The sequence below is a fragment of the Python bivittatus genome, unplaced genomic scaffold, assembly GCF_059951505.1.
Source record: "Python bivittatus isolate LINGU-HERP-01145 unplaced genomic scaffold, Pbiv_v1 ctg000810_np1212, whole genome shotgun sequence".
Classification (NCBI taxonomy): Eukaryota; Metazoa; Chordata; class Lepidosauria; order Squamata; family Pythonidae; genus Python; species Python bivittatus.
In genome coordinates this window covers 893,980-1,103,163 of record NW_028277111.1, presented here as the reverse complement: position 1 = coordinate 1,103,163, position 209,184 = coordinate 893,980, and the positions used below count along the sequence as shown (strand labels likewise).

Here is a 209,184-nt window from a genome sequence, read left to right as displayed (position 1 = left end):
TGGCTCCTTGTGACGTTGTAATTGCAAGCAGGGCATGTGACTGCAGGGGTGCTGCGAGGGCCAGAACTTCAAGGATCGGTCATAGATCTGTTTCTTCAGTGCCATTGTATCTTTTGAACGGTTGCTGAACGAATGGATGTAAACTGAGGAATTTCTTTTCTAAAATGTTGAGACTTAGGCAACGGGATTCCCCACCACACTGTTCAACTCACCACTGCTGGCTGGGGAATTCTGGGAGTTAAAGTCCACACACCTGAAAGTTGCTGAGAAACAGTGTTATAAACCCGCTGAAGTGTGAAGAGGCAAGTTAGCCACCGGCAACTATTGTAGATACATCCCATTTAACTCTGTCTCCTTCTGAGGAAAGAGGCGGATCTATTCTTGTGAGAGCCAAATGCAGGCTGCCATTTTGTGAACCCTCCCTTGGAACAAGCCCCACTGGACTCCAGGGAGTATTTTGGAGTCAACAGACAAAGACCGCCCAACCCAGGCACAACCAGCGGAATATGAGCGTGCAAATGCATCCTGCACTTGAGGAAAGTAGGCCTCTGTTCCTGAATTGCTGGGCAGAGAAGCTGCAGTTCTTTGACACGCTCCCACCGCTGGAGATCCGAGGCAGCTGACACGGTTTTATATGCAGATGATACTGCTCTGCACGGATGCTATCTGATGGCAAACGTACCCACCACTACTAGTAATAAATGCATTTATCACGAACTTGTAACTAAATTTAGTTACATTTAAATGTAAAGTTTTAGCATCTTTGCTGTTTTTATGTCTTTTTTTCTTCTGTGTGTCACCCAGAGTCCACTGGAGTTGGACAGCCAATACATTTGAATGAATGAATGAATGAATGAATGAATGAATGAATGAATGAATGAATGAAATAAAGCATTGGGTGGAAGATATGAGAGAGGGAGGGAGAGAGAGAGAGAGAGAGAGAAGGAGGGAGGGAGGGAGGGAGGGAAGGAAGGAAGGAAGGAAAAGCAAGCAAGCATTGGGTTGAAGATTCAGAGAGAGGGAGGGAGGGAAAGCAAGCAAGCATTGGGTTGAAGATGGATGGATGGATGGATAGGAGCAAGCATTGGGTTGAAGACACAGGAGAAAGCAAGCTAGCTAGCAAGAAAGCGTGCGTGCCCTGGGTGGAAGATTCAGGAGTAAGCCTGTCCAGCGAAGCTGCCTTCACATTGGCAGCTGCGGGGCCGCCCGAGCCACGCGCGATGGAGCCCCGGAGCCCCCCAGCAGCTCGGGGAGGCCAGCGTGGCGGGGCGCCGGCCAGCCCGGTTCTTGCCCCGCTGCCGCCCGGGCTGCGAGCGTAAAGCGGCGCCCGGCGCGGGAAGGCTCGACCCGCCGGCCGGTCCCGGCTCCACCGGGGGCTCCTCCTCCGGTCCGTCCCGCCGGCCAGGAGAGGGCGGCCGCGCAGCGTCTCTGCGGCGCCGCCGCCGCCATTGGAGCGCCGACGGAGCCCGGGCGAAGGGCGCGCGAGCGGAGCCGCCGGGCCTGGCGCGGCAGGGAGCGCCGCCAGCCCCGTCCCGCCGCCCCGCCTGCAGCCCGGAGGGAGCCCGGGCGCCGCGCGGCCCCCGCCCGCCTGGACCGTCCGCGCAGCCGAGAGCCACCGCCCCGCCTGTCCGCCCGGCCGCTCGGCCGCCCGCCCGGCCAGGGTGGCCTCGGCCTCCCCGACGCTGCTTCCGGTACGGTTGGTGGGCTCGGGCGCGCCCGGGGCCCGCCGCAGCCGCACGTGGCTGAGCGGGCTGTGCCGCTGCCGGCGCCGCGCTCCCGTTTGCTGCTGCTCCGCCTTTCCTCGCCAGTGGAGCGCCGGGCGGCTCACGGGAGCGGCGACGGGGCAGTTCCAGCGCCAGCACTTCACAAACTTCGTTCCCAGCTGCCGCTTTGTTCCTTGTGCCCCAGAGCAGCCCTGTCAGGGTCGCAGCCCGGTGTTCTTCAACCTTGGCATCTGTACGAGGTGTGGACTTCAACTCCCAGAATTCCCCAGCCAGCCATGGCTGGCTGGGGAATTCTGGGAGTTGAAGTCCACACCTCGTACAGATGCCAAGGTTGAGAAACACTGCTCTAGGCCAACCATGGTTTGCAGACTACCATGGCAAAGCCCAAACCAGACAGTACTGCATCTTAGTGAGTTGTCTGAAGTGAGCCGTCCTACTAAACCAGAATGGGAGGTAAATAGGTTTGGCATAAGTTATTGTGAGGCTCTGGCCACAGTGGCATGGAAACCAGGCTTTGGGACTTAGCGTGTTGCATAAAGCACCCCGTTGTCTCATAAACCATGATTGAACATGGCTCGGGGTACAGTATGAATCAGGTCGGTTTTAAGGGATGCAAAGGTTAATGGCACGTCCCTAAGTTTGCAAGAGAGGGGAGCGGGATCCAGCATTTTGCTTGCCAGAGTAGCAAACTAAGGGCTGCAGAAAAGCTTAGAAGTGGGGCTGACTTCATGCCGTTGATCGAGGATGTGCCATCAATTCGGTGTTGACTCTTAGCAACCACATAGGTAGATTTTTTTCATGAAGATCTGTCCCCAGCCTGTTCCTTCAGCTCTTCCAACGGTGCCTCCATCTCCGCTGTAACTGAGTCCACCCCCCTTGCTGTTGGTCCTCCTCTTCTTCTCTTTCCTTCTACCTTTCCCAGCATCAGAGCCTTCTCCAAACAGTGAGGTCTTTGCATAAAGCAGTGTTGTCCAGACTTGGCCACTTTAAGATGAGTGGACTTGAACTCCCAGAATTCCCCAGCCAGCCATGCTGGCTGGGGAATTCTGGGAGTTCAAGTCCACTCATCTTAAAGTGGCCAAGTCTGGACAACACTGGCATAAAGGGTCTGATGTAACTTCATGTAACTTAAATTTAATTCAATTAAAATTTTAATTGAGTGTTCTACGTGCCCAGAGTCACTTTTTTATGAGAGGGGCAGCTGTATAAATACAATCAATCAATAATAAATAAATGTAAGTTCATGTTGTTGCGGGCCCTTTCTTTAACAGGAAGAAGCTCCCTTCTCAACCGGCAGAACATGGCCTTGGACTGGTCTGGCCAGGGGTCCCCCAGCAAATACCTCTGAGTCATCCCGTTGGAGCGCTAGACCTCCTTCCCTCCCTGGTTCCTCCAGCAGCATTCAGAGGATCAAAAGTGAGGACATTTACCTACAATCTGTTTTCCAGAAGGCCTGTTGCTCAGTCAGGGTTTGCAAGAGTTGAGCAAGCTGGAAGGAAATGAAACAGCAAGAATCCACAGGCCCAGATCAGGGACGACCAGAAGATGCTGAAAACCTGAGCTGTGCTGTTCGGCTGGAATATATGGCAGATTGTTTACAAGGGGCAGCATCGCAAGAGGGCCAAGGGGAAGCTTGCAAGGCGATGCAACAGCGTTGGGAAACCCAGTGGCAGGAGTTCCTGAGGACCCTTCAGCCCAGTCATCCAGGGGGAGGAAACCCTGTGATGTCAGAGGCCTCCCCTTGGGAAGACCCCAAGGCCTTCTTGGCCTCCTTTGAGCAGGTGGCCGAAGCCTGTAAATGGCCTAAAGAAGATTGGACAGCCCGTCTTCTCCCTGCTTTGTGTGGAGAAGCTGAGGAGGCTTTCCAAAGCTTAGAACCCAGAGATCGGGAAGACTATTGGAAAGTGAAGGCCGCCATCTTGAGAGAGGAGGCCATCAAGATGGAGGTGCAACGCCAACACTTCAGACAGTTCTGCTGCGAGGAGGTGGAGGATCCCCGAAGGATCCATACCCAACTCCAGGAGCTTTGTCACCAGTGGTTGAGGCCTGAGAAACACACCAAGGAGCAGATCTTGGAGCTGCTGATCCTGGAGCAGTTTCTGGCCAGCCTCCCACCTGATCTCCAGAGCTGGATCCGAGCAGGAGGAGCAGACACGTGTTCTCAGGCGGTGGCTCTGGTGGAGGACTTCCTGTTGAACCAACAGGAGGATGAAACAAGGAAATGGCAGGTGAGTTTTCATTTCTGGAGTTCTGTTACAATGTGGAGTTGAATTCACACAGAACGTGGCAAAGGATTGGGAGAACCTGGCCCGTGTGTTTTATGGGTTAGTGGTCTGCATGATCATCCAAAGGTAGTTTACTGAACCAGTCATGGTGTTCTCTGCAAACCCAGCCAGAAGATTTTGGCAGTACAACTTAGGGATTGATGGAATCGTTCAAGTCCCTGCTGAAACTCTGTATCCCAGTCTTGGGATGTGCCCAATGCAACTTCCCCAACCTCCAGATGTGAAAGGACAATTCCTCTCAACATTCCTTGCCAGCAGAACATTTCTCTTGGTCTCCCAGCAGCCCTGCAAAGCTGGCTTTGTGTTTCCAGCTACCTTCCCCCTCCCCTAAAAATAAGGAAGTAGCCTGCTCCCATCCTTTTCAAAAGCTCTGATACACAGTAAGTATAAAATGAAATGCAACCACGAATTACTAGCCTGGAAGCTACAGGCCACTTCTAAATCTGGCAGAAGTCCCCAGCTTTTGATGTTGGGCAAGGTCAATGTGCCTTAACATCTTCAGGATAGTTTAGATAAGAAATGCATAGGATACAATCATTTCCCAGAATGCACGAATGAAGAACAAGCTGCATCTGTAGGAATGTTGTAGTGCTCCTTAAAATCAAAGAGCTGTGAAGAGAGAAGTAGTCAGACTCCTTCACTCTATGTATTTATCTTGTTTGGCATCAAAGAATGTCATGAGAACTAGTGAGTTACTCGGACATTTTTTGTAAAAAGGAATACTAGAAATACTGCAGTGGGAACAGACCACTGGTTCCCACTCTGGTCTAGAGACCTCTGGTGGTGGGTGAAGGACCGGGAACTCTGTCACTAAGCAATGTGGTCATAAAGCTGAAAATCATGTGACCGCGCTGACTTATGATGGCTGTTCCAGCAATTCTGGTTGCCATCGTTAAGTGAATCCCACGTGGTCAGTAAGCGAGACATCACATGACCGTGATTTGCCACTTCCTACCAGCTTCCCCACTGACTTTGCTTGTGGGAAGCTGGCAGTGAAGGTTGCAAATGGTGATTACATGACCGCAGGGATGCTGCGATGGCCGGAACTTTGAGGACTGATCATAAGTCCCATTTGTTCAATGCCATCGTAACTTCGAATGGTAATTGAGTGAGTGGTCATTAAGTGAGGACTATCTGTAAAATTAATTTGTTCAAAATAGCTCAGATCTTGTCACATCGCCAAAGCTTTAACAGATTTCAGGGACACTAAAATCTGGTGAGATTTGATGATAGTTGGAAGTCAGACATTTTTTAAAAAATGTGTAAACTTTTAAAAAAATGTGTAAAAATGTGTTTACTCAGTGTTGGGGTTCCATGAACAGCAGCAGGAGTTCCCTGAAAGCCAAGGGACAGGGCACAAGTGCCAGGGGACCAACGGGTTCTGCTCATTCTTGGCTTTTATAACAGGCCTCAATAGTTTTCAATAAAATAGATTTGTATGAAGGTTGGGAACGAACAAATTTGGGGTTCAGTGGTGCAGAACCCTCAACTCCGTTGCCTCTGTTTGATGTGATTTTTTGCCTCTTGTTTCTCGGATCACTGCAGGAGGTGTGCCTAGGTTCCCTAGATGTGGAGGAGGAACAGGACTTGGACCCCGGACACGGGCAGATCTACAAAGAAGGCGAGCCGAGCAGTAGCGGGGAGATCGGTTTACTAGGTAAGGATCAGCAAGTGGATGTGTTTGTAGCGTGGTATTATTGGAGCAGATCTGGACTGTATCCTTCTGGTGAAAGAGGGCCCCGTTGCGTGTTTTCACTCAAATCCTAAGGGTCTGATGTAGCAGCTGATGGCCCTGATTGCCTGTGAAGGCGAGGGAGGAGTGAATATTTATTTCTTTGTGAGGTCCAAAGATGTGCCTTGGACTCGCATCAAAATGGATCCACTTCCTAACACGTTCCTTTAAAGAATCCTGAAGTATTCTCCTCAACAGCACCCCATCCAACCTTCAAAGTAAATGTAAAAGCTAGAAGAAAGCATCAGCTTAGAATCCTCTGATACAGTTTCTTTCCTGTGTTTTAAGTGGTGATCCCTGATGTTCACAAAATTCCTCACACACTTAGGCTCAAAATCATTTTTACTCTTGGGAGGTGAATAATATATATTTATTCTTTTCCCAAATAACATCCTTAGTTGGCAGGACTTTTAAAAACTTTCCATTACCGGGAGCATCAGGCCTTTCTGCATTGGGTGAACCATGCAAACTTAATAATAAATGTCTGTGTGTGTTGATGTGTGTAGGTGTGTGTATGTACACACCCAGATGCTTCTGTGTTTTTTAACAATGTGAGAGAAGAAAGTGATGACAGTCTGAGAGGGAAAAGGTGGTCTGCATGAAATTATCTCTTCTCTATCACTACAGGTAATCCTCGCTTAACAACCGTTCACTTAGCAACCGTTCGAAGTTACCACAGTGCTAAAAGCGGCAACCAGTGCCTGAAGTTACAACCATTGCAGTGCCCCCACAGTCACATGATCGCGATCTGGGCGCTTAGCAACCAGCTGGCATCCTGGGGTCACGTGATTGCCATTTGCGACTTCTGGCAAGCAAAATCAATGGGGAACCATGTGATTCGCTTAACAACTGCAGCGGTTTGCTTAACAACTGCTGCAAAAAAAGATCATATCATCGGGTCCGGTCATGTGATGGTTTGCTTAACAATTGCATTGCTTAGTGACCTAAATTCTAGTCCCACATGTGGTCTTTAAGCGAGGACTACCTGTATGTGCAAGAGAGCTCACTGAGGCTAAGAAAGAAGAGGAAGCATTTCAAAACATCATGAATGAAAAACACATGGATGTTTCATTACCAGACTTATTTAGGGAAAGAGCCATTAGTCTTGCAGCTGCACATTCTGGGAAAAAGGAGTTCAAACAACTCACAGAGACCCCACCCTAATGAATTCACTCATAAATGGGGGGAAGTTCCTTATTCCATTTCTAAGATTCTGCATCCTAACCCCTCCTTTTCCAAAATCTAAATCTCGCCCTCTAACATAGAGGTTCTCAAACTGGGGGTAATTTGGGCATATCCTGGGGTAATTGCTGGTTTGTGAGATGAGGGTCTGGTTTGGAGTCAGGAGTCTACCACTCCTGAGGTGCTTGTATAAAACAACAGAATCTGGTTTTTGGGGGGACTGTGTAATAACATTATTCGAGAGCAGAAAAGGGGTAATTGGGTCAAACGGTTTAAGGACCACGCTCTAACAAAACAGCATATTTGGTTCCCTGAGGGCTAGCCCTTTTGTAACTAAAACAGGATAATTGCTTCAGAAGAGCAAAACATTTTCTACGGGGAAAAATAATTTTTGGAAGGATACCTCCCCACTTCAAAAAGAAAAGAGAAGAAAGAAGAAATAGCCTTCTACTCTAGCATTTTGATGCAAATGCTTCTATAGTTTCTAACTACAGCTATTTTGTTCCGACGTTAAATTAAGCAAAAGTAAGGCCGGAGGTTTTACCACTATAAAGAAAAGTGATTTTGAGGAGCCGTCCCTGCCCCTTCCATTTTCCAAGATGGCCGGTCGCCTACACAACGGTTCTTTGCTGTGTACAGCAATATCTCAAGTGAGAGCAAATATTTCGAATCTAGTCATCCAAGGAATGAATAGAATGTCTGATTTTGCTTTCTAAAATTCCCTTCCACCCTTTACAGAGAATGGGATTAAATGCCCAAGTCATGCTAGTTCATTACTTTCTCTGGAAGGACCAGAAATGGATGAAGCTGAACAAAATGAGGTAGGTGATGTTTTGATGCATTCATTGTGCAAGGCCAGAGAGAAAACCTATTCTCTGATGACCCTCTGTACCAGGGACTTTTCTGGTATCTGTTTTGTAAATATGCAGTAATTTGGTGGTGGGATGTTGCTTGTGATGTTCCAAGTTCAAAATGACTGGTTTGAGTGGTCTCAGCTCAGAAACACCTGATGATCTTGAATTTTTTCAGAATTAGGGACAAAATGGAGCATTTTATTCCACCTTCAAAAGCAATGGATATTGTGTGTGTGTGTGTGTGTGTGAGAGAGAGAGAGAGAGAGAATCACACACATATATACAGAGCAAAGAGAGGAAGCAGCAGCTATTTGCAGCATTGCATCTATAGACATTGTAAATAATTGTTTTAAAAAGCATGCTCCTGGCTAATTTTTCTCTAAGATGGGCAGCAGGTAGCACTCAGACCCCACCTACCTATGTGATTCTAGGATGAAAAGCAAGTGAGCAAGGGCTTGTTTCATTGTTTCCACTTATGAAATATTGGGAAAGTTTCAAGTTTTGTTCTGTAAAAATTATGCCACCTTGAAATGTTTAAGTTAAACTGCTTTGTTCCAAGCTTAGCACAAAACAATTTTATTTCGTTCCATTTTTATTCCTTTCTATGTGTATAAAATCCTTTAACTTCTATATCTTAGAAGTATAGTAAACTAACTTTTTTTCTTTTCTTGCACTCTTTGCTTTCTCTTTAATTTCTTTTTCTCTTTTCTTCTTTATATTAATTTGTATTAGTTTTTATCTTCTTTTTTAAAAGTTTTAATAAAAAAATATATAAATATATATACATAACAAAAACAGAAATGTATAGTAAAGTGATGACTTCTTACTACACTTAGTTTCCTTTCTAAAAGATCTTTTACTTTTCACATTTAAGTTTTTTATATGAATTCATTCCTTATTTGAACAAAATACACATGACTCAGGACTTTTTCTTATACTGAAGAGTCAAGCCACCTAATCCTTACTTACAAACATACTGTAATATGTATCTTTTCCAGTTTTCAAATGCAGTAAAAATGTTGCTGGTTTTGTTAGGGTTCTTTTTAAAACTTCAAGACTAGCTGCACAAACTTGTGATATGAATCACAGCAAGGACATACAATCACAGGTTCGGAATTGGTTCCACTGCGTTCATCAGTTTTTACTCCTTGCTGAATCTGGCTAAGATTGCAGCCTAGGTCAATCTAGTTCCCTAGTGATTAAATTTGTAACCTGATACATACTTATTAGAAGACCATTATTTAACTGATGTTGGCTTGGTGTTCTGATAGACATAATCTCAGACACGTAGATTTTAAAAGGTGGTTCTAAGAAATACATCCTTTTAACAATAATGGAACTCACTTCAAATAAGCAGCCATGCTTTGTAAAGCTATCGTCTGACACGGTTACCTGTGTAAGCAAGCCACATTGGACTCCTTTTGGGGTAGGTACATGTAGAAATGCACAGTAAAGGATTCTGATAAGGTAGGTGTTTCCTAGTGGACTGAACAGAATTGATTGAAATGTTCTTTTTCTTTCTTTCTTGTAGTCAAGTCTTGTGAAGGGATGTAGACCTAACCTTGAGAAGAGGGAAGGAATGAGACAGCCATGAAGTGGGATTTTGTGGAAAGTTGACTCAATCCTGAGAAAGAGGAGAGCATGAAAAACAAACTGAAAACAACCCTGCCTTGATTTTGTTTCTCCAAGAGAGAAACATGGAGAGGCATTCAAGATTAATGTCAACCCTTTGAGGCAGACATGGTCAAGAAACAAGCATGGCAAGGATTCCTGGAAAACACTTCATTGGATTGATTGATTGTTTCTGTGCCATCAAGTTGATGTCAACTCCTAGCAAGCACACAGATAGGTTTTCTCCTGGAGAATCTGAATCCCCAATTGGTCCTTGAGGTCTTCCAACAGTGCACTCATCACTACTGTAACTGAGTCCATCTCCCTTGCTGCTGGTTGTCCTCTTCTTCTCTTTCCTTCTACCTTTCCCAGCATCAGAGCCTTCTCCGTAGAGTGAGGTCTTAGCATCAGGTGTCCAAAAGTAGGATGACTTGAGCCTGGTTCTTTGTGCTTCGAGTGAAATCTCTGGGTTAATTTCCTCAATGATCCTTTGGTTTGCTCTCTGGGCTGTCCATGGTATTCTCAGGCATGTTCTCCAATTACCAAAGTTCAAAAGCGTACTTGGTTGTATAAGGTAGAATAATAGAATCTTGAAAGCCTCTCCACGTTTCTCTGTGCCCCATCAAACAAAATTAAGGTGGAGTTGTTGGAGTTTCTTTTTTGGGACCGAGTAGTCTCTTCACAACATCTCCTCTTAATGGGTCCCTCGTTCCTTCCCCATTCTCAAGGTGAGCTCTACATTCCTTCACAGATTTGACCAAGTTAAGGGATGGCTCTATCCTTGTTTTTAGGGACCGATGAGCCTCCAAGAGACAGGTGCCCCTTTGCAGTCAGCGGAGCAGAGTCTGATCCAACCAGGTCAGCGGACCATGTTCTGGCAAGTCCTGCAGGAGGAGAACGGCAACACAGATTGTTTGGGTAGGTGCTTGTGAGCACGTTGAACATCAGCACAAGTGGATGCATTCTTGGACCCAGGGAAGACACATCCTCTCTCAGATTCTAGTCCTTCCTATTTTGGACGGAGCAGGCCACAGATGGGTTGGAGGCATATTTTTCCCTACATTTTGAGGTGTGAGCAGTCTGAAAGAAGTTCCTCCTGCCTTAGACAAGGGATGGGCAACTTTCCCAAAGTTGGGGGCCGTAACTACCACCATCCCAAAATAATCCTTAGGGTTCTTACATGGAGGCTAGCTTCAACCTTACTGGTTTTTACCTGGTAGTGCAGTATCTCAGGTATGGATGGGGCTGTTTGTTTGTTTATATTTACTTATGTGTATTTATTAGATCTATTAATTCATCTATTAAATTAGATCTAATGGATGAATTATTTAGATAGATTTATTTAATTAGATTTATCATAGTTAATCCTCCCTGTACTCTCACTGACTCAGATTGTGGACAAATAACATTTTACAGGTAGTCCTCGGTTAACAACTGCCCATTTGAAGTTATGATGACACTGAAAAAGTATATTTACAACTGGTCCTCGAACTTACGATCGTTGCAGCGTCCCCGCAGTGATCAAAATTTGGGTGCTTTGTAACTGGCATGCATTTATGACTGTCACAGTGTCCCACAGTCATGGGATCGCCATTTGTGAGCTTCACAGCCAGCTTCTGACAAGCAAAGTCAATGGAGAAGCCAGCAGTGAAATTACAAATCATGGTCATGTGATGTCTCACTTAATGACTGTGGGGAAAAGTGATGTTGTAAGTCTGGTGTGGTCTTAAGTGATTAAGTGATGTCTCACTTAACAACCGCATCACTTAGCGATGGAGTTGCCAGTCCCAATTGTGGTTGTTAAGTGAGGACTACCTGTATTTAACAAAGACATGTCAGACAGTATAGGATATACATTGTTTCCACTTAGAGATCCATCCAGAAAGCCCTCTCCTTACTTACCGAATAAGTTTATTTTATCACAGTGGTTAAATGGTGCGGCTTTTGCCTTTTATGTACTGCCTCCCTTTCCCTTCTCTTCCTTCTAACAATTTTCTCATCCCTAAATTCTCCAGGCTTTCTGCCCATCTTCTTTGAAATGAAGTGCCCAATTAGCCATTTATTTGCATTCTGGTAATGCAATCATCTATTGTTTCACCCCATAGACCTTCTGATATGCAATTCTACCTCTCTCTAGGCTCATTCATGCCTAATTTGGGATTTTCCAACAACCATTTACAAATCACTATTATAGGCACATTATATTTAAAGTAACATGTTAAAGATCCTAGTGCAGAAGAATTCAGAAGGGATCAGAGCTGTGGCCTCATACCTAGATGTCAGAATAAGTTTTAGTGAAGTTGTGCAGTCTTCACCGCTGCCCATGTTAGCCAGCGCGATGTGAATTATGCTCCAGGAATATCTGGAAGGTTGAACGTTTCAGATGTTTTTGGAATCCAGTAGATGGTAATTGCAGACTTAATTAAATTCCTCCAGGTATGACTATATGATTTGATATCTTAGTCTATGCAAGCCATTCAGTTCACCTTTCTTAGGAGCAGAACTCGCATTGTCTTGCAACATGTTGTTTCCTCCTTTTTAAGCACAGGGTCTTTTTAGAGACAGGAGACAAAGGTGTTCAGCAGAAGGGAAGAGGAGTGCAAAAGAGGTGACGGAACTCACAAAAGTGATCAGAACTTAAGACTAAGATATCCTCTTTCTTGTCCCTTCAGGTGGCAAGAACAGAAACTGGATCAAAATGGAAACTTCTTTGTATGGAGGAGATGAACCAGAGGAGACATCCGGGACAGGGGAGAATGTGTCAGTGGAAGATGAAATGCAGGAGGAGAGATGTGAGTCAAACGGGGTAGGGAAGGGAGCTTCTAGAAGCTCAGGATAAATCCAGCAAGTCTCAGAAAACCTTGGAGCTGTTTGTAATGGGAAATCAGTAGTGTTCTCAAAGAAGACAATTGCCTTGTTTTCCAAGTATGGTAGAAGAGACTGTTACTAACCAGGAGTTACCACTGAACATGATGGAGAAGACCAATCTGATCATCTTAGAGTCAAGGACACTCTCCTTCAAAGTTCAGACTGCCAGCAAAGAGATTCAGGAGAAAAATTGCGGAAATGTTCTGAAATCAATAACAACTTCCAGCAGAAATAAGAACAGAGCCATTGCATAGGAGAAAAAGCTTACAGTTGTCCCGAATGGGGGAAAACCTTTGTGTGGAGGTCATACTTAAGGATCCATCTGCAGATGCATGCAATGGAGAAACCTGCTGGCTGGGGAATTCTGGGAGTTGAAGTCCACACATCTTAAAGTTGATAAGATTGAGAAACCCTGGAGTAGACAGTTGGTCTTAGCTAGGGTGTAAACCACTTTTAAACTATGCTTTTCTTCAGAAGCATTTTAGAACTCAAGATAAGAAGTTGCACCTGGTTGATCTCTGTCAGCTGTTCTGGACTAAATCATCCCTCACTACTGTCCATAATGGTTAAAGAAAGTGAGCATTGCATCCTGCTAACATTTTAAGATTCAAGGTGGGGAAACTAAGAAGCCCAACTGGGCATCTGACTGACTGCAGCTCTTCACGTTTTAGTTGGAAAGCCACAATGATTTTCTATCTAAACATCCATGAACAGGCTTTTGGGTGGTTCATTTTGTCTTCTGCTGAGTAACTGTGTTTATTAAAGGACATCCCACAGTGTGATGGGAGATAGATTTTTGTTAAAGGGTGTATCGCTTTGGACATCTGTGCTATTCCAAAACATTATATTCTATAAAAAAATACCTTCTTAGAAAGAATCCAGCTGGGCCTCACAGCAGATATATGATGTATAGTTCCCATACAATTTAATGAAGCTTGCTAGAAAAAATGTTTGCAGTCTGTTTTCTCCCTAAGGCCCTGCTATTTCTGTAAGGATCCTAAAACCTTTGAGATGACCCTTTTCTTGTTGATAATCAATCCAAGCAGACATCTTGCAGGATGAAAGCTAGAAAACCTGCAGTTCAGCCCTCCAGATATCTCCTTTCTTCATTCTTGAGTAGCTGAAATCAATTAAATTCTGACCCCACCTCCCACCCTCACCACCCCACAAGCCCCTTCGCCTTGTTGGTGCCATTTACACAAGGTACAAAATCCATCTTTTCCAGAAAGAGAATCTGGTTTGTGTTGGCATGTCGTTTTTTGTTTGTTTGCTTAGGATTGGGTGACTCTGGGCACAGGAGAAAAAAAGAGAGAGATGAGTTTATCCCTGATGTCACAGATTGCGTGGCTGAAGGAAAATTTTCCCAGGGAAATGTTCTGTGATCCAAAGGGAGCCAGGCTGTAGACAAACATTCCTCTTTCTTTCTTTCTTCTTCCTTCAGGTGACGGGAGAGGTTGGATCAAGATGGAAAATTCTCAGCTGGGGGAGATTGTGCTGGAGGAAATGCCCAGGACTTTAGCAGACAATTCACAGTGGACTATTCCTGCCACCTCTAATATTCATGGACCGAGATGGGAATCTCAAGGGAAGCAAGGGAACAAGACGTCAACGAAAGGGAAGAATGAGTGGCGTGAACTCTCAGATGATCTTACAACAGCCGTTGAGAAGAACCACACCGTGCAGGCAGAAGGGGGAAAGGGCGTGCTGTCGAAGCATGGAAGGAATTACCACTACAGATCGGGACTTGCTGAGATGCAAGAGAAGCCCTCCACATGTTACTTGGATAAACATCAGGGGACCCCTACAGCTGAGCCCCAAGCTGAACTCTTGGAGGCGAGGAAAGATTTCCACCTGGGAGACGATTCAACGGGATGCCTGAAAAGCCCCCCAGACGAGGAACCTCGCAAGTGCCCAGAGGATGGGAAAAACGGTAGCAGCAAGAAGGCTGTGAAGAGAGATCAAGGCATTCAGACGGAAGGGAGGCGGTATCAGTGCGCCCAGTGTGGAAAGTTCTTCCGACACAGGCAAACATTGACAAAACACCAGAAGATTCATACGGGTGAGAAACTGCACGAATGCCTCGCCTGCGGGAAAGGGTTCACGTCGAGGGAGCCTCTGCTGAGACATCAGCGGATCCACACGGGAGAGAAACCCTACGAATGCTCCCAGTGCGGGAAATGTTTTCGGCAGAGAGTACACTTGATGTGTCATCAAAAAACCCACACAGGGGAAAAACCCTTCAAGTGCCCCGAATGTGGGAGAAATTTCTCTCGGAGGGATAAATTGATCAGGCATCAGCGAATTCACAGAGGCCAGAGGCCTTACGTACACTCTGAATATGGGAAGAGTTTTGATCAGAAGGCAGCACTGCTCAAACATCAGAGTCTCTATGAAGGCCACTGATAGACTTTCGGCTTCATCTTTCTGCAATCTATTTTACTAGAGGGTCTTACTCATATGCTCCTCCAAAGGCCTGCCAGGGTTAGATCAGGTTACTACAGAAAAACCAAAAGGAAAAAAACAACTTCAAGTTATGAATCTTTAGAGGATTGTCTCAGATGCAACACAGAACTTGCCTTGCACGATATTATGTGAATGGCTCGGTTCTTTGCATCCTGCTTTTAAAAGCAGCCTTCCGTGACCTCCAAACCAGACTGCAAATCCCATCATCCTCAGCCAGCCTTTCCCATGTTGAGTATTGGAATCCAACCCCTCTGAAGGACCCCAGATTAGGGAGGACTGAAAGGAAGGAGAATAATAAAAGCCATTCGGATTCTATAGATTACAACAGGGCCTTTCCCCCTCTCTGTGGTAGGAATAATGGGGTTAAAAACGTGGAGGGTTCACAAGAAAACCCTGTACAGAAAGTGAGAAGAGATCAGTGCAAAAATGAAAGAAGATGCAGAGGTTTGATGGGGTAGGACGCTCTTTGGGGCCGAGGCTATATTTTCAAAAGGTGCGCCAAGATTGGAAAAATGGGTGGGTGCAGAATTTAGCAAAAGCAGAGAGGGGTCACTAAAAACAAACTGTAAACTTGGAAAATGAACAATTTCAATCATCTGACTTGTGAACCCCTGTTTGCTAAGTGATGCTTTTGAAAGTCAAGCAGTGAATTTGTGTGAAAAGATTCTTTAATCCAGTGTTTCTCAACCTTGGCAACTTTAAGATATGTGGACAACTCCCAGAATTCCCCAGCCAGCATAGGGGAATTCTGGGAGTTGACATCCACATATCTTAAAGTTGCCAAGGTTGAGAAACACTGCTCTGGATCAAATGAGCCAGTTTAGTCCTTTGCGTTACACTATTCTTGTCATTTTTGGGGACAAATGGGATAGAAGTGGTTTGCATTGCCTGGATGTGTGTGTGTGCGTGGTGTTGTTTTTATTTCACTTCCCAGCCTAGCCTACAACTGTAGGATTTCCTTTTGGTCTCCCATCCAAGGACTCACCAGAATTGACCCTGTTTAGAAAATAAGCCTCTATGGAAGCAAATAGCAGCTTCGGTCCAGTCTTGCTGTGTAACAAACAGGGGGAGGACTCATGGATGTCCCTTGGTGGGGGGAAGCAGTCCAGGCATTGGGGAATGTTTTCAAAGCGAGTTTGCTCTGAATTTCTCCTGGAGAGAGAAGTGGATCAGACGGCAGAGAAGATTTGGCTTAAATATCCAGATTGGATGAAAACATATATGAAATGTGTTAAATGGCTTTGTGGCTGATCACCGTAAGATATGTCCGAGGCTGGAGACTTGCTAATAAGCTGTGGCCGCATAAATCAGATATGCCATTTCTTGAGGATTGCACCAGACCTATTCCAGCAGTGGCTGGAATCATTTGGGGAGGGATGCGTCTGAGAGTTTTAGAGAGTGAAATGAGTGCCTTGAACACTGCAAGACTGAAGACACATCCTTTTTCCTTCAATCCCCTCAAAATGCAAAAAAAAAAAAAAAATCCCAATTTTTCAGGCCGACCCACTCTGGGATGACTTTGGGGAACTATAAAAGGGGTGCGAGAAGACTGAACTTTTTCCATCTTTGCATAAATACTGGAAGCGGGGGTGGGAAGCTTTAGACAGGTGCTTAGAAACAGAGGTGTACAGGTAGTCCTCATTTAGCGACCACAATTGGGACCAGCAACTGGGTTGTTAAATGAAGTGGTCACTGAAACTGCGACTGCTTACTTCAGCTTTCCTTTGCTTTACAGACCTGCGAAGGTCATAAATGCAAGGATTGGTCGTATAGTTACTTTTTCATCACCATTGTAACTGCGCACAGTCACTAAATGAGGCAGTCACTAAATGAGGAGTACCTGCACTGTAATTTCTGAATATATAATTGAGAAAATACAGAATAGTTATGACACACCAACAGGTCAAAAGCTTATTTGTCATTTCATTTTTAAGCATCTGTATTTAATGTGTCCTCTGCTGTATGAAATAATGAGAGTAAACGTCTATGTCTCTTAAGAAGTAGAAGTCCCTGGAGTAGAAGATTTCAGATTTAAGCCTTAATACTAAAAGCTAAAAATTAGAGATGGCAAGAAACAGGGAGGGTGTCAAAACAGTTGCGATGGCAACTGTGACCACGCAATTGAAACCCTCTTTAGGGTGTTCTTTAGCATGTGCAACATTCTTAAAAATGGAGCAGAGCATTCATCATGCAGTCATGGCTGCCATCTTGATTTTTTTGACACCATTCCTCTCCCCACCCTCCCCATCCCGTGATGACTGTGGTGAGAACTATTCCAAAATGTGACATTTGAAACATAATATTACATACATAGGCAGTTCTCGCTTAGCGACTGCAATTGGGACCGACAGGTCCATCGCTAAGCGCTGCAGTTGCTAAGCGGAAAATCATGTGATCATAATGGGGTTATGATCTCACTTCCCCTTCAGTCATTTAGTGAAATGTCACGTGACCACGACTTATTACTTCTGCCTTCTCTATTATCTCTGCTTGTTGCAAGCCAGTTGCGAAGCACACAAATGGCGATCACGTGACTGCGGGATGCTGTGATAGTTGTAAATGTGCGCAGTTTGCGAAGTGCCCGAATGGTGATCATGTGACCTTAGGATGCTGCAACAGTTGTAAATGTGAGAATTGGTCGCATAGGTTTTTTTTTTTTTACATGGTTGTAACTTCAGTTGCTAAATGAGGTGGTCGGTAAGTGAGGACTATCTGTAATGAAAATACAGAGCCTTGAAGGTCACAATATTACAGGTTCTCAGAAAAATGGACACCACGGTCGTATCAGTTGTAAGTTGATGGGCAAGGACTGCAACGATAATTGCATTATACATGGTTCCCTGAATTTTTATGGTTAAAGAGTGGGGTGAAAATCCTTCAAACAAATAAAAGTGACACAACATGCCTAGAAAGAGTTTGGTTTTTAATCTTACTCTAAGAGACTGTTTTTCAACCTTGGCAACTTGAAGATGTGTGGACTTCAACTCCTAGAATTCCCCAGCCAACACTGCTCGAAGGCAATGGGGGAAACGTATTTAATTGGTTTAGGCAACAGCTCAACAAGGGCAATAGAAACAGCATCAATTTGCTTTGGCACAGGGGGTCAGGGTGAGCATTGTAACCTTGTAGAAAGTCATGGATGCAATTTCCAGACGTTCTGCCATCACAATGGGGAAGGAATGGCCTTCTTCTCCACCTTAAATTCCAGAGTCAGGACTTCCACCAACCTTCTTTCTCATGTTAGCGAATTCCAAAATCGAATGATGCATTACGTAAAAAATATTTCCTTTTGTCCTGATTCTTCCAGGACTCAATTTCATTGGGTGGTTTCTGGTTCTAATATTTTGAATAAGGGGAAAATCGCTTCTCCTTATCTTCTTGATCCACACCATGCATAATTTGGTTTGCCTCAATTGTGTCCCCTTGATCATCTTAGTTGCCCTCCTCTGAACCTTCTCTAGCTCCACTATATCCTCTCTTTCAGCCTCACCTACCTCACAGGATTGTTGTGTGGAAAATTGGAGGAGAGAGTACTCTGTATACTGCCTTTTGATCTTGGGAGGAAGGCAGGTTTAGAGTAGTATAAAAGAGAAATACCCAACAGAAGAGAATATCTGTAGCTCAAGCTCTCTTCAGCTTGGTGGTTTGCTTGCAGACGTTTCATCACCCAACTAGGTAACATCAGTGTGAGGGAGGATGGGGTTTGCCGCCTGTTTATATACAGGAGGTTGCCCTGCCAGTTTTGGTGGGGGTGTAGTTTCCTGCAGAAACTACAATTCAGGCAGAAAACAAGACTAATCAAAGAACCACCAAGGAGGAAACTACACCAAGGAGGAAACTACTACATGGGTTTTGACCTAAAAAGCTGATGTAGTCGGATGAAGAGTTATTTCCAGAATTGTCTTCTCCAGCCAGATTTGACCTATTCTGTGCATCCTGGGAGAAACTGCTATCGGCTCCCCACTTCTGTGGAGTAGGGTGAGGTGGGGAATGCTGAAGCCCACAGGCATTGTTTTGGGTGCACTTCTGCTATGCAATAACCTCATCTTGGAAGGTCAACTTGCCCCCACACTTACTCTTTCTTTCTTTCTTTCTTTCTTTCTTTTTCTTTTTCTTTCTTTCTTTCTTTCTTTCTTTCTTTCTTTCTTTCTTTCTTTCTCTCTCTCTCTATTTTTCTTTCTTTCTCTCTCTCTCTCTCTCTTTCCTTCCTTCCTCCCTCCCTTTTCTCTTTCTCTCTCTCTTTCTGTCCTTCCTTCCTTCTTATTCATTCCTCCCTCCCTCCCTCCCTCCCCCGCCCATCTCCCCCCAATGGGGGAACTCTGGGCGACTCACACAAAACATTAAAACCATAAATATATATATAAATACATAAAACATCAATTTAAAAACATTACTAAAACTTACAATTGTAATTATTACTTTCCAGACCTTCGGTAGGCTTTGAAAATCTGAATTATTTCAGGGAGGTTTTGAGGTGACATTACTGATGTGCGTGGTGGTGGTGGGTTGCTATGATTTTATTTTTTTATGTTCAGGATGAATCATTTTTAATTTGTACTGGGGAGATTTTTTTGTCGTTTCCACAATCGTACTATGAACCTCTGAGAGGTTCTGGGTTGTGGTAGATACACTAATAAAAAGTAAACATTGTTCTGGATCCTGCTTTCCCAGACAGTGTTGGGCTGGAAGCTGATCAGAAATGGTTGTAGATGGCCAGCGATTGGGAACAGTCGTCTACCGCCGACTATACCGTTATTCTTGAACCATCTGGTGCACCTTTGCGTCTCTTTCCATGTTATGCTAAGAGATGTGCTCTTGTGTGCTAAAGAACCGTATCTGTGTTAGGACCAGAATCCAGAGCTTCTGGAGAGAGAAGTGGTGCAGGTGGGTCCACCAAGATCTTGACACTGTAGGACAGTGTTTCTCAATCTTGGCAACTTGAAGACATGGGGGACTTCAACTCCCAGAATTCCCCAGCCAGCATGGCTGGCTGGGGAATTCTGGGAGTTGAAGTCCACACATCTTAAAGTTGCCAAGGTTGAGAAATACTGCCTTAACTGGTTGAAATAGATAGAGGAGCCTTTAATTATTATTATTTTTTTTTATACTGAATACACTCAGTTCTATCCCTCTGAATGCCCATGTTTCTATCAGGTGGCTTTTCGATTGGTAGAATTCTAGAAAAAGAAAAACGATGGCGGGGGAACTGAAGCCGGTTCATCCCTGCGCAGAAGCATGTGGAATGGTGTATCACAGCCTCTGCCAAGGTGCAGGATTTTAATCCTGCTTTGCACATCGGTGGAGAGCCATGACTTTTCCATTTTTCTGTGTGTGGAGAGCTGCCTGGCAGAGGTTGGCATTTATTCATTTGTATCCTGCTGCCTTTCTGTGGCTGGGGGTGGACTAGAACCCGGGTCTCCCCACTCCTAGTCCAGCACCTTCACCTCTGGACCACCCTGGCTCTGGGGCCCAGAGTCCCCAAGGGAGTTTGCGTGGCAAAAGGGGCACCAGAACCTGGGGCTCTTCCCCACTAAATTGCCCCACCGTGGTTCTTGGGTCTCTAGAGCAGGGTTGCACAACCACCCCAGGGATCTTCTGTCCCTGAGGGGGGAACCGTCTGATCGCTGGATTTCCCTGCTTTTTAACTGGATTAGGGGCAAGAGAAGGAAAGGCCACCATTCAGCAATTTTCCTGCCAGCGGGGCACAGAGGGGAAAGCCGCCGGCCAACGTCTCCCCTTTTTACTTTTAAAAGAGGTGCAACTCGCCTTGGGCTGCGAGGCCAGGCACGGCGGGGAGATTTGCGCCGCGGTGCGCGGGGGCCACGTGGAGTGAAGGTGTGCAAAGTTCAGCAGGTGAACCGGAGCCCGCCCGAGGCAGAGCAGCCTCCTTCTGACGCGGAGCAGGGGGGGGGGAGACAGGAGAAAAACGCCTTCCCGGCTGGGCTGAGGGCCTTCCAGAAGGGGCCCGGGGCCCCTGCTCGCTCTGGGGCAAGCCGGCCATGCGCACCGTTCACAAACTTTGCCTCTGCTTTCCGCGCGTCTCACGGCGTCGGGTCACCGCCCCGCCCCACCCCGCGGGCGAGGCGACACCGGAGCGCGGCGGCGGGCGCAGGCCGAGGGGCGCCGCCGGCTCCCGGCTCGGGGCGTCGTGCGAATGCGGCCTCCGTAGAGGCGGAGCCAGCGCCGATCCGCCGGCAGGGGGCGGTGGGGCCAGGAGCCTCGCCCGCGCTGCGGCTCCGCCATTAATCCAGCGCCCGGCCGGCGGGAGCGCCGAGGAGAGAAAGGGCGCGGCGCCGCGGCGGACTCCCAGCCCGCAGCCCGGACGGGCCCCTCCGGCGCCGCTGGACCCGCCGCGCCTCCCGCGGGCGCCCGTGCGGACGCAGGGCGAGGGCCGGGTCGGGCCGAGCCGCCGCCGCCGCCGCCGCCGCGCCGGGGCTGCAGGTACGCGCGGGCTCCGGCCGGGCAGCGCCCTTCGCGCACGGGAGGGCGGGGCGCCGCCGGCGGCCCTGCTGGCCCCGGGAGCCGCGGGAGGGCCCTGCCCCCGGCAGCGCGGCGGGTGGAGCCGGCGGGGCAGGAGCGGGTCCCGGCGCCGCCGCCGCCGCCCGCGCTCTCCCGCCGGGATGCGCCCGGAGGTCCGCGTCGCGCTGCCCGGGGCCCCCGCCGCGCAGGGTCCGTCGCGGGACAGAAGGGCGCGGGGGCCTTTGTTGTCCGCCATTCCGGCGTGGCTCTCCGCCGGCCGACTGCGGCCGGGCTCGGAAGCCGGCACGAGGAGGCGTGGTTCGTGGCCGGAGAGGAGACCACGAGGAAATCCCCGGGCTGCAGGCTAGGCTGAGGGCGGTGGCGGATCGCTTCTTTTAACTTAGGTGTGGCTGCCTGGGAGACTACGTGAAGTCAGCAGGCGTCGAGCTGGTCTAATTGCCTCTAAGGTCCTTTCCGACTCTACTTACTCCACGAGGGAAACTTTTAAAAAATATTTATTTATTTAAAAGATTTGGGTGGCCACCTCTCTTAAAGCACAACTCTGGGCGGCTTATCAAGATAGAAACGATCCCTTTCCTCCTGTCTTTTTTATCCTGGAGACATGGTTTGGGGGTGAATGAACCCAGTCTTAATTAACTATGGCTTGTTTGATAATGAAGTATTGAATAATGCACATGAGCACGAGCTTCTGCCTCAGTATGTATAAATCTGGACTATGGTTTAAAAACCATAAAGGATAGGTTTATATGCAGCAAGTTAAGCCAAAATTCTGTGATTAAGGTAGTCTTGGCCTTTTTTCCCATTTTCCTCTCTTTTTTAATAATGATTTTTGTTAAAGTTTAAAAATACAGAGATGATAAACTAATACAAACTAAAAGAAATATAAAAAGTGCAAAGGGAAAAGAAGAAAAAAAGGGGAGGGAAAAGAAATATGAAGAAAAGACTACACACACACACACACACACACACACGCATTATATATTAATATTAAACAAATTTCATTTCCTTTACAAAGTACCTTATTTTTTCTAAAAATACAACAAAAAAATCTCTTCTTTCCATATTTTATCTTACACGTATAAGCAAACCTATAAAAGCTCATTCAAACTTAACAAAAATTCTACTAAGAGCTACCAAAAAATCTTAAATCTTTAAACCTTCAAATAATATCCCACAAATTAATTTCTTATTTTTGTTTCCTCTCAGGAATTCCTTTGCAAATTTAACTCTCAATTTTAACATCATAACCCATCACTTTTTCTCATCATAAAACAAAAAAATATCTTATCCCCATATCTTATTTAATAGTAAATCTTTAAGGTCTCATCATTCAGTCCCGGTCAAGAAAAATCCATTAAAATGTGCTAGAAGAAAAAACTATTTTTTACCCTTGATCGAACAAATTGATTTTATAATCCTTTTTGGTTTTAAAAGCCTTGATGTTTATTCCTTTTAAGTAAGGACCTAAACGCTGATTTCTTTTCATTCTGTCTTTCTCTTTGCTCAGAAACTCCTTCATAAGTGTAAGTCAAAATTTGTAAGTCAAAATAAAAAAGTTGTCCCTCTTCTGCGTTGATCCATACATCCAAGTCACTCTTCTGATTTCCCATTGATTTTTTTCCCCATTTTTCTCAAAAACCTCCATAAATATGTGTTTTGTAACTGCACAGTTGTTTTACCATCATTTACTACTTTTGTTAGGTGGTGGGGGGAATTCCTGTAAAAGTCTGGCCTCCATCAGCTACTTCTTTGATGCAGCTTCATTATCTTGGTGTTTTGGAAATGATAATAAATCCATAGAGATTGTCTTTGTCGTGTTTGAGAGAGTTATTTGACCCTGAAGATCGATGCATAGAACAACAGTGGAGAGGTATCTTGAAATTAAAGCTGCAGTTCCAAACATGCTTAATGAGGAACTAAATTCCATTAGACCTAGTGAGAAAAAAGTATTGTGCTACGTGTGAATTTTTAAATAAATGGAAAGTAGCCACTCGCTGTATGACTTTGCTGTTAAAGTTTATGACAAAACGATTCCAGCATCTGACTTTACTAGCCAACAGCGATCACTAGGAATTCTGAGAGTTGGAGTCCAAATACATCTGGAGCCAAAAATACGTTTGATACATGAATATTCTCCTTTAGTTATAGGAATTTCAAGAAGTGTTTTGCATTATTTGGCTTAAGTGCCTTTGGACAGAAAGGCAGGTAAGTAAATCAATATATGTATTATTAGATTTTTAAACCTGCCTTTATTTTTGGTCAACTCAACGTGGTGTACATATCTAATGCTTCACCCTCCTATTTTCCCCCTAACAACCACCCTTCGAGGTGGGTTGGGCTGACTGAGGGCGACTGGACCAATGTCACCCAACTGGCTTTCCTTGTTTCTAGCCCAGGACCTTCCCCAATATACCAAACCATCTCTTTATAGGTTAATAGTCTGATACTTTGAAAACAAGAGTCTTGGTGAGCGTTAAATATTAACATGTATTTATGTATTATGTAGGGCTCAGCATCCTTTCAGTATGGTAGGTGCTGATGTGTAATTTTGCATAATAGTCAAGCTGCCCCACAGTAAATTTAACTTTTTTTTTTATGTGTTGATCTTAAACATTAAACAAAAATAATTAAAAATTGCCCAAATCTCATAGGATCTCATCCAAGCGTATCCAAATCTTGTACAGATCTCTATTGGGTCGTTTTAAATTTTAAAGTGTTTAATATTTTAATGTTGACGTATTACAGGTAATGCAGTGTTCTTTGATAGTATGTGGCTGACTTATGATGACATAAAGCATAATTTAATACGCCGTAATAGGCAGAGAAGGGCATTTCTTTTGAACAGCTAGTTGATCAGGCTGCCTGTGGTAATTTTTCTGACTTCCCCTAAATTTTATTTATTTACATGGAAAATGTATACGGACACCATATATATTTTTAACAGGTAACTCTGGGCAGGTAAAAAAAATGTGTAAAGAAATGAATGTGCCATCAAATTGTGTCAACTCCTAGTGACCCCACAAATCAGTGTTTCTGAACCTTGGGAACTTTAAGATGTGTGGACTTCAACTCCCAGAATTCCCCAGCCAGCCATGCTGGCTGGGGAATTCTGGGAGTTGAAGTCCACACATCTTCAAGCTGCCAAGGTTCAGAAACACTGCCATAGAGAGATTCTCTCCATGATCTCCTGTCCCCAACCTGGTCCTTCGGCTCTTCCAATGGTGCCCTTATTGCCCCCTAACTAAGTCCACCCCTCTTGCTACTGGTCATCCTCTTCTTTTCTTTCCTTCCACCTTTCCCAACATCAGAGCCTTCTCCAGAGAGCTGGTTCCTTGCATAAGGTGTCCAAAGTAGGGTAATTATACATTAATTTATTAATATTAATAAACGGTATGAAACGGCACAAAATACAGTTAAGAATGCTATAACAAAGGGGCCTGAAAACAACTTTCAGCAACCACAGATTGCACTAATGTCCTGGCCCTAATTGAAAGAGAATGGGCTGGCCTGCTGTTATCTGCAGAGGCTGTCATGAAATGATGCTGCTTCCATCTGTGAAGTCCACCAGCTGTTGGCTTTGACCTATCCTTAAAGGTAGGGGAACGGCAGCTATAGAAAAGTGGCGATGGCTAGCAGAAGCAGCAGAAGAGCAAAAATTGTGCATCCGAGAAAAAATTATAATCCGTATTAAAATATTTAGTATATCGAATTAGCGCTTGCTGTACTGTGTATAGGTTTTTCTCTTGATAGGAAATCTTGCCGGAGGAAGAATTCTTCTATGCTTGTAAGCTTAAAAATTGTGTTGTGCGCTTTGAGTTAGCCTAAGACATAACAGGAGTCTTGTGGCATTTTAGAGAATAATAAATTCTACATTTTGGGGGTGGGGGGTGGAATGTAGCTCATCAGATGCAGAAAATTTTACTCTGAACTGTAGAAATTCCCTTCACGTGCTCTTCCTCTAATGCCCATGTCTGCCAGCAATGCCCCTCTGGATTCTACATAAGACAAACGGGACAAACTTTTCACAAAATAATTAATGGACAGATTTGACATCAGGATTTCAAACAAGGACCACGTAATATTGGAGCATTTCAGTCTCCCATGACACTCTGTGGCAGGCCTTAAAGTGGAAAAATGGGAATTTAACAGCGCTATCGAGGGAGAGGTTGCTGAACTTGCGTACGTCAAGAGGTTTCAGGTCCACAGACACAATCGGTTTTTCATGCATTGCAATTGTTAATTGATAAAAATAAATTTTAAAAGCCTGGTGTTAATTGATAAGGTACTTGTAATCTGTCTTGTGTGTGTAACCTGCGTTTGCACAACTCCCCCAACGTTCCCTCTCTTCAAAAGCTTCTACCTTTTAATAAAATGTCTTAGTCGGGAAAGGTGCTCCCAGACTCCTTCAGAGATTCCCCTGATACGTCGAAGTTAACATAACTGCATTCGGGGAAAACTTAATCCTTTGAATTTTTTAATCTTTAAAGTGCCACAAACTTCTGGGTTCTGTGTGTGTGTGTGCTTTGCTAGAATAAATTAGTATGGTTATCCCCCTCGAAACGGTCCACAAAGACGCTTCTCTTTTTCTCGTTTTTTGTGTAACGCACACTTTTCCTTTGCTTTGTTTGTGTTTGTTTAGGAAGGAGCTCCCTTTGCAAATCGGGGAGTCCGATATGGTCAGAACACCTGAAGGGTCTTCACAGCTTCAGCTTCCACCTGTGAGCTAACCAGCCCCTGGCCTGAACTTCCTCTCTGGCAGTGAGACTGTTCCAGCCAAGAGGAGTAAATGTGTCTTGTGTTTCGAATGGGAACAAGAATATGAAGGAAGTGGGAAAGGCTTCCCCTGCAGTTAGCTTAATCAAAGTCTGGTGTGTTTAATGAGTTATCCAGCTCCAAATAGTTGTTTGACAGCTCGGGGAGAAATGGAGCCAAAACCTAGAGGTCCAGAAGGAGAAGAAGGTCTGGAACGTGTAAGGAAATCCTGCGGTGCCGGCCTTTCCAAGTGCACAAGGATGGAGCATCTAGGGTGGAAGCTCTCGCAAGGAATCAAACAGGAGTCCTTCAGAGGGATGCAGCAGCAGTGGAAAAGCCAGTGGCAGGAATTTCTTAAGACCCTGCCGTGTCCACATGTGGGATGGGAGGAGGACTCTGAGATGGTGGAAAATGCACCTTGGGAAGACCCCAAGGCTTTCCTGGCCTCTTTTGAGCAAGTGGCCCAAGCTTGCCAGTGGCCAAGGGGAGAGTGGGTGCCTCGGCTCCTGCCAGCCCTGAGTGGAGAAGCTAAGCAGGCCTTCAGCGGCCTAGAAGCAGGAGACAAGGAGGATTATGGGAAAGTGAAGGCGGCCATCTTGAGAGGGGAAGCTATCAGGATAGAAGTGCAACGCCAGCACTTTCGGCAGTTCCGCTTCCAGGAGATTGAAGACCCGCGGAGGGTTTACGGACAACTGCAGAGGCTTTGCCGCCAGTGGCTGAAGCCAGAGAGGCGCACCAAGGAGCAGATCCTGGAGCTGCTGATCCTGGAGCAGTTCCTGGCCAGCCTCCCACCGGACCTCCAGAGCTGGATCCGAGCAGGAGGGCCTGACACGTGTTCCCAGGCGGTGGCCCTGGTGGAGGACTTCCTGTTGAACCGGCAAGAGGCCAAGGTAGGGAAGTGGCAGGTATATAATGTTTGAACCCCCTTGCAGGACAGGAGTGTAAAGAGTTAGGCAAAATTAAACTTTAGTACAGGTAGTCCTTGCTTCATGACAGTAATCGGGACTGGAATTTCTGTCGCCAAGCAATGCGGTCGTACAGCGTGATGTCACGTGACCGCATTGCTTAGCGATAGCAATCCCAGCAGTATCCATTGCCATCATTAAGTGAAAATTATGGGTTGTTAGGTGAGGACCTCACGTGACTGTGACTTACAACTTCCTGCTTGCTTCCCACAAGCAAAATCAGTGGGGAAGCTGGCTGGAAGTTGCAAGCTGGAGGGTGGGTGAGTACTATGGAGTGAGGTAGGGGTGTGCACTGCAATGTGTGCAGGCCGGGGAGGGGGTGCTGTGGTGCAAACATGTGCAATAGAGTACGCTGTAATGGCTCCTCAGGAGAAAAAGTGGGAGCGACTTGCAACCATCCCTGCTGGCTTCCCCATTGACTTGGCTTATGGGAAGCTGGCAGGGAAGGTTGCAAATGGCGATCACGTGACCGCGGGGCACTGCAACCATCATAAGTGTGAGCCCATTGCCAACCCTCTTGATCATGATCACGTGACCATGGGGATACTGTGACGGCTGGAACTTTGAGGACCAGTCGTAAGTACCACTTGTTCAGCACTGTCGCAACTTTGAACGGTCTCTGGTCGTTCACCAAGGACTACCTGTAGAGAAGGTGTTGGTGCTCGGTACGTAGAATTTTTAGTGCTTCGGCTTAATTATCCTGGTTTGATCCTGAATTGGATTCTCCTCTCTTATTTAGGACCCATCGCAGGAGGTGAGAACCAAGAGTTCCCTGGATGGAGAGAGGGTTACCTTGGATGTTGACCAGGAAGAGATCTATAAAGACGTTAAACAGAACAATAACGGAATTATCCATTTGTTGGGTAAGGAAATGCTAAGAATTAAAGCAGGGGTATCCATAGTGGGGCAGGGGATCAAAAAAGTCAAGATGGTGTTCCTCAAAGGACAGTGGCTGTCTTCAGTTCACATTAAGCTTCGTTCTGGTTTGTTCTGCTTTGCCTTAGCACAATGTGTGAGCCTTGTTGCTGGCAATTTATAAAACTTAAGTTTTTTGGTTTCAGGTGTTGTGCTAGGTGAGCCAATATTATAAATAAAGCATTATTTTATAAGCCTTGGTTAAGAAGCCAAAGCTTAACGCTGTATTTGCACCAGTTAGTGGGAATATGTCTGGCTGTGAAGCTGGAGGAGAGCAAGCGTGTCCCTTGAGATTATGAAAGGGAGTTTGAATTTTCTAGGTTGGAAGACCCTTGCTGCAAAGAAAAAGAAAAATGGAGAATGAGTTGGAGAAACAAACTTAAATCTGTTTCTCCTTTGCTGACTTGCACATTGCTGGGAGTTTTTGATGCCAGGGACCATTCAGAAAGATGATTTGATAAAATCGTCAAAGTGGCTGCTTTATTTTGTTGCTCACGCAGGTCATGTGTGAGTAAACATGTTCAGGCTAATAGAAGACTCCTTTGATTCTTTCCTCATAGAAGAACAAGGCAAGTTCACTTGTCTCCTTTTTTTCGAACAGCAATTTCATAAGGCAGCTTTGTCCCAATAATGTATTTTCTTTTTTCCTTCCTTCCTTCTAAAAAAAAAAAAATTCTGTCCTTTAAAGGTAATAGAAGTGAAGAATCTGGTGATTCCAGCTCCTTGCTTCCACCTGAAGGAGATGAAACAGTTAAAGCTTCTCCTGGTAAGGTATGTGGAACTTCTGAAGGAGAAATGCAAAAAACAGGTTAAAAAAAGGAGAAAGGTCCCTTTAAAGGAATTGGGCTGGAGGACAAGGCTGTCTAAAGCAGTGTTTCTCAACCTGGGCAACTTTAAGATCTGTGGACTTCAATTCCCAGAATTCCCCAGCTAGCCATGCTGGCTGGGGAATTCTGGGAGTTGAAGTCCACAGATCTTAAAGTTGCCCAGGTTGAGAAACACTGGTCTAAAGCATTCAAGCAATGTTTAATTTTTAAGCAAGCTGCTTGGTATTTTACTCCTTCGCATACAAACATCTGTACGGATATTTCCACATGATTCAGGGAAACTGGGTAATACGAGCGTGCTGGGAAGCTAAGATGTTTTTAATTTCCTATTCCTGAAATACAGATTTATTTTCTTTCCCATTTCTGCTTGGCCAGCTGTGAAAATGCCTTGCATTCATCCTAGATGGCTATCAAAACAGATAAATTAGAGGGGACAAATTTGACCTGATGCTTTCTTGTCGGAAAATAGGATTTGCTGTCCATTGAATCTGAGGATTGGGTACTTTCTGGTCATCCAAAGAAGCTGGCACAGGAGATCCTAGAATTGTAGCAAAGGCAGAGAGAGACTTGAAGGTCCATTTTTTTGGACTTGTTGCAATACAGTGGAACCTTGGTTTATGAACTTTTCATTCCGTGACTCTGGCCGCAACCCGAATTGGGCGCAACCCGAAGCAAATTTCCCCATAAGGTTCAATGTAATTACCGTTAATCCGTTCTGGCGTGGAGGACAGGGAGGCGGCTATTGCTTGGAGGGAGAGTCCCCCTCCCTACGACCACGTGTCAGGGGCGGAAAATGGCCGCGGACCACATGTCGGGGCGGAAAATGGCCGTGGACCACGTGTCGGGGCGGAAAATGGCCGCGGACCACGTGTCAGGGGCGGAAAATGGCCGCGGACCACGTGTCGGGCGGAAAAATGGCTGTGGACCACGTGTCAGGCGGAAAAATGGCCGCGGACCACGTGTCGGGCGGAAAAATGGCTGCGGACCACGTGTCAGGCGGAAAAGGGCCGCGGACCACGTGTCGGGCGGAAAAATGGCCGTGGACCACATGTCGGGCGGAAAAGGGCTGCGGACCACGTGTCAGGGGTGGAAAAATGGCTGCGGACCACGTGTCGGGCGGAAAAATGGCCGCGGACCACGTGTCAAGGACGGGGAAATGGCCGCGGACGTGTCAGGGGCGGAAAAATGGCCGCGGACCACATGTCGGGCAGAAAATGGCCGTGGACCATGTGTTGGGCGGGAAAATGGCCGCGGACCACGTGTCGGGCGGAAAAATGGCCGTGGACCACGTGCCAGGGACAGGAAAATGGCCGCGGACGTGTGGGGCGGAAAAATGGCCGCGGACCACATGTCAGGGGCGGAAAATGGCTGCGGACCACGTGTCGGGCGGGAAAATGGCCACGGACCACGTGTCAGGGGCGGAAAATGGCCGTGGACCACGTGTCAGGGGCGGAAAAATGGCCGCGGACCATGTGTCACGGGAGGGAAAATGGCCGCGTATCCTGTTCATACCCCGAGGCGGAGTTCACAAACCGAAGCAAAATTTTGCGGCCGGAGCTGCTCGTAACCCGAAAAGTTCGTTAACAGAAGCGTTCGTAACCCGAGGTTCCACTGTACTAGTTCGAGCTCTCAATTCAAGCTGGGCTGTTAAAGTCCACTTCCTTGCTTCATTCACGATTTGCAGTTATATCCCTCCGTGATCCAATCGCTCTTGACGTCTTCCATGATATAGACAAAAGTTAAAATATCCGTGCTATGATTAAAAATACTAATAAAATAAGAATCATAAAACCTCAGATAGAACACCACAATATAGCTACAGTGAAAATATAAAAAAAAAGTAAAAGAGAAGAAAGACAAAAGGATAAAAGATGAACTCAGCTAAAACAAGGTTTGTTTGTTTTTTTTTTACCTCCCAGCCCATTTTACCCTCCTCACCTTACCATTATGCTGTCTGTGTCCTTGGACTTGGGAGCGTTCATTTGTGTAATCAAAGGCAGCTTTGTTTTTTAGCTAGACTATCCAAATCCTGCCTTATTTACTTACAATAGAAACATTACTGAATTGCACCCAATTTTCCCAGGCCCTCCTTCCCTGACTGGAGGGGACAAGATGGGTGCGTCTCCAGGTGTGACTTAGGAAGGAGATGCGGCCGCAAACAGGTCCTTCTCTGCAGAAGAGGAAGCCAAGCTCTTGGGGTGCAGGAATGCAGCTGAACCTCTCTGTTAGGTTCCTCCTCCGTTCTTTTCTTACGGAATTACCATTTAGTCATTACACCGTGGAAACCGTCTTTGGATTTTGCTAGCCAGCTAGCTCTAAAGTCGGGTTCTTCGTGGTTTCAAGATCTGTGTGGCTTGAACCAAGCAAATCTTTTCTCCAGCCAAAGACACATTAGCTACCTTTGTTCGTGTCCCAAAGTGAGGCAATTTAAGGACGCCCATTTAACTATAGGTACTCCTTGCTTAATGACCATTTGTTCAGTGACCGTTCGAAGTTACGGTGGTGGTGAACGAATGGTATTTACACCTGGTTCCCAAGGTTACAGCCATTGCAGCACCCCTGCAGTCATGTGATCAAAAGTCGGGCGCTAGATTACCTGCCTGCACTTATAACCACAGGGTCACTTCAACTCCCCCTACCTGCCTATCTCCTCCCCCCATCTCTGCCCTTTTGGCTGCCCTGCACAGCGGCACTCCATGGTGGCAGCATGCTGGGGCTGAAATGGAGGCCTGGGGTCTTCAGTCTCAGCCACCCCCCCAGGCCTCTATTTCACCCCAGGGCTGCCTCAACCCCTGCGCTGCATCTAATCACCCAAGTGCCACAACGCAAAGACCCAGCCACCTCTGCCACCCTGCACGCTGCAGGCCCTGCTGTGCCCCGCTGCCATCTTCTTCCTCCTGCTGCTGATGAGGTGCGCCCGGCCTGGCCCCGCGCAAGGCACGTGCTGGCCGCCCCAGGCCTTCTTCCTTAAGGCCTCTTGCACCGTTCTCCAAATAGCGTGTTGTTCTTGTGATGCTTCGGAAAGCCTCAGAAGCGTTTTGAAGGCTTTTCAGAGCATTGCAAGAATGGCACGCGCAATTTGGAGAACGGGTGCACTATTTAGAGAATGGCACGAGTGGCCCCGGGAAGAAGGCCTGGCCCGGCCAGCAGCAGGAGGAAGACGGTGAAGGTCAGCTGGGTGTGGCAGGGCCTGCAGACACAGGGCAGTGGGGGCAGCTGGGGCTTTGCACTGGGGTGCTGGGGTGGCTGGCCATGGCATGGAGCTTGAGGTGGCACTCCTTGGTGATGGTGCAGGGGCTGAAGTAGAAACCCGGTGGAGACTGGCTGAGACTGCTGAAGGCCCTGGGCCTCTGCTTCAGCCCCAGCGCTGCCGCCAAGGAGTGCCGTTGTGCAGGGTGGCTGAAAGGGCAGAGATGCAGGGGAGATAGGTGGGTGGGGGGAGTTGAAGAGAGGCAGTCCCTTACTTTACCGAGGCTTGGGACTGGGAAGGACCAAGCTGGGAGTGGCTTGGATTGGGGTGGTTCCTCGCCTACGACCGGTGGGATTCGGTTAACAATAGCAATGGGTAGCGCTGGGATTGCTGTCGCTAAGCGATGCAATCACATAACATCGTGCTTTACAACTGCATCACTTAGCGATGGAAATTCCAGTCCTAATTACTGTTGTAACTCGAGGACTACCTGTATCATCATGTTTGCATCAAATACTAGCCTATGGTTTACTACAGTTCACTTAATTAACCCAGTTGTTGGATTCATGCAACGTACTAAGCCACAAATGAAATAACTATTTTAGCCTAGGATTTGTGGGTAGCTATCTTGCCAAAAGTATTTCCAGTTGTCAGTTTGATGGATCTGATGTGGTCTTAGAAGGGTTTAACCCTGTACTGTGTTTTTAATGCTGAGTGTGTGTTGGTATGTGCAAAGAGTAAAGGCAAATGTGATTCTGCTCTTTGTTGCCTGCCTGCCTGCCATCCATCCATCCATCCATCTCCCCTTTTTGCACCTAGGGCACTCTATAACAGGGTTCCTCCAACCTTGGCGACTTGGATGTGTGGACTACAACTCCCAGCATGCTGGCTGGGGAATTCTGGGAGTTGTAGTCCACACATCTTCAAGTTGCCAAGGTTGAGGAACCCTGCTGTATTACACTTATTCTTGCCAAATGCCAAATGTTACTCTGTGCAGAAATTTATAATCACGGAACGACGTGCATATTGGAGACACTCTGCAAGTGACTGTTTCCTATTTCCAGGATCTCATGAACCTGAAAGAAGCTGGTGTTTCATTGAATGTGGTCGAGCCAACCCCGATCCAACCAGGCCAGCGGACTATGTTCTGGCAAGTCATGCAGGAGGAGGATGGAGATGCAGATTCTTTGGGTAAGGATCTCTCAGGGTCCTAGAACTGGGAGGGTCCTTAGGGGGCCTCAAGTCCAACCCCTGCTCAGTACAGGATGCACTGGAGTATCTCTGACAGATGGCCATCCAGCTTCTCTCTGAGGACCTCTATCTGATCAGATAGGAAAAATGTGTTATCATTATTATTATTATGGTTGGTCACACAATTAGCCAGATGTTGTTATATTTTATTTATTTATTATGAATATTTATAAATTATATATTTATAAATTATAAATATTATGTATTTATTATTATTATTAATTATATAATAATAATAAGTATAATTCTCCTTGCATCTGCCTATCCCAGGGCCTTGGGAAGGACTCGGTAGGTGGATAAAAATGCCAGATCTAGTCTAAACATCAGGCTGACTGGGCGACCAGCAACAATTCTCAAAAACTCTGGGCAGTTCACAAAGTAAAAACACAGAGAAAAGAACAATAAGAACAAAGACGAAGGAGCAGAAGATAGCAAAACATGCACACGCTACTCGGGGGCATCAACCCCACTAACCAAAAGTCTGGACAAAGAGCCAGGTCCTCAAGACCCTGCGAAACAGCAGTAGGATAGGAGCCCCCCTTATTTTGGGGGGAACCTCATTCCAAGGGCAGGCCCTGCGGCAGAGAAGGTGCACTTCCAGGGTCCCTGTAGATAGCATTGTTTAATCAAAGGAACCTGGAGTGCACTAACCTTGTCAGGCTGGATTGACCGGGCAGCTGCTATGGGAGATAGGTGGTCCCTCGAGTAACCAGGACCTATGCCATGTATCAAGCTGTCTTGCATGGCCTTGATCTCACTTGGTTTTCATTAGCCTGGAGGCCTCTGGAAGTATTGCTCTGTAGTTCCCAGGTCCTAACCCTGCTAACTAGGAATTCTGGGAGTTGAAATCTAATGTATCTGGTAAGCCCCAGGTTGCGAAAGAGGCAAGTGAATATCACCTACAGTATTACCCATAGTAGTACAGTATTACCCACTGCTCTCCAAGTAGGTGGGCAAAGTCTTGGCTAGAAGAAGACTCTTCCTCCTGTCTACCATCTGAGCCAGGGATGCCTGGAAATTTCTCCTTGAGAAAGGAGGGACTTTCTGCATGTTGTTCAGCTTCTTGGCTATGAATCTTTCACTCAAAATATGGAGAATTGTGAATGTAAATTACTCATCTTTTGTGCGTAGATCATTCCCGTGTTCCCAATATTTCAAGGGCGGGATGTAATTGTAATCCTGATGACAATCCTAAAAGTCAGTAGTGGTAAATTTTTGAGGGATTGGGGGCCACAGCTTCACCTCACAGCCTTCTAGAGATTCACAGGAGATGTCTGTGGTGATGGAGTATGTCTTTTTTGGGCTGGGTGGGCAGAGGAACTAATGGTGGGAATGGAAGCAGGGAGCATCTTAGATGCAAACTGCTGGTAATCCCATCCTTGGAAACCCTTCATCTCAAAACTGGACTGAAGTTATGTTGCTGATTGCTCGGCTGTGGGGCTGCAGGGCTGTGTGTGATTGATCATATTTACAGAGGGGCAAGCCTTTATTCCATCTGCCTTGCTGTGGATGGGAGGCAAAGGGAGCGCAGGTCGCAGGAGGCCCCCTTTGGAGTTCATGGCAAAGCCAAAGCCAAAATGGGAGATTCCCTGATTCACCATGGGGAAGACATTTAGGAGGGCCAAATACAGGTAGTCTTACTTACTGACTGTCTCATTCAGTGGCCATTTGAAGTTATGACAGCACTGAAGAAGTAGCTTTATGACCAGTCCTCAAACTTGCAGCCATCGCAGCGTCCCCTCAGTTACGTGATCATAATTCGGGCGCTTGGCAACTGGTGCACATTTATGATAGTTGCAGCATCCCATGGTCATGTGATCGTCATTTGTGAGCTTCATTGCCAGCTTCCAACAAGCAAAATCAATAGGGAAGCTGTCAGAAAGTCATAAATTATTGTCATGTATGTCGCGCTAACAACTCTTAATGACCGGAGCAGAACAGATGTCGTAAGTCGGGCGCAGACATATGATGTTTCACTTTACAACCGTGTCACTTGGTGACAGAGTCGCCAGTCCTAGTTGCGGTTGGTAAGTGAGAACTACCTGTACGATCTTGTTACTTTATGCAGAGGAGTCTGATTTCTGCAACACAGACTAGTTTCCCTACTAGACTTTGGATTTCTTTGTGTGTGGAAACAGAGAGGGAGAAGGGATGGAGATCATGACCAGTCTAGAAACAAGAAAGACTCCTGAGGTTGAAAGACTTACAAATAAGATAGTTGCTGGCTAGTTTAGCTGCTCATCGAAGTAATGGAAATCAAACTGAAACGAATGAAGGTGCCTGGTAAGCTAAAAATTCACCAGAATCTGTACCCCGAATAAGTCTCTGTCTCCCTCTCTCTTGAATTCCAAGAGGGACTGTTGGTGCCCAAACCGGACCTTGCCTCCAGTCCAGATGAAGAAGAGGAGCAGGTCTTCATCCGGTTTCCTGTCGAAAGTGAGAGAATTGCAGATCATGAATCAGGTAAGGAGGAAGACGAGAAGAATTCCGGGCGCTCCTTGTGGGAGGGGGGTTTGGAGAGCATCTTATTTCTTCTCGACCAGTAAAAGGCAATTTTGCTTTAGGGTTATGGCGTAAAACGTACAACTCAAGAGGAAAACGGGAAGAGGTTTGCTGTTAATTGCCTTTGAATTTCACACAGCGCTGGGAAATGTCATTGAAAGTGTCATTGAGGTTGCTTTGTTCAAAAAAAAAAAAGTACACACAGCTTCTCACTCTCCGTAAATAAGAAAATAAGGGTATGTGAATATGGATCTGTTTGATGAAATTGTATAGCGTGACTGCCTGTATGAGCTGAATGACTAGTCTACCTAGATCCAGGACTGTTGGCTCTCGGCAAGAGCAATCTTGGGCCAAAATCTCTTTAGATCTACTTTGAGAGAGAGCAGACATGAGATCCTCTGCACACCGCACATAGCCTGTGCTTTACCGCTGAGACCCAATCCCTCATTACAATAAAAAAATTCTTATGTGTAACTGCTGAGTCACGTTTCTCAATTGTGTGTTCCGGTTTAAGGCATATTCCCCTAATGTTTCTTTTTCTGAGCACGTGTTTCTTTACTTATTTATTAATCAAATTTGTATGGCCGCCCATCTAACCAGTGGAACCCCGAGCGGCAAACGAACCTAAAAACATTTTGAATCAATTAAAAGACAAAAAAAAACGGGTTGGCACCCTCTTGCTCGAATGTGATTTTGGAATCCAGTTTTCTGCATCTATCACCTGTGACAATTTTGTATTACAATTTGCCAACCTACTTAACTATGCCATGCCACTGTTCACTTTCATCAACCTCCCCCTTCTGTCCAGCGCTACGGTTTAAAAATAACAAAAAGACTTCCACCCTGCCACGCCATAGTGAAACATGGCTCGTTTTCTGTTCGTGTTCACCGTTTTTCTCGACTTAGGACCCAGTGACACTTCATCTTCGGAGGCTGCGCCCAACCCGTCAGGAGGTGCTCAGCTCTCCCGAAGCGCCTCTTGCCCTCTCCGAGATTTCACTGGCTCTCATTGGAAGCATCCCCGCTGGACAGATGATGAAATCCAGGCTTTTATTGACATCTGGGGGGACACATCTGTACAGCAAGCCCTCTTCTCAAACTACAGGACCGTCTCTCAGTTCCAGTGGATCTCGGGCCAGATGAAGGCCCGTGGCTATGACCGGAATTGGCTCCAGTGCCGGGAAAAAGCCAAACATCTCCGGAAAAGCTACAAGGACTGCCTGGGTGGGAACAGCCAGTGGGGACAGGGGAGGCGAACATGGCCTTTTTTCAACCAGCTGAATCAGTTCCTGCGCATTGAGCAGGATCTGGTGGTTCCACGGGAGATACGGCGCAAGGACGTCCAGCATCATCTCGTTGACCGCCGGCGCAAGAGAGCGAAGAACGTGGCTGGTCAGGTGGCGAAAGCTTCCCGGGTTCGGGTGGAGGCTTCTGGGTTGCCAGCGGTGGAAGCCCATGAGCTGCAGTCAAAGCAACAGTCAAAGCATCGCTCTCGCTTCCCCAACAGCACAGCACGCTCAGGTTTGTCTTCCTTTAATGCTTTACCCATCCTTTTGGGGTCATTAATTGGCTCTCCTGTGTATGCAAGACAATCTTTTTATTAATACGGCATCTATGCAAAAAAGAACAACATTCATGAATATACACATACAAGGCATTCCCCTGTATATGCCCACCACTTCCTGAGGGTCATCTGATTTTTTTTAAAAGCTTCCTTTCCCCAACGTATTTGGGTGTTCTTGCAAGAAAGGGATGCCCCGTAAGGTGATAGTCTGCTTCCCAGTGGAGCCCAGTTGGATTTAGTACTCTTATCTAACTTCTGCTCTCCAGACTTTGGCAAGAAATCCTTGTTAAAACCAGCTTATTTAGCTGCTGCTGAGAATCCAAATTGTACAGTTATTTAGTCCTTGTGCCATTAGCTGTAAATAGTAATGTCAGATATTGCTTGCCCTAACTGGTGATTTGGGAAGCAACAGTTGTCGAAACACCTCCGCTTTACTGATTTATTAGATTTATATCCCACCTTTTGTTCAGAAGCATAATGTGTGAGGTAGGTGGGGGTGAGAGGGAGGAGTTATCCCCAGTCCTCCAGGGAGCCTAGTTCAGGGGGGACCAGAAGTTGAATTTCCCATTCCAAGTCCAGTCCTTTCACCACTACTCCACACTGGTTCAGGGACTGAGAGAGAGGGATTGGCTCATGAGTCACCCAGGGTGCTTCTGTACCTCAGTGGGGACTAGATCCTGGTTCTCTCTGCTCCTAGACCAGCACCCAAAGTCTCCCAGGGAGCTCCTGTGGCTGAGGGTGGATTGGAACATGGGTCTCCCCACTTCTATTCCAGCACCTTCACCACTACCTTGGACTGACTCTCTAGAGCAGAGTTTCTTTCCCATGCTGGCTGGGGAATTCTGGGAGTTGAAGTCCACACATCTTAAAGTTGCTAAAGTTGAGAAACACTGCTCTAGACTTGGGCAGTGGCAAATTTTTATATCTATCTATCTATCTATCTATCTATCTATCTATCTATCTATCTATCTATCTATCTATCTATCTATTAAAAAAAATAGAGTAGCCCCAGCCCCTCTTAAAATAAAACATATGTTTATCTTTGCTCTAATCTTAATTCAGAGATAGCCAACAGGATTTTTAAGTGACTGTTTCCATCATCTCCTTTCATCAACTTTGCTGTCTTGGGCTGATGGAAACGCAGATCTGAAACATCTGGGGGGCAACATTAGGCCTTTCCCCAATTTAGTGCAACCCATCTTATTTATTTCAAGACTTTCCAAGCTACGAGACTATAAATTTCTCATCCTGTTTAGGTTTTGCCCTTCCTGTAAATGAAATTGCAGCCGTTTCCATGCTGGTTGTCCCAGAGGCTCTTCCACCTCTGCCGGATTCTTCCCACGGTAGCCTTGCCACACGTTCCTCTTTAAAAACCCAAAGGAAGAAGCTGCGTTGAATGATCCCACCTGAGAAACCTATTTTTCCTTAAAAAAGGCCAGCAAAGGGCGGGCGCTTGCATGCACAAATATGAGTCTCTGTCTGAGCTCTGAACTTCATCCCTTAAGACTCCTGTGTTTGCCCTCTCCTCCCCACAGGATGCCAGAAGCCACCGCTGACCAGCACTGAACGGGTGAGAAACGTCTACAAGCCCCGGCGGGAAAGGAGACCGGACGTTGGCCAAGCCCGTGGAGCGATTGCGGACTCTGCAGGGGGAAGCACTCTCAGGGGCCCAGCCTACAGGGCTGATCCCGTACCCTCTAGTGAAATAGAGAAGGCGTGGGAAGAGTGCGAGAGGAAGGCTGTGGAGAAGCTGGAAGGCTACTTGCGCGAGAAGGGATGGGAACTCCAGACTCGGCACTCGAGCCGGACTGGAATTCTGCAGGATGTCTTGTCCATCGTGTGCAAGGGCCGCACGGCTGCATCTCTGCCCGTCCTTACTTCTTCTATCCAGGGCTCCCCCCCACCTTCCAAAACATCCCACTCTGAAGGATCAACAGAGTCACAAGTCTCAACGGAGCCGTGCCAGAACCCGGCGGCTCCTTCGCTTCCTCCCCCTTCCCAGGGCAGCTTGTCGGACAGAAGCGCTCGCCTGAAAAGGAAACGCGCCCTCCCGGCACGGTTCCAGTGCTGACGCGTCCCGGTTTTATTCCTTTTGGTACAGCGTCAGCTGGTTAGTTGGGTCCCACGCTCATCAGGGTTTGGTGTGGTGTGTTTTGTGCTTTTTTCCTTGTTTCCTCTCTCCCTTTCTGTTACCGTTGTAGAATTGAAAGATGTGTGTTTGATGCATTCCGGGGCTTCCTACGTGATAAATAAAACTTTATGGGCTGAGGATGGTGGTTGGAGTTTGTGGGTAGTTGGCTGACAGGGCAGGAGTGCCACCCTGGCATCCGGGCAGTGTAAGTGGAGCAGTTCTGCAGTTCTGTTCATTTTTTTAAAAAATTATTTATTAAATTTATAGGCCACCAAACTCGCAGCGAGTCTGGGCGGTTTAATTTGGCTTTTCCTAAAGCAGCAGTCAGCATAGGGACCACAACTGATTTTCAGTGCCGTTACAGCCTTCGCTAGCAATCAAGTGGCAGTTCTGTAAGTTCTTCTGCTTTCCTAATTCAGGATATTTCCCTTTTCAGAATCTACTCAATATCGGAGACTCTTGAAATCTGGCAACTCTCTGATCTGGAGCAGGGCATTCTTGGTTCTGGATATTCTTCCTCAAGCCATTTTTCTAAATGAATAACTAGGTTCCCTATACACCAGGAGTCAGCAGTTTTTTTCTGTAAAGGGCCGGATCCTGCCCCTCCTCTGTTTCTGTGGGTGCATCTGGCAGGTTGGCAAGCCGAGGGGCACAGCAGCCATTGGATAGTGCCAGCCCACCAGCAATGATAGGATGCCCCACTTTTGGCCCACTCCTCACCCTGGGAGCCTGTGCCTGACAATCTGCCACCTGCCTGCCTTCTTAGCTTGCAGGCCATACAAAAACAGGTGGGGCAGATTTGACCCGTGGGCTGTACTTTGCCGACCCCTGATATAGACAGTTAAGGTACGTTATACCTTTCTATGAGAACAGATGGGATTTCTGAATGCTAGCAAAAGGTAGTTGCTGCTTCTCTAGGTAACATCTGGTTCTCTAACTCAGGGTTTTTCAAACTGAGCTCTGTGGAGCCCTAGAGATCCCCAAGGACTTGAATGGGTTCCCTGGGACCAAGAGGGAAAAACTTAGTCCCTTGTGGAGAGTTATTTCCCCCCCCCTTCATCACTAAGGTAATGTGGGAAAGGTGGGGCTTGTCAGCTGATATTCAGAAGCCTCAAGCCTCTTAATCAGGTCTATTTTTTTTTTAATAAGCAGCAGGTGCCATGACCTGGAAACATTTGAAAACGCTTGCTGATATGCAGAGGCATATCACTCCTCTGAAGTGTACTGGTCTATGACTTGAGAATCCTCCTGGACTCATTTGCTCAGTTGCAATCCTACTGGGAGTAGGAGGCCTGGGCCTCGGTGTTCATGTTCTCATCACAAGTAGACTAGACTATTGCAATGTGCTTTATGTCAGTGTTTCTCAACCTTAGCCACTTTTAGGTGTGTGGACTTCAACTCCCAGAATTCCTCAGCCAGCGTGCTGGCTGGGGAACTCTGGGAGTTGAAGTCCACTCATCTTAAAGTGGCCAAGTTTGGACAACACTGCTTTAAGGCCTCTTGACTCAGCTGCTAGATATCTTCAAGGCCACCTCCTGCAATGGAACCAGCCCATTCTGTGCACTCTTCCCAGTTGAGGGGGTAAAAGCCAGAAAGGTGGCTTTGCATGTGGCCTCCAGCGTGGAACAGTCTCCCCCCAGAAGCTCAGTTGGCACCTTCCATGGCATCGTCCCTTAGGGCTGTTAAAACAATTTTTTCTGTAGGGCCTTTCATGGGGTTTGGTGGGTTGGCAACTGCCTTTTTATTTTATTTTTTTTTTAATTTATCTACAGTTCCTAGAGCTGTTTTCAGCCATTTCGTGCTATTTTTTTACAAGTGTTTTATTGTAGGTTTGGTCATTTATGTTGCTTTGATTGTTGTAAACTGCCGGAAGTTGTCCCTGATTAGAGCAGTGTCCAAACATGATAAATAAAAGAAATATCAACACGTAATGCCCTTCAGACACTTCGTGAATTTCTGGCATTTCTGAAATGAGTTTTGTGCCAGGGATATCAGAAAATTCAAGAGGACGGTCATGGCCATGCAGTCAAAGCGCCACTTGTGTGTGTGTCAATGTCACATGTCCAAAGGGTGGGGCTTTGATCCTAGGGTCATTCATTTAATTTATTTGATTTAGGTGCCACCCGACTCCAAAGCAACTCTGGTTGCCTCACAATATAGCCGTGTTTCTCAACCTTGACAACTCTAAGATGTGTGGACTTTAACTCCCAGAATTCCCCAGCCAGCATGGCTGGCTGGGGAATTCTGGGAATTGAAGTCCACACATCTCAGTTGCCAAGGTTGAGAAACACTGCAATATAGTAACCAATAAAAACTTAATACAGAACAAATAAAGACGACGGGATCTGGTCACAAAAAACCATATTCAAAACACAAACTCCATCTACCTAACCCAAGGTTTGGGAGAACCATAGTCATGACCACTATCTTGATTTTTGGGGGATCCTCAACCCCTCTTTTGCAAGATTTGCCTACAAATAATGCTAGAACAGTGTTTTTCAAACTTGGCCACTCTAAGATGTGTGGACTTCAATTCCCAGAGTTCCCCAGCTGGCTGTGCACACCTCTTAAAGTGGCCAAGTTTGAAAAACGTTGTGCTGGAGGATATTAACCAACATTGTACTGAAAGTCTCACCACGTGTTTCATGCCATTGTGGGGAGACAGGAAAGGAAAAGAAGGGGGAGTAGATATAAACAACTCAAGAGTTAGAACCCATTGGTGGCTTTTCTTAAATGGTAGCTAGCCCACGTAGCTAGAAACCTGGGAAGAAGTGTTTCAAATCAGGTAAAGAGACTCCATCTTAATAAACTCTAAATAAGGCTAGGAAATTCCTCTAGCGTTTTCTAAGATTCTGTATTGACTCCCAGACAAGCATTAAAGAGATCTTACTGAAATCTGTGTCCGCCTTGCTTTCTTGATCTCGCCCAGCGGAGTGGAACTTGTCATCAAGAAAATAAGAAAATGATCACGAACGGAATCTCTGCGCTCATCGTATCATCCTTGGTCTTAAGTTATATTCTGAACTTTAATTTTGAACTTTTCCAGGAAAAGTGCGTTACGAAGTGTATTAAGTTTCTGCAACCATATTTAGAGCTGGGGTGCCACTTGCCCCCGCTGGAAAAAAAATAGACAAAAATGGCAGGGTAAAAATAAAGTGCTTTGCAAATACGTTATTGTTGGCCAGAAGGTTGAATACGTTGGCATATGTGGACCGCCATCGTTTGTTCTTGAGGAGATCTGCCTACAGATTTTGCCAAAAGATATGAATCAGCACTGTACTGAAAGTTTTCTCTGAGTTTTTTGCTGTTTGGTGAAATGGATTACTGTAATGTGCTCTACGTGGGGCTGCCCTTGAAGAGTATCAAGAAGCTTCAACTGGTGCGAAATGCAACAGCGCAGGCGGTTATGGGTGCCCCTAGAAGGGCACATGTTACACCTCTGCCCCGCGAGCTGCATCGGTTGCCAGTTTGCTTCCAGGTCAAATTTAAGGAGCTGGTAGTAACTTATAAAGCCCTACATGGCACGGGACCAGATTATTTGAGGGACCACTTCTCCCTGATTACATCCGCCTGCCCCATCAGGTCTGGCAGGAGGGGCACGTTATAGCCCCGTCTATTAAGACGTTACATCTGACGGGACCCAGGAGACGAATCTTTTGTGCTGTGGCCCCCACCCTCTGGAACATCATCCCCCCGCCCAGGTGAGATTAGCTCCAACCCTACTGATCTTCTGGAAATCTCTTAAAACAGTGTTGTCCAAACTTGGCCACTTTAAGATGAGTGGACTTCAACTCCCAGAATTCCCCAGCCAGCATGGCTGGCTGGGGAATTCTGGGAGTTGAAGTCCACTCATCTTAAAGTGGCCAAGTTTGGACAACACTGTCTTAAAACATGGTTTTATCAGCAGGCATGGGGATCCCTGGCTAAAAGGGAGCCTACGAGTTGGTTTTACTCTGTGTGAGATTCTGATGCATTCTCCTGCTATCTTGTTTATGTTTAATTGTTTTTACTGGTTATTTAAGATTGTTTTAATTGTTGGTTTTATTGTACGCCACCCAGAGTCATACCCATGGAAAGGGTGGCTATATAAGTTTGATGAATAATAAAAATGGGAAAAAAATTAAACGTCGCAGGGCAGCTGGGGAAGAAATGGAAGGGAGACTAGACAGAGTCTAGAGACAGAAGGCAAGTCAGTTGATGCTTCTCTCATTACTGGCAATTCAGCCCTGAGGGCTCCGGGTTTGGGGATTACCTAAAACGCCATTGTTTTGGTGCAAACGTCTGTCCTGCATGTACGGGGTGAAGTTATTATTAACAGCCCAGAGTCTCTGGGAGTTGGGCAGCATGTAAATTTCATAAATTATTATTACTGTTATGGGCAATCTACAATTAAATTCACAGTCTAAGACTGGTGGAAGCTTAATCAAGTCCTAACCAAGGACCAAAGGATTATTAAGGTGGTATCTAAGCATATAGGCAGTTCCTAGCAGGGTGTTTTTTTGTGTTATATGTTAACAAAAACACAGGTAAAAAAGCAAAATGCCAGTAGCAGAATTGCCTGGAAAGAAATAGCAGGAGGAAACCCCATCAGGAGATAAATGGTATGAGTCCAAGAAACAAATGTCATCAGAACATGGACAGAATTCCTCTTTCCGTCTCGGCTTGTGTTGGGAAGAACTTCATTCAGCTCAAGGTGGAGAATGAGCTGAAGAAAATGCCCAAGGCAGGGTCGTGAGAATGTGCCAAAGAAAGCTGAACTACAGGAAGAAAGATGGGAATCTTCGGGGTCTGAAAATGGAGATTTGCACCGCCTCTCGAAATTCACAGGCCAGAGCACACCCACGGCCACAACCCCACCACCTCACATCCGATGGTCAGCTGATTTGTGAGAATGGATTAGCGGTTAATCCATATAAGCATATAAGGGATCGTGCAAGAAGAAATATGTGTACCCAAATCCAGACAGCTGACTATCGTGAACAAGTCTCAAGACTTGGTCTGTGTGTGTCGTACTAAATGGAACTGTGATCTCAAGCAACCCAACGTGACAAACCTGAATAGGAAATACAAGGATGAATATCTAAAAATTGGGTTTTATTGGGCTGGAGATTCCCAAGTCCCTTAGATTCAGAGGTATCCATACAAGAGCAATCTTCGCTAATGTTTGTTATGAGGTGGGGTATATGAGGTAATTCAAGTGATCGATAAATATTTTAATTTTGATTTTTTTTTTAATGTGTCTGTGTGTAAAGATTTAGTTTCAAAGGGGCTTTAGAATGGAGGGGATGGGAAGGCATATAAAAAATGCAAGCATAGTCAATCTCTTATTTACCAGAAAATTATATCCTGTGCTCTTCTAGTCAAAACCTAGGAAGGAAGTTGTTCATTAATTGGATAGTTTCCAGTTTTTCTGGAAGTTTATTTAGTGATCCAAGATTGCAGACCCTTTGAGAAACAGTGTTTCTCAACCTTGGCAACTTTTAAGATGTGTGAACTTCAGTTCCCAGAATTCTCCAGCCAGTATGCTGGCTGGGGAATTCTGGGAGTTGAAGTCCACACATCTTAAAGTGGCTGAGGTTGAGAAACAATGTTCTGAAAGCTCCAAATGAACCTACTGAGTTGGACTGAACATGTACAATGATCACAAAGTATATATAATTCTTATTTAGGCATGGTAGTTTTCAACACCAAGAGCTGTTATGAAACCGATCTGAATATCTCATAGTTGAGAAACTTTCCAGCAAAATTTAGAGTGTAGGAAAGAAGACGATAAGAAAACTCAATGTATGCTTTGATTTAAGTGGAATATTGGTTTAGCTGTCAAAGCAAATGTATAGGAGAGACAGTTTACAATGGCCCTCAATGTGAAGAAAGCATCTTTCAAAGATTGTGTTTGATGATCTGTTTGCCAATTCACGCAGGAGAGAAACCTTGCAAATGTGGGGAAAGCTTCATTCGAGGAGCCAGAATGAGACATAGAATTCATACTGGAGAAAAATCTTTAAAATGCTCAGAATCTAGGAAAAGATGAACCTGAATGAAAGACAAACCATCAGAGACTCCATTCTGGATTTAATCTTAAAATTGCTAAAGAGTTGAAAGAACTTGGAGAACGCATGAAGGAGACAGAACACTGAGTGGACTTCAGCAGCAAAGGTCTTCTCATTAACGATTCAGATGTAAACGTAGGGCAATCATTGGTTTGTTTCATTTCAAATCCAGTTTGCTAAAATCAAGTGGAATGCCTATTGCTGCAATTTGCAGTGGATATTAAATAGCCAGGATATTAGAGGAACTTCTCTCTGTTGCACTAAATGGATAGCATGGGTGAAATACAGGTCCCTACAATCGGTTAAGCATCAGAAGATGTTTAATTTCTGTGTGTCTAACTGGAAACCTTTCTTTTAAATGAACTCTGCTCATGCTAGGATATTTCTTCCAGAAAGAGATAAGACAAGAATTTTTTAGCTTTATATCTGATGGGAGGGGGAAAAAATTCAAAATGTTCTCAGCAGGGACAAGAAACAGATGAGATATGTTGAAACATTTCAAGGGAAACGTGATGACAATTGAAAATTGTTCATAAAAATGTGAGTCTGTTCATCGAAAGACCCAAGTGATGCCATAAACCTGTAGTAATAAGGTAGATATAACTTAGACACATTTCTATGGTAAGACCATAGGGAGGGAAATGCATTGTGTTTCCTAAGTCTAGTAAAATGTGTCATAACAAAGCAGGATAAACTTTTTTGAATGTGGAAATGCTTCAGTAGACAGAATATTAATTGAGGTGTTAGAGGATTAATTGTGGAAGGCGATCACAGATACAACAGCTTGATTTCAGAGAGAATTTGGCAAAGCAAAAGCAGATCTGTGTGAGAGATGCATTTTATGAGCGTCTTGGGGCAGGAGAGAATGTCAGTGATAGCTTTGTACTAATTCAATTCGAGAATCCATATTGGATAATGATTATAGGAATTTTCTTAGTGTGGACAATGCTTTTGTTGGAGTTCTTGTTTGAGGTAGCTCATGCAGACCAGAGTTCTCTGATTTATATAGCTGAAGATGCAAACGGCAGGTTGGGAGGACCTCTTGGTTTAGCTTGAGCCTTCCTGGATTATAAAAGCTGAGAACTGCACGATGAGTTAAGGGTTGTGGCACCAGTGTACAGTTGCATTGCCCTTCAAAGATGTACCAAGGAGAACTATAAAACTCCTGCGCCCTACCAAGTAACTTTTGACCAATCTCTGGTGTTCCATTTGGAGGTAAGAAGGCAGCATCTTAATTTCAGAAGTTATTGGATGAGGTAGATTATCTGGTTATCAAGATTCATATCAGTTGTGGCTTTATCCTGGCGATTGATAGATACTCCTCTGATAACCTTTGGGGACAGTTTTAGAACTGGAACAGGGAGCGTCTTCCCAATCTGTGGGACATTCAGTTGCTTTCTGTGCCATCTACTATGTTCTTGTGAACATTGGTCTGGGACTTGGAGGTACTCTTATAACGCCCATGATCTTTCCTGGAAGGATTGACTACAGAAGGGCAATGGTGATGTTGCTTGTGAGCTTCAGAGAAGGTTGTTCTAGTGAGAGCAGCAAGCTTTTTATGTTTTGAAGGTGACACTGGAAGAAATCTGTTTGCCATTGGCCTGTGACCTCAATCAAGTCCATCTGGTCTTCTACTGTGTTTAACATTTAAGTGATAAAATATGGTGGTGCTCTCCATTTTTCCCACTGCTGTTGAATTGATCATGGATGTGGGGAATATAGATTTATTGGAAAGTTCTCACTGAATACTATAGGATTTTCTTATAAGTGTTTGGGCAGGGTAAAAGATTTTGGGCAATCCTCTCAACCACTTTTCCTGAATATATACAAGTCTCCTTCACACAATGTCCTTCCACTGTTCTTCTCCACCCCTTGTTTTAGCAGAGATCGCATCTTCGAGATCTCTGGCAGATTTTTTTGCTAGCCATCCCACTCAAGTTATTTTATTGCATAAATCTAGGGATTCTCTCTAGGTTGATGTTCACCTCATCAGCTGATTTAAGCTGCAGTCTGAAGCAGAGCACTAGGCTGTCTTCCTTAATCCATTCTCTTTGAGGTGGTTGGGTTTAATGTTCGCCAGTCTGCTTGAAATTAACTTGCTTTGAAAATGTTTCTCTCAGCATTTCTCTTTCAGGAAGCACCCTTACAATGGCGTTTTTAATATGCTGAAACTTGTTGAGATCTGTGCTTTCCATCCATTAATAAAAGGGAGTTTAAAGCTGAATCCCCCTTCAGTAGAGAAACCATCATGTTTTGTACATCATCTCTTTAATGTTCGAACAAGTACAGCATATATAATAAACCTGTGAAATGCTGTCTTTGCTGCAGCAAAACAGTTATGCTATTCAAGAGATTCTCAGTGCATACTTAGAATATTTCCATCACGTGAGTGTAAGCAAACATTTCCTTGGCTCACGTCTTATGTACATCTTGCACAATTGAGGGGAGCTAAGGTTATTGTCCTGTTACAGAATTTTGACTTTAATTACCTCGTTCTGAATACACACATCCCTGAATATAAATGCGTATCGTGTGACCTGATTGTGCAAAAGGAACATGAGCTTTAGCAACAACTTTCTAACTCGGTTGGAGGAAGGAAGAGGGCAGGTGGGGCAGCCGTAAAAGGTAGGTTGTAGAAAAGAGATGTCCAGATCCAGACAAAAATTCCTCTCTGTCTCCCTTCAGGTGATGAGAAGAGACGCTGGATCCAGATGAAGAGTTCCCAGATGGAGGGAGAGATGGAGACGTTAGCGGAATTCTCGCCGTGGAATCTTCCTGGGACAACAGCCGTTCACGAGCCAAGCTGTGAGTCCAGCGTGGAGCAGGGGAAGATGACGCTAGAAGAAGAGCCCAGGGAGGTTTTAGAAAATTTTATAGCTCTCTGTAGTGAAACCTCTGAACTGCAGTCTATGGCAGAAGAACCTTTAGTTTCAGCATATTGTAGAAAGTACCACCACAAACCAGGATTTGTTATGACATACCCTGGTGAGGATCCCTCTGAATGTCCAGTGTGGATGGAAAATGCCCAACAAAAGTCATGTCCGAGAATTCAGACGGGGGAAAAGCCCTTCGGATGTCCTGAATGTGGGAAATGCTTCAGGCAGAAAGAAAATTTAATGCACCATCAGCAGTTGCATGCAGGAGAGGTTCCACACGAGTACCCTGATCTTGGGAAAATATTCCATCAAAGAGAACATTTGTTGAGAGGTCTCCGGGCAGGGAAGAGACTCTACGAATGTCCTGAGTGTGGGAAAAACTTTCCTACTCGAGAAACTTTAATTAGACATGTGAGAATCCATACCGGAGAGAGACCCTTCGAGTGTTCTCAGTGTGGCCAGTTCTTCAGACAGCGAGCTCATTTGATACGACATCAGCGGATCCACACAGGAGAAAGACCGTACGCGTGTCCTGAGTGTGGCAGAAGCTTCTCTCGGCGCGACAGCTTGATTGACCATCAAAGAAAACACATCCACGAGAAACCTTATCAGTGTCTCGAGTGTGGGAAAAGCTTTTGTCACAAAGGAGCTCTCCTTAAGCATCAGCGAGTCCATGTGACCACAATTGTAATCTGAAAACTCAGCGTCCTGTAAACAAAATTTAATCCCAACTGCTTTGTCCTTGTACTTTGTCCTAATTAAACATACGTTACATAGACAACGTGAGTCTCTGGTGCATTGTCTAAGATAAAGGGAACTAAATTTTCTAGCATTGTAATTGAGTTGTCTCCACTGATGGAAGTTGGGTGTTGTATAATAATATAGACAAGTACATTTCTCCTTTGAATTTGATGGGACTTTCATATGCATAAATATGTTTTTCAGAGGGCGATCCAATTTGCCAGTTTGGTCAAGACACCAGGCTAGAAACCGGGAGACCCTGAGTTCTAGTCCCACCTTAGGCACAAAGCCAGTTGGGTGACTTTGGGCCAGTCCTCTCTCAGGCCTTGGAAGAAGCAGGCCAGGGCAAACCACTTCCGAAAAGCCTTGCCCCAACTGCAGGGACTAGGCCAGGCAGTCGCCAGGAGTCAACACTGACTCAAAGGCGCACACACACAACTCATCCAATTTGGAAGGGTCCCGTCACCGCTTTTTCCCCTTCATCCCTCTAGTACTGCTGCCTCGAAAGCAGAACTAAAGGACTCTTATATAAAGCAAAAGATTCCTTTTGAAACTTCAGAAATGGATCAAATACGTAAAAAAAAGTCACTTGGATAGAGTTGAACTGAATTTTACTAAATCCACGGAATGAAACAAGATCCAGTAATTTAGACAGGAGAAAACCCATGCCATCATGCCCTCAAAAGCGCAAGAAATTTAATTCATCGTCAGAAAACTAGAGCAAAAAAGGGATCATACGAAATGTACTGATAAATGAGAAAAACCTCTGTTAGAATAACCCATTCAGATGATGACTATGCTTCAGTTAGAAAATGTGCTTTTCTTAAAGAGGCTTGGATGAGTTAGATGTGATGTTTTTATGTTGTTCCTTCAAACGGCTTCAGAACTGCAATTTATTTATGTACGTGTTGAGGTTACTAAAAGTTGTGGAATAACCCCAAGAGTTTAAGGTGGGCAACCTAAGGTTATCCAAGCCCCATGGAATTTCTGGGAACCATGTCTTAACAGCTGTGACAGATTTAAGTGTCCAGAATTCCTACTGGTGTGGTTCATGAACCTGCTTATGGAGAAATTGGGGAGTTGTAATCTGATATATTTCAAGGGCACCAGGTTGGAGAAGCTGATCTGATGACTTTCCTGCTAGATTTTCCAGTATTAAGTGAAGCAAGATCCATAGAACAGAATGGAGCAGGTTTATTCTTCAGTAAGACCTGAAAGACCAGGATGGGGACAGATGGTCATGGAGAAAATCGATCTGTGTGGTTGCTAAGAGTTGATACTGGCTTGAGGGCACATACTATAATCAATTCTTTCTGAGCTCCTCTTCGTGATTAGCCTAAACTCTGAAAATTTTCAATGGATTGGAAATGCACTGAATTCACATCCTTGCACATCAAGGCATTTTGGAGGGTTTCGCTTCTGCTGTTTCACTCCAAGACGTATTGATCTGATTGGGTCAAGGCATGGCGCTTGTTGAAACTCCAGAAGAAGGAAACATGAGTTTTAACAGCACTATCTTGTCCTGGTTGGAGAAAGAGGACAGGAAGAAAAGTCAAGAACGGGAGCCTTAGTGTGAAATTGCTTTGTGGGGCATCTTTAAAATGCTATTTTCCTTATAGTTTTTTAAATTAGGGGGAAATCCTTTAATCATCTTATATAGGAGTGATGCTTCTATATCAATGTTTCTCAACCTTGGCAGCTTGAAGACGTGTGGACTTCAACTCCCAGAATTCCCCAGCCTCAAACATCAAGCTTCGGTCCTGAAGAAACCATGGCTGCAAACCAGGGGTTTATATATTACACACACACACACATGCACACGTGTATTACACATACACGTGCGTGTGTGTATCAATCAGTCAATCAATCAATCCTCTGTGGCCTTAAAATTAGTTTCTCTATGTGGGTGAATATATAAACCAGTGTTTCTCAACCTTGGCAACTTTAAGAGGGGTGGACTTCAACTCCCAGAATTCCCCAGCCTCAGACATCAAGCTTTGGTCCTGAAGAAACCATGGCTGCAAACCAGGGGTTTATATATTACACACACACACGCACATGTATATTACACACACATGTGCGTGCGTGCATCAATCCATCCATCCATCCATCCATCCATCCATCCATCCATCCATCCATCCATCCATCAATCAATCAATCCTCTGTGGCCTTAAAATTAGTCTCTCTATTGGGTGAATATATAAACCAGTGTTTCTCAACCTTGGCAACTTTAAGAGGGGTGGACTTCAACTCCCAGAATTCCCCAGCCTCAAACATCAAGCTTTGGTCCTGAAGAAACCATGGCTGCAAACCAGGGGTTTATATATTACACACACATGTGCGTGCATCAATCCATCAATCAATCCTCTGTGGCCTTAAAATTAGTCTCTCTATTGGGTGAATATATAAACCAGTGTTTCTCAACCTTGGCAACTTTAAGAGGGGTGGACTTCAACTCCCAGAATTCCCCAGCCAGCCATGCTGGCTGGGGAATTCTGGGAGTTGAAGTCCACTCCTCTTAAAGTTGCCACGGTTGAGAAACACGGATACAGACCTTCCTGTCCTGGAACTCGGAGGGTCCGGGTGCTGCTTCCTTTGCAAGGCGAGCCGAACGAGCCCAGCCGGGCTCGCGCTCCGCGCGTCTCCCGTGCCCGGCTCTGCCCCGCTGGGGCGGCCGGCGGGAGGCGCCCGAAGGGGTTAATCTCGGCTTCCTCGAGGACCTGGGACTTTGGCGGCGGGCGGTGGACCTGGAAGTGGCGTCCGCTCTCGCCCTCCGCTTCCCTGCCTGGCGGGAGGAGAAGGCTGGCCTCCGCAGGGCCGCGCGGAGGAGGTGAGCTGCGGGCGCCCGGCTCGGCGGCTGGGGCGCAGCCGCGGGGGGGCTGCGGCGGTTGGGGGGGGACCGAAGAAGGCTGGAGGCCCCCAGGCAGGCTGCGAAGGGCGCCCGCCTGTCAGCAGGGCGGCCCGCGGCGCAGCGCTCTTGGCACCCACATCTGGAGAGACCCACCCGAGGCGCCCAGAAGCTCCCTGGCCCCTTGCAAAACCTGCTGGACGATGCTCCCCGAGTGCCTGGCCTTTGGCCGCGCTGGCCGAGGCCGATGGGAGTTGGGGTCCCGAATCCTGGGGGGGGGTTCCGATGCCCGAGGGGATCGGCGCTGCTCTGGCTAGGATCGGTCTGCTGAAATCCGCCGTGGGGGCTGTTTGCAAGAGAGGGGCCAGCGCTGAGCGCTGGTAAGGGGGAGCCTTCCCTTACCGGGTCCTCTCCCCTCCAGATGGGCTGAACCCCAGTCCCCATTATCCCCAGCCAAAGCGGAATTGCTGGTTGGTGGTTGGAGTTCAGCTGGAAGAAGTGCCAGGTGGGCAAGGCTGCTACCGAAATACCCATCTGGGGAAAAGGGGATTCATTCTTCCCTTGCCCTTCTGATAGCAACAGATACTTGTCCTTTTAATGTAGGTAGTGGACTTATTCTACGCCACCCAGAGTCTTCTTGGAGTTGGGCACCCTTAACAAGTCCAGTAAAATAAATTCTCTCTCTCTCCCCCTCTGAATCTGACTGGATCCATGACACAGTTGCCAGCTTTTATATACATTGGCTTCATTCCCACCACATGCTGGACTCTACTAAAATGTCCGTGGGTATTTTATGCTTCAGCCAAGCGATCAGACAAAGCTACAGGGGTGTCCACAGGCTGTGATCAAAAAGGTGGTACCCATGACAGGTGGAACTTCTGTCACTCTAGTGGCCACCATCTTGACTTCTTTTTTATTTACTTTCTTGGATGCATGTCAGCACCACAACTGTGCTTTGCCAATCCAGGTTTAGGGTTTAGCATGAGGTGAAAACTCAGGCAGTTAGCACATGAAGCTGTGAGGTCATGAGGCAGGACGGATGCAAGCATGAGGAAGGAAAAGTCAACATTGACCTGACATCGCCCAATCGATCAGCCAATCAGGCGTCCAGTTCAAAGCATTTGGGAGCAAAGAAAAGACAGCAATCCAAATTCCTTCCAGTTCCATATCTCCAAAAGGAGTCCTAATCAGCCACCACACAGCCCAAGTAGAAAATGGGTGAAATGTTGCATCCTGCCTTTTCCCGTTGTTGCCGGCTTCACAAATACCTGCAATAATGGCTTGTCTGTCTGCAAAGGTCAAAGCTCTTGGGGTTGACACAAGCAGCTTCAGATATGCACTTTTCCCCATCTTGGATGGAAACTAGCTTATTCAGGAAAACCTTTCCCAGGAGCTCCAAAATCCAAGATAGAAGCTGACAGGATGTGGTTTGGAGGCTTAAAGTAGGAGGAGCGCATGTGGTATCAAGCCAACAGTTGTAGTTTGTAAGCCATGTTTGATTGCAAATGTTGAACTTAGCTGATTGTGGTTTCTTTGTTAAACGATGGTTAACCCATCCATGGCCCAGCTCGGTCCTTAAATCCAGCCATTGCAGTCGGGTTCCCGCCTCACACTAAGCTATGAATCCTGGTTGTAAACCAGAATGGCTGAGTTGATGTAATATGTTAAACCCAAAGCAAAGAAACTACATTAAGATTTAAAATGGGGCTTCTATAGACTCAGACAAAGTATACCTACTGATAGAAAGGTAGAAAATTAGCAACTCTCTACCTTTGCTCCTCTAAGAATAAATTGTACTTATACTCCTGGGAAGAATTATGAAATTAATACCTGAGGACAGATGCTTTCTCATCTTGAGAAAGATGAAGACTTTCTTCATGGTCATTAACACTGCTTATTCTTTGTTGTCTTGCAGGGACCCTTGCTCTTCAAGTATACGGCCCTCTCACCCCCAAATGTTAAGGCCCAGCCCCTGGAAGTGATCTCTCAGAAATCGCAAAGGGTCAGCATCCCAGCAGGAGGATTGCTGGGTGTCCCATTTGAATCCTGAAAGAAGGTTCCAGAATCCAAGATGGAGGAGAGGTCTGAAGCTGTGCATGTTGTCCACGGGGCTTGCTTGAAGGACTCGCAAAGGTCAGCAGCACCTCAAAATGGTAAACAACTTCTGGGAAGTGGGTTGCCCCAGCAATGGGTGGCTCAGTGTCAGGACTTCCTAAAGGCCCTAGATTGCCATTGCTTGGGGTGGGGTAACCCACCACTCCCAAAGCTTGGACCATGGGATGATGCCAAGGCCTTCCTGGCTTCCTTCGAGCAAGTGGCCGAAGCTTGCCAGTGGCCTCAAGGAGAGTGGGTAACCCATCTTCTGCCGGCCCTGAGCGGAGACGTGGAAGAAGCCTTCCAAAATCTGGAAGCTGGAGACAGAGAGGATTATGGGAAAGTGAAAGCCGCCATCTTGAGAGGGGAAGCCAACAGAATGGAGGTGCTCCGCCAGCACTTCCGCCACTTCCGCTACCAGGAAGTGGAGGACCCACGGAAGATATACGCACAGCTTCAGGAACTTTGCCACCAGTGGCTGAAACCAGAGAGGCACACCAAAGAACAGATTATGGAGCTGCTGATCCTGGAGCAGTTCCTGGCCATTTTGCCCCAGGACATCCAGAGTAGATTCCAGTTGTGGGATCCAGCAGGGGAGTGCCTCGTAAGGCCCCAAGCCAGCAGGGCTTGGGAATGGCAGGTGAGATGATGAAAGAGCTCGGGTGGTGTAGTGGTTGAAGGTGTTGGACTAGGAGCAATGAATCTGTCCCCTTAGCCATGGATGCTGCCTGGGGGACTTTGAGTCAGCCCCTCCTGCTCAGCCCAAGAGCCAGGGTGGGGGCGTGGCTAAACTGTTGGAGTCTCAGGTTCATGTCTATTCAAGCCCATCCTTAGCCACCAAAGCCAGTCATTCTCTCAGCCCAATCTACTTCACTGGATTATTGTTTTGAGGACTAATGGAAAGAGAGTGTTATGAACATCATCTTGAGCTCCTGATCAAAAGGCAAAATCTACATTTAGCAAACAATTAAATGTATAAAGATATGAGATTAGGTAAATACGGGAACTCCATGTGAATGTATCCAGATCTACACCTCTTCAGAATAAATGTCTGTAATGCTTACCAAGGATGACAAGTAACTAATTCCTCTTTTCTTACGATACGGATTATTCTGGTCCTGTCTCAACACAGTCTTGTTTCAATCGGTTCAATCTTTTTCAATCTGTAGAATTTCAAAAGAGGGTATATTTTCAATTCAAAAGAGGGTATATTTTGGATCTATGCCAGTGTTAGGTTCCACAGTTCTTAAACTTCTTTAGGAGGCTGAAGTGCTTCTCCCCACCTGGACGTCCTGAGGTTTCTCCTGATACTGAATTCAATTAAGAAGTCATTTTCTGCTATTTTATCAGATTGATGTATGACTCTGGATTTTCAGGCAAGATCTTACAATACTTCAGTGTTCTAGCACAAGATCTTGGTGTTCTCATGAAGTCTGGAGCAAGCTGGAGGAAAGAGAGTGTCCAGGCCATTGTTTGAGATAGCACAATGGCCTTCAGGGCCCAACTCCTGATCTAACGCAAAGTCTTGTTCATTCCTGGATTGTCTTTCACCAAAGGAACTCAGGTAGCTTCTAGATAGATATCTGTAAAGGATACCCTCCAGGACTCTGGTCTTTGCAGGAAATTTAGACCTGGTTCCTACTGAACAAATGGCATTAATTTATTTGTGGAAATGTTTAGCCTTCATAAAAATTAATCCCAAAGCAAGGTAGAATTCACCAAGCAATGCAAAATTCAAACTCTGTACCCATAGAAAATGTAAAGGACCATGCCAACAAGAGGAGAACAAGTTGCAGGTACTTCTGTAACTGATGACAAATGTTAATTAGACTTGTCATAAACTGTAACTGGATGGGGAGGTCATTTCTTAAAATCTGCCAAGAATAGTCCCACCCCAGCTCGCAACTGCTAGAAGTGAACCACCTTCATCAACAATGTTCTTTTGATGGTCAACCAAAATTTTCTTTCCTGAAAATTAACTCATTTAGCCCAGCCCTTTCTCCTTAGCACGAGCCCATCTTTGTCTTCTTCAGAGTTAGCTGTTCAATGCCTTTTCAGGTGCCACTGGAGAAGTTGTCCACGAGACCCTCAGAAGCAGGAGAGACATCTCAGTGTCAAATCTATATGGAAGCCAAGGAGAAAGCTGGAGAAGATCTCTGTCTCCTGGGTGAGGATGCATTTATCTAGTGAAGACATTTGCAATGTAGATCTTGGAATCTTTTTATTGAAGATTTCTCTGTGGAAGGATCATTATGTCCGGGAATTTTTTCCCATTACTAACCAATTTCCCCTGCCATGTAGAAGCAAGTGTGGAGTGTATTCTAGGGTAGGATCTGATCTGCTGCAAACATGGATCTGAAGGCCTGTTTAGCAGCTGTATATAATCCATGCTAATAAACCTTATGGTGTCACCAAGTCGCTGCAGTTAAGAGGAAGCTTTATAAAAAAATATATTTACTGGGAAAGGTGTCAGATTAAGAGTAGGGGAGCCCTGAGTTCCAGTCTCCCATCAGCCATGGAAGTTCCTGGAGGACTGTAATGGTATGTGGGAAAGATCTTGGGAGACGGGGAAGGAGACGCTGCCAAGGGAACAGTCAGATAAGAGACAGCATAGCCCATAGCTGGATAGTGGGTGAGGCAAGAGGCTCAGAAGGGACCCTCCCTAGTTTCTTGGGCTGTAAAGGAGAGGTGAGAGAATTGTACTCTCAGACTTGCAAGATTCTGTCAATGTAGCTTTACAATAAAGTAGAACTAGCTCATCTGGTTGTGTTTCCTGTTTGGTCTACCTGGTAAGGCCAACAGGGACTCCGAGCCAGTCCCTCCTTCCTGTCCCCAGAGCTAGAGAGGGGTGGGGTAATAGGAGAGGTGCTAGACTAGGAGGGGGTAGACCCAGGTTCTTGTCCCCCTTCAGCCACAGAAGATCCTGGGAGACTTTGGGCCAGTCCATCCCTCTCAGTCCCAGAGCCAGGATGGTGCAGTGGTTAAGGCAATGGATTGGCCCAAGGAAGAACCAGTTTTTAGTTCACCCTAAATAATGGAAGCTCCTTGGGAGACTCGGAGATTCCATTTCAGACCTAGAACCATGGTGGGGTAGTGGGGAAGGTGTTGGACTAGAAGTGGGGAGACCCAGGTTCTAGTCCCACTTCAACAAGTAATGACCTTGGACCTGTCACTCAGTCCAGTCCAGTTAACCCTACAGGATTGCTATGGGGAGGATGGAGAGAGTGCTACACACGCTACATATGCATAAGTGAATAAATAATGTAATCTGTTTCCTCCCCTTTGCTGAGATTAACAGTTCTTCCCCCACTGTTCATATACAGTAAATTTTAATTAAACCCTTATGACAGCCACCTCAGTAAAGAACTTGAAATTATGCGGGGCTGAAGAGATAGCTTTGGTATGGCATAAGATAAATGCACGAGTGATCTATTGATTTAAGATCGTTAATACTAAATGGGTGGAGAATTTATGAAGGACCTTTGAGCCTTAATAAAAGTTGATCAAGGTGTGGGCAAAACTGGCAGGATTTTGCATTGCTCTTTCTACCACTATAAACCAGTAACTAAAGAAGCGGAGCATCCCAGAGGTGCACTGAGAATCCATGACATCACATAACCACAGCAGTTGTGTGACGATGCCGTTGTGGACGGGTCATTGTTTCACATCGCTGCAGGTTGTTATCATGGATGCTGCTGGAAAGGAGCTACGTATGTCCTTTGGGGACCATGAGTTTACCATAACTGGTTGCGATCCTCCCAGATTCATGCGCGTGAGATGTGCGGCTGTACAAATGGAAGGGAGGGAGGGAGGGAGGGAGGGAGGAAGGAAGGAAGGAAGGAAGGAAGGAAGGAAGGAAGGAAGGAAGGAAGGAAGGAAGGAAGGAAAAAAGGGAAGGGGAAGGGGAAGAGGGAGGGAGGGAGGGAGGGAGGGAGAAAAGGAAGGAAGGAAGGACGGAAGGAAGGAAGGAAGGAAGGAAGGAAGGAAGGAAGGAAGGAAGGAAGGAAGGAAGGAAGGAAGGAAGGGAAGGGAAGGGGAAGAGGGAGGGAGGGGGGAAGGAAGGAAGGAAGGAAGGAAGGAAGGAAGGAAGGAAGGAAGGAAGGAAGGAAGGAAGGAAGGAAGGAAGGAAGGAAGGAAGGAAGGAAAAGAAAGAGGGAGGGAGGGAAGGAAGGAAGGAAGGAAGGAAGGAAGGAAGGAAGGAAGGAAGGAAGGAAGGAAGGAAGGAAGGAAGGAAGGAAGGAAGGAAGGAAGGAAGAAGAGACTTTTCTTGCTCTTCTTCCCCAGCCCAAAAAGAGAATGATTATGTTTAGATGAAACATCTGCAGGAAAACAATGAAGCACCAACCAAGTTCAACCACGAGCTACATCTATTTTCTATTCTTGAGAGATGATTTTGTAGAAGTTATTTTGGAATAATATTTTGCATCTACAGGACAGGCTAAGACAGTGGTGGGCTGACTTTGGGGGGCCCAGGGTTACTCTGAATGGCTTTTGAGGGGTGCAAGGCCCATCATGACAGCTGCGGCTGCCCAGTGGGAGGAGCCGTGATGTGCATGTGGGCGGAACTAATGGGATTGGAGGAGTTGCTTTTAAAAAAACTACGCTAAGCCGGGTTAGTCTTTATGCTAGAGGTGTAACGTGTGGCAGTAATACGAGAGGGGATTCCATGGAGCTCCAGTTGTCCACTCCAGTTAGGAGAATGAGCAGGACATTTGTGTTCCCTCACTGCGCTAAGCCGTAATGTAGTTTAGCATGTATGAACTCAGGCATTGTGCTTTATTGCTCATGGTTAAGCAAACCACAGTTTGGTAGGAAGTGTGAATCAGTTCATGCTGGTCATCCTCGTTCTGAATGATCCTTTGTCATCTTTTGTAGCTGGTGGAATAATGTCCCCAAGTCATTCCAATCCAGTGCTTGTTTCTGAAGAGGCAGAAACAGCTGAAGCCCCCCTTGCTAAGGTAGGTGAGATTCTGGTTGATGCTCACTGAGCTGTGGGCCTCTAGATACAGCTTGAACTACAGTTCCCAGCAGCCTTAGCCAGTGTGGCCAATAGGAGGCATCATGCAAATGAGATTCAGCAGAATTTGGAAGAGCACCAGTTCTGCATCTCTGGTTTGGTCCGGGGATGACATACAGCCTGTTTGAAGTATAAAAGACAAGAGAGAACTTGAGTTTTGGATGAAAAGTAGAAGCCAATCATAGGTGTGATTCTCATGGATGGATTCATGTATGATGCTGTTTGTTCAACTTTGATTTAGGGCAGGGTTATGACAGCCAGTCTGATACAGTGGTTAAAGCAGGGTTCCTCAGCCTTGGCAGCTTTAAGATGTGTGGGCTTCAACTCCCAGAATTCTCCAGCCGGCATGTGCAGGCACGTGCTAGGAGTGAAGATTGACTTAAGGCATAAAAAAAGGACTGCCATGTGTGACCTCCAGATGTTTGGGCAAACACTAGATGGCAGCAGAGTGACACAGAAATTCTGTTTGTTGCCATCTAGTGATCTCTAGGGCAGTGTTTCTCAACCTCAGCAACCTTAAGATGTGTGGACTTCAGCTCCCAGTTGTGTGGAGTTCAACTCCCCATGCTGGCTGAGGAGTTCTGGGAGTTGAAGTCCACGCATAACGTTGTTGAGGTTGAGAAACACTGTTCTAGGGACTTGTGGATAGCCAACTAAAAAAGACTCATGGACGATGGGTTTTATCTGTGGTCACGGCAGTGAGGCTACTATGTGCGCAAAGATGGAAAAATATAGAAATCCCCGCAGTGGAGGAGCGGACTGTGGAGCGGAATGTTAGAGCTTCCTGAAATGGCTAAATTGACCTGCTTGATTAGGGAAAGAACAATAACTACTTTTATAAAAGACCGGAAACCCTTTATGGGCTTTTTCCTGAAAATGAACAGAAATGAATTGGTGATTTCAGGATTTACTGATTAAAAAGGGTCGTTTATGGAAAGAAGGGAACCATGCTATGTGATTTGGGAGGATGGAAACAGTATTAATCGTGTGTGCTGCAAAGAAGATCGGAAGTCGCTTCTTTATATATTTTTTTCGTTTTCGTTTTCTTTGACGTTTACTGTTTTTCGCTTGTTCTTCTATTTTTTTCACTTTTTTAATTTTTACATTTCTGTCGTTTTTAATTCTGTACAAAATTCTTCTTCAATAAAAATTATATAAAGAGAGAGAGAGACTGCTCTAGGGAGATGGCTGTCAAATGAATTGGACCAGAAATTGAGGGTATGGGGAATGGAAAGGGGTATTTTGGACCAGGGCAAGTCTGATTAGCTGGCTGGATCCCTGAACAGTTTCAACACTTTGGTGTAGATACTATTTCTCCAGGATACTATTCTGTCCCCCTTAATTGTTATTTTATTTATTACATTTACAAAGAGTTCCAGGGAAAAGACTGCAGGGAATATGCTTTATCATTTCAGGGGAGCGTGAATTTGAATGACACAACAATAACCCTGGACAATATGGAATGGGCTGTGTTAAACCCCACACAAAGAACCATGCGCTGGGAAGTCATGCAGGAGAACTCTGAAGACATCAGCACATTAGGTGATCACCCTTTGTTCTTATGTGGGGGAATGACATTGTTCAAGGGGAGGGAAAAAAAAAAAGATTTCAGAAAACAAAGGTTTGCAGGGGAACCTGATTTTACTTCCAGTGCAAATCTGGTGCAAAGTACCACGCTCAATTTTTTTTATATATATATATTAAAAAAAATTATATATATATATAAATAAATTTTATATATATATATATATAAATATATATATATATATATAATTTATTTATCAAATTTGTCACTGCCCATCTTGTTAAAAAGTGACTCTGGACAGTTTTTGTTGTTGTTCAGTTGTTAAGCTGTGTCCGACTCTTCGTGACCCCATGAACCATATTGCGCCAGGCCTTCCTGTCCTTCACCGCCTCCCTGAGTTTGCTCAGTTTCATGCTCATTGCTTCAGTGATGCTATCTAACCATCTCATCCTCTGCCGTCCTCTTCTCCTTTTGCCTTCAATCTTTCCCAGCATCAGGGTCTTCTCCAAAGAGTCCTCTCTTCGCATTAAGGGGCCAAAGTATCTGAGCTTGAGCTTCAGTATCAATCCTTCCAATGAGCAGTCAGGGTTGATTTCCTTTAAGATGGACTGGTTTGACTCCTAGCAGTCCAGGGGACTCTCAAGAGTCTTCTCCAGCACCACAGTTCAAAGGCATCAATTCTTCGGCGCTCAGCCTTCTTTATGGTCCAGCTCTCACAGCCATACATTACTACTGCACAGTTTACAGAGGAGATAAAATCAATTAAAATGCAATACAAAAACAGTTTTAAAAAATAATAAATTCCAAGAATGATGGGATTGGTGAATAGCTCAAGCAGTGACATCAGGGAGCCAGCCGCCCCCAGGATTGATTAAAACTCTTATTGCCCCAGGCAAGCTGGCAGAGCCAGGTCTTTAGTCCTTTCTGGAAAACCTGACCATATTTTGGAAACATGATGTGAAGATTTCGCTCTATGGAAAAGTCCATAATGCTGGGAAAGGTGGAAGGAAAGAGAAGAAGAGGAGAGCCAGCAGGACAGTGGATGGACTCAGTTACAGGGGCTATGGCAGTGTTGTCCAAACTTGGCCACTTTAAGATGAGTGGACTTCAACTCCCAGAATTCCCCAGCCAGCCATGCTGGCTGGGGAATTCTGGGAGTTGAACTCCACTCATCTTAAAGTGGCCAAGTTTGGACAACACTGGGCTATGGGGACATCATTGGAAGACCTGGAGGACCAGGCTGGGAACTGATTGTCATGGAGAAAATCTATCTATGTGGTCACTAAGATTAACACTGACTTGATGGCACATAATCAAAGAACAGAAATTTCATGCAAAGAATTCCTCTTTGCATGAAATCCCTGTGAATACATTTTGACAATACAGATGGCACTTGAATATGTTTAGAGATAGGAACCCTTCAGGGATTTTCTATTCCACGCAGGATTTTTTTTTTTTTTAAATAAATCAAAGCTTTTCCTTCTGGCAATCAGTGGTTGGGCTTCCCCCTCCTCTTTTCATTAACCGCTTTTTAAAAAAGCTTCTCTAATGAAAATGATCTAAAGCTGCAAAAAGTTGCTTTACCCAGCGTATTGAAATTGGGGGAATTTACTTTTGAGCTTGTTGAATTAATATATTTGCCCACAAGAGAGAGAACATCGTCGTAAAGAAGAAAAAGAGATTTGGGGTTTATAGGATTCAGTTGTCAGAATAGAACATTCTTCTCCTCCTCTCATCAAGCAGCAGAAAAACCTGGAGGGGATAGTACCACTTATCTCCACTTTTTTGCTTTTAGCTTACAAACTTAAATCTCAATCTGTGGGGCCTGCACCCTTCAAAAAGCCGCTTTAGTGTAATGGTGAAGGTGTGGGGAGTAGGGACGCCCAGTTCCTAGTCCCTGCTCAACCGCAACGTTTCCTTTGGGCCATAGAGTTGATGTCTAGTGGTGAAGGTGCTGGGCTAGGAATGGAGACACCCAGGTTCTAGTCTCCCCTGGGCCATAAAAGATCCCTGGGGAATTCTGGGCAGCCCCTCCCACTTGGCCCAAGAGCCATCATGGTCTAGTGGTGAAGGTGCTGGGCTAGGAATGGAGAGACCCAGGTTCTAGTCTCCCCTGGGCCATAAAAGATCCCTGGGGAATTCTGGGCAGCCCCTCCCACTTGGCCCAAGAGCCATCATGGTCTAGTGGTGAAGGTGCTGGGCTAGGAATGGAGAGACCCAAGTTCTGGTCCCCACTCAGCCACAGAAGCTCCTGGGGGACTCTGGGCCAGTCCTTCCCTCTCAGCCCAACCTTCTTCTTAGGATTATTGTTATGGGGAAAAAAGAGGAGGCAGAGCTCTGCGTGCTGCCCTTCATTCCTTTACAAAAGATGGGCTGCAGCTAATACATAGATAGAAATGCCTTTGAAGACTTGCTGTGGACACCTGCTCGCTCTATTCATTCCAACAGCCCAACCTTTTTCAAGCTTTCACGCAAATCTCAAAAAAAAAAAAAAGGTTTCTCCATTAAGGACTCAACTCGTTCATTAAAGTGAATGTGGTTCCCTAGTGAGCCTAAAGAAAGGTTGTGTGTGTGTTTGTGTGTGTGAGATCAATGCAAAAGTCCCGCCAAACGGTTAGGCCAATCGCCACCCCGTCCTCAGCAGACCCCCATCTCCTCCAGCCCATCAACCGAGAAAACGACTTAGGCCAGCATCTGCTCATATGCTTCGTTTTCAGACGTCCCATTTCGTGCATCTTTTCATTCCCCGGTTTCTTGTCTCCTTTCCAAAGGGGGCTTTGTGATTCCCAGACCTGAAGCTGCTTCGCAGGTGGAACAAGAAGAGATGGTTTTCATCTGTAATTCAGAGGAGAAGGAGGCCTTTTTGAGCAGCGTTTCAGGTAAAGAAGATATTAAGGGGATGGGGTTCATTAAGGGGTCCTGTAATGCAGGGTTTCTCAACCATGGCAACTTTAAGACGTGTGGACTTCAACCCATGCTGGCTGGGGAATTCTGGGAGTTGAAGTCCACACGTCTTAAAGTTGACAAAGTCAAGAAACACAGGGCTAGGAACTGGGAGACTGTGAGTTCTAGTCCCATCTTAGGCATAGCTGGGTGACCTTGGACCACTCCCTCTGTCTTAGCAGCAAGGGCAAATCACTTCTGAAAATGTTGCCAAGGACACTGCAGGGACTTGTTCAGGCAGTTGCCAAGAGTCAAGGCTGACTCAGAAGTACCAAAAAAATAAAATAAGTTGTCCAATGCAGGCAGAGGATGATGATGATAACAATTATGTATTTATTTCCCATCTTTATTCCAAGAAGTCAAGGCTGCATGCATTAGTCCCTTACACAATTTGAGTAGTTTGGGAATTTGAGGAGTTGGTCTTCCAGCATATCTAGAGAGTGCCAAGGTAAGGATAACGGACCTGTATCCTCCTGATTTCCCTCAGGGATTGTCGGAATGCGCTCTGCCTTTTTCTTGCTTCTCCATGGTAATCATTTAAGACAGAGGAGCACAGACTGAGATCCTGGGGTTGAATTTGGTCTTCCAGTGCTTTGGGTGTGAGATCCTTAGAGATCCCTAATTGTTAGCAACTGATCGTTTTTAATGTGATAGGAGAAGGAACTTCTCAAATGTAAGTACAGTGGTACCTTGGGATACGAACTTAATGCGTTCCGTGACTCTGGGCGTATCCCGAGTTGGTCGTAACCCGAGGCAAATTTCCCCATAGGGTTCAGTGTAAATCCGGTTAATCCGTTCCGCCCTCCGAATTTGGTCGCACCCCGAAGCAAATTTTCCCATAAGGTTCAATGTAATTACTGTTAATCTGTTCTGGCGTCCGCGGACCACGCGTCAGGGGCGGGAGAACGGCTGGGCGCTGCGCGGCGCGGTGGGAAAAAGGCCAGGCGCCACGCGGCGTGGCGGGAGAACGGCCGGGTGCGGCGCGGCAGGAGAATGGCCGGGTGCGGTGTGGCGTGGCGGAATGGCCGGGCGCGGCGCAGCACGGCGTGGCAGGAGAATGGCCGGGTGCGGCGCAGTGGGAGAATGGCCAGGTGCGGCGTGGCGCAGCGGGAGAACGGCTGGGCACGGCGCGGCGGGAAAACGGCCGCGGACCACGTGTCAGGGGCAGAAAAATGGCCGCGGACCACGTGTCAGGGCGGAAAAATGACCGTACCCCGAGGCGGAGTTCGCACATTGAGGTAAATTTTTCTGGCCGGAGCTGGTCGTAACCCGAAAAGTTCGTTAGTAGAGGCGTTCGTATCCCGAGGTACCACTGTAATCATATTTCTTCTATTTAATATAAAGGCCCATTTGAATGAGCTCAGCTTTAGTTTTGGCTTGGTCCCACCTAGTACCATTTGGAAGGTGGCTGCAATATCACCATCATTTTCATCTTCATCTTCATCTTCATCTTCTTCTTCATCATCATCATCATCTAAATTTACACCGCCTGACTCCCATTGACTCTGGGCGGTTCATAAAGTAAACGCGTCCCTCTAAGGGCCAAGGCACCATTGACCAAGGTTCTCTTTCTCCTTTCAGATGATGAGGAGCTCCTCAAAATCAAGAAAGAGAATTCTCCCCAAGGACGGAGGAAGCCAGAGGAGATATACAGTATGTCACTGGAAACCTCTCAAGGGAAGGCATCTCTGGTGGCTGAAATTCATGAAAAAGGGTGTGAATCGGATGGACAACCAGAGGAGAAGTTGATGAAGGGGTGGGACAAATCCACAGAGGCAGCAGAAGGTCACACAGCAAATAGGGATGCCCTGCGATACCCCCGGCTGAATTGTTTTCTGCACACCTGGGGTGGGAAATGGCACCGGTACAAATCGGGTCTGGTTACCAATCAGTTCCTCCATTCTGGAGCAACACCTTATGAATGCCTGGCATGTGGCAAACGTTTCCAGAAAAAAAATTATCTCGCGAAACATCAGAGGATCCACATGAGGCCCAAAGTCTATCAGTGCTCTGAGTGTGGGGAGACCTTCAACTGGAGAGAAGGATTTGTGCGGCACCGAGGGATGCACACGGGGGAAAAGCCACACGAGTGCTCCCAGTGTGGGAAATGCTTCAGCCAGCGGGAGAGTCTGATTCGCCATGAGAAGATCCACACCGGGAAGAAGCCGTATGAATGCTCTGAGTGTAGGAAGAACTTCTGCCGCAGAGATTCGTTGGTAAGGCATCAGAAGATCCACACGGGAGAGAAGCCGTATGAATGCCTGGAGTGTGGGAAAAGCTTCAGTCAGAAAGAGGTCCTGCTGAGACACCAGAGAATCCACACGGGGGAGAAGCCATATGAATGCCACGTGTGTGGCGAGCACTTCACTCAGCGAGCCATATTGAATAGACATGAGAAAATCCACACAGGAGGAAAAGCCGTATTAATCTCAGAGAACTTGCCCTTCCCTCTGTCTTTAGAGTGACCCACTTCCCTCTGGGGACTCTTGTGTTTTTACAGGAAAGCACACAACCGTTTGGCAAATCCAGATCACCCGCTTGGCCTCACTTGTAGCTCATAGCTATGCGAGGCGGGAGCTGAAGAGTTAATTTTAGGGTGGATTTCACAGAGGAGATGCTCTCAGGGAACCCCTTGACCCTCCAAAGAATGTCAGCTAAGTTCTCCATGCTGCTTCTGGTCTTTGCATTGAGGGAAAGCACCTTATCAGGTCTGGAGGCAGTGAACACACTTGGATTTTGAGAACAAGTTATAGGTGCTCTCACAAAGTGGCTGATAAGAGGTGAGACTCATTCACAAAATGGTTGTTGTGAGAGGTAATGCCTCTCACAAAGCATCCATTTTCCAGAAGACAACATGGGGAGATTGCTCCATACTATTACTTTTTTCCTACTTCCACCCAATGCTCCTCCATCTTAATTTCCTCAGATGCCTACAGGACATACATGGGGGCCCAGAGCCCTTCTGGGAAATGTCCTAGGGGAGCCAAAAAGCCCGCCCCTTTCGTTTTTGGATATTAATTCACTTTGTATGCCCATCACCTTGCGATAGCAATTCTGGTTGGCTAACATGGAATAAGAACGTAACATACCAAAGAAATAACAATATAAAAAACCCAGAATGGCATGCAAGGACAAGCCCAATCAATACATTAACACCTCACAGCACGTCTCCCCGATGCCCAAGGTTTTTTTTAGAGCTTTCCAGAATGCCAGCAAGATCAGGCCCAACCAAATCTTGCAAGGTAGGCTGTTTCAGAGGCAGCGACAGGAAAAGCCCACTTCCTGGGTCCTGCCCAGTGACATTCTTTAACAGGACCCAGAAGGTGCCCATCTTGCTGGATCTGGTGGGATGGGTAGTAACCATTGGCGAGAGGTGGGCCTGCCAAGAGAACCCTTGGCATGTATGGATGTCATATGTGTGTACAAGGGGTGGGGCTTCTATTGCATGGCTGTGCCCACCACCTTGTTTCTTTTGACACCCCCTCCCCTGGTGCCACTGTTGGGAAACCACGGTGGAGGCATTATCGCAGTATAATGGCTACCCAGTTATTTAATTTGGAAAAAAAAAAGGGAAGTCAAACTGAGCAGGCATCAGAGGCTCCTTGCAGAGAGCATCAAGTTTTAGTCTCTGGCCTCTCCCAGTAGAACAGCTGCTGAACAAGTCAGTGAGTGAAGATGGAAGAATGGTCAGGTTTAGTATCAGGCAGCTTTGTACAGTCACATGGACACAGAGAAGCTTAGATGCCAAGACCTAGTGCACAGGATTGTTGCAATGATTCCAAGAAGGTTGTGTAGTATTATTGGGAGGGCTAGTAAACATTCATACAGATAGTCCTCGGTTAATGACGGTAATTGGGACTGGGAACTGTTGCTAAACAGTATGATTGTAAAGCACGTTATCACATGACTGTGCAAAAATGACAGCAGTTCCAGCAGCTCCGGTTGCAGTAGTTAGGCAAATCCCATGCGGTTGTTAGGCATGACGTCAAGTGATTGCCTTTTGTGACCTCCTGCCGGTTTCCCCATTGACTTTGTCGGAAGCTGGCAGGGAAGATCACAAATGGAGATCATGTGACTGTGGTACACTCCAACGTTGCAACTGCGAGCCAGTTGCTAAGTGCCTAAACTGGGATCACACGATCGTGGGGATGCTGCAATGGCCGCAACTAAGAGGACCCGTTGTAAGTCTCCTCATTCAGTGCAATTGTAACTTTGGTTGCTGAACGAATGGTTGTTAACTGAGAAGTACCTGTATTTTCTATCTCTCGGAAATACCAGCTGTTGCTCCCTCAAACCCCAAATGTCTAACAACATTTTAGGCATGATGTGCAAGAGATTTACGTGTTAACAGACCATCAAAAAAAAAAATCTGAAACCATTTTTATATAGTCACCAAAAACATGCATGCGTTTGCTGCAGAGCGGTTTCTTTTCTTGAATCTGCTTAGTGACTCAATTTCTGTCATATCCTACTTTGTAACGGATGATTCCTGTTTCATTTTAACATTTCCAGTTGTGCTGTTTTTTTTAAATACTTTCTGTAGCCGTCGGGTGGGGGAGTGGACCTGAAGCCCATTGAGATTTTTATAAATAAATATTCTTGGCTTGATCAACACACTTTATAGGACTGTTTTGGCAGCACTGATTTCATGAGCAATACGAACTCAGAACACCAGAACTGGAATGCACTTCGCTTCCTAGGAGGTAGAAATGCCACAAGGTATATAAAGCAGTAACATTGAAAGTGACGGGGAACAAGGATGTCCACGGGCTCAAAAATGTCAAGATGGTGGCTGCAACCCCATAGTCAAAGCCCTGCCCCTTTAAAGGGGGCGAGGCATCAATGGCACGTTACACTCACCATCTTGACTTTTTTGACCCCCCCCCAGCAGACACTCTTGGTGTGAAATTATTTCTGAGGACACCGAAGAACATTTGATCTCTTGCGTTAATTTGTGTCACGCTTAGTCAGTTTCGAATGGGCAGAAGGCACAGGCGCATATTCAAAAGATCTGCCTCCTGCGATGGAGGAAACCAATCCCTCTGCGCTCGAGAGATCATTTCTTACAAAAGGGTGAGCCTGAACAAAGAGAAAGCTATTCCTGCTTCTGTACTGCTGATTGAAAAAGCTTGGAGCATCTGGAAGAGGGGAATTTAAGACATCTGCAATGGGGTTGAATGTGGCATCTTTGGGTGTGCACCATTTCCCACCATGAGCAGCTTCCAGCTGTGTGAACTTCAACATGCAAAATCTTGCAGATTTCTGGAGATCCAATTTTCTTCTGCTACACAGTCCACATAAGAGTTCCCCTTGAGTAGAAAAGATTTGCATACAAATGGAAACTTTCAGGAATATCTGTCATTATTCCAGTCCTTTCATTATACATATTCACTGTTTTTAGACTTCAGGAACCAGCTTTCACATTCCAGCATTATTTTCTGGTATAGCTTGGTCAGGGAATTTATAAAACTAGTGGTCTTCTGCCGTTTAGATTTATAGCCAAGTCCGGAAGAGAGTGTAAGAACTTTATAAAAAAAAAAAAAAAATTCAAGCAATATCTTGATCTTCCCTGATTGGCACATTTTTTTTAAAACCAAAACATGACAGTCTGGCAGAAATAATGCCAGCAAACACTCTTGTGGAAAATGTAATCCAAAATATTCTGAATCCTTTTTTGTCTGTTAACAGTTTTCCTGAAGTCAGCACAGGACACCATTCTGAAAGGCATTCAAAAACGCAGTTTTAAATAGTCCATACGTACTTTCTCAAATCTTTCAAAAGCTGTCAGCTCTGCAGTTGTGCTGGATCACTGGCTGTAAACAGATGCGATCAGTGATCTGGTAGTGGGTTCTGGAAAAGCCTGAAAAAACCATGCAAATCCAAAGGATCCCCATTTCGGCTGTTTTTGCACCAGGGTGGAAATCTGACATAATCAGATCCATGATTGTTAGGGCGCAATCCATGACAGACAAGATTTGATTAGGATTTCAGGTGGATCCCATGTAAAGATCATATGAAATCAGAAGATTTCAAAGATCCAACCTTTACCCATTGGGAAAAACCAAAGAGTGGTTTATAGACGTAAATTACGCATGGATGATACGGTCATCCTTAGTTGAAACAGTTCTGTAAATCTTTACATACACATATACTTGTGTGAGAGGCCTTCATGCATATACATTTTGTTTTGGTCTGCTTTTTTCCCCTGTTGCTATTCTATTTAATTAATAAAGCAGTGAAAAACAAAAACAGGAAACGCTTTCTCATAGTGAAGTCAGGTCAACAGCGGAACCAAAGACCCACCAAAGGTGGGCACCTCATCTTTCAGTGTCCTTAAGCAGAGGCTAAGCCCTCGCCCTCACCCTCACCAGCTTCAGTCTGGACTCTTGATCTAAACGGTCCCTTTCAATCCTCTGATTCTACTTTTAAAAAGTCTTCACCATCCCTGGTTCATCACAAGATTCCTTTTCCAGGAAGGTATCAATCTTCCCTAACAGGCTCCGTCAGATCCAGAACATCTGATTGCAGACAACTCCTCCAGATGTGCAGACTTTGGACTTCACTTCCCAGAATCCTCCCCTGTAGAAGCTGCCAAGGGTGGAGATGGGTAAACCATTGGGTCCTGCTTCTGAGAAAAAGGAAGTTTAGTGGCAAGCTAAAATGAAGGTAATTAGGGGCCATGGACTTACATGAATCTTTGTTTCTTTTCTCAGACTAGGAAATATTGGGCTTCAATATTAAATAAAGAATGTTTGCAGGTTTAAAAGATTTGCAGCCCACTTGGAGCACCGAGGCTGAAAGTTACCCCCTTCTCTAGACCAGCCTGACATGATGCTCATAAATGAAAGGAAGATTCCTGAGCTTTCAAAGTTGTAAAAAAAAATTTATTGTTGAGTGTATCAACAAGCTTCCCAAACCTGTCACAATTTATACAAGCAACATGACCGTGACTCCTACTACATCATTCTTTTTTCCTGTTTCCATTCAAATCTAACACCCTTTCCACCTTTTTTTTTAAAGGAATGCGTAAGCTAGTAACTCCAGTCCTAATCTCACCCAGGAGGAGCTCCCAATAAACCGATCGAGAATTGCCAGGGTTATGCAAGGCTATTACTATCTTCCCAGCACCATGAAAGACACAAACTCTGTAAAGCTACTTTGGTCACGTATCTTCCTGCCATGCCTGAATATTTCCAATGTTGGCCCTCAAGTGAAAAGTAGAACCTCCATGTAGAGAGGCAGGATACCCGTGCATATTAGCAGCTTCAGGGCTCAGGAACAGTACAAAGCCATTATAGTCTTCATGGCTTGTTTGATGGGCTTCCTGGAATCAGTCAGTTGTGAGAAATAGGATGCTGGGTTATGTGCACCTGTGGTCCAACCCACCAGATCTTTCGGTTATTCTTAAGTCTTCCTCTTTTCCATTCTTACCCAGCCTAGACTACAACCCTGAGATTTCCTAATAGTCTCTCTTCCATGTACTAACCAGCTCCAACTTGGCTTAGCTTTTTCAAGATCTGCTTGATACTGACACCTACTAAAAACAAAATTTATGAGAATAAGAAAGGCTTTTGCTTCATGTATTACAGTGAGGAAAGGGGGCCATTAAAGGCAGAGGGGATAATTTAAGAAAATGTCGGGGGGGACATGGTAAGCAGGTTTAAGATGTGCGGAGTTGCAAATCTGAGTTAAAAATCCAGTCAAGCAGTCAGGACTTGATGGTCATCCTTCTGGACCTCCATCCCACTCAATCTGGCTGGATCCTACAATTATACTGCTCCTGACAGACAGCTGCCTGATCACAGCTTAAACCCTTCCAGCAAGGGAGCAGCTGCACTTCCCAAGGCAGCCTGCTTCCCTGCCCCAAACTGCGCTCTTTTAGCCTTTTTCCTAACATTTTACCCCAAACTGCTTCTCGGCCATCCTTCCTCTTGACTCCTTCAAGCTTTCCCCTGCAGACTCAATACGCTCAGCTCTTTTGACTGTTTCTTGTAGGGCTTGGCTGACTATATCCAGGACGTTGGCTGAGCCAGTGATACCAGCCTGGCTGGCTGGCTATTCAGACTTTAAGCTACTTGGCTGCACGGAAGCCAACCTGAAATTTTCTGCATGGGTGAAGAGCATTATCACCTGCTAAAAACGGCCACTGTTTTTGGCAGAAGCGCCAGCATCGATCAAAATAAAGATGAAGAGGCTGGGAGTCCTGTTTCCCCTCAGGGGAGGTTGTTGTACAAGGATGAAGGCCTTCAGCCTTTGCTGCAACTGCACGAGACCTGAAATGGTCCCACTAAGTTCTGTACTAGGTGAAGCATGCACAAGATTTCATCTGGAATATACTTACCAAGGGGTGGTCCAGTGAGTGTGAGATGTGCTTCTGGGCAAACCCTTTATGGCCAGGCGTTTAGTAACACACCTCACGGCAAGCCTATCTTAGTCTTAACTAGGTTTCAGGCTATATAAAGCACGAGGACAGAGAGAACAAATCTGAAGACTGAGTTTAGGCTGAGATTTATGCTCAATAGTTAATGTATATTGTTCCTTTCGTCATTTCTTATGTGGACATACAGGTAGTCCTCGACTTACAACCATTCGTTTAGCAACCATTCGATGTTACAACGGCGATTAAAAAGTGACTTATGGCCAGTCCTTGCACTTACGACTGTTGCAGCATCCCCAGTCACGTGATCAAAATTTGGGTGCTTGGTAACTGGCATGTATTTACAGTGGTTCCAGCATCCCAGGGTCACCTGATCACCATTTGCAACCTTCCCAGGGGGCTTCTGACAAGCAAACCGTGTGGGGAACCGCATGATTCTCTTAACCACCATGAAAAATGTGGTAAAATCAGGTGCAGCCATGTGATGCCTCGCTTAATGACCGCAGCAGTTAACAACAAATTTTCCAGTCCCTATTGTGATCGTAAGTCAAGGACTACCTGTACTTTATAACACAACTCCTTCACTTCCAGTTTCTTACTTTCTTGGACCCCATCCTTCCTTTTCCTTACTTCTGATTAATTGGAAAAGAAAAAAGTTAAATTTTCTTTAAAATGTGTATTTGAGATGGCTTTCCCACCCATACTGACAAGGAATAGCGTGGCATCACTCAACAGGGAACCTAAGACGTAAAACAGTAAAAGTTTATTATGACACAAACTAATTTCTTTTTAAAAAAACCTGTTTGCCTTCTTTTATACTAAACTATCGCAGTTCACTGCTCATTAGATAACCCTTTGCTTCCACCCAAATCCTTGATCTCCATTCTTTCTGTCGGAAAACAGCTCCTCTTCCAAACCTTCTTTTGAAGCATCTACAAAGTCAAAGTGAGTTTGGAATTATGTTGTGAGGTGCATTTGCAGAAAATCAGACGTAGTGTGGGACTAAATGAACTCTCTCCTCACAAAGGTGTATATAATGAGGGTGTTATGCAACACAGAAGGGGACAAAAAACTTAGAAAAATGGATGCAATATTTGAAATACCTTTATACTATTGGCAATCTGCAGGGAAACTGACTGACCCCTTCCTACACTGGAATGTCTCCAGGAATCAGAGAATGTTTCTGAACATTCCAATTGCTCAAAAGAACGTCAACACCCAAGACTGAAAGGGAAAGAGGATCGTAAGAAGTCGGTAGAGTCACCAGCTCGCCAGGAAAAAGACAGGCAACCTGTCGCTGTGCGTTTGATCTGCAGAAGTCAAGCAGCTGCAACTTCTCGTTAGGCAGAGGTAGACATTTTCAATTGCTCATCACTGCAGATCAAACCGTGTTCGCAGGCAGATTCACAAGTTGGCCTTCTCAGCTGCCTGAAGGAAGAAGTTCATCAGAAGAGAGGTCCAACATGATCTTGAAATGCTGGCTGTCTTCTTTCACAAGCGAAGTACACTGTGCAAGCAGGTGCGACCTCAAACTGGGAACAGAGAATGAGAGAGACAGAAGGGAAGAAAGAAGCAAAATCAGGTGCACCCACCTGCCCACCCCGTCTCTGCTTGCTCAGATGATGAATCTCCTGCATAGGTGTATGGATGTCCCAGTCACTGATCTTCACTGATCTCTCCAACTTGGCTTACTTCTAAGAACGCTGCCATATGCGACTTCTCTGATGCCCCACCAACATATCTTTCTAGTGAAAACTTTAGCACCCTCAGCACATTCAAACACAGGCTGGAAACCATGAATTTTCAAATGGGTCATCAGGCTATCACAATGAAACGGTTTCACCCCAGTGTGGATGACCTGGTGCCTGGCCAACTTACTCTTCTTAAGGAAAGCGCTTCCCACATTCACTGCATCTGTGAGGTTTTGCTTCTGTGTGCATGTTCTGGTGATCGGCAAGGTGACAATCATACGTGAAGTACTTCCCACACATAGTACATTCAAGACGCAGCTCCTCTGCCGGGACTTTCTGATCCGGCGCTCGCTCCACCTGGGCGTGCTCTTTTTCTCCGCTTTTGGAATATGCAAACTTTTCCAGCCGCGCGCGGAGTGACACTTCGGCAGGAGCGTTTTTCCCCTTCGCTTCCTTCTCTCCGATGTTCTCCTTTGCGCTCTCTTCCATTTTGTGGTGTTTCTCGGCTGCCTTTTTCCTCTGTTGACGCTTGTAATTGCGCCATTGCTCACGCAACGCCGCCGTTACGGATGCGTTCTCAGGGGTGGACCCCAGCGATCGACCTCCTGTTTTCTTCGGCTGAGCTTGTGCGCTTTTCTTTGGCTTCACAGAACCTGCTGAGACAAAGAAGCAGACTAAACGTGACCCTGCCAGAGAAAGAAGAGGGCCGCTCTAATGCAGGGATTCTCAACCTCAGCAGCTTTAAGATGGGTGGACTTCAACTCCCAGAATTCCCCAGCCAGCCATGCTGGCTGGGGAATTCTGGGAGTTGAAGTCCACCCATCTTAAAGTTGGAACCAAGCTCCACTCTAGTGGCTAAACAGGGATGAGAAAAACTTTTCAAATTCAAAATGGTTTCAAGCCCAGAACAGTTGTTTTGAATTCTAGTCTTGCTGTTCTGAACATTACTGCCCGTTGCTTCTAATTTCTAGACCTGGATCTTTTAAAATAACACTGGTTACGGAAACCACGGTGGGAGATCAGAAAGTACAACCTCCGCCTTCAGAAATCAAGGCAGCTAGACCTCCAATCTCTAGAAACCCTACTCAGCTTCTCTCCAGAAGTTACGATCTCACCATTTTACAATCTATAGCTTTATTGAAGCATCACCAAAAGAACGGTTTATATTCGAAAGTGCCCCTAAGAATGGAGCCGACCTGTTCTCGGCAGAAACAAAAACCCTGCTTCCTTCTTTACGTGGCAAGAAAAAGGGAAGAACATAAAAAAGGGCCAGGCTGATCTTTTACAGCTATAAAAACGTGCTCTGAATAAAACATAGAGAGGCAGAATCCTACATGTCCACACCTAGGACTTCAAGGGAAATGCGTGGGAGAGGCTGGGTTTTGTTTAGATTCATGGCCAGGGGAGAACAGGCATCATCACAGAGTGTGCTGCTGACAGATATTGTTGTGAGTCTGTGTTGTTATTTACTGAAAATTGGAGGCCTGGCAAAACCATGGTGAGCTTATAGAGTTAGTCCTCACTTAACAACAATTTGTTCAGCTACTGTTCGAAGTTACGACAGTGCTGAACAAATGGTACTCATACCTGGTCCTCGAAGTTACAACCGTTGCAGCGCCCTCCCCCTGCAGTCACGTGATCAAAATTTGGGCGCTTGGCAGCCTGCCTGCATTTACGACCACAACTCCCCCCCCATCTCCGCCCTTTTGGCCACCCTGCACTCTGCCGTCACCAGCTGACCTTCACCATTTTTTTCCTCCTGCTCTAACAAGGCGCACCTTGTCAGCAGTGGGAGGAAGAAGACGGCAAAGGTAAGCTGGGGGGGCAGGAGGCGGTGGAGTGCAGCGCAGCCAAAAGGACAGAGATGGGGAAGAGAAAAGCAGGTGGGAGGAGTTGAAGTGGAGGCAAGCACAGCAGGGCAGGAGAAGTGTGAGGTCCTGGCCTAACGACTGCAACCAGGACTACTGAAACTGCTGTTGCCAAGTGGTGTGGTTATGTGATGTTTTGCCTAATGACTGTATCGCTTAGCGACAGAAATTCCAGTCCCAATTAGGGTTGTTAAGCGAGGACTACCTGTATGGTCCTGTCTCTGCCAGAAGCAAGTTACTCGTGCTTCTGAAACAGTGGCTTCTCCATCAGAGTCCCCAATGCAGGCAGAGTCCAGCTCCCATTAGCTTCAGCCAGCATGCTCAAGGTTCAAAAGGACAAGAGTTATAGTCCAACTGCAACTAGGAAGTCACGCTACACATTGTAAACTTGGCTTTACCAGAGGTAACAGAAAAGGAACATCTGTAGTCATAGCAAGAGGACTCCAAAGCATACCACTCTCAAACATTTCCAGAATGTAATATAATTTAATGTATGATGCACAATTTATTTTAGTAGATTTATGTTTGGGACAATCAACCCTGATAGGTATCCCAGAAGGCAACAGAGATTGAAAATTCACCCCCAACCAACAGAAGCCAAATTCACCTGGCTTCTGAGACGTCCACAGATATTGCACCAAAACAGCACAATTGGATGGGCTAGAAACTTGATGTTTATTGAAATATTTATGAAAGCTGAAGCTTTGAGGGAGCCCAATCCTACACCCATGCCCTATCCTATGCTTTATCCAGTGCTCCCAAGAATATAAGAAGAGGTGTGCTGGATCACAAGAAAGGCTACATTCCTATAATGGCCAGCTCAATGCTTCTAGAAAATCAGATGAACAAAACAGGGCTCCCTGTGTTTCCTGAAGTCTCCTTTAAAGCATCTAAAATGCACTTGCGTGTCATGAGCAAGAGTGAGTTAGCTATTTGCCCTGCTCGCTGCTAACCATCAACTCCTTCGGTGGTTTGTTTATCCTAAAGGTGCCAGCCAGAACTCCCAGCTTGTCTCTCCCAAACAAGCTATGAATATGAACCTGAGAACAAATCATAGCTTCTAACTCTGGCTTATTACAGAAGAACAAGCCAAAGGTCCCAGTTTGTATGCTGCAGTAGGTGGTAGCGCCTTGGCGACTCTGAATGATTCCTAAAAAGCTAACTGGAGTTGGATCTGGTTAGTACTTGGTTGGGAAACCCCTGGAAAATCTCAGGGCTGTAAACTAGACTGAGAAGTCAACACTATTTCAGAAGAAGGCAGTGGCAATTCCTTTCCTGCATTCCCAAAATATCAAATTTTGCATCCTCCTGTTGAACAACATGCACTACCATGCTGTTGATTCAAGGCAGACTAGAATTCTTCATCATGCTAGCTTATGGTGGCATGTGGCAATTCCTCTGGAATCACATGTGTCTGCAGACCAGGTTGGTTAACCTTAACAAACAACAACATCCTATTCACCTTGCATCAGCTCCCAAAAAAAAGGTATGGTTGCAAGTGAATAAAGGAATGGGATTTATATCTAAGCAAACATATAGAAAACCTTCTCCAATCTGGTATCCTCCAGATAAGTGTGTTGCAACTTGCAGAATTCTCCATCTCAATGTTTCTCAACCTTGGCAACTTTAAGATGTATGGACTTCAACTCCCAGAATTGCCCAACCAGCATTCTGGGAGTTGAAGTCCACACATCTTAAAGTTGCCACGGATGAGAAACATTGCTCCATGTTGTTTGGGGAATTCTGAAAATTGCCATCTGAATATCTTGGGAAGTTGAAGCAGAAGGTTGTGTTGATTTCCTATAGCCCCAACCAGCATGACCAATGGTGAGGAACACTCAAATCTGTTGTTCAGCAACATCTGGAGGGTTACAGGTTCTCTATCCCCCATATCAGAAGACTAGAGCTAATCATGGCTCATGCAATGAGAATAAGTAAGGCTGCATTAAAATGAAATGCAGACAAGAGAATATAATGTTTCCAGAATAACGTTACTTATAGTACTATAACATGTTATAACAGATTTCCACAGAAAAGGTAGGGAATCTTTCTGTTTTTAAATTTCTGCTCTATTACACTTGCAAAAATTATACATTTCAATATGAAGCTGATTAAATACACCTGCCATGTATGATTCTATGTCTACTCTCTACCTCCTTCCCTAATAGACAGATTTTCTCCATGAAATACAGCTATCTATCTACCTGGTTGCTAAGAGTCAAAAACGACTTGTTGGCATATAATCAATCAATCGCTGTATTTTCAGAGAACAAAATGAATAAGTAAAAATCAAATGCTTGTTCTAAATATGAACGGTAAGTTTCCACCTTACATATTTTTTCTATACAACAATTGGTATAATTGTAAGTCTGAATTTTCAAGTTAAAACAATACGCTTGTCTATTTGAGGGAGGTTTAAAAAAAAGAGAGAGAGAAAATTACTCTCCTGTGTGGTCCTTTGTTAGATATTCCATCAATCTGATTATAGCCCACACAGAACTACGGCTTACACTTAAACCAACCAATGGTTCAGATAATATGCCCACCTCTGTTTGCATCCTTACGTTTAGAGAAAGGGGGTTTTCTGTTTTCAAAGCCTTCATTGAACCTGTGGATTCGTTTGTGTCTCGAAAGATTCGAGCTCCACTTGAAATCTCTGCCACATTCATCACATACGTAAGATTTTTCTCCCACGTGGACTCTCAAATGTAAAAGATGAGTTGATAATTTATAAGTTTTATGTCCACATTTCGAGCACGTGTATTTTCTCTCTCCTTGGGGCGCTTTTATCCTTTTCACAGATTTTTTCCCCCTCTTGTGTGTTTTTTGATGAATTTTGAGGGAGGAGGGTTGGATGAAGATTTTCTCGCAATCGGGGCATTTGTAGGGCTTTTCATTTGGGTGAATTCTCTTGTGCCGCACGAGATCAGACAGATAATAGGTGCGATGCCCACAATCGAGGCACTCGTGCTTCCTCTCACGATCTTCGTATCTGCTTTTTTTCATCACCACATTATTTCTCTTATGCTGAGCAGATTTTCCTTTTCCGCTCCATTCCCTGGAACGTAACTTAGCTGAAGACTCCATCTTGGAAGACTCAGAACTCGGAGAAGCAGCAGCTGGGCCATCTTCAGATGATCTCTCTAGAAGATCTTCCAATCCCACTTCTTCCCGCTGAGGAATTTTTGGTAAGAAGTTAATCAACTCCTCATCATCTGTGGGGATATAGAAATTATTCAGATTATGGGAAAGCTGTTCATGGAGAACAGGGGAAAAAAAGGCAAAATGAGCCTTGATTTGATAATTCATTAAGCAGCAACCATGGATTTTCAAGTTTGTTTGTGAAGCCAAAATAATGTAACAAATGTATTTTCTTACTCTGAAGTCAAATCCAGCGGCTGTGTTTTACTCCACTGCCCTCAAGCTCATAACCGCTCTCCTTACTCACTGTGCATGCTGGGTCCTAAATTAAAGTTACTGGCTTTTTACTTGGTGGCTTTTCTTCTGAAATTTCTAAGAATGTAATGAAATTTTGCTGGATAGCAATTGCATTAGAAGGCTCTGAGACTGATTCTTATATTGAACTTCCATACACATGCATCTTTATTTTTTAAAATTTTATACTATTTTACTCTTATTTTTATTGAGAGCTATTAGAATATTATCACTAATCTCTTTCTGTAACCTGCTTCTTCTTGTGTGCTATTATTATTTTGGCCTCTGGCTATAAATTAAGAAAGTTAATTCTACTCTTCTCAAGGCACTGAATTCTGACTGGACCGAGTAACTGCAATTTGGCCCTCCATGCAAGAACCAAGGAAGGTTCATCTGGACATTCAATGGAATGCCTAAAATCAGAAAACAAACCAGCAGTTCTCCTATAGCACCATTTTAACATGCCTTTAAACGTGGGCCGTTTGAAAAAAATGAATCTGCAAAGCAGTATGTAAAATGGACCATTTAAAGCACCAAGTGAATTATGATCTTTCTACAACTGCCTTTCCAGGCAGGATACTGTTAACCCTATGGAAAAATGGAGCAGGCCAAGATTAACAATTTGTTTCTGACCATCCTGGAAATTCCCATCAGGGACAGGATTTGAATAAAAAATCTTAACCGCTTGGCCTCAGGGGTAGGATAGTGTTATAATGCTAGAAATTGTGAGTTAATCAGGCAAGTCAGTTCCCACCTCTGGCATATATTATGACCACCCCAGGAAATGGAATTCAGCCTAGCCACAGGCAAACCAAGAGGAGGATGCGTGAGCAAGAACCGATGGCATCTCTTTAATGCTACTGGACAAGGACACTTTAGCCAACAACTGACCCAACGGTGTTCCTGAATATAGCTCTCACATTTGTAAGATTTATATCCTGCCTTTTGTTCAAGAGGTCAAAGATTACTCTTTTAGATAGAAAGCAAACACTTTTGGGCAGAGACACACGTCAATGTTATCCATTCATTTATTAACATGGGAAAAAGTAGAATCATTGAATCAGATGGAACTTCTACAGTCTTTAGTCCAGTGTTTCTCAACCTTGGCAACTTTAACATGTGTGGACTTCAAGTCCCGGAATTCCCCAGCCAGCATTCTGGGGGTTGAAGTTAACACATCTTAAAGTTGTCAAGGTTGAGAAACACTGGACTAGTCCATCAAATTCCTGAGCAATGGCTATTGGACCTCTGTACTCCCACTGTTGAAACTAAGCTCTACTGACTTCAAAGACCAGATGAGGTCAAACCAAGCTCTGGCCTGTGATTTTTAGATTTGCACTATTTCTCCAAGACCTCGCTGTTTATTGACTTCTTCTAACTCAATGGACCATGGACTGAATCTGCGATCTACGTGCAAACAAGCATTCTTAACTGATCTACGGGCTACCTTGTGATTCGTTATTTTCCTACTTCCGGGGTCAGTCATCTGACTCTTGGTGGCTTTTCATGTTTGGCATGAGCCACAAAGCCTCCCCAGAGATGAAGCAATAACACATAATAAATTTGATTTTCAGTTTACCTCATAAAACTAAGGAAAAAGGGGGAAAAAAGGGATCAGATGTCCCCCGATTACCACTTTGAATGCCTTGTTCATAGAAAAAAGTAGGATTGAAATATTTTACATTTAATAATGACACCTAACTTCTACCCACCACTAAGCGTAACATCACATTCTGCAATAACAGCGTTGGGCACAGGCGTTTGCTGACTGGATAGATGGATCTGCTGATGTTTGGTGAGGGTTGAGGACCATCCAAAGGACTTCCCACAGTCCAAACATTTGTAAGGTTTTTCTCCAGTGTGGATTCTGAAGTGTTTAACAATGTCTGATAATCTTTCGGCTTGGTATCCGCATTTTGTACAGGAATGCTTTTTCATCTTTTGAAGTTCTGAGGCCTCGTTGGCCTTCCCCAGAAGATGAGCCTCTTTGTCCTGACAGCCTCTCGAAGAAGGCTGATCGTGGCAAACTTGACGTACTCCAACCTCGTCTTCCAATTTGATCTTTTCCTGCAGAGGAGCCATATTTCTTGACGTCTCTTCACCTATAAGGACAATAAACAATTTAGATACGCAATGCTGCGAACCTTATCAAGTCCAGCTAATAACAGCTGATCAACTTGCTGCTTAAAATCAGTTAGAGTGAAATTAATGCTAGAAAGTGAATACATGCCATAATAAACCTGGGAGTGTATCAGCACGAAAACACTTTTTACCAATTTTTTCTCAAGGGCAGACAAAGCAACAAATTATTGTTTAATTGGAATCTTAGCTTGTGAAAGTACTTGGGAATGGTTCTAATTTAATAATATAGACATCTGCATTTCAGAATAAGATCCATCCAGGAACTAAAAGCAAGGGAAGATAAAATGACCTTTTGATCAAAAGAAGGAAAAAGAACTTGGCCTTTTACCTGCTTTTATGAAGATCAGATTTTTAAAAAATGGTTCAGTAGGAGAATATAAGTGGAATGTGTATTATAGATTTCTCAACCTGCCATTATTTATTGTTAAAAACTTTAATTTTATAACAAAGGAGTTAAAATGAAGAGTTAAGATGAAGCTGAAATGATTCACTTTTACAATTTAGTTATTCAATTTGTTAAGGCAGCCCAACTTCAAAAAGTCTCTGGGTGGCTTATAATATCCAATATGTGAGTCAAAAAAACAAAATTAAAACAACCTGACTATCTAGAAAAAATCACAGCAATAACATCCCCCCAAATTTGATGGGACTCCAGAGATATCCTAACCCCAGCCTGGGAACAGTGCCAGGACTTCCAGAACCATTGGTAAGTAGGAGCCATATATATCTCCGGGGAATGCTGTTCCAGAAGGCATGGCTGTGACATTATGTCTAGATCCCCAGACTAAGTTTAGTGGTACTTCTGAACTTGTCAACCTGAATGAACTTTGTCATCTAGGGTTCTGGCCTTTCAGACTTTCAGAGACCCATCACATTTTGTTCCCAAAGAAGTTATGTCCCTTAATGGCTCTGATCTATGACAAATACCTCCTCAAATCTTAGTGGAAAAGAAAGGGATCCATACTGCAAGCAACTGTCCTACAGCAGGAGGAGGCAAGATTTTGGGGTTAAGGACACATCTAGAATATAAGGAGGGTGCGCTGGGTACCCAGTACCGACTGGATACTGGCCTATTCACAGAATATCTGCCATGAGGAACACAAGTTGAATAACCTTCAGGGATGTCCTCTACCCTCCCATTCAGACCTCTAAACCTTTATTCCTGCAAAGAGAGATAATGCTCAAAACGGATGCTTTGTCTTTGCAAGATACCTGATTCCTATTTCTAGTTATTTAATTACAAGGATGGGAAAGGGGGCCTGGGGATTAGGAGGGAACATACTGACATGTGCCACACTGCATATCCCTACAGTGTCAAATCATTAAGCTCAGAATAATGCTCCATCCATGCAAACTGCGGGACAGAAAATCTCACCCCATGCAGGGACATGCTTCAACTCCCATCACTGCATCAAACGAGTCAGGTTTTAAAGTGCTTCTATGTGCCTTTGAAACCCTCCATGTGTCTGGATGCCCAAGTTCTGGGATGAAATCAAAAGGGATACAAGATGAACTGTATGATCACAAACCTAAGGATAAACTGCACCTATCACTGAGGATACACGGAGTTTCCTCACCATTAGCATCTATCAAATTAACCTATAACTGGTGTAGACTGTGGAGTCCTTGGGGTTCTCTGAGCTCCACAAGCTCAGAGAACCCCAAGGACTCCACAGTTCAACCCCGAGCTACACATATTCGCCTCTACTGGTGTAGACTTTCATGGCCAGTATCTGTTGGGCAGTGCTGGGCTTCAGAGTTTAGGGACTGGGCTCCTGTCTTCCAGTCAGAGACCAGCCCTCACCAACCTGAACCAATAGGAAACTGGCTCAGTTAAAGGCCAATCAGAAGTCAGGATACCTGGCTGTAAGGACAGAAGCCCAGTCAGTCCCTGGTCAGTTACCTGTGGTCTGCATATCAGACCACTTTGCCACTGAAAATGCCACAGTTGCTGGCAAAACATCAGGAAACCTGTTGTCTAGACCATGGTTACTAAACCCTGAAGCCCAACACTGTCCAGCTTAACCTAAAATTTATCACTGAGCGGAAGAAAGAATAAGATGAATGACAACATTGCTATATAAAGACTGATAGGTTTTCTCTGCACATAATGAACATTTTACTGGTGAGCATTCCATAATGAAAGAGGAAAAGAACAGGAATGTTGGCAAAGATTCTGAAGAGTTCTACCTATACTGGCATGGAATGGCAAGAAAATTGCTCTTTTTTTAATAATAATTTTATTAGAGATTGCAATTGAAAAGATAAAAACATACAAACTAAAAAAACTATAAAAAATTAGTGCAGAAAAGAAAAAAAGAAGAGGAAAGAAGAGAAATAGAAAAGAAAAAGAAAAAAAGAAATATATAAAGAAGTAACTTCTCCTTTCATCACAAGAAGTATAAACAATTTTAGTAACATATCACCTTCTCTTAAAATACAACAAATGCTCTCTTCTTCCCACATCTCATCTCTTATCTATAAACAAAACTTTAAAGCCTCATTGTTCAGTCCTGGTCAGCAAAAGTCCATTAAAGGTTACCAGAGATAACTACATATCTATTTTAACCTTGATCAAATAAAACAACTTTATATTCCTTCCCTTTACTTTCAACAATCTTGGTTTTTAATCCCTTCAAATATGTAGTGTCCAAGAACTTGATTTCTTTTCATTTTTTCTGTATCCCTTCTCAGAAAGTCCTTCAAAACTTTAACAGGTCTCTTTTGTAAATCCAGTATAGAAAAGTCATCCAAATCACTCTTCTGGTTTGTTATTTGTATGTCTCTTTTAATTATTAACACATCAACCAGTTTCATTTGTACATCCAATACATCATCTTTTTCCATATCATTCTTGTAGCTTGTCATTTTTAAATCCACATTCAAATCAATTTCATTCTTATCCAGTAGAGCTTGTTCCTCTTCTGTAACATCATTTGCACACCATCTATCCATGATAACAGACATTCTTAAAATTAACTTCTGAGTCCACTGCTCACAAATATCCTTAAAAAAGTCCAATGTTAAAGTATTTTGCTCCATTCTGTATTAAAGCATTCTTCTCCTTTAATTGTAATATTTAGTTTCTTCTAGCTCCCTCTAGTGTCCAACCTTCAAAGTCCCATCCTATCATGTTTTTTTCTAAGGAATCCAAACAGCACCAGTTTCCCATGGGAAGAATTCTTATAATTAATTTCAAAGTTTTATTTCAAATCTATCCAGGCCCTTAGTCTATTTTTAACTTTCCAAAATCAACACTCTAAACACCCTTTTGCTGTTTATTCCAAAAAGTAAAATTTTTCTAAATCCTTAAACTTGTACTTGAAACTTTGTTCGCTGAGAAGGGGACTCACTCAGTGAATGCAGTAAAAGCTTGCCGTTCCGAAGGTTCTTAATATTTAAAAAGCAGTAAAAAAATAATTCCAAGTGTTAAGAAATGAGGCTTGGTCAAGTTTTATGTCCACATAGGCTATGTTATGACTGTCAGCTCAGATGCAATCCCTTGACTCCCAGCTGCTTGCATAAGCCGACCACTAAAAACCTCCGTTCCTGCAGTCTACTCACAGAGAGCTGTCTGGAGTACATGTGGGCAATCTCACACTCTCTCCTTTCTCCGGAGAGATGTCGCTGGCCACAATCCAGCATCTGGCCAGCCAATCTCCACTGTAAACTCCGTCCCAGCTCCTTCAGGGACGTTTAACTCGCCATGTCACCGGAATTGCAAGAAAATTGCTCTCAATGTATGAATGCCAGATTAAATATAAAGGGGAGCATAATAAAAGAGAAGGAAGAATGATTAGTTATCAGCCAGGTCATCACACCTACCTCTGCAGGTTTTCTTCTCTTCTGCAAGAAAGGTATCAGAAACGGGCATCTTTTTAGGACATGCATTGCCTTTCCGATGTTGATAAAGATTAGATGACCACCTGAAGGCTTTTCCACATTCAGGACAATCGTAGGGTTTTTCTCCTGTATGGACTCTCATGTGTTTAATGACTTCTGAAAGCTTTTCAGCTCTATGATCACAATCAGGGCACTTGTATTTCCCTTTCTGAGGGCTTGGAAGTTTCTTCAGCGTCACCTTTAAGGTTTTCACCCCATACAGATGAGAGAGCTCCAGCTCTTGAGATTTCCTTGGACGCAGCCTTGAAACAGGGTTAGATTCGTTGATCTCAGCACTCAGCAAAACAGTGGAAGACTCTCCTGGCAATTCCAGCTGGGACTTTTGCTCCTGCGTAGAATTACTTTTGCCCTTATTTGATTCACTGGCACCTACGGGAACAAATAGATTGATATACAACCACCTGCATTAGGAATGAAAAAAAAAAGGAATGGAGACAGACATATGGAAGGTCAACTGAGTAACATTAACTGAACAAGTGAACTGAAAGGCATCTAAAATCAGAGGAAACATCCTGTTTCCAAAGTGGTGTGAAGGATCTGATGGCTTGCAAGCTCCATCCTCCTTACCCTTTAACCCCAGGAAGGGTTATAGAAATGCATTGCCTCTAAGTTGGAGTGGCACTCAATGCTGCCTATTCACCCAAGCCAGCCATTCCAGAAACCAACAAGCCACCATACATGCAAGAAACATCATCTCTGCCCTATCCTGCTCAGCTTCCTGCTCAAGGCTAGAAAGTTACTTTCTGAGAAAGATCATGAACAATACTCTTAGGATGTTGAACTCTGGCCCTAGCTGATCCTTTGACCATAGCTGATGGACATCAGAATCAGCTTTGAACTTCTGCACTTCTTCCTTCCCAGGCAGCTATACATGCATATAAACCCAGGTCTTGTTCAGGACCCTGCAAAACAGATTTAAAAAATGAAAAATCACCTATGATAACAAGATATGAAGCTTAAATGATATCATGGATCCAGGCCTTCCCCTGATCTGGATCTGATGGATGGAGGGATCCTTAGCTGATCTAGTCTCCCACCTGTACTGTGATGAGAGCACAAAGTATTCTAGATTTAGGCCACGGACCATATGACCCATCTTTGCTTTCTTTACCCCAGCCTTTCCCAATTTGCTGCTTTCCAGAGACTGAGTCCCCATAAGAGGAGGACTTGGCTATGCTTACTCGGGCTTTTATCACTATGAGACTCTGATTATGTGCTATTAAGTCAGTAGTGACTGCTAACAACCACATAGATAGACCTTATCCAGGGTGATGTGTCCCCAACCTGCCCTTTCAAGCCTTCCAACAGTGAAACCATTGCTGCTATAATTGAGTCCATCCATCTTGCTGCTGGTTGTCCTCTTCTTCTCTTTCCTTTCACCTTTCCCAGCATTAGAGCCTTCTCCAGAGAGCTGGGTCTTGGCATAATGTGTCTGATGTAGGATAATTTCAGCCTGGTCCTTTGTGCCTCGAGTGAGAACTCTGGGTTGATTTGTTTGATGATCCATTTGTTTTCTTGGCTGTCCACAGTACTCTCTGTAGTCTTCTCCAACACCAAAGTTCAAAAGTGTCAATACTCTCTCTATCCCACTTCTTCAAAGTCCCACTTGCAGTTCCATCGTGTCACAGGGAAAACCACTGTTTGCGGGATTCTTATCTTACCAAGTGATGAGACTACTTCAATGCATTCTACGCGGGACTGCCTTCAAAGACCACTGCAACAGGTCCAAAATGCAAATGCCAGTTTTTGACTAGTACCAGTCATTATAACCATATGACACTTACCTTGAAGATCCGGTATTAGCTACCACTAAGTCGCCAGGTGCAATTCAGAGTGCTAGCATACAGCCTTATACGGGGTGGCATTATGGCATCTGTATTATGGATCAGCCTCTCCGCAGAATTGAGACTGATTTTCTCTGTGGTGGCCTTGCAGAAGCTTTTAAAAACCAAGCTCTTCCAGAGAAACTTCAGAGAATGACTGCTCACCATCTTTACCCAGGCATTATTTATTATTAGCCACTATATTATTGATTTTCTCTTGTGGTATACTGTATTGTTTCGCTCTTATTTATTATTTTATTGTACTTCAGTATGTTGCCACAAGCCACCATGAGTCAAGAAGATTTGATGGCATAGGGAAGGGAGGGAGGGAGGGAGGAGTCCCCAAACAAGCATGCCCAAAGCTGAAGTGCAAAATATCAGAAGGACCATCCAACTGAGGAAGGCCAACAATACCATCATGAAATGGTCAGTCATCCAAAAAGCTATCCAACAACATAAAGGAACTAAGCCAATGTGTCAAGAATGCTTTTTAGACCATTGGCTAACTCTGTTAGAAAAAAAATGTTATGCTTTCTGCCAGTTCTAAATTACTTCTCAACTGTAATATTCTATTACACTCTGTAAGGTTTCCTGTCCATTTCTGAGAGCATATCTTTAGTATTTAAATAAAATGCCTCAATCCATGTGTCTCAGACCCACCTCTGAGCATTAACTGTCGCGAGGAAAATCTCCTGTACGTGTGGAGACCCCGATGCCTAGACAGGTTCGATCGCCACTTGAAAGTTTTGCCACACTCAGGGCATTCATAAGGTTTCTCATCTGTGTGGACTTTCATATGTTCGGTGAGGCCTGACTGTGTGCTTTTTATGACTCCACACTCAAAGCACACATATTCCTCTCTCATATGGCAGCTGGAGTTTCTTGTCTCAACCCTTTTTGTGCGTCTGGTGGAATCATCCAGTGGCAGGTGGATCTTCAGGTGATTCTCAAAATATGTCCTGCCTCGGTATGTTTTCCCACAATCAAGGCACTTATACAACTCTTTTGCTGCATGGCACTTCATGTGTCTTAGCAAATCTGAGTAATAATAACTTTTGTGCCCACACTCAGAGCAAGTGTGCTTTTTCTCCGGTGGGTAATATTTGCCTTTTTTCTTAAAGGCTCTTCTCCGACGTCGAGTGTATTTTTTCCTCGGCTCCCCTTCCTGTTGCCTTGGACACAGCTGTTTCTCAGGATCAAGGGGAGAAGCCTCAAGATTCAAGGAAATGGTGTCTGGGGATTCTTCTGTCAGGGCTTCAAATCCATCTTCTGCCTCTGAAACGGTTTGCTGAAAAGTCTCAATTTTGATCTCTCCTATGATTCTTCCACCTGATAGAAAGGACAAAAGAAACAAGAAATCACCTTCCTACGAGGAACCATACATTATGAGTTTGTTTCAGCTGAACAGTGAGGTGAAATGACATCAGGGAAACTTGTGCCATGAACTCATTCACAGCCTTAATAATCCCAGGGATCTATCTTGAATTTACAAATTGCTTTCACTTTCTGAAACCCAGCGTTTCACTGATCAGTAACAAGATGAATGGAAACAGTGGATAACTGGAACTGACACAACTCTAACGTGCATCTCTGGGGAACACCCCCAGGAAGTACATATAAGTTGTGCACAACGGAATAGAAATTAGCACTGTCCCATCTTTCTGCATTTGAGCAGACTGGAACCTCTCTGAAACCTACAGCATAATCAAGAATATCAGGAGTGCAGTGACAACCCCCTCTCCCAGCTTCAAACTCCTGCAAATCACCTCAAGGTCTCCCAAACAGACTGCATGCAATCTTCACTGCTCCCAAATCCTTGAGAAGCCATGTCTTAAAGTGATGAGGAAGGAGGGGGATTCAATAAGAAATGCTGTGTTCTTGAGGGAAATAAAGACTGATTCGGGGTAGATTTATCCATTTCTTTTTCCTAGGGTTTTTTTTTGGGGGGGGAGTCAATTTATTTTCTAAACAATGTAAAGCTTGCACTCTGTGCTTCACGCTAGTGCTCTATTGTCTTTTCCATCTCAAATGACGGGAAATGATGTTGCTGAATGGAGGCTGGCTGGGAATTGCAGGTTGCAGGTTGCTCACCAGCATTCGGACTGAAGATGGTTGCAACACCTACAGATGTTGGCTTAAGGCCATAAAACAAGAAATCGAGGGATAGATTTTTTCCTTTCAATCAGGATGATTGTTAGGCACACACACACTTACCAAACAGAGTGTCAGAGATTCGGTCTCTGTGTTCAGGTCTTTCCTGGAAGGTGGCTTCTGGTTGATCAGTTTGAGAAATGACTTCAGGCGTAGGAATCAAGAGTCCTTCTTAGGTGGAAACGTGAAGAACAGACAAAGGAGGAGAAAGAAAACAAACATACTGATGGGGAGTCAGGATAACTGGGAATTCTTGTCCCATCTGAAGGAAAATCATATTCTAGGACTCCTGGCCTAAAAGACTCCAGTGCTTGAGAAACTCAAAGGTAAATAAGGTTCCTCTGACTCTCTGGGACAGTGTCTCTCAACCTTGGCAACTTTAAGACATGTGGACTTCAACTCCCAGAATTCCTCAGCCAGCTTTGAAGTCTACACGTCTTAAAGTCCACACGTCTTAAAGTTGCCAAGGTTGAGAAACACTGCTCTGGGATTTGAGAGAAGCAATTTTGGAATTAATGACAACAATAGGGTTTGGTAGATGCACCAATCATTATCAAAAACAATACCGTCAAGAAACTGGAATGCTCAGAATTCCAAGCTGGCATCGTTTTGGTGGCACTAGTTTATCAGAATCTTCTTACACAGAAACAGCACAGAAGAGGAACAACAGCCCAAAGAAACAGGGCCAGACCGCTGGACAAGATGTTTAAGGCAACCCTGACACCCTTCTCAATGCAGACAGTGATCCTGGGCTTTTCCTTGCTTTCAGTTGCTTGAACTCACGGACAGCAAATGTGGGCCTGAGTATAGTAAGATGAGAGATACTCACCCAAAGCATTGGTGCTGCCGCCATTCTCTTGCATGACTTCCCAGTGTATGGGCTTCTGATCAAGATTTAGCTCATCCTTCACATCTACAGGCTCCTGAAAGAGGGAGGAATGCCAGGTTCAGTTCTGGTCCCTGAAGCTTTTCTTAAAAGACACACTAGCCACAGGACTTTGTCTTCTAACAAATATGGAATGACAATCAGAGCTCGAAGTGGACTGCATTAACGAGTCCACGTGAATTAAGTTTACTTCACTGCCGGCTTGAAATCCACCAATTTAAATTCAACGCTTGAAGCGCATTTAAAAAGGTGTTTTTTTTAAAGCCTTTTAAAAAGCCACCCAATATGACTAAGTCCCTCTACGCCAGAGGGAGGGGTTTCAGAGCACTGCAGCAGAAGCAGAAAAGGTATGATTCTGAGTCAAACCTGCAGCCACAGTGGGCGAACCTCCTCACATCATCTCAACCAGTTAGATTAATATATGATCACATACGATCAGTGAGATCAAGCAGAAAGAGGCGTTCTCTCAAGCAGCTCTATAGTTCTTTATAAGTAATAACCAGCACTTTGGATTTCGCCCACAAGCAAACAGAACCAATATAATCCTTTTAGAATCAGGATAATGTGGCTTATTTTTCTAGAAATCAACTTGGCTGCTAGATTGTGTAACCAAATGAACGTTATGCTTTAATGGGCTTTAGTAGAACCTGCAACACAATTTTAAGATCATTTTCTTCCAGAAAGAGACACAAAATTGATTAATGATGTTTCTAGCCATTGTTTCAGCTTGGGAGACAAAATAAATCTGAATTCAGAAGCTTCTTCAAACTTTGTACATACTCCTGGAAGAGTGTAACCCAGTTCAGAAGACCTAACCCCTCTCTGCGACTGTGACTCATCATCATGAGAACCTCCATTTTATCTGGATTTGTTTTGAGGCAATACATGATTTAATTGTTTTATTGTGAACTGCCCAGAGTCACTTATTGTGAGATGGGCAGTATCTAAATTTGAAAAATAAATAAATAAGCAAGCAAGCTTTAGCTCTGTTTAAGCCAACCAAACCATACTGAGAGTCTACACACCTCGGTGGTGCCAACCCCAGTCATTTCCAGTCCTGCTGATGGATGGGCAAAGCCCGTGTTCCTTGCAGATGTAATTTCACTGGCTGTGAAACACAAAAACAGAAGTCAAAAAAGGAGGTGGAGAAAGGAAAAGAGAAAAAGAAGGAGTACTTTATTTAGCATCCACTGCCATCTTAGAATTGCAAAACATTAAACTCTCTAGCTCACCAGTGCTATTTTCATTAGCAGGTAACTTTTATTAGAAATTTTAACATAAGTAAAAGAGAAACATGAAAATATGTCAAGAAAAATTGAGAAATAGAAAAAAGATAAAAGAAAAAGTCCAGAGAACAGCACAGATAAAATGGAAAAAGATATATAAAGAAGCGACTTCTGATCTTCTTTACAGCAGTTACAAACTTATTATCCCTCCTCCGTCTTTAAGCTTACATTACATGGTTCCCTTCTTCCCACATTCAACCCTTTTTAATCAGAAAATCCACATATCGCCAATTTATTTTTTTCCATTTTCAGCAAAAAGTCCGTAAAGGGTTTGCTCATCAGTACCATCTTCTTTTCAGCCAGTTGGAGTAGACATGTTTTATGCACAACAGACTCTTAAGAATTTTCTTAAAAATGGCAAACTGAAGACGGCTCCAGTAAAAGTGGAGTTGACAACCGCGGTGGAATGAAGTGCCAGAGAGTGGGCAAGGAGAGGACCTGAGATCGCCCACAAGCGCTCCAGACAGTTGCTCCTTGTGAGGACTCTGCCGGACAGCGGCCTCTGGCGGGTTTAGAGCTCTGGAAGATGAGGGAATAGCCATCTTTTTGCTCCAACTGCAGTGGGCGTCTTCAAAAGGACACTGGGTTGGCATCCTTCCTTTTCTAATTACTTTTGGAAATTGCTTGTTAACTGCTTTTCAGCTATTAGGAACCTTCAGATTGAAAAGTTTTATAGCACTGGGTGCGCAAAAGAAGTTTTAAATACAAGTTTAAGGATTTAATTTTTTTTCTTTTGGAATAAACAGCAAAAGGGTGATTAGAACTTTGATTTTGGAAAGTTACAAAGGGACTAAGGATCCAGATGGATTTGAAATAAGATTTTGGAATTAATTATAAGAATCCTTTCTATGGGAAAATGGTTTTATTTTGAATTCTCTTTAAAAAAATATATGATAGGATGAGACTTTGAAGGTTTGATACTAGAGGGAACCAGAAGGAACTAAAGCTTACAATTAAAAGCGAAGAATACTTAAATTTGACTTACTAATACAGAATGGAGCAAAATATTTTAACATTGGACGTATTGAAGGATATTTTTGAACAATGGACCCAGAAGTTAATTTTAAGTGTGACTGCCTCTATAGACAGATTGTGTTTAAAAGATGTTATGGAAGAGGAACAACTTTTATCAGACAAAACTGAGACTGATCTGAAAACGGATTTAAAAATGACAGGCTGTGATATGGAAAAGATGCTACACTGGACATACAAAAGAAACTGGCTGATGTCTTAATAATTAAAAGGGATATATAAATAACAAACTAAGAGGGTAACCTGTATAACTTTCCTATGTTGGATTTACAAAAGAGGCTTGTTAAAGCTTTGAAGAATTTTGTGAGAAGGGTCAAAGAAAAAATGAAAATAAATCAAGTTCTAAACATTGTTTGATAGGACTAAAGATCAAGACTGTTAGAAGTAAAAGGAAAGAATATAACATTGGTTTATTTGATCAAGGTTAAAATATATATGTCATTATCTCTGGTAACTCTTCATGGACTTTTGCTGATCAGGACTGAATGACAAGGCTTTAAGGATTAGTTTATAGATAAGAGATGGGATACGGGAAGAAGAGATCATTGTTGTATTTTAAGAGAAGATAAGTTACTAAAATTGTTTATACTTGTGATGAAGGGGGAAGTCATTTCTTTATATATTTCTTTTCTTTTTCTTTACTATATTCTTATTTTTTCTTTCTTTTCTATTTTTCTATTTGTTTTCTTTTCTGCACTTTCTATTTTTTTTATTCTTTTATTTTTTTTATTTTTTTTAGTTTGTATTAGTTTTTATCTTTTTAACTGTAATTTTTAATAAAATTGTTATAAAAAAAAAGCATTTTCTTAAAATCTCTGAACCACTCTTGGGCCACAAAGGGCTCAGCTCATCCACATGATCTGAGCATAAATCCACCAACACACACACACGTTATAAAGAAAACAAACCAAGTTGATAACCCAGCTACTGACTTTTCTGTATCAGGAATAGCAACACATCTTTATCATCACAAAAATTCATACAGGTAGCCCTTGACCTATGACCATTCGTTCAGCAACCATTCGAAGTTATGACAGTGCTGAACGAATGGCAATTATGACCAGTCCTTGGAGTTCCAGCCGTCCTAGCACCCCCACGGTCATGTGATCGCGATCTGGGCACTTGGCAACTGGTTCGCACTTACAACTGGTTGCGGTACCCTGCGATCATGTGATTGCCATTTGTAACCTTCCCTGCCGGCTACCCCAGAAAGTCAACAGGGACGCCAGCAGGGAAGGTCACAAGTCACTTGTGTATCCCCATGCACCCTTCCTGACACTTGCCTCCCTCAGACCCTTGCACATCCTCCCAGATCTGTGCCTCTCGTGCACCCTCCCTGATACCCTCTTGCTCCCTCCCCCACCTGGAGCAGCCACTTATCTGCCTGCTGGCCTGGGATTTGCAACTTCCTGCAGCTTCCCCACTGGCTTTGGTTGTGGGAAGCTGGCAGGAAGTTGCTTTGCCTAATGACCGTGGGATTTGGTTAACGACGGCAACTGGGATTGCAGAAATTGGCATCACTAAGCAATGCAGTCTCGCTTTATGGCCGCATCACTTAGTAACAGAAATTCCGGTCTCAGTTGTTGTTGTAAGTCAAGGACTACTTGTACAAGTTACTCTTCCTTCCTGACAATAGAGTATAATTCCTTCCCCGCCCAACCAATTTCCCCCTCCCACTTCCAACTAACCTCCGAGATAGTGCTGCCTTTGCCTCCCCTCAGACTCCAGGGAACTAACTGTGACCTCTGGCAAAGGAACCTAAAAGAACAAAGAACAAGCTGTAGATAATGGCCCCACTGCATTTTCCCACTGTCTACTTTTACCTGGTCAGCAATTACATCCAGATTGATTAATATCGGCTGGGCACATGCAACATTTAACCTGGTTACTGAATTAACCATTTTCTGGGTTCACACAACATTACCGAGGCTAAGCAAGCTAAAAGCTGACAAGGCTTAATGCACTGTGCAAGGCAACCACTAGGTCCTTAATTAATTAACCTGGTTCAAGCATATCATGGAATTTCAGCCATTCAATGGCTGCCTCATAAATCCGGCTAACCAGGGTGGCAAGGTTTAATCAGCAGAACAGCCTTCTCCAAACTGGAGCCCTCCGGATGTGTCAGACTCCTCCCCCAGCCACTGTACATGCTGGATAGGAATCAGAAACATCTCCAGCAACCAATCATCCTTCCTGCAAAGAGAAACAGAGGGCATTCAGGTCTCCAGTGTAAGTATCTCACCTGCCAGTCATAGGTCCTGGGCGCATGACGACGGCCCATCAGGAAATCCTCTGCCAACGCTACCATTTCGACACAGTCCTTTGGCCCACATTCCCGCACCCAGTTCTGCACTTCAGTCGGCAGCATACCCAGAAGCTGCTCTTGGATGATCATTTCCATGATCTGCTCCTTGGTGTGCCTCTCAGGTTTCAACCACTGGCGACAAAGTTCCTGGAGCTGGCTATACACCCTCCGGGGACCTTCCAGCTCCTGGTAACAGCACTGCCGGAAGTGCTGTCGTTTCATTTCCATGCGGAGTGCGTCTGCTCGCAGGATGGCGGCCTTCACCTTCATGTAGTCTCCCCTCTCTCGGGCATCCAGCCTGCAGAAGGATTGCTCCATTCCTCCCCGCAATGCTGGCAGGAGCTGGCCCACCCATTCTTCTCGTGGCCACCGGCAAGCTTCAGCAACTTGCTCGAAGGCCGCCAGAAACGCCCGAGTGTCGTCCCAGGGCATCGTATCTGTTAGCTGAAGGTTTCCCCAGCCCACATGGGCTGGCTGGAGTGTGTTTAAAAATTCCTGCCACTGGGCTTCCCACTGCTGGGGTAACCCCACATCTGGCTGCTGGTTCAGCTGCCTCGGCAGCCCCTTAAAATACATCACCTGGACAATCCGTGGGACTTTTCCTGAGCCCTCCAAGCCCTTTTCCATGTCTTGTCCCTTGCTCTGAAAATGAGATACACCACAGGCAGCTCCTATGGCGTTTGGTGTCTTCCAAAGATTTCAGTGGGTCTTCTCTTCAAAAGAACCTCATAAAGGGGGAAGGGGTGGGGAGGTGTTTCTGGAAGATAAATAACAATTAGCATGTCAACATGAGAGAGATTAAAAAAACTTCAAATTTTTAAAAGCTTGAAAAAAAAAAAGAAATGTTTCTCTTGTCAGTGTATAACTTGACTCCCGTTTTCTCAAAGCAGTTTAACACATAGCAACTTTAACATTTAGATCGTGTGGGAACTGGGATAACCACAGGGGGAAAACGGTAGGGTGCCTAAAATTCAGAAGACCTTTACAATTCTCCTTTGGGGGGATGTTTCCCAGCAGACAACTTCTTTGAAACTATGGACTAGATCTGCTGCCTGCCACCCTTTCCAACAAGTTCTCTTTTAAAGAAGAACCAGATGAAATTAATTAAGTTAGGGGCTGGATCCACTCCTAGGGCTGCATGCTCCCAACCCCTGGTTTAGTAGGAAGAGGCTTCCTGTCACAAGTTCTCAGTAACCCCGAGCAACCTTCCCTCGCTAATGTGCCTTTCCCTAGTGCCTGATTGAGAAAGTTCTCATGTTTGTTTGATCTGCATTTGTTCCACTAGGTCTGCAAAAATCTGAATTTCTGCAGCTCAGATCTGGTAGCCTGCCCTACTTTGAAGCTTCCTCCCTACAATCTCACTGCCAGAAAAAAATTCCCCTGCTCATTTTTATAATTTCATCCACTACAAAGAAATAGCAGGAGAAATAGCAGGTTTAAACGACACAAAACACAAACCTTCAAGCAGGGAGACCCAACTAGGATGCAGACCCTTCTCAATCGGACTTCCCCAACCAGATGGCAGAATGGCCTACAACTCCCATCATCCTTACTGAGCATCAGACTGAGCTCAACAGTTCTGGACAACCAAAGATTGAATGAGGCTGCTCTCAGTGGGAAGGATGGTGAGCCTCCAAGAGTAATCTGTTCATCCAGACTCCTGAAAAGGCCAGCAACTGTTGAAGGAGAAGGAAAAGACTTAATAACTTCATGATTCTGTTTTTGGATTGGAGGCTTTATTATTTATTATTTTAATATATTTTTAATGCCGCTTAGGGTTCTCTAGGAACAAGAATACCAAAAATAAAATCAATAATATCAATCAATATACAGTAATAACAACAATAACAGTGACACCTGGGGTGCCCCTGACTTTGGTATGTTAGGGATACATTCTAAAAAACAGGTTGGGCCAGGACAAAAATTAATATTTATTTCATTCAATTTATATGTACATTTAATTAAAAATGTAGTGAACATGACTACCCCCCCCATATGTTTACTAGACATACTATGCTCAACTACTCCCCCCATGTTCAATTAGGAGACAGCCACAAAATGTAGCATCATTAAAAAAAAAGGGGGGGGGACTCCAAACTTCCTGTCTTACAAGCAATTCATGGAGGGGGAAAAAAAAATCAGACAAGCCAACTTCATCCATGTTGGTGATGCAGTCTTAGAGGCATTACTTGTAACCCTCAGCACCCCCCACAGGCACCAAAAGGTCACTGAACTCTGTTTGTTGTCTGTCTGTTAGTACTCAATTAGAAACAAAAATTGCCAGGCAGGGAAAAGTCCTACTTCCCGTCTTTCATCGTAAAAGAAGGCAAGACGGAAAAGCAGATACACAGAGAAAATTGCTTCCTGTTTTAACACAACACCCTAATGACAAGCAGATTTCATGGATGCTTCATAGACAAACTCTGGAACACAACAATTGTCATCCTAAGCACACTTTCCTGGGAGGTTTAATGATCTCCCCTAATTTAAAGAATATTTGGAGGTGCTCTGAGCGCCTGTAATGTATATGAGGGCCCAGAGTCACTTCCAGGGAGATGGGTGATGACAAATGTGAAACAAACAAACATACAAGGTTCAAGGTACCAAAAATATCAAAAGCCCCCCAGCAGATATTTGCTCTATGAAAATAAAGTTTTTAATTTCAAAACAGAAAAATTTCAATAGTCTTTATATATGAAAACCTGAATGAATTTTCTGGAAGTGAAGGCTTCTCTGTAAGAAGCCCATCCTCCTTAAATTATAATTTCAGGACCAAGGATTATAAAAGTAGTATGAGATGTTCTTTACATTTGCTGTATTAAAAGCATAAAATAAATGTAATTGGGCTAATTTTTAGGTAAAATTAAAAATAAACTTCACATGTACACAACTTTCATACCTATGTATAGACATGCATTCCCATCACACTGGTTATTCCCTTTTACAATAACTGAGGTTATGCAGAATGCAAAAAAGAACTAAGAAATAATAAGCCAAGGAAATTAAGTATATGAGATAAACCAGTGTTGTCCAAACTTGGCCACTTTAAGATGAGTGGACTTCAACTCCCAGAAAGGGAATTCTGGGAGTTGAAGTCCACTCATCTTAAAGTGGCCAAGTTTGGACAACACTGACATAAACAAAATAGAACTAAATCTATCACCATTCACTGTTCTTTCTGTCTTTGCAAACCAACCTCACCTCTATCATATCCATCTACCATTTCCTACATCGCCTTTGGTTCTTTAAAATTCTCACTTCTTTTTGAAGATCTCAGCTCCATTCATCCATGACCTTCTCAACTTTCTCTGTCTTCCCCCTCCTCTCCACCCATTCATTCTCCCTTCATATATTTGTTTTGCAACATGATCCTCATTCATCCTCTCCATATGGCCAAACCACTCCAACATTCTTCTTTCACATAGTGCTGATCACTCTTATGTTCAATCCATGTTCATTCAGCACCTATTCATTCTTTATACTCTTCTTGTTTTACCCCACAGCCATCTGTAGAATTTTTCTCATTGCATTCAACTTTCTTTTTATGTTTCCCTGGACAAAACCAACTTTCGCTTCCATATAGCAATGGGGGCAGAAGCACACTCTTACACAAGACACGTTCATTTCTTTCACAAAAGAACATTTTCTGGACAAGAATCCATATTCCTCCAAAGCAGTCTTTCTTATGTGATGAGTGGACAATCATGGTAACTTATGCCCCAGTTTTTTCTATTGTCGACAGCCTTGATTTCCTGTCACCATTCACATCAGCTCCTGCCACCAAGACACTAGTAGCTGATTCAACCTATTTGTCCATAGGCCTCCCTGAATCTACAGGTTTTTACATCAATCACTCATATTTCAAGTCTAAATATATACATTTGTAAAGACTCACAACACTATTCCCTTTCAGGATAAATAATATGGGGCAGAAGCAGGAAAGAAATAGTGAGCCAAAAATATTAGAAGCATGAGATAAGAAAAGAAAACATAACTAAATGTAATTTACACCAATATCATTCACCCTAATCCTCATCTCATTCTCTCCTTACAAACTACCCTTGCTCCTACCACGTCCATATAGTACTTCATATATTGCTTTTTGCTTTTTAAACTTCTCTCTTTTTGAGGGTCACATCAACTCCATCCAAGTATAACCTTTTCAATCTTTCTTTTCCTCTCAACCCATTTCTTCATCTTTTATAAACTGTATTTGCTTTGTGACTTGATCCTCATTCATTATCTTTGTAAAACCAACCACTTCAACATCTTTCTTTTATGTTGCTCACTCATGTTTGTATTCCATCCACATTCATTCAGCAGCCACTCTTTCTTGACCTTCTCCCTTCTTGTGCTACCATCCACACTTCTTCAGGACCTCCTTCCCACTTCATTCATCTTGCTGTTAATGCTTCTCCAACTCTTTCTTCCAAATAACAAACAGGGCAGAAACACATATTTTTACACAGCTATTTTCACTTCTTTTGACAAACGTTTCATTCTCCACAAAAGACTACTATACTCACTACCCACTCTCTTGCTATCAGCATTTACTGATCTTAATTTTTTTCCATCCATGTTTCCAGCTTTAACAAACATTCTATCAACATACACAAATTCATCTACTTGCTTTAGTTTTTTGCCATTTATTATCATTCATTCCATTTTCCCTGCCAACACAATTGCCTCTTGGAAACATACCCCTCACAGAACCCTATTCATTTTAATAGTTTTTTTCTAAAACGAACTCACAATAAACTTTCTTCCTCATAATCGTACATTTCAAAGATTAGTTGAAGAGTAAAGATCTGTCATAAAGCTACACTGCACCGTCCACCAATCCTTTCATGTCACATAACATAATAGTCTTTAGGATGTTGTGCAATTTTCCCCAAAACTTATTTCCAGTTCTTGCATTATCCATTCATTGGCAACTATCATCTACAGCTTCCTACTTGGATTTACACACAAAACAACCTAGGCAACCGCAATCATACTGACATAAATTTTAACCCTTTCATTCATAAGGAAACCTACATCTTCACTTCGGTCTTGCATTCATCAACTTTCTTTCGCAAAATCAGACCACCTTCTGTTACATCCTTAACTGCAGACACACCATATTTATTTTTCTTTTATTTCATTCTTTCATAGTCTTTACAGCTTACTCCTCTCACATTCCAACCCACAGTCATCCACATGGCATGGCCATCACCAGATGGTTCCATAAATATCATGGTTTTGGTCTATCAAGGCTTTTACAAAACACTTGAAATACAATTTGAGAGTAACAATATTTATTATTTATTCATTTATTTATTTAAAAGATTTATATGGCCACCCACGTTAAGCAACTGTGGGCAGTTCACAACAACAATAAAACAAATAAATAAAACAATCATAAAACAGTAAAAACAGTAAAACAAAAACTTGTGCCTTAATTGTCCCCTCGGGATGCCCCACAGCTGACTCAGTTACCCTCTATCCATACTATCTATTGTGAGGAGAATATGACTTATGAAACTTAAGGGTTTTGACTAACTGAAACATATTAATGAAACTAGCTTTTAGAGCAATAAATGTTAATGCTATAATAAAACTAGCTTACAGAGCAATAAGTAAAATTACTGTGCGAACTGAACTTTTCAGTCATGTGCTTATTATCAGTTATATTGAACAGGAAGCTGGAAAAGAGATGGGACAAGTAAAATGCTGATGGAAGGAATGTGGCAAGAGAAAAGAACAGGGAAGTGTTGTAAAATTAGCACGAAAAACAGTTGCAAATCCTGGGAGTCATGTTTGTGGTTTTAAGGAGTAAAAGGGATTGCTGAGAGGGGGTCGGGGCCACGGCCCCAAGCTGTCCTTTTGACCGCTTGTCTGTGCTGGTCCTCATTGCAATGGGAATTTATGTAAGTATGTAATGTTCTTGGTTATTGAACTAAAATTTAATAAAACCTTTGGAATCTTGAAGTGGTCAGTGTTTTGGTGTGTATGTCTCACGTGCTTGACGAGGATTTTCCCCTGACACTACCTGTACAACACTATCCCAGTGCCCCAGTAAAAAGCCAGGTCTTGATGGCCTTCTGAAAAGCTAGAAGGGTGGGGGCCTGTCGAATTGCCGATGGGAGGGTGCTCCACAAGGTAGGGGCAGCCACGAAAAAGGCATGCTTCTGAGGTCCCACTAGACGGCAAGATTTCGGGGGGGGGCCTGGAGCACGCGCACCCTATCTGATCTAGTTGGATGGGCAGATATGCTTAGGGAGATGCAGTCCCACAAATAACCAGGTCCGGTGCCATGTAGGGCTTTACAGGTGATAACTAGCACCTTGAATTACACCCAGAAGAAAACTGGAAGCTGGTGCTGCTCGCACAATAAAGGTGTAACACGGGAGAACCTGTGGGCGCCCAATACTGTGTGCGCCACTGCATTCTGGACCAGTTGTGGCTTCCAAGTGGCCTTCAAGGGCAGCCCATGTAAAGCGCATTGCAATAATCTAACCGGGAGGCGACTAAGGCATGTGTAACCATGAGCAAGGCCTCCTGGTCCAGGAAAGGGCACAACCGGTGCACAAGACGGATCTGTGCAAAGGCTCCCTGGCCACGGCTGCCACCTACTCATCAAGCAGGAGCTGTGAGTCCAGGAGGACCCCCAAATTGCACACCAGCTCAGTCCAGGGGAGCACAAGCCACCCAGAGTCAAAAATGACAAGTTACCAGACCCTGGAGAGCCAGATAATTTACTAACAACCAGATTTTGTTTTCTTTTTAATAAGAGATGCCACACTTTTTATCCTGTCCAAATCCATCAGTTGGAGCGAGTCACTAAATAATGGTCTGATGGAATTCCCCAGTGTTGAAAAATTGAAAACTGGAAACCAAAAAAGCCAGATACAAGTATTATCCATGTCCCAGGGTGACAACTTGTCAAAATAACAACTGGCCTCCATCCAGGTAATCGCATATTAGAGATTTTAACTGTAGGATTTATGGTACCCAAGAACACTGTAAAAATGTCCAGGAGAGCCCAGAAGAAGATCTCTACTTTGAAGAAAGCCCTTCTTGGAAGGCAAAATTTCTAAGCTAGAAAACTTTTCAGAGACAGTAAAAACTACTTTTAGTTTTTCAGCAGTGATATTTATCAAACATATGCCTATCATTTCATATAATATATGAATATTTTAATACTGAAAAGGGACAATGGAAAGTTCGACATAGAGAGAACCCCTGGGGTTTGTCAAAGTGATGAGGAGCCACTATTTTGTGCAAAGAACCACATCTACAATGACAACCATTACGTGAACTGGCAACCTACACATCAGCCATTTTATGAGTGCCCACAATGTGCTCTCCAGGCAACCTTTGATCTTAGCCAACAGGCCAAGCAGCTTTCAATCTTCATAAGATATGCATTAGAAATAAACTGACTCAATATGGCTTCTCTTACCAGACATTACAAATTATGAGATGCCACCAAGTAAAAAAAATAAGCTGAAGGAAGGAATTTGACTAATCCCTACAAAATTCCAGACATTGCAGAGTATTTGCCCTAGCCAGACTTGAAGCAACGCCTTCACCTCTCACTGATGACAGATACCAAGATTTGTTACCACGAACATCTCTACTAGTGTGATTCCCAAGTATAGAGGAAATGCAACACGTCCTCTTATACTGCAATATTTATAATGTAATGCTAATTAGACCCCTAAAAAAACAACTACCAGGTAGAAATGGCACATCTCTTTTCTCTTAGCAGACTTTAGGGCCACAGCTAACCATAATGTGGTCAAATTTTATCTAGCAGCTATGAGAACATAACAGCGAGTATCATGCAGTATGATCGGGTTTTACTAAAACTCCCTTCTTTTTAATTTATTCTTATACAGATTACTTTATGTTGCTTTTTAAATCTTCCCTTACTGTTGTACTGATGAATGATGAAGGATCTCACGGGTACACATTGGTCTAAGGTTGTAACAAAATCACTTATTTAGCCTCCAGAGACTAAATGTATATCTGGACTAAAAGGCTGTCTATTATGGATAACACCCACTAATATAACGATTTGTATATATGCCCACCAGGAACTGTAAGTCCTATTATACAATATATAAGAAGTCATATATTTCTTGGTAGGTATACAATTGCAGTCCCTTTCCGCACACTTAGTCTGGACCAAAAACCTTTCTTATTAAATTCCACTCAACTGATCTTTCCAGCTGGGAATCATCTATGACTGGAGCAGCAATTCATGATTTCAAGACAGATCCTTCCCAGCCTTATATGAAGATGCCACAGAGCAAACCAGGCCTTTTCATTTCAGAATGATGAAACATTCATCCTTTTGTAAATAAATATATTTAAAACTGTAGAGAGCTGATGCCCTTTTAGAAGGGGAATTCTCCTTGTGTTTTATACAAGAAATGCCTCCTGTAAGACTGTTCCAGGTGTGCCATATCCTTCTAAAATTAAGCAAAATAAAAATGTTTTAGTCATACAAAAAGTGTTACCTATGTTTTGCCCAAACCCAGGAGAATCCATTTAAATTTTTGCCCTGTTTTGCCAAAATTAAAAAAAGATACACGATACATTGCAGCACCATTGAACACTGCTCAGAAATTACTGTCTGAATAAAAGTTTGCATTTGTCTTTTTGTTAAATATATCAATTAATAAATATGAGTTAGTTTGGTGCAGTAGTGAAGGTGCTGACCTAGAAACCAGGAGACTGTGAGTTCTAGGCCTCCCTTAGACATGAAAGCCAGCTGGGGACTTTGGGCCAGTCCCTTCTCATGGGAAAATAGTGGCAGGAGTATTAAGCAGGTCCACCGCCTTGAGATGAACAACCCCCCCCCAAATTATTACCAAATAATACCACAGTACCATAATATCAAATACCATAGAACCAAAAAGCCTTAGGTAGCACTTAGAAAATCCACACACTGACAAAATTTCCATCTCTCAATTACAAAAGGCCATACTGCTTGAATCTGCACATATAGTACACTGATACATTACAACATCTTATGTTCTTGGGAAGAATTTGATGCAAATGAAGGCCAAGCCCAGCTAAAGAACTGGCAGCTGAGATTTCACGTTGCTATGTATATAAAAATAATAATTATGCTACTTTGCCTAAATGCATGCATATTTCATTCACAAACAAACCCAACAGTTCAAGAGGGATAAGTAAGTACAGCTATGATCTCAGCTTTATAGTTCAGTTTAGAGCAGTGTTTCTCAACTGTGGCAACTTTAATGCTGGCTGGGGAATTCTGGGAGTTGAAGTCCATACTTCTTAAAGTTGCCAAGGTTGAGAAACCCTGGGTTAGATATTTATTCAAAAGTCTGAAACTCTCTCCCTATATACATATAACCCAAAGGCAGCCTTAACCTTCTCCATGCTTGCTCAGAAGTTTGTTCCACTGAATTCAAAGGCATTGGCTCCCAAGTTTGTTTGTGCAGCACATTTGTGAGATGGGCAGCTATACAAATCTGATAAATAAAATAAAGCTATCCCGACTGAACCTTTCACCATCTTATTAAAGGAATCAAAAATACAAGTCAGCCTTGGCCAAGCAGCTGGCCCATCCTGTTCTTCTACTGGGGCTCCACAATTTTGTATCCAGCGGTGTTTCTTACAACCTTTTGCTCTCAGGACCCCTTCCTGCTTTTAAAAATTGTGGAGAACCCCAAAAGAGCTTTTGTCTGTGTGGGTTACATTTATCAATATTTACCACATTAAAAAATTAAAACTGATGCATTCGCTGCCACTACGATGCTTTGACAGGATTTTAATATTATTTTTCAACACAGGCTGGCAAATCATTTTGATTTCGCGGGCCCCTCAGAGGGTCTTGGGGACCCCTCCCCCGGGGACCTAAGACTCACCCTTGGAGTATACTGATATAGAGGGTCGAAACCCACATTTCCCACTGAGAGATGAATCCACATATAGCACCTTTTCCAACCGACAGCCCTTCCCCACCCTCCCATTTTGGTTATCTTTCCCAAGACAGAAACAAGCAAGAAAAAGACGCGAGGCGGGGAAAAGCACTCCCCTTCCGAGGCGAAGGCTGGGAGCCCGTCCTCCCCTCACCCCCGCTTGAAAACGAGGCGGCCTAAAGCACGTTTTGGCCTGATGGCGCCCACTCTTCCCTTTTCCTGCTTCAAAATGGCTGGAAAAGCACATTTCCCGGCGGGGGGGAGGGACGCCCCGGGCTCGGGACACGCGGCGACGGATGTTCACAGGCCGAGGCAACCAACGGCAAAGCCCCGCTCCTCAAAGCGCGGGAAAGGCCCCCCGGCCCGAGCGAGGGTGGAAATCCTCCCGGCCTCGACACCCCCGCAACCGCCGCAGCAGCCCGCCGAAAAGACCGGGGGGGAAGCCGCTCTCACGTTTGCTTTCCAGAGGGAGCCTCAAGCTTGCACCCGGCGGCGGCGAAGGGAAAGGCGCCCCCCGGGCTCGCCGCCCCACAGAGCCACGGAGCCCACGAGCCTCTCTTCCTGCAACGGATGCATCCAATTCACCAGACGACGTCCATAGGCACGCACCGGCCTTTCTCTTTCTTGGTTCCCTGCCTTCGCCCCAAGCACGCCGGGAAGTGTAGTTCATCAGCGGCGAGCTACGGAAAGTCGGGAGGGACCAAAGAGAGGAAAAGCTGCGAGCGGCTCCAGGTTTCCCCTGGAAGTTGCGGCTGCGGAGGAAGGATGGAGCGGGACCGCCGAAGCAGCTGCGGCAGCAGCAATAATAATAATATTCATCATAATAGGCGTTTATGGATGACAACAATATACTGTAGTATATTATACCATGCTGTATATGACAATAACAACGATACTACATATAATAATAATAATAATAATAATAATAATAATAATAATAATAATACATATAGGACAGCAATATATTGTAAATTATTATAGCATATATTACCACAGTAATAATACATGTATAATAATGAAAGTGCATACATGACAATATATTGTAAATTATAGCATATATTACAATAATAATAGTGCATGTATAATAATGAAAGTACATATATGACCATATATTGCAATATAGTATAGCATCAGGGGGGCAGTGAGGGACAGGAAGGCCGGGCGCAATATGGTTCATGGGGTCACGAAGAGTCGGACACGACTTAACGACTGAACAACAACAAAAATATTACAATAATAAAAATACATATATTACAATGATAATAGTACGTATGTAATATTTATTTATTTGCTGAATGTACATAGTCCCCCATCACACGTACGTGACTCTGGGTGGCTCACCCAGTTAAAATAGCAAAAGCAGAAAACTGTCGAAAAAACTGTTTAACAACTGTTAACAAAACATTTGAAATATATAATAATATATATATATATATATTACAATAATAATAAGAGTGGAAGTACATATGTGACAAATCTTTTCTCTTTTATTTTTGTAAATGTGGATTGTTATAGGTTTTAATTGTATATTTATTTATTATTTTAATGTGTTGTGAGCCGCCCAGAGTCCCCCATTGGGGGGAGCTGGGTGGGGGAGAAAGAAAGAAAGAAAGAAAGAAAGAAAGAAAGAAAGAAAGAAAGAAAGAAAGAAAGAAAGAAAGAAAGAAAGAAAGAAAGAAAGAAAGAAAGAAAGAAAGAAAGAAAGAAAGAAAGAAAGAAAGAAAGGAGGGAGGGAGGGAGGGAGGGAGGGAGGGAGGGAGGGAAATGTGTGCCAACATATATCTATATACTACTAAAACTCTCATTGTGTTTATCTGTTTGTCTGTTTGGACCCTCAGGTTAGCCCAAATGGTGCATTATATTGCAACAATTTTTGAATCAAGGTACCTAAAATCTGCTAACTTAAAGAATGTGTAAAAAATCCAGGACCCATTACTCCAGTGGAATTGAAATTTCCAGGATGTTCAGACCAGTTTTATTCACAAAGTTGGGGCCATTGCAGCATCCCTGCGGTCATGTGATCGTGATTTCTGATGCTCCCTGCCAGCTTCCCACAACCAAAGTCAGTGGGGAAACTGGCAGAAAGTCAGAAGTCGCTCCCGCTCTCCCTTTTTGGTCCACCTGTGGTCATTCTGTTTATCTGTTTAGGTAAGTAAATATTGACTTATTATTGAGGCTTGTTTGCCACTACAACTGTTTTTCTATTTATGATATATACTCTTCTTAGATGAGTGTTTCTCAGCCTTGGCAACTTTAAGATGTGTGGACTTCAACTCCCAGAATTCCCCAGCCAGCAAGGTGGAAGGAATAATCAGATTAACAGAAGACACATATTGAGTGAGAGAGCTCACTTAACCTGGAAGTCAAAAATAAAATTCTTGATGGGCTAAAGAAATGGGCTGAAAGTGGCAGGATGAAACTGAAGAATCGCCAAAGCAAGAGGTCTTCACTTAGAGATGAAACTCAAGGTCTGGGGCTACCAGATTCCTGATTTCTGGCCACTCTAGACTAGCCCGGCTCTCCTCCAACACTAGCTTGGGATATACTTCTGAGAAAGATCTTGGAATAGTGTTGACTGCAAAGGGGATACTCTGCAGCAGGCTGAGCTTAGAGTTAGGGTTAGGGTTAGAGAGGAAACTGATATATTATGCTGCTTGGAAGAAATATACTAAATTGCCACATTTGCTTCCTCAGGGAATGCCTAATGGGTTGATTGATTGATTGATTGATTGATTATGTGCCATCAAGTCATTTGACTCCTAGCCTCCTAACCACACAAGATTTTCTTCATGGCAATCTATCCCTAGCCTGTTCTTTCAGGTATCCCAAGGGTGCCCCCACCGCCACTGTAACTGAGTCCACCCCCCTTGCTGCTGGTTGTCCTTTTCTTCTCTTTCCTTCCACCTTTCTCAGCTTCAGAGCCTTTTCCAGAGAGCTGAGTCTTCACATCATGTATCCAAAGTAGGATACGTTGAGCCTGGTCACCTGTGCCTCAAGTGAGAACTCTGGGTTGACTTGCTTGATGATCCATTGGTTTGTCTTCTTGACTGCCCATGGTATTCTCAAGAATAACTTCTCCAATGCCAAAGTTCAAAGGTGTCAATACTCTTCCTACCCTGCATCTGTAAAATCCAACTGTGACTTCCATAGGGTGTCACGGGGAATGCCAGGGCTTGACGATTCTGATCTTTTTGATTCTGATAATGGGTTAGGAATCCCAAATACTTGAAAAGATACAACAGTCTTAATCAAGTTAAAGTCAAATAGTAAAGTTAAATAATGTGAGTTTCTAGTAGTTATTACCAGCAATAAATCTGATTTAATGTTATTAATTGATTATGTGCTGTAGTGGAGAAAATAAACATAACAAAATGGAGACTGTGCCCCTCTCCCCTTTTGGATATGACCAGGGTCAAACCAGTTCTTCTCCTTGCCTAACCCCATCAGACCCAAACTGACCCCCCTGCCCCAGACAAGCCCCCCCCCCGCAATCCCATCAAGCCAAAGAAGCAGCCCCCTCACCAGCTGAAGCCCAGCCCCAGGGCAGCCCCAGGAAGGGAATTGCAACAGCTGAGAAACGCCAACATTCCATCCCCAATCAAGGACACGCCCCCCATTGTCTCAACATTCCGTCCCCTTCACAATGGACTTCCCAGCTCTGCTGTCCTCCTGAAAGGCCCCTTTTGCCTAACAATGGAACTCACCCCAGGTGCACTGACAAGGACCTGCCTAGCTTCCCCAAACTGGGCAGTCAATCAGATCGCGAGGGTTTCCCGCCTTGCAATCCTCAATAAAAATCTTTGCTTTTCCATTGTTCCTGTAAAGCAGGCCCCAACTGTTGCAATGAACATGGTTCTTCTCCTCAGTGTTGTGCTCCTTCTTCAGACTGAATTCACAACAGTGCCGTTAGGTCGGTGTTGGCTCTTAGTGACCACATGGATAGATTTTCTCCGTGACAAACTGTCCTAACCTGGTCCTTAAGTCTTCCAATGGTGCACTTATGGCCACTGTAGCTGAGTCCATCCCCCTTGCTGCTGGTCGTCCTCTTCGCTTGCCTTCCACCATTCAGAGCTTCTCCAGAGAGCAAGGTCTTCACATCATGTGTCCAGAGTAGGATAATTTGCACTTGGTCATTTGTGCCTCGAGTGAGAACTCTGGGTTGATTTGTTCAATGATCCATCAGTTTTCCTCGGCTGTCCATGGTGTTCTCCGGAGTCTTCTCCAACACCCAAGTTCAAAAGCATCAACACTCTTCCTATCCAGCTTCTTCAAAGTCCAACTTTTTCATCCCTAGAGTGTCACAGAGAATGCCATAACTTTCATGTTTCTGATCTTTGTAGGTATTTAATGTTATGCTTTTTATCTCTTCACTGGTAGACTGCTTTTCCTGCACAAGATCAAGGGGATGAACAGAATGTTCCCCCCATAATTTTCTCCTCATCAACCACCCCATGAAGTTGCCTGGGCTGAGGGCTCGTCCTCATGGCTACATTAATGTGCAGTCTTCCAGTCAAGAGAAATGGATGCCAAACTCAATTGCCCTATACAGAGTGCTGAACCCTATTCTGCCTTGGTAAAAGAGCCAATGAATGCTACCCTTACCAGGGTTGTCTGGGAGGGTCAAAAAAGTCAAGATAGTGGTTGAAAAATGGAGATGGTATGGCCCTTGCTTGGGTCCTTAAATCAGTTGACATCCAGCCCACTGTTGTATTTGTCAGAAAATATCACCCCTTTGAATTTGAAACACAGTTGTATACAAATGATGAACATGTTAAACATGTTTAAATGTATAAACACGATAAACATGCTAAAATGTATAAACTTCTACTGAGATTTGAAATAGAAGAACAAGTAAAAGAATGTATGATAAAGTGGCCCAAAATTTTGGTTAGAATATACAGATGGAACACTGGGAAAATAAGTGGTTGAGAGGATTGAAATCTACACTATGTTATAATCTTAAAGGGAATTTTTATAAAATGATGTACCGTTGGTATAAGTCACCAGAGAAATTGTTTAGAATGTATAAAGGCACTTCAAATTTATGTTGGAAATGTGAACAACAAGAAAGGACATTTTATCATGCTTGGTGGACATGTAAAAAAGCTAGAAAATGTTGGATTCCAATACACACACTGATTCAGAGGATTTTAAAGATTAATATACAATTGAGAACAAAGGTTTTCTTTTGGGATTGATGGACAAATAGCTGGAAAAAAGTTATGGAACTTTGTTTTTGTATATGATAACTGCAGTGAGATTATTGTACACAAAGATTCAGCACTACCCACAAAGAAGGAATGGTTGGTGAAGACGATGGAACTTGCTGAGATGGCTAAAGCGACTTCTTTGATCAGAGAAAAGACACTATCTCCATTTATTGCTGATTGGAAACCCCTTATAGACTTTGTGTGTAAAACAGAAAAAAATGAACTTATTATTTATGATTTTAATGATTAGGCAGGATAGATTATAAAAAGAAAAGAGTTATGTTGTAACCATAGATGAAGGGGTAAATTTGTAATGTACTTATAACTGCTGTAAAGAAGATCAGAAGCTACTTCTTTGTATCTTTTTTCTTTCTTTTCTATTTTGCTTTTATTTTTGTTCCTTTCTTGCACTTTTAGCTTTCTCTTTGATTCCTTTCCTTTCCTTTCCTTTCCTTTCCTTTCCTTTCCTTTCCTTTCCTTTCCTTTCCTTTCCTTTCCTTTCCTTTCCTTTCCTTTCCTTTCCTTTCCTTTCCTTTCCTTTCCTTTCCTTTTTCTTATTTTATATTAGTTTGTATTAGTTTTTATCTTCCTTTTTAAGATAGATAGATAGATAGATAGATAGATAGATAGATAGATAGATAGAAAGATAGATAGATAGATAGATAGATAGATAGATAGATAGATAGATAGATAGATAGATAGATAAAATATCACCCCTTCAAGGTAGGCCAGGTCAGGAGTCAAACACTGTAATAACTATTAGAGCTCTATTGTTGCTGGGTATAATAACAGAACCTTGAAAGCCTGGACGAGTTTCCTTGTGCGCCCTCTTATACCAAACAGAAGTAGTGCAGTATTATTTGGAGTTTCATGCCTTCCACCTTCCCAGGACTTCACTGCTGTTTTTCCTTCCTTAATGCTTCATCCATTCCTTCCTTAGTTATCTCCACATTCCTTTACTGAAAGATTTCAGCTACCGCCTGTGGAGCAAGTTTAATCTCTTAACGCTTCCCTCTTCCCATGGTTAATTCCAATACTTTCCCCGTGGCCTTAAATAGGAAGACCAGTCCATCTGCTCTTTCTTATTCTCTGGATGACTGAATTGTGGACTCCTGGGTGCTCTCTGAGCTTGGTTATTTGCTTGCAGACGTTTCATTACCTGACTGGGTAACATCATCAGGGCCCTGATGATGTGACAGGTAGTTCTCGGGTTACGACAGCACTTGGGGCCAGGATTACCACTGCTAAGCGATGTGGTCTTAAAGTGTAACCTTGTAAGAAATAGGACATAGGTAGGTTTGTTATTTTTACAGAAGCTTAAGAGATAAATGAATATGGAGAATTGTTTATGGCATAATAGTTATGGCTTTGGCCAAGCAGAAACAAAGAAACCTAATCGTACATTAGAGAAGAATTGTGAAAAACAGAAAAAGGGGAAGAATGTAAATGGCCGCAACAGGATGCAGCTACCTTAACCGCAGACTGTAGCTATTTACGAAACTACAGGAACACAGTAGCCTTTAAGATGACACATGAGTAGAACTACCAGATACGGACAATTGTAAATAGGGGTAAGGGAGCTTTGGAGTAGAGTAACGGGAGATGTAAACTAAGACGGGACTTCCGGAAATTGTATTAGGCGTATCGGATAGGTTGTAAACTCCCTAGAGTTTACCTAACCACTGGGGAACCGGAGGAGGGCTTTTCGCGTCTGTCATAGGGAATATAAGGAAAACCAGTTGCTAAGATCTGGGTCCACCTCATTGCTAATGTGCGTGCACCCGTTTTTGCAAAAACGTTAATAAATACTTTGCTGCTCTTGAAGAACTGATCTCTGATCTTCTTGATAACAACATCACGTGACTGCATCGCTTAGCGGCAACAATCCTGATAGTCCCACTTGCTGTTGTAACCCCAAGACACACGGGTCACTAAGTGGGAAACGGCAGGAGTCCCAGGTAAGGAGTGCGGGGGTGATGCGGGGGGTGTGTGTGTGCGGGAGGCCGGGAAAGGTCCTGGGAGGCCTGGTGCAGGCCACACACGAGCTGGAGAAGTGGCACCATGGGAGCGCAGAGAGGCCAAGGTATGATTGGCATGGTGCGGTGTGAGCGTAGAGAGGCCAAGGGCCTTACCAGAATGACCTGTGACCTTCCCTGCTGGCATTCCCCCATTGGCTTTGCTTCTGGGAAGCTGGCAGGAAAGGGCGCAGCTGGCAATCACAGGACCACAGGGCACTGCAACTGTCATGACAACATTTTGCCAAGTGCCCAGCTTGCAATCACATGGCCGTGGGGGTACTGGAACTTTGAAGACTGGTCATAAGTACCACTTGTCAGCGCCATCACAACTTTGAATGGTCGCTGAACAAGTGGTCGGTAAGCAAGGACCACCTTTACCTAATTGGGTAATGAAACGTCCACCAGCAAATAACCAAGCTCAGAGAGCCCCGAGAGCTCCACAGTTCAACCCTGAGCTACAGATCTTCTCTTCTACCGGATTACTGAATCTTAACAAGGGCCAGTCTGATATATAATTTGGGCTGCTTCATAAGCATTTGTAGAGTCCTGATCCCCAGTGAGTGTGCGGTGGTTCTCACATTGATAGATGTCAGGCCCACCAGGTACATCAGACCAGAAAATCAACTCCATAGGAAGTCACTCTCTGGAGGAGATGGGCGGCATATAAATTTAATCATAAATAAAATTGTGATGGAATGGAATTATGAAGGCCAGTTTCAGGGAGATAAACATTTTCTTAGCTCCCCAGAAGAGCGTGGGAGGAACAAGAGGATGAGACTGGCACCTCCCTGAGGAATTCACACTGTTGTGGCTGGAGGACTTTGGGAACTGGGGTTTTAGTCTGGGAAGATTCTTGCTAGAGGTTGTAGCTAATAAACATAACTGGACTGAATTGGCATTGTCTCTTGGAGTTCCAACTGGACTGAATTGGCATTGTCTCTTGGAGTTCCTTGGGCTAGGCTTCCCAGACTGAAACCCCAGATCCCAAAGTCAGCCAGCCACAACAGTGTGAATTCCTCAGGGAGGTGCCAGTCTCATCCTCTTGTTCCTCCCACGCTCTTCTGGGGAGCTAAGAAAATGTTTATCTCCCTGAGACTGGCCTTCATAATTCCATTCCATCACAAAAATAAAGACTAGAATTACACTTTATTGAGATTGGTGGAATGAGTCTAATTGCACTGTACCTCCCCACCCCTTCTTATACCCCAGTGAATTAGGGAGGCATCTGCCTGAGCTGTTTCCGAACATTATCTGGACATTCTAGACTTAAATAATGTTTCAGCCCCTTTTGCCTTTTTTGGGCTCTAAGATCACCGCAGACGGAGACTGCAGCCATGAAATGTAAAGACGCTTGCTCCTTGGGAGGAAAGCTATGGCAAACCTAGACAGCGTATTAAAAAGCAGAGTCGTCACCTTGCCGACAAAGATCCGCATAATCAAAGCTATGGTTTTCCCAGTAGTAACATATGGCTGTGAGAGCTGGACCATAAGGAAGGCTGAGCGCCAAAGAATTGATGCCTTTGAACTGTGGTCCTGGAGAAGACTCTTACGAGTCCCCTGGACTGCTAGGAGTCAAACCAGTCCATCTTAAAGGAAATCAACCCTGATTGCTCATTGGAAGGATTGATAGTGAAGCTCAAGCTCAGATACTTTGGCCCCCTAATGCGAAGGGAGGACTCTTTGGAGAAGACCCTGATGCTGGGAAAGATTGAAGGCAAAAGAAGGGGACGGCAGAGGATGAGATGGTTAGATAGCATCACTGAAGCAATGAGCATGAAACTGAGCAAACTCAGAAGGCAGTGAAGGACAGGAAGGCCTGGCGTGATATGGTTCATGGGGTCACGAAGAGTCAGACACGACTTAACAACTGAACAACAACAACAAATGGTTCTTGCAAATTCCTGTCAAGGTCCTCTTCCTCACTCTCCGGATGATTGAATTGTGGACTCCTTGGTGCTCTCTGAGCTTGGTTATTTGCTTGCAGACATTTCATTACCTGACTAGGTAACATCATCAGGGCCCTGATGATGTGACAGGTAGTTCTTGGGTTACAACAGCAGTTGGGACTGGAACTGCCATTACTAAGCAATGTTAGACCACGCTTCAGGTCTTTGGCAGAAAAAAAGACCCCCTTACCCCTGATTTGGTGAAACATAGAGACCTTGGTCTCTGGAGTGAATGAACTGTATTCCCTAAACTCAAATTAATTTGCTGGAACAATAATTCAAGTTCCTGGTTTCTCTCCCGGTGACTGCAATTGGACCAGGTTTTCAATGGATCCATCCTATGAATGCAATTTAAGGACTCAGTTGGATTTGATTAAGGGCATCTGCAAGGGAGTGTCAAAAAGTCAAGATGGCATCTGTGACTGCACAGTTGAAGCCTGTGTGTAAAAAAAGGGGCAGGGTTTTGATTGGACAGTGGTGGCTATCGTCTTGTTTTTGACTCCTCTGGAGGAGGCCCCTGATTCGGATTTTTTTTTTTTTTTATAATCTGCGCTCAGTCGTTACCGACTCTGCAGTGACTGCTTGGACGAGTCCTTGCAGTTTTCAAGGCAATTGTTTCAGAAGTGGTTTGCCAGAGCCTCCTTCCGATAGTCCTGCCTATAATCATGGTAACAGCTCCACTTGAGGCATGCCTGCCACTCACTCCCCCCATTTTTAAGCTCTTGGGCCAAGAAACATTGGGGCATTTTTTTCAATTGAGAAGTTTTAACTTATTCAATCAGGTGATGATTGGCTAAGCGGATCCCAGTGATTGTAAATCACAGGGATGAAAATAAAGTTGCGAGTTCTCCAAAGGCAGATTTATAAACTAAATCAGTGTTTCTCAACCTTAGCAAGTTTAAGATATATGGACTTCAACTCCCAGAATTTTCCAGCCAGCCATGCTGGCTGGGGAATTCTGGGAGTTGAAGTCCACATATCTTAAACTTGCTAAGGTTGAGAAACACTGGATTAAATCTACAAGAGTCACACCAAGTCGTAACCTGGAAAATTGGTACAAAATGTTTTAGAGATAGTATACAACTCCATCAATAATATCTAAGATAAATAAATCATACATTCATAGATATTAGAAATGCCATGAAACAGAAGGAAAGTTTTACCACATGTGGTGGACGTGTAAAAAAAAAAACCTCAAAAACTGGAAAGATATACATAGTACAATGCCAAAAAATTTGGAGTTTCAATTCAAAATGAAACCACTTTTTTTTTTTATTAGGAATAATCTCAGAAAAAAATGAGCAAGAAACATCACAGTTTAATTAGTTTAACACACAGCAGTGAGAATAAATACTGTATGGCTGGCTGGGGAATTCTGGAAGTTGAAGTCCACCTATCTTCAGGTTGCCAAGTTTGAGAAACCCTGCTCTAATCTAAGTCTTCCACACACTGGGAACACCGGCTGCATCCTTCTGTATGGATCCTTTCAAGTTGGTTGAGGTTGTATCTTGATCTGAAGGACTTTCAAAGCATTGTAATAGCTTTCCATGAATTTTCTGGTGTCTTCTCATGGCACTTCTCCAATGGAAACTTCTCCCACAGGTAGGGCATTTGTAGAGTTCCTTCCCCCAGTGGATCTTCTGATGTCTCCTAAGTCCAGTACTCAAAGCAAAACTCTTCCCACATCCAGAGCACTCGTTCAATCTCACCTCCCTGTGCCACATCCGATGATGTTTCAACAAGGAACTCCCAGTGGAAAAACGTTGTTCGCATTCAGAGCAGGTGAAGGGTTTCTTCCCAGTATGAATATATTGATGTTCAATAAACTTATCTTTCCGACTAAAGGCCTTCCCACACTGACAGCAATTGAATGGCTTCTCCCCAGTGTGGATTTTCTGGTGTCTTAAGAGGTGAAATTTGTATTGGAAGATTTTCCCACATACTTGACACTCATAAACATCTACCCTGGGGGAGATTGTCTGATCTGTGCTAAAGTGTGATTTGAAATTATGCAACTTTCCAGGGCTGGAAGAAGAGACATCTGGGGGTTTAGTAGGACTTGTGGCTTTTTTATGGGGTGGGGGAGTTTCTACCAGCTTAAGGGCAGAGGGATCACACTCTTGCTTCTGCACCTCATCCCGAATAAAAAGATTGATCTGTGATATTTGTGGCCACCTCCTCTGTCTCTCTCTTTTCATTCCAAGATTGTTCTTCCTTGGCCGTGCTGGACTCTTCATCATCTCATTACCTACAAGTCAAGGCAAGACAAGGTCCTAAGATTTAGATGCAAGCCTACAGTACTCAAACTACTAGGAAAAGTGGTGAGACCAAATCACAAATTTTAGTCCACCTCATCCATTATGAACTAGAATGCTTAGGGCTTTGTGCAGATCACACCTGTTCTTCCTGATCCTGTAGAGATCTAGCCTCGGTTACCTTGTTCTCCCAGGTAAATCTGCAAAGCAATTCATTATTACCAGGGTTCTTGAAGGCTTTGCAATGGCAGTGGCATTTAAGCCTAGAAAACTAACAGGTAGACCATCTGATTTGATCTACAAATCACATACATAACCAGGGCCTGGGGCCCCAAGTGCATGCAGGGCCCCGCTTCTTGGTTGTATTAGTGATTTGGGTTTGATGTTTCTTGACTGCTTTGTATTTTAACTTTTGTAATATTTATAATTATTTTTATTTTACTTTAATTCTGTTCACTGCCCAGAGTCACTGGTTGAGATGGGCAGCCATTGAAATTGGATAAAGAAATCAATAACTCTCATTTTAAGTATTTTTGTAAAAAAAGAAAAAGGAAAGTCCTCTGTGTCCACTTCCTCAACATTGCAATTTTATACATCTCTGTCCTTGTTTTTTTTTCCCCACCCTGCAAAACCATAGCAAGATGAAGAAGATTATGACTACGGTGACCTGGATGGATCAATGATTTTACTTGGGACCAAATGATTGCAGCTGAAAGCGCTGGGTGATGCTCCTTGCAAAAAAACCCTGGGCATTCAGCGCCTGAATAGCAGTCTCTGTTCAATGGGAAGGGTGTCTGCAGAGAATTTCAGACCTCTAACCTGGACAGATAATTGGAAATGCTTCTTTGACCTCCCTGCTCCGGATGAACAGCATTTCTTCTTCTAGCTGCGGCTCCTGGGTGAAGGTGACGTCTGGTTTAGGAAGGATAAGTCCATTTTGGAAACATAGGAAAAGAAAAAAGGGGATTATGTTTCTTGTTCTCCTTGAGGAATTTCTTGCTCTTCCTGAATTCTTCTTTAGCTCAGTGTTTCTCAACCTTGGCAGCTTGAAGATGTGTGGACTTCAACTCCCAGAATTCCCCAGCCAGCTTTGCTGGCTGGGGAATTCTGGGAGTTGAAGTCCACACATCTTCAAGCTGCCAAGGTTGAGAAACACTGCTTCAGCTGATCAATAAGACTAAGATTTCAGGTGCTATAGGACTAAGATTTGGGGTGATTCCCTCCCGCCCTTTATACCAGTGGTTCTTAAACTGTTTGATCCAATTACCCCCTTTCCCAGTCTCAAACAACGTCATTTCCCCCCCAAACAAATAAAAAATAAAAACCAGACTGTTGTTTTACACAAGCGTCTCAGTAGCGGTAGTCCCAACCAGGATCCTCAACTCACAAACACACAATTACAAATTGCTCCACTGATGTGCTCAAATTACCCCCAGTTTAAGAACCACTACTTTAGGCCACGTCTTTTAGAGTGGAAACAACTGGACGGTGACCATCTCATTCTATTTATTTTAAGTAAAGTGTCTGGAAGCTTTTTGACAACATAGTAATGCCTTAAAATAAGTGTAAGTATCTGTGTGTGTGTGTGCCCACATGTCTGTGATGTCTTGGACAAGTTAAATGATCTTACAGGTACCAGGAAAACATCTATTTTATTGATAACATTTTGGATGGGTTTTAATCCTGACTCTAGACTTGCATTGCTCTTTTGGCCCTCAACTTGGCTAATTTAATACAGCTTGGAATCAATGTTTTGGACTTCATTTTCTAAGTCACTTTGAACATTGATTTTGGCAGAATTCTATTTATATAAAATCTAACATAAGTACAAACGCATGGATTTCATTTGTTAGCTAATTATAATCTAGGCATCTTCCATGCCCTTGGTAGACATTTCTGTGATGGTAGACTACCGTAATACGTTCTTCATGAGTCTATTCTTGAAGATTTTTAGCAACAGTATTATAGACGAATGGTCATTTAGTTCATTCTTGGATCTGGAACAATTCAATCCTATCTATGACTTTTACTCTAATCTATTCACAGTTGGATGGGGTTGTTGGAAGTTCAAACTGAAGAGTGATATGTGTAAACGGCTAGAATTACCTGGAGGAACAGGTGAAAAATGTATAGCAAGCACAAGACCCATCAATATTGTGAAGGAACTAGTTCTCAATGATACATGATGACGATTTTCAATAGCTCCAGTTACTGAAAGCCCTCACCACATCAGCTAGTTACCTATAGCATTGGTGTGCTGATAATTTCCTTCCTTAACTTCCCAGCGCATGGTTGGCTTAGCAGGAACGAGGGTGATCTGTTCAACCTTTTCCAAAAAGAAAACCATAGATTTCATAGAGGCCTAACCAGGAAAGCATTTCTTGCAAAGGCCTTGTTGTTCTAGAAAACATTTTAAAGTCATATAACACTGATTTCTTATGTATATTCAGTAAACTTAGATACCCCTCCTTACCGCATGTCCAAATCTGATGAGAACAGCCTTCTCATTCCACCTATCTGATGTATGGAACTAGTTGGCATTCAGAAAGCCACAATTTTTTCCCCTGATTTGGTAGCTTTTGACATGCAGGTGTTTAAAAATTAAGATATAAGTGTCTTGGGGCTTCGTGTTCTTCAGGACCTTCTCCTCCGGCTAGATTCTTACACAGTCTAGCCAGGAGGGGAGGTTCCAGATTCCTATTTCCCGGGAAACTGAGGGAGCTCAGTGGATGGGCTTTGCTGTGGCAGGCCCCTCCCTAAGGAAACTCTTGCCCCCCCCAAATCTGATTGGCTCACACCTTGCTACTCTTTAGAAGAGTGGTGGAAACCCCTTCTTCCATAGTGTTTCTGGTGAGGTCGATGTCAACTGTAGGTAGTGACGTTTTGAATAGGTGGTAGGAATGTTACTGATTTTGATGTGCCCTACCATGTATTTATGTAAGCTGCCTGGAGTTGAATGAATCAGGCAGTGTTTAAATGTATAAATCCATGATAAGACAATGACAGGAAAACCTCCTCCCTGCTTTTGTCAAAGGCAGAATCTTGCAAACTGCAAGAGGAATTTCCCGGCCGTATTTGTGGTGAGTTCGTGAAAGTGGAGTTTCTTCTTCCCAGATTTCCCATTTAGGCAATAACCTGCGAACGGACTCCCCTCCCAACTCTTGATGGTTCTCTTTTCCAGTCGTTCCCCAGTTTCCCCACACTCTCTTCCAGCTGCCAATATGATCCCCAATATTTCTGGTGAGACTGCTGGGAAAGAGAGGCAGTTCTGTGGGAAAATTCCCGTAGAGATGGCCTGGGTTGAAGCAGCTGCTCCAAGCTTTCCAGAAGACGCAGCTGCTCAGAACTTCATGGATGAAGACTTCACCCCAACACACACTGCACGCAGTCCATATCAATCAACACAGGGAGAGGAAAACAGCCTAACCACTTTGAAGAAACTAAACCAGGGGTGTCTGCAGTGGAGGTAAAAAAAACTCTAGATCAGTGTTTCTCAACCTTGGCAGCGTTCAGATGTGTGGACTTCAACTCCCAGAATTCTGGGGAATTCTGGGAGTTGAAGTCCACACATCTGAATGCTGCCAAGGTTGAGAAACATTGATCTAGATGGTAGCTGTGATCGAAGTAACACATATAAAAAAGGATCAATATGTATAAAAAAGGGTCAGGGCTTCAATTACAGGTTGTGTTGACCATCTTGACTTCTTTTACTCCACTCTGGACACCCCACCTCTGAATTATACAACACTTTCTCCAGAACCCCACCTACCTCAGGAAATTCAGCAACAGACACTTCCTCTCCCTCAGGAAGAAAAAATTCCACAGCAGAACTGGTCCTTTCATCAATGGCTGTGAAGAGCAGAAAAGGAATGAGCAATCGAGAAACATCGGGATGTTTTCTCCAACCAAAATAAAGTGTAATTCCGATACTGGGATCAAAGTGTCAAGATCTGGGGGGGAAATCCTGTGGGGGCTTGCTTTGCCAATTTGGCCATTTTTCATGCTCTTGACTGCTGTGGCAGTGCCTGGAAATTTGGGCACTGGGGTGAGTAACCAGTCACCAACAACCACCTTTCCTCCCCAAAAACCTCTCTGATAGCATGGCTGAATTTCAGTGGGGTTTGAGCCAGGAAACAGCAAAAATGATAGTGTGAGTCTAAAAGAAGCTCCAGACATCAACTCAGTCCCACCCGCTTTGCCTTATCCTGCCTTCGGTGGCCCTTGGTCCTCCCAGTCCCCAAAAAGTGCTCTGCCAACCTCTTGACCAATCTGGGTGTAGGGCAATTTAATCTATGAAGGGTTCTCAAGTTGGTGAAGGGTTTTGAAACCAAAGTGGTGAAGGGTCTAGAAACCAAGCCCAACCAGGAATAGTTAAAAGAGCTGGGGTTGTTCAACCTGCAGAAGAAAAGACTAAGAGGAAAGATGATATCAGTCTTCAGATATATGAAAGTATGTCAGACCGAAGATGGAGTTGATTTATTCTCTATTGCCCCAAAAGACAGGACCAGAACCAACGAAGGTTCAGGCTAGGCATCAGGAGTTGTCTTCATATATATATGAATGATAACAGCTAATACAAACTAAATTAGAAATTAGAAATATATATATAGTTAAAAGTTTTAAGAGCAATGATAAGAGCTAATACAAACTAAATTAGATGTGTGTGTGTGTGTGTAATTAAAAGTTTTAAGAGCAATAATAAGAACCAATACAAACTAAATTAGAAATCTCTCTCTCTCTCTCTCTCTCTCTCTCTCTCTCTCTCTCTATATATATATATATATATATATATATATATTTAAAAGTTTTAAGAGCAATAGTAAGAACCAATACAAACTAAATTCGAGCAGAGAAAATGAAAAAGAAAAGAGAGAAATAACAAAAAAAGCTAAAAGTGCAATAAGAAAAAAACGAGAAAGTAGGAAAAAATGAGAAAGATATAAAGAAAGATATAAACGTATATAAAGAAGTAGCTTCTGATATTCTTCACAGCAGTTACAAGTATCATTATATTTTAACCTCTCTAAAGTTATATCATGAGGCACCACCTGACTATATCAGATGTTAGTCAGTGGAACAGGCCACCGGATGAAGGAGCCAATTCTCCTTCACTACAGAGCTTCAGACCAAGCCTGGAAGCCCATCTGCCACGTGCTGCAGTGGATCCTACCCTTAGCAGGGAGCTGGACCAGATGATGAAACTTCAAGGATGTAGATATAGATGAGACATTAGGAAAGCTTCTTGACAGGAAGAGCTATCAATCAGAGGAATAGGTTACTGCATGGAGTGGTTTCTTTCCTTAACTGGAGGTTTTCAAACAGGCTGGATTGTCATCTACTGGGGATGGTGTGGTGCACTGTTTCTCAGCCTTGCTGAATTTCTTCAACTCCCAGAATTCCACCCATCTGAAACTTGCCAAGATTGAGAAACACTGGTGTAGTGAATCCTGCAGTGTGCAGGTTGGGCTTCATGGCCCCTGAAGTTCCTTCCAACTCTATGATTCTGTTCTCTCCAATTTTTTACATCCTTCTTCACTCAAATTAAATATTGTTGCTATGTTTACTTTCTAGTCATGCCTTTAACCATTTCCCCCTCTTCTTTGGATGATGACTGGGGACAAGTTAAAATGATAATGAAACTGATGAAGCTTACAGAGAGATTGCAAGGCATACTAAGATAATTTCAGTGAAATATTTTAAAGCTGTAGTACCCTGTTCACAAACAATATTATTAACAAGTGAATGATCCTTACTGATCAAAACTGGATTTCCACCATCCTTGTACACAGCCTCTGGGGGTTGTTCTCTCCATGAAATATCTGATGGGGCTTCCTCAACCTCTGTGGTCACTGCATGAGATGGTATCTGAAACAATAAAGACTCACTCAGGACCCATGAAGAATGTTGGGAACATGAAGAGTTTCTAAGAGTCATTGACATACTCTTGAATCACATCAAAAGGAGCTAAGTTTACCCTATCAAGTTGAAACAAATAGTCTCCATATTTTAAGCCAGTATCTCTCATCCCAATCTATCTAACAGTGCTGTTGTAGTGGGTTAAAATTAGTGGGAGAAGTACAGTCCTGTTCATAGCCTGAATAAAGGTCTTCAGAATGCAAGGGAATCCATGGGTGGAACAGCTAAAACAGGAATCCGTACACCCCCCAGATGCGTGGACTAATTCCCAGAATTCCCCAGCCAGCATCACTGTTGTTGAGACTTCTGGGAGTTGGAGTCTACACAACTGAAGAAAAGCCAGGTTAAAATTTGAACTAGGATTGGAAGAACCAAGTTCAAAGTATGGAAACTTTACTTGGATTGTGGATATGGGCAAAAAATTGGAGGCAGGAGGACTATCTAGATCCTCCTGAGATCATAGAAGACAAGGCAAAGCCTTCCTTGAATCACGCTTGACTCTTGATGACTTCCTGGACACATCCATGAATTGGCTTACCACAATCTTGCTAATGTTTTTTTACTGCTCCTCTCATTTACAATTGACATTCCCTGCTTGATTCCCACCAAGCTACTCTCCAAGATCCCATTACTAGCCAGGTCAGACAAGCAGGTTACCCCAAAGCCATGTGCTGGGAATGTCCTCACTTGGATTCTGCAGGAATTGTACTTGATGGCTTAGATCAGTGTTTCTCAACCTTAGCAACTTTAAGATGAGTGGACTTCAACTCCCAGAATTCCCCAGCCAGCATAGCTGGCTGGGGAATTCTGGGAGTTGAAGTCCACTCATCTTAAAACTGTCAAGGTTGAGAAACCCTGGCTTAGATGGTCTCTTCAAAAAGCATAGTTCTACAAAAAGAAAACAAAAGAAACAAAATAAGAGACTCTTTAAAATGAAGTCACTCCATGACACTGATCTAATGTACGCTGTGACGTTACGATGTAAACCCATCCCTAACACACTTGAGTGCAGTGTCAGGATGGGGCAGGGTTTACGTTGCAATGTGGGCAGTGCTCACAGACCAACTGGTGATCTGCTGCACCCTTATCCAAAGAGGTCATGGGGGCCTTCCCTTCGTGGGACAGCTTTGAAACAAGGCTAGGCAGCTGTCTGTGGAGGATGCTTAAATCTGGCTTCCTGAACTGAGCTTGGTGGCTTCAATGCTCCCTTCTAATCCTGGGATTCTAGCTTAGGAAATTGCTCCTGCTGGTCACCTGGTCTCCTCCCATTTCTGAACGTGGGCATCCCACTAAGGTTGATACTCACCTGCTTTTCTCCTGCTGTGGCCTCTTGGTAGGTTCTCAGGAACTCTTCGGTCAAGGCCACTCTCTGAACGCCCCCCTCAAGGTCCCTCGCTGCCACCCAGGCCTTGACTTCTGCTGGAAGGATGGCCAGGAATTGCTCCAGGATCAGCAGCTCCAGGATCTGCTCCTTGGTGCGTCTCTCCGGCTTCAGCCACTGGTAGCAAAGCTCCCAGAGGTGGCTGTAAACCCTCCGGGGGTCTTCAGTCCCCTGGTAACGGAAATGACGGAAGTGCCGGCGCTGGGCTTCTACCCGGTGGGCTTCCCCTTGCAGGATGGCAGCCTTGACCTTCCCATAGTCTTCTCGGTCTCCAGCTTCCAGGCCACGGAGGGCCGCTTGGGCTTCTCCGCAAAGAGCTGGCAGGAGCCGGGCTGCCCACTCTTCTCTAGGCCACTGGCAAGCTTTGGCTACTTGCTCGAAGGAGGCCAGGAAGGCCTTGGGGTTGTCCCTGAGCTCTGTCTGCTGAGGCTCCCCTCCCTCTGAGAAAGTGGAGTCCATCTCCTTTAGCAAGTCCTGCCACTGGGTCACCCAGCTTTGCTTGGGCCCCTCTGATGGGATCGAGGTCCTCAGAGGCTCAAGATGACCTCCAGAAGCCAGTCTTCCTGCTCTCTGTCTTCGTGCAGCAACCAGGGCCTCCATTTGGGCTTCTGGCTCTAAAATGCAGTGTGGCCCCAGAGGGAGTTTAACCCAAGCTGGAACTGGCTCCCTTTCTCTCCAAAAAGTGGGGAGCAAAGAACACCCCTGCTTCTCTCTCTCTCCCTTTCTCTCTCTCTCCTGGCAATCAGCTCAGGGTCAAGAGAAAGAGGCTTTGGCTGAAAATCTGACAAGGGGGCTGAGACCTCCGCCCCCCCCCCGCCCCTGCCCCCGCCCTCGCCCTCGCCCTCCTCCAGGAGTATATATATATATACATATATCTGCTGCAGGGTATTTGGAGTTTGCAAAATGGGGAAGAGGTGGGTTTGGCCTTGGGAGGGAAAGAATGGAAACCCCAAAAGGGCAATTCAACATTTCAATGGGCCATTGCAGACTCTCCCCCTCCCTTGGCACAGATTAGGAATCTCTCTATCTATTTATCTAGCAAATGGAGTTGGATTACAGCAAACACAAGCCCTCTGCTTTCCTCTCCTCTTTAAAGAGCCTCTCCCCCACCCCAAACGACCTGGGCAAAGCAGTTTGGCCCCCAGGATCTTCCACCCAGATTTCCATGAGAATAAAAGGCTGATGAGGAGGGAGGGGCTGCTAAATTGCAGCAGAGGATGAGAAGTATCAGCTGTCTGCCATCCATCATCTCTCTCTCTCCTAATCCAGGAAAGTCTTTACTATGTAGGGCCCTTCCCATGGAATCCCTTCGGTGATGTCAGCATGTCTTGGCTGCATTTCTGTGAGGCCTTTTTTTTCAAGAAGCTCAAAGCTGCAGTAAAATATCCTCCTAACAACCCTGTGAGGTAGGTTAAGATGAGTGGTTAACTATACTTCAAGCCTGCTTGAGTGTGGAACTCCTTCACAATTCTGCTCCCACTTCTACATCTCTAGAAGCCTTTAGAATAAATCATAATCATAATGCAAATAGAAGTAGAATGACTATGGCAAAAGAAAAGCAAAGATAGTACCAATATTTATAGGCACCTTGGGTGCAATCCCAAAACATCTGGAGCACCCCTTGAACCCCATCAGCATTGACAAAATCACCATCAGTCCATTGCGAAAGGCAGCTTTACTTGGGACAGCTTCCATCCTGCAACAATACCTCTAACTCCATCATAAAACAACATCTGTCTACCCCAGGTCCTTGGGAAGGACTCGATAGGTGGATAAAAATGCCAAATCCAGTCTAAACATCTGGCTGACTGTACAATCAACCAACCACCATCATCATCATTGTTATTCTGTCTTATTTTTTGTTGTATTTGCTAGATTTATATCTGGCCTTTTCTCCAGGAGCTCAGAGCAGCTCACCTGGGAATCTCTTTGCTTTATCCTCACAACCACCACCCTGTGAATTAGGCTGGGCTGAGAAGTCACCCAGTGAATTTCAGGGACCGAGTCTGGCCTAGCTCTCTCAGGCTTCATCTAACACTTAACCATCACACCACACTATACCACCACAGGACACTACACTATAAGTCAGTGTTGTCCAAACTTGGCCACTTTAAGATGAGTGGACTTCAACTCCCAGAATTCCCCAGTCAGCATGGAAGTCCACTCATCTTAAAGTGGCCAAGTTTGGACAACACTGCCATAAGTTCTGCTGTGACCCCACGTTCAGCCTGACACAAGAAGGACCACCTTGCAGGAACACGTGCCCTAGTCTAGTCTCATTCCAGAATTTGTCTTCCCAGTCCAGATCTTCCCACCAGGAAGCTCCACGAGAACCCAAGCAAGCTCCTGTTGAGTGGGTGGGTTAGTCCACAGCAAGCCGAGATTCTAATAATCATTGATGTGAACAGGAGGATGTGTGTGCAGTGACATCATGTTGTGCGTTTCCTCCTTTGAAATATCCTGCGGATATTTGGGAGGGCCATGTTGACTAACCCTTAGAGATTGTCCAAGGGACAGCTCTCTTCCAGTGGCCAACTCCTTGGTTGATCAGAAAATCAAGAATGAGGATGGTGTCTCTACTGTGCTCAAAAGAGTTACGCACCCATGGCTTATTGGCTGGGTTCACACAAGTGGCTGGGCCAGACAGAAACAGGGTTGGGGAGCTGGCAGTTCCCTTCGGTTGTCAGAACCTACTGTAGTCTAAGGCTGTATGGATTAGGCCAGTGTTTCTCAACCACAGCAACTCTAAGATGTGTGGACTTCAACTCCCAGAATCCCCCAGCCAGCAGGCTTGTTGGCCAAGGGATGGATTGGCCGAGTCAAATGCTGGGTTCCTTCCACCTGGTGCGAAGAGCCAAAATCACACACAAGTGGAGAAATTGCAACCTGTTTATTCTGTACAGCAATCAAGAGGCACTCCAAGTCACAAATGGAGAGTCCCAATACACAAATTAGCATTGTTTGGATACACTGGTAAAAACCAAAGCACCTGATCATTAGCAAGCAATAGGCAATCAGCAGTACGTTATTCACACCCCTGGTTGGGCAGAGCCTTGCCCGTGGCAGGCTTCTGGCTAAGGCAGTGTTGTCCAAACTTGGCCACTTTAAGATGAGTGGACTTCAGCTCCCAGAATTCCCCAGCCAGCCATGAAGTCCACTCATCTTAAAGTGGCCAGGTTTGGACAACACTGGGCTAAGGCGTTGCACCTCCCTCCCCTTCTGTCCTTGGTTGATAAGGCCCACTGGAGAGTGCAGTTTGGCCTATCTAGCTAGGAAAAGGGGATTGGTCTTGAGTTTAAGGCTGATTTGGGTCTTATCAATACGAGTTCCTTGATAACGGCAACCATGTGGTTATTCCAAGAATTTTGCCATGTAGGGCTTCAGGAGTAAAAAATATGGACAGAGTTCAAGTTAGCTATGCCAGCCCATCAGGCTGGCTGGGGAATTCTGGGAGTTGAAGTCCACCCCTCTTAAATTTGCCAAGTTTGAAAAAACACGGCTGTAGAACATGCCCAGCTCAGCTTGAGGGGATACCTGGTGCTTCGGGGTAATTGTGTAATTCAACCATCCTTTGCACCAACCCGGGGAAAGCTTTCAACACTGTTCTCTTATTTATTTGTTTATTTATTTATTTGTTAGATGCAGACCCCCTCTTTCTTCCAGAAGCTCCAGGTACATAGCATTCCCTTCTCCCATTGTTATCCACAACAACCCTCCGAGGTAGGGTGGGCTGAGAGAGTGCAGCTTGCCCAAAGTCATCCAGTGGTTTGGATGGACCAGAACCTGGGTCTCCCCACTCTTAATCCAACGCCCTAAACACTACACTACCCTGGCTCTCTGCGTTGCATTCCCAGACCCCTCCCTCCTGGTTGCTCTCTGATTTTCACTTGTTTGGAGAACTCTTAACCATCCATGTTGGGGGGCGGGGAGGAGACTTTTTTCCTCCAGACCCTTAAGGGTTAAAGTCACCGAGCGCTGGTTCCTAGAGAGCCACGGGCAAGTTGAGAGAGGCGGAATGGAAAGAACGTGGCTCCTGCCTCTTCCTGCTTCGCCCGGGGGCGTGGCCAGGCTGCCTGGCGCGCGCTGGCTGGGAGGAAGGTGAGTTGGGTCTTTGCCTTTGCACAAAGGGAAGATGGAGCCCGTGGGAAGCAGGAGAAGGAAGCCGGAAGGCAGAGGCGGCTGGAAGGAGCGAGCGGGGGATAGGAGTGCGTGTGTCAGAGAGAGGGAGAGAGAAGGACATCAACGCCCATTGGCCATGGGGATGATGGGAGCTGTAGTCCCCTACATTTGGAGGCTCCCAGATCCTTTAGCCCAGATTAACCACTTTTCTGAATGAATTGCAACTGGAAAGTGCATAGCGCGCCCAACGCTTTGAGGACTAGGGTTGCTCCAACACTTTGCTTAAGGTCACCTGCTTAGGACCCAGGCAGCCAGGATCGGGGGAATGGTCCATCTAGTTCGGAAGCATCCCTGAGATGCTGGAGCTTGAACCCCAGACCTTCTCCTTACAAAATATGGCATTATCTCTCAGCTACAGCCTTCTCCAAAAGGGTTAGGAAATGAAGGTGGCTGGGTTCACTCATCATACCTAACCATAATATCCTTTGTTTTGCTGTAACATAGTCTGTGTTTGTGGTTTTTAAGCTACGTCAGCCTTGCGAAGTAGTCCAGACAAGAAGCACATCCAGATGAACTACTCCTACTTTATTGTAAGGTTACATTAACAGAATCTTGCAGGACTGAAAGTATTTCTCCCCTCCTCTCTCTTTAATCTCCGGAAAACTGAAATGCTTCCCATGCTTTCCCCCCACCTGCGGACTGAGCTGCCTCTTATCAGACCATTCCCTAGGCTGCGGGTCTTCCTCCTGTCTCCCAAGGCCATTCCCACATACCGCTACCGTCTGATGATAGTACTTAGCATGTGTGAACCCTGTCAATTCTGATTCATTGCACCCATTATTATTATTATTATATTTTATCCCCCTGTTTTATATATTTATTTATGGATATGTTTTCATCAGCTCAAGGTGGCAAACATACCTAATTTTCCTCCCTCTTTCCCATGCAACAGCAACCCTGTGAGGTGGGTTGGGCCGAGAGAGAGTGACTGGCTCAAAGTCACCCAGGAGGCTTCCATGGCTGAGGGGGGCCCAGAACCTGGGGCTCCCCACTCCTAGTCCGGCACCATTCCCACTAGACTACTGTGGCTCTTAGAGTGTGAACCTCAACCTGTCTTCATAAACTCAATAACCTGGAAAAGGATGTCCGTACTGATTCTCCCATGATTGCCTATTTCAGAAACACTGAACCCACGAGAAAAAATACAAATACACCTAACTGATTTATATAGCAAGTGTTTTACACAACCATCGTCACAACATTTCTATTTTGCTTGTTGTTGATTAGGTAGCCATGTTTTGAATAGGATCATAGAGGAGATCCCTATGTCCCAAAGAAGACAAGAACAGGCTGGATGAAAAACCTATGACCTGTTTCCAGACAATTTTCCATGAGGATGTTCAGATGTCCAGGATGAGTCAAAAGGAAGATCTGCAGAAGATGCAGGCCAGCACGATTCTTTTTGACCCAGATAGAGTTAAAAAGGAAGATGAAGCCGTGACTTTTGGCCAGACAGAAGATAATGAAGGTGAGAGAAATAGGTAGACCAAGGGAATGCTACAAATGGGGTGTACTTAGATTTCAATAAGGCATTTGATGAAGTTGTCCGTAGCTGCCTTCTTGATAAAATGGAACAGTATGGGATGGATAATCCAACTACCAGAGGCATTTGCTGCTGGTTGAGCTACTGTACCCATTGTCCGGTTCTTAATCGTGCTATGTCAGTATGGATATGGAATAATATCCAGTAGGGTACCCCAAGCTTCTGTCCTGGAACCAGTACTTTTTAACATTTTCATAAATAATTTAGGTGAGAGAATACAAGGTTTGGTCATCAAATTTATAGATGATCCAAAACTGGTGGGGGGAATTGCTAATTGCTTTCTTTTTGTAAAATAAATGATGACATGGTGTAATATCTCATGTGTTGTTGTTTATCAAAACCTACTTTTGAGAACTGCTAAGGACCAGATGATTTTTATTATGTCCTGATATGTAAAACCATAGAACTCAAAGAGGGTGTACTTTCTTTTTCACACGACTGTATAGTCCACCTTTTCTCCATAATTTCAAGCCTGACTGTTGTGATCTGGAAGAACTGGTGTGCCCAAGTCTCAGCTGTAGAGTGTTGCCATCCAGGAGGCGGGCCTTCTCTGTAGCTGCCCTGTGGAACAGTGTTGTTCCTCCTCTGAACCTGTTGGGCTTTCATAAAGCTATACAAACTTGGCTCCTTCAGCAGGCCCTGGAACAGCATGTGGTGGCTTGCTCCCTGATAGTCTATTCTGATTGTTATAATTGTTTTTGAGTTGGCTATCCTCTCCAATGTGTGATACATATTACTTTGGTGATTGAGCTGTATACAAGTTGGTAAACAAGAAAACAAACTCTTGGCTTACACTTAGTCTTGACCTACGACCATTCGTTCAGCGACTGTTTGAACTTATGACCGCGCTGAAGAAATGGTGGTTACGAGCAGTCTTCGGAGTTCTGACCATTCCAGAACCCCCACGGTCACGTGATCGCGATCTGGTTGTTTGACAGCTGGTTCTCATTTATGACTGTTGCAGCACCCTGCAATCACATGATCACCATTTGCAACATTCTCTGCCAGCTTCCCCAGAAAGTCAGTGGGGAGGCTGGCGGGAAAGGTTGCAAGTCGGTGGGGTAAGTCTCCCCCACCCACACACCCTCCTCCAGCCCCTTTGTGCTCACACTGTGCTAGTCACTCGCATGCTCCCGTGGACCCTCACTGTCCCTTGCTGTGCCTCCCTCACACCCTCGTGCACCCTTCCCAAGCCTTGCCACACTTCTCATGCACCCCCTCACACCCTTGTGCACCCAACCCACGCCGTGCTGCTCATGCACCCCCTCACACCCCTGCGTACCCTCCCCAACCCTTGCTGTACCCCTGTTCACCTTCCCCAACCCATGCTGTGCTGCTTGCGCACCCTCTTGACCCTCCCAGACCCTTGTCGCACCTCCTTTGCACCCTTGCGCACCCCCATGCACTCTCCCCAACCCATGCCTCCCTCGCGCACCCTCCCCGACCCACATTATGCCTCTTGTGCATCCCCGCACATCCTTCCCGACCTGCACTGCGCCTCTCATACACTCCTCACCCCCTCACATGTGCTCCTCAACCCTCCCCCACACTGCTGTGCACCCCTGCACTCCTTCCCACACCTGGCAGCAGCCACTTACCAGCCTGCTGGCCTGGGACTTGCAACTTCCTGCCGGCTCCCCCACTGACTGGTTGTGGGAAATCGGCAGGAAGTTGCCTTGCCTAACCACTGCAGGATTCGGTTATGGATTGCTGTCACTAAGCAGTGCAGTTACACTTTATACTTAGCAACAGAAATTCCAGTCCCAATTTCCGTCATAAGTTGAGGACTACCTGTATTGTTTTTTTAAATCTCTTCTCACTCTTTCAGGCAAGAGTTATGTGTCTGAGGTAAAAGATGAGGACCACCAATGGAAGCCTGAGGAACAGGAGCTCCATCTGTGCAAAGGAATAGCTGAAGGGAATGTGTGTAGCAATGTTGGGCAGAGAGAACCTGTGAAAGGTTCCCAAGAACTGTGGAGGCGTCAGAACAACTCTCTGGAAAAGACTGCAGCTAAATCCATTTCTTCGTGGGGAAGTGAAATCACAAGCCAGGAGGGACTCTGTGACCATGAACAGGGGAAGCGTTTGGTATGCAGCAAAGTTCAAGCTGAGGAGGCAATATACCAATGCTTATACTGTAAGAAATCCTTCAATGCCCACTTTAAATTAATTAGACATCACAGAATCCATACTGGAGAGAAACCATACAAATGTTTGGATTGTGGCAAGAGCTTTGACCAAAAAGGCAACCTCATTGCACACGCAAGAATCCACACAGGAGAAAAACCATTTGTGTGCCCTGATTGTGGGAAAAACTTTAGCCACAAAGGAAGCCTTGTTTTGCACGTGAGAACCCATACGGGAGAGAAACCGTACAAATGCCTAGACTGTGGGAAAAGGTTCAGCAGATCTGGGTCTCTGAAAGAACATGAGAAAACCCACACTGGCGAGAGACCATATACTTGCTTGGACTGTGGGAGAAGTTTCAGGAAAAACTCTGAGCTTGCCACACATTACAGGTTTCATACAGGAGAGAAGCCGTATAAATGTTCAGGCTGTGAGAAATCCTTCAGTACAAGCTCTAATCTCATTGCCCATCAAAGGACTCACACTGGGGAGAAACCATATAAATGCTCTGACTGTGGGAAAAGATTCAGCCAAGCTGGAAACCTGAAAGAACATGAGAGGACTCATACTGGAGAGAAGCCATATAAGTGTCCAGACTGTGGGAAAAGCTTCCGGCAAATTTCTTACTTTATGAAGCACCACCAGACTCACCTTCCAGAGGGGAAGATGCCAATGGAGGAGAAACCCTATAAATGCTCTGACTGTGGGAAAGGTTTTGGAGAGAAAGCAAGCCTTGGTAGACATGAAAGGATCCACACGGGAGAGAAACCATTTAAATGCTCAGATTGTGGGAAAAGCTTTTGCCTCAAATCAAACCTTGTGGTCCATGTGAGAATCCACACTGGAGAGAAACCATACAAATGCTCTGAGTGTGGAAAGAGCTTCAACCAGACTTCAAGTCTTCATAATCATGAGAGAACCCATAAGGGTGAAGAACCTTATAAATGTTTAGAATGTGGGAAAAGCTTCAACAGACCATCACAGTTGAAGACACATGAGAGAATCCATACTGGAGAGAAACCATTTAAGTGTTCAGAATGTGGGAAAGGCTTTGTTTACAGCCATCATCTTGTTAGACACCAGAGGAATCACACGGAAGAGAAGCCTTACATATGCTCAAAGTGCGGAAAGGGGTTTAGTCACAAATCCACCCTTATTAGACATCAGGGAATCCACAAAGAAGGGAAAAAATAGATGTTCTTGGCTTTGCACCCAGTGCATGTGTGAAAACCCATGCAGAGTCAGAACTGCAACCATAAGAGGTCCTGAATGTGGATGACCATCTTCCACACTGACCAGAGGACTGAACTAGGCAGATGTTTTGTCAGATCCAGGAGGAGACTCTTCATATGTTCTTCATTGCAGGGGTTAGATACAAACAAATAGAATAAACCTTGATCTTTGAAGAGCTTGAAGATACCATACCAAGTCCCCTATTTCCAACATTCAGGCTCAGAGTATATCTGAACATGCAGCTATGGTAACACCACAAATGTGGAAGAAGGAGGAAGTTAAGCTTGGGAGAAGATCACTCTTTGAAGGAGTACAGAAATCTCCTTGGAGTGGGGGATATCCAGGAGTGGGAAAATCCCACCCCCAAAATAGCTGAATGAGAACTAACCATATTTGGTGACTATTGGAGAAAATAGTGGGAAGGTATAGAGAACTGAGCACAGAGACAGAATAAAATGAACTAAAGGACAACTCTCATCAGCACAACTGTTTCAGGTCCCACATGTTTTGGTTTTTATTTCAAGTCTCGTTTCTTGAATTGTCTTCACTGATACGCTTGTGTGTCTGTGTTTTTTAGCTGTTCTACGAAGCTACTGTTCTAAATCTATATGATCATTACGAAGGAAACCAAGCTACTGTTCTAAATCTATATGATCATTCCAATGACGGATGACAGTTTCCCCCAACCTGGCTCGACCATAGCTGTGAATTATGGGCACTGGACGTCCGTGCATCTGGAAGGTGCTGAGATTGGGGAAGCCTGATCTACAGTTCATTCAGAGAGTCTAGCAGGATGAACGAAATGATACAGCTTTTTAAATAGAAGAAGCTGTATTAAACGGAAGCTCTCTAGGGTAGTGTGGCATATTCTGACTTAGGGCAGTTTTTCAGGGGGCTGGACAATGTCTTAATTATTTTGGTGTCTTTGAGTAGTCTTTCTCAGTTTGCTTGTTCGTGTGGCATGCACAAGCCTTCAGGGGGTCTGCGTCTACATGCTTCTGTGGTCATCCTTTGTGCATGCTTCTTAATGTGTGTGGGTGAGTGTGCTTATGCTTCTCTGCATGTGCGTGTGCACAGTTCTCTGTGTGTGTCTTAGCATTATCCAGAGTGCATATTAAACCAAAATAAAGATTGCATTAAATTAGGTTATGGCCTCTGGGTAATCCAGAAGGCTGTCAAAACTGATAGCCAAACTTGTACTTTGAATATAAGAATACCTTAAACCAGTGTTGTCCAAACTTGGCCACTTTAAGATGAGTGGACTTCAACTCCCAGAATTCCCCAGTCAGCATGGAAGTCCACTCATCTTAAAGTGGCCAAGTTTGGACAACACTGCCTTAAACCAAGGTGAGCATCCACAGTGGGACTGGAGAAGATGCCTTTCAACAATATGCTTTAGATCAGTGTTTCTCAACTTTGACAACTTGAAGATGTGTGGACTTCAACTCGTTTATAGATTTATAGATGGCGTTTATAGATTTGTTACTTATGATTTTAATTGGGGGGTATTTATATTTTTATTGTTTTTATTGTCTGGTTTTTCATTGTAAGCCACCCAGAGTCACCCTCGGGGGGAGATGGGCAGCATGTACATTTAATAATAAATAATTAAACGGCTGGCTGGCTGGCGAATTCTGGGAGTTGAAGTCCACACATCTTCAAGTTGCCAAGGTTGAGAAGCTCTGCTTTAGATTATATTATAGTGGAAATAAAAAGAATTGGACCTGGGATTAATTGATTGATTGATTGATTGATTATATATCATCAAGACAGCGTGACTCTTAGCGACTACATAGCTAAGATTGTCTCCAAGACACTCTGTCCCCAGCCTGGCCTCGTGGGTCTTCCAAAAGTACACCCACTGCTGCAGTACCAAGTCCATCCTTTGCTGCTGACCGTTGTTTTCTTCACTTTCCTTCCACCTTCCCCAGCATTATGGGGTTCTGAAGGGAGCTGGGTCTATACATAATGTGTCTGAAGTAGGATAAATCAAGTCTGGTCATTTGTGCCTTGTGTGAGAACTCTGGGTCGATGTGCTTTATGTCATCATGTAAAACAGGGTTTATGTCCCTGAGTTCAGACATTTCTTGATGTCCATGTGCAGTTAGGTACAATTTTTCCACAAATATCTTTAAACTTGAGGCAGCCATTGGTTCTGAAGAGAATTATTTGGGTGCTTGTGGAGAGTGGGACTAGATCAAAACACACTGAGGACTGGTTGAGATGTGCAGTTCCCACTCTGAATTTCCTGTTTAAGATAGCGATGGCGCATGGATTCATTTTGATTGCTTGGAAAAAGTATGTGCAGTCCCACCATGCAAAAGAACAGTCAGATTTCTGGGGTTAGTGCTAATCCAGGACCAGCTACATGAAACTCAGTTATCTTAATATGCCTCAATTTTGCACAAAGCTATCCCACCAAGATCCTTGCTAAAGGGGTGGTGGGTACCCCTGTGAAAATATTAACTCATGGATTTACTTCCAACTTCCCTCCCCCACCCCCCAAACTTCCTGGCCTAGGTAAGCCTGCCCCATTTCTAAGTGGCCCAGTTGGGGTTGGAGCCCCTCAGACAGAGCTGGGGCAGGCTTACCAGCCCACCTTCTTGCTGCCCCGTTTGACCCTCCTGTGGGCCTGTGAGAACAGAGGGCTGCCAATCAAGTGAAGCTAATGAAAGAGAAGGCTTTCCTAGACAGGCTCCTTTCTGTTGGGTTGCTCTAGGGCAGTCTCTCTGAACCTTAGCCGCTTGAAGACGTGTGGACTTCAATTCCCAGAATTCCCCAGCCAGCCTTCCTTGCTGGCTGGGGAATTCTGGGAGTTGAAGTCCACACATCTTCAAGCTGCCAAGGTTAAGAAACACTGGTCTAGGAACTCTCTGTGCCAGCAGCAAGAGAAGCTCAATCCTTTCTGCGATGTTCACATGAGCAGGGATGGGAAGCGGACACCGACCACTTTGGGGTTTGATCTTCTCTAACCCTGCAGTTAGAGGCGTTTAAGGTACCTTCAAGGAGCCAGTGTGAGACAGAGGTTGAGATGCGAGGCTGGGAAGGGGAGAGGCTGATTGTCCCGAAGTCACCCAGTGAGATTCAGTGCTTGGGGCTGGACTTGAACCTGGATCTTGCCATATGATCCAGAAGCTACAGAGGCCAATCACCCTGGGATAGGTCTGTACATTGCAATGTTCCTGTGACGTTGAACTTGCGTAGGTTCACCGTAAAAATCCTGTCTTACTGTATCTGTTTGGCTTGTTTGTCCCTTCTTTCCTTGTGTCTTTCCCCCTTCCTCTTATTCCTCCCTCCCTCTCTCCTCTCTCACCTCCATTCTCTTCTTTTCTCTCTCACCTCCATTCTCCTCCCTCCCTCCCCCCCTCCCTCCCCCTTCCTTCCTCCTTCCTTCCTCCCTTCCCCTTCCTTCTTCCTCCCTTCCTCTTCTTCCTCCCTTCCTTCCTCCTTTCTTCCTTCCTCCCTTCCCCTTCTTCCTCCCTCCCTCCTTCCTCCTCCCTCCCTCCCTCCCTCCTTCTCTCCCTGCCTCCTACCTACCCTCTATTTCATTTGTAAGCACATCAGAGCAGGGATCTATTCCTTACCATCTCCCTCTGCTTACATTAGTCTGTAAAACATTGTGCATGGAGAACGTTGTGTAAACAATAAATTATGCCCAGAGGTATTTTCCAGTTGTTTTGATTCTTTTGCTGTGATTATCAGCAAAAGGACTTTGGATTTCCTGCTTTCCCCGCAGTTTGAGTAATTCGATGAGGCAGACCTGTGAAAGGAATCCCTGCTTACCGAGAGACAACTTATGCTTCCTTTTCCAAGATGCATTCATTGTTTCTCTGGCTCACACAAGGCAAAAGATACAAAACGAGCTGATGGTCTCGTTTCACAAAAAGGCAGCTAGCAAGTGCTGCCTAAATCAGTCATTTTCCATCTCTCCCTCCTGCTCTCTTATGAAATGCAAATTGAAATGACTTTCTCTGATTCTTGAGTACCCCAAATGTTGGGTTAGGGTGAGGCTAGATGTTGGTGCGTGGAGGAGTGTTCATTTATGTTTTTATTACTGTTTTTGTGAGTCACCCAGGGTGATAGCACATGAGATGAATGGCCATGTGTCTTTTAAATAAATGAATACATTCTCCACTTACAAGGTGTTCACTTCCTTTTCTCCTGAACACCGCTCTGGCACCCACATTACTGCAGGAAAAGTGGCAGAGTGGTTATACAAGCGCAGGAATATATCTAGGAGGCCTTTTTAACAGAAAGCATCAGGCCGTTTGTCTGATATCCGGTTGGGTCTCGATCCGTTCTTCAGAGCCATAACTGAATAAGAGATGCATGGAAACCACCTTAGCAAACTGGGATCCCTATTGCTGTGCAGGTTTAATTTAGTTTGTAGGAAACGAATGAGAGAGGCCGGAGGAAGCCATCAGTGTGAGCAGTGGGTGCTTCCATTCCACTGTGTGTGAGTGAGGAGGAGAGATTATATATTCATGAATTGGTACATATGAATTCACTTTTCAATTTAAAAAAAAAAATGGAGATCTGACAGCTCACAAACAATTATGAGGTATGTGCAGCTTTCCACACAGTCACTCTCTTTCCTCAGAATTTTCCTGGCATTCCCCGTGTTTTTTCTCTTTCCTCCTGCCTTCTTTTGTTCGCATTCCCGATCTTGCGGTTATTGGCATTTTTGTACAATAGGATATGGGGGTGGATGGGAAGGGACAGAAAATGGTGAGTTTACTGGTAACTGTGTTGTCAAGAACCAGACCTACTCCCAATCTTAGACGTTAACATGCAAAATGTGTTTGGCCTTTCTGTGCAAGCAGTTCTTAACCGTGGAGGACATTAAAAAGTGATAACTTGTAAGAGCAGGATAACTAACTTGTTGCCCCTCTGGAGGCTTTGAGCAACAATTCTCATACCCCCATGCCACACTTCCACATACACCCTGTGATTGGTGGATAGGAATTAAGGAGCCCCAAATGTCAGCAAGATACCAGATTGCCTAAACTTGTTGAAATAGGGACGCCATGCTTTTTTCTCTCCCACAGAACCTAGGAGGACAGCATGCTAAGCTGAACCCAACCAAAGGAGGATTTTTCTCAATTTATATCAGTGTTGGCAACTTTGAGATGTGGGAATTTCAACTCCCAGATTTCCCCAGCCAGCGTGCTTTAAGATGTGTGGACTTCAACCCCTGCTAGTCCCCTTAATCTGTAAGGGGAGCTCTGGAAAACTATCCAGGTGATCTACTTTCTGTGACTCGGCTAGGTCTACCACTTCCTGCACTTTTGCCCAATCAAGACCCACAGTCTTGGGTTTTGACTAGGTAAGGAACACCATTGGAAACCAGTCAGATCACCTCCTGCTGAAATCAGTCAGATCACCACCTGCTGAAATCAGACTCAGTTTGAGCAATCTTCCTCAGTCTTGGAACTTCTGGAGATGTTGCATTTTCATTCTTAATATCCACAGCAAGCGTGGTTCCATTGGGGAAACCCAAGGCAGAGATGGATCTGAGCTACAACTGATGGAATCCAAACATGTATTTATTTATTTATTTGTTTCAACCCCCAGAGGAGACAATGGCAAATGACAGATGTTTATTTTTTCCAGGCTCAAATGGAGAGAAGGTGAAGTTGGTGGTGTGACTCACATTCCTCAGGGCTCATAAAGCTGTAGCTAAAGTGAGGCATCCAGAGGGTTCTTAATAGGCAAAGTCCACCAGATTTTTCTTGGGTCACTGTCTTCTGGCTGTGCTTTCTCATCCGGGTGGACAGGAAAGCAGCAGTGGGATTGACCGGGGGGTAATAGAAGATGATTCTGTTCTTCACACTTTCCCAGACTTAGCTGTGGGAGAGAGAAGACCATCAAGAGGTCAACATGCCAAGCATTCAACGGAAAGCAGACAAAGACATTTGGGTGTTGGACCTCTTTTCCAAGCCAAACTTGCTTCTCCTTTTAGGGCAATTTATCATTTAAGGTGAATTTCACATCCTGTGTAAGGGGGAGCTGATGAGCTACTTCTTGCTGTTATTTAAACAGAGATTGGGTGGAGGGGCTATAATTAAGCCTTCTCCAATCCACTCCTCTCCAGATGTGTGGGACAAAAACTATCATCCCCAGCATTGCATATTATGAGAGGAGTTGAAGTCCAACACATGTGGGCACCAGCAGGTTGTTTTAATTGCAGAAAGGAGCTGAATTAGTCCTTTCCCTTTCCAGTTTTTGTGATTATACATTGCACTAGGGCCTGATTTAACTGTAGTTCTTGAATAAATCACAGAGCCTAGCTTTGCATATTAATGTAGATTATGAACAATAATTTATAAACCCAACACACTAAGCCATATTCAAGCAAACTACATTATGGGTTAGGGCATTAAGTGAAGTCAACCTAACTTCTACTGTACATACTTTTCTGAGCTCCTTTTGAAGCAATGCATTTCAAAGAGGCAGATGATCTAAGGCAGTGTTTCTTAACCTCAGCAACTTGGACTTCAACTCCCAGCAATTCTGTGAGTTGAAGTCCACACATTCTTAAAGTTGTTGAGGTTGAGAAATACCGATCTAAGGGATCGGCTCTCCAGGTTATAAACCTCTCCAGGGGAAACTCTCCCATGTGCAGAAGAGGCCCTTTGGAAGATGTCCCCGGTGGCAGAGGTTAGAGCCCTCTCTTGCACTGCTCCCAGGGAATGCATTCCTTCAGGAGTTGGGTTTGGCTTCACTCTCATCGGAGAAGACGTTTCTCTTTTCCTAGGTTTGTAATTATTTCAGTATCAATTTTAGAGTCAATTTTAATGCATGGCTTTTAAAACTTGTTTTATTTTTGTGTTCCAAATTTTGTCAGCTGCCTTGATTACTTGCCAGAATAGAAAAGTAGGGTAAGAACCAGATCAGGCCAAGGTCCTTCTTAGTCCAGCCTTAGTAACCAACCAAAGGCTTGTGAGCAGCAGATGGGAGACCCCCCTCTTTGGCTGATATACTGATATTTGAGGGTACCTGGCCTCCACTTGATCCGGTCGAGAGGGCCTACTATGTGTCCCCCCTCCTATGTGAAGTTCATGGGGCAATGGATCTTCTCAGTATTGGCCCCCATTTCATGGGACACCAGCCAGAAGTCTGGATGGTCCCTACTCTGCAAATATTTTGAAAGCAGCCCCAGTACAGTGGGCATTGGGTTAGATGAATGGCACCTTTGATCAATCTATCGTCTGTCTGTCTGTCTGTCTGTCTGTCTGTCTGTCTGTCTGTCTGTCTGTCTGTCTGTCTATCTATCTATCTATCTATCTATCTATCTATCTATCTATCTATCTATCTATCCATTCATTTATATGTCCACCTAACTCAACAAACCGTGTGACTCTGGGTGGTCTACAAAATCTTTAAACAAAAATAACGCATATCACTAAACTTAATAATTAAATGGTGATCGGGACTAAAATACATTATATCATCTGCCCTTCTAAAAGCCTGCAGGCTTTTAAATCACTGATTTCCATTATTTATATCTGTTTAAAATGCTTTTTGTTTTTATACTTTGCTGTAACTTGTCCAGAGTTCGCAAGGATTGGGGCAGGCTATAAATATTGTAAAATAAATTAGTAAATGCGCCGACACAGAATCTTCAGGACTTAATAGACCAACCCTCCAGGAATGTAATGAATCTATCCAATTCCCTTTTAAAGCCATTAATAGTCATCATCATGTCTTGCATATAGATGTAGAGATTATCTATCTATCTATCTATCTATCTATCTATCTATCTATCTATCTATCTATCTATCTATCTATCAATCAATCAATCATCTATCTATCTCACTCACTCACTCACTCACTCACTCACTGAAGGAGATACATTGAATTCTATTAAAGACATAATGAATGGTTTGGAAATGTGGCATTGATCAAACAGGAGTGTAAAACCAAAGACAGCTTTTTGGAATAAAAAACGTTCTGTTCAATAGGAAAAAAACTGAAATTGGGCATGTTTAGAACTTCCCTAATAGTGAAAAGAGAGTGGAAGGAAGACAGAGTCCAAAAGGAGTCCATACTCTACCTGTACTGCAGGGGGCGCTATATTCAACCACCGCAGATTCATCTGGAAATGGGAAGGAAACAACGGTTAATGCCAACTCTGCTTTTCCCAACATCTGAAAGGGATGCCAGCTGTTCCTTTACCACTTTTTCAGGATTTGGCTTTGGAGTACTTATGAAAAAAGGAGGTCTTTCCTCGGGGTGGGGTATGTTGGCTGAGATGCAGTATAGAATTACGGGCTAACAGCTGCATATTCTGAGCTGTCCTGGAGCTCTTTCTCACCTTCGTAATAGTCATACACTTCCACGAATGCAGGCCTCAGATTACTGATAACAATGTCCTGTTCCACCGTGAAAAAGATGTGCTGGGTGACATTGGTCAGCTGCAGAGAAACGGTTCAGATTATTTGAGATTTGTTTAGGCGAGATCAATCTGCACATTTTCAGGTAAGTGCCCCTTGTCCCTTTGCGATGTCTATATATATATTTATTTATTTTATTTCTATTTATTGTATTTATATCGCCACCCATCTCACACCAGGGGACTCTGGGCGGCGTACAACAATTAAAAAGCATAAATACATAAAAGCAGTTCCAAACAAAAAACTGTAAAAACACACAAAATAGGCGGGGATAAAATTAATAAGGGAGCCATCGCAAAATCTCCCTTATATATAGGCCTCGGTGCTCTCTGAGCTTGGTTGTTCGATTGCAGATGTTTCATTACCCGACTAGGTTACATCATCCATGCTAGTCAAATCAAATATTTATTACAGTCAAAGACCAGCAGAAGGAGGGTAGGTTACAGTCAATTAGAAAGCATAGAAAATACATCAGAGTCTAAAATAATTATTATTGTTATTATAAAAAGCAAAAAAATATAAAACAAAGTATATATCTAAAAGGAATCTAAAAGGAGTAGGAGCATTAGATGCGGGGAGGCATAAAAGTTAGTATATGGCAGACTATATGTATCAAATTTCAGAGCATGAGTGTGGGTTAATCCCTGCTTATCTGGGTGTAGGCTGTTTTCGTCTTTTTGTTTCCTTCTTAGCTTTTTTATTGTCTCTTGAATGGTGTGTAAATGTGGCCTATCTCTACGTGTCTATTGATGGCTGATGTGTCTGAATGCCAAGCTTCTGGGAATTCCCTCACGTTTTTGGATTTAGCTTGGTCTAGGAGGCTCACAGTTTCCCAGGTGAAACTATGGTTGAATCTATCCATGTGTTGGGAGATTAAGAAGTTTTCATCGTGTCTTCTGACTGCCAGCTGGTGTTCATGGATGCGCTCTGCTAGTCTTCTGCCTAACACTGGCAGGGCAAGCTACTGTATATAAACAGGGAGCAAACCTCACACTCACTAGCACTGATGTTACCTAGTTTTATGTCCATCAGCGGCTACAGAAAGATGAAGGATTGTTTGTAGCAAGTGAAGAAATTTGATGACATTTATAGGCATGCCCCAAGATTTACAACGTGGTTCTTTCCTTTCCCTGACTCCCACTGTTCCAGCTCCAAGCTCACTAAAATACTATCAAGAAGGTTGAAACACTGAACCCCACTAAGTATCCAGTGAGAGGCTGGGTCTATGTCAGGATCCTTCAGATGTGTTGGACTAGTCCCACAAAGCCTGACTAAAGGGGATGAGAAATGAAGTTCAGAACATCTGGATGACACCAGGTAGCTTACTATAGTCTACCTTTTCCCAAATACTTCAGCGGAGTGTTCCCCTTTGCCTTTGTTTATGACTATCTGCCTTCTTAACATATTAGTGTTTTCGTAATCCATAGGAAAATCAGGAGGGCAAAACCCAAACTCCCTTCCTTTCTTTGTTGGCCTTTGTACAGCTCACCCAGTCCCTCCTTTTGGCATTTCCACTCACCTTCTCCAAATACAGGATGACGTTGCTAGCAGTTATATCTGCTTGGGTAATTGGATTCTGCTTTTCCAGCTGCAAAAGACAAAATAGAGATTTCTTCATTATTGTGGGTCAGTGGCACCGGTCCACCATCAGCCTGTTGTCACCTGAAATCTTGGAAGGAGAACCTGGCTACGATCTTGAAGAGCACACTGAAGAGGTGACCCGCTCTTGACCAGGAGTGGACATCCTTGGATCATGAGCACATTTGCAATTTAGGAAAGTATGCTGTGGTCGCTCTCACAAAATGGCTGCCACGGTGGGCAGGGCCCGTCATAAGACACTCAAAGTGGGGCTTATTTCCATTCTCCATCCCACCCTCTTCCCATGCAGAAAGCCTCTATTTCAACACCTCTGATAGAAATCTTGGATGGTTGGTGATTATGGCAAAATTCAATCAGGCAATTCACAATTCTTTGGTGTGCCATAGTCAGGAGAAATAAATGGTTATTTGGGGAAGAGGCCTAATTGGGCCATTACCTTTTTTACAGACGGCTTATTTGGTACAAATCCAGAGACCATCTTAATATTAATGATCGCCATGTTGGAGACCATGCGCTTGCCGATGTAACTGGACAAAGGAGGGAAGAGAAACAATGTAAGCCCCAGTTATGGTGGGTGTGGGGTTTTTAATCCCTATCTCACAATCACCCATGTGATTTCTACGTAGAAGACCCGTTTCTAGTCTGAGTGGAACATAAAGTTTGTTCAGTTGGGTTCCTGGTGCCCTCTGAACTTGGTGTTTTCCTGCAGACGTTTCATTGCCAAGCTAGGTAACATCACCAGTGCAGAGGGGAGGGGAGGGGAGTTTGCTGGTTGCTTCTAGGTGGTAGCTAGGAATTGGTGGCAATGTGGCTTCCTCTTCGAAGGTTCCTTTATCAGGGTATTGTTTCTCCCTCACTGTTTACCTGGTGCTGTTTTCTGCTGATCTAGGTGCGGGCCTGCTGAAGGTCATGTGTTCTAGGCTGTTTGCTTCCTAGGCTTTTGATCGCATCTTTTCAATAGTGCGTACATAGGATTTGTCTATGGTGCCTGCTGATGGCCGATTTGTCTGAATGCCAACTCCACCACCTAGCTTATATTCTGGCCACTGAAATTTTGGCTTGGGGTCCAGGTCTAGCCAGATGAGTTCGCAGTGTTCAAATGACATCACTGTCCCCTGCTCCCCAGACACTGGACTTAGCCCTGGGCGTTGGCAACACAGGATCATGGATGGCTTTCTGAGTCCTCCCCATCTCCACAAAGACGATTGGGAGGTCGTCATTTTCTGAAGCCCCCGAAACACCTGCAGTGCTGCAACTACAGACAACGTGGTGGAATTTTCTTATTGCCAACCCTACTTAAATTTCTGTATGGCTATGGGAGGCAAGGCATAAAGCTGAGTGCTTGGAGAAGCCCTGTTTTCATGGGGCCACTTTCAGCTTTATCTCAGAAAGAAGAATGGACAGTTAACCTCTAAGTGGTTGACTGTGTGTGTTTAGTTCCAAGCAGGGCTGAAGATGTTTTAAACTACGACTCAACTCCCTCCAAATTACAGTGATTGTCAGGATGATTGAATAAGTTAAGATGCTTGCACGACACACTAAACCCTTCCTTCACCCAGTTAAACATATCATGCAAACAGTGGCTGAATTGGCTGATGTGGGTCTTCCGGGCTGGGTGGCCGTGTTCTGGAAGTTTTGGTTCCTAAGGTTTCGCCAGGATCTGTGACCGGCATCTTCAGAGGACAGGAGCACTCCAGAACACGGCCACACAGCCCGGAAGACCCACATCAGCCATTGTATTCCGGCCGTGAAAGCCTTCGACAATACAGTGGCTGAATTCACGCAACTACCCTAAACGCTCATTAAGAAAACACACTTGTTTTGTTCATATGGCATGCTGTTCCAAATAAGTAAGCCATATCATAGCTTAATGGTTCATACAACTTGCTAAGGCATTAACTAGGTTCTCATAATACCCAGAACCACAAACGAATCAAACTTTATTTTAGATTAGCCAAGCAAGATAAATGAATCCGACCAAGGCCTGCTCAAAGGAGGACATGGTTCTTCAATCCCCAAGGTCACCATCTTTTCCCTTGGATGGCAACCAGAACCCCTTCAGCTGTGACATCATGAAGAGAGAAGTACCTGACGTTTACTGCAATGCCGTATTCTTTGTGGGCCCTGGGTCCAACACACGTTTCAGGAACTGTGCTGACACTTAGTGAAAATGGTTCCTCCCCTGGGTGTGGGTGCACATTGTATTTCAAGGTGGTCTGAGAAAGAAAGGTTTTGTGGATGAGTCATCTTTGTGGATACCTCCGTGGGGGAATTAGCCAGTCCAGGCAATGCAGATTTTCCACTGCTCTCAGGAAAAGCTGGGACCAGACCATACCACATGGATTAAGTGCCATCATTTCCTAGTTCTACATTGCTCAGCCTTCTCCCATCTGATGTCCTGTAGATGTGCTGGACTTCAGCTTCCAATATGTTCAGCCAACTGCCAATAGGAGCTGAGTTTCAACACTTCTGGAGTGCACCAGATGGGAGAAAACTACCATAGTTTTTTCTCTCTGTTGAAAGATGCTTTCTTCTTGCAAACTAGCCAGAGGAGGAGATGTGTGTCCAGAGTAGAAGAATGCAGGAAAACAACCTGAGAGTATGACAGGCTTAGGTTAGTACTATCTTCTGATTAGTAGCAGCTATTCAGGGTTACCCTGTCATGATAGAAATGCAAGGATGAAATCTTGGGCCTTCTTACCAAAGCAAGGGCTAGACTTTTCTCCTCTCTGTTTCCTTTGTTAACCCCTTCTCCTGGTCTAAGCTGTTCCAGGTCTTTCTCCTTACAGGACCATGTTTCTCTATAGCTCCTCTTTCTCTGCACTTCAAAGTCTGAAGTGGGAAGAGAGTTTCTGTCTCTGGCCAATGGACACAGCCTCAAGTCCACGTCTTGCTCACTCAGATGGTTAGGACAGCCTCCTAAAGTAGCAGGGATGGCTTCCTACATTTTGAAGGGATGATGCAATACCCATTATCTTCTCAGAAGGGGAGAGCTATTTGCTGACTACAAACTGGGATCATCTTTGGAGGCTCTCATCCAAGTTCCTCCACCATCTGCTCTAAGTCAGGTGTTTAGCAGAGAGAGCAGAGCCTTCTCAGTGTGTAATTCCCTCCTCGGAGAGACCCACCTGGAGCCAACCTTGTTGTCTTTTTGCAGATAGGTAAAGCTTTTAAAACATCCCCAATTTTTTCAATGTCCTTCAATTTATGAACTTTGTACATTCCATTTTGTTTTTGTGAAGAAGCCTGGAAGCCACACGCTCATAGGCAGTATGAAATAAATATTTTAATCAACCTATAAAAGAGACCCCCTTGCACCCGTCACTGGCCTTTTCTCTCCCAAGGATCCCTAGGAATCTCACCTGCAGGTAGATGCACCCTTCCCCAGTCAGGACTGCATTGTACTCCCCAGGCACACTGGGCAGGTCCTGGCACTGAAGCAGAAGGCTGTTGGTGTTGTCTACGTGGAATTGACTCAAACTGTTCCCACCAGACATCAAGGCCACTTCGGTGCCTGCTCTATTCTTGGAGAAGGTCAAAGCCCCATACATGGAGAGGGCCTGGAGCGCTACCACGGTGTCCTGCAAGAAGAGACCGAGGTGAGGATGATTTCTTCCCCCAAGAATGCAAACATCACATTCTGGTCCCCAAGTCACTCTGATACAATGGTAAGAAGCCAGAAGAGGGTCTCAATGTTTCCTTCACATCATGAGTCCATGAGAGGATGAGAAAGGAATGACACAATACAGGTGTTGATGCCAGTTAAGCTTTCTAGGGAAAAACTGTGGAAAAGTGGCTGGTTGTTACAGGGTGGAGAACTCATACAAGTAGTGAAGTTTGATGGAAACACAAAGCTTGAGAAAACCTGCATGTTTTTAGACTTCTCAAGTCTTCAACTGGGCTGCCATTGTCATTTGCAAACAACCTTTGGAAGTAGTAGAGCTGGACTATTTCACAATAGCAACTTTTCACTTTTATCTATTTCCTTATCAGTACACTTTTTTTCCTGCCTTTCTTCTGGAAGGCAACAACAGTAACCCTGCAAGGGAATTTGGACTGAAAGACAGTGGCTGACCCAAACTGAACTCTGGGTTATTGTGGGGACCTCAGTCCAGCCTAGCACTTTAACCATGATACCTCCTGGTTACCTGAATACACTGTGCTTAGCGTTTTCCTGGCACAGAACATTCTGCTTATCCAAGATAATTGGATAATTGGTGGTATCACCCCTGATTCCTGATTTTCCAGTTCCTAAAGCTAGGCTCGGGTTTAACTGGGCCTTGCAAAAAGTGTTCTCTGTAGGGCCTCCTCCACTATCACAGGCTTTTTATGTCTAACCAGCTGTGGTAGTACTGCTCCACTCCAGCTTGGGCAGTGCCATATGGGAAATTGAAAGGCTTTCTAAATCCATCAGATTCACCCAGCTTGATCGCTGGCTTGGAAAATATTGGTGATGGTGCTATCCGCAATGGACCAAGGGAGAGTCATTCTGTCCAAGGATGCCAGTTGCTGACCCAGCCCTCTTCAACAATGGCTCTCATATTGGTGTGATTTTGCAACCATGCTTACAGACCACCTCTCTGATGGAAGATCTCTTCTCTCAACCCAAAGCACTCCCAACTGATTGAGCCCAAGGAAGGGACCCACCAACCTGTGTTGAAGAAAATCCTCCAGTGGGATTCTGTTGTCTTCTAAGCCATTTCAAAATGTTGACAACTATGGACAGATCTTCCTCAGATAGTGCTGAAAATCTGCACAGGTAAGTAAGGAGGATGTAGGAGGTCATTTCTATCTCTGCTGAGGAAGCACGAGGCTGGTAGTATGGAGACTGGGGTTTCTTCTTCGGCATCACAGGTCTCTCCCAGTGAATGGAGCCATCTTCTACAGAGCCAGAAAGAAAGAAGGGTGAGTCTCGGTTCAGCCCATCCAGGTACCATTCAAGGCATCGCCACCCATCAGGGTTTAAATTCCTTTTCTTCAAATCATCTTTCTCTGTGAACATGGCTTCTTTCTATATGGTTGGGGGGGCCATGTTGCTACCTTTACAGAAAACTGCCCTCACTTTGGATCTTTCCCCTCTGCTGACTTGAACTGCTCTCTGCCCATCCTTTAAATTGGTATAAAGCTAGACCGTCATGAACTTGGTTGCCCCCTTGCTGATTCCTCTCCTCCCTTGTTTGCCCTTCTTCCTAGATGTTGCAGTGTCCAGACCTCCCGGCAAGCCACAAGCAGCAAAGTCAAATGAATTTGATATCCTTCAAGATTATCATTGCATAAGGTTGGCGTAAGGGGGAAGGGCTGTTTCAATACTGGTAGCGTGTAGGACAGTGTTGTCCAAACTTGGCCACTTTAAGATGAGTGGACTTCAACTCCCAGAATTCCCCAGCCAGCCATGCTGGCTGGGGAATTCTGGGAGTTGAAGTCCACTCATCTTAAAGTGGCCAAGTTTGGACAACACTGGTGTAGGAAGACTCATGGAATGAACTGCTTCTTCTTGGGTTAGGCTAAGAAACACCACCTGGCAGGAGGGGAAAGCCTGACAGGCCTGCCCCATGAAAAAGAAGCCAGCATCTCTAATCCTGGGAGAAATATCCAGGACAGTGTGTTCCTCCTGGCTCTGCAGTGTAGAAGGGAATGTAACTGCCTTTTCTGCAGTCTGAGTTTTCAGCAGTTTGTTACAAGTCACTGCTGGTTTGTTGAAGACTAGCTGTGATTGGCACAACAGAGTAGGAGTAATTTCATTGTAGGATAGGATTCAGGGATAGTTGTGTTGGGGGGCAAAATCCAACATCCATCGCTCGGCCAGGGCAGTGTTACAACCATCTAAAATGGCAGAAAAGAATATACAATCCAGAAGTCTTTATCCGGTAAGACGTTCTCTTAAGCAGAGGATGGGGAAGGAATAAGGAAGTCCAGAAACTAGGCCAAGGTGATTCAACACCAGGAAGTTTGCAGTTCAAAGTCATCTGTATATCCTATAACCAATACTCTGATGGGAGTACGAGCGGTTCTCTTTTTAACATTATACTTAATTCTGGATGAAAAGCCAAATCGTTTCATACTTATAATACTGGCATCCTGAACGTAATTCATATTGATAGAATTTTTACTTTTCTTTCCCTATTTTCAATATTTTAAGCTTTCTAAATAATAGAATGTTAATGATCTCCATTCATATTATATAAACATCACTGCATGGAAACAATACGATGTATCAAGATGTAGGAGAATATAATAAAACAAAGTCACCTGCATGTCAGAGACGGACAAACATCCCGTTTGCCTGTTTCTTGGGCCGGTCCTAGCAGTAAATCTAGCCCGCTCCCCCAGTGAATGCTTTTCTTACCTCCTTTCACAGCCTTTTCTTGAAGGCTGTGCAATATTTCTGTCACCTTGTCCTCTTTATGGGCCAAAGCAAAGGCATACGCCAGCAAGCTCTGGGTGTATATGTTGATCTCCTTCTTCTGGGATGCCGTCTCCAGGCAAAACAAAGCGTTTCGCACTACTGAATGCTGCAGGAAAAAAGAAGGAAGATGTTCATCTAGAGCCATCGTGGCCATTTGTATAGGTCTGGTGAGATTTGGACAGTAATGCTCTCCAAGATGTTGGACAGAGAACAAATATGCCACACAACCCATCTCACACAGCCAGGACAGAAGTGAAGATGGAAACAGTGGAGGGCACTGGAGTCCTCCTTTTGCCCCACAAGCTCTTTTCCTTCTATGTGGGTGAGCTTCAGGGGAATCAAGTCACCAAGACTCAAGCAGTGGTGGAAGACTCTTATCTAGGCTTCATATGGTCTGTCATCAGTATGGATTAGTCCTATCAAAACTGTAGGTGACTTCCACAACCTATAGGGCCCAAAACTGCTCACATCTATGGCTCCTGAAGTGAGCAATGTATTTGTGGACAAGTACTCTGGAATTTCAGGCAGACTTTTCTTTTTAGATAAATGGTTAATTGACTGAGTGATTGATTCTGTGCCATCAAGTCATTTTTGACTTAGGAGCAACCAGATAGACAGACAGACACTATAGTAGATAAATACTATAGTATAGTAGATATAGTAGGTGTAGTATAATATATATAGTATAGTAGATATAGTAAAGAAATACTATCGTAATCAGATAAATTACTATAAATGTTTTAGATAAAGATGGAAAAACAAATTGAACCTGAGATAATGCAGTAAAGATGGCAGTTGTAGAACTCATATATGGATGGATAAACTCAACTGAGAGCGTCGTGGCTTTTTTATTATGCCCAGGGGCAATCAGCTTCATGGGAAGCTTTCTGGAGTGATGGGGTGTTAAATGGAGTCTGTGGGAGGTGAAGATGGCTTCTTACCGTGACAGGCAAGGAGGATTCTAGCAAAGCGATGGCAATGTAGGCTGAGAGAGTGTCCTCATCATCAACTCCACCCTGTAAGAAAGAAAATGGGAGGCAGCCATAAGCCCCACAAAGTACAGGAAGCGCATTTCCCATCTCCCTGAGTAGTTTTCCCCAACTTCCAGATATGTGGACTTCAATTCCCAGAATTCTCACTGGTGTACATGTTGCCTGGGAATTCTGGGAACTGTAGTCTACATATTTGGAGGATGCCCAGGCTGGGGAAGGTGAGGTATTCAGTATTCCCCTCAGGAGCACATAATGCATTAAGTTGGGAGAGGTGCTGATTTCCATGCAAATGGTCCCCTAACTCACTTCTACATCACTTCCCCTCTGTATCATTCTCCATCTCTGCTCTAATAATCTTTGCCTACTTTCCTCCCGATAGATCTGACTACAATTGCCATCATCCTCAGATAACACCACCTTTTATCTTCCAACCTGATCATACCCCAACAGGTCAACAGGCCCCGTGAAGGTCCTCTTTGTCCCAAAAAGGTCAGAGAGTTGGTTGTCACTCTGCTGTCCAATGCCATTGCTGGTCCTGCTCTTCAGCAAAATGGTCCACCCCCCAAGCCCATAGGTCAGTGTTGTCCAAACTTGGCCACTTTAAGATGAGTGGACTTCAACTCATGTTGAAGTCCACTCAGTGGAGTTGAAGTCCACTCATCTTAAAGTGGCCAAGTTTGGACAACACTGCCATAGGTTAGCTCAGTGTTTCTCAACCTCACAACATTAAGATGTCTGGACTTCAACTCCCAGACTTCCCTAGCTAGCTGGCTGGAGAATTCTGGGAGTTGAAGTCCAGACAGCTTAAAGTTGCTGAGGTTGAGAAACACTGGGTTAGTTGGTCCTAGCCCTTGTTCTGTTTTGCAGGGACTGAGGCTACGTTGACTTCTCCCTTGCTTGCTTTCTCTATACCTTTAGCGCATTGTTCAGGAGTGCCCCAGTGCTCTGGAAGCAGCCATTTTCCTTCTGTTTTAAGGCCAAAAACATCCGAGCGTCAATCAGGTGACGTTCCTCCACAGAGATATATCTCTTCGCCTGAAAAAAGGACTTCAGCACAAAAGCCGTCAGCCTGCAAGGTAACCCAGAGCACAACTCCATTAATTTTTTGTTCATTTACAGCCTCTAGGCACACTCTGTCTTCCCTGGCCAGTTTGCGCTGATCAATAATAAGCCATTAAAATGCAGGGGAATCTGTAATCTCATTATGTTAGTCATGCTAAGGGACCTCATTACGTCTGCCAGCCTGCCCTAGGGGGTCCCCTCCTATGGGACTGCTGGACCTCCAAGGCTGCTCTTATGGCCTTCTGGATAGCTGCAAAGAGCTGATTTTTCTGGAGGGCCTTTTGGGGTTGATTCTGGAGCCATCCATTTAAGTTTTAGTTTGATTAAAGGAGGTGCCACACTGCCAACATCTGTGTAGGTGATCTGTTCTCTAGTCCCTTCAGCCAGTTCCTTCTACAATGAAGAAGGAGTTATGCTCTGTCTTAATAGTAAAGAATATTGGTGCTTCAGAATGGAAGGGCTGGGTTCTTGATGTTCCCTGAACTTGGCATGTTCCCTGAGCTTGGTTGTGATCATCATCTGAGCACTGATGATGTTACCTAGCCTGGTAATGAAACATCAGCAGGAAAACAAGCTCAGAGAACCAACAGTCCTACGGCCTTTTCGCTGATTAGCAGCACAATTCTCATAGCTAGAATGGGGCAACATTGGTTGTAGAAGATGGGCATGAACCTCGCAAGGTCTCCAGGCCTACTCCCTACCTCTGGTGGCCACCAGCAACTGAGAATTAACCTCATGCCTATCTTCATATCCTGCTTCCCTACTAGGTGTGTCCACAAGGAGGAAGTCAAAAAATTCAAGATGGCAGCCACAACTAGGCAATGGAAGCCCCCTACCTTTTTTAGGTGCCTCATGATATGTGTAAAAAATGGGCAGGGCTTTGATTGCATGTTGTGGCTGCCATCTTGACTGTTTTAACCCCCTTAAGGACACTCCTCAGTAGAGTAGAAGATCATCATGGAGGGCTGTGTAAAGCAGAGAGTTTCTACTTTGCACTGCCCTCCATGGTAATCCTCCAGGATGGGACTGAGAAGCGGCAACGTGGTTGTAAATCTAGATCAGTGTTCCTCAACCCTGGCAACTTTAAGATGTGTGGACTTCAACTCCCAGAATTCCCCAGCCAGCTGGGGAATTCTGGGAGTTGAAGTCCACACATCTTAAAGTTGCCAAGGTTGAGGAACACTGATCTAGAGATATGCAGGAGCTGACTTCAGGTTTGTGTGGGTCCCTTTGCTTTTCCCAGAACCCCCCAATCTACCAGGTGAGGCGTGGTGTGAAAGAAATGGACAAAATGAAAATAAAATCCTGAGCAGAACTAAACAGAGGTTGTGGTCTAAACCCTGCCTGTTTGTCAGGTGCGTCACACGTGCAGCACGTGCAAAAAGAGCAGGGCTTTGACTGCCCCCTTGCAGCCACCATCCCAACTGTTTTGATTCCCCTTGCTCGGCACAAAGGGACAAGGAGGTAGAGCTTACAGTTCCTCCCCACAGCAGCTTCCCCTGTAAGCTGGAACATCCTTGCCTTGGGATTTACGGTACTGGCAAGGATGGAAAATCGACTTTCTGCATGCACGCATGTGAACCTGCAGAGACAGCCTCAGAGGCTGCCACTGTGAACCTCACCAGACGTTTCCAGGCTGATTGTTACGTTCCCCAAAGGTGCTGTAGGAACCGTCCGCATGTTTGTAGTGCAGCTGCCTCTGGTAGCCTGCAATGGAGGGCGAATGTTAGTTTGTACTTGTTCAATAGATGGTAAAACCTCCCTTGAGTCGAGTAAAAGGAAGGAATATAAAGTTGGCTTATTTGATCACAGTTAAAATAGAGATGTTGTTATATCTGGTAACCCTTCATGGACCTTTACTGACATCAGGAATGAGATGATGAGGCTTTATGGATTTGTATATAGATAAGAGATGGGGTTTGGGAAGGAGATCATTTGTAAGAGAAGGTGCTAAATTGCTAAAATTGTTTCTCATGATGAAGGGGGAAGTCACTTCTTTATATATTTCTTTTCTTTTTCTTTACTATAGTCTTTTTTTTCTATTTCTCTTTCTCTTTTTTCTCTCTTTTTCTTTTCTGTACCTTCTATTTTTTTACTGTTGTAATTATAATCTTTAATGAAATTACTATAAAAAAGCACTGACCGTGCCCAAATATGCTTAGCTTTTTGTGATCAGTGGAGATCTGTGTATAGTTTTTTTGGAAATTACATGGAAGTGGTTTGCCTCTGCCTTATTTTGGGATATTTGTTTGACTTTCCAATCCAATACACAGCCATGGGATTTCTGAGTGGTCTCTCATCCAGCCTGGTAAAACCCTGTTTGGGAACTGGCAAGGTACTGCCACTTCCTGAAAACTTCTCATATCAAGCTTGATTTTTGTTGGCATTAAGGACACATCCATGTAATTTCTTAGAAACAAGAGAAAAATGCTTACTTCTGCCTCTGCTGAAAATTTTCTTCTGACTTTGGAATTTCCTGGTGGTTTCCCATCCAAGAACTAACTAGGTCCAATCCTACTGAGCTTTTTTGAGATCGTTCAAGATCAGCTAAGATTAAACGGGGATTTCTCCAAATCTGAACAGAGATGCTTTTTGTGTGGTAAGATAAAATACTATTTAATAAATGCAAAACTCTCTCTTTAATCAAAAAAGAAAATTAACATTATTATGTTCTTTTTCTTCTCCATTTTATAATCAAATGGAAAACAGGTTCAAAAGATCAGCAAATGATTCCTGAACTTGCAACTACAATGATCAAAACTGACCACTATAAATTAATTTAATCGAGCTTTAGGCTGATGGTCTGCTGATCAACTCAGCTGAGGTCACATTTCTAGTAAAATTGGCATGAATTCATTATTTGATTAATCTATTGATCCTTCCTATTAGGCCCTGATTATTAATCTTGTCAATCAGAGGGAATTCCTCTTGTTCCCAAGAAGACAGACTTCCTTCTGCAGAACTGTGAACCTTCTTACCAGTCACTAAGTATCCGATCGCCTTCGACTCGATTTCCTCGGTCAGCTGCCCAGTCTTGTTCAGATAGTCCAGGATGTAAACATTGGGGGCAAACAGGGCCATGTTTTGCTCCCCACAGCCAAAAGGCAACTGGAGAAGCTGGTGCAGGTTCTGGATGGCTGAGCCCAAAATATCACCTGTGGTAGGCAAGAAAGATACAAGAGGCATCAAGAGTTGGGAATACTTTTGAGAGAGGGGAAACATTGTCTGTGAAAGCGAGAGAAATGGAGAGCCGCAGAAGGTCAGGGAGACACGGATTTGGTCAGAAAATGAAAGAGCAGGATGAACAGAGCATCAACAGAGAGAATGACCCCACGTTGCAAAACCTTTGGGCCACCCTTTCAATCTCTCTGTGCAGTTAAGGGATTTATCTGAAAAGAAGACCCGTTCCTTTCACTGCCAAAATAACGTCAGTTTTCAAGGCGGAGGGTCATCTTAGATTCTTACTTAATTTTTTAATTTAATGTATTCCATGGGCATGGCTGCCCAAGTCAGAACATCGCTGGGTGGTGTGCAGTGTTAAAAACAGACAAACAGCAACAGCAGTCAAGAAACCATTAAGTGATACCGAAGATTTGGCCTATCCCATGTCACATGAAGTACTGTTGAAGACCGCCCCCATCCACTAGCCCAAGGAAAAACAGGTATTAAGGGCTTTTTAGAATAAGATCAGGGTGGGGGCTGTATCTTAAGCAGCTGTACTGGACAGACTGTTTATTGGAAATGGAAGCGTTCCTCAATGCCTCCAAACAGTATCTCCCTTCGGTGGTGCATCAAGAAAATTGAGCATTAGCTTATGAAGTCTGTGGATCTAACCAATCTCTTCTTAAACTTATCCAGAAAGGAGAAACTTCCAGCTTTCTAAGATCATCTGTCCCACTGACCAACAGCTCAGACTCCTAGGAAGATCCATTCTTCTGGATTTTTATTTTTAAGAAAAAGCTGCATGGACATACATGCATGAAGTAGTATATGCATTTGCATTTTGGCTGGGTTTCATCACCCAACGCAGCATTGTGACCAAACATCATCCTAAAGGACACCTTTGAATGAAAACTTGGGGATCTTCAGAGCAATCTTCGTTCCCGAAGAGAAGGAACAGCAACTCGCACAGAGATTCTTGCAAGATTGCATTGCTTACCCAACACACAGAAGTTAGCCCGTGCAGATTTCTCCACGATGTCGTCTGGGACCTTTAAGGAAATAGTTGTGGACTGGGTTCCTTCTGTAAAAAAATAAAATAAAATTGAGAGTCTGGATTGAGGTCTTGGGTTCTTATCCTGCTAACCTTCTCACTTCCTGCTACCGCTGCCTGTTGTTAATCCAATAAATGGGAAAATTTTTGAATTGGCCTCTCCTTCAGTTTTCAGATGGCCCTGGGACTCACATGTAGGTCTAAGGCTGCCTGTTTGCCCACCCCTGTTCTCTAGGGGCCATGAGGTTTGCTTTCTCTAGCAAAAGGAGTCTGAGGAAAGGGTTTTGTAAGTGTAAGGATCATAATGTAGAGAAGTGTTTCTCAACCTGGGCAACTTCAAGACGTGTGGACTTCAACTCCCAGAATTCCCCAGCCAGCATTGCTGGCTGGGGAATTCTGGGAGTTGAAGTCCACACGTCTTGAAGTTGCCCAGGTTGAGAAACACTAATGTAGAAGGCCAACTTAAACCTTTTTTTTTTAATGGATAGCTCATTGCAGGGATGAGATGATTGTTTTGGCCATTGTGAAATGCTGAATAGGACTAGAGATGATCCGTTCTAGAGAACATGGTGATCCCAGGTTCAATCTCCAAAGGAAAAGGCCTGGCTAAAAAAGTACGTTTAAAGCTCCCTCCTACCTGGTAATTATTATTGGACCGTATGATTTCATGGTCCAAGCCTGCCATGCAATAAACAGCGGTTTAATAAGTTGAGGCCTGGAAGAGATGCCTTATGGGAAATTTAAGAATATGGGAGCAATTAGAGCCTAGGTCAGCAAAGCTTTATACACCATAGTGAACATCTTGAATTATACTTGGAAAAAAACAGTAACCATGTACGGAAGATGATGTAACTCTCTCGGTATTCATCACTTGATCCAGCCATTCCCAATTTGGCATCCTTCAGCTGAGTAGGGACTCAGTCCCCATCAACCTTATCCACAATAATCCATGATGGCTGGGGATGATGGGAATTGTATTCCAACCCATTTGGAGGCCAGAGAAGGCTGAGCTCACGTCAGAGCTGACTTTGTGCATTAATCGTGAAAGGAATAATGCAGGAAGGAGAAAGACGGGACAGCCAGTTGATACTTACTGCCTCCGCATAGCAAATTGTTGATGACTACTTCCTTCTTGATTCCTTCAGGCTTCATGATAAGGGAAAAAGAAGGGGGGGAAGAAATGAAAATGAATGTGAGACATTTTTTAAAAATCCCTGAATGATCATCTGAATTTTTAAAAATCCCTGTTCTGATGAAACCTGGGTGGAGGAGAAACTGTGGTGTTGTTACAAGAAGTAGAATATAGGGAGAAACAGATGGACAGAACTTGAACCCACAGAAAAATGCAGGTGTGGAGGGTGGAAAGAAAGGAAGCAACCCCACCAGATTGGGATACCGGGCACCAGAGATAAGAACTGCCATTTGACAGGTCACAAGGAAGAAATCCATCCAGATTACACCAGGTCTGGAAGAACATCCACCAAAGATAAGAGCTGGTATTCATCATGTCATGTAATGGTCAATGAAAGGCTGAAGCAACATGGGGGGAGGGGGGGAAGTGTGACCAACATTGCTGGCAGAGCATACTTACTGACTTTAATATATCATTGCTCTCACTCTACCCTTGCCTCCAACACACGAAGGTGAAAGCAGCCCATACATACCTCAACTAAGAGGGTTTTGACCACGATGTCTCTTCGTCCTTTCGTAGGCACTTCCACGATGTCATTCCCACAGAGCTGGTCGGATTTCAGGGCCTCTGCAGTTATCGTGAAGTTCACTTCCCCTAGAACCAAAATGGACACTTAGTCATGCATACCCCAAGGATGCCTGAGCATCTCTCTCTTTCGCTCGCTCGTTCCAGTCTGGTTGCAGAGGAGCAAAGGGGCAACTTCATGTTTTCTTTTCTCTTGGGGTTCTTGCTCTTTAAGCTGCATAAGGACTGGCTGCTGGTGAAGCCCTAGGCAGCTGGGCAAGACCAAGAAAGGAAGAATTACACCGGGTTCAGTCAGTTGCTATTTATGAGGTAAGCAGCCAGCAAACTCCCCTTCTAATAGAAGAAAATATCTGTAGCTCAGGGTTGAACTGTAGAGTCCTTGGGGATCTCTGAGCTTGGTGGTTTTCTTGCAGATGTCACCTAGTTGAGTAATGAAACATCTGCAAGGAGACCCCCAAGCTCAGAGATCCCCAAGGACTCTACAAACTCCTCTTCTGTCTCTTGATTGCTTATGTCTTCCCTTTCATTCCTTCCCCAGCCTTCCCATAATATCTCACACAGCTATTTAACAGCAGATGGCTGCAAATCTCACAGGGGTAGCAAACCTTTGGAGTCAGGGGCATATTGAGAACCGTAAGAAGATATGATGGGTACACTGACAAAATGGTTGCCATGGGAAGCTTGTATATCACAGGCTAGTTGTCAGGCACAAAGCACCCATTTAGGAGAAGGCACAGAGCTCCAGAGGGTGCCCTCCACTATCCCAGTGGGAACCTAGTGGTGTTGCTGCAAATAACTATTGTAAGGTATTAGAAGCTGTTGCTTTGTTTGGCAACATACCTAGAGATAGTCCTTGGTTAACAACTACTCATTCAGTGACTGTTTGAAGTTATGACGGGACTGAACAAGTGGTACTACAACTGGTCATGTGATCATGATTTGGGCGCTTGGCAACCGGCTCACACTGATGACGGTTGCAGAGTCCCATAGTCATGTGACTGCCATTTGTGACCTTCCCTGCCAGCTTCCAATGAGCAAAGTCAGTGGGGAAACTGGCAGGGAAGGTTGCAAGTCGCTCCTGCCCCTGTCACTTTTTCTCCCAAAGAGCCCCATTATGGAATATGAGATCCTGGGGATCTCATACTCTGTAGCATGCACCTGCCTGCAGCATCCCGCTGCCTGCACCCCATAACATTCACCCCGCTGCCCAACTGCATTTGAGTCAGGCCACAACACCCACTCCCCACCAGCCACACTCCATAGCACTCACCCACCCACCAACCTGCTTGCGAGCCACCTAAGGAAAGGCTTGTGACCAGGACTTGCGATTTCCTGCCGGCTTCCCCACTGACTTTGCTTGTTGGAAGCTGGCAGGAAGTCACAGGTCACACAAGGTCCTTGCTTAACAACCCATGATCCTTACTTAAGGATGGCAACGAGGACTGCCGGGATTGCCATCGCTAAGCATGATGCTTTATGGCATCACTTAGCAACAGAAATTCCAGTCCCAATTACCGTTGTTAAGCAAGGACTAGCTGTACTTCCTGTTTAACTTCTTAAAATTAATAGACCACTTAAAAAGTCAGGTGGGGTGAGGACCATGGCAAACAGCAGGAAAAGCATTTGGGGGGATTTGGGGGCCCATGGTTGGAAATAACAGAATGTTCTCCTGAGCTCTTCCAAGACAAGTTAGTTGTCCATAGAAATAGAGACTCCTATGCTCTGGGACTGAAAAAAACTGAAGGAGTCAAGGGTCATTCAAGACACTTCGCTGTTTGAGGCAGAAGGCAAGGTGGCACCTTCCAATTCAATAAACGGGGATCAACCAGACTGGCAGAAGAATATCAGGATGTGCTGGTTGACAGGACAGAGACCTTCATTGCACTTGAAAGGTGCGAGAAGCTTAGGTGCGAGAAGCTTAGGGGAGTAGAGAGCCAGGGAGATGGCCTTGAAGGGAATATTCAGAAGCTGTTACAGAAACAACAAGGGCAGAAGCATTCCTTAAACCCTGGGAAAGGGGAAAGTCTTAAGAAGAGACTCTGTCTGGTTTCTCCCTGACTCCCTGGGGCATAAGAGGGAGGCAAGGAAAAACACAGAATTGCAAGATTTTGTTAATACGGCCTATCTCAATCAAGCTTAATTCTAGCCTGCTTCTGGGGTTAGTTTCCTGATCTGGAAGGACTGATTGGGACACAGAGCTGGAGAATGGACAGGAAGTACAGGAGGAAGAAGACGATGCCTGAGGCAGCCTCCTCCCTTTGCTGAATGGCAGGGCCGGCCCTAGAAGCAGTCTGAAAACAGGTTCCCCCAACGTCTGCCCCAAGAGATTGCACGACTCCACAGACTGTGGGGTAAAGTATTGAAAGCAGCTCTGGATGTCAAGTTACAGTGGTACCTCGGTTCACAAATGCTTCTGTTCACGAACAATTCGGTTCACGACCAGTACCGTTCGCAAAATTTTGCTTCCGGGCGCGAACTCCGCATCAGGTGACGAACACGACCCGTGGCCATTTTCCCTGCTGTGACACGTGGTTGTGGCTTCCTGTAGGGAGGGGGACTCTCCCTCCAAGCAATAACCGCCTCCCCACCCGCCTTCCTGTCCTCCACGCCTCAAGCAAGGTTAGTGTTCTCTCTCTTCATACTGTACTGTGCTGTACTTTGTGTCATATTTTTGTGGTTTAAAAAAAAAACATATGGTTCAGAACAGATTAACCGTATTTACATTGAACCTTATGGGAACATTCGATTCAGTTGGCGACCAAAATCGGTTGGCGACCACATTCATAGGGGTCAGAACGGATTAACCGTATTTACATTGAACCTTATGGGAAAATTTGATTCAGTTGGCGACCAAAATCAGTTGGCGACCACATTCGTAGGGGTCAGAACGGATTAACCGTATTTACATTGAACCTTATGGGAAAATTTGATTCAGTTGGCGACCAAAATCGGTTGGCGACCACATTCGTAGGGGTCAGAACGGATTAACCGTATTTACATTGAACCTTATGGGAAAATTTGATTTGGTTCACGACCAATTCGGTTCGCGACCAGAGTCGTGAAACGAATTAAGTTCGTGAACCGAGGTACCACTGTATAACTCTCCTCTTTCTATATACAGAAAGGGCTGAGCCCACAGAACGATGGACCATTTTTCTTTCCACTGGACGTCCCTGGCTGAGAGGTGAAGCTCCGCTGCTTACCTAGAGAGTTGGGGACCACTTCCCATGACACTGTGTGCCTTCCATCCACAGGCAGACAATACGAAGCTTCTTCCTTTTCCACAGGAGCAGCAGCATAGTCAGGCGAAAGCAGCAGTGATATACTGACCTGTTAACGGCCAGAAAGGAGTTAATTGGAGGAGATCACCAACGCCTCCCAGACTCACAAAACAAAGAGGGGGAGGAGGTTAACACAACACGGAGGAAATGTCAGATGGGCCTCGAGCAGATGTGGGGAATCTGGGCCCTTCCCAAATCTTGCTACAATTATCAGCAACACCGGATAGCCGTTAATACCGAGGGAGGCTGGGCACTGTCGTGCAACAACAGCTGGAAGCCCAAACGTTCCCTATCCTTAGCTTAAACAGTTATAGGAGCATGTGAATATATAGTGGGTCTGCCCACAGGACCACGCAGTTAGAGTTAAAGAGGGAGTTGGTGTGTTGTACAACAGGAAAACTAGGTCAGCCGGGCAATTAACCATAGCCATGGGTCAATTGGGGTTTACGTTTTCCCATAGTTAACCATGGTTTCTGAATGACAGATGTCAGGGAAAAAACCATGTCAAACACGGGAGGCAGACACACCAGAACATAAGTCACTTCAAAGTTCTAAAAGCTTTATTAAATGTTAGTTCAAAAAGCAAGTAAAATTCAACCAATAGCATACAAGGGACTTTCTTAGATTCACATTGCAATGTGGACCAACAAGAACAAGCTGTCAGGCAGACAGCTTGACCAAGTGGTCCCGTCCCCTTAGTTGCAATCCCTTTTATCCTCAAAAACCGCAAACCACAATCATGACTCCCAGGATTTGCAACTGAATCATAACTTCCTTGGTGCTAATTTTACCATACTTTACCATACATCACCAGACTTCCCTGTTCCATTTGCCCTTGTCACATCTTTTCCCATCAGTAGTTTGCTTAGTCTTGCAAGTTTACTTATTTCCTGTTATTGCCCTAAAGGCCATATCAAAGCTAGCTTGGCTTTTATTAAATGTAATCAAAATTAACATTAAAACATATTAATGGGTACTAATAATTTTCCTCTCACCCAGATGAGGAGGAGGGTAATCAACCTTTTCTTTCTCTGTAGCAGAAAAAGGGGGACCTTTGGGCTTGTGATCAGTACTTTACAAAATAATAATAGCACTGTTACCGATGCATTTATTCAGTTTTCATGCATGCATGTGGGCATGAATGCACAGAAGCTTTCCAAAGGCTATGTCCTGGAAAGATGAATTCTATAACCCATCAAAATCAGACAAATCACAGAAATGCCTATAATTTCTCTTCTGTGCTTTTCAAAATTAGCATTTGGAAACCGTCTCACATCACCTCATCTCCCAACCAGGAAGTGAGCTAAGAAGGTATGAAGAGGAAGGGAGACACCAATTGTTAAGTCTGGGTTATTCAAGAGCACACAAAAGGTCTTAGGGTTAAATTGTAGTAGAGTAGAGAATTACGTGATGTGCAATTAGAGAATTACATGATAGGCAAACTGGGTCAGTGAACAAAGCATGGTTTGCTTTCAGGCAGTAAACAGCTTGAAACCACAGTTTTTATTGGCTTCCTGGTTGCAACTGTGATGTGTGAAAATGGACACATAATGGGTGGTTTCCTGGTTTATTCCTGGTTTGTTTTTCTGCCTTCCCTTAGCCTCTAACCCAGTGTTTCTCAACCTTGGCCACTTGAAGATGGGTGGACTTCAACTCCCAGAATTCCCCAGCCAGCAAGGAATTCTGGGAGTTGAAGTTCACCCATCTTCAAGTGGCCAAGGTTGAGAAACACTGCTCTAGTGGATCCTGCACTGAGCAGGGGTTAGACTACATGCCCTCTAAAAACCAAGCCCTTTCTATCGTTCCTGGCGTGAAATTTGTTATCATTTTTTCTGCTTCTCTTCCCAGTCGCCGCTGGTCTTCAAGGTAGCAACTCCCCAAGGATTCTCCAAGTCCAAACACTTTCTAACCCTGCTCTAACCACTCCATCAAAGAGAAAGGCAAGAGCAGCTAAAAGAAAAGAAGAAATAAGCAGAAACCGATAAACCAACCACAATTACTTTCCTCCTCTGCAAACCTTCATTCTTGCTTTTCCTGTCTCTTTTGGGAAATCATACTTAAAACAAACTTTGGCTTAAGTATAAGTGGGCATGCAGTCAGAGAGATCGGGGCAGACAGAAAGGGAACGGAGACTGCAGGTATGGAAGCGTCCCTCACCTGGAGAGAATGTGGCATATAGTTGAAGACGGTGGCCTTCAGGACAAAGGTTTCTCCCCGCACTACACTGTATGGCAGAGTGACTTCAGTGAAGAAAGGCTGGAGGGCTGTGAGGAAGGCGGTAGGGGCCAGGCCGAAGCCCATGGCTGGGGACAGGCAGAAGGCTCCAGCTCTCCAATCTGTGATAGTGTCTGGAATGGTGACGGGCATAGTGACCTTGGTCTCGCTGCTTCCTTCACCGCTAAGGGACCCAAGAGAAGAAAAGGTGAGGATGTGTTTCACAAAGCAGTATTTTCTTGGCATGGCAAGGTGAGAAAACAACAACAATCTTGGACTTTAGGGAAGCCTGCAGCCCCTTGGCTGGATTTCAAAACTCAAGTTCCAACTTCTGGTAAGAGCTCTTACTGCTTCAAAGAGGGCGTTAGAACAGGAGTAAAAAGGGAGACGGGGGTCCACAGGAGGGGTCCAAAAGGTTATGATGGCATCCATGACTGTGCAGCCCCACCCCTTTTTACTTGCCGTGTAAAAAGGGGTGGAACTTCAGCTGTGCAATCACAGCCACCATATTGACTTTTTCACACACACACACTGGCGGTTGTTCTTGCTTAGGAACAAGACTCTGTGCTTCCTCTCGCCGTTCCAAAGCGAGGCACCCAATTTGGCCCTGAAATCCTTCCCAGCCCACCAAAATGTGGTAAGAAAAAATCACCCCACGTTTTCAGCTCTGCTTATTCTGGTGACATAGGGCATCACCACCCATTTCCCGTCTTGCAGCCTCCAGTGACGCAGGTGGCTTATCCTTGTCTTTTTAGTTCGGCGTTAGAGATTACAACGTGGTAATATACCGTATGCCAAGTTTGCTGAAAATGGCAAGGAAGAATAACGTCACCCATGTCCTTTAGGTCTCAGTTCCGGGAATCCAGTGCTTATCCAGCTTCAAGGCTGTGAGGGGATTCCTGATATTTTGGTCTTTCGGTTTCTTTACTAACACAGAGGTGGTGGTATTTCAGAGGCAGGATACTGGACGTGTCCGCATTATACAAATCAGGCAAATTATATCGTTTGCATCCATGGATGCAAAGAACATACAACTACCAAAAATTTAAGGGCCTTATCAGGACCACTTCAGACGCAACAGGGAGGGATCCAGATGAGAATTTCCAGATGTCCAGACAGCTGGAAATGTCTGCTGTCTGGACATCTGCTAAACGGGGATTCCAACAAGATGTTGCAGTGGGTCTGTGTTTATTGACTTCTGTATTCTCACCTCCACTGAGAGAATCTGAATTCTCAGCAATATTCATGCTGTTAACCCCCGCTTGCAGTTCCTTTAGAAGAGCTTTCAATGCGAATGGTAAGAGAGACGGTTTCAGTTCATCCAGCGATTCAAGTGCAGAAAGTTTTGATCTGCGCGGTTTCGCCTCGTTTTTATCTTTTTTAAAATGGTAACCTTTCTACGAATGTTTACAGTAAAATGAAAAATGGCTACATATGCCAGTGCACAATTATAACTACTTGTATATACTCATGGATAAGCCAAGAATTTTAGGGGCCAAAATGCACCCAAAATATTGGGTTCAGCTTATCTGCAGATGGGCTTATCTAAAGTATATATGGTAATGCTTTTTTAAGGGACCCGTATATACTCGCAGATAAGCCCATCCGTGGATAAGCCGACTCCCAAATTTTACCAAAAATACCACAAAAAATGCAGTTGGCTTATCTGTGGGTGGCACATTTTTTCATGGTATTTTGGTTAAAAATTCAAGGGTCGGCTTATCGCAGAGGGCTTATACAGTATTAGTAGTAGCCATGGGGTCTTAACATTTCTCTCTGAAGATCTACCCCTTTCACCAAACATGAAATCCTTGTATTACCCAAGAGCTTTCAAGAGCCATAACCAGGTTTCAGGGAAAAAGGTCCTGATGGTTGTTTCTACTGGTTCTATGTCAGGAGCTACAGCAATGTTCATTTCAGAGACGTCTGGTGCAGACAAACGCATTCCGGTATGGTAGCCCCCGCCTGCAAAGAGAAAAAGCTTATATTTCTTTCACGCCTTTTGTATTTTAGCACCTTCAAGCTCTTCTTCAAGATTAACGTCTTGGAGACTGAGAGATGAACTCTCCCAAGGGGATACCCGCTACCTTTATAAACCTTTAAAAAGTCATCATGTCCCCCTACTAGAACCACAAGCACTGGAGAGACCTCACAGAGAAGAATGTTAAACGAGGAGAAGGAAATGAAGTAGAGGAAGCGCTAAGAGCGCTTTTCCCAACTGGATGGTTTCCAGATTTATTGAAATATTACTCGCAGCCAGAGTGTCCACAGGGAGTTTTTAAAAAGCAAGATGGTAGCTGCAGCCACATGATCAGAGTCCTGCCTCTTCTTGATTGATTGATTGATTGATTGATTACGTGCCATCAAGGTGTGGTCGACTCTTAGTGACCACATAGATTTTCTCCATGATGACCAGTTCCTAACCTGGTCCTTCAGCTCTTCTAACGGTGCCTCCTCACCACTGTAACTGAGTCTATCCCCCTTGCCGCTGGTCGTCCTCTTCTTCTCTTTCCTTCCACCTTTCCCAGCAACAGAGCCTCCTCCAGAGAGCGAGGTCTTCGCATCATGTGTCCAAAGTAGGATAATTTGAGCCTGGTCTTTTGTGCCTCGAGTGAGAACTCTGGGTGGATTTGTTCTGTGATCCATTTGTTTGTTTTTCCAGCTGTCCATGGTATCCTCCAGAGTCTTCTCAACACCAAAGTTCAAAAGTGTCAATACTCTTCCTAACTTGCCTCTTCTTACAGACATAAAAAAGAGACAGGGCTTCGATCGTGCAGTCGTGACCACCATCTTGACTTTTTTGACCTCCTCCCATGGACGCCCCTGCTCCCAGCCACATCATATGCAGACAGTTGAACATGAACGGCTATAAAACTCAGCTGGTAAGTGTTGGTGCAGTGCCATTTTTCATTCGCACTTGTTAAAACTTCAGCCTTTTAATTGAGGTTTCAGCCTTACCATGAATCCAAAGGAGTTATCATCTTGGATCTTTTCTGCCCTGATGGTCTAACTTGCAGCTAACCTGAGATACAGCATTGGGGTTAAAGGGACCCAAGATGGTGGGTTTTTCAAGGTTTTTTAACGTATAGGTCATATCATGTAAAGGCAGCTTGGTTGGTACATTTCTTACACTACAGATGCCTAGCTGGCCATGGATGCCCAGAATTGTCACCTAAAATTCAACAATGGAGGAGCCACCAACATGTTTCTTGGGGAGAGAATGACATAATCAGGGTGTCACCACTAAGAAGGCCTTATTGTAGGTCAGACCTTCTGCTGAAACCATGAGTGGGCTCGCTCCAACTGAAAGCCTCTTGGGCTGAGGATGTTAGGGGAGGTGGCCATTAGCCACTGAGGCTTGTATAGACTAGTGTTAACTTCTGGAATTGGACCCAGTAGTTCATAAGCAGCTGCTGCAGCTTAGAGATCATCTTCAAGAGTAGCCCCACATACTATGCATTGCAGTGATGCAATAAAGAGGTTACAGGGATCCCTTGATCCTGGTCAAGATAGGGAGTTGATCTGTTAGCCCAAGCCAGTGTTTCTCGACTTCAGCAACTTGAAGGTGCCTGGACTTCAACTCCCAGAATTCCCCAGCCAGCATCTTAAAGTTGCAGTTGAAGTCCAGGCATCTTAACGTTGCTGAGGTTGAGAAACACTGGCCTAGGATAAGGTTCAAATAAGAGTAACAAGCTACTAAGCTGAGGCAATTGTAATAGGTACCTGAGACCCATCATTTCTAGGGGGCACCTATGGAGAAAAATCCCTAATCAGATGTCTCTTAGCAAGCCCCGCAGTGGATCCTCTCTGGATTTTGCTTTGCCCACTTCGAACTGGCACCAGTGTCCTGCTGCCTCTGATCTTGGATGCATATTTATAGCCATCGCAATCAATAGCAATTGATCGCTTCAGCCTTTGTCTGCTTCTTTGTTTGGTCGATTTAGGTGCTGCCCAATACCGAGCGACTCTGGGCATCTGATCTCCTTTTAAAATCACCTAATCTCCCCCCCCCCCCCCAATTTAACTTTGCACTGAGCAAAGACATCTTCCTGTCCCAGTCTTCCCTTTCTTTGGATGACCTCCAATTTTAGTGTTTGGGGGGTATGCCCATTTATTCCAAGCCCATCCTGTTTCCCCTAACTCACCATTTCTCTAAGCTGCACTTACCCCCACTGGCATTCATAAATTGGGTTCCTGCACCTTTTCCAGCTCCATGATATCCTTTTTGAGGGGCAACGAACAGAACGGAAACAGTATTCAAAGAGCGGTTGCACCAGAAATTTGCACAGAGGCTGTATGAAATGGGCAATTTTACATGCAAAGACCGCGTCCCATGATTTTAACTCTCTTTGGTCTGTTGGTGAAGGTGAGGAATTGGAGGTGAGAAGACCCAGGCTCTGGTCCTTCCTCAGCCACATAGGTTCCCTGGGGGACCCTGGGACAGTTGCTCAGCCCAAGAGCCAGTGTGGGGTGAGGGTAAGTGCTGGATTAATAATAGGCAGACTCAGGTTCCAACACCACCACCCCCTCTTCAGTCACAGAAGTTCCCTGGCAGATTCTGGGCCAGCCACCATCTCTTGGTTCCACCCACGCCACCAAAAAATCTGGGTTGGGAAAAACTGGTGCGCTCCTGGTGGAAAGTCATGATATAAATGCAGTAGATAAATAAATAGAGGAGGCCCCCCCACCATCCACCCTGTCACCCCAATTCAGATTCTTACCATATACCAATTCTCTGCAAATATTAGGCTTGTAGATCTTGGTGCTAGTAAAGATTTTGAGACCAACGTCCTGTAAAATGAGCAAAAATTCACAATGAAACATTACAGAAAGCTTGGAAAAGAAGCTATCTTATCATCTCTCTCTCTCTCTCTCTCTCTCTCTCTCTCTCTGGAGTGCTGCAATAAACTGGTTAGAAAATAAAAATGGGTGTGACAATGCACCCTTTCCATGTTTGGGATGCGTCCAAAAAACAATGTTATGTTGTGAAAATTGCAACACCGAGGCTGGGACTCAGGTAGCCTGGTTGCAAATCCAGTCCTTTTCAGCATGGGGTTGATCTTCATCTTCAGGGGAAAAAAAACATAAGATACAAAGGAAATCTGCCACTGATTTCTACAGAAGCAGATTTGCAAAATCCACCCAAAGAAATATTATCTGGGTACAGATAACAGTACTAAGCAGGGACTCTCTCTATTCTTGGCACACACACACACACACAAAAATCTGCATACACAACACCAAACACATTTGGTTGAAAAGATGCCGTCAGGCTTCTTCTGGCTTTCTGCAGCTGTGTGTGGAACCTCTGACAAAAATTGGGAACAATGTTACGCTCTTAAAAGCCGACTTTGGGAAAACCAATGTAATAAAGGGAGTCCAAGAGAAAAATGTTTCTCTATGTCAGCAGCCTCCGCACTTTAATACCAATTACGTCCAAAGATCCTGCGTGATAGGGAGAGTTGGGAATGAAAGCAAAAGAGGGCTGCACTTTTTTTAGAAAAAGAAATGCAGAAACACAAGCTTGAATGCTGTCAGACAACTGTGGAAATTAAAATAAGGCAGATTTATAGTGACCCACACATCCCTAATCAAAAGTAGTCTAAATGCAGGCATTTTCAACTATTTTCCAGCTTCTCTGTGATCACTCCACCAAAGCTAACCAGTCATGTTTCAGAGTCCATCACTTCATTTTTTATTTTTATTTAATCATATTTTTATTCTTCTCAGGGCCAAACAGCACACCACATCAGAGAACAGTGATGGGATTACCCCAGATCAGTATTTCTCAACCGTAGCCATTTGAAGATGTGTGGACTTCCATTCCCAGAATTCCCCAGCTGGCTGGGGAATTCTGGGAGTTGAAGTCCACACATCTTCAAGTGGCCAAGGTTGAGAAACATTGCCCCAAAGAGTTTAATTAGTATATTTTTCTAAACAAACTATATTTACTCATGTTCATCTTTGTTTATGGCTTAGTCTGAATGACTTCCCTTGCTAACAACTCTCGGAGCGAAATTCCAAGTTCGGTAAAGAGTTTGGTGACTCGAGGGGATTTACCTTGAGAACTGTATAGGCGTCACCTTCACCATAAGAATAGAAATCGGTTTGGTAGCGGATACCGTCCACAATGATCTTTTTGGGAGGTGTACAGGGGTTCGTGTCCGGGTCTTCCAAATTCTCACCTCCATAGTAGTAGCCACTGAGGTCTTTTAGAGGCAGCAAATCATACACCTGAAAACAACAGAATCCCAGGTTAGTATGTCGGAAAATGATAAAACCTCCTCTGAGACGCACTGGCCTCCTGGTGACGACGTGCGCACGTATTGTGACCATTCAACTTCTAGCCCACCTTGATTTTGTACAATTCAAAATACCTAATGCTCCCCTCTCCTATTTTCCCCACAACAACAACCCTGTAAGGTGGGTTGGGCTGCGAGAGAGAGAGAGAGAGAGAGAGAGAGAGAGAGAGAGAGAGAGAGAGTGGCCCAAAGTCATCTAGCTGGCTTTCGTGTCCAGGAAGGACTAGAATTCAAGCTCTCCTGGTTTCTAGGTCAACCCCTTCACTACTACACCACACTGGCTCTCAAGAGCTTCCCTGGCAACAGTACAACAGTGTCTTGCCGCTGCCTTCTTCCAGCATGTGTTTTCCATCTACAGCCCAAGGGTTCCCTGGTGGTCTCCCATCCAAACACTAATCAGGTCCAACCCTGCTTAGCTTCTTTAGATCAGGCAAAGTCAGCTAGGGGGAGAAGCATTTCATCTGGTGAAATCTAAAAGTGGCACCAAGGCCCCGTCACTTATGACTAATACTTGTCCCTTCTAGGGATCTGAGGGATCCAATTATATTTGAAGAGAGCCCCTTTGTGTAAAGGTTAAAAGTGCTGGATTAGAAGCCAGAAGGATGCGAGTCTCTAGTCCTGCCACAGGCATGAAGCCAGCAAAAGGGATGTGGGCCTGGGCTGTCTCTCCCAGCCCTAGGATGGAGGAGGCGAGGGCAAACTGCTTCGGAAAATGTTGCCAAGAAACTCATCCACAGAGTTGCCAGGAGTGAAGACTGACTCAAAGGCACAAAGAAGAAAAGAAAGTTGAAAATATTGGTCCTTATGCATTTCAAGCTATTTTTAAGGAGCTGATTGCCACAAACTTCTCCTGCCCTTTAATTTGCTTGCTTATCCTCTGATTCAAGAATGCTCTTTTTTTGGGGGGGGGGGCTCATTTGGAGTTTTAAAATAATATCACATGCGATGCCCCAAATGCGTGATGTGGGCTAAGCTTGCATATAAGTAGCCCTCACTTATCAACCGCAGTTGGGCCTGGCAACTCCATCGCTAAGCGATGCAGTTAAGTGAAACATCACGTAACAGCACCTGACTTACATCCATTCTGGCTGCAGTCGTAAAGCACATCACCTGCAGTCATTATGCGCAATGTCATGTGACCATGACTTGCGACTTCCTGCCGGCTTTCCCATTGATTTCGCTTGTTGGAAGCTGGCAGTGAAATTTGCAAATGGTGATTACGTGTCCGCAGGATGCTGTGACTGTTGTAAATGTGTACCAGTTGCCAAGTGCCAAAATCACAATCATGTGACCACGGGGATGCTGCGACAGCCACAACTTCAAGGGCTGGTTGTAAGTCTCCTTTTTCAGCACCGTCATAACTTTGAACAGTTGCTGAACGAGTAGTCGGTAAGTGAGGACTATCTGTATTCACAAAATGGCTGCCAAGGTGAGCCTGGTAACCACCAAACCTGCAACCCCCAGGAGCCAGATGCTGCCCTCAGCTACATCCTCCAGATCCCCAAGAGGCTGCCTGTCAACCTGGCTTATTTTTCTCTCTTTCTTTCCCAGAAAGTGGGCATATTCCCAACAATGGTTGGAACGCTGGCACTACCCACCCCTCCTTTGCTAAGAATGCCTACGGGCTCCATGAAACTGCTCCTTTGCTTTTGCAGCAGACAGGCTGAATTGTTCTAAGGGAAAATTCAAGTCTGGTGAGGCAGGGGTATCCTAGGCTCCCCTTTATCTGATGCTGGGAGTTCAATCCACCCCACTGGCAGAGACTTGGTGGGGGCAGAGCAGAAGGGCTCGGCGATCCACAGCCCGCCAGGACCTGCAAGGCAACTCGGCCTCACCGTTCGAGAAGAAAGTTCCGCTCCCGGCTTCAGGAGGTAGACGCTCTCGTCAACCGCATGGACAGCACAGAGGGAGTCACCCGCAGCTGCAAGATGGAGGTTTATGTGGCTGCCAGGCAGGCCTTTGCGCTCAGCAAACTCTAGATTCACCTGAACAACAGGAAAAGGCAGTGTGTTCATCACCACAACATCCACAAACTCATTCTGGAATCTGTTTCCTTTCTAAGGCTGCCAATATTTTATCAGTCTGTTTGATCAGGAAGAGGACCTTGCCTGTTGCTTTTCAGAGACACCCCCCCTCCTACTGCAAGTGCTGCCTGAAGCCCCCCAACACCTTTCCTTCTCCATTTAATCCAAAGGAGGTGGGCAGCTCTAAAACAATGGAATGAAAGATCTTGTAACCAGAACCCATGATAAAGCTAAAAAGGAAAAAAAAAACAGAGCAATCTCTCTGCAAAGTGAGGGAGAAGGTGCAAGAAGGTGGTGACCCTCCTAATGGGGACCCTGCCCTTCCCCTTTCGCTGTGCACTGTAGGATGAACTCCTGCTCCATCTGGGCCTCCCTCCCTCCTCCCATGCAGGTTCTGCATAGGCCTTCTGTCTGTGCACTGATGGGAATACCAGTCTTCTGGGAAATGGGCAGTCGGTCTTCCAGAAGGCTGTTATTCCCACAAGCAAATGCCACACAGCCTGTGGAGGTGAGGTCCTCCAGCTAGATGGAAGGGGAGATCTGCAGTGGGTTCCTTGAAGCCCTGCAGGTCACCAACCTCCCTTAGGCCCTTCCTCTGCATCGTATAGAACATCTAGGCAGGCGTCTTCTGGGGAAAACACCACCTTTCCATCGAATCACCTTGACTGGGCTTCAGTCTGTCTTAGCAGCAGGCTGGCAATGAGATGGACATCCTCAGTGAAGACATGTCCTCTCCACGTGGTAACGGGTGGGGGGCATCTTTGGAGCAAGGAGGGGGTGTGGATGAAGCCTGTTGGCACCCTTACCTTATTGGAGAAACAGGTTTCAACAGGAAAATCTGCAGAGTGCGCCACGAGTTCTCCATTATCCAATATTGTGTACAGCAACAAGCGGGCCAAAGGAGCAGTCTTGATATCCACAGAGAGATCCAGGGTAAATACTCCTGGTTAAATAACAGACATTTCAGGAAGACTGAGCAACTACAAAGAATTGAGGCCAGGGGGATACATTTGGAAGAGTTCCGTTCCCAGGGGACTGTGAGTGCGGCCAAAGATAGCAATGACAACCTCAGAGAAGCCCTGCCGACATGCCTAACCTGCCAAGACAGGCATTGACCTGTCCACTGAGACAATGAACCACCAACCAGACTTTGGTCTGCATTTCCACCCTGAGCACGCAGGAAAGACTGAATGAAGCCTGGGGAGACAGAGGCAGGACAGACTGATCGAAATCAAGAGCAATCAGAGAAGTCCCCTGTTGCGCTTTGCGTTGAAAGTACTTGTGGGGAAAACTGTAGAGCGGCATCTTCAAGGCGTAGAAATGTGGAGCCTGAGCAAATTTATTTATTTATTTATTTATTAAATTTTTCAACCGCCCATCTCCCCCCAATGGGTAAACTGGTAACCATATCAGAGGCATCCACAGAGAGGGTCAAAATTGTCAAGGTGCCAGCCACAATCGTGCAATCAAAGTTGCTGTCTTGGCTTTTTTGACATCCTACCGGCCTTGCGAGGTAGCCCAGACCATAAGCACCCCCAGAAGTACTAGCTGTATCTTTATTGTAAGGTTACATGAACAGAAACTTCCAAATCTGAAAGGACGTCTCCCCCCTCGCCTTTACAGCTCAGGACTAGGGAGGGTCCCTTCTGAGTCATTTGCCGCTCTCCCATTGTTTCTGTGGGCTCAGCTGCCTCTTATCTGATCATCTGCAGCTCTTCCTCTTGTCTCCCAAGGTCATTCCCGGATCCCACTACATATCCCTTGCGAAGACCTCTGAACCATTTAGAATAAATGTGTAAGATATATTTTGGCCTTCCCACCTAATTGCCAACTGCTTTCTTAAGAGTGGAGGTGAGGCGTCAACATTTCATCATAGGCTATATATTTCTTTAAAGACTGATGGGTGTACCCAGCTATCGTCTGGCCAAATTTATTATTAGAATGATGTGGCTGGAATGGTTTGGTGCAACTTCGTATAGAGGGGTAGACAGGATGTGGTCCCAAAAGAGGGCAGCCCTGCCCGTGTGATCAAAGCTGTGCCTGTTTTTGACTGTACCCCGCAGATACCCCTGAGCTTGTACAAGGGGACTCTTTTAATGCACCATTTCATCAGGCTCCTTAAATACAAAATTCAGCGCTGCCTTTATAAAGTGGATCTAAGGAGATAGGAGCATCACCCAGCACATGGGATCCTCCATGGAGTGCCATTTATTTGCCACAAATGACTTTGCCTGATTTCAGAAAAACTAAGCAGAGTTGAAACTGAGTAGCATTTAGATGGGAGATGCACTTTAAAAAGGCAAGGGTTCAATTGTATGGTGACAGCTACCATCTTGGCTCCCCGCAGACACCCTGTTCCAAGTCCCTGCTTGACTTAAGGACATTGATTTATAGACTGATCCTTGGCTTGTTCCTTTTTTGCCCACCAGCGAGGTCTGCCAGTGAGTTTTGTGCATCAAACAATTATGTCCGCTTGTTATCAGCACTGCAATCACAATGAGGATATTTTCAAATGCATTCTACAGATATGTCTGTGCAATATTCATGCAACGGAGTTGTTGATTAATAAAAGTTCACAGAACCTTCCTGTGTGAATTTTTATGCCATTGGTATAATGGTCATCAAAATGCTACGTTGAATGTACAGGTAGTCCTTGCTTAATGACCGTTCATTTAGTGACCGTTTGAAGTTATGACAGTGCAAAAAAGTGACTTACGACTGGTGCCTGAAGTTATGACTGTCGCAGCGCCCTCGCAGTCATGTGATTGCGATCCGGGCGCTTGGCAACCAGATCACACTTACGATGGTTGTAGCATGCCGGGGTCATGTGGTCGCCATTTATTACCTTCCCAGCGGGCAAGCAAAATCAATGGGGAACCGTGTGATTCACTGAACAACTGCCTGATTTGCTTAATGATCACGTGATTCACTTAACAACTGCTGCAAAAAAGATTGTAAAATCAGGTCTGGTCACATGGTGATTCGCTTAACGACCTAAATTCCAGTCCAGTTGTGGTTGTTAAGTGAGGACTACCTGTACTCTTCAATTTCTATGGTAGGCAAAAACTTTTTGGAGATGAGATTTTATTAGTAGTAGAGAGCAAAAAAGGAATAAAAGTGTTATCCTTTCATCCATTCATTCCCAAAGGAAAGTGGGTAGAGGGAAAATGGGAAGAGGAAGGAAAACATTTTACCTTTATTATGCTTTACTTTTAGGTTGTGAGTATCGGTCTTCACAATCTCCCCTTTTGCCAGCACCTTCATGAAAAAAACAAAAGGACTTGTTGTCAAGGCCCACACAGCTGGCTGTGATCAAAGAAACAAGAACTACCTAGATTTCTCTACGACCGTGTTTTCCAAACTCAGCAACTTTAAGATGGGTGGACTTCAACTTCCAGAATTCAACTCCCATGCTGGCTGGGGAATTCTGGGAATGGAAGTCCACCCATCTTAAAGTTGCCAAGTTTGAAGAACACTGGTCTAAGAGCTTTCATGCTTGTCTGGGGGAAATACAGGATCTTGGAAACTGCAAGAGGAATTTCCCAGCCTCAGTTGTAGTGAGTTAATTAAGTCAGAGTCTTTCTGAATGATATGAAATGCTTCTCCTGGGTTTCCTGCCACCTGGGCCAGGTTGCCCTTCATAAGATAAACTATCAAATGATTTGCTGGCTATCTCTTGATCGTTTCTCTCTCCCTTCAATTCCTTTCCCAGCTTCCCCAATATCTCTTACACTTGTAAGTGCTGTAAATATAAAACCAGTGTAAGAGTCGTATAGCAGCTATGTGTCAATGATTCCTATGCTTGGAAGGCAGGAATTACCCATAAGGTGACAAAGGGAGTGACATTTCTTGATCCCATTTTGGAGTGGTAATCAAGCAGAGGTAACAGCTGGAAATAGGATTCGAATGGCTCCCCTTTGGAAGGAAAAAGTCCTTTGCTTTTTTGTTTTACGGATCTTGCAACAGATCTCCCTTATTTCTAACAGATATTGAAATATTCTGTATTTGCACGGCAAAGACACAATTAAAAGTTGACCTAAAAGGGGTAGGCAATCTTTCAATGGCAAAAAGACACACTTTTCCTGGATGAAGTGGGAATGAGGAGGCTGTAATACCAAAGTAGGTGGAAAAACTATTTTTTTAACTTAAATTAAAAAAAAGAAATGATTTTGAAACTTCCCAACTGAGCCCAAATGAAGCAGCTGGAAGTTTTTAGAGGAGAAATCTCCTGGGGCATGCAAGACCAATCAGCCCTTGGTAAATTATAATTAAGTTCACGAGAATGGACTGTAATCTTATGCACAGATATCAATTAGTCAACAGCTTCTGTTTGCATAAATTGCTGTTGCGATGTTATGCTATGTTACATTACTTTATGTAATAGTACATTCTATTCCAGGGTTTCTCAACCTCATCAACTTTAAGATGTGTGGACTTCAACTCCCAGAAATCCCCAGCCAGCAAGCTGGCTGGGGAATTCTGGGAGTTGAAGTCCACACATCTTAAAGTTGAGAAAGTTGAGAAACTCCTATTCTATTCTATTCTATTCTATTCTATTCTATTCTATTCTATTCTATTCTATTCTATTCTATTCTATTCTATTCTATTCTATTCTATTCTATTCTATTCTACTCTACTCTACTCTACTCTACTCTACTCTACCCTACCCTACCCTACCCTACCCTACTCTACATTGGCCCAGTATACTGCAGGGGAGATATAATAAAAACCTATAAACGTGCATATAACCTGGACACTTAAAATAGAGGAATCATTCTAAATATGTTTAAGAGAAGATTTTTTTAACCTGGCTCCCCCAAAAGCCATCAATATAGTCATACATCTTTGTAGCGCATTTGTAGCGAGGTATAATGGGGTGAATCACAACCTTTTAAAATGTCATTAGAAATGTGAGCACCAATGTAAAGGATCAGTTTCCCTTAAATGGGTAGCTGAAGTAGGAAGAACGTGTTTGGTTTAATATATTCCCCAAGTTGTTCTGTGCTAAAAACTCAAAGGTATTCTTCTCACCTTATTTACTTGACAAAACAAGGAAGGCCCATCAATTAGTTAATGTAGAATGGCCCGATGTGGGCTGCAGATTTTAATTCTTTTTGCGATTTTACAAGTATCTGGAGTTCTCCAACTGAGATTTGGTAATCCTACATGATCCATCAATCTTTTTGGAAAAAATACTAGAGTTGTGTTCCCCTATGTTCCTCCTGTACTATGCAACCACACTGAACTACTCCTCAGATACTCCCTCACCTTTTCAGCTCTTGGGATTGAAATAAAGGCCACTTTGTTCAGACTTACCAAGTAGTAAAAGACAACTTCTTTGTCCTTTATGACATTTGGGTTGAGAACATAATGGATGCGGATGACTGTATGTTTTCCGCAACTTAGCGTGCTAGCAGGCAATTCAATTTTGAGGTAGCTTTGACTTGGAGAATAGAAACGTGGTGCTGAGTAATGGGCATTTTGGTGATGAGGGGAGACCCAGTTCCTATCGTAACAAGGAGATTCAGTCTGGTAAATTGCCTGGTGAAAAAGAGAAATGATACAAATAATCACATTCATAATCATAAGTATAATCATATATTCAACTTGTATGCCGCCTGACTCTCGACGACTCTGACCCAGAGATGAGATAAAAGGAATTAAGGTAGCTAATGTCTTTCATTGATTTAAGTATTCATAAACTGGTTTAAAGGCAATACCCTCAGAATTACAACCCAAACAATGTAAGTCCTCCAGCCATTTGCAATCATCAGGAAACACTGCAGCAAACAGGAACTTCCTAACAGCTGTGCATGGAATGGGTTAAGTATTGATTGACAGGCTCAAGAATTGTTCTTGAATTAGACAAAAAGAGAATTAAAAGTCTCTCATTCAGCCTTGATTCTGGGAGCTTACTTTAAGTTGAAGTCACAATGAAGAACTGGGTGTTGCTGTAGGGCTGTTTTTCCAAAAACGCTAGCTTGCGTGGGACGTTTAAAAAGGTTAGCACACTTTGCATTGAAAGAAATTCCCAAAGCAGGCTACAGTAAATATATCCGTAGAACCAAATAAACATTTAAGAGTGAACACCGTACAAAACAAGAGCGCTTACATCTATCAAAGAGGACTCTAAATCAAATAGCATCCTACATTCAGCCCAAGCCCCAAGTGAGCAGGCGCAATAGATGATTAGTTGACTTGGTGCCAACTTTAACGGGACAAGGGACCAATTCCACCATTGGGGTACCTCGGCTATTAAAATGCCAAGTCACATTATTTTTAATCATTCCCTCTTGGTGCATCTTTCTTTTGTAAGTCTAGAATAGGATCATTGGCTTGCTGCTCTCCAAAAGTCAGGGACAAAACCCTCTTTCTACATATATCTACACCGCGTCCAACTTTGCCTTGATCAAGATACCACCAGGCTTCTTAGAAAATTGGGCTTGCGGAGCAAAATGGACCCCAAAGAGAAACAATGAATGCAATTAGTCCACGGGGACAGATCTAACAAAGCGATGGAAAAGATGAAGGGAAGGAAAAGACACAGGAGAAACCAAAGGCTCTCCAAGTCAGAATTGTCTAGGTCCACTCATACTGCTATATTCCAAGGAGGAGGCTAACTGTAATATCCCATCTTCTTTAGATCCCAGTCACTAAGAAAACTCACAGTGAGTTGCATGGCTTCATTCGTGAAGTTAGAAGTATCTATGGAAAAGTGGACTCGTCCTTCATCATTAGTTTTGTAGTAGGATTTGTTCGCTACTTCCGATATTTGAAGTTCAATGGTCTTGTTGGCCAACGGCTTCTTGCTACCGTCCACAAGTTTCATCTAAATGTACAAAACAAACACATGGGCTTAGGAATGAACTCAACTGCTGTGTTAGATTGAACCTGCTGGTCAGGGCAGTTGTGTGAACAGGAGTTGGGCAGAAGGGGGAAGAGGAACCACTCATCTACGTTTCTGCAAAGCTTCAGGAGAAACATCTTGGAGGCTTGGAGTGGGTGGATCCAAAGAGTAGGAAGGGCCTGTTGGACTGTCATGCTCACCCAGACTCCATACATGGTTCCAATTAGATATTTAACCAGGGGGATCATCAACCAGTTTGCCTTACCTCCCCAGAGAAGGGAAGCCCGGGCTTGTAGAAAGTGTCCATCTTTTCAAAAGTAACAGCGCTGATTGTCGAAGTTATCAGTGTGGTAGCTGAGCCTGTCAGCTTAATCTCTGCCGAAAGGAACCAGCAACACATGCAAAGCTTAGGAGTCACAATAGCAGCCTTTCGTGCCTTTTTCACCCCCAAACTCCCCAGCCAGCTGGTCTGGCAAATTTCATTTCCTAGGCTCAGAGAAAGATTAGAAGTTTTCTTGTTAACAACTCAGACAATGGGATCATTTATCCCAGGCACATGATATATTCTGGGTCACAAAAGCTCTCTGGCTTTTGCTGGGAATTCTGGGAGTTGAAGTCCACACATCTTAAAGTCCCCGAGTTTGAAGAACATTGTTTTAGATGAAGATGCTGAAGACTGAAGCTGCAACCTTCACGGGGCAAAGTAGGCTGTGCTGAGCCTTATCAACCTCCAGCCAAACTATCTTTCACATTCCCCAAACTATACCTGTCCCTTCTTCTGTGATTACACCCACTGTCTGAAGCTCCATCTGAAATCCATCCCTCTTCATCTGGAATATCTTCAGGTCCACCACATGAGAGAAGCAGCCGTGTATATCAGCCTGCATAAGAAATCAGGGAGTAGCAAGTTGCCATTGCAAATTCTCTTATTCTTCCTGTTCTCCTCAAGAATTTTCCTAGGGTAGGCCATCTCAGGCTGTAGCTTGCAGGGACCACCCATGGTCTGCCACTTGGCCCAGCTGATCTAAAAGACTTCTGAACAATGGAGAACTTTGGGACTCAACTTCACCCTTGACTTAAGTTTTCAGACTGTAGCAGAGAAGCCATTCCAATCACCCAGGCTAACTGAGGTGTGCCCACATTTGCACCTAATCATAGCACAAGCACACCCAGGGGTTAGTTCTTCTACCATCTCCCTGTGACGTTGCCTTCAACTTGACTCCAGCCCACGAGTGGAAAGAAGTTTAAGTAATCTTAAATTACAGTCCTTTCCCCCTTAATCTAGCATTATCCAAGGATAGCCTCAAGCTGGGTAGAATGCGTTAGGCTTTCTCGCCCGTTATCCTGGACCAGGAGTGTCTGCATGGGGTCAAGAAAGTCCAGATGGTGGCTGGGACTATGTGACTGAAGCCCTGCTCCTTTTTTACATGTGTCATGATGCAGGTAAAAGGGGGGTGGGGCTCCAGTGGTGTGATTGTGGCTGTCATCTTGGTTTTCTTGATCCTTCTCAGGATGGCCCTGAAGACCAGCCCCCTTTAGAAAACTTGCCCCTATGATTTATTGATAATCTTTATATCCCACTTTTCCACTGGGTGCTCAAGGGGATGCACATGAGGGCCTCCCTTAATATTATCTTCATAGTCATCCAGTGAGGTAGGTTGGGCTGAGTCAGTGACCAGTCCAAAGTTGCAGTGAAACTATGGTTGAGTGGGGAGACAAATCTGGGTCTCTCCTGATTCCTATTTATCACCATTATGCAGTCCCACAGTTTGTCCATCCCACTGACAGGCCTTCGAGGCCAGGCCAGGAAACAGAGACCACAAGAACTACTGGAACTCTTTTGTTCGAGGATATAATAACAGAATCTTGAAAGCCTCACTGTGTTTTCCCTTCCTTCCTCCTTATACCAAAGAGAATCAAGATGGGGCAATCTTGAGTTTCTTTCTCACTCTCTCTTCCCTTCCAGGGCTAAGCTCTGGTTTTAATCCTCATTCACAGCCTAGAGTCACAATTGCGAGAGAGGTGGCCATATCAATTTTATATCAATCAATACATTTTAAATAAATAAATAAACAAACAAGCTGGTGTTTACATAATGGCTTCTTCAGTGCCATCTCCATCTTCTTCTATGCCAGTGTTTCTCAACCCCAGCAACTTGAATATGTGTGGACTTCAATTCCCAGAATTCCCTAGCCAGCATGCTTTAAGATGTATGGACTTCAACTCCTGCTGAAGTTGCTGGCTGGGGAATTCTGGGAATTGAAGTCCACATATTTTCAAATTGCTGAGGTTGAAAAACACTGCTCTATGTACTCCCTGTGGATTAATTTTGTCCCTGATCGTGTGGACTTCACATGGACTCCAGTGGTTGAGGAAACTTCCCCACCCTGGTCACAGGGTCTCTGCTTCAACTTTGGGACTCACCTGTCCACTGAATTCCTCGCAGACAGCTTTTGACTCTTCACCATAACATGAGCTTCCGAAATAGGAATATTTCCGGCAAACCCTGACGTTCACCAGACCAGGAACCGGCTTCCCGTAGGTGTACCTGCAACCAGAAGCAGCCAGAACATTATAGAAATGAGATAATTTGTCAGCAGCACCCTGGCCATTAGGACAGAGAGGGAGGGAAAGGGTGGGAGGAAAGGAAATGCAGTTACTTTCTATTACCCTACTCAATGCCACAGTGGTGTGGAGACAACAGCGTGCTGCCAGTAACTTCGATGGTGGGGTTCTGCTAAGAGAATTATCTTATGTAGGTGGAAAGAAAGCCACACTCCAGATGTCAAAGAGTGCATTGCGTTCTTTGTCCATGTTTGAAATAGTATCAGAATGAGAAGATGAAGAAGTAGATCGCTGCTTCTAGGGCCGAGATTTAATAACGTGCTGAAGGATTGAGCTCATTGTATAGTAACCTACCTCACAAGGTTGTTGTGTGAAAAATAGGAGGCAGGAATATTAGGCATGCTCGCTGCCTGGAGTTGATCAATATATAATAATAATAATAATAATAATAATAATAATAATAATAATAATAATACCACAAAACAGGCAAAGTAATAGAAAATGAAAAAGCTAAAGTGTTCTGGGACTTTAGAATTCAAACAGACAAACTCCTGCCACACAACACCCCAGACTTAATAATTATTGATAAGAAAGACAAAAAAGTCTGGATAGTCGACCCTCCAATCCCAGGAGACAACAGAATGGAAAAGAAAGAACTGGAGAAAATCACAAAATACAAAGACCTGCAAATAGAAGTAGAACGACTGTGGCAAAAGAAGCAAAAATAGTACCAATAGCAATAGGTGCCCTGAGTGCAATCTCAAAACATCTGGAGCACCATTTGAAGACCACCGGCATTGACAAAATCACCATCAGTCAATTGCAAAAGGCAGCTTTACTTGGAGCAGCTGACATCCTGCAATGATACCTTTAACATCCTCAAACAACCACATCTCCCTGTCCCAGGTCCTTGGAAGAACTTGATAGGAGGATAAAAATGCCAAATCCAGTCTAAACATCTGGCTGACTGTGTGATCAACAACAATAATTATTATTATTCCCCAAAAATAGTGCCCAAAAAAGACCCAGCATCTATAATGAAGGATGTGAAACAGGTAATCCTTGACTTATGACCATTCATTTAACAACCGTTTGAAGTGACGATGTTGCTGAAAAAAGTGACTTATGACCAGTCCTCACACTTATAACCATTGCAGCATCCTTGCAGTCATGTGATCAAAATTCAGGTGATTGGCAACCGGCATGTACTTACGACAGTTGCAGTGTACCAGGGTTACATTATCACCATTTGTGACCTTCCCAGGGGGCTTACAACAAGCAAAGTCAATGGGGGAAGCCGGATTTGCTTAACGAAAAAAGGTCGTAAAATCAGGCGCAACTCACTTAATGGCCACATTGCTTAGCAACGGAAATTCTGGTCCCAATTGTGGTTGTAAGTCGAGGATTACCTGTAAGGGGCTTTCAAGGATTAAAATAACATCTATTGAACAGGCCAATCAGCTTGCCTACAGTACAGCAGTGGTAGTTACAGAAGAACTGGGCACTGAAATTAGAAAACTGAAAGCAAAATCATATTCAGTCCCAAAGTGGAAGATCAGATTGGAGGGCAAGATAAAGAAATTAAGATCAGATGTGAGTAATTTAAAGAACGTGAAAGAGCAAAAAGTGAAGAATGCAAGAATCAAGACAAGCCTAATAAAAAAGTATTGACTTAGCCCCAGAAAAATTGAGGAAGCTTTGGACATAATAAAGCAACAAATAACAGCAATAGCTGGGAAAACTGAAGACTATGAGACACAAATCATCCAATTTAAGCAAAACCAGCTATTTCAATCAGACCAGAGGCAATTCTGGGGCAAGAGGCTAGCCGAAATCCAGTCATTGACAAAGACTGTAAGGATTTTTAGCCCGGATATAGCAGTGGAATTTGGCCTAGAGAAATGGGCTACAATAGCAATACATCAGGGTAAAATCACGAACAGTAATGGAATTGAAACGCCAAATGGCCAAACCGTCAGAAGCCATCAGGATGAAGCCTACAAACATCTGGGCATCAAGCATGGACAAATTAAAAATGCGATTAGTAAAGAATAAAGTGTGAGAAAATTGCTAAAGACAAAATTGAACGGTGGAAGCACCAATCAAAGCCATTGATACCTGGGCCATCCCTGTTATATGACCCACTGCTGGAATTATTAACTGGACACAAACTGAACTGGACAGTTTGGACCGGAAAAAAAAAAAGAAAACTCATGATTATTCACTATATGTTACACCCCTGTAGCAATATTGATAGATTATACCTGCCCTGAAGAAATGGAGGCAGAGGTTTATTTCTAGTCCAACAAACTGTCGAAGAAGAAAAGCATGCATTGGCTGATTGTGTAAAAGACAGCCAAGAGCAAGCGTGGATGCAAATTAAAAACTAGAACTTACTGAATGTACAGGAAACAAAACATGAATATTGAAATAATGTGATAAAAACACAAACAGAATGCTGGCAAGGAAAAGCATTACGTGGTCAATTTCTACAAAAGATCGAGGGGAAAGTGGATAAAGGTAAAAGCTGGCAATGGTTTATAAGTGGAACATTTAAAAAAGGAACGGAAGGCTTGATTTTGGCTGCTCAAAAGCAGGCTGTTTGAACTAAGGCGATCAAGGCCAGAACAGAAAAAATGATCCGATGATTCAAAGTGCAAATTGTGCAAAGGAGCAGAAAAAACAGTAGATCATATACTCAGCTTGTGCAAGAAGATCACACAAACTGACTATAAGCAATGACATAACACAGTCGCCAAAATGATTTAGGGGAACATCTGTAAAAAGGATCATCTGCCAGTAATGAAAAATTGATGGGAACGTAGAGTTGAAAAAGTAGTCAACAATAGGCAGATTAAAATATTGTGGGATAAAGATATATCCATCAAATGTTACTAGCAAAATCCATTCACATATTATTAAATCTAGCCAAATAGACCATCTATGGCTCCATTTTCTAGTTTGAGTAAAATATGTTATTTTGATACAATGATATTTATATAATATACTTAGATTCTTAATATTCTGTTATTTAGGTGCCTTAGAATATTAAGGGTAGATAAGAGAGAAGAAAAAAATGGATATTCTATCAATATTAATTACAGTTTTGGATGTTAATGTTACAAGCATTTATATTTTAATCACTGTTTTGTATGACCTGAGAAGACACAGAACACCAATGCAAAGTGGTTGCAGACCTGAGAGCAGACCACAACAATTTTCCAGAATAGGACCTAGTCACCATCATGGTAGCAGACATCCAACAGTGGGTCAAGAATGTGAAGAGCTGGACAACAGCTGGCCCAGACATGATCTATACCTACTGGCTAAAGACACTAACAGTAGTGTGTGAACGCCTAGCACAGCGTTTCTCAACCTTAGCAACTTTAAGATATGTGGACTTCAACTCCCAGAAATCTCCAGCCAGCATTAGACCGGGCACTAAGCACCAGATCCATAGAAGCAGGGGTCTACCACGCTAGACAGGACCCAAGGTGCAGATTGTGCAAAGAGGCCTCAGAGACAGTCTCACATAGTGGCAGGGTGTAAGATGCAGGCAGGAACAGCATACACTGAATGGTACAACCAAGTAGCTGGCATTGGGTACAGGAACATCTGCACAGTGTATGGGCTAGACCCTCCCAAGTCCAGATGGGAGATTCCACAGAAGGTAATGAAGAATAACAGGGCTAAGATCCTGTGGGACTTCCAGATCCAGACAGACAGGCAGGTACTGACCGATCAACCAGACATTGTGGTAGTAGACAAGGACCAGAAGACAGCAGTGGTGATAGATGTAACTGTGCCAAGTGACAGCAACATCAGGAAGAAGGAGCATGAGAAGCTGGAGAAGTACCAGGGCCTGAACGAGGAACTAGAGAGGATGTGGAAAGTCAAGACCAAAGTGGTCCCAGTGGTGGTAGGAGCACTCGGGGCCGTGACTCCTAAGCTGGGCGAGGGGCTCCAACAGATCCCAGGAACAACCTCAGAGCTCTCTGTCCAGAAGTGTGCAGGGCTAGGAGCAGCTCAGATCCTGTGCAGGACCCTCAAACTCCCAGGCCTCTGGTAGAGCACCCGAGGTGGAGGAAGACACAGACCACCCAGAGGGGTGAGAGGGGATTTTTAAAAAATAATATTTAACCCAAGGGTTAGCTCTTATGACTACAGAGACGAGGAAAACATCTAGAGCTCCCGTGTTTCAAATTTCTCACTGCCCCACTGCTAAGAATGGGAGAGGCGTCTTGCATCATATGAGAAAACAGGCAAGTTTGAGGCACCCAGGGCGGACGGTGTGGCGGGCCTATCTCTGTCCGTCAGCCGGGGGAACTGAATGCCGCCCTTGTAGTCCCTGGCTATCCTGCTTTGATAGGATCACCGTTCATCCCCTCTGCCTAACAGGAGGGCGGGCTGAAGGTATCTCGCCCAGCTACGGCTGCCCCGTTGCAGAGTAGAAAAGCAGTTGACACAGAAGGGGGACACAGACAGGGAGAACCTGAAGGTAACTGCTGATGTGAAGAGCGTCTGTCAGGAAAAAAAAATATCCTGGCTTTGAATAAGAAGAGAAGAAACCCGGACTGTTGCCACTTACTTGCCACAGACGGTTACAGACGTTTCCTTGTCCAGAATCGTTATGGTTTGGGGGGCCTTCACCTGGACATCATACTTGGGCAACACTACAAGGAGGAACGAAGTATCAAGATAAAGTCAATTTTTTTAAAAAAGGAAGAAGAGGGGAAAAAAACCAGAGTGTTCTCTAATTCATTATGCCCTCATTCCCACAGCAGTGGAGCTAAGAGAGAGCTACAGCTATCAGTTTCTGGCTGAGTTGGAATTAAGGGCTGAGAATTAAGTTGCATGAGACAGCCAGCTTGATACAAGGGCTTAAAAGCGCTGGACTAAGAAGCAGAAAACTGACCTCCAGCCCTCCTTTAGGGCCAAAAGCCAGCTGAGTGACTTTGGGCTGGTAAAAAAAAAAAAAGAACAGGGTTTTGATTGCATGTTTGCGGCCCCATCTTGACTTTTTTGACTCTCCCTCCCTGCGGACACCCCCGGACTCCTCTCTGGCAGAAGGAATTCCAAAGGAATCTTGAAAGAAAAGGTGCGAGGAAGAAAAGTCCCAAACATTAAAGGGATCCTTCATATCCCATTTTTAAGTCCACTTCGAGCCCTCATCCTCATTTATTTTGAAAAAGTGACCAGTTGGAGCCACAACGTTCAAGTGGCAAAGGGAGGAAAGTGGCAGATCAGAAGAGTGTGGGAGGGGGTGGCAGAGAAAAGGAGAGAAAAAGAGATGAAAAAGAGGATAGACCTCTCTGCCTTGGCTCTGCCTGTGCCCCGTTGCAACAAGCAACTTCCAAGAAATTATAAAATTACCCTGAAATACAGGTAGTCCTTGCTTAACAACCACAATAGGGACTGGAAAATTCATTGTTAAGCGGGGCAGTTGTTAAGTGAATTGCACCCGATTTTATGACCTTTTTTGCAGTGGTCATTAAGCGAATCACTGCAGCCGTTAAGCAAATGACCATGTGGTCATTAAGCAAATTACACAGTTCCCCATTGATTTTGCTTGCTGGAAGCCAGCTGGGAAGGTCGCAAATGGCAATCACATGACCCTGGGATGCTGCAACCGTCGTAAGTGTGAGCTGGTTACCAGGCATCCGGATCGCGATCACGTGACTGTGCGGGTGCTGCAACAGTTGTAAGTGCAAGGACCAGTTGTAAGAGACTAGTCCCTTTGTTCAGCACCATTATAACTTTGAATAGTCACTAAACAAATGGTTGTTAAGTGAGGACTACCTGTAATGAGAAGTCACTTCAGGAGTCACATTAGGAGTGGCAAGTATTTGGTGGAGATGCAGGATATTTATTTATTAGATTCATATCCTAGCCCTCTTCAAAATGCTCAGGGGAGGGTCTACCCTTCTTCTATCTTCCTAATAACCACAACCCTGTGAGGTAGGTTGGGTTAGGCAATAATGATTGGTTCTTGGACTGGGAGGGAGGGACTGAGCCAAAGTCCAACAGGAGCTTCCATGCCTTGGGGGGGACCAAAACTTGGGTCTCCCCACTCCTAGTCCAGCCTCTTCCCCTCTAGACCACCCTGGATGTTGAGTTGAGACAGGTCTGGCCTTCTCTCTCCATGGAGATTCCATGGCTGAGGAGAAGCTGAACCTGGGTTTTCCCAACCGTACTCTAAAATTGTAACTCCTGTTCCCCACTACCTGTAAATCTAAATAAACAGCTCAGTTCCCCACCCCTAACATGTCCAACATTTCCAACATATCTGACCCCCCAATCCATGCAATAAAACATACAACCCAGCACACCCCCGTCCCGTTTCATTTGGGTGTGGGCCAGCGGGCATCGGGCACCAGAGGCACTGAATCCATCTTACCGTATTCATCCACCGTGAAGGAATGTTCAACATTTTTTCCAGAAGCCTTCTGAACCACCACTTTGTAGGTGCCTAAGGCGGGCTCGGAAGCCAGGGGAAATTCAAGCTGGGTAAGGCCCACCTCCAGTTCCACATCTCGCCACTGGAACAACCGGTTTCTCTTGGGGTCCTGCAAGGCCCAGGAAAGCAAGATCACCAAACCCAGTTAACCATGGTCGCTGAGGCTAACCTCAAGCAATCCAAGACCTGGCGACCCGTCCCAGGTGCTCCGTCTTCTGCAGAACATTGCACCCATTCGTTCCAAGTGGAGCTCGGTCGAACTGAAAGAGACTGAAAGGGCTGGCTGGGGAATTCTGGGAGTTGAAGTCCACCCTCTTAAAGTTGCTAAGGTTGAGAAACACTGGTATATACATTCCATAAGTGGATATTAATGATCAACACTTATCAGATAAATGCCTTGTCACCTCCAAGAAAATAAAATAAATACTTCTATTCCCTTAAAAAAAAAAGAGGAAAAAAATGTCAGCCTATTCTGCGTCATCACTTGTGAATCTTGTCCATGTCCCAAAGTGTTTCTCAACCTTGGGAACCTTAAGATGGGTAGACTTCAACTCCCAGAATTCCCTAGCCACACATGGGATTCTGGGAGTTGAAGTCTGGGAGCTGAAGTCCATGCATCGTAAAGTCGCCAAGGTTGAGAAACACTGCCCCAAATGTTAAATTGGGTCTTTTGGCCCTCAGTGCCCGGGCCAGAGTTAAATGGAACTCATAAAATGGCAGCCACGGTTAATATTTAACCCCATTTTGCTTCTCTGTTGGTTTTCACTGCTGTATCATATCAAAAATCTCTTTGCTCAAGATAACCCACAAATACTGTTGTGTTATCTGATGGACCAGCAGCCAGATAAAACAGGCTGGCTACGGCAGGATACCGGAGACAGCAGACAGCAGTGGATCAAATATTGCAGAAATCATTTCCAGCAATGAGGAATGCTTGACTACTCAGGTTTTGCAATTATAGTACTTGTCTAAAATCTCATTTCTGGAAACCGATGCCCACATTTTGCTATTAGACCTAGTACCCAAGAATTTAGCTTTGCTTGGTTTCTAATTTCTACCACCTTAGATGTGTTTCACCTTCGTTCTATAGCCTTTGTCATTTTAAAATTCAAATTACAATTCATATGTATAGCTTTTGGATCAATTCTCTTTTTTGGTATAGACGGATGTTCTTTTCTAGGAGACCATCTGTGACCACCCTATTTCCCTCCATTCTTTTTATTCATGCAGGCATTGGGGATTTGCGTTTTCTCCTGCTATGCACTTCGAGAGACATAGTCTGATTTGCATATTACCACATTGCAAAATAAAGTGTGAACATTGACTGCAACTTCATTTCAACTCAGAGAACTGATTCAGTCTGCACATTGTTCCAAATCAGGTAAATTGGCATTAAAGTATAAAGCAGACAATTCCTTCTACTATATTCTATGCATGTAGACAATTTTGGGTGTAATTATAGATGCCTACACCACCTCCTGTACAATCCAAAACCCTGTAGACCAATGTTTCTCAACCTTGGCAACTTTAAGATGTCTGGACTCCAACTCCCAGAATTCCCCAGCCAGCATGGCTGGCTGGGGAATTCTGGGAGTTGGAGTCCAGACATCTTAAAGTTGCCAAGGTTGAGAAACACTGCACTAGACTTTTGGTCCATCAGGATGCATAAGCAAATCTTCTCCAATTTCCTTCTCTCTTCAAATAATCCGTACTGAGCAGCCTAGAGTCAGTGCAAATTGAAATCTAGTGCACACGGGCGCTACTTAATTTGGGAAGTCTGTTGTAAGCAGTTCAAGGCCTTGGTGGTTTGAAGATTGCAATAAAACAAAGATGATCTTTGAACACAATTCCCCTGAGTTAATGAGTGAAATCTCTTCCAAAAATGAACAGTCGCACATAGAAGGGGTGGATTTTCGGCGGATTTGGCCACAATGCTCCCTTGATTTTCCATAGGATTTCTATAGAATCCATCTGCATGTGTCAAAGGCGGTTCTCTCTCTTGCGATCGGAGATGGAACGTGCAAATAAGACTCTCTTCCCACCGGTTAGTTTTAACAGGGGGATCTGATACAATTCAGACAGGAGAATTTCCCGGGTAATTTAGCCAAGCAATTTTTGCATGATTTCATTTTAATTCTGCCCAAGTTCATTGCCTTGGTTTTTCTTGAGGTGCAAAGGAATCAGAAACGTGGATTGGAAAGCTAAGTGAGAAGCGATAAGAATGTAATCGCTGCTTATATATGCTACTAGAGCTTTATGGTAGTGTACAGAGAGGACTATCCTCATTTTATTTGCCCTGTAACAACCCAGTAAGATAGATTTGTTGATTTAATGGAAATGACACACATAAAGAGGGGGCAAGGCTTCAATGGCACAGGCGTGCGTGTCATCTTGACCTTTATGACCCACTGTTGCAGATGATCCTGCTGGTATGATAAGGGAGTTAAAGTTCAAGTCATCAGAAAAATGCCCCAGTTGGAGAACCTGTTATTCGTTAATCTGTTAACAATTACAGTCAGAAGGGGACTTATTTACTTACCAGAATGTAGACCAAAGGAAACTGTGGAAAGAAACAGATTTAAACAAAATCAGCAACAGGAATGAATTAGAGCAGAATTTCTCAACCTGGTCAACTGCAAGATGGGTGGACTTCGGCTCCCTAAATTCCCCAGCCAACATGGCCCTTGCTAAGCATTCTGGGAATTGAAATCCAGCCAGCTCAAAGTTGCCCAGGCGTGGAAAATTAGAGCTTACTTGAAGCCAAACGTTGACCACCCCGCTCACTTTTGTGTGACACAGTCCCACGCCACCAAGGAGAATGTGTTCATGGGTGCAATGGGATACCAAAGCAGGATCTGGGGGCAGAAATCCAAGGTCCATAATGGACAATGTGTGGGTTCCTCTCTCTCCCCAGACACAACTGGGTTCATGCGGTGACACATTCTCATCAACCACACATTTGGAAATGCCTGAAGAAATACCAATTATCATCTACACTTGCTCCGCCAGGACCATCTGTGGTAGGAGCACTACTTTAGAACTTGCAAGAAAGGAAGTTTAATTTTAAAGCAGGTTGCTAGGCCTGCATCCACGGGGTGGGGAGGGGATCAAAAAAGTCAAGATGGTGGCCATGCTTGTGCAATGGAAGCCTTGCCCTTTTCACATGTAAAAAAGAGCGGGGCTTCAATCACCCAGTCACAACCACCATCTTGACTACTAGGAATGTCCCTGTCTCCATATATGTTCATTTTGATCTTTCACTTTGTAAACGGCATTATCCTTTTCAAAAAGTATATACAGGTAGTCCTCATTTAATGACTACTCATTCAGCGACTGTTTGAAGTTACAATGGTGCTGAAAAAGGAGACCGGTCCTCATAGTTGTGGCCGTCGCAGTGTTCCCATGGTCATGTGGCCACAGTTCGGGCACTCGGCAACCAGTGCGCATTTACAATGATTGCAGTGCCCCACGGTCATGTGATTGCCATTAGCGATCTTCACAGCCGGCTTCTGACAAGCAAAGTCAGTGGGGAAGCTGGCAGGAGGTCGCAAAAGGCGATTGCATGATGTCACACCTAACAACTGTGCGGGATTCGTTTAACGATGGCAACCACAATTGCCGTTGTAAGTCGGTGCAGTCACATGATGTTGCGCTTTATGACAGCATTGCTTAGCAACAGAGTTGCTGGTCCCAATTGCCATTGTTAAGCGAGGACTAGTTGTACATCCTATCCCTGAAAGGACCACAATGGAGGAAGGTTAAAGAAATGGGGGAATGCACAATCAGGGGCCATGTTGTGTGTGGTCTGGACAGAAACCTTGACCATCTGTGGCCAAAATGAAGGAAGGGGTTGACATCCGGAAAGGGACTTAAACTGGTTTCATTCCCATTTGGTTTACATATGGGAGAGAAGCAGCCTCAGAACTGCTGCTTTCCAAAATGGTGGGATTATAACCATTATAGCCATCTTGTTTGGAAATTCTGGGAACTGCAGTTCCAACTTATCTGGAAGAAATCAAATCAGGGGAGGCTGAGGTAGATCGCATCTACCACAACTTGTCCCAAATGATGCAGAGACACAGTTTCATTGGAAATCCCCTTCCTTGGATTCTGCTTTCAAGGCCCCATCTGGGTAACAAAACTTTAACATTGAGGTTACCGATCAACAAACCTTCAGGGGAAGTGTCTCCATCCACACAGTCCCCAAAGATTGGCCTTAACTGAACAACTATCCTGAAAAGTTTGCCGCACAGTGGAACGTACCTTCTCGTTCAAGGGATGGAAATCTTTATCCAGAGAGACAATACGAAAAAGTACTGAGAAAGCAAGAGGAAAAGCATTTTAATGTGGATATAGATTATTATATTGGATCATGTTATATTTTTATGCCAGTGGTCCTCCACAAGACCAGATACCTTCCCAAATCCTCTTTTTTGCACCCCACCAACCACAATTGTTCCAAATCAGTGGCATAGTTACCCTCTATTCTGAGATGGAAAACCCCCAAAGCTGTTCTGTAGACCCTAAATAAATGTAACGTAAAGAAAATCCAAACCTACCATATGTCATCTTTTATATTTATGTATTATGTTTTGTGTTTTACTGATTTTATTGTAATTTCTTTGATCGTTGCCTAGAGTTGTTGAACAACAGGCAGCATACAAATTTAATAAATTATTATTATTAATATGATTGGTCACACAGTCAGCCAGATGTTTAGACTGGATTTGGCATTTTTATCCCCCTGTCGAGTCCTTCCCAAGGACCTGGGATAGGCCGATGTGGTTGTTGGAGGGTGTTATAAAAAGGTATCGTATCGTCGCAAGATATAAGCTGTTCCAAGTATAGCTGCCTTTTGCAAATGACTGATGGTGATTTTGTCAGTGCCGATGGTGTTTAAGTGCTGCTCCAGATGTTTCGGGATTGCACCCAAGGCGCCTATTACTACTCCAGACTCAGGGGACAAATAACCAGAAAAAGGGGACTTGAAACATTTTGCATCAGGCCACATTAACTGCTTTTTTTAACCATCCATCAAAAAAAAAAAAAAGTCTACAGCCATGTAACACATATGTATGTGATGACTTGACAGAGCACAGCTAAGATGCTACGATCAATCCCAGAAAATGTAAAAACAAAACATACATGGGAAGGGCCTGCTCAAAATTATTTTACTGATAAAGGTCCACAATCAAAAAAATCAACTGTTGCTCTAAGGCAGCATTTCTCAAGCGTGGCAGCTTTTAGATGTGCAGACTCCAACTCCCAGAATTCCCCAGCCAGCCATGCTGGCTGGGGAATTCTGGGAGATGGAGCCCACACATCTGAATGCTGCCTCGCTTGAGAAACATTGATCTAAGGGGTCAATAAGCAATAAACTAACAGGTTTTCAGTCTTGCGGAGTGCAAGAGAGCAAAGAGTGGATCATCTTTGAGCTGCCAAAGGCTAATTTTTCTTTTTACCAGGGCAAGACCTGGTAAGAAAAAAAGTCGCCTCCCAAAACATTTTTATTCCCCTCCACCTTTTTAGAGTTGAGTTGAATAAATCCACTTATTTATTTATCCATTTCCTTACTTACTCAGCCTTATAGGCTGTTTCAGCTGGGACTCAGTTGTAACAGGCTAATGCATTTAATATATAAATTCACTTTTTGGCTCGTTATGCTGAAATTTGCCCCCAGTTTGCACCACAAAAGGGACGCCAAGGCCAGGAAAATGGGACCACGGGCTTTGCCTATTCCACTGCCCCAGCTGAAAACAGGACCATTTGTTAGACACCACAGCAGCACAACATGTTGAATTGAGATCATATACAATTAGCAGAGAATTATTCCAATAGAAGAGAATCTCTGTAGCTGTGATGGAATGGACATATGAAGGCCAGGCTCAGGGAGATAAGCGTGTTCTTAGCCCCTAGCAGGAGCGTGGGAAGTTCAAGAAGATGAGGCTGGCACCTCCCTAAGGAATTCACGGTGTTGTGGCTGGCTGGCTTGGGAACTGGGGTTCAGTCTGGGGAGATTGATGTCAGGTTCAGCCCAAAGAACCCCACGAGACAATGCCAATACAGTTCTGTTGTGTTTATTAGCTTCCACCTCAAGACAGAATCTCACCGGACTGAACCCCAGTTCCCAAGCCAGCCAGCCACAACACCGTGAATTCCTTAGGGAGGTGCCAGCCTCATCTTCTTGAACTTCCCACGCTCCTGTTGGGGGCTAAGAACACGCTTATCTCCCTGAGCCTGGCCTTCATATGTCCATTCCACCACAGTAGCTCAGGGTTGAACTGTGTGCTTGGTGCTCTCTGAGCTGGGTGGTTTGCTTGCAGATGTCTCATTACCCAACCAGGTAACGTCATCAGGGCTTGGTGTTTCGCTTGCAGACGTCTCATTACCTGACTAGGTAACGTCATCGGTGCTGATGACGTTACCTAGTCGGGTAATGAAACGTCTGTAAGTGAACCACCAAGCTCAGAGAGCACCAGGCAAGGACTCCACAGAAAGCTATTCCCCATGCGCTTTCCCCAGAGAGCACCAACCAAGGATTCCACCAGAGTTACTCCCCACACACTTACTTTTCTGTCCTGGCTTGTAGATGGGTTTGTCGGTCTGAATAAAGACAAGGCTCTCCTGATTTTCGACATACACTCTTTTCCGGCTTAGGTACTTCAGGGTTGGCCCTCTTATCTCCACTGTGACAAGTGCTATGTGGGAGCGAAAGGACCATTCCCATTTGGGGAGCTGGAGAGGGGAGAAAGAGAGGAACAGAGTTGAGCATCATGCTGCTAATTGGCCATGACAAAGATTCAAAGTCATTTGCTTTCTTCTCTGGCATCCTGCTAATCATTAATTTTATTTAAAGGGCTTGTATGGACAGCCATGTCATAGGTCAGTGTTCCTCAACCTTGGCAACTTGGTGTCTGGACTTCAACTCCCAGAATTCCCCAGCCAGCCATGCTGGCTGGGGAATTCTGGGAGTTGAAGTCCAGACACCTTCAAGTTACCAAGGTTGAGGAACACTGTCATAGGTGACTCTGGGTAGCTAACAGCAATATAACATACCAACAATATCAAAGATAAATAAAAATGATAATAATAAATACAGTACAAAGACACTGAGGTGTGTGTCAATCCCCCTCCTCCAAAGACATCCAAATCATATAAACCAGGCTCACCTAACATCCTGGGGGAACAGCCAGGTTTTAAAGGCCTTACAGAAGGCCAACAGAGATGGCCTTGTGGCTGGAGAGGGGACAATGTTCCTAAAATTTTCCTCACAGAGAGAAATCCATTTTTCCATGAATTAAATGTGATTTTTAAAATAATGCAACTGTATTGTGTTGAAGTAATTAACCGAAGGAAAATGTAAATAGGAACAACAAGGATAATAAAATAATCAATAATAACAAAAAGAAGGGGAAAGGGGGACTGCAAAATTATGTTATGAACAGAACTTCAAAAATCAACAACTGCACTGCTCAGAAAGTACCCGGATATAACTTGAGTGCTAAATCACACATCCTGATTTTTTTTTTTAAAACTAACCTTTACAATTCACACCTCAAACCTTTAAAATGTACATGAAGTTAAAAAACATTAATCTTTAATTCTGTTTAGAAGAACAAACAGGCTAAACAGAAAAAGAGAGTTGAGGAAAAAGAACAGTGACGCTGAGGCAGGATCTTTGACATGAAGAGAAGAGAAGAGAAGAGAAGAGAAGAGAAGAGAAGAGAAGAGAAGAGAAGAGAAGAGAAGAGAAGAACAATGAAATTGAGAGGAGAGGAGCAGTTGATAGAGGATCAATGAAGGTAGGAATGGTGGATTGGAATTGAATGAAGAGGATAGGATAGGATAGGATAGGATAGGATAGGATAGGATAGGATAGGATAGGATAGGATAGGGGAGGGGAGGGGAGGGGAGGGGAGGGGAGACTGTCTATTGCCTGTCAGTTGTGTGACTCGGTGAATATACTTGCCAATGTTCCAAAAGAATATTAAAATTATTATTGTTGGTTTGACTGGTTTAAGTATTGTTGATATTGCTATTAGTATAGCAGTACAATCATAGTCATTGTTGTTGTTCAGTCGTTAAGTTGTGTCCGACTCTTCGTGACCCCATCATCATATCATATCAATATATTAATTAAAAATTTAATTAAAAATTAATTAAAAATAATATCAATCGTAGTCATATCATACAGCAATAATGGAAAAACATTCATCTTCCACTGTTCCAAAAATTATATCCATGCCAATTTTTATTTGGTTATTATTTAACTGCTGTCGTGTATTTGGAGGTTCGGGCAAAACCACTACCCCCTCGCTTCAAGTCTGAAGAGCTCCCCAAATGCCCTCACCTGAAATGGGACGCACTGGAACAGGTCTTTCTCGGAGACCTCTTGTGTTAGGAGGGTCCTGTTCTGCAGGCCGTATTCCAGGGTGATGCTCAGGGATACTGACTCGTTCAGGTGGCTCAGCTGGACGCAGATCTTCTTGGGGGTTTCCGTGGGGACAACAACAGGCACCAGGACCAGGTATTGCCTGGAGAGGGAAAAACAGCACCAGTCAGAGGACCAGAGAGTGAAGACAGACATCCCGCCCCATGAGCGGCACCTCCCATGGTTTAATATCAAAGGGAATTGCCCAAGATGTGTTGCATTTTATCTGCTTAATAAATAAATATACAATACTTACTAATGTGGGTTTTTATATTTCTTTTCTTTTTATCTGTCTTTTTATCTGATTTTTGTATGCCACCCTGAGTTGCTTCAGTGAGATGGGCAGCTATATAAATTTGCTAAATAAATAAATGAATTTGTTTTTAGGAGGCGGCTCTGTATTTTGCATCAATAAGGTACGCTCTATTTTTTTTCCTGAAAAAGGATGTTCAAAATGTACAAATAGTCCTTGTTTAGCGACTGCCTCATTTAGCGACCGTTTGCAGTTATGATGGTGATGAAAAGTCATTTTGCAACCAGTCCTTGCATTTATGACCTTTGCAGGCCTGTAAAGTGAAGGAAAGCTGAGGTCAGATCGTGAGCCCGGTTGCGGTTTCACTTAGCGATCGCTTCACTTAACGGCTAAGTTGCCAGTCCCAGTTGTGGTGGCTAAACAAGGACTACCTATATTAAACTAAATTTAATTTCATAATATCCTCTATTAGGTTGGTAGTTATTCCAGAGGAGGGAGGGAGGGAGGGAGGGAGGGAGGGAGGGAGGGAGGGAGGAAGGAAGGAAGGAAGGAAGGAAGGAAGGAAGGAAGGAAGGAAGGAAGGAAGGAAGGAAGGAAGGAAGGAAGGAAGGAAGGAAGGAAGGAAGTTTTCAGTGGTTGAAGGTCAATAATTGGCAGATAATCGTGTACTTGCCCCTGAAGAAGTGATCCATATTAAAAGAGGAGATTTTGTTCAGCGTAAGACTGTCCATCGCACTTTTCATCAAATCATATTGACCAAGACTTAAAAGCTAATATAACCTGTCACCCTGTTGGTGCAGGAAACTCACTAAAATAATCTAAGATCAGTCCAGCTCTGCTAGAAACACTTCAGGGTGCCCAGGACTGTCCAACATGAGTGTTCTGCTCTGATGGTTGTGAAGTCATTTTGAGGGCTCAGTTGAAATCCCCTTTCCTATCATCTGAACTTGTGTGAGTCCTAGCTGTTAGTGCAGAAAAAGTGAATGGGCTTCCTCCTCTTAAGTAACAGCCCTTCAAATGTTGGAAAATGCTCGATGTGTCATCTCTTCATTGTTCTACAGCCATCCCCTTCTAGCTTTCTTCAGAGATTTGTTTCCCAGCCTCCATGTGATATAGGAAATAAAACTTGCAAAACCAGTTGGGGGAACATTTCAGCGCTCCCATCCCAGAACAGGAATTGCAAAAACTGATTTCTTTGTGGAAGAGCTGAACTAAAATTAACCTGGAGATTTCTCACCTTTTCTCCTGGATTAAACATAAGAGTTTTTTTTAATCACACTACATGTAAACTAGATAATCAGTGCAAAGTGTAGCGTACCCAATACACTTTTCTCATGATTTATGTTCCACGCAGTCCACATTAGTGGACTACGATCCACAAAAGCTTTTGTGGCCACAAATCAGTTATTCTTTGGGTGGGGGGCACAAGATTCGTTTTTGTACTGAAAACAAAACCAAAGACCTAAAGCAGTGTTTCTCAACCTCGACAATTTTAAGATGTGTGGACTTCAACTCCCAGAAATCCCCAGCCAGCAAGCTGGCTGGGGATTTCTGGGAGTTGAAGTCCACTCATCTTAATGTTGCTGAGATTGAGAAATACCAACCTAAAGGAATAAATGGGATGGGTACTCAGGCAGCCAATTTCCTCTGATAAAAGAGTTAAAAGCTTAGCTTAGCCTCCCCACCAGGACTGCAGATTCCCTTCCAAGCAAGGATTGCTGGCCTGACCCATCATTGACTTTGGGGACCATCCCCAGCTGCAGAAACCCTTTTCTGAAGGTGTCTCACACTTCAGAAGAGCCCCACAGGGGTGAACCAAATATCTCTCTAAACAGCATTCGTCAATAGCTGACCAAATATTTTGGGGAAGAAGCCCACAAGTGGGACAACAGCACCCTAGACATAGGGTGCAAACTCCTCTACGTCTGCCAACATCACAGATCCCAGGTTTAGGTGAGCTCCCCGAGTGACTGTGGACTAGCCACTGGCTGAGCTTCCCCTGTACATGGAATGTGGCTACAGGTCGTCCTCGTTTAGTGACCACAATTGGGACTGGCAACTTGGTCGTTAAGCAAAGCAGTCGCTAAGGGAGACATCACAATTCAACAATCTAACTTCAGCTTTCCTTGGCTTTACAGACCTGCAAAGGTTGTAAATGTGAGGACTGGTTGCAAAGTTACTTTTTCATCACTGTCGTAACTGCGAACGGTCGCTAAATGAGGCTGTTGCTAAAAAAGGACTACCTGTACTGCAATAAGCCATTTGCTGGAGTTGCAGCACAAGCTAATCCAAAAAACGATGAAGCAAGATTAACTCTAATAAAGGCTAGCATGGTATGCAAACGCCCAATTTAGTTAAGCATGCCATGCAAATGTAGCCACAGTGTCATGGTCTAATCTACCTCAAAGTGTTGTTCTGGCAGGGGGTGGGGTGGAATTGGCAATTGCTAAATATACCTTCCTGAGTTCCTGGAGAAATAGAGGGAAAGAAATCTATAAAAGAAATGAGTTGATGGCCACTGGATGAAGCCTCTTCTTCTGTGAAATTGCCTAATTCTCTATTTACACCACCCTACATACCCCGCCCCCTGCCAACTCCTAGGTTCAGACTGGAAATCATCATCATTTTGGCAGGGAAAATTCAATGCTTTGGTATCAGCTGGCGTCAACTGACTCTCAGGGAAGCTGTGCAAAGCAAAGTAGAGAAGCCAGATGAAAAAGAAGAAAGGATCCCGTGGCATCATAAAATAATAACTCTGTGCCTTCTGATCAGTCTTGACTCCTGGCAAATGCCTGGCCAAATCCCTGCACTTTTCTTGGCAAGATTTCAGACATGGTTTGCCATTGACTCTTTCCTAGGGCTGAGAGAGAGGGACTGGCCCAAGATCACCCAGCTATCTTCGTGCCTCGGGCAGGACTAGAATTCACCATCTCTCGGTTTCAAGCCTGGTGCCTTAACCGCTATCCCAAAGTGGCTAATCATTTATTCCATCTTTGTCAGTTTTGCAAAAAAGTCAGGATGGTGTAGTGATGAAAATATTGGTGTCAAGAGTGAAGAGACCCGGGTTCAAAACCACCCTTGGCCGCCAAAGCACGCCGGGCACCCGGTTGCTACCCCTTAGCCCAGCCTCCCTTCCAGGGTTGTTGGGAGGACAGAATAGGAAGAAGGAGAGCTGTGCATGCTGCCTGGAGCTGCAGCCAGAAAGGTGGGTTAGTGATCTAAGAAAAAATAAGGAAATAATCGACATGGGGGGGAAAACGAAGAAATGATGGAGAAACTGCTTACGGTTGTGCGGTAGAGGCTAAGGTCTCTCCAGGAAGGAGGAACAACCCCAGGAGAAGAAGGCAGGGCCCTGCAAGGATCTGGTTCTTCCCCATAGTGCCGAGAGGACAGGCAGTAGAGGAGTCAAAGCTGGTGGGCAGAGGCGATGGATGGCTTCCACCTCTCCTGCTCGGTCCTCTGCTAATCAGTCCGCCCTTTTATACTCACTGCCTGCAAACACAAGGACACTCACTCACTCACTCACTCACTCACCCACCCACACACACCCACACACACATTCCTCTCTACTCCCTGTGGTTATCACTTTGGCTCGCCGGCTGTTTGCACAGCTCAGAAGCCCGCATGCATGTGTGTGCATGTCCGTGTATGTGTGTGTGAACTCGGTTGTATGTTGTACTAGGCCACATGCCAAGGTCAGAAATAGGGACATGGCTTGAGCAATACACCAGGCAGAACGCTGTGTGCAAACATAGGTTTTGCTCCTCTACCCCCAGTCCAGGTTCAATGTATTTCTCAAGCCCTAAAAGGATACAGTAAGGCCTTCAAGATTGGGGAACTGAAGGTAGACCTCCAAATCATCGTCTGGACTCAGTGAAAAGGACCCCCCCCCATAATGGCCAGAATTCTGTAATACTTGGTTTTAGGTAATATTAAAACTCTCTCTTGTTGGGCTGACAATAAGAAGGCTGATTTTTACATTTCTATGACACGGGGACCATATTTTCTTGGAAAAAACAAAGGACAAACCTGAAAAGGGGGCAAATCTGAAAGAGGTTCCTAAGGATAAAAAAAAAATAATAATTGTTTATGTTTATAACTTTGCTTTCCAAAGGAAAATTTGAGCGCAAAACCAAGAAAAGCTTTACAGAAACCCATATTCTCATAAAAGTCTCAAACATCAAACCGTATATCTCAATTTATTTTAAAAAGATAATTCCATTCCCACATTTTTCCCATGAATGTGAAAGCCTGTGCATTCAGTGGTACCGTCGGCAGGGTAAAAGTCAAATGACCAGAATAAAGGACAAAAGTGAGTTTTTGAAAAATAAATAAATCTAAAAGGCAGCTTTCTGAAATAAAGGATTGTCCTTTATAATGAAGGATATATGGTCACTGTAGTCTATGAGTATATTTCTTTTTGTTTCTCTTTAAAAAGAGAATTCCTTTTTTAAAAGGAATTTAATTGAAAGCTCGGTGAAAAACACAGGTAGTCTTTGTGGTATCAATGGGTTGTAGGAACTTCTGATTTCTGACAATTCTAATGTTTATTTGCTTTCTAATTTTCATTATTTAAAAACAAATACATTATTTGATATAGATTTACAGATAGATATACACCATTTCCAGCAATTAATAATAAATAATCCTGAAATAAATATATTTCCTTATATTCAGCATTGTCAAATTTTGCTTTAGGGTTTTTTGCACATATAACTGTAAATGAGGAGAGGTTCCATTCACTTAAGAGCTCTTGGTTTAGCTTAAGAGCCATATGTTAATGGAAAATCTGGACTAGCCTCTTAAGTTCAACTTTCATTTTATCCAACCTGCTAGCCACATAACCAGCATGGCTGCACGGTACAGAAATCTTAAATTTTGACAATTATATGATTGTATGTGGTACAGGGACCTGTTCTCAATGTGGAATAAATTTAGACCAGCTTCACCATATTAAAAAATATTGCTACATGACAGCTATTGATAAAAAGCAAGACTGAATTATGCCTGTTCCTGAACTGTAGTCAAGTTGCAAATGGAAAATAAATGATCTCTAGGACAGATCTTCTCTAGATGGGGGAACTGGGTCTGTTCAATTGCAGCCTAATTGCAAGCAGGAGAGAAGCTTTGCAAAGCAATGCTAATGAGTGGGGAAGAAACGAGGTATTTTGAAGAAAGTACTGTAATTCTGAGGAAAACAAGGGGCCGTATTTTTCAAGGTCACCTGGTAGAAGGTATCATCACAGTCAAACGTTACCTCTTTTATGATCTGGCCTGGATGCCTTCTCCTGGACTTCATCCTTATTGCACTTAAGATCCTATTTCTGGTCCAGAATGAAAGGGCAGTGGCCCCTGGATGAGAAGAAATGTATTTATTATTTTATTTATTAAACCAATATATATAGACACCCATCTCACCACAGGCCACTCTGGGCAGCATAAAATAAAGCTAAGAACAGTCAATAAATACATTAAAAATGTAAAAATCAAAATTGATAATCAATGGCTCTGATGAGGAAGCAAACAGGGAAAGATAGTTCTGGTTGCTTGCTAGTGGCTCCAGGTCAATGGCCTTTGCCCAAGGTTGTGACCAATCCTGTTCCCTCAGCAATGCCATTGTCTGATCTGGGCTTTTCCCTTGGGTAACTCCTGGATCTACCTCTGTCGTGCTGTCCTCCTCCCCCCTTGGTTATCTCCCCCCTGCGCTTATAGGGCAGAAAAGGTGCCATTCCTCCCTTGGTCGCTGGAAGGTTCCAGCCTCACTTTGTGGACTTACCAGACCAGAAGAAGAGGAATGCAGAGAATGTAAACAAACTTCCATCATCAACAGACACTACAAGGGCTGGAGATCAGAGGACATTCAAGTCTCCTCTTCCAAGAGGGCAGCAAGGGAGCCCAAAGGATTTTTGCTCAGACTTGGTATAAACTCTGTACATTCCCGCTTGCTCAGTAACTGTCAGCTAGCTTATCTGGCTACCACGCTCTGGAATGCAATCCAGATTTTTGTCCAGCTCTTCTTTGTCGCTAGGGGAGCAGGACGCAAGTGGAGTTTGGGGTCAGAATTTGCCTTCAAAGGGCAGGCAACCAGGAAAGGCTGGTTGGCTATGTCTGAAGAGATGGGAACAGCCAGGTGTTGGGCTGAGACGTTCAGAGTGGGAGCAGTCTCCAGCGCGCTCTTGTGTTTTGAGCCTAGCAACCTTTGTGAGGTGATGAGCAGAAAAGAAAAGAAACATGGCCGACCATACTGGTAGCAACAATAGGAAGGATTCCACCACCACCTCAGATTCCTTTCCACGGAGCCCTGTTTATCTCTCCACCGCAAGACACATCATTGTTATTTAGATTGTGTTGAGACTGGAGAATACTCAACTTTTCCCACTGAGTCCTGGCTTGAAATTTTCCAGGATAGAATTCCTAGGTCCAGTAACCATCTCTGTAAAACATCCAGCTTGGGCAATCCAAGACAGTTGGCACAGTTAAAATAATTTGTTCTACATTGACCTATTTGTTCTGCATTGGATATATTTGTTCTGCAACCAGTTCTGGGCAGGCTGTGGAAATCCGGCAGAGTCTCTAACCTACTAAAATTGTGCAGAAAGGAGTATTAGAGTTGACGATGAAAAGAAATGTGAGCAAACTCAAGTTCAACAGCTGGAAGAATTTCTTCACGCAACACACCGGTGGTGAAATTCATTGTCATTACATGTAGTGATGGGAGCTACTAATTTAGTGAATTAAAAATAAAAAGTAAATACAGAGTTTTTAAAAAAGCCAGCTTGAGGTAGTGGTTAAAGATTAGAAATTAGAAAATTAGAAACCGGAAGACTGTGAGTTTTAGTCCTAGGCGCAAGCCAGCTGGATGACTTTGGGCTAATTGCTCTCTCTCTCAGCCGTAGGAAGAAGGCAATGGCCAGCAACTTCTGAAAAATGTTGCCAAGAAAATTAATCCAAAGACACAAGGCCAACAGTGTAACAATGGGAAAATTAAAAGATAAATACAAGCACTGCCATTTTCAAGGCCTGTCTAGATGGATGTCCCTTGATTGCTCTTCTAAAGACAAAGAGAACATGGAAACATATTCCATCATTTGAAAGATGTTCAAGTCATCCTTTGGGCAGCCAGATAAATAGGTCTTTGAGACTGGAGAAGAAATGCTGAATGGCCTCTCCTGAAGATCTTAAAGCCCCATCTGCTGAAAAGGTTCATAATGAGAGGTTTGGTCCTTCAGATGCACAGATGGTTCTAAGCCACCTAGGACCTTGAAAGTTAACTCCAATACTTTACATTTCTGCCTTATAAGCAAACAGCTAACAGTAGGCTTTCAGAGCAGGGGCACAAACATCGTGCAATCCTTGAACCTTGCACTAGGCAGCAGCCATATTTTGCACCAAGTATAGTTTCTACATATATTTAAGAGTAACCCTACGTACAGCATCTTGCAATAGTCAAGACGGGATAGGACCAAGATGGTGGATAACTGTTGCTAAATTTGACCAGCTCAGGAACATTTTCCTTAATGCAAATTTTCTTTGCCAAGTCCATTTCTCCAATTTTAGAGGAGGGGAATTTTAAACAAAACTAACATGCCAACAGCTCTTTGGGATCTGATTTCAAAGCACCAACTTTCAGATCATTCACCTTCACCCATCTTCAGTCACTTCCAGATGGAATGAATTTAAGATAAACAAAGCCATGTCCAGGAACTGCACTACACTTATTTTATGAAGGGTTCATTTAGAATATAAGTCAACGGTTGCCTTGCAAACATTAATTAGCAGATTATTTTTGTGTGACAAAAGCTAACATTTTCAGAGGATAATATTCTCTTGAATTACATACCTAGTACATGGAATTTAACAACTGGACACCATAAATGGATTTTTTGTGCCCTTACTATGGCCAAAAGACTGATATTGAAGCATTGGAAAGATAAATGCATGGCCCCATTCACTCAATGGATTGAAGACCTGATTGCGCTTGCCACTTACGAGCGGATTGCCAATAGACGTAGACTTTGTATGGATAAATACAATGAAATATGGGACTCATTTATACAAAATACAGTAGGTTAAAAAAACGATAGTCGTATAAATGTATTAGAAATAAATACGTACTTGAATAATATTTGCATTACATAAGTATACATAGAATTGTAATTCTTTACTGTTATAATGACATCTTAACATTTTTTTTCTTTCACTTCTTTGTTAAAGCACTTTCTATGTGTTTTTTCCCTTCTTCTCAATAATAAAAAATAAATAAATTTTAAGAAACAGCATTATTTTTCAGCAGGTCTCAATGGTGAAAGAGAAGATGTTGCAAATACTGTATTTTAATGACCGAGGCGGCACATTAAACACCTCTGACCTAAAAAAAGTAAACTTTTCCGGAATTTCAGGATGGGAATGAGCAATTCAGTTCCTTTTCTGGGAAAGCCTCATCAGGTTGTAGAAAAGGCCGTGACCTACTGTTCCTTTGATAATATGAAGAAATATATTTGCTGGGTGAGAGTATTTGCATCTATGGGCGTGAAAGCAGAACCGGAGCACCAACAGAACTGAAACGATTGAAAGATCAATCGGTAAAAAGGAAAGATAAACTCCAGTTCAAAAGATCTTTTCACTGTCTTCCTTGCAATCTTCTGAAATTGTGTATAATAATAATAAGGTCATACGTGTGATGTTCATTATTCAATTCTCATTTAATCATCTAGGCCTTCTAATACTTTAAGACAGTGTTTCTCAACCTTGGCAACTTTAAGCTGTGTGGACTTCAACTCCCAGAATCCCCCAGCCAGCCTCCCATTCTGGGAGTTGAAGTCCACACAGCTTAAAGTTGCCAAGGTTGAGAAACACTTCTTTAAGAACTCTGCAGTTGAGTTTCTGAATACATTTTAGTCCTGCAATTTTATTACTCTTTTACTCATTGCGTGTGTCAATTTTTAGTTGCTGGTTTTCTTCATTTATTTTCAAAGCTGGCATTCCACTTTTTAAGTTACCCTGGACATTTTTTCTTACCATATAGTACCTAAATAAATACATACCCATCCTACGTTACCCTTTCAGGATAAGTGAAGTTATGCAGAGGGTGGGAAAAGTGGAAGAAATCATGAAATGAAAGAAATTAAAACACAGAAATTAAAGGCTGAGATAAGAAAAGGGAAGAACTAAATCTAGTTTACACCAAGCCTTTGCAATATCTGCGGGAGGAGTCAAACGGGCGGTCACGAAAATTCGATCGAATCCCCACCGTTTTGTATGTCTGTGTGACCTCAACACGCTTACCAAAAGGGTAAGCTTGCAGTCGAAGTACCACAACTGTCATTTTGACTTTTTTGACCCCCTGAATGGTCCTGCCAACACTGACTATTGCTGTCCATGTATTTCCAACCTTGCAAACCATCTTGCTTTCACCACCTCCATACACCAATTCATACTGCCCTCTTGATTCAGATTTAACCAACTACATCCAACCAGAACTCTCTTGGTGTTCCTCTTCCTCTTCCTCTTCCTCTCAACTCATTCCACTTTCCTTCATAAATTTGTTTTGCGATTCAGTCCTCATTCATTCCCTCTAAACCCTTTTTTCGTACCTCTTTCAAACCGGTCACTCATTTTCTACTCAGTCCCCATTTCTTCAACTGCCGATCCCTCTTGATCCGCTGTCTTCTTGTTTTACCCCTCACATTTCTTCAGGAGCCCTTTCTCCCAGCTTTCAACTTGCTTTTCTGTTTCTCCTGACGTACCCAACCTAGGAGGAAGCTGTGTTAGTCTACAACAGCCCAAAATCAGGAGGAGTCTGGTAGCACCTTTTCCAACTAGCAGATTTTATTAAAAGGCAGAAGCTTTTGTGAGCTGCGGTTCCATTCATCAGTTATATGGAGTGGCTTGACTGATGTAGGATTTAACCTGGGGCAAGGTGGGGAGGGGAAGGGGGAGGAAGGCAGGGTGGTTATACAGACACAGGTTATAATTGAGACTGTCAGGCCTAGCCCAAGGAACTCCAAGAGAACATGTAAATTCAGTCCAGCAATGTTTATTAGCTACAACCTCTAGCAAGAATCTTCCCAGACTGAAACCCCAGCTCCCAAGTAATGCCAGCCCCAACAGTGTGAATTCCTCAGGGAGGTGCCAGCCTCATCCTCTTATATTGCCCACGCTTCTCAGGAGATGAAAGAAAATGTTTTTCTCCCTGAGCCTGGCCTTCATAATTCCATTCCACCACAGAGACAGATTATAGGTTCATTATGAGTGAATAATTGTAATGTGTTAAAAACACATTCTGTTTGTTGAGACCCTTTAAGATGGCCTGAAACCTTTTGATGTATGTGAGCTCAGCATCTCTTACTAAACTGAGCTACTAAAGTTTCTCCCCCCCCCCCCCCCAAATGCCTACTTTGAGATCTGTAACTTCTCAAAGTGTCCTGGGAAGTTGAAATGCTCTGATACTACTTTGACCTTTTTTTGAGTTCTGGTGTACAACTTATATCCATTAAATCTTCTGCACAAAATTTGGCCTGAGACACCAGAGGGGTATTGCTGGCAGACGTGGGCCTGTACCACAGTTGAGGAAGAGCAGGTGAAGGCCCCTCTAATCTTATGTGTAAAGTTGTTGGGCCTGTGATGGTGCTCTTGGTGTAGATGTGGGAGCAATGTAGACATCTGGGTTTGTTGCAGGATCTGTTCCCATGTTTCCTGCTGCTTGTGAGAATCTGTTTCAGGTTGGTGGGTTGTCTGTATACAAGTACAGACAGTCCCCTACTTATGAACAGGTTACATTCCAAGAGGCTGTTCGTAAGTCCGTTTTGTTTGTACGTCCAACCAAGTCAAAAGTCAAAAGTGAAAAATAGAGGAGGAGGCAGGAGGCCGGGCAGCGGTGTGGGCAGAGGAGCCCTATCTTCTGCTGCCAATGTGTCACCAGGTGAGGCAGGAGAGAGGGTGGTAGCGGAGGAGAGGGGAGCAAAGGACGAGTTGGTGGGGTGCAGCACACTCTGTTGCCGGGCAAGGCAGGAGACCTCCGTCCCCTCTCCCCTGTCCTCTGCCACAGCCCCTTCTCCTGCCTCACCCGGGAACAGAGTGCGCCACGTAAACTAACCTTTCTGCGAACTCCAACTCCAATGCAAACCTCCAATGCAAACGGAAGGCGCTGCAAATTAAACCGCTTCCCACCTTCTCCTGACTTCCGGTTCCAACTTCCGGTTCCGACTTCCAGGTCCATCTTGTTCGTATCGGTGAAAGTTCGCAACGTGAAAGTTCACAAGTAGGGGACCGTCTGTATGGGCCTGCCACCCGGTGCCTGTCCAGAATGGCTTGCAACTCAATAGTGTGCTTCAGCGGCTTCAGCTCTGAGCTGTTCCATATAACAAAGTGGTTCCATATAACCAGCATACTCTTTTATATAACCGATTTTGCTACTTTCAACAAACCTTCTTTCCTTGCCACAGACTCTACGTAGGGCCCGCTACATTTTTGCGAGCAAATGCATGTCTTAAAACGTCTCCATCCATTTCCCCTGTCTTAGCCAATGTGATACACTTATTATTTCACTTGAAGGCCATCAAATCATCCTAGACTCTCAGTAATTTACAACAGTAAAACAAAAAAAGACAGTTAAAATGCCCAGGTAAATATCAATCAAGTACCCGCAATCAGCCCAAACCACATTGCACAAAAATAATACAATAATGCACACTAATGATTAAGGAAGTAATTGCAGGGGATGATCAGTGCAATTCCCAAAAGGGAAGAGATGGTTTCCTTTCAGGAAGCCATCGCTGGAATGGCTAAAAGGAAGCTGTTCCAATATGCCAACATGTCATAACTGAAGAACAATGTTTTCTGGCCTCAGCCCCCCACATCTGACAAAAATGGGGTACCACCCCCAGCTTCTCCTGGAGGATCAATTTGGGCTGGTCAACTCTGGTCAGAGCCAAACCACAGAGGGCTTTAGAAGTCAAAACTAGTCAAGTGTTTTCATTCCACACAGGTACACACATTCATCTACTTGTTCTAGTTTTTTGGCACTGATGTACAACACCTTCCCTGTCAAACACAACTAACCTGTTTTTTGATAAATTACTTTTCAGATCTGTACTCCTCACTACATTATTAAGCAAATGTAGACGTCATGCACAGTAGCTAACATTTGCTGCCAGTCATTTGGGTTCTTGGCTAACAATAGGCTGTCACTTTCTCACTTTTTCCGGCCAATTCTCAACTGCTGCAATCAGGGTGTGGGCCAGCATCTGAGCTGTCTCAGGACTTTCCTCCAAATTGTGGCCAAGGGATAAAGGGCTGAGATTCATCAGAGGTGGGCAGGATTCCTACTAAGAACTTTGAGCATCTTCTGGAGTCATTCAACCATTGTTCTGCTGGAGCAGCTGCATCTAAACATGGATCTGGTTGCTTGTGACATCATCAATGCTGGTGTGCCATGACAGTTCATTTCCAAACAGTAGTGGCATCTGTGGTGCCTTGGACAGGATTACTTCCCAAATTCCTTCCCAACTCCAATAGGCTAACTGAACTTTTACAAGAAGCAGTTCTGGAGCTGGAACCTGGTCAAGCTAATGAGAGCTAGAACAGTGGTTTGGAGCTGCTCCAGAGTTGGGCCAGAGCCAAAGTCTGATAAAAGCAGCTAGAGGAGTTCCAGAGCTGGAACAGGGGTTCTTGGAACAGCTGGAGCTGAGCATCTCCCTCGGCTCAGGAACCATACTATTGGAGCCTTGTCTGGAGTGGGCAAACCAGAGCTTTGCCAACCCTAGCTGAAACAATCTTTTTTTTTGTTTGTTTATTTGCCCTGAAGACAGTGATGACTCTTAGCAACCACATAGATAGACCTTCTCCAGGACGATCTGTCCCCAACCTGGCCCTTCAGGGCTTCCATGGGTGCCTTCATCGCCACTGTAACTGAGTCCATCCCCTTTGCTGTTGGTTGTCCTCTTCTTCTGTTGCCTTCCACCTTTCCCAGCATTAGAGAAATCTCAAGGGAGTGAGGGCCACCTGAATCAATTATTAACAAACTATTAGAGGCTTTTGTAAGCCATGAATTAGCTTCAGCTAGAGTTGTCATCACTGTGCTTTTGCTTGTTGAGAATCAGCACTTCCTTAACCTGCTAGCAGGGGCTAGAAGAATTGACCACAAAGGCTTCGTAGGCTGACCACAAATAGTCCATACATGGACTAGCTGGCAGGTTGTTGCTCCGACACCTTGCGAAAGGAATTTTGTAAGGGAGCCCATGACTGGAATAAAGAGAGGAGACGTGGCATTCAGCTCCAGCTGCGGTTAGAGGTGTCCGGATAAGGGTCCAGAGGGGAAGCAAAGTTTATCATTAGCATGCTAAAAAGCACACCCAGAGGTGGCAATCTCATATGCTAATATCCCCCCCACTGGACTATTATGGGATAGAATGCTTTTGTGTGCATGTCTAAGACGTGTACCAATCTGCTTATTACTTCCTGGCTTACACTGTATGAAAGATGGTTTTGGCCTCATGATGGGGTGCTCGACTTGGACTTGGGTCCTGAGCATACCTCTTTATTTCTGTGCAGAAATAAAGTGTTGGAATCCGCTCTCCCCGACACCGTGTGATTTATTGGCTCATCACACCGGATGAAAACAAGAGTCATGGATAGCCAGGAAAACAAGCAAATGGATCATTGAGGAAATCAACCCAGAGTTCTCACTCAGGGCACAAATGACCAGGCTCAAATGTTCATATGTGGAACCTATGTGAAAATTTAGCTCCTGTTGGCCCAGCCCAACATTGGGTTCGTTTTGAACATCAAAGTTCAAAAGTGCCAATAATCTTTCTATCCTGCTTCCTGAAAGCCCAACTTTTGCTTCTGCAAGTTGTCCCATTGGCTGCACAGTTCTGATCTTTGTAGGCCCAGACACATAATGGCTAAATATCTTTTCCGATGCCTTCACTGTTACTCTACCAGGTGCTAGTTTTCAGCATATATTTCTTGACTGCTGGTTCCTTTACTGTTTGATAGGCAATCCTAGGAGGCAGACAATATCCACCATCTTGTTGTCTTCACTGTAAATTCTAAGGTTGGTAACTGTAACTGTTGCCATTAGTCTGGTCGTCTTTATATTTAATGTTCTTACCTTGACTTTCATTACTAGAACTTGCAGATCCTTTGCATTTTTGGCTATCAGAGTAATGTCACCAGCATAGTGCAGGTTATTGATGTTTCTGTGTCCAATTTTAAAACCAAAGTCATCTTTTTCCAATCCAGTCTCTCCCAGTATAAATTCAGCATATAGGCTGAATAAATAAGAGGACAGTATACAGCCTTGTCTTGCTCCTTTGCCAACCTGGAGCCAGGTCTGTTTCACCACCATCCATTCAGACTGCGGCTTCCTGTCCTGTGTTGGCTTC

At 44.4% G+C, this 209,184-nt stretch overlaps 7 protein-coding genes across 14 annotated transcripts; 4 read left to right on the top strand and 3 right to left on the bottom strand.

The window, feature by feature from the left end:
* Window positions 1–1,421: 1,421 nt before the first annotated feature.
* Window positions 1,422–17,647, top strand: LOC103057432 (uncharacterized). Its single transcript, XM_088129507.1, has 7 exons — window positions 1,422–1,691; window positions 2,996–3,952; window positions 5,555–5,666; window positions 7,662–7,744; window positions 10,180–10,306; window positions 12,061–12,180; window positions 13,698–17,647. The coding sequence occupies exons 2-7, from the start codon at window positions 3,224–3,226 to the stop codon at window positions 14,657–14,659; spliced, it is 2,133 nt and encodes a 710-aa protein (XP_087985633.1). The 5' UTR covers window positions 1,422–1,691; window positions 2,996–3,223; the 3' UTR covers window positions 14,660–17,647.
* Window positions 17,648–20,769: 3,122 nt separating this feature from the next.
* LOC103057193 (zinc finger protein 18-like) lies at window positions 20,770–48,996 on the top strand. Of its 5 annotated transcripts, none has more exons than XM_088129457.1 (9): window positions 20,770–21,160; window positions 25,839–26,841; window positions 27,656–27,779; window positions 28,520–28,602; window positions 32,913–33,039; window positions 35,452–35,562; window positions 36,508–37,122; window positions 38,701–39,275; window positions 48,032–48,171. In XM_088129457.1, the coding sequence occupies exons 2-8, from the start codon at window positions 26,077–26,079 to the stop codon at window positions 39,234–39,236; spliced, it is 2,361 nt and encodes a 786-aa protein (XP_087985583.1). In that variant the 5' UTR covers window positions 20,770–21,160; window positions 25,839–26,076; the 3' UTR covers window positions 39,237–39,275; window positions 48,032–48,171. The 5 variants fall into 5 exon arrangements, with proteins under 5 accessions (XP_087985583.1, XP_087985584.1, XP_087985582.1 ...); XM_088129458.1 differs by lacking the exon at window positions 48,032–48,171 and adding an exon at window positions 23,342–23,404 and having other exon boundaries at window positions 38,701–41,469; XM_088129456.1 differs by lacking the exon at window positions 48,032–48,171 and having other exon boundaries at window positions 38,701–41,469.
* Window positions 48,997–51,514: 2,518 nt separating this feature from the next.
* LOC148213906 (uncharacterized) lies at window positions 51,515–68,105 on the top strand. The gene is made up of 7 exons (XM_015888827.3): window positions 51,515–51,793; window positions 53,727–54,545; window positions 55,964–56,072; window positions 58,781–58,863; window positions 60,338–60,464; window positions 63,219–63,326; window positions 64,972–68,105. The coding sequence occupies exons 2-7, from the start codon at window positions 53,883–53,885 to the stop codon at window positions 65,853–65,855; spliced, it is 1,974 nt and encodes a 657-aa protein (XP_015744313.1). The 5' UTR covers window positions 51,515–51,793; window positions 53,727–53,882; the 3' UTR covers window positions 65,856–68,105.
* Window positions 68,106–72,853: 4,748 nt separating this feature from the next.
* Window positions 72,854–104,866, bottom strand: LOC103056638 (uncharacterized). Of its 3 annotated transcripts, XM_025169435.2 has the most exons (13): window positions 104,684–104,866; window positions 95,748–95,965; window positions 94,227–95,046; window positions 93,673–93,742; window positions 90,692–90,774; window positions 89,610–89,703; window positions 88,844–88,951; window positions 87,290–87,958; window positions 84,729–85,175; window positions 80,474–80,863; window positions 77,873–78,541; window positions 73,646–74,114; window positions 72,854–73,299 (listed from the first exon to the last, which is right to left on the bottom strand). In XM_025169435.2, the coding sequence occupies exons 3-12, from the start codon at window positions 94,914–94,916 to the stop codon at window positions 73,651–73,653; spliced, it is 3,684 nt and encodes a 1,227-aa protein (XP_025025203.1). In that variant the 5' UTR covers window positions 94,917–95,046; window positions 95,748–95,965; window positions 104,684–104,866; the 3' UTR covers window positions 72,854–73,299; window positions 73,646–73,650. The 3 variants fall into 3 exon arrangements, with proteins under 3 accessions (XP_025025203.1, XP_025025202.1, XP_025025204.1); XM_025169434.2 differs by having other exon boundaries at window positions 72,854–74,114; XM_025169436.2 differs by having other exon boundaries at window positions 72,854–74,111.
* A 17,582-nt stretch (window positions 104,867–122,448) lies between these two features.
* On the bottom strand, window positions 122,449–123,556 carry LOC112541169 (zinc finger and SCAN domain-containing protein 16-like). Its single transcript, XM_025169444.1, has 2 exons — window positions 122,882–123,556; window positions 122,449–122,463 (listed from the first exon to the last, which is right to left on the bottom strand). The coding sequence occupies exons 1-2, from the start codon at window positions 123,554–123,556 to the stop codon at window positions 122,449–122,451; spliced, it is 690 nt and encodes a 229-aa protein (XP_025025212.1).
* A 3,451-nt stretch (window positions 123,557–127,007) lies between these two features.
* On the top strand, window positions 127,008–136,185 carry LOC103056405 (uncharacterized). 2 transcript variants are annotated; one of them, XM_007432629.3, is made up of 3 exons: window positions 127,008–127,054; window positions 128,363–128,603; window positions 130,507–136,185. In XM_007432629.3, exons 2-3 carry the CDS (start codon window positions 128,441–128,443, stop codon window positions 131,997–131,999), a joined length of 1,656 nt encoding a protein of 551 aa, XP_007432691.2. In that variant the 5' UTR covers window positions 127,008–127,054; window positions 128,363–128,440; the 3' UTR covers window positions 132,000–136,185. The 2 variants fall into 2 exon arrangements, with proteins under 2 accessions (XP_007432691.2, XP_087985740.1); XM_088129614.1 differs by lacking the exon at window positions 127,008–127,054 and having other exon boundaries at window positions 127,067–128,603.
* A 1,381-nt stretch (window positions 136,186–137,566) lies between these two features.
* LOC103057914 (alpha-2-macroglobulin) lies at window positions 137,567–198,261 on the bottom strand. Its single transcript, XM_088129332.1, has 36 exons — window positions 198,083–198,261; window positions 194,464–194,647; window positions 192,683–192,848; window positions 190,377–190,429; window positions 188,653–188,673; window positions 186,054–186,222; window positions 184,245–184,329; window positions 179,516–179,639; window positions 177,858–177,972; window positions 177,357–177,466; window positions 176,912–177,073; window positions 175,561–175,785; window positions 173,439–173,502; window positions 171,051–171,187; window positions 170,056–170,205; window positions 167,979–168,152; window positions 166,640–166,709; window positions 163,739–163,883; window positions 161,862–162,102; window positions 159,627–159,753; window positions 156,371–156,492; window positions 155,801–155,852; window positions 154,653–154,736; window positions 153,472–153,648; window positions 152,116–152,200; window positions 150,344–150,500; window positions 149,381–149,455; window positions 148,380–148,545; window positions 146,685–146,914; window positions 145,396–145,614; window positions 144,122–144,249; window positions 142,470–142,560; window positions 141,954–142,022; window positions 140,356–140,455; window positions 140,095–140,136; window positions 137,567–137,885 (listed from the first exon to the last, which is right to left on the bottom strand). The coding sequence occupies exons 1-36, from the start codon at window positions 198,172–198,174 to the stop codon at window positions 137,866–137,868; spliced, it is 4,431 nt and encodes a 1,476-aa protein (XP_087985458.1). The 5' UTR covers window positions 198,175–198,261; the 3' UTR covers window positions 137,567–137,865.
* Window positions 198,262–209,184: the final 10,923 nt, after the last annotated feature.

Coding starts and splice junctions, on each gene's coding strand:
- LOC103056638 (XM_025169434.2), bottom strand. CDS start 94,916: ATGGAAAAGGGCTTGGAGGGCTCAGGAAAAGTCCCACGGATTGTCCAG. Junction 88,952..89,609: donor CGGCAGCACCAATGCTTTGG/GTGAGTATCTCT, acceptor TTTCCACCTAAG/AAGGACTCTTGATTCCTACG. Junction 87,959..88,843: donor AATCTCTGACACTCTGTTTG/GTAAGTGTGTGT, acceptor CCTTTCTATCAG/GTGGAAGAATCATAGGAGAG.
- LOC103057432 (XM_088129507.1), top strand. CDS start 3,224: ATGAAACAGCAAGAATCCACAGGCCCAGATCAGGGACGACCAGAAGAT. Junction 10,307..12,060: donor CGGCAACACAGATTGTTTGG/GTAGGTGCTTGT, acceptor TTGTCCCTTCAG/GTGGCAAGAACAGAAACTGG. Junction 12,181..13,697: donor TGAAATGCAGGAGGAGAGAT/GTGAGTCAAACG, acceptor TTCTTCCTTCAG/GTGACGGGAGAGGTTGGATC.
- LOC103057914 (XM_088129332.1), bottom strand. CDS start 198,174: ATGGGGAAGAACCAGATCCTTGCAGGGCCCTGCCTTCTTCTCCTGGGG. Junction 168,153..170,055: donor CGGAACTTTCTTCTCGAACG/GTGAGGCCGAGT, acceptor TGTTGTTTTCAG/GTGTATGATTTGCTGCCTCT. Junction 145,615..146,684: donor GAGGATTTTCTTCAACACAG/GTTGGTGGGTCC, acceptor CTCTTCTTGCAG/GACACCGTGGTAGCGCTCCA.
- LOC103057193 (XM_088129457.1), top strand. CDS start 26,077: ATGAGTTATCCAGCTCCAAATAGTTGTTTGACAGCTCGGGGAGAAATG. Junction 26,842..27,655: donor TGAACCGGCAAGAGGCCAAG/GTAGGGAAGTGG, acceptor TCTCTTATTTAG/GACCCATCGCAGGAGGTGAG. Junction 35,563..36,507: donor AATTGCAGATCATGAATCAG/GTAAGGAGGAAG, acceptor TTCTCGACTTAG/GACCCAGTGACACTTCATCT.
- LOC148213906 (XM_015888827.3), top strand. CDS start 53,883: ATGGAGGAGAGGTCTGAAGCTGTGCATGTTGTCCACGGGGCTTGCTTG. Junction 56,073..58,780: donor AGAAGATCTCTGTCTCCTGG/GTGAGGATGCAT, acceptor CATCTTTTGTAG/CTGGTGGAATAATGTCCCCA. Junction 60,465..63,218: donor TGAAGACATCAGCACATTAG/GTGATCACCCTT, acceptor TCCTTTCCAAAG/GGGGCTTTGTGATTCCCAGA.
- LOC103056405 (XM_007432629.3), top strand. CDS start 128,441: ATGACCTGTTTCCAGACAATTTTCCATGAGGATGTTCAGATGTCCAGG. Junction 128,604..130,506: donor CCAGACAGAAGATAATGAAG/GTGAGAGAAATA, acceptor TCACTCTTTCAG/GCAAGAGTTATGTGTCTGAG.
- LOC112541169 (XM_025169444.1), bottom strand. CDS start 123,556: ATGGAGGCCCTGGTTGCTGCACGAAGACAGAGAGCAGGAAGACTGGCT.